The 250,799-nt window shown below is 43.4% G+C and overlaps 1 protein-coding gene across 5 annotated transcripts; it reads left to right on the top strand.

The window, feature by feature from the left end:
* The first annotated feature begins 7,471 nt into the window (after positions 1 to 7,471).
* Positions 7,472 to 166,259, top strand: SV2B (synaptic vesicle glycoprotein 2B). 5 transcript variants are annotated; one of them, XM_036931877.2, is made up of 14 exons: positions 8,524 to 8,729; positions 14,595 to 14,671; positions 99,531 to 100,386; positions 124,314 to 124,494; positions 124,822 to 124,973; positions 129,605 to 129,738; positions 131,126 to 131,215; positions 136,109 to 136,219; positions 137,045 to 137,133; positions 139,397 to 139,561; positions 150,193 to 150,326; positions 152,767 to 152,967; positions 156,935 to 157,094; positions 159,345 to 166,259. In XM_036931877.2, exons 3-14 carry the CDS (start codon positions 99,846 to 99,848, stop codon positions 159,526 to 159,528), a joined length of 2,142 nt encoding a protein of 713 aa, XP_036787772.2. In that variant the 5' UTR covers positions 8,524 to 8,729; positions 14,595 to 14,671; positions 99,531 to 99,845; the 3' UTR covers positions 159,529 to 166,259. The 5 variants fall into 5 exon arrangements, with proteins under 5 accessions (XP_036787767.2, XP_036787772.2, XP_036787769.2 ...); XM_036931872.2 differs by lacking the exons at positions 8,524 to 8,729; positions 14,595 to 14,671 and adding an exon at positions 7,472 to 8,020; XM_036931874.2 differs by lacking the exon at positions 14,595 to 14,671.
* Positions 166,260 to 250,799: the final 84,540 nt, after the last annotated feature.

Below are 250,799 nucleotides of genomic sequence, written 5' to 3'. Positions count from 1 at the left end.
CCATTAATATTGTGAATCAACTAGAAAAAAATTAACAAGCTATAGAAACCATATTTTAAAAGATACCTGAGGGTAGTGGAAATCAAAAGGACTAATGAACTAACATTTCAAAGAAAGAGCTCTTCCTAGGTGAGCTGAGTTTACTTTTTTCTTTCTTATGGAGATTTGCTGAGTCTGAGCATAGGTTTAGAATCAGGCAGAGGGACTGCACTAGGTGAAGAGAAGCCAGTGGAGGTTCAGACCACCATATGGCTTGGTATGCTGGTTAAAAATCTAGGAAAGTCTCAAATGTCCACAGTTTGCCTGATGGGATATTTGCTGAACAATGAGTTCAGGAGGTATTTGAAACTAGATACTGGACTGGAAAGGCAGAATTATTTTGCAGTCTCACAATGCTTATGAGAAAAATTCTTCCTGGAGGCAATGTCCTTCACTACCCAAGACAGGTCACATCTTTAAGATATTTGAAAATAGGAGTGAAATTAGTTTAAGTATAGGTACTGTCCAGCTCCTTGGAAACTTAATTTCTGAATGGATTGAGGTGATCAACCCCTCATCTTATCTGCATAACAGGGGGCAAGGTGAACCATCTCTGGAGGAAAATAACAATTCTGGTTTTCAATGGTAACCTTACACACAATGTCTAATATACAATAGATGAAAAATCAGGACATATATAAAAAGACAAGAAAGTTTTTAATACTCTATAGAGAAAGACAAAAAGTAGACTAAATTATCTACAGGTAGAAATTAAATTTTATTATAAATATTTTAAAGAAATAGAGGTAAGGATAGACAGAATGGATAAAAAGAAAACTCCAACAAAGCCTACTTAAAATAATCAAGTGGACATTTGAAAAATGTAATATCTAGACTTGAAAGCTCATTAGATGAGTTTAACAGCAAATTGATCAGAGCAGAACACAAGTTTAGTGAACTCAAAAAAAGCTCAATGGAAAATATTCAAGCTAAACACAAAGAGGGTACAAAAGGAACAGAAAGAATGGAATGTAAGAGACGTGGGACAATATAAAAATGGTTTAATTTTGTGTAACGTATATCGTCCTTCTCAATGTAACAACATAGAAGAGAGAAAATAGGGCAGAAATATTTGAAATGATAAAGGCTGAGAATTTTCTAAAACCGATAAAAGACAATAATTAACCCACAAATTCAAGATGCTAAGAGAACCACAATCAGGATAAATGTAAAGAAAACTATACATAGGAACATCACAATTAAACTTCTAAAAGAAAATATAAACAGGAAATATTAAAAGCAGCAAGAGGAAAAAGATCTCTTTCAAAGAAGCAATAAGACTAACAGTAGACTTTCCAACTGAAAGTATGGCAGCAAGAAGACAATAGGACAGCATCTTTAAAGCTATGAAAGAAAAAGACTTTCATCTATGAACTACATACATAGTGAACAATAACCTTCAAAAATAAAGGTGAAATAAAGACATTTTAAGTAAAAAAACAGAGAGGTTATTAGTCTCTGGAAGACCTTCACTATGAGAAATACTAAAAAAAATTGTTCAGACTGAATTAAAAAGATCTTTACTAGATACACAGAACTTTAGGAAGAGAAAAGACCACCAGAATTGGGAAATATGTAGTAATATGTAGAAAAATATTGATTTAAAAAAATAACAATAATAACAATGTGTTATGGGGATATATATATATATACATATATATAGTGGTTTGCCCCATAAAAATTATTCTATCAAAACTCCATAGCCTGACCAATGCAGGAAAGAGCTTTCTTTCTTCTTTTTTTTTTTTTTTTTTAATAATTATTTTTTATTGAAGGGTAGTTGACACACAGTATTACATTACATGAGTTTCAAGTGTACAACACAGTGGTAGAACATTTATATACATAATTCTAGGTTCCAGCTATCACCCTACCAGGCTGTTACAATATCTTGACTATATTCCTTATGCTATACATTACATCCCGGTTACTAATTTATTTTACCATTGGAAGTCTGTCCTTCTTTTTTTTTTTTTTTTTGTGAGGGCATCTCTCATATTTATTGATCAAATGGTTGTTAACGACAATAAAATTCTGTATAGGGGAGTCAATGCTCAATGCACAATCATTATTCCACCCCAAGCCTAATTTTTGTCAGTCTCCAATCTTCTGAGGCATAACAAACAAGTTTTTACATGTAGAACAAATTCTTACATAATGAATAAGTTACATAGTGAACAGTACAAGGGCAGTCATCACAGAAACTTTCGGTTTTGCTCATGCATTATGAACTCTAAACAGTCAGTTCAAATATGAATACTCATTTGGTTTTTATACTTGATTTATATGTGGATACCACATTTCTCTCTTTATTATTATTATTTTTAATAAAATGCTGAAGTGGTAGGTAGATACAAGATAAAGGTAGAAAACATAGTTTAGTGTTGTAAGAGAGCACATGTAGATGATCAGGTGTGTGCCTGTAGGCTATGTGTTAATCCAAGCTAGACCAGGGCAATAAAACATCCACGTATGCAGAAGATTTCTCTCAGAACGGGGGGGTGAGGTTCTAAGCCTCACCTCTGTTGATCCCCAATTTCTCACCTGATGGCCCCCCTGCGACTGTGCCTGTCTTAGGTTGTTCCTCCCTTGAGGAATCTTACCCGTCTCTGGCTAACCAGTCATCTTCCGGGGCCATACAGGGAAATGTGAAGTTGGTAAGTGAGAGAGAAGCCTTATTGTTTGAAAAAGTTAGCTTTTTACTTCTTTGCATATTTATGCCCTGTGGCTTCTATGCCCAGCATTTGTCTTGAGGTATCTTTACCACTTGGAAGAATTATGATACTCGGTAAATTTGATATGAGGCACGAATTCTATTTAAGGGTTGTAATTAGGAAGGAAGAAGAAAAGCTATAGAAGTAGCAGGCGGAAGAAAACATGGGAAGATTGATTATTTCTTTGATATATCTTCTTGTAGAGTAACTTCAGCATGTATAGGTTTTAAGCTACTACTTAAATTGCACACACACATTAACATAATAGGAGTATAGTTACATAACCAAAGCATATCTGTAATTACCAGCCATCTGCAGTGAAACCAAGAAAACCAGTTAGGCACCTTAGGCATTTGTGAAAACTTATCTATGATATGGTGGATATTGTCCAACTGAACTTGAACAGTCTGAGAGAAATCAGACAAATTAAAACAACCCATTCCTGGGGACTGTTCACATGCCATATGTTCTTTTAACAGTAAATAGTTTGTAGTTGTAAGACTTTGGAGCGCTACAATTTGCACTTCTCCAAATTCTTGGTTGAGTTCCAACAGTATAGATCCAGTCCAATTTTGTTGTTTTACTGTATGCACAGGCCAGCTTAGATATCTCCTTCCTCATTCCCATGGCAAGTCCAGGAACTGGTGGGATGAGTGCATCTACAGCTGTAGCAGTGCGTGGATCTTTGTTGGGGTTTTTTGATGATCATCTTCTGGCATGAGTCTTCCAGAGAGTGCAGATGTTGGAAGTTCTTTTTCATATCGTATCTTAGTTCATTTTCGGGGTAGCCCAATTAGGCTTTGATCCTCTGTATAAACACAAACAGACCCTTTGCCTACACTTTTATATGCCCTTTATACCCTTGTGTAGAACTCGTTGGAGGTTACCACACAGGAACTGCCCTTTTTTTTTTTTTTTTTCTATCACTAATCTACACTTACATGACGAATATTATGCTTACTGGGCTCTCCCCTATACCAGGTCTCCCCTATAAACCCCTTTACAGTCACTGTCCATCAGCATAGCAAAATGTTGTAGAATCACTACTTGCCTTCTCTGTGTTGTACAGCCCTCCTTTTCTCCTACCCCCCCATGCATGCTAATCTTAATACCCCCTACTTCTCCCCCCCTTATCCCTCCCTACCCACCCATCCTCCCCAGTCCCTTTCCCTTTGGTACCTGTTAGTCCATTCTTGAGTTCTGTGATTCTGCTGCTGTTTTGTTCCTTCAGTTTTTCCTTTGTTCTTATATTCCACAGATAAGTGAAATCATTTGGTATTTCTCTTTCTCCGCTTGGCTTGTTTCACTGAGCATAATACCCTCCAGCTCCATCCATGTTGCTGCAAATGATTGGATTTGCCCTTTTCTTATGGCTGAGTAGTATTCCATTGTGTATATGTACCACATCTTCTTTATCCATTCATCTATTGATGGACATTTAGGTTGCTTCCAATTCTTGGCTATTGTAAATAGTGCTGCAATAAACATAGGGGTGCATCTGTCTTTCTCAAACTTGATTGCTGCGTTCTTAGGGTAAATTCCTAGGAGTGGAATTCCTGGGTCAAATGGTAAGTCTGTTTTGAGCATTTTGATGTACCTCCATACTGCTTTCCACAATGGTTGAACTAACTTACATTCCCACCAGCAGTGTAGGAGGGTTCCCCTTTCTCCACAGCCTCGCCAACATTTGTTGTTGTTTGTCTTTTGGATGGCAGCCATCCTTACTGGTGTGAGGTGATACCTCATTGTAGTTTTAATTTGCATTTCTCTGATAATTAGCGATGTGGAACATCTTTTCATGTGTCTGTTGGCCATCTGTATTTCTTTTTTGGAGAACTGTCTGTTCAGTACCTCTGCCCATTTTTTAATTGGGTTATTTGTTTTTTGTTTGTTGAGGCGTGAGAGCTCCTTATATATTCTGGACGTCAAGCCTTTATCGGATGTGTCATTTTCAAATATATTCTCCCATACTGTAGGGATCCTTCTTGTTCTATTGATGGTGTCTTTTGCTGTACAGAAGCTTTTCAGCTTAATATAGTCCCACTTACTCATTTTTGCTGTTGTTTTCCTTGCCCGGGTTCTTCTTATTTTTTTTTAAAAACTCTCTTCAGTTCACCTCTGTCTCTCCATGATAGGGACAGTATGTTAAGGCTAGTCAACACTATTTTATAGCAAGTTTGAAAATGTGATGTCATGCTGACATCTAAGAGTCAGTGATAAAATGAAGTTCACTCATGTAATCTGAGAGTATTTATGTGAAATGTACATGGGCAGAGAGAGACCATTGGATCAGTTTTTCAATTCTGCATGGGAGATGAATAGCTCAGAAAACTTGCTTGGACAAAACAGCTGACCTATTTATAAAGAAGATTTAGGTCTGTTTAAACCTTACACTTAAAGTTCATTGTTAAACAATTATATTTATAAACTATATGAAAATAGTAGCACAAAGTTAAGATTAAATGGAGTTAAAATTTATAATTGTTTATGAAATGATAGGTGGTAAGGTAAATTATAATTAGAGTTGCACTATAAAATCTCTAGAGTATCTAAATAAAGTAAAAATGCTAAGAGGGAAAACTAAAAAGTGAATAGAGTATATAAATTGATTTAATTAAAAACATTGCTTAATGAAAAAGAAGGGAGAGAAAAAGATAAAGAAGCAATGAAAACATGAGACAGACAGAAAACAGAAACTCCTAAATGTTTGGAAATTTTGCTACATACCTCCAAATAATCCCGTGAGTCAAAGAAAGAACAATGTACATTAGAAAATAGTTTGAAGTGGACAAAAAGTATGTATGGAACATACCAAAATTTGTTGGATGAAACCAAAGCAGTGGTTCAGTGGTTAGAGTGAAATTTATACCTTCAAAGGCTATTAAAAATCAATAACCGAAGTTTCCATTTGAGGAAGAGAAAGACAGAAAATTAAATCAAATGAAAGGAGGAAGGATAGGAAAAAGGTAGGATTTAATGAAATAGAAGTAAAACAGAAAAAAATTCACAAAAATTGTATTTCATTAAAATTCAGAGAATAAAACTAGAACCCCCAAACTGGGAGATGACATTAAAACTACATACATGCAACCAAGGGTTCGTACCAATGTCTACAGATCAATAAGAAAAAGGAAAGAAATCAATAAATTGGTCAAAAGGCTTGAACTGGCACTTCACAAAAGAATATTCAAAAGGCCGATAAGCCATTTGAAAAAGTCAACATCATTAGCCAACAAGGAGATGCAAATTAAAACTACATTGAAATACCACTACACAAATGGTTACAATTAAAACCACCGGTGATGCCAAGTTATGGCAAAGGAGAACATCTGAAATTCTCAGATACTGCAGGTGGGACTGTAAATCAGTACATCCTCTTTTGAAAGCTGGTAGTACCTACAATAGTAAAATTTGTAGTTACCCTAGGACTTAGCGATTCTACTCCTAAAGAAAAGAGTGCATATGTCTATCAAATGTCCATGGCAGCTAACGGGTAAACATTGCAAGCAACCCAAATGTCATCCTCTGAGAAGGGATAAACAAACTGTGTTATCAGGCAATGGAGAACTATAAAGCGGTAAAAAAGAATGGCTTGCTAACAGTATGTATAACAATATGGATGGATCTCCAACATTATGTTGAGTAAAAGAAGCCATACAGAAGCAAATACCTACTGTATGATTCCATTCTTATGGAACAGACAATACTAATTGATGCTGAAAGAGGTGAGAATAGTGATTACCTCTGGGAGATGAGTGGTTATTGCCTGGGGATGGGCATAAAGAGACTTCGGGATGCCAGAAGTGTTCTCTATCATAATCTGGATGGTGGCTGCACCAATGTATACTGAGCAGACACTATATGCAGTGTGCTTTTGGCCCACACAGCAAAGAAGCTTGCATTCTAGTGAGGAAGACAGACATTAGGTGGCTAACTTTGGTTATGTGGGTGCTGTGGTAGAGGAATTTGTGCAGGGAGCACTCAGCTATTTCAGGGGTGAGGGGAAACTTCCTTGAGGCAGAGATGTCTCAACTGAGAACCACTAGGCACAAGGCAGGGATAAGATCAGGAGGAAGAGAACATTCCAGCAGACGGAAAGGAGGAGAGAGAGTGAGGCATGTGCAAGTAACTAGTCGTTTGGTGTGGAATGCGAGGGACTACAGGGGAAAAGATGCGGCTGGGGCGAGGGGTGGACCTGTGGACTGCAGCAGGGGCTCGCTTGTCGGTGACTAGATGTGTTGGAGGAGTTTTAGCTTCTCTAAGGTGCTCTGGCTGTAGAGACAGCGGCCCGGGGCACTGACGACCTTGCGATGGTGGGTTGTGCTGGGTGGGGAAGAGGGAAGTGTCTCCAGTTCGGCACTGTTAGGAAAGGAAACTTCCAGACTCCGGAGCAGGCCAGTCCCCCGAGGCATTATGCGGTCTGGTTTCACCTCGGAACTTCCAGTGTCAGGTCATTGCATCTGACTTCCTCCTAGAAAGAGCTCTTGCTTCTGAAAGGTGCCTTCTCTGCAGGGTGAGCCTGGTCCGTTGCATTTGCTGGGCTCCTCTGTGGGCGGTGGGGGGCCGGAGGAGAAGCCGCGGGGAGGGCTGTGTTTGATGCATCAAGCCCTTCGATCCTTCACCCCCCTCCCACTCGCCTCCTAGGTACTTCCCAGGTCCCGGATGAGGGCACCAGGACAGAGCGACTTCCTTGCGACCATTTGGGGGTGTGATTACCAGCGGGGTCCCTTGCCCAGGAATCGGAGCGCTGTCCTCTCACGCACCCCAGTGTGGAGCTGGGGAGAGGGATGAGGGGTACGCAGCGTCCCCTCGCCCCAGGCGGCGTGGAGGCCACAAAGCTATCCGACCGCCGCCATCAGCTGGGCACAAAACTCGAAAGTCGAGGAATGCCAAGTTTGGCATCTATAGATCTGCAGGTCTAGACCCGCTGGGCCCCCTTTCCCCGCTCCGAGCGACCCCAAACACTCCGCCTTGAATCAGAAGGGGATCTAGAAGCGGAGAGCTGCCCGCAGTGGAAACCGTTAACGCCCAGGCCGGGAGGAAAGCGGGTTAGGACGTGATCCCGCCGCACGGAGGACCCAGGAGGCTCCGGCGCGGCCCTCCGGTGGCGGGAGCGCGCTGCGTGCTGCGCGGGGCGGGCGGCGGCGGCGGCGCGGGCGCGGGGCTGCAGGTGCGACTCCCGCGGACTCCTGCCTGCGCCCGGACCGCCGCCAGCGCGCACGCAGCGCCGCCGGCCCCCCGGCCCCCGCCCACGGATTGGCCACCAGGTAGGGGACGGCGTCCTCGCTCCGGGGAGTGAGACCCGGCCGGCCGCGGACCCACGCTCCTGGGGCTGCCCGGGCGGAACCGCGCTCGCCGGGACCTCTGAAGGGTGATTATGGTCAGTGGCACCAGAGAGCCGGCAGTGCCGGAAAGGCGGAGCAGAAAAGCGGGACTTGCCGGCCGCCCGGGGTGTGCGCTCCCTTGAAGGTGGCAACGCCAGCGGCCGCCTGCAAACCCTGCTTGAACTGTGAGCGCCGTGCAGTTTTGCAACTTAGGCAGCTGACATTTGTAACTCGGCTTGCCTAAGCTTCCTAGGCACCGCTCTTCGTTTCCATTCTATTACTATCAGATGGGTGGTGGTGGTGGCTGGCTCCTAAAGAACAGATTAGAAACACGCTTACACCTGGTGGTTCGGAATCCGGGTTTGTGAGTGTGTGTTTTTCCGCATGTGGAGGGCGCCCTCCGCGGGCGTGGGAGCCGCTCGGTAGGGACACAGAGAGCATTTGCTTATAGATGGATTTCAGTGCAAGGAAAAGAACACGATTTGTTCTGCAGGGATGGGTGAGCAAATGCGCCTGGCTAGGGAGGAGCGAGCCGCTGCCTTGGCTTCCGCAGACGGGTGTTAGATCTCTCTCTGCTGTCCAGGGTTCCCCCGGCTGCTGAAACCTGATCCTTTAACCAGAAATAACACATGCAAACTAGCTCCGTTTAAAGGTAACTTAACAGCGGTGTCCTGGGCTCTGTAAGAGCGGCCCGGTTGGGTGGGCCGCTGAGGTGGAGGGGTGGAACGCATGCTGGTGTTTTTTTCAGAAGCCTGTTCTGCAGGTGAACGTGGGTGGCTTTGAAGTTCAGGGAGTGGCAGGTGAGGGATGAGAGGTGTGTGTTAGGGGGAGAATTAGGCATTGCAGTCTGCTCAGCGGTCAGTCGGGGCTACGCTGGTCTTCTATGGTTTTACTTCTTGCCCTTTCCAAAAGAGGCGGCTTGTCCTGCTTGCTTTGGTCGATGCAGTAGAGACAGAACAGGCTCACCCTGCATCTTCCCTGAGTCAGCAAAAAGTCGCCAAGCACCTAGGATGTGTCAGAGGCTGGGTTAGTCCTTGGGGATGTAGAAATGATGACAACAAAGCCCAGGTTCTCCAGAAGCTCACACCTGGTGGGAAACACCTGTAATAATGAAGTGTGATAAGTTCAGTGATGCAGGTGTGAAAACTAAAAAAGCGGTGGGAGCAGAGAGGAGGAAGGAATTGTGGCAGTGATGCTTTTAAAACGAAGTCCTTATAGATGAGGCATTACATGGATTTCAGTAGGGGCTGGGTCCTCTCTTGGTTCCTTGATCTGTGAGCGACCCACACCGCTCTCCCACCCCATCAACCTCACCCGCACTGGATGGACAGAGCTTTATACGCCAGGACAGGGCTAGTGTTGCAGTGCACGGCCAGACCCCAGTAAGCAAAGATACGGGCTGACACCACAGGAGGAGTGGGTCCAATGCAGGCCAGGATTTTCTTTTCCAAAAAAAAGAAAAAATAGATTGTTTATGTAAATTCTAGGTCCAGGAAGGTTTTGAAGCAGTATTTCACAAGACAGGGACTCGAAAATTCTGAGGGTTTCTCAGAGCAGGTGAACTTCTGCCTTCTTCCCCACTGGGTCCTTGCCCTGTCTATTGTTCTAGCTCAGTGCAAAAGGAAAGCTCTGATCTTGAGTGTATCTAGATGGGTAGCATAAAGGAAAGCTAAAGCTGTTACTCCCAGTCTTTTCTGAGAGATGAAAATCCAGTCTCATGGATGTTTTTTTCTGGATGACAGCGGTGGTGGGTGATCAAAAATGATGACGTGAAGAGCCCTTGTGTCATGCATGGTCGCCAGAGATATGCATCATGTGCGTTTTGTAACCTAAACCATCATTAAGGCATTTGAAAAGCAGGCTGGTGCATAGCAAGGAGCGTGGGCTCTGATGCTCAGACAGACCTAGGTGCCTGTCTTCTTACTTAGCCTCTCTGAGCTTTGGTTTCCCCATCTGTACAATGGAGGTAACAATAGTTATAATAATAATTTACCTAGGAGGAGCTTAAAAATATTTGTTCATTGTTAAGTGATTTTCATATAAATTGCTTGGCACAAAGTAGGTGCTCAAGAAATGGCAGTTCATTTGAGTATCTACAGCGTATCAGGTACTGCACCTGGGTGGGGAATACAGAATTGAACTAAATAAAGCCTCTATCCTCAAGGAGCTTAATTTGTGTGTGTGTGTGTGTGTGTGTGTGTGTGTGTGTGTGTGTGTGTGTGTGTGTGTGTAAGATAATGGACATATAAATAAGTAACTAGGCAGTGTATCATCTGATGGTGCATTACAGCAGAGAAATAAAGCAGGGTAAGAGGAATGGTGCATGCTGCCAGAAGGCTGGGTGAGGATTGTTCTTTTTTTTTTTATGCAGCTTGGGAAGGGAAGGCTTTGCTGATAAGTGACATTTGACCAGACCCCTGGGGAAGTGAGGGAGCAGGCCAGGCAGATGTCTGAGGAAGAGCATTCAGGGCGGAGTAACAGCGCCTGCACAAAGCGTGAAGCAGGAGAGTGATGTGTTCATAAGAAAACCAGTAAAGCTGTGGCTGGCTGAGTGAAGGGAACAGCAGTAGGACTTGAGGTCAGAGAGGTGACATGGCATGGTTACTGGGGTATTGCCTCTTATGATGTGTATTTGTCATTAAGATCTATGTCCTGAGCTCTTCTTGAAGGAACTGGCTGAAATCCTACACTCTATGTCTAGAAGAAGGTAAATTGGTAGACGTCTGCTCCTGTGGTCATTCGGGTGTAAACGAGTACCGCAAGCAGCGGCATAAATCTTTGCAATGCAACAGGAAGCACCGGAATTAGGGAGACAATGCAACACAGAGCTCAGGTATCTTTCATCCAGATCAAGGGCTGTTTTTGTGCTTCTTCTGAAGCTTAATATTATGTTTGTCTCCTTTCCACCACAATGGAAAAAAGGGTCGCCTTTAGAGAATAGTCCCATGAGTATTGTCCTTGCTAGTTTCTTTTTTCTTTGAGAACAATAATAGTTTCTATGGCTATAGAAAGGTGTTGGAATCAACTGAAAATATACTAACCTTTGGGTGTCCTGGAATGCATTCACATAATATCATGTGACAAATTTTTTTGAGGTTTCCATTTGTAGGTTTAAGAGGAAGCCCACCATTGGCTGCTCTGCCCTTTGGAGACTTTGTTCCTCTCTAGAGCAAGGGTTTCCATTTTGAGGGCTCCATCCCACAGCTGTACTTGGGGGCAGTAGGGCTACTGCAGTGTGTTCCATGGACTGAAATGAATGCCTGAGAACCTTGTCAGAGCTTCTGTAGAATTAGAGGTGGAGAGGGTGAGGCACTGTCAGGGTGGCTGGTGGGGTGTCCCCCAAGGCACCTCAGATGGTGACATTTACCTCTGAATCCCCCCCATGCAAGCTCTGGCTTTTCGTTTTGCTGCTTCAGAAACCTGATCTGTTTCTCTGGGCCCCACCACAATGACCTTGCTCACTTGCACACCAATCAACTGGGTTGTAATGGCTGAGACACTGGTGGCCTGGCTAGTATGTAGGGGGAGGGCATTTCTTGTAGGACCTCACATGGACTTTGGCTTTTACTCTGAGTGAGACGGGAAGCCCTTGGATAACTTTGAGCACAGGTTGCCATTATCTGACTTATTTTTTATAGTGATCAACTGAGCTTTAAACCTTAGAATGGACTCTATGGGTCAAGGGTAAAAAGAGGGGGATGAGTCAGGAGGCTGCTGCGATTATCTGGCATAGAGATGATGGTGGTTTGGACCAGAGGGGATAGTGGTGATGGTGAGAAGTAGTCAAGTTCAGGATGTATTTGATGATAGAGCAGATAGGACTTGCTGTTGGGTTGGATTTAGGGTATGAGAGAATGAAAGAATTCTGGGATGACTCCACATATTTTGACCTGAGCATCAGGGACAAGTAGCTCTTTACTCAGATGGAAAAGGAAAGTTACGGGTTTCAGTTGGACATCCAATGAGAGGAGTTAAGTAGATAGTTATACGAGAATCTAGAGTTGAAGAAAGAGGTCTAAGAAGGAGATGTAAATTTGAGTATAACAGACATGTTATTTTTTTGTCCCTTCAATGAGGCAAGTCACTGCTGTACCATCAGTGACCAGAATATTGCCTGGCACATAGTATGTGCTCAGTGACTGTTGAGTGAGTGAGTGGAACCATGTAATCACTGAAGATGACTGCAAATCTTTGCTTCAGTGGTTCTTGCAGTGTAACTCCCTAAAGTTATTCGCTTTCTTTCCAAGGTCTTCTAGGAGGTTTATTATGGATCTTGTGGACTAAAAACAGACTTTAAATATGAAGGCTCCAACTGCTTATGTCTTACAGAAAACTGTGTGTGGTGACAAGTAAGAAAGAGAAACAAGTAGAAACCGAAAAATAGCTCATACTTTCAAAAAAAGGAGACAGATCTTCCAGAGAGAGGTGGCTGAAATTCTGGGGTGTGATGTTCTTGGGTTATTATTGTAGTACTCTTAATTTAAGATTAAGCAGGAGCAGTGAAGAATCTTGAAAAAGGGAGATATTTATTTAAATCCATTTGATGCCAAGTGAAGAGTGTTACCAGCTTGCTTGAAAAATCCCGCATCTACAGCATCTTGCATAATGTGTTCCTGTTTATAAAAAAAGAGAAATAGGCAATAGCTTTATAGGAACAGTGGAGAGCTGGAATGACTTCTGTTCAAACTCTACGTGCTGACCATTGCCTCCCCATGGGGTGGCTGAAAATGTATGAGTGTGAGTTTTGTGTCCAGTGATATTGGGGTGGGCTGAGGAGTGAAATAAAAAGTAGGTACTACAGTCAAAAGTGGTTTCCTGTGTGTGTGTGTGTGTGTGTGTGTGTGAGTGTGACAGAGAAAGAAAGAGCAAGCACCAATAGAAGAAAACAAATGAGTTAAAGCCCAGAACGAAGTGGAGAAGTCCCCCTTTATCCATGGGAGATACATTCCAAGACCCTCAGTGGATGCCTGAAACCATGGCTACCAAACCCTATATATACTATGTTTTTTCCCACACTGATGAAGTTTAACTTATGAACGTCATAGGAAGAGATTAACAACAATAAACAACAATAAAGCAGGACAATTCTAACAATGTATGGAAATGAAAGTTACGTGTACGTAGTCTCCTCTTTCAAATATCTTACTGTTATATATTAACCCTCTTCTTGTGATGATGTGAGATGATGCAATGCCTAGGTGATGAGATATAGTGAGGTGAGTGACGTAGCCACTGTGACATAGCATTAGGTGGTGGAGGTCAGAGGAGGATCATCTGCTTCCAGACTGTGACTGATCGCTGATAACTGAAGCCATGGGAAGCAAAACTGCAGGTTAGGGGGATCTACTATATGAAGAAAAGATAGAAAGTTGGCCTCCAATATTACATGTAAGTAGTGGACATATCCATATAGGGCATCGGATGGAGCAGTGGGGTTTGGAATCAAACAAAACTTGGTTTGGACTCAAGTTTCATTACATTATGGCTGTGGAAACTTGAGCAAGTATTTAATTTCTTTTAGACTTGGTTTTCTGAGTTGAAAAAAATGATGGTGATGATGGTGATGGTCATGGTAGTGATGGTGATGGTGGTGATGGTGGTGATGGTGCTGATAGTGATGACGGAGATGGTCATGGTGGTGACGGTGATGGTGATGATGGTGATGGTGATGGTGATGTGGTGATGGTAGTGATGGTGGTGATGGTGATGGCAGTGGTGGCAATGATGGTGATGGTGATGATGGTGATGGTGATAGTAATGGTAATGATGGTGATGGTGATGATGGTGGTGATGGTGATGGTAGTGATGGTGGTGATGCTGCTGCTGCTGGTGATCATGATGATGGTGATGGTGATGATGGTGATGATGGTAATGACAGTAATAACACCTAAGTGTTCTGCAGTACTCTTCATGCTCCTGTACTTGGAAATAGGTTGGTCTGTATGTTTATTATCACCATACTTGCTGAGGGACTTAAAGATTCTGTGCAAAGAGAGAATTGAGAGCCCGTCATTTAATGTTGCTGGTGCTACTAAGCGGAAGATTTGCACGGGGCCCCTGATGTTCAAAATGATACAAGTGGACAATAATCAGCCTGTGGAATAGAGATTTCCGAGTGCCTCAGAGGGAAATGAACCTTTTATCTCAGCTCTGCAACATCCCATAGTTTGTTGGAATTCCATTATGAAATTTCTGAGTCACGTGGATTATTTAGAGGCAGAAACTTCCCTAGCAGATGCCTCTGGGAGTGGCTTCCACAAAATGTGCTCCATGGTGTTTTCTTCTGGAAAGGTCTGGTGTTCTCCCTGTTCCATGCACACAGTAGGCACGCAGCGGATATTTGTTGGGTACGTGAATGAGTGAATGCTGTTGTGGCTCCTCTATCGGCTGAACCTCTTTCTGGTTATTCCTCATTGGCCTGGGCAAGAAATGCGTGTGGCAGTGGTGAGCTATGTCTTCAGAGCCCGGTAGGAACTCAGCAGGTAATGGTTTCTCTTCCCCGACCTCGCTGCTTTAGCCGCCATTCTGGCCTCCTTCAGATCAAGGATCATACACTCCTTTGTGTGGTGACAGATGGTAACTACACTTGTCACGGTGAGCATTTTGAAATGTGTATAATTGTTGAATTACTATGTTTGTACACTTGAAACTAATATAATACTGCATGTCAACTATACTGCAATTTTAAAAAAGGATCTTACACATAACTCTCCCTCAGAGCTTGCAGATACATCAGCAGCAAAGGCCAGGGCTCCCTTGCTGTCTGACTGTTGGTTGCATTTCCCCCGACACTGTCTCTTGCTTTAGCAATGACGATCCACGCCATGAATTCCCTTCTTCACAGAAGCCTGGGGTCCTATGAAATCTTCCTGTTTTCTGTAGAAACTCCTGCTCCACCCACTTCCTGTTCCTTTCAGTCTTTAGAGCTTGCTTTTATCTTGGGTGGCAGGGGAGAAAGGAGCATCAACTTTCTCTTCCCAAAAGACAATTGAAAATTCTTCCCTAACCAGTGGCTGCGTCATCCCTCAGAAACGGAGCGGTAGGAGCGACACCATACAGGCCGCATCCTCTCTCCCATTTCCATTTTGCAGGTGGGGAACCTGAGGCCCAGAGAAGAGTAATCACAGAAAAAAGTATCTTGGAGAAGTGGATGAACAACCTCATTTATCTCTCATCCACATCTGCGTAGATGCAAGAGCAAATAATTTTGCCAGACCTCTGGGGCCTTCTTGGCCGTCAGATGTCCGAGTCTGGTTAAGCTGAGAGCTGGGTGCCATTAACTGCTTTCCTGTCAGTTGTGGGTGATACGTGAGTGGGCAGGAGCTCTGAGCTCCTAAGACTCACATACCTGGGGATAGATGTGAGTGTTCAAGGTCTTCCATGACCAAAACCTGCAGGTGAATACGTGTCTGTGGATAAATGTGCCGTTCATCATTGCTCCTGAGTGCACAGGTTTTGTTTTAGTGAATATTTTATGGGTAGGTTCCTTTTCAGGCCCAGAACAAGTTCAAGGCAATGGAAGGACTTACTTGAACGACAGGGTCTTAGTGCTCCAGAGCTGAAGGGGGTGGAGGAAGTTGGAATCTAAGCCCCTTCCTAGGCAAATGAGGGGGTGAGTCTAGATAAGGACCTGGGGTTGCTTAAGGTCCTACAGTGAGTTCATGATGGAGAGAAGCTCGGAGTCCAGGTCGGGGCTGGGCAGCCGCAGGAATTCACCTGAGGGTAGGGGTCAAGAAAGAAGAGCAGAATGGGGCCTGGGTCCCCTTCATTATTATGCTTAGAAATCCTCTAAAACAGCACAGCTGGTTTGCCCAGGGCATCCTTTAAAAAACCTCTGGGATTTCCCCTGCTGGCTCCTGGAGCCCAAGGCGGCAGCTCTTGGTTTGCCCAGGGTTCCTGCTCTCCTGCCATGCGTAGAATCTGACCGTGGCTTCTCGCCTGATGTGGGGTGCAGCAGATGGCACATGGCAACGCTGAGGGGAGGAAACGACATTGAGGGGTGGCCTGCTCCGGGCAGAGTGCTGGGCCCGGGGACGGGGCTGGGGAGGTCATGGCAAGGTCAGGGACTCCTGACCTTGGTCCTGGAATGCTCAAGGGACTCAGTTCCATCCCTACCCCCATGATGAGTGATGAATGCATCCCATCCATGGTTGCTTAAATATCCATGGGTTAAATGCAGCCACTTTTATTTTTTTTAAGCAAAGCCTAAGAATTTCCTTTCCTTTGGGGAAAGGAAAATTATAGGAAAGCAAAGAAAAGCAGTGGCTTAAAAATGAAAGTAACAGGAGATGAGAAGCCTAAGGGGAACAACGAAGAGTAGATTAGAAAGTTCAGAAGCAACATGGAATGAGGGTGGGATGCTGGGCAAAGTTCTCTCCCTCCGCATGCTGGGTGACTTTGCTTTCTTCTTCCCACGGTGCTGGCCAACCTCTGGCACAGGAGCTGTGCAGGGCTCCAGCCCTCCTATCATGGGATTGGCGACCTCCTGTTTCCACAGTGGCCCAGTGGATGGGGTCTTGGGTCAGCAAACAGGGCTGTGAGAGGCCAGGTTAGTGCAGTCAGGTTTCTCAGTGTCACTCCCGGGTTGCTGTCCTGTTACTAAGACAGATAAGGCCTGCTTTTGGCCGACTCAGCTTCTAGTCAGTTCTGGATTCTTGAGCTTCTTTGAGATGATAGAGGGCAAGGAGCCCCAGAGACAGTCTGCCTAGATTCCCATCTGGCTCTGCTTCTTACTAATATGAGATCTTGGGCAAGTCCTTGAACAGCTCTGTGCCTCAGTTTCCTAATCAGGAAAATGGAAATGATGATAGTTTTGCCTACTCTGTAAAGTTATGAGAAGAAGACATGAGTTAACTTGCACACAGGGCCTGGAACGGTGTCTGCCTCCTTGTGAGCGCTCCCTGAGGGCAGGTAGTATTAAATACCACACCTCGATTCCGAGGACCGGCTGAGGTCCGTCTACAACAGCTGCCGCTCCCGACTGAGTCCCTCACCCCAGCTTCCCTGGAGCATGCTCAGTTCTGGTCTGCCCCTCTGATCTTACTTTGGAAATGGAAACAACAGAGAAGTTCAGTTTTACATCAAACACTGCCTCTGAATTAAGTACTGGGGATGCACATATGTGTTGGATGTCTCTCTAAGGCTTGTGGTCTGATCACATGACAAAGATGGTTCTTGTTATGCATAAATGATTTTATTTTATTCTCACAATTCCTATGGCATGGGGTTTATTGTCTCTATTTTATAACCGAGTAACCGAGGTCCAGAGAATTTATGTCGCTTGCCCAGAGGTATCATCTGCTAAAGGACAGAGCAGATTTAAATGTGAAGCCGTCTGACACTCCAGAATGTGTGCTTTGCTCTGTGCTGTGCTCCCCACCACAGCCCGGGAAGGGTCGTTAGGTATGGCGCTGGGTCTCCCACCCACAGCCTGTCTCTGGCTCTCCCACTCTTGCTGTTACAACCCAGTGGCTCCTAACGGAACTTTGCAAATATCTGGCTCATACCTCATGGGCCTAAACCAGCCCCTGGGTCCCACGTGCTTTCCAGCCTAGGAACTGTTTTTCATCTTCACGTGTCCACCTGCCCTACCTAGAGGCCAGTTCTCAGGGCCAGAACTTAGCTGAAGCTGGAGATACGGCAAGTAAGGGAAAGGTCCGACTTGAGGCGTCCTTGATGGTAATGGGTCCTAACTCAGGGGTCCGTGGCTCGTAACTGAATTTTTCTATGACTTTGAGACCCCCATCCTGTCTTCCCTGAGGATGAGTGGAGAGAAATCTGCTTGTGTTCCTTTGCACAATCCACCTTCATTTGTTCGGGGCTCTAAGGTTGGATTTGGTTCCATACCCAAAATACTCTTCTGTAGATCTTTACCAAGCCACAGCTATGTTCTAGGCCTTGTCCCTTAAGCTTTTCTCCTATCGGGACAACATCTGTTTTCTCTAAAATTTCATCCTCTGGAAGCAGAGGTCATTGAGGTTTGCCTCACCAGCTGTCCCAGGTACATCATGTGCCCGTGTAAATGAACCCCAAGGCCTTGGGGTTCTCAAAGCATGGGCCCTGGGCCAGTAGCATCAGCATCACGTGGAACCTGTTAGAAATGTAGAATTGCAGGCCCCACCCCAGGCCTGATGAACCAGAACCTGCATTATAACGAGATCCTCAGGTGATTTGTCTGCACAGTACAAGTAGGGCACGGGTTGCTTGACCCTTTTTTCCTTGTTTGAGAACTCATGTGGTCACACACCTCTGGCTCATCGGGGGACCAGGAACACGACTTGGGCAGGGGCTGAGCTTCCCCTGTTGCCTGGGTACTACAGGGGCTGCAGTGCCAGGACTCTGCCACTGGGGATCTCCTTGAACGATAATTAGAATACAAGGCCAGAAGGTGTTATCACAGAGGTGTACACTGAGTGGTGGTTTGTGGGAATACAAATTATAAGCCATTGCTCTTCTACGTGAGTAAAGAAGACTGAGGGCCTAGAAAAGCTCCTGCACAGAGTGCAGGGGTATTGCTTGGTAGAGCCTTGAAGGATGTGTAGGAGTTTTCCAGGTGGGTGGTGGCGGGGAGAAAGGTATTCCTAACAGAGAGACTGGTTTGAGAATCACAGAGACCTGCAAGTACTTGGTTGATTTGGGAATAATAGGCGGTATGGTGTGGCTAAAATATGGGGTGTGAGGTGGTGCTGGCCAGGGGATGGAAGAGGGGCAGAAGTTTGGTGGGGTGGTGTCCATACCCACTGGAATCTCTTGGGGGTTTAAAAGCTATCATCAGGTGTGCCAAAGAGGGAAAAGCTCAAGAACCACTGAGATTCGCAGAGGAGGTGATTGTCTTGCCTCTGTGAATGGTCCTTAAGTAGTGGTGAGATAAGCACTGTCCGTGTGCCAGCCACCAGGCACGACTGGGTCTGAACTGAGTGGATCAGAAGTCTGATATGGCCTCCATCACAGACATCCATCCAGTTAGAGAAACAACAGCCTTGGAAACTATTTGATGTCTTGGAGGTGTTTTAAGGTACAGCAAGACCCAAACATTTAAGAAATATAGGGAAGTCCTTAGACCGTAAGTTGGCTAGACCACATGCAGTAAAAAGTTCTGTTTTCTGTATTAGAAACACAAGAGAGGCAGGCAAGGAGTCCAGGGAAGCAGCATTAGCCACTATTTCTCGGACAGTTGCCTGGATTATGTGGACCCATTCATAACTGTTCCAAGAGTTACTGATGGGGGGGGTTCCCTTCTTTTCCTCTTCTCACTACCATTTTGGTTGCATTAGAACTGCATTACAGATAATCCTAAACATTGAGGAAAGAAAAGGGAAATCCACCTGTAACTCCCCCATCTATGTAAGAATTTTGAGTTATCTTATTTACTTATGAATAACCATATTCAGTATGTGGTTTGGGAGCTGGTGGTGGAGGCTGGTAAGCTCTTCATCAAACCCATTTCCTCCTCGTCCTCTGCACACACACTACATCTCCCAGCCTCTTTTGCAAGTGGATATGGCCACGTGACAGGTCTCATCTGATGTGATGATAAGGGGAGTGATGGGAACCACTGCCAGGCCTGGCCGAGCACCTCCGCGAGCGCCCCTCTAGGCTGTTTTTCCATCGACTGGCGGGCTTCGCTTGGGGCTCTCTTATGTGCAAGAAATAAACTCTGCCTATGTTGAATTACTGACGTTCTGGAATGTGTTAAGGCAGTTAGCCTACCTTCAGCAATATAGAGGCTGAAATTTTAATTAGCAATTTCTCAAGCTTATAGGAACACAATGCGGACGATCAAGAAGAGTGTTTCTTGATAACATAAAGATTAAAAAGGTACCTGTGGGCTGACTGTTATGGCTTGTTTCCTGGGAACTCCTTTAGTGCAGAAAAGGGTATGAGGTTAAACAACCACTTTTTCCTCTGATGAGTCTTCCAGCAGTGCATGCACTCTGAAAAGACTAAAGTTCAGTATTTTCCCTTCCCTTCTCCATTGTTTTTGACTTCTACAAAATGATGTGGATAGCTTGTAGAAGCCCATATCATTGTTTTAAAAATTAACCTCTACAATAAAAATCATTTTTCTTGAAGACCTGGGAAATTCTTGTCATATAAATTACTCAAATAATTATGAGTGTTGGATCAAGTTGTATTATGCAATGTGATCCAGCATCTTATGTGCTGAGGGCTGTGCAAGACAACTCAGGCAAGCTGCCTAGACATAAGCTCTACCTTTAGTGCCATGTGTCTAACCACCACATAGCATATCTGATGAAGCTAAATTCAGATAAATTGGTTATGTGTATCCTTGTTTGTACGTCTGACCATCCACTGAGGCTTGGAAATAACTCACAGGTGAATTCAGTCCTTTTGCTCCTGATTCCATAGTGTAGATTCTCAAAGAGCATAGTGAAAGACTTGGACAAAGGCTTATTGCAAAAGCTAACGTTGTGAGGGTGTAGGAGGTGTTTTCAGGCCAAGTGTAGCATTGTATGTATTTGACTGTTGCTGAAAAGTAGCCACTTAACAGTTTTATTTCTACGTTTTCATTTTGGGGGGATCCTACCAATCTGTTATTTGAATATGAAATTACTGTCTTCTAGATCTGTCACAGTGTGGTCTGGGTGAGATTTCTGCCCCCTGGTGAGCACTGTAGAGGGTAATTTAGTGAACACTCAACAGTGGAGTCCCCAGTTCACAATCCACCTAGATGATCAGTCTAGGGCCACAAGGATAATCCCATCTACTTTGTGAGTGATTGGCTCAGATACGTGGCTCAGTTCTGGCTCATGAGACATGAGAATAAATTAGCAAAGGGGATTCTGGAAAAGATTTTCTAGTTTCTAAGATATTTTTGCTGTTGAGTTGTATGAGTCCTTTATGTATTTTGGATATTAGTCCTTTATGAGATACATGATTTGCAAATCTATTCTCTCATTGAGTAGGTTGCCTTTTCATTTTGTTGATGGTTTCCTTGCTGTGCAGAAGCTTTTTAGTATGATGTGGTACTGCTTATTTATTTTTGCTTTTGGTGTCATACTAAAAAAAAATCACCAAACAATGTCAAGGAGCTTATTGCCTCTGTTTTCTTACAGGAGATTTATGGTTTCAGGTCTTACATTCCAGTCTTTAATACATTTTGAGTTAATTTTTGTGCATGGTATAAGATAGTGGCCCCGCTTCATTCTTTTGCATGTTGCTGTCCAGTTTTTCTAAGACCATTTATTGAATAGAATGTCCTATTCCCATTGTATGTTCTTGGCTCCTTTGTCATAAATTAACTGACCATATATGTGAGGATTATTCTGTTGCTTGGATTTGTGTGTTGGTTTTTATGACAATACCATGCTGTTTTAACCACTATAGCTTTGTAATATAGTTCAAAACTGGGGTGCAGGATGTCTCCAGCTTTGTTCTTATTTCTTAAGGTTGTTTTGTTTTTGTTCCATACAAATTTTAGGATTATTGTTCTATATCTTTGAAAAATGTCATTAGAACTTTGACAGAGATTGCATTGAATCTGTAGATTGCTTTGGATAGTATGAACATTAAAAGAGCATTAATTACTCCAATCCATGATCATGGAATATCTTTCTACTTATTTGTGTCTTTACTCTCCCTTAATGTCTTATAGTTTTCGATATGCCCGTCTTTCATATCCTTGGTTAAATTTATTCCTAGGTATTTTATTCTTTTTGAGGCAATTGTAAATGGGATGTTATCATTTTTGAAAAAGATTTCTTTTAGAGCAGTTTTAGATTTATATCAAAAGTGAGAGGAAGTACAGAGATTTCTTATAAACTCCTTTCCCCCACCCCAATCTGCACAACCTCCCCATTATCAGTACCCCACACCAGAGTTGTACATGTGTTACAACTGATAAACCTACACTGACACATCATCTTTACCCAAAGTCCATATTTACATTAGGGTTCACTCTTGGTGTTGACCATCCTATATTCCATATGATTTTTAAACCAAGAAGCTTGCCCTGGTACTTACAGCTTGTATAATCTTGTAAAAGTTGTTTAACTTTTCAGAGTCTCAGCTTCCTCATCTGTAAGAGTCATAATAACATCTACTGTCTGGGGTTAGTGCGGGACATTTACTGAGGAGATAATGGTTCTCTAAGGGTTGGCAGGGTACATGGCATTCGGCAGGTGTTTTCCCACTGGACTGAAAATGCCCCGAGATCGTGGATTGTGTCATCTTGCCTGGCACCGTAGCTCCGATGTCCAGCGCAGTCCTTGCTACACAGTTGGTGCTCAGTGGTTAGTTATGTATCAGATTTGGAGTGTCTTTAAAAACCTGCATTTTTCAGAGGAGAAACACTGTTACCCTGGATTGGAAAGCTGAGAAAGGTGGTGGAAGAACATGGACAGGGTTTACCCTCTGACCTTTGGGTGTTGGAGGGTAAATAGATCAGTTCACTAAAAGGGTTAGGGAACAAGAATTTGCAAGAGAAGCTGGGGGAGCTTCCATTGCTGATGTGTGTGCTTGCTCTATATTTGGGTGATGACTCTCTCTTCTGAGGGTTAATCCTCTTTGTCCGAGTCATCCAGCCAGGGGATTAACTGCTTTAAGCTCCAAGCCTCCCTGGCCCTGACAATGTGAGCTTTATGTCGCGAGAACCAGAGCTTCTAGGGGTCAATTTCTATTGATTCAGTACACAAGGCTCCTTTGTGGTTATTTAATCCCAGCCCCTTAACCTATGGAGGGAGTGTCTGAGGCCCTGACAGGGAAGCTAACTTATTATTTCCTGTGGCAGATTTGTTATCAAAACCCCCGATTCTATCTTGGAGTTCTCTCTTCTGCTCTGTGTTTGTCTCCAGGGTTCAGGAAAAGGAGCTTAGCTGCAGGACCAAAGGAATTCATCTGTGGGAGTGCAGAGTCCTGATGTAGACCCCATACCGTGGTCTGGGGAAGCCTCTAGACTGTCTTGCTCATACACGGGCTGTTTGGAAACACCCCCCAGGGGCTGTACCCCCAGGCATTTTCTGGTTTTGTGTGTTTAGCTCAAGATTCCCATTCTGGGCTGAAGGAAATCTGTCTGGCCCAGCAGTAGTCAGGTGCTCATACCTGAGGACTAACTGTGAGTCCCATGTGGAATGAGAGAAGGGGAGCCCCTCACAGGAAAACTGGGAACTTAAGAGTTTACCCAAAGAGGGGAACGTGGTTGCTGGGCAGGAAGACCCCACAGCTGTTCACCACACACAGCTGGCTTCTCTTGCTGAAATACAGATTATAAAAGTATTAGCTTTGCTGGCGAGTGTCAAAGACTTTGAAAGTCTGGGTGTGTTTGCAGCTTTCCTTTTTTAACCGGTTCCTGTTTTTCTAACCATGTGCTTGCATTTTGCGTTTTTTGTTTTTTTTTTTCCATTTATTTTTTATTTTTTATTTTTTTGGTAAGTTATCATTGATATACACTCTTATGAAGGTTTCACAAGAAAAACAATGTGGTTATTACATTCACCCTTATTATCGACTCCTCCCCATACCCCATTGCAGTCACTGTCCATCAGTGTAGTAAGATGTCACAGAGTCCCTTCTCTGTCTTACAGTGTCTTCCCTGTGACCACGCACACACCATGGCACCAATCATGACTAATTTTGCATTTGAAGAATTAAAATATGCAAAATTCATGGATGGATTTCCCTACCCAGTTTTACACCTATTTATTCAACAAACATTTATTGACTGCTCACTGTGCCTGGCACTGGGGTGAGTGGTGGGTAAGGAAGGATCCTTGTCCTCTGAATGGCTAGCTTGTCTATAACTTGAAGACCTGTAAAGTCTCCCTGGTGTCCATTAGGGGCACTAACTTTGGTTAAAGAAAGGAATGGGTCATTGAATCGCATCGATGAGTTATTCTGCCAAAGATCATGACTTTGCATTCTCCCTGTACACAGAACATCTCGGAAGCTGCAGAGTAAAAATCCATCTTGGGACGAATGCTATTCTGTGCTCCTGAAACTGGGAGAGAGGGGGTGGCCTTCACCTGTGTGGCTTCTCTTTGCAGAATGAGAACTGGCCCCCCAGGATGCTTTGTTGTTGTGTGGTGGTGTCTGAACACCGGATAGCATATTGCTTTGGTATTATCAGGTTATTTGTATAATCTCTGCAGCTGGCAATTGTGTGATAATTTTCAAAAGAAAAAGCCTGGAGATGTTTGCTGAAAGAGAATAAAAATAGGCAGAGCATGAGGTGCGCTCTGCAATTGCACACAGAACACGGGATGACGGCACTTCACAAAGGCAGGATTGTGCCTTAAGTAGAATTCCCCATGGGACTCCCCTCCTCAAAGTTCAGGGAAGGGTCATGCATTCTGGAAGAAAGCCTGTCTCGTTCTCTTTGCGCGCACTGGCAGAGCTAGAAAAACTGCCTCAGCCCTTGGGATCTGGTGAGGCTGGGGCGGATGGGGAGATCATAAGCAGCCATCGTGGCTTTGAGCCCAAGGTCAGCAGCAGAGGACAGACTCGGAAGAACACAGAGCTGCACTTGTCTCCTTTCTGTTGCATACTCCATGGCAGTTAGAGTACAGGCTTTAAAGTGAGATCGCTGGATTTGCAGCTCATCTCCCTCACAGATTGTGTTTAAATGCTCTGTGCCTCAGTTTCCTTCCCTAGGAAGCAAGGATAATATTAATAGTGCTCTGTCTTATTCAGCTGTTAAGATGAATAAATGAATACAGTGTTCAGCATAATGTGGGGGCGTATAGCAAGTGTATTAGTCAGCTATTACTGCATAATAATGCTGCAAAACAAACAGCCTCAAATATCTCAGTGGCTCACACAACAAACTTGATCTCACTCCTGCATTTGCCAGTATAGCCGGGTGGCTCTCCTTCACGCTGCAGGGCAGGTTCAGGTCTGCTCCATGCGTCTCTCGCCCAGCTATCAGGATGCTGCTAGCAGCTATTAGGGGCATGTTCTTCTCAGGGCCAATGGTAGGAAGAGGGCTGCCAAACTCTGCAAGCACATTAAAGCCTCAGTGAGGGTCATGTTTGCCAGCAGTTCATTGGCCAAAGCAAATCACATGGCCAAACCGACGTCAGGGAGGTGGGAGTGTATGCTCCCCTCACAGTGGGAAACACTGCATGGCTGAGAATGTGGATTATAAGGGTTACAGGGGGAGAAGAATTGGGAATAATTTGATCCACCAAGGCAAGTTAGCCATATAACAGGATGTCAGGGGGACTTCCCTATTGTCCCAGAAAGACATTCAGAGTGCAAATCTGAAAATAAGAAGTTTAGGCACCCTGTTTTTTAAAGTGAGCCACAGATAACTGGGGTCCCTCATGACTGCCCAAGAAGTATCCAAACTGGCCTGGGAGCCCTCAACTCTAAGCACCGCAGGTCTCTGTAAGTGTAGAGATGGAAAAGGAAGGTAGAGTCTTTGGAATATTGGCTTAGTGTAAGAACTTGCCTGAGATGAAAGCTTTTTCGCTCCCCACAAAGTCAAGAGAAGGGACTCTGGAGACCCCCTTGTGGAGACTGGGGGTGCGCGCAGAGGGGAGATGGGGCGCTTGTTCCCTGGCCGCAAGCCCCCGGACACTCCACTCCCGGGTGCTACTAATGGGGTGGAGTGGACTCTGCAAGAGACTTCCTCAGAGTTTGTGTCCTCTGGAGTTTGGTGCCTGGTGCCTACTTCCAGTCTGGAAATTTTGGCAGGCAGGAGGCTTAACGGAGCATCTGTACTAACAGGGAACGATGGATGGTTGTACAGTCCAAGGGAAGAAAAGAACATTTCCTGTTCTATTCACTGAGGGCTCAGGAAGGTACAGAAAGCTCCACAGGAGGAAGCCTAACGCTTAGGGGGGAGCAGGAGCCCAGGGCTGCCCAGGTGGGGGCTGAATCACCACAGGCGAAATGCACCTGAAGAAGGGGCTGGATGCATGGACGGTGGGTGAGTCTGCAGTGGGACCCAGCTGGCCCTTTCTGAGAGGCATGTCGTGTTGGAGGGGACAAGGTGAGGCTGAAGGCTGCCCCAGGAAGACTGCCCACACGGGAGCCACCGGCACCAGCAGGGCCAGTGCAAACCAGAGCGATGCCAGGGAGGCCATCTCCCTGCCATAATTCTTCTTGGTATGTTTCAGTCACATTCCAGTTTGAATGAACAGTTAGTTTACTTCCTCCACCTCTGGCTCCTCTTCGTATCTTTCTCCCTGCAGGTCTAGTTGGAGGCTTACGCATTTTATGCCCTGGCCAATGAGCTCTCTCTGCACAGAGGCAGGATCTGGGGGTGTGGGCGTGCTGACTGATCCGCTTGGGGCTCCCAGCTTTAGTTCTAATCCCCAGCTTCTGTCTGTCTGGCAGCAGATGGAATCTTCTGTTAAGATGCTCAGCAAAGTTGTTGCACTTTTTAGAATAAGGTGAGGCCCCAAATACATAAGTAAAATGCTAGTAGGGAGCATGACTTTGCAAGGGGCAAAGTGCTGGCTTTTGTGGGGGAACAAGGTGTTTCTAATGGTAAGTGTTACCTATTTTGGACATACATCTTTTCCTAATTTGAAAATCCCTTAGCTTTCATGGAGAGATTAGATGGCTAAAGTGCAGAAAGGAAGTTAAGCTGTGCCTCAGGTAGGCTGTTGGCTGAGATATGAGTACAAAGCTGTGGTGAGCCATTCATTTGTTCTCTCATGCTTAGATCCGGGCTGCTTGGGGACCTGCCTGGATTTCACGAGTGACAAATCCCATCCTGCCTCTGGTTGTTGGACGCTAATATAATACACGACATGACTTATTCCAAGCCTTGTGTTTGCAAGGGGATTTGAAATTACCCAAATCTATTGGTGAAGTTAGTGAATATTCAGGTTTGCCGTCCCGGTAGTTGGTCTCCTTATGCTTAAATTTTTTTTTTTTTTCCTATTAGAAAAGTGGTACTTGTATTGAGTAAGATAAGATTTGGAAGATAGTAAGACTTACAAATTATAAAGTTCTTTATTTGGGCACCAAGCTGCTTTCCAGAATGTTTGTTCTAATTTACACTATAACTGGCAATGTATCAGTGCCCCCTCAATGCACCTTGCTTGCAATATTATCATTAAAAGAAAAATCAGACATTGCCAATTTGTTAGTTGAGAAGCTATTTTATTTTTCATTTATTTGATTGCTAATGAGTCTGAGTACTTTTGTTTATTGACTAATTGTACTTCTTCTCAGCATTGTCTTTCCACACCCTGTGTCCATTTGAAATTGAGTGTTAGTGTCCTCCATATTTGTCAGTAGGAGCTCTGTGTATTTTGAGACTATTAAATCAGTGATTCTAATAATTACTGCAAACATTTTCCAATCTATTTGCCTTTCATCTTGTATTCATATGGTCTTCTTGCCATGTAGAAATGTAGTTTTTATGTATTCATATTACCAGTGTTTTCAGTTAAAATGCCTTTCCATTCATATTTAGGAAGTCCTTCCTTAGCCTAAAGTTAGAAAACTATTCATCTGTAAATTTTGACTGTTTTTATTGTTTTAGTTGTATATAGATCTATTACATCCTTTGCACTTGATTATGACTTATGGTGTGAGGTAGGGGTTTATCTTTATTTTAATCCATTTTAACTGTGTTAATCAGTTCCTTTAGTACACTGCTCACTGCTTACTTCTTTCTCCTGTGAGTTGAAAAGCCACCTGTATATTTTGTTCTATTTGATCTCCATCTCTTGTGCCAAAACCAATGTAATTATTGCAGCTTTATGTTATGTTTTGATATCTAGCAGTACAAGTTCTTCATTACTTAAACGTGTTTCTTGGCTATTTTCACCCATTTATTCTTCCAGGTGAATAATTGAATCATATTGCCAAGTCAAAAAAAAATCCTGTTGGAATTTGGATAAGAATTACAGTTTAATTCCATTACAATACATTTATAGCTATGTAGTTACATTACAAACTAATTTGGTGAGAATTGGCATTACAGAACATGGTCTATTTCTTTATTCAGCATTTATTTTTAGCATTTCTATAAAGCTTTGCATTTCAAACTATTGATAATAAAATAATAGAAACTAACCCTTATTGAGAACTTTGTATGTGCCAGGCTTTGGGTTCTTTAAATTCTGTATCTCACTCAATCTTTTCAGCTTACCCAAGATGATTCAAGTGGTACATGGCAGAGCTGAGACACCACTCAAGGCTTCTGATTCTGAAGAATGAGATGTTAACCTCTACAACAGTTTCCCTCCCTTAAGATTCCTGCAAGTTGTCTCCTATAGTTTAAAGTGGCAGAGAACTAGCCTATGAACATACTAATGTTCGTTCTTAGGTTAATAACTTATTTTGTTGTTCCCTCTTAGAAATTAAAAAAAGTTTCACCCTTCCAAACTTTGTTGAGAATTCAGTGAGCACTATTGATTTGAAGAGTCCAGTCTTACTCTACCTTATGTAGTGCTGTCAATTTCAATCCTGGCTGTACATCAGAATCAGCTGAAGAGTTTACTTTTTACAAATCAATTTCCTAACTCTCCTGAGAATACTTAGATCAGAAACTGTAGGGACAGGGCTGGGAAACTGAATTTTTAAAATAAACTGCTCAGTGACCCTCATATGCAGCTAAGGGCTGAGACCCAGTGAGGTAGTTGATCTTCAATTATTATTTTGGTTTTTGTTTTTATTCTCCTTCTGGAAGCACCCATAGTTCTTGGATAAAATCTTGTTTCTTTGTCTGTCGTATGTATTCTGTTCTCTCTTCATTTTTACCTTTTTGGTATTTTTTTTTTTCTTTCTGAAGGTGGACTTCATGGCTGGGCAAACAGAACAGGGCAGTCACTAGCTGGAAGGAAAGAGGGATGATTTGGCTTAGAAATGCCAGCAGATAAGATCACAACATCAGCTCTCTTGAACTACGTGAGTCTTCATCCTAAGAGAGGATTAGTTCTTCTCTGCCTTCCCCTTCCCTCGGCACCTATCTCAAGAAAGCATCCATTTATATTAATCATATTTTTTAAAAGTAGCTTGTCTCATGGACTCTAGGAGTCTGAATACAAAGTCTGCGTTGCCAGGATGTGCTAAGCAGCCCCTCTGGTCCACTCCCACTCTGTCAAGTACTATAAACACATCTTGATAATATACATCCCATTAGGCTAGGGGTGTTGTGGATACATGTAATTTGAGCATAGAAGCTGATTCAGAGTACGTGTTTATCAAAGATGTTCCCTGTTCCCCTCTATCAAGACTTAAGTTATGATGCTCACAAATGGGATCCCCAGACATTCTCCTTGGGGACCCAGTGGGAATGCAGGGGTGCCTGGGTTGATTTCCCGGGAGGAATCATCTTTAATGACTCACCTTCTCCTGCTGGGTTGCTCCACCCCATCCTACACCTCATGAGGCTGTTCAGACCCCAGTTGCCTGCTTCTCTGCCAGCCTGCTTGCTGCAGAGGTGGCCCTCCCGGGTCCGGCTCCCCCTCCATTCTTTCTGCTGCTTCTAACTGCTGGCCTTGTCTCCCTGAGTGTTTTAATGAAACTGAACTTCCCAGTTAAGATGGTTTTGCATTTGGGGTTCTTCTTCCCTGGCCTTCCGTCTGTTCTTAGTCCTGCACCTTCTAAGACATTTAAATAAGGGCTTGAGGAAGAGACGGTGCGGGTGAATCAGGAGACCACGGAGCCTGCACTGTTAACCCAGGGGTGCAGTAAACCCTCCAAGTCCCCGTGCACATGGTGCGGGTTGTGGGCACAAAGTGAGAGGTTGCATTTGTTCTGGTTACGTGCCTACCATTTTCTAAAAAGTAGACCTTGTTTGCTTTTTACCATAAATTCCTGCAAGGTGGGAAGTATTGTTCCTGCTTTACAGAGAAGCCAGGTCTCTCTTTCAGAGTCTCATAGTTGGTGTGTGGTAGAGTTGTGACCCAGGCCTTAGGACTCCCCATCCAGGGCCCTTGCCTCTGCACCATGCATGTGTTCACTGAAGGTCCCCAGAGGTGAGCGAGGGAAGGGTCACTGGGGACAGGCTGGATTGGCTAGAGAAACCCATTCAAGGGGAGACAATCTGGAGGTCCAAGCGCACTTGGGCTCTGTCCCTTGTGCATCTATAAGTTGTCCCTTTACCTGGAAATCACTCAGGACCATTTGGAGGGGTGTTGCCTGTAGTGGTGCCCTGAAGAGGTGCATAGGGAAAATGGGGTGCATTGTGTTGGTCTGGCCAACCCCCTATCGCATGGTATGGCTTTGCCAGTTCAGAGAGGACGCTTTAAACCTCTCAGGAACCTTACCCTTATCTCCTTGTGCCCCTCATTATGGATGCATCTTCCTGGGGTAACACCAGGGTGGACAAACTGTGTTTTGGCTTCCTGGTACTGGTTTGCTATTAATTAATAGCACCACATTCGTTAAATTATCAAAATGCTATTAAGATTTAAATGAACTCTCCCAGCCTCGGGGCCCATCTGTTCTCGCTATTTATTCCCTCAGGGAAGTCACGAATCTGTCATTTGCGATTTTATAGTTTTTCACATCCTTGGTGCTGGTGGTGTTTCCTCTGTGAGGCTGCGATGCACGACTCCTCCAGTGGGCCTCCTGGGGGGCTCGTGATGCTAATGATGTCTCCTTCATGGGGATGTGAGAAACCCGCCCCTGAGCGCCAGGCCCCGCATCCAAGACCTGTGGGAAAACAAGCGTCGTTCCCTCACAGAACAGAGATTTTCAGGCCCTCAAAGGAATCAGACTTCTTTTAAGTCATTCTACAGCTTTCTTCTGTCCAGAGATACAAAAATATTTGTTCTCAAAAGGGGAGTGTATGAGTTTGCCAGGGCGGCCATAACGAACTACCACAGACTGGGCTATTTAAACAATAGACATTTATTTCCTCACAATGCTGGGGGCTGGAAGTCTACGATCAAGGTGCCAGCAGGTTGTTTTCCTCCGAGGCCCCTCCCCCTGGCTTGCAGATCACGCCCTGTTGATGCCTCTCCATGTGGCCACCTCTGCGTGCACATTGCTGGTGGTTCTGTGTGTCCTAAATCTCCTTTTCTTCTAAGAACACCACTAAGATCGGCTCAGGGGCCAACCCAAGGGCCTCATTTTAATGTAATCTTTAAGGTCCTATCTGACATTCTGAGCCACTGGACCTTAGGGCTTCAACATGTGATTTCCAAGGCGGACACAATTCAGCCCATGATGGAGAGAATGAATGAGGATATAAACATGTGGTGAATTTCTGTTCTATGCCAGGCACTGTACTCACAGCTTCACATACATTTTCTGACCTATTGAGAAGGATCTTACAGATCAATCAACAGTTATCCCTGTGCCCTTTGGGTAATCACCACTGTGCTGCCAGGCAGGGGGTGAGGCTTCCCTTGAGAACTTGGAAGCTTAGCATCGAAGCTTAAAGGGCAGAGGTGGAAAATGAAGTCACTTTGGAGAGAAAAAAGGGCCTGGATCTCACTGTATTTGAACATAACTGGATTGAATATAGTCATAATAATAAGGACAATGATAAAAATTGATATTTGTTGAGTGCTTACTGTGTCCTAACTGCTTAAGTGTATTATTTAATGGCCACAATTCTAAAGAAAAGACACATCTAACTCTTAGGAGTTGTTGGTCAGCCAAGTATTCATGGAAAACAGACCTTCCCAGAAGGCAAGGTTGGCAGTGCCTTCTGAATACTGCCCAAGAAAGAGGGCTTTCGGGCCAAGAGGCACAAGTAGGCGGATTCCCTCGGCAGGGCTGTACCAGCTGTGTGCATGAGCGTGGGGCTCTGGCTGCAGACCCGGAGCAGGGTGACTGGGGCGCGTCTGCCCGCTCCAGTGCCACGCTCTTCAGCATCTTCCCAACTGTGGATGGGCTTCCCATGCTGGTTGGCCTAAGTGGGGCAGGAGATGTTGGTCGTGCCGAGAGGAGGATTCTATCCTATGGGTAGATCTCTCTTTGCAAATAAGGAAAGTGGAATTCTTGTTGATGTTTTAGCCTGGAGTGCTTGGGTAATGGCTAGAGACTTGTGCTGTAAGGCTGTGAAACCCGGCTTAGGGGGAGAGCCAGACATTGGGCTGGGATGTTGTGTTTGCATCCGATGGTTGCAGTCACAGGCTACCATAACTCAGTGCCTTAAAGCAGCGCACACGTATTATCTTACAGGGATTGTATGGAGGTCGGAGGTTGGCACGGAGACAGGAGGTCGAAATGGGTCTCACTGGGCTAAACTCCAGGTGTCAGCAGGGTTGCATTCCTCATGGAGGCTCTGAGGGAGACTCTGGTCCCTTGCCTCTCCCAGCTTCTTGAGGCCAGCTGCCTGCCTAGGCCCCTTCCTCTGTCTTCAAAACCAGCAGCTTAGCATTTTCAGATTTCTCTCTGACTCTGAGCCTCCCGCCTTCCCCTTTTAGTTAGGAGGAGCCTTGTGTTTGCAGTGGGTCTGCTCAGATTACCCAGGAGTCTCCCCAGGTCAGGATCCTTACCTTAATCACACCTGCAAGTCCCTTTTCCAAGTAAAATAACTTCTCCACAGGTTTCAGGGACAAGGCCATGGATATCTTTTGTTGGGGGGACAGCTATTCTTCCTGCTACCGTTGACCTTGCTGGGGTAAGGCGTACCCCTCTGGGGGACTTGGGTGGTGGCCAGCCAGCCACCGTAGTGGTACCCAAGCTTAACGTCGGCTGCATATTCTCATTTTTGAAGTTGGTCCTTTGTACCTGGGGAGGCAAGACAGAGGGTATTACTACCCCACGTGAAAATCAAGGAAACAGGGGCACAGAGGCTGAGTAGATTTCCTGGATTGGAACCTGATCTGGCTAACAGCCCTGTCATTTTTATTATACCCTGATTCCTTTTCAGTCCATTTAACAGATAGGGTCACTGGGACTATTTTTCTGTTCAGATAAGTGAGTGGAGAATCATAAGAAGAAATGAAGTTTTCCCACCAGAAGGTGCAAGTGTAGGAAGAAAGCATACGGTGTAGATCTTGATGTGGCGGGCCAGGGATTGCTCTGTCTGTTTTAAATGCTTACATCCCCTGTAAGCTGGCAGGTTGCTCTTCATCTGGTTTTATCATAAACCTTAATCAACAAATCACATTACAAACAACCCCAAGAAGGAAATAGGAAAATCTCATATTTCATTAAGCTGTTTATTTGTCATACATTCATTCATTCTTTTGGCCCTTTCTTAGGTGAGTATGGATGGGAATATGCAGATGTTGAAGGTTCTTGTTCTCAAGGAGTTTATGTTCAAGCAGGTCAGCCCGGTCTTTGGTCCCATAGACCACATAGCATGGGCTTTGGAACAGAAAGACCTGGACTCAGATGCTAGTTCCATCAGTTCCATTAGCTGTGTGATGTTGGGCAAGCTGCTTAACCTCTCTGAGCTCGCCTCAGTTGTTGCTTCTATACAGTGGGACAATAACTGTACCTTCCCTGGAGGGTGCTTGTGAGGGCTGAGTGAATGTCGGGCTCCCAGCTCTTGGCTGGGCCCATGGCAGACGCTCGTGAGATGTTCCCTACCCTTTGTTTCCCTGGATGCTTAGCTTTATCTTTAGAGAAAAAAGTGTGGATGAGATGAGGTAGGGAGCGTAGGAGGTGAGCTAAAGCACTTCTGCGATGCTCTAATTAACGGACAGGGGCCAGGCTGCAAAGAGGGCAACTGTGCCCTTTGTGTGCAGAACAAGCTCATTATGCCATGCCCTCTGTTCGAGGCTGCCAGGAAGGAATTCTCTTCTCCAAACCTGCACGCTCACAGCGCCGCCGAGCCGGCTCTTCCCACATCCTCTGGCAGAAAGATCAGTAGGTGTGTAGGAAGCAGATTGTCCACGCTGTTCTGATTTTGGATGAGAAAAAACTCTGTTTTTAGAACAAATAGCCTCCTGGATGAGAAAGAAAAACACTCCAGAGGCGTAACAGACACAGAATGGACCCGGGGACAGCTCAGAAGGGAGTTTGGGGGCTTGGGGGGCTGACAAGCTGGCGTGGTGAGGGGAAGGAGGGGCAAGACATTTGGTCTAAGTGTTCTGCTGGGCCCTGGCACGATGCCTTTATAGGTGATGTTCAGGTCCTGACCCCTGCATTTTGGGGTGCAGAAATAATCCAGGGGTTCATCAGGCTTTCTATGAGAACTTTGCCAAGCTAAGCAGCTTCAGAAGTAGTTTGTTGAGCTTTTCTTCCTTTTTCCTCCTTGTAAGCCTTAAAGTGACATGTATTTCATGTCATGGAGGAGGCCATGAATCCTGACACTTGGTGCTCTGCAGAAAGAACATCCCCCAGTGTTGCACAGTCTTGGAGCATATTCCGTGGAGAAAAGGAGAGAAGACACCTGCGAACACACTAACCTTCCTCAGGTTTTCCCCAAGGGCTCAAATCAAACCTGAGGCTGTCCAGAGACTGTGTTTCCACCCTCTGGTGGGCACGTCCCGTCACCAGCCTGCTCCTGTGTCTAGCAGGCATTGTCAGCCCTTCCCAGGAGCTGTTTTCACCCTCTCCTACCAGTGAGTCATCCTCGCAGGCCGTCCTTGAGGAGGCGGGATGGGAGAGCAGGAGGAGGTGTCAGAACGCCAAAGCTGTTTTGTTCTTCCCGAGAATCAACTTTGCAGCTTGCGAGCCCTGCTTTTTCTGCAGAGTCGAGAACCTGGTAGGGACCTGGGTCTGGACCCGTCCCCCTGCACCTGACTGCATATTCTGCTTTCCAAAGGGGTAAAATAATCAGTGACCGAGTGTGTGTGAGATCTTGGGATCGTGTCGACTCACACATATTTAACATGCCCTGGGTCAGATGCAGGACCTCACTGCCCTCAAGACAGTTAGGGCCTCACTGACAAAATAAATATGCAAATGACCATCACAGCAGGTAGAATGAAATGAAAGCCGTGGCAAAGGTGCAAGTGCTGGGTGCGTTACCGAGGGAGAAATCGGTGGTCTGGAGCTGGAATCAAGGGAGGCAGGGGGCAGCATGGCTGAGCCAAGCTAGATGGTGAAGCCAGTCAAGGTGTCATATGCTTGGGAAAAGCCCCAAACTGGAACGTGGTGTGAGGGCACAGGTGTGGCTGCAAAGGCGGACAGAGCCCAAGTGGAAGGAACCCGTGGAGCGCCCCGCACGGGGAGCCTGGCATAGAGGTGGCTGCCAGGGATGGCCTTGGGGATCACGCGGGGAGGCTGGTGGTCAGTGGGGCTCCATCCCAGGCTTCCCGGGAGGGGATCGCGATGGGCCGGGCTGGTCTGTGGCTGGAGGCAGTTCCGCCTGCAGTTTCAGGGTCATTCACTGGCTAGAATCGTAGCCCTGCCACGTGCTGGTTGTGTGCCCATGAGTATGTATTTTCCTGTTTCTGCTTCATCTTCTGTACAGGGGAGGCAGGCACAGTACCCGTGCAGGGATCTTGGGAGAGTGCAGTATGGCAGCACGGGAGGGCACTTAGCTCAGTGATTGGTACTTGGCTCCACTCTGCAAAGGGAATGCGCTGTTAGCAGACACCCCCAAGGGGGTGGCTCCCTGCCGTGCGGAGCGGGTGGAGTGGGAAGATGCGGGACTGCAGTCGTGGGGCCGCTTGCAAATGCAGGTGTAAGGTCAGGATCCAGTTAGGTGGTGATGCGGTAAAAGCGGCTGCAATCTTCCAGGGAGACACAGTAGAGGCAGTGGGTGTCGGGGGCCCCAAAGCAGGAGAGAAGGGGGTCCAGGGGGGTGGGAACCCAGAAGAGGTGCATGAAGAGGAATTAGGACCAAAGGAGTGAGGCTAGAGGGCATGCTGCCAGCACAGCTCTGAGAACCAAGGTCCCTGCGCCAGGAACGAAGAAAGGAGTATGTGGGGGACGCAGGCCAGAGAACCCAGGCATCGCTGAGGATGTTTGGTGATGAATGGGAGGCAAGAACGCAGTTCGAGGCACTGGGAAAGAGCACAGAGAGGAATGTTTTCAGACTGTGTAATATTTGGGCATCACAAGTATATGAGGGGAAAGCGCTTGGAGATGCAGTGGGGGTGGGGTGGTGGATGGAGCCACGTTTGGGAACAAATGGGGGCAGTGAGCACAGGGGAGGCGAGCGCTGGAACTGGGTCATGGGGGGAAGGCAGGGGGTGGAGGAGAATGGAGTGGATGGAGATGGTCAGCATGTGGGGAGAAGACTGTAGTATTCAGTGAACTGGGGGTGAGGTCAGGAAGCCAGAGGGAAGGTATTGGAGGTGGGGTGGGATTCACGGGAAAGGTTTGGAACAGGCCTCATGGGGAGCAAGAGACAGGGTCTCGGGGCTATGCAGTCACTGACCAGCAGGCCTGGGGCTCCGCCAGCTTGTCCATCCTCACTGGAGGCTGAGCTGATGAGCATATGTGTGTGCATCTAGATATGTGTGTGATGTGTGTGTGTATGTACGTGCATGTATACAGATGCTTTTGTTTGTTGTTGGCCTTTTTACCATGATCATGTGACAGCCTAAGCAACGGGAAAAAGGGAGGTGGGCTTATAGGGGACTGGAAATTGTGCCTGCCCGTGGTGCCTCCTGGGAGCTAGCACACTTCACTTAAGGCCAGTGCATAACAAGGAATAGGAGGCCAAAGACAGGGGTGGGGTGTGGGGGTGGTGTGCCAGACCTTGGGAGAGGTACAGTACCCCATTAGCTCATTTGATACTATAAAAACCCCGTGGGGGAGCCCACAGTATTATTCACATTTTGCAGACAGAGAAACAGAATCAGAGAAGTTGAGTGTTTTGAATACAGTCACACACAGAGTAAGTGGTGAAGGTAGAAATGGACACTGTGACTATGTCAGAATGAGGCCTTTTCTCCTTCATCCTGTGCATGCTGCCCAGACTTGGTTTTAGGGCTAAAGAGACAGGAAAAGGCAGTATTTCCTGTTGGGTCAGATGCACCAGTGAGCAAGAGGCTTTGACTCTAGAAAAAAACCACATCATTGAACTGCCACCCTCCTGTTCCACTACTCTGAGGCAGTATGTGTGGGAACTTTTTCTATTCTTTTTTTCTTTTTTCTTCGGCTGTCTGCACAAATGCACAGGAATTGACAAATTCTAATGATAGTCTATTTTGGAGGGAGTGTTAAATTATTCAGATGCAGGCACAAATAGAATGTCTTCAGCAGCCTCGGCTTCCTGCTTGAACCTGCAGATGTCATTTTGCGGAGCCCTTCGAGGGTCTGCAGGCCACCCCAGGGCCGGGGGGCAGTCAGCAGGGCTTTTATCCGCTGCCCAGGAGGTGAGTGCTTGCTGGCTGCTGTTGGGAGCTGGCATCTCCAAACCTTCCTTGTTTTCAGTCCCACGCTGCAGGGTCTCTGGGACAGATTTGGCACCATGGCAACCAGACCCTGCCTGGAGCTCCTTTGGGTTTGTCTAGTCTGTGCCTCCCCCGTGGTGTCCTCTAGTCTGCCTCCACCTGGGTGTCCTGGGCCTCCCAATCTACCAGAAGCCAGAACTGCCGCAGCCTGCTTCTGTGGTGATCATACGTGTGGGTGTGCATTTCTCTGAGCTCCAGAAGATGCACATGTGTGCCCTGGGGCTTTTGGCAGGCTGGTTCCGAAAGTGAGGCAAACTGCAATTTCCTAACATGGCAGTCCTCTCGAACTTCTCTGCCACCCTTCATTGCTCACTGTCCCCTCCTCCAGGCACTTTGCCCCCTCTCATGAAGACGTTGCTGCAGGCGGACATTCAGAATCGCTCTGATCCTAGACACTCCCTGTGGAAATACCTGCAGCGATGGGCAGAGCAACAATATCGCTGTGATGTTGCACGATCATTTAATTTGTTACCCAAACCAGCTCACTTACAAGAGTGAAAAGGGGGCGCTCTTGCAGAGGGACCCTAGGACATCAGGCACAGTCGGGCACTGTCCAGAGCAGCTGGGGAGGGTGGCCACTCTAGAAAGAACGTGGGCTTTGGAAGGAACTCTTCTGCTTACCTTCCAAGGACTTCAGTCTTCTCATCTGTTAGTGAAACCTACTTTTCATGATTATGTTGTGCACAGTTCCTAGCTCACGAGTGTGTTCAATATATATTAGCTCTTTCTCTATTTTCTTTAAGAAGCAAAAAAAAAAAAAAAACCCCAATAAGAGCAACAGCAGGAACCGCAATCATTTCGCAGCAAACATCCTTTGTAGGTTCCCAGCAGGTAGGACTGAACTCCACCTATTTTGGCCACTTCCCCCCACCCGGCCTTCCTGTTGATGTAGACGTGGAGTATTGCTTTTGCAGCCGACCACTTCCTTTCTCAGGTGTTTCTGGTTTATAGGTAGTGGTGTTTCTCAACCTCTTTTTTTTGTTCCATTATTACCTCCCAAGGAGACTTTTTAGATATTTCCCCTCACCCCCAGTTGCCAACCCCTCCTCCCCACCGTGAAACTGAAATACCACAGATACACCATCTGTTTATGTACTTGTGGCCCTTTGAGCAGCCACGGACCACTGTGGTGTCTAGAACCACCTCCCACCCCCTTGCAGAACCAATTTTCACCCTTTCCAAGAAGTGGGTTTCAGCTCTTGGCGGGTGATATTACCCTGTTGCAGAATGCATGGTGCAGAGCCTGGTCATTTTTTATTCTCCTCACTCCATCTCAGATTTGGGGATGTGAGGCTTCTCAACTGGAACCCACATGGTGGGAAAAACCATGAAAACCAGTAAGATCTCCCTTCTGTTGAGCAAATGCTTCAAGTACCTCATCTCTAATGCTCACAGCAACCCAAAGAGAAAGATTTTCTTTCATGGATGAGAAACTCAGGCTCAGAGAGGGTAAGTCACCCACAGCCATGTGGCTGTTGAATCAAAGAAAGAGGATTTAAGGCTGTGTTTGCGAGAGATGAAAACTGAAACCACTCGGCCACCCTGCCTCTTTGATCACAGAGGCCATGCAGAAGGTCATGGTGGAAGGACTGTTTGAGGGCCTTCCATTAGGTGCTTTATCTACTTTATCGCACTTAATTCTCACCTCTGCTTTGTGAACTGGGTGGATGTCTTAGTTTCCAACCTGAAAAATGGATTTGTTGTGGTTACTTGTTAAAGTTCACACAGACCTGGATTATAACCTAGATCTGGCTGCTCCTAAACCCCTCTCTGTCCGTTACAGAGCAGCCCCCCAGGAGGAAGGGCTCTGAGCCTTTGCCGTGCAGGAAGGTGAGAAACCCCCACACCTGTAGCTTTCTCCTGTGATATTTATGTGTTCAACTCTCTTTCCCCAACGCCCACTCAATTCTTTTATTGGTGCAGTTAGATATGAAGAGAAATATAAACCATAATGTTCTGAAAATTTTGTAAAAATCATCACCTTTACAAACTCTGAAGGATATGGGAGGCCCAGGTTAAAACCACTGACCTCTGAAACACAGAAGAGTGACCTGTGTTCTTTGGAGGTGATTTAGCGGGACAGCATTTAGGCCAAAGTAGGTAGATGGTGTGGCTTAGGGGTGAATCTCAGGTCTGAAGGGAGAATGGCCTGACCGGAGCAGGTTGTAAGGAGGTTCAATGCAAGGTTAATGCAGCTGACAGCTCCAGAACAGGAGGCAGTTTGTGGGGTTTACTCTCTAGGGGGCCTTTGGCATATTTTGGGGGAGGGAACATTTATCTCCATGTGCTAGTCCCAACAGAGCACCAACAGTGGGAGGGCCCAGCCTCCTTAGAAGCTTTGTGCCAGTGAACCATGCAGTAGAATAGGATCTTGGGCACAGCTGTCAGCAAGCCCCTTATTTCATTTCATCACTGGCCTGAGTTGCTGAGCTCTGAGCTGATAGCCAGGCGGGACCTACGTGGCTTCTGCAACCTGGAGGAAGGGAGCTCGGGCTCCAGTGGACAAACTGCTATTTGAGTTGTCATCATATCTATCCAGGAGCAGGAATGGCTGCTGCTTCCCTGGGAGGCAGGGGTGGTGACAGCCAGGGTTGGCTGGCTCTCCTGTTGTGCTGAAAGGCACCTGCAGGCTGGCTTATAGGGGTCCAGAGCTGGCAGCAGTGAAACACAGTGGGGTGGCCTTGGCTGGGGGAAGGGGATGGCTCTGGGGGATGCTGCTCATTCCTGCCTTTCTGCTCACAGTCAGGTTGTGGTGGATTAAGAAAAGAAATATCTGCTCCTAAATGAACAGCTGGGTCCTGTGCAGAGGACAGTCTCTAGGCAAATTGAAAGCGCCTGTGCCTGACTTTCAGGGAATGGAAATCCCAACTCATAAACCAGTTGTTGGGATGACTTGGGAAAATCAGGTCATCACCAAGCCTCAATTTCCCCAGCTATAAGATAGTTGGGTCAGATAACCTCCACATCCCATTTATCATTTTTTTTCTGATTCTATAGATTTAAAAAGTGGTTTTATGGAAAACTTGAATATGTGGGTGGGACACCCATCCCGACCCATTTACTGACCACTTCAGTTGTTAAGGAGTGTTTAAGCCACCTTCAGATCAGAATCCAGGCAGCTCAAATGTTTTGAAAATTGTGTGATTCTAAATATGAGATTGATGGTGAAAGTGGCATTAAAGCATTTACCACAAAGCTATTGCTTATTTTTAACTTAGAATTAGATTTATTATGCATAAATGTTTGGCAAACAAAGACCAAGTAGCCACGTGCCAGGCGTGAGATGGTGGCCAAATTGCATGTGCATTTTTCTATAGACTTAGATATCTTACTTCTGAGATTTAATGCCAAAAATACTGTGACAGAAATATGAAAAATACATGCACAAGGTTATTAATTGTAGCTAGAAACATCAATTGCTTGAGACACATTAAACATGTTAAAACCCATAGGTGCATAATGGTACTCAGGATAAAACACAGCATCGGTCACTTTTGGAGGGTGCTAAGGAGCTAACTTATTGAATTTTAATTAATTTAAATTTAAATAACCAAATGTGGTTAAGGATTACTACTTTGGACAGCACATCTCAAGACTTGGCTACGAACTTGTGGGAGACACAGGGGACAGAAGAACATGTTAAATGACACACAGGAATGCAAACAGCAAAACATACAGGAAACTCTATAGGATAAACTAGTTTCATCAACAAATAAGATACAATGAATAAAAAAAAGGGAGTATAGGGAACATACAAATTACTAAAGGTAAGTGATAGCAACCAATTATAAGGTATTGAGCTTATCTGAATCATGATTTGGACGAATAAACTAAAACAATTATGAGATGATATTATGACAGGCAGGCAGATCCAGTGTCTTCTGTTCCCAGAGTTTGGTGGGAGTGAGAGCCTGCATCCCACTCCAGATCATTTGGAAGTTGACTTTCTGCTCTGGATCAGTGGTTCTCAAAGTGTGGTCCTTGGACCACCAGTATCAGCATCATCTGGGAACTTGTTGGAAATGCAAATTTTTGGGCCCTACCCTACCTAATTAATCAGAGGGTGAGGCCCAGCCAGTTGTTTTGGAACAAGCCCTCTAGGTGATTCGGATGGACCAAGTTTAAGAACCAGTGATGTAGGTAAATATTTTTTAACTGGTGTTCATCAGTCGTTAGGAAATACTCCATGAGCATCACAACACCGATGATATTTTCCTTTAAAGTAATAGCAGATATGAAAAAAGTTACATTTTTTCCAATAATAAACATTTTGATGGCACCAAGTAATTCTGTAAAGTTGAATAGGTCATTCAGCACTTATCCATTAAGAAGGTTTTTAAAATAGCAAGAATATCTTACAGCATTTTATGCAAACATTTTGTATCCCAAAGGTCTGGCGATTCTCCCAGAGAAGCAGGACAAAGTATCACCTGCTCAAAGGAGGCTCTGATCAGGTGTCTGCCTCTCCTGTGTGCCAAGTCATGGAATCTTCCTCCAAGTTAAGTTCTCCAACACTACGGGCTGGAATTGGTCCTTACTTAGCACTAGCTGATTTAGGTCTGGTCTCACGCAACCCAGGATCTGAGCAGCAGTCATTCCTGTCTGTTCTTTTTGGTCTTCTTTTACAAAAATTGGAGAACATGGCTAATGTTCAGTTTCTCTTTCCCCACAGGGCTTCCTGAACTGGGTTTTGGGCATGTACCAGATACTTCTGTGGTTTAAAGTACCCTCTTCTGCCAAAGGCATGCTTGTGCCCCGCCCTGGACAAGTCTCTGGCATGCCTCAGTGGCTGATGATCACCTCTGTATTAGCCGTGATAGTATGGGCCCCTCATGAATTACAACCTTGCTGGGAGTTAATAAAGTTATGGAGTAGATAGAAGTCTGTCTGCTTTCTTATGGCCACAGGCACCAAACAGAAACCAACAGAGCCTCAGATGAACATATGTTAATGCAAAGACTCCCCACACTTCCCCCCACTTCTCTTAAAAATAGAACTGTTACTGTGATGGCAATAAAAGTGCTACAAACACCAGGAAGGAGAGACTGTACCTATGAGTGGCATAGAATCACTGTGCTTCTTAAACTCCATTTCTGTTACTGGCTACACTATTTGCAGATCTTTTTTAAAAAAATGCAGTCTTTTTTGGACTCCATTCCTGAAAGAACTTACTTTGGTGGACTTCTCTGAGACCCAAGAAACTCCAATTTTGGAAGGTTTCTTAGGGGGTTCTGATGCAGGGCTTGAGTTTGGAACTGCTGATGTGGAAGTAGAGCTGTTTAGCAAAGGCTTGAATTTTTCTAGATCTTTTGCTGGCATCATCTACTTTTGCAGAGTAGGGGCCTGTTCTGCCTTGGAAAGACTTGAAGGTGTCAGGAGCATCTTCACAGTTTGCTATTCCAACCTAGTCCTAATCCAGGCAGGGGGTGAGTCCAGCAGAGCGGCCTGGTCAGGGAGGGACATGGACAGGTCCCAGACACGACAAGGAAAGGCTGCTGTGCCGCTCACCCTCCGAGACTGGGCAAATGACCAAATTCTTGTGAGATCCACTTGGCTTACCTGAACCATGGTAACAATAATTTCTACTTGAGGGGGCTCTGGTGAAGATTAAATGAGAGAAAACAAGGGAAATAGTTAGCCTGTAGCCTGGCACATAGTGGGTGCTCAGTACATAGTTGGTATTTTTTTCCTTAAAGATTCAAGTCTGCAGGGTTGCCAAGTATTTGTCATCATCCCCCCTCCACCACCCACCTCCTGGCCCTGCCCAGAGATCACATTTTGGTAACAATTTTTCTGCTAGAAAGATTGTACAAAGTTTCATTCCGAGAGGTGAATGATGTACTGAAAAATTGTATGTTTAAAAGACTGACACTTTCTGAGTGTCAGTGAAGAACATGGGGCCCCACCAAAGTCAGTGCAATGCTCTGAGCTTCTGACCAGAGGAGAGGCACAGAGGGGGCAGAGAAATCCAAGGCACAGGGGCTTCTGCAGGAACCTCAGTGCAGCCAGAAGTTAGCTGGAGGCACCCTGGCCATTCAGGGCTGGATATGGTTGGCTTACACTCCAGTCAACACTGCGGGAAAGCCCAAGATTTCTTGCACTTCTGGGGTTCTCCACGCCAAGGTCAGCTTTGACTTCTTTCCTCTGCTGATTCTCATCCTTTACTCCGCCTTGTGCAGTGGCTTTCCTTGGTTGCCACAAAAACTCTTTGCACGTGTTGCAAATTTTACCTGTTTGGAGGAATGGACATGAGTTTATGTCATAGAAGGGCAATAACTGAAACTCAAATATTAAGCATCCTTCTTACAGACCCCTCTTCCTTACTGTTCCCTTCTCACTCTTCTGTCTCTCTCCTCCCACTGTCCTCTCTTTAATGCTTACCTCATCCAGTTCATTTCAAATGCCGAACAATATCACTACCTTTTTCTCTTGCTAACCCAGGCTCTCAGGGTTTCTGCTGCCCCAAGTGGCTCCCAAGATAGAGAGTATCTGTCTCTATACAAAGAGAGTAACTCCCTTGAAGGGGTTACGGGGCTTGCTTTTCAAATGAAAACTTATTTCTTATTCCCCATCCAAACCTAACGATTTAAAACAATGAGATGCTGACCAATACAGGCACAGTAATGTGGGGGGTAGGGTTGGTATTAGTAATGGAGAGAAAGACTAGACCCAGGAGATATTTAGAAATGATAAGCTCCCATGACAAACTGAGCATAGACGAAAAACAAACTGGAGGGGAAGGAAGGAACCAGCTTTTATTGAACACCAGTATCTCATGTAATCCCAACAACATCCTGTTAGATTGGTTTTATCCCAATTTTCTAGGACACCGAAGTTCAGAGGAGTTAAATAATGCTCCCAAGGCCGCTCAAACAGTAAATGGAAGACTCTTTGCACTGTATTCTTAATCAGTTTGCTTATGCAATAGGGCATCAAGTTTGTTCTCAAACTGGATTTAGTTCAGCTCTTATTCTAACCTAGTTCAGTAGAAAACCATTTTTGATAAAAATAAAATTTAGGATATACTCTTATTTCTTAATAGCCTGTAATTTGGATCTTGGTATAAATCTTTATATGATTTTGCTCAGGGAAATGCAACAAAAATCTGTTGCCTTTTAAATGCAAATGAGGCTCCTCTCACTTACGCATCAGGGCAGGGTCAATGGTTGGGAGTTCCAGGGAGGTGGATTTCCCAACAGTTGGTGCCACACAGGCATAGACTGGGTTGGCTTGCTGTCATGGGAGGCAGTGAGGCAAAGGCGGTTGGGCCTTTTAGTCGGGATGTTGAGGTCATTCTGATTCGGATGAGAGGTTCCCAAATGGGGTTGTCCATCAGAATCTCTTGGAGAAGGCGTGTTTTCCAAATTCAGATGCCTGGGTCTTATTGGAGATGATTCAATGGGTCTGGGGCGGCTCAGAGGCATCTCAAATACACTCCCCAGCTGATTCTAGCGCACACCTAGGTATGGGGACTATTGCAACTACCATTAAAGTCCCCGTATCACAAGATTCTCTGAATTCTGCCTTCTCTTTGAAGAGGGAGGGTCTTATATTCTTTAAAGCATAATGTTCTATTCATGTGGGCAGTGACAACTGGTCAAACAGGACTTCTGTTTCATTTTTGGAAAAGATATAATACTGAGCTGCCTTTAAAATGTCTGGCGTCACATTCTCTTTGTAATGGGGAATGTTATTTGGTCAAGGAGTCCTTGTTTGATGATGCCAGCAGACCACACACATTTCACTTAGAAGAAGCTGGATAATGTTTATCCACCTGCCGGGACGAGCTAGAGGGATCAGGATGAGAGTCATATTTATTTTAAAAAAGCGGCGAGAACACACAGGACTGAGGTGGTTTGGGCAATGTAGCATGCTTAAATACACTTTTCCTTGGCATACTTGAGGCAGAACAAGGAAATCTGTCAGGAGATTCAGTGGTAAATGTGTATTTTCTTGGGCTTTGGAGAATACACTGTCCAAAGTCTCTCCAGTTCCTGACCTGAAGCTTTCATGGATTTTTAGAAAGCATTGGATCATTCTTCCCCAATTAGACAGATGCTGGCAATAAATAACAGAGAAATATAGAATACTAGGAAAAGGACTTGCAATTTTTCCTTCCACCTTGATATAAGTGCTTCTTAATAATTGATGCACACATCTTTTCAAGCAGCAAAGGGCCTTTCCTTAAAGGGAGATATAATGTGGTCAAAGCTGAGAGAGACTTCCTGAGTCTGCAGCCAGCTCCGAGGCATGGACCTCCAAGCCTTCTGCTTCTCGACAGAAGGCTACCTCGAGGCACAGACAGTGAACAAGGTGGGGCCTTCTTCCACTTGTCCTACTTTCTTCTCTGATGCTGAGCCTTCTTTGGCAGCTGACCTCTTCCTCAATTTTTAAACTAGGAGGGCTCTATAATTAACTGGATCCTATTTTCTGCTGTGTTAATTAATGTATGCTTACAGGGGGTTGCTCTTTCCCTTAAGGTGTGATGAATGGAACTGGTCTTCATGGAAGTGGCCAGTTAGAGCTTTAGTAGATGCAGCAGATTGGCTGAGGGAACATTCATACTGAGTAGCAAGACACAAGTAATTCTGCTTGGTAAAGTCCACCAGGGTCAAGGACGTGAAGGGTGGTCCCGTCACTCCTCTGGGTGCTCTGTGAGCATTTGAGGGTGACAAAGGAGGCTGTCCACTGGAATCAGACAGACCTGGGTCTGAGTCTTCCTGCCTCCCTGTAGTGACTGTGTGATCTTCGCTAAGTCCCTTAACCAGTCTGAGTCTCGTTTGCTCATCCATAAATGGGGCACAGAACAGCTCTTTTTGCCAGAATCAATTCTGGCAATATTTGGGAAGCTTCTGAGACATGTAAGTCTATTATTCACCAGCCTACAAGTTGACTGAGCATTTATTCTATCAGATCATAAGCTCTTTGGGGACATACTCTGTGTTCTTGATCTTTGTCTCCGATTCCTCGTGACAGTAGGAACTCATGTTTACTGAAAGAATGAAAGATACATTGGTCTTATTTGATTAGTAAACACACAACAGTGCAGGGTCTAGTGCTGGAGCTTGAACAAACTTTTCTGGCCTAAACTCTTAACATGTCTCTGTCCCTAAAGGAGTTTGGACCCCTCACTCAGGTATCTTCAACCTCCTTGGCAGAGTGGCAGGCTTGCGAATGCCCAAAGGCTACCCTGAGAATTGCACTGTCCCTTCCTGCATGGTCCTTCTGGTCGGGGAGTCTGCAAAGCTCTCTGAGATTTGAGATGAATGTGCAGCTTCACAGAGATGCTAGTGGTCCAGCCTGCCCAGATCTGCCACCCTGCCTCTCCTCTCTTGGGCCTTGTTTTTGGCCGGTGACTGAGCTGCAGGCAAGCAGAGCATGATGGGCACTGGTCTCCTGCCTCGGAGACCTCTCTCCAGTCTCTGCTCCTGCTCTGCTTCTCTGACCCCAGGGGAATCTCTTTTTAAACTGCATGAGCTCCACTCTTCCTTTTTGCTCTTTAAGACATTCAGTTCCATGCCCAGAATCTGTCTTTCCTGAAGGTCTTTGGTCTTTGGAACACATGAGCCAGAAACACTTTCAGGTGATTTATTTTCTGCTCTGCCATAAACCTCTCCCAGGGGCTAATGTGCAAAAGTCAACTACTTGCTTGAATAGGGGTAAGGAGAGTTAATATCTTTTTTTTATTTCTGTGATACATCCAAAGATGTGTAACCTGAATTTAAGCACGGGGAAGCATCAGACAAACTCAAAGTGAGGGACATTTTATAAAATTAATATCCTGTACTCTTTCAAAATGTAAGGTCATGAAAGTCAAGGAAAGATGGAGAAACTGTTCCAACGTGAAGAAGAGACTACAGAGATATGACAAAATGCAACATCTGATCGCAGCTGGATTTTTAAAATTATTTTTCTAAGGGACATTATTAGGATACTAGGCAAAACTGGGGTAGGGTTTGAGGATCAGATGGTAGAGACAGATCAAGTTAATTTCCTGATTTTGATGGTTGTACTGTGGTTATGTAAGAGAATGTCTGTGTCTGGAGAAAGTACACATGAAATCAAGAGTGATGGGACATAAATTGGCTACTTACTTGTAAATGGTTCATGGGTAGGAGGAAGGTTTTTGTTCTGTACAACACATTTTCTGTATGCTTGAGGTGGTTTCAAATTTTTTAAATATTTTAAGAAATAAAAGTAATACATGAATGTTGTAATAAGTTGAAGAATCCAGTGGCGAAGTCAATTCACGTTAACACCACCCCTAGTTCTAGTTCCTTCTTCCCTAAAGGAACCATTGTTACCAGTTTCAGAGATTTCTTTCCAAACTTTATCTATAATCATATGAACATGTAAACTGTAAGTTTATATACATGATACTGTGTAGGTCCATCCATGTTGTTGCAAATGGCAAGATTTCCGTATTTTTTAAGGCTGAATAATATTCCTTTGTGAATATGTACCACACCTTCTTTATCCATTCTTCTATCGATGGACACTTTGGTTGCTTCCAGATCTTGGCTATTGTAAATAATGTTGCAATGAACATAAGTGTGCATGTATCTTTTCAAATTAGTGATTTTTTTTTCTTCTGGTAAATTCACAGGAGTGGAATTGTGGGTGGTATGGTATTTCTATTTTTAGTTTTTTGAAGAACCTCCATATTTTTTTCCACAGTGGCTGGACCAGTTTACATTCCTACCAGCAGTGTGTGAGGGTTCCCTTTTCTTCACATCCTCACCAACACTTACTATTTCTTGTCTATTGAATCCTAGTATTCTGACTAGTGTGAGGTGATACCTCATTGGGGTTTTGATTTGCATTTCCCTAATGATTAGTGATTTTGAATATCTTTTCACATATCTATTCTCCATCTTTATGTCTTCTTTGCGAAAATGTCTGTTCAGGTCTTCTGCCCATTTTTTAACTGGATTGTTTTTTTGGTATTGCATTGTATGAGTTTATTATGTATTTTGGATATTAGTCCCTTATCAGATATATCATTTGAAAATATATTCTCCCATATGGTAGGTCACGTTTTCATTTTGTTGAGGGTTTCCTTTGCTGTGTAGAAGCTTTTTATTTTGATGTGGTCCCATTGGTTTATTTTTGTTTTTGTTTCTCTTGCCTGGAAAGACATACAGAAATTTCTCATGCTGATGTTCCTGAGATTCTTGAAATATGTTTTCTCCTAAGAGTTTTATGGTTTCATGTCTTACATTTAGGTCTTTAATCTATTTAGAATTTACTTTTGTATATAGTGTAAGGCAGTGATTTAGTTTTATTCTCTTACATGTAGCTGTCCAGTTTTCCCAACACCATTTATTGAAGAGACTATCTTTTCCCCATTGTATATTCGTGGCTCCTTTGTCATATATTAATTGACCATATATGCATGGGTTTATTTCTGGGCTTTCTATTGTATTCCATTGATCAATGGGTCTGTTCTTGTGCCAATACCATATTGTTTTAATCATTGTGGCTTTGTAGTGTAGCTTGAAATCAGGGAGCATGATTCTACCAGGTTTGTTCTTTCCCAAATTTGCTTTGGCTATTCAAGGCTTTTTATGATTCCAAATACATTTTAGGATTCTTTGCTCTAGTTCATTGAAAACTGCCTTGGTATTTTGATAGGGATTGCATTGAATCTGTAAATTGCTTTGGGCAGAATGACCATTTTGACAATATTAATTCTTCCTATCCACAAATATGCGATAGATTTCTATTTACTTATTTGTATCTTCAATTTCTATCATCATTACCTTGTAGTTTCATAGTACAGGACTTTCACCTGCTTGGTTAGGTTTATTCCTAGGTATTTTGTTCTTTTTCATGCAATTGTAAATGAAATTGTTTTATTGATTTCTCTTTGTGCTAGCTCATTGTTAGCATATAGGAATGCAACAGATTTCTGTATGTTTATTTTTGTGTTCTGTGACTTTGCTGAATTCATTTATTAGTTCTAGTAGTTTTTGGTGAAGTGTTTAGGGTTTTCTATACATAGTATCATGTCACCTGCAAATAGGGACAGTTTAACTTCTTCTTTACCAATTTAGATGCCTTTAGTTCCTTTCCTTGTATGATTGACATGGAGAGGACTTCCAGTACCATGGAATAAAAGTGGTAAGAGTGGGAATTCTTGTCTTGTTCCTGATCTTAGAGGAAAAGCTTTCAGATTTTCACCATTAAGTATGATGTTGGTTATGTGTTTGTCATATATGGCCTTTATTATGTTGAGGTATGTTCCCTTTATACCCAGTTTTTGGGAGTTTTTATCATGAATGGATATTGAATTTTGTCAAATGCTTTTTCAGTGTCTATTGTGATGGGCATATGGTTTTGAATCCTTTTTTTTGTTAATGTGGTATATCACATTGATTGATTTGCAGATATTGTACCATCCTTACATCCCTGGAATAAATCCCACTTGGTTGTGATGAGTGATCCTCTTGATGTATTTTTGAATTTGGTTTGCTAATATTTTGTTGAGGATTTTTGCATCTGTGTTCATCAGGGATAGTGGTCTATAATTTTCTTTTTTTGTGTGTCTTTGGTTTTAGTATTAGAGTAGTACTGACCTTGTAGTATAAGTATTCCCTCCTCTTCTGTTTTTTTTGAATACTTTGAGAAGGATAAGTATTAGCTCATCTTTAAATGTTTGGTAGGATTCATCTGTGATGACATCTGGTCCTGGACTTTTGTTTGTTGGGAGCATTTTGATTACCAGTCTGATTTTGTTACTAGTAATTGGTCTGTTCAGATTTTCTGTTTCCTCCTGGGTCAGTCTTGGAAGATTGTGTGTTTCTAGGAATTTATCCATTTCTTCTAGGTTGCCCAATTTATTGGCATATAATTTTTTGTAGAATTATCCTACAGTTCTTTGAATTTCTGTGGTGTCTGTTGTTTTTCATTTTTATTTTATTTGTGTCCTCTTACTTTTTTCTTGATAAGTCTGACTAAGGGTTTGTCTATTTTTTTTATCTTCTCCAGAAACAAGCTCTTGGTTTCATTTATATTTTTATATTCTTAGTCTCTATTTTATTTATTTTTGCTCTGATCTTTATTATATCCCACCTTCTACCAATTTTGGGCTTTGTTTGTTCTTTTTCTAGTTCCTTTAGTTGTAGGTTTAAATTGTTTATTTGAGATTGTTCTTGTTTCTTAGGGTAGGCCTGTATTGCTATAAACTTCCCATTTAGAACTACTGCTGCAGCCTCCCACATATTTTGAACCACTGTGCTTTTGTTTTCATTTATCTCCATGTATCATCTGATTTCCTCTATGATCTTGTTCCTTGATCCTTTGATTATTTAGGAACATGTTGTTTAGCCTCCATGTATTTGTATTTTTTTCAGTTTTTTTCTTGTAATTGATTTCTAGTTAACTACCTCTGTGGTCTGAGGAGATGCTTGATACAATTTCAATCTTCTTAAATTTGCTGAGGTTTATTTTTTGTCCTTATATATGATCTCTTTTGAAGAATATTCCATGTGCACCTGAGAAAAATGTGTATTCTGTTCCTTTTGGGTAGAATGTTCTGTAAATATCTGTTAAGTCCATTTGGTCTAGTGCATCATTCAATGCCTCTATGTCCTTTTTAATTTTCTGTCTGTATGCTCTGTCCATTGATGTAAGTGGAGTGTTAAAGTCTTCTATTATTGTGTTGCTGTCAGTTTCTCCCTTTAGGTCTGTTAGCATTCGGTTTATATATTTATGCCCCTCTGTTGGGTGCATAGAGGTTTATGATTATTATATCACCTTGTTGGACTGATCCCTTTACATACATAAATGTCCTTCTTTGTCTCCTGTTACTTTCTTTGTTTTGAAGTCTATTTTGTCTGATGTAAGTGCTGCAACTCCAGCTTTTTTTTCATCCCTATTTGCATGGTATATTTTTTTCCATCCTTGCAGTTTTAGTCTCTGTGTGTCTTTTGATCTGATGTGAGTTTCAGGCAGCAGGTCTTGTTTTTTTTTAATCCATTCAGTCACCCTATGTCTTGATTGGAGCATTTAAGCCCATCAAATATAAAGTAATTATCAATATGTATGTACTTATTGCCATTTTGTTAAATGTTTCAAGGTTGTTTTTGTTGTTCTTCTATTATCCTTTCTTCCTCTCTTGCTCTCTTCTCTTGTTTTATGACTTTCTTTAGTGTTATGGTTGGGTTCTCTTCTCTTTCTTTTTTGTGTATCTATTATAAGTTTTTGATTTGTGGTTACCATGGGGTTCTTATATGACATCCTATGAATAGAAAAATCTATAATAAGCTGATGGTCACTTAAGTTCGAATGCATTCTAACAGCACTACATTTCTTACTCCCCTTTCTCCCCATTTTGCATATATGATGTCTTCTTTTACACCTTTTTATTAAGTGATTCTCTTAACTAATTTTTAGATGTCATTGCTTTTGTTACTTTTGTCTTTTTGACCTTCATACTGGATTTCAAGTAACTGATCTACTATCTCTGTTATATGTTTGCTTTACCAGTGGAAATTTTTCCCTTTCTTAAATTTCTTGCTTCTAGTTAGGATCTTTTCCTCTTAAAGAAGTCCATTTAACATTTCTTATAAGGCTGGTTTGTAGTGGTGAACTCTTTTTAACTTATATTTATCTGTGAAGCTCTTTATCTCTCCTTCAATTCTGAATGATAACCTTGCTGGGTAGCTTATTCTTGGTTGCAGTTTTTTTTTTCCATTCAGTATTTTGAATATATCATGCCATTTTCTTTTGGCCTGTAGTGTTTCTGCAGAAAAATCAGCTAATGACTTTATGGGGTTCTCCTTATATAATTTGTTGCTTTCCTCTTGCTTCTTTTAATATTCTCTCGTTATTTCTTCAAATAAATTTTCCACTCCTTTCTGTCTCTCTTCTCCTTCTGGGACTCCTACAATGCAGATGTGAGGATATTTGATGTTGTCCCAGAGCTCTCTTACTCTAGTCTCGCTTCTTTTAATTCTTCCTTCTGTTCAGCTGGAGTGCTTTCCATTACTCTATCTTCCAAGTTACTGATCCATTCTTCCGAATTCTCTTGTCTGCTGTTCATTCCCTCCAGTGTATTTTTCATTTCATCTAATGAAGTCTTCATCTCTGGTTCTTTTTTAGACTTTTTATCTCTTTGTTGAGGTTCACATTGAGTTCCACTGTCGTTTTCAGAAGTCCAGTGGGTATCTTTATAAGCCATTGCTTTAAACTTTTTATTAGGTATTCTTGGTTGCAGTTTTTTTCCATTTAGTGGAATAGAATTTCCATCCCAGTGGATAATTTCCATTATCGGGTAGATTGGATAACTCTGTTTCATTTAGCTTTTTTTTTGGATTTTTTGGAGCCTATTCCTCTGTCTCCTCTTTTTATATGACTTTCTATGTTTGGTTCTTTGAATTAGTTGGAAGGGCTTGCTCTCCTGGTCTTGAAGAATTAGCATATATAGGAGAGTTCCCTGTGTAGACTGTGTGCACCTCCTGGTTTTGTTAAGTTGGAGGCTGAGTAAGTGTGAGATGTGGTTTTCCTGGTGCTGGGGTTCCCAAGGCGTGGTTCCTGGGTTGTGGCTTTTGGGGGCTCTTTGGATGGGCCCTGGATGGACACCTGTGCATTCTGCACTGGTAGGGGGAGGGATTCTGGGGACTTTAAGTCCCTAGTACTTCTGTCCTGCCCTTAGCTTTGGCCGGGGAATACCTTCAGGTAAAGCAGTGCAGGTCTGCTCTTGGAAGGCTGCTCTGGAGCAGAAAGATGAGGGGCTGTGGGTGGGCACCGACAGCCTCAGCTGCGTCAGCCAACAGGGGCTGCCACACATGATGTGGTAAAGCATACGGACGTTCAGCAAATGCTTTTATATCTTTAAAAACTTGTAAGGTTGGAGACTGATTCTAAGTCTCAGATATTTTAACCTCTAGGACTTAATATCAGAAGAGAAACTTGTAGTCTTATGACATTTTTTTGGGGGGGGACAACCTACCAAAGAAAGAAAGAGAATCCACCGAACAGAACCTTAAGTGACTGAACTTTTGACCTTACAACCTGAACTACTGGGACCCGGGGCTCTGAGTCTCTCCAGCTTGGATATGGTTTGGACCCTGAAGGGGTGGTGAATCACATTCTCTTATGTAAAATTCAAATTCAGTCTTGGGCAGGATGGTGTTGTCTGTTGTCCTCAAGAGAGAAAACTGAGGCTCAGGGAGCAGAAGGAATTGCCCATGTCCCACATGTGGCAGAGTCGACCAGAGTGGAGTCCGGGGCTGCCTGACTATATACTGGTGCCCTTTCTATGATACCTGCTGTTCCCCCAGGAACATGACCTTTCAAAGGCAAAGTATGAATTAATAATGGTATAATTAGACACTTCTACACTTGCTGTGCTGACCCACATCCAGGCCAGTGACAGAAAGTTGTTCTTCTGATGGGGAGTCGCTTGTACTGACCCATCCTCTCTTTGTCCCTTTCTCCTGTCTTCTCCCACCCTCCTCTTCTCCTCCTCCTTTTCTTTCTACCCTCTCTCCTGACACCCTCCGCACCCTGAGCAGGTGCAGCAGCTGTTGCTGACACCTGGTGTCCTGTTCCTGAGCCAATCAAATCAAATCATGCTGGGCTAACCATACCTTGACCTACTGATACTTCCTTCTGCAGTAGACAGTAGTCAGACAGCTGCACTATCTGAGTTAGAGAAACATAAACTGCCTATAAAACTTGGTTGTCTTTGATCTTTCTGTGATTAAGGCTAATAGGCGAATGTATGCATAACACCCCCTCCTTCTTTGGAATTGCTTCTGACCCACAGCTCCTGCTGAAGGGAGGTCCAGGTGTCCATGTTTATATCTGCTTTTCTGAGCACTGGGTTGGACTTGTGCCCAACAGGGAACTGATCTGATCATATTTTCCATCTTGGGAATTTAGTTCTGAGGCTGTAGCCAACCCCATGCTGCAAAATCAAGTATGAGCCTCAGATGTGGGGGAACAGAGAAGTTCGGAAGGAACAGAGAGCAGGCAGATGCATGCTGGGAAGGGGAGACAGATGGCTTTGGGTGGAAAGAGTTTGGACCCTCACCTCCATCCTGCCCTAGGCTGGACTTTCCTCCTCTTGCCTAAGAGGAGCCACATGATTATGCTTAAGGAACCCTTTCTCACACATGTAGCTTGGGAGGGGACAGGGGTTTGTCTTCCTCCAGATGATCCCCAGTCAACACGATCTGCCTAAGAGCCTGTGCACTTTAACCACAGAATCTGCCTCCTGATGGATGTGGATCTTTGCCCCCGCAGACGTGGGAAGGCTTTCAGAAATTCAAGCCTCTGCGTTTACTTGCACCACCGTTCAAGGCCAGAACTCCCAACTGAAATGAAACAAAACCACAACCATCAAAGAAGATGAGCCATAATAGGAATGGTCACCCAGAAAAATCAAGGCTAATTACCAGGTGGTGTCTATAGGAGAGTTAAATTGCAGTTTTAAAATTTTTGTTCTGATATCCCTGGGTGGGGGAGGGGGGGAGGTTTGTGATTATTTGTTGATTTAAAAAGGTAAACAAAACCTTTTTTTGTTTTTGCTGATTATTTGTTGATTTAAAAAGGTAAACAAAAACAGGCAGCATGTCCTTGGGAGGAATACTGTACAAATCTTGTAATATACAAGAGTTAAATATAAACTCTCCTAGCCGGATCAGTCTATGACCACCATCTATGGCCTGATAAAGATGTATTGGCTCATTGCAATAGGGAAGGCTGCACACCAGAAGAACTGTGGGGCATCTCACGAAACACAGGCAAAGATAGAGTTGTTTATATGATTTTTGGGAAGGGTAAAGTTTAGGTAAAATGGAAATAAAGGTTCAAAGCAAAGCAGACAGTATAAGGGTGTCAAAGTCAGGTCTAGACTCTAAATTGGCCCCAGGCTCCTTTTCCTTGGAAATGACAAAGTCAAGCGACATGTGAAGGTTGTCCTCAGAATCCCCTTCTCTGAAGTCCCACACCTGGGTGGATATTGAGGTGGCATCCCTGTGTCAAAGTGACTTTCATCCTCCACCAGGCAAGGGTGAAATGTTTCATTCCTACTCATACAATTTCCAAAGCAAAGTTTTTTATAGTCTCTGGTTTTAGAGATGAAGGTTTTTCAGGATGTAAGAAAGCAATCGTTAACTCAAAGAAGGTTACAACAGGCAGCGTGTCCTTGGGAGGAATCCTGCTTCCTATTACTTTGCAGCTGGCTGTCTGTATCTGTTATCCCAGGCTAGTGAATGGCAGGACAGATTTTTTACTTTCTCAGCCTGAACTCATTTTTACTTTCTTAAAACTTGGGGGCTGTCTGGAGGAGAATGTGGTGATTAAGGAGTCAGTGTTCTTCAGGGCTTCCAGATTTGTGAAAATTTGCAGCTGTTCTAAGTGAACAAGACCATTGCAATGTTTAGAGCGCAGCTAGCAGGGTAGCTACAGCTAGGATACCCCAGTTTTGGGATGCGGGGACACACAGGGCACTCACTTTTCCACTCTGGAGTCTCTCTTGCTCCACCTTCCCAAGTTTTCCATATTCGGTGTGTTGCATGTACTGTTACTTAGTTTGTAAGAAGTGGATTCACATCTTAAATAATTCACATCCTAAGTATGCATTACAAAATTAAGCCTTCATAATCACTATCGTAAAAGGAAAAGTGCTGCCACTTGGGTGAATTAAAAGTAGCCATAAAAAAGAAATAAGATCATTTTTTCCCTAAATGATTGCCTGTACCTTTTTTAAAAAAAGGATAGTGGTGGAGAAGATTATAGCAAAAGTCAGAGGGTGTTAAATCAGATCCCGTTCAGCACTAAATTAAGACTTTCCCCATGATATGATCAGAAAAGATGAGACTTAACAGAAGAATCTTACCCCAGGATTCAACATAGGGATATGTTTGTGTCCTACCCCAAGTCATCTTTGGTGCTGATAGGACTGCATTCTGCACTCCAAGAGAGGTGTTGTGCTCTGAGGCCACTGGCTGCACAGTTATAGGCCCGGCAGCATCAAGTGCCACCATTTCCTGGGTGTGTGACCTTGGGGCAGGTGTCTAACTTTCCAAGGCTCAGTTTCCTAATCTGTACAGTGGGGATAGTCACTGTTACTATGTCAGTGATTGCTCTGAAGATCTAATGAGCTGATCCATGGAAAACCGTTAGCACCGTGTCTGGTATATGCAGAGTTTTCTGTAGATGTGAGTGAGGATGCTGAGATATAAGACAGAGGCCCAGACCCCGCCAGGCTCTGGCGAGGCAGATTAGTGGTCCATGTCTGTCATTCCTCTCCTCTGGACCCCTGGCTGCAGAAGAGGGCTTTCTGCCTGGGCCCCCGGGTCAGGGCATGGGGCCTGAGGTCTAATGACTGAGTGTTTCACCTGAGACCTGGGGGTCATGGCTGGGATTGAATTCGCACCTCCACTGCCTGGTCCAGGAGGGTGCCTTCCGCCTCACAGTGATCTTCGTGGAAAGAAAAACACCTCATCAGTTGGACTGCATTTAATCTAAAGAAGAGGCTTAAAATAATCTGAGCCATGTGGCAAAATGGGAAGGACTGGGTCACAGTTTTTTCTGATATTGTGTGGTGATCATTGCTCTAGACACTTAAGACCACTGTCTGGGCCCAGGCAGCCTCTGGACTCATTTTCAGCAGCCCTCTAAGCTCACGAGGCCATGGCAGAGATGCCCCTTAACTCTGAATGCTGTCTTCCTTCTTTCCAAGAAATGATGGGCCTGGATACTATTATTCTACTGAGCCCATAAGGACATGAATTTCCAATAAAAAGGTTTGGTTGGAGAGAAGCAAGAAGGTCAAGTGGAAAACAGGAACGGAGAAATGTTGATGTTCATGTCATAGGGGCCTCCAGGGCACTCCAGGCTAGGCTTGGGGAAAATATCTTAGAGGAACTTGGCTGCAATTCCCAATGGACTTAGGGAAGGAAAGGCCCCAACAAGCTTGCATTCTTTCTGCCAAATTTCAGGAAATAATACAAATAGCTGTCCTTCCTTCCCTGCAGTGGAGGGAGAGGCCCTGTGTGACCACTCAGAATGTCTTGGAGATGGCTTCTCTTGCGTGAGGTCACTTGATGAATGTGTACACCTGGGAAAGGCTGATAAGAGACTTGGGGACGTCCGGTGTTGGAGACGTGTGCCTCAGCTGGCCACCAGGGCCATAGGCATAGACTTCATTTGCTCAGTGAGCCCTCCTTAGGGGCCAGCATGGGGCCTGCTGGGATTTCAATCCCCTGGGATGCAACTATGGTAAGAACACTGCACAAGACACCAGAAGCTAAGTGAGCCCTGAAGTTGGAGGTGGGCAGACGTTTCTAAACATCAAATCAACCAAAGCTCAGCAAAATCAAGCCAAAGCCCTCAACGGCGTGCTGGAGCAGAGTGAGAACTAGTAGCTGAGGCCAAGGGCAGGGTCATGGGAGAAGCTGCAGCAGAACGGGAGGTTAGTGGTGGGAGGATGTACAGGAGAGGCTGGCGCGAAGGGCTCTGGAGTGTCCACCCTTGATGGCCATTGGCCTGGTTAACATACAGGGACGTACACTCATTCTGTCCCAGAACTCCCTGGTTGAAGGCAAAGTCAGACAGACGGAGACTCATCATCAGGCGAGTGACAAGCAGAATCCCCTAAGGAGCTCAGTCACCTGTTTCTGGATGGATGTCTGGAGAACCTCCAGGTCTAATGTCCTTTCAGCCCTTTGTTCTCCAGAATAACCCACCTCACACGGAGAACTCCCTGCCTCCTTCATGTGAGCTGCTAATCATGATTTCTGTGTTTGCAAAGAGCACTAGGGCAGGTGCTTTATTTGGAACCTAAACCCTCAGGTAAACAGGTGCAGGTGCAAGACTGCCACCCAGGGCTCCTTGCTGGGGGCCAGTGAGGCCACAGTGAGGCATGGTTAAGACCCCATGTGTTTTAGACACTGAAGTCAGGAGGGCAGGTTCAGGGTGAGGGAGTTGAGCCTGGCACTGAGAGCAGGATTCAGGGAGGATTTTTTTCTTGGCCCCATTTCCATCCCTCTTCTGGAGGAATTGGGTGTGAGACCACAGCATGCACAGAGAATAAATGGCTTCTGGTTAGTTCACCTCCTTCACGTTCCAGAAAGAGGCATGAAATCAGAAGAGGTGTGCTAGATGGCTCAAGGTAGACCCTGCCATCCTGCTCCTTTTTTTCTTCCCTTCACTCCCTTCCCATCTCATGTGAAAGGAGGTCCTAACACTTCTCTCACCTCCCACCGGCTCCAGGATAATTTTGGCCAGAGGAACAGTCTGAAAACACAGCTTTCTTCATGACTCTCTCTTGATCAAAAATAGTAGTGAAGCAAATCTTTTCAGTGTTTTCGATATGCTGAGTGGTGTTCTAAGCACTTTGCACACTCTAGCTTATTTATTCCTCACAACACTGTGCAGGAAACAGACCTATAGGGCTTAATGGTACTGGTTAGAGAGCTGATAAATGGCAGAGCCAGGATTTGAACCTGGAATCTGAATGGAGAGTCCTTGCCCTCATCCACACTGCCTATGGGATGAAGAACAAGTTTATTAGCCTGGCATTCAGTGTCCCACACCACCTGGGCCCCATCTGCCTCGTGCCCTGTTCCTGCCTCCACATGCTCTGCTCACGTTCAACAGGCCAGGTGCTTTCTGAACTCTGAGACCGGGGGCTGCCCTTGATCATCTAGGTCCTTCCAGGTTGTGTTGGAACCTGTGGTCTCTCTGCTCCATCCAGTTCAGACACCCTGGGTTTCCACGATGCTCTCACATCACAGTGTGATCTTACATCCAGTTTCTGCACATGCACCCAGTTTAATGTTTCCCGAGAGAGGCTCTAATTTGGCTAGCCTGTCATCATCCCAGATGGAAGGCTCCCATTGGATGGAGTTTTACACCAAACTTCCTCAGAGGTGGTTGAGCTATCGTGTCCATCAGAGACATGCTGGCCTCGGGCACAGACATGCTTTCCCCTGTTCCAGATGCTTGTGATCAGAGGGGCATCTAACAACACATGCGATGGGATTTTAGTCTCCCTGCGCAGTTCCTTACTTTATGTGAGTGCACCCACCTTAGGGTGAAGCAGTGAGACAAAAGAGAGAAAGAAAAATTACAGGATTCCTCTCATGCTTTTACACCAAAGGTGCCCATTCCTCTGGTCAAAGAGCAGGATTTTCTCTGAATTTTTGGTGACTGTGTGGCCAACACTGTTGAAACTGCTGTAGAAGTTCAGGTTTATGTCTGGGGCTTGCTTGGGACGGGGCCAGCCGAGATCAAAGATGAAAAAAGATGGAATATCCCCACATCCTCTGTCTCACAGGGGCACCCCTTCCAGGCTTCTGGCTAGAAAAAGGAAGTTCCTCTTGGGGATTTTTTTCTGTGTGTGCCTGATGTACAGTCCTGGAATGCTGGCGAACTGAGAGTTAAAAAAATTAAACCAGGAAACTGACTTTTGTATTGGTTGTTTTTTTGAGTTTTGATTTTCCTCCCTAGCATGTGTGCCATTATTTAATCTTTAGAATCCTCATAGAGTTGCTTTATCCAGGCTGTCCCTAGATTTTAGCTTTAATCAGCAGGAGAGAGAGAACGGAGTGTACTCGTTCCATCTTCCCTAGAACTGGAAGGCCCAGGTAGATTATTAATCATATAAATGATGACACGGCTGTGGCTTTAGATAAGAAACTGAAATACATCACCAGGCTTAGCCACAGTGGTTCTTCTTATCTGCAGAAAGAACCTATCCTGGATTCTCCTAGTTAGTCCAGGGGCCGATTATTGGTACTTTGTAAATGACCCTGGTAAATATTTATTGCTCATTTGATGTTTGTGGGATATTATTTTATCTTTCTGCATATAAAGTAGTGATCACCATCCTCATGGCTGTCTCCTCTTTTTCCTCATCAGCTCCTTAGTGTTGCTGTGGCCCAGGACCCATGCTATAGGCTTTCCATATATTATGTATCTTTGAAGTAGACCCATCAGTGTGTGCTTTGTGGATGTTTCAGGCCTGGAATGTGCAATCACAGGTTCTTTAAGATATGGCTGTTTCACTCTCCATCTTCCCACCACAGCCTGGTACCTGGTCCAGAGTATTTACCTGCTTAGTAAATATCTGCTCCGTGAATTAATGGACACAAGACCATCCCTCCACCCCAACACTGCTTTACAGGCTATTTAAGGAGAACTTAGGGATTTATACATGCATCTTTCCCCTTGCTGCAGCTGAGGGGGCGAGACCCTTTCAGAGGAATATACCAGTTTTGCTCTTCATCTATTCAAATATGTGCACCAAACAGCATTCTGGTGGGGGGGGGGATACAGAGGAGAGAGGTAGAGGGAACCCCAGCCCCTTGGAGTTTATATTCTAAGGTGTAAGAGACAGACAAGAAACAAGGGAATAATACACAAATGAGATGGCACTTAAGGTGGTGATAGGTGATACGGAGAAATAAATGGGGTAATGGATAGAATATGGAGAAATGAAATGGGATAATGGATAGACACTGGGGGTATAGGCTACTTTAGTTAGGATAGTTGGGGGGATTCTCTGAGGAGGTCGCATTTTATCTAAATGTGAGAAAGAAGCAGTCAGGCATTCATTCATTCATCTGGGGGTCACATACCAACCTGGAATTTTCCTCTTACTTCAAATGCATATTGGTTTCACTGGCAAGATTAGTAATGCAAATAAGACCGAAGAGAAATGGATAAATTCAACTGAAGACAATCGATTACTTTTGTCTTCTTAAAGGAGTCTTAGAGACCATTCCCTGATTTGTTTTAGCTTAGTGATTTTTTAAATAATCATCTAAGGTTTTTAAAAATTACTGTTATTGTCTCCTCACATCCATATTTTCCAAGAGTTTGGTTACCTCAAGAAACCCTTAATTAAGTAGATTTCTTATGGGATTGCAGTGTTGGTACACAGAGTAAGTATAAAAGATAGTCATTTTGTGTAGCCTTATTAGAGGGAAGCATGTTGATTTGAGTTTTTTTTTTAAAACAAAAAGGGCATTATACAAACTTGGTTAAAAATACATAAAAAAATATCTAACTGTCTCTGTCAGATTTTCCTCTTTAGTTTACCATGGTATTTTCAGAAAACAGAGCAGTGCTTGGCATCAACTAAATCCTTGATACTTGTCATACGAGTAAATGCTTCTAGGGAAATCTTCCTGGTCTAAGAGAATGGTAAAGCTTTAATTAAGACTGACCAAAGTTCATTAGTATCTAGATTTTTGTTTATTTTTTTAATGTGGCTATTTGACAGTCAAGTTTGAATCATGTGTTCCTTGGAATTAAGAAGTTTGTGAGTTTCCAGATAACTACGTCTCGAAGGAGTCTTAGGGGCCATCCAGGATTTGTTTTAGTCTTAGAGACAATCGCATGGTCTGCTCTTCACTGGGAACTCCCTCTGGGCCGGGTGCTTTTACACATTTAAGTCCTCAACAACTTGGACCATTTTTGAAGATGAGAAAAAAAATGTGGCTGAGACAGATTAAGTCGAAGGTTGTGCAGCCGGTTAGTAGGCAGAACCAGAATTTGGATTTCGGTACGTCTGGCTCTGAAACCTGTGCTCCTCAACATTGTGAAAAGGCAAGAAAGCGTGGGGATGGCGGTCTCGGGGTCTCGGGGACTCGGCTCCCTGGGATTTGAATCATGGCTCTGGCTAGACCTTTCTGTGCCTCAGTGTCATTGCCTCTAAAATGGAGACAAGACTAGTTCTCACATCGTGGCGTTGTTAAGATAATGAAATAAGTTTTAATGTAAAGCACAGAATAAGTAGTTCACAAGGGTGATTTCCTATTTTATTTCTTAGCATCGGGAGCTTGGGTGTTTGGTCTTTTGAGCTGGTAGGAGTGCCGGCCCGGCGGCATACCTGGTTTTGGTTGGGTCAGGCTGCCTGTCTGCCGCAGCAGTAACTGGCAGCAGCCTTGCTCTGCGCGGTAGACCGCAGTTGATGTCAGACACTTTACACCCCCTTGGTCTGCTGGTGTGGGTCGTGTGTCAAGTTGGCAGCTAATTTTCTCAGAGCCGTTGGCTGGAATGGGACTCAGAAGTGGCGCCTACAGCCATGAAACACACAGACCCAGCTAAAATGGCCATCATTTCTCCTCGTGATGGGTATGGATTGCCGTGGCTTTATTGATCGGGCAGCGATCTCTGGTTCTCGTGAACAACTCTATCCTTAACTCACACGGACCAGTGCCGCTGCTTAATGCTTTCTTTTCTTTTAGCGTTTTGATAAAGTCTGTGAATCATCAATGTTCCAGGGAGTGTTTGAAAGTGGCTGGCTGCTGATGAATCTGTCTTGCTCCATGGATCAAAAGCTGAGAGAGTTCCGAAGACTGGTACTGCCCCCCCCCATGCCAGCTGCAGAGCCATCTTTCTGCGACATGAGTCTGGTTGTCACTTTTTTGCTTAGAAATCTTCAGTAGGGAGGCGACTTTTTGGGGTAATAGAAATATTGATGGTCATGATTGTGGGGGTGGTTATAGATCAAAGTGCATCAAACTGCATATTTACTGTGTATCATTAAAATTGGTGCAATGTGTTGTGTGTAAATTACACCTCAATAAAATGTAAATCCTCGGGAGCTGGGAAGAGCCCAAACCCCCCTGGGGCCATTCAGAGCTGTCCTCTGCCTGGCTGAGGAGTCCTTCCACTCTCTTTACTTTCCTCTCTGCTTCCCTGTCCCCACACCCCAGCCACGAGCTTTCCTTGCCTGTGTCACACCCACTCACAAACCCAGACATTTGCATGTGCTCTTCTTTCTTCAGGGAAATTCTCTCAGCCCTTCCCAATGAAGAAGCTTCCCTCCCTCCTGCCCTTTCAAGATCTCCTGCGTGTCAGACACCGTCACAGCTCAGACTGCATCGATCACCCTGAGCAAGCCTCTTTCCTCCCCTCACAGAGCATTTCAGTCCCCAGGAAGTCTTTTCTTTTTCTCTTGCATGTGGGGTCTTTAGAACAGAGGGACAGGAGGGGAGGGATGAGCCCTCAGGAGGGCTTGGATTCAGGTAGGCTGGTGTAGACAAGATCCCAAAGCTTCTCCTTTGTGCCTCCTTCTAAGAAGTCTCCCATCTTCCTGCCAACGAATAGAAGCAGGAGACCAGAGTGGTAAAGAGTCTGGGCTCTGAAGACAAGTCTGTTAAGGTTCCCAGCTCTGGTCCTTCCTAACTGCATGACTTTAGCAAGTTGCTTCTTTGTGTTTCATTGGGGTTGATAAATAAACTTTGCGATCGAAGGTGTGCTCCAAGTGTGATAGTTCTGCATGTGATGGTTGTGGAAACTGATAGTGCATAGTAGGTCCTCTGTATGTTCTAGTTCCATTCCTGGTTGGAAATTGAATATTGAAATGCTGTGTTATCACTTGGTTTAAGGGGAAGAAAACTTAATTTAAAGCCAGAGGTCATATTCACTCAACAGTTTAAGCCACCTGCACTCACCCATCCTACCTTCCTTTATCTTCTCATTAAATAATACTCTTAATTAGTTGGGGGCCGGCTTGTGTAAGGCTGCTGGCTAGCTCAGGCAATTTATTCCTTAGGGAGCTGTCTGTGGAGGGAGTTTCAATTCAGAGGGCAAATGGTATCTCACTGTAGTGATAACAGAAGACAAATGTTTTCTGCAATAGCTCTCCAAATTTGTGCCAGTTCTAGCTCATTAACAGGTGGTGCAGGCCACTTCTGGATGGACCAGGCTTTCAACATCAAACCTTCTGAACCTACTGGTGTCTGCAGTGTAGGATTCTGTTTGAGTTGTAGACACTGAGCAGAGTGAAGGCGGGACCCAGACCCATGGTGTTCACCTGGAGGTTGGGGAGATCTTTCCCATCCTATAGTTCATTGAAGAGATGACAAGAGAAGGTGGCTGGCCATCAAGTCCTTTGTGTTCATTGTGTCAGGGAAGGTGAGAATGATGATGAGTAGGGTCTCTAAGAGTATGGAAGTGCCGAGGCCTCCCTGTCAGCCCTTTGGTTATGTCACCGCAGCAGAGCATGTATCAGATGCATGAGTGTATAGTGCATTCATTCTGGCATGATTCAAGCAAGTCTTGGAAGTGATAGCTTTCCAAATATTTGTCATACCAAATGTATCATGATCTGCACCCCCATCTCCCCTTTCCCCCATTAGTAAAAAAATAAAAATTCCAGACCACTGACATGTCATAAGCTGATCTATTTAGGTGTCTAAAGTAAAGGAAAGAAGACAAACATTTCTTTACTTCCTCGTACCTGCTGACACTTTATGTGCATGATCTGGTTTGCTTCTCAACTTATGCCTGTGATGTAGACAATATTTATTTCCAGTTGCTAGAAGGGGAACCTAAGGGTTAGAACACTTGAGCCATTTACCCAGGGTCATGTAGCTAGGATATAGAAGTCAGCACTCAGAATCTCATATGGCTGACTCCAGAGACCATGAATTTCCACTCTCTGAATCATCTTTCCTACTGATGGAAGGTACTTTAGCAAGTTGCTTTCATGCTCAAGGATTTTATGGGGCTCTGTTTAATGGGACTTTGTGACGGGTCTGTCCTAGGCACCGGGGCTACGGAGACAAATGAGGCATATATTCTTCAAGTCTCTCTCATGCATTCTGAGTTCACCATGCTGTGAATGTGAGTGTTCTGGACACTTCATAAAAGATGCAGATGGATATAATATCATCTTAACAAGACCAGCAATTAAATAAGTTCTAATGATACTACACTTGTGTTTTTTTTTTTTTTGGCTTCAGGCAGTTTTTTAGGGTGTTAAGAAAGTTGTGAAAATAAGACATATAAAAATGATGAGCAGATGAAAATGTCAACATTCTCAAAGACCAGGAGGAAAATTCAATTTTTGTTCCATCTTGTCCTTGGCAAATAGTCAGTTTCCTCCCCCTCTATTTTCTTATTAATTGCAAGTGAATGTGAATCTGGCTTGTTTACTTCTTTGATCTGTTTGCTCATTGACATTCCCACAGCTTCTCTGTGACCAGGGTTTTCATTTCCTTTGTCATCTTGATAAACGCCTGGGCAATTACATAGCAAAAAGATGGTGAGGTCCCAGGAAACTGATTCAACAGTTAGCACTGAGTCGAGGGGAAGGCTAGAAGACACTAGCAAAGAAATAACCTGTGATAGAATCTACCATCATAGATGTGAAAAATTTTGGAGAAATAGGCCTCAAAGCTCTGACCTGTGACAAGTCATAAATCTTAGGCTGGATATTAAAACTGGATACCTGCTGAGGTAAAGAGCTCAAGTGGCTATTTCCACAGTTTCTCTCTACCTACTTTTCATGAAGTGTCCGTATAATTCAGGCAAAAATATGTTCTGGTCAGTTGCCTGGTCAGCTGCTTTGATTCTCCATCTGATATTTCAATAGTTCACAAAAGAAAGTAAATTTATAGTTTATGGGTAATTCAAGTGAAGACCAACTTTCCCCTTACTTATCTAGGTAATTTAATCCCAATTTGTATGTAATAGGATTTACATGGTGATCATAGCAATATTCTGGCTAATTTCCATCTTTCAGCTCTCATCTCAAAGGCCACTTCCTCAGCGAAGTCTTTCGTAATTCTTAAAAGTTCTGTGTGCTTTTGAGCTTGATCGTGGTTAACTAATACCCAGTGGAATTGTGGATTTTTTCCCTTCGCAAGTGGCATTTTTAAAGGTGGTAGGGGCAAGAGAATTTAGAGGAACTCCTTAAAGACCCGAAGAGGTGCTCCTGAACCTCTGCCATAAGAACAGGCCCTTGGAACTGCTTCCTCCTCTGATTCGGTGCTCACAATCCATGCTGGAGGCCCTTGTGGTTAGTGGCATGCATCTGAGGCATGACAGACTGGGCCTGCGGCACAGTGTGCAGCTCAGAATCACCAGAGCTGACCGGCCTCCTGGGGAATCAAGTTCATGAATGTTGTGGCCTGCGGAGTGTTATCAGTATTATCATTGTCGTATGTATTCACATTCATAATCTTATTTCAGAGCCTTGGAATAGGGACTTGCAACTTTTAAGTTTTTTGAGATACCTTTTATTCAGCTGTTCATGTATGCATGCATTCAACAAATAGGAATTGAGCACTTGCTATGTGCCAGCCACAGTGCAAGACATGAAATTGAGTGCAGGGCTTGAAGCAGAGCAGACACTCCATCACAGTGATGGTTAGATGGATAGTCACACGATGGGCCTTGAGAGGTTCTGAAAAGGAAGCCACTCCCAGCTTGAACTGAGCCTTGCTTTAAATTAATCATTGGAAAAACATTCCTCTTCTGTTTTATGCAAGCCTTGTTTCTCCTACTTGAATTTATTTGAAATGTCATTACGTTTTCACTTGAATGCATTTTTTATAAGAAAGCCAGTGATAGTGTGGTTCTAGACAATCTTACATTTGAGATGTGTATTTCAAAATGGAAGAAGAAAGTGCAAAACTCCAAGGGTCCATTTTCTCTCCTTGTCTTTTAAACTTACGCTCTTAGAAAATGCCTAAAATGTGAATATCCATATATGTGTCTGCCTGCTTATCTATATCATCTATCTGTTGTCTAGCTATCTACCTATGTCTAATCTAAGGTCTATCCTCTATCTGTCTCTAGATACAGATTGCAGAGACAAGCAATCCGGCTTGAACTAAAGTATTTCTCATTCTAAGAGACCGGATGCTATAAAGTTTCTTTCCTTCTTTACAAATCGCCCAATACAGGTTCAATCATAACTTCTACATGGAAGAAGTGACATGTGACAACCTTTACATCATAAGAAGTGGCAGACCCGTGGTGGCTGTCAAGCTGATTGCTCCATTTGCCCATTGTTTATCTAATTGGTTAATTGGGTGAGACATCATTTAAAGACAATGAGCTGAAATAAAAATTTTAAAGCCTTATAGTAGCAAGAAGTAGAGCTCTTATACACATAAAAAGGAAAGCAAGACAATACTTCTTAGCTTATAAAGTCCCTGATGCTATGAAATTCTTATCCCCAACGTTCTGGGACTCTCCTGTGTTGTCAGTTCTCACCAAGGGATGGCTTGGTGAGAATTTGAATGGATTATCGCATAACAAAATTTTACCTTTGAAAGAAGAGGGGCTGCACATAGAAATCTTACTTCTTCATTCCATTAGATTGAACCATATGAAAAAAAATTGTAACCTCCAAGCAATTTATTCTATTGTACATACAGAAGTGTGATTTTGTAGTTAAAAGCTTGGTCTCTGAGGCACATTTCCTGGTTCATTCCTAGGCACCACTACTGATTTGCTACATATCCTTAGGCAAGTCATTTAATTTCTGAGATATTTAGTTTTCCATCTGAAAATGGGGATGGAGGTAGTTCTCCCTCAGAGGATCAGGGAATGCTTGTAAAATGCTTAGTGCAATGCCTGGCACCTACTAACTTTTCAATAAATGTACCTATGAGTACCTTACTCATCACAAGCAGATGTTAGATGGGAAATCTAATGGATAGGTGCAAGTTATTTCACGGGGGAAAATGTGGGCTTTGGGAAAACTCTCTAAAATGTCCTTTTCTTTTAGAGGCTTCCCAAGGTCCTACTATTGGAGCCTACACGGCCTTCAGATTCATCATCTGTGCTTTCTCCTCCCCAGTTTCTTTCTTCTTTAGCTTGTTTTTTTCCATTGCTAGTCAGCTGCAGCTTCCTTTGTGAGCTCGGAAAGTGCCTACTCATGACTTAATGTTCAAAGCCATATGTTTCATTTTTATCTTTGACATCCAACTTATTTATCTGACCTTCACCACTTTATTCAGAACTCAAACAGTCCGAAGCAATTGCCCTTCATCTCTTTAAACATTTGGTTAAAAACTTTATGTAAGAATGTCACCATAGCATCTTAAGATTTCTCAGGCTATTTTGCATAAGTATACACAAAATACACATGTATCCTCAGTCTATCAGTGTTAGTATAATAAAATTATTATGAATCTTCTTCAGTTAAGATAAATATTGATAATAGTTTCTTTCATTTTTAAAGAGGTATGATTATCAGAAATTACTCCATCTTATCTCAGGAACTTTCTTCTGAAACAGATGTCCTGTGCATCTAGTTGAATATCAACTAAAAGACATTATTTTGGTTTCTCATTCATGAAGATGTGAAATGCCTTCCTGGTTCTCTTTTGGTGGGTGGGCGGGGGAGTTCTGTTTGCAACTGTTTGGATTTTGCACATAATTCTTTCGACATTGTATGGAGGGTACTTTCCTTTCTTCCATTTAAATAGTCGATGGGCACTGCTTCACCTGCGAAGGCTGCGGCTTCCCACACACTAAGTGTCCTGCTCTTGTTGATACAGAGCTCATAGGTATATTAAATTATGTTTCCCCCAGCAAAGCACATGGGAATGAGTGGAATGAAACGGAGACGTTTCTGTCCCTCATATCCATAGGTCAGTGTCTACTGAGATTTCTTGGGGAAAATAGTGCCGAACATTTTCAAAGATCAAATTTACTGGGAAAGTAATGTGGTGGTGACTAGGGTGATGATAATGGCTGGCGTTTGTTCAACACTTACCTGCACCCTTACATTGCAACACTTACATTGCAGGCTCACCGGTCCATGCCAAGTAGATCTCCTTTATTTCCTTTTTCCACATGAAGGAGCTTAAAGGGCAGGGGGGTTTAAAGTAACTTGCCCAAAGTCATGTTGGAGTGGCCTGACTCCACATTCCACGTTCATCACCGCTAACCCGCAACCAGGAGGTTGACCGGTGTTTCATCGTCAGTGTGTCCTGACAACCCAAAGGGGTGTGGCCAGGTCCCTACTGGGATGCTACCTGTCTTTGGACCCCTTTCCTTCTCTTTTCTATCTTCATCATTATAAATAGGAAGATTCTTTATAAGGGGTAATTACACTATGGTATTTTTCTTTGAACAAGGGTGTGGGTGTTGGCCTAGAATTACCTATTTACTTTCTTCTAATCATGGCCTATTTGGATATTTATCAGTGAGGTGTAGAATGAAAGAAGGCTGAGACTGATTTCTTTTACACCCAAAACTTGTGACTGCAAGTCTTCAGGAGACCTATTTAGAAGCTCACTAATAAACATATATTCTTTTATGTAAATGGAATTAATGATACAGTTTAAATTTCTTTGTGCTTTGCTATAAATAAGATAAACCGCTGAGCAAAAATTATTTGTACAACATAGTATAGTGGAGCACCATCAAGACAAATAGAAAAAACATTATATACATGGTGTTGGTCAAAGCTAGTTTCAAAGCCCTGCTCCAGAAATTACTTGCTGTGTGTCCTTTAGCAAGGCACTTGACCTCTCTGAGACTTTATTTTCTAATTTTTAAGAGGAGTTAATCACACTTACCAGCAGAGTTATTGAACAAGCTGCAGAAATGTGAAAAGATCCTACATGCTTAATTAACTTTAAGAAAATAAGAAGATTCAAGTCTTCCTTAGGCAGTTAACTTGGAAGCATGATATATCAACCAAATGCACAAAAGAGATTTATTTCAGGGCCTTGTTTATCTTTTTAAAGTATACTTTTTTTTTGGCACTAGAAGGAAATAATTGTATGAACATGCTCTATTCTAATGAGGGCAGGAGAAGTCCTGAGTCATGCAGAAGGCACACTTTTAAGAAAAACTGACAGGCATTAAAATTTCACAGGCATCCATCCCTGGATGCATGAACACTGCATTAAAAAAATCTACTGGCATTATGTTTTGTGCCATATTGTTGGAGGTGAATAATGTATCGGGTGTGACTGCTGGAGGAAATGTTTTTCCATATTTGCAAGGAGATTCTTCTTTCTCATTTCTCAATAGATGTATTGCATAAATAAAATGAGTTCTATAATGCTCCTAAATATTTCTCAGTCAGAGATGAATTTCAGAGTCTCACATTTAATCAATAATTTTCTACTTAACAGCAGAGTAGGAGAGCATTCCAACCAGATTGCTTACCAGCATCAGAAAACAGCAGGTAAAGGTCACTGTCCAATGTGCTGAAAGCAGCTGCTGCTTTTCAAATAGTAAGTCCCGGGTTTGTTTTCTGGAAGGCACCTCATTCTAACATATAATCCAAAATTTAAAACTACTTCACAGTATTTAAAGTAAAACTTTTTATGGTTTGTATGATAACATCTATCAAATACTGGTTTGATGCTTAGAAAAATGTGATAATCCTGAAATCATTTAATTTTGTTTTTATTGTATTTGTAATATACAAACTTCTCCTTACTGCACAGAAAAGTTAATTTGTATAATTTTTTACTGAGTGTGAATTATAACTAAATTAATAATTTTCTGTATTCATTTACTAGGAAGCAGAATTTGGGATTTGTGGCTTTTTATCTTCACAAAACACTGACCCTATTTCTTTTTTTCGGTATTTAGAGTTTTTGAAGAACTGCACCCCACAATTGAAAGTTAAACTGACTTTTATTCACTGTGTTTGGGTTTAATTTAAAGCTACAGTACCATAATAAGCAAAACTGCAATCATAATGAGGTTGGTTATCTTGCTTTCATAAAATATCCAAATATGCATTATTAAAAAATTTAGGGCTGAAAGCTTAACATATTGCATTAAGACTGTTGCATTAATTAACTTTCATTTAATTATTTTAATTTATGTTATCAATAAGTCTTCCTAAGCTCCCCTTACTTGAAGAGGAATAATTACAGGGAGACCAAGTGACATAGAGTTTTATGCCTCTCTTCTACAGAGCCCAACACAGATTCCAGGAAGAGGTCTGTCTGTGCATATGCATGTGCTTTAACCTCTTGAGTCCAGAGAATGTGGAGGCCAAAAGATGCCTTTTAGTTTGGACATGAATGGATGGTTTGAACAGCAAAAGTTATTTTGAAAGAAAATTAATTTGAAAGCTTATTTTGATGGCCATCAAGTATTACAGGTTGTCTTATTGTTCTCATGATCTAGCAGGCTCTGATACTAACCCCTAGTTTATCTGCATTCTCTTTCCTTAGTTTTTTTCCCCCAAATGTCATTTTTTAAAATTGCATTACTTTTTCCAGACCATATTTAGTTCATGGCACACTGTCATATTGGTCTTTGGGAAGACATGCACTGGGTTTTGTGTTAATTTAGTTACTGTCATTTTTTTCTCACCTGCATCCCCACTTACCTGCTCTCATAGGCATCCACTCCAACATGTTTAATAAGTCCACTTACATATATTCATACAACATATTTATTGTTTTCTTTTAATGTATTTTATATACAGAGGTGACATAACACCGTAGTTTTATTCTGTTTCTTCCTTTTTTTCATTCAGTGCTATTTTAAAAGATCTACCCATATTAATGTACCTATGCTAATATATATACTCATATATATATTTATATGTATTTCAATGCTTCTGACTTAAAGATGTCAATTTTCCCCAAAGCAACTTACCAAAACCATCTAATTCTAAGAAAACTCCCCTTTGTATATAATGGTGTGATCCCATACATATGGTAAATCTCTCCATATGTTCAGGTGTTTTAAACTTGTTCTTTGACAGAGTTTTAGATTTTCTCCACAAAGGTCTTGTATACTCATTTTTGGAATAATTTCTTGATACTTTGTAGATTTGATTGCTATTGTGATTGTTATCTTACTTCAAATTATATTTTCTTGTTAGTTATCACTGATAGAGAATTGTTATTCAATTTACTATGTTGATCTTTCATCAATCTTGGATTATTACATTTATATGAATAATCTTCATGAGTGATCACATCACTCATCAGTAATGCTTATCATGCCTTTTTACTTCCAGTCTTTTCTATTTTTTATTTCATTTCCTTGTCTAATTGCTTTGGTGATGACCTCCAATACTATGTTGTACAGTTGTGATAAAGTGGTAAAGGTGTGCATTCTTTTCTTGATCTTTAACTAAATACATGTAAAATTTTCTCATTGAGTATGTTGTTTGCTGTAGTTTTTTGTTAATCAGTGTTTATCTATATTCATAAGTACTTACCTAGAGTTCTTTCTTTTTCATTCAGTTCCAGGTATCTAACTGCCCATTTGTATTTCATCTTTCTCCAAGGCAGAATATTTCTTATTTTTCAGGCATATAATGTTGATTACTAATATTATGGCATTATGTTCAGAAACTAATATGAATGCAGTTTCTGAGGCTGGTACATTGTAAACTTGGTAAATGTTTTATATATATCAACACACCTATACATGTAAACTACTTTAGTTCTTATATTTTTGTGCACTTTATCTTTTTCTAAGAAGGAAGCATTAAAATCTCCAGCTACAATGGTTGATTTACCTCCTTCTCTTGAAAGTTTAACAATGATGCTTCATATATTTTGGTACTGTATTATTTAGAGCACTGTGTTCATGACTTGATGTAGCTCCTTAATCTAGTGTTTCTTCTACTAGCATATGTCATACATCTTTATCCTTATGATAACTTTTACCTTAAATTCTATTTAGTCTGATATTAAGGTTGTTACTCTGAATTTCTTTTGGTATATATTTTTTTATTCCTATTTTTGACTGAAAAAGACTCCCTCGTTGGCCAAACTTTTGTCAGTCTCCTCTAACCTCCTTCTTGACTAGGTCTTGGCCTTGGCCTGCTAGTCTTTGCCGAAGACTGAAGATGACTTCTTGCATCTACTATTTCTCTTATAAGGCCTGAGGTCAGTCTTGGGAGTGAACTTTGGCCTCTTTGAAGTTCAAGTTCCTCGTATGTAAAATGAAATAGTATCAGTATGTATTTTAATAGTAGATATGAAAACAAATTGATGAAGTAGTGTATGAGAACATGTGATATTCTTGATGTTTTTATTGGCAAGAATAGTCACTGAGCAGCCCCTACTATGGCTCTAAAACTTTTGACAAAATTCTTCCTTTTACAAAAGGATGGGAAGAAAGGGGGAGACCAGATCACATTTTCTTCTATTTTACAAGGTCAGAGAATTCACTGCAATTTTTTCCATTTGTAAAAAAATCACAGATAATTTTTCTTATAGACAGATTAATTAATTTTAGCAGCTTCTTTTTACGATATGGGCCTTAGGGACAGGCATGTTACTCCTAGCTTGAAATAGCTGTGTTATTTTCCAAGCACCTGCTGTGCAGGCTCTGGAGGTAGGGCAGGATGGACACTGTCCCTGATGTAGTGAGTTGGCTTGGGTAGTTCAAACCTGTCATTTCCAGGCTCATGGCTGCTCTCATACCATACACTTCTTTGCCACTTTTCTTCCCTGAAGTGAAAAAAAAAAGGAAAAGAAACAAATCTGGTCATGAATTTGTTTTCTGTGTGTTAATACACAGCAGTCACTTTTACTCAGTGAGGCATCTGCTTCTTAGGCACCTGTGTTTGCTCAGGTGCATGCCCTCTGCAGCTCTAAGGAGTGAGTGAGTAGGGGAGTCAGGAGAGGTGATCCTGAGAGGGCATTGAGATGGAAGGAGCCCCCCTACAAATGTTATGGGAGGGGCATCTGTTTAGGGAATGTTTGCCAGGCCTGCCTGGTGCCCTGCCATGTAGTGGTGCCTCCACAAACATTTGTTGAAAAATGAACCTGTTGACTTGATGTGTATGGTATGATCCTCTCATTTCCTAGGAAGTAGGGTTAACTTTGCTTTGCTGTAACTTTAACATTTTACAAATTGAATATTTAAAAAAACAAAACAAAACAACATGAGAGCCAGGGAACCCCCTTGGGAAGACCCAGACCTTCTGTGCTTTCTTCTCTTCCTTGGGGCAGAGCAGATGGTGGCTCTACTTGCCAGGTCTAAGCAGGAAGAGGCAGATTTAAGAGGGCACCCACACCAGGCATTTAAAAAATCTTAAGGCCTTTGAAGAAACCCAAGGATATGAGAAAAGCACAGGGACATTTTGCCAACACAGAATGAAAGCAGCTTTCATCATCTCAAAGTTGCCTCACATCTGAGATCCAGAAAAGTACTCAGCTTTCATATCTGTCCATTTATATTAACATGAGGACTAATTCTCAAGTGAAGTGCTTGCAGAAGGACCACAAAAAAGACCACTGGAATAGATTTAAATGATATGAATGTGCTTGTCGTCTCAGAGACAGCAGGCCAGAAAAAAATTTCATTTTTTTCTTCCATAGTCCAGCATATTTAGGCATAAGAAGCCTAAATTATAACCAAGAGAACCCACCAAGTGTACCTCTCCTTTTGTAGTGTAAATGTGGGAATTGCAAAGCCCTGGTTGTGTGAGCTAACTAATCGTCAGGGGACGGATGAATCAGAGAGTGAGCTTTCTGGGAGGAGTCTGGCCAACCTGGATGCGACAGCGGATGGCCAGTGCAGGAGAGATTTGAATTTAGGCCAAGTCAGCTGGGATCAGTCAAGGGCAGTTTCTATTAGCATCTTATACTAGGGAAACTGGGGAGAGAAGACAATATTTCAGTCAGGCAGAAATGGTAGGATAGAGAAGCAGGAGTCCTGGTTCAGTGACTACATGGCATGAGAATGTTTGGCTTCCCTCTTCAGCTCTGCCTTGTAAAGGTGTGACCCCAGGCTAGCCCACTCAGGGCTCTGAGCCTCAGGGACTTTGTTTCCTGTGCTGATAAAGTTGGGAGAATGCCTGTGAGCAGCTAGGTTGCTTCCAGTTTGGGGTGCTTGTGGACAAAGCCACCGTGAACGTCCTTATCCAGGTCTTGATGGACCTGTGCACTCGCTTTTCTTGGGTAAATAACCAGAAGTGAATTTGCAGAGTCAGAGGCATACATATATTTAGTTTAACTAGCCCTCATTCTCTGGAACTTTCCTAAAAACTCAGCCTTGGGGATTGAATTCGACCTTGAAGCACCTTGAGGTTCTGGGAACTCGTTTGACAAGGATTCATTCGTTCAACAAACCCACTGGGGATGCAGGCAGGGATGAAAGGAATTCTCTACTTGGAAAAACTCACTGACTTGAAGGGAGGCTATCAAGTTGAGTTTAGAACATTATGTCCTTGCTCTTTGTGATGACCTTGTGCTGCCCTTTTCTGGAGGAGGATCATGAGCTTATTTGGGTTGCTTGGTTGAGCTTAGCCATAAGACTAGCTTTGGCTAATGAAATGCGAATGAAAATGACCTGTGTCCTGGTGGTTGGAACTTAAAGGGCCAGCGTTAGTTTGCCATGTTCTCTTTCCCCTCTGCCGTAACGGCGACGTTCAAGATCGAGGCTGCTCCTGCTCCACCAGCCTGTGTCCCCTAATGAAGGCGGCATGGAGCAGGACCCAAGCAGACCCATGGAGGGTGTGTAGCATGGGTGCAAAATAAACATTTAGTGTTATATGTCACTGATATTTGGGGCATATTTGTTACTCCAGCATAACCTAGCCTGTCCTAACTGATACAATATTTACTAGCCATGGATCCTTGGGTATGGCCTGTAAATTCTTCAACTCATAACTGTCTGCTCTATAAAATGGGAAGGTAGACTGCTAACTGAATTGATGGACCTCCCAGGGTTGTTGTGAGATTGAAGTCAGCAGCACAGTGTGAACTGGCTTTGAAAATGCTCTACAAATAAGAGGCTTGTTTTCTAGTGTTGCAGTGTTCCTATTGGTTGTCTACTATTGCAGTATAACCTAATTAGAGGCTACAGGCTCAGGCTCTGGAGTTCAACAGCCAGCTGTTAAATTTACTAGCTGTGTGACTTTGGGTAAGTTACTTAATCCATTTAAGACTTATTTCCCTTAATTCTGAAAAATGTGGGTAGTAGTAATATCCACCTGTGTTAGGATTCTCCAGAGAAAAAGAGTCATATATATGTGTGTGTGTATGTATATGACATTCTTTGGATACATAGGGCCCTGTGGGGTGGAGGGAGGCATGATATATATTTTTGGTTTTGTTTCTCTGGGGAATCCTAACACAGGTGAATACTATATATATACTTGTATATATATAGTTTATCTATCTATCTATCTATCTATCTATCTATCTATCTATCTATCTATCTATCTATCTATCTATCTACCTATCTATCTATCTATCTATCTACCTACCTATCTACCTATCTACCTATCTATCTATCTATCTATCTACCTATCTATCTATCTATCTATCTATCTATCTATCTATCTATCTATCTATCTATCTATCTATCTATCTATCTATCTATCTATCTATCTATCTATCTATCTATCTATCTATCTATCTATCTATCTATCTATCTATCTATCTACCTACCTACCTACCTACCTACCTACCTATCTACCTATCTACCTACCTACCTACCTACCTGTCTATCAATCTGAGAGAAGAGAGAGGGGAATGGGTGGGGGAAGAAATGATGAGGCATTGGCTCACATAATCACGAGGCTAGGAAGCCCCATGAGCTGCCGTCTGTAAGCTGGAGACCTAGGAAAGCTGGTGTTGTAACTCCAACCCGAGTCTTCAGGCCCAGGAAGCAGGAAAGTTGATGGTACTAAGTCCCAGTCCAAGGGCAGGAGGAGACTGATGTCCCAGGAGATGATTCCCTTTCTCTATTTTGTATTCTGACCAGGCCCTCGATGGACTGGTTTGGGTGATGCCCACCCACGCTGGGGAGGGCACCTTTGCTACCTAACGACTTTACTGAGTCCACTGATTCAAATGCTAATCTCATCTGGAAACACCCTCATGGGCATAACCGTTAATGTTTAATCAGGGCACCCTGTGGCCCATTCCAGCTGACACATGTGATGAGCCGTCCTGAACTTACAGGGTGGTGGGCAGATTACACGCAGAAGTACAGACGAAGCACAGCCCAGGGCCTGGCACTCCGCGGCGACCTGCCAGAGCGGCCAGCCTCGTTACGGATATCGACGTTATCCAGGCTTACTTGCTGTCAGCACTGGGATCTCAGGGCCCAGGGGAGGCTGTATTCTGCAATCCTGTTCCATTACAACTGGAACAAAATTGTCTATCTCTTTAAGAAAATCTGCAGGCAGGGAAAATATCCATCCAAGGGAAACTGTTTAAGTGCTTTAGACTTTGTGTTCATAATAATTTATTAAAGATCTGCTGCTAAAAGTGTCTTCTTTCAAAAAGTAGATCAGTAGTTCACACACAGGCCAAGACACTAAAATTCTCTTCTTCCTAGAAATTAGTCATGGGAAAATAAAATCACATTTGACATGTTTGTGAAACAGTTATTCACTGTCCTGCGTGCAGGGCCAGGTACTGGCACAAAATGATGCCTAAAGCGGGGCCCCTGTGCCAAGGTGCTCACAGTCTAGAGAAGGAGATGAGCATGTGTACAAAGAAGGAAAATAAGATGCTCTAAGTGCTGTTGCATTACAGTTATGTAGCAAAGATGAGGGGAACCAGATGTGGGAGTGGTGTGTTACGTCTGTCTGGATCCTGGCCAAAGCCTCTGAGAAGAAGTAGCATTTGAATTGGGTTTTGTAGACCCATTGGACACCCCTTGGATGTGCAGGACCCTGTTGGGTAGAGGGAGGCACAGACTGAGATAGGATGTAGGGTGTGGCTAAAGATGAGATGAATAGCTGAGGTAGGTTGTAAAAGGCCCTCGATGCCCTAGAGAATTTGGATTTGATTCTTCGGGCGAGGAAGGGATGTTGTGGAGATATATGCATGTGGCACATATGCTTTGGAAGAACCAGAGACAGAGAGGAAGAAAACCAGCAAAGGTATGAATTATCCTCCATTTCTACATCAAGGAACATTGTTTTGCCTGCTGAACAAGGTGTGCCTGCATGGGCTTGCTGAGACGAAATTTCACTAAAATGAGTGCTATGCCATTTGGGACTGTGAAGGAATAGAAGTGTCACTGTGCAGGGTGACCCTAAAGAGGAGACCAAGGAGGGGAGCCCTGGGAATGTTAGCCAAGCATGAGGTCTGGCAGGTGATAGTAAGAGTGGTGACTGTGTGTTTACACTGCATCAGTAACATGCAGGCTGTGCCAAATGGCCCTTCTGCAGGGGGATGTTGCTGTCTAATCCCAGGGCTATGGAGTTTGCCCCTCTTCTGCTCAGCCTTCAGGCCATTGATGCTGGTCTTAGATGGAAGCACATCAGAAAGGCCTGTGTGCCCTGCCCTTGATAGAGGACGGAGGCTGGCCTTAGCCAAAGTCAGTATCAGTTAACATAGGGAGATGCTGCTGACATTGATTTTAATAGTAAAAAAAATAATTCGCCATAAAAAGGAGATAGAATATTCAAGAGAGGTGTACAAGGGAATACTACATACTAGTTAAAACAAATTAATTAGAACTGCATAATGTTATGGCTAAATCTCTAAAATATCATGTTGGGCTAGCAAGAAAGGATACTTACAATATGATGCCACTTATATACAGTTTAAAAATATGCAAAACATATTGGACATATATATTAATATTTGGAGGTGAATTTCTGTATATCTTCCTTTGTTTTGAAAGCAAAGTCAGTAAGGTGAATGTTAAGGTTAAATAAAGCTGAGAAGTAAGTTCACGGGCAGGTTATTCATTATGTGATGTTATTTTCTCTTCCTATTTCTGAATTTGAAGAGAAATTTCATAATAGAATAAAATTTGAAAAGGACATGCTTTAATCAAGGCACCAAGGCCCATTCGAACAAACACATTACTGTTGGCATCGAGCAAATTTTCTAATTGCTTTGTCTTCCCAATGACAGCTTTTGGTTTTTATCCATGATACACATGTGTGTGTAGGTTTGTGTTTGAGCTCTGTTAGAGGAAATGAGTGCATTTGTCAAAATGGAGTATTATGTTTGTAGCAGAAAGCTAAACATATATTCTCTTTAAGTGAGTTGTGGACTTTGTTACCTTAAAGAGTAGAAAGGCTTATGGTACGGGTAGGTGGGCCTGGGCCACAGAAGATGAGGAAATGGAAGGGGTAAGCATGGGATAAATGGAGGGAAGCAACAGTCTGGCTGTGGTGATTTTGCCCAAGGAGAGCGTCTGGAGATCTAAATTCTAATTTTTAGAGCTATGTGTTCAATGTGGGCCTGACCCCGACTAGAGCTGCTGCATGAATGTGGCCTGATCTGGTGAAGGCGTCATAAACAGCCGTGGTTCACATTATGCAGAAGTACCTCTCTCGGACTGGCAGAAGCCCCTGTGGTTTTGCATACATATTTAAAGTTGGAAAGAGCATATTTATTACAAAATAGATTTTCTGTTTTGAATATAAGAACTTCTTATCATGTAAGCTACAGAGAGTTAAACTCAGTCAATCTTGGGGGAAGACTTTGCAGAAAATAATTGACTCTGAACTGCAGTCATCATTCCCTGGGGAGAAGAATGAGGATTTGGGAATGAGTGGATATGAGATTTGCCAAAGGAGGGGAGGCAGAGGTGGAAATGGGGGGTCACATACACTGCTCTAGGCCCGCGTGCTCAGGGAGCCAGGATCCAGGTGGTGGGGATGGTGTGAATGCAGGTGGTTTGGTGAGCAAAGCATGGTCTTCTCCCTCCCTGACATCCCCCCACCTGGAGTGGGAGCAAATGGGACTTGGTTCTGCTTGTTAAATACTGCTGTCAGAACTGTGGTACCTCATGGAGACGTTAGGCCCTCAGGTGTCTTGGAGCAGAGAAAGGGCTTTGAGAATCCCAGTGGCAGGCAGTGGTGCTCCTTGCTTATTTCCAAGCCTGTCACTGTTGAATCAGGACCACAGGGAGTCAGCGCTGAGAAGAACCTTAGAGGGACCTGGGTCTCAGTACCCAGGCAGGGCAATGGGTAGGCCAGGGAATAGAACAGAGGCCCAGTAGAAGTTTCTGGACATGTACAGTGGGGATGAGGGCTTGGTAGGTTAGTGAGGGCTGAAGGCCATTATTTGAGGCCATTTGCTGATGAGAGCAGCTTTCAATTGTAGAGGAGGAAAATTTTTCTTTTCCTCTATCTGTCTGGGGTTCATTGGCTGGGACCCTGTCAACTAGACTGAGAAAAGAGGTTACCAGGAGAAGCAAATGGAAGCTTACCTAACGTGCAGTGCACGTATATACGTGGGTGTACTACCCAGTGCTGAGCAGCTCAAAGGGGCGGTTAGAACTCAGGCTTCTATAGCAGCTTAACAAAAGAACAAAACATTTTTAGAGAAGTGACAAGAAAATGGAAAAGACTGGGCTTCTGGGGCAGCAAGTTGTGGGACAGCAAAACATGGGGGGGAAACTTTAATGGAGGATAAGGGCCAGTTAGTCAGATCGGTTATGTAGGTTCCTCTGTTGCCTCCTCTGGGCTGATAAGGGTCTAGAATTCTCTCTGGTGATTAGCTTCTGTCCTTCCTGGTAGAAAGGAAAGGGTGGACACGTCTACATATTTATGTCCTGCTTTTAGGTAAAAAGGAGGAGGGCAGAAAGCTTTTCTTACATCTGCTTCTTTCCAATTGTCTTCAGCTCAAAAAAAGTAATACGCCAAAGTGGTATATGTGGGGTGGCGTCTTCTGCTCCCCTTCAGAACACGTTGCTGTCCACACGCTGTTTGCTTAACAGACTGGTAGCTGGGTGGTTAAGTGTGCTTCTCATGACTGACTGGAGACCAGGTGGGGCTGCGCCCGAGGGCCCAGGGGCTCCAGGTGGGCGGCCTGGCCAGAGAGGCCAGCTCCAACAGTTCGGAGGATGGCTTTCTTCTTAAGTATCTGCTACTGTTGGTTAAGACTTTCCATATTTATGTATCTAAGGTGCATGAAAAAGCCCAGGAACTGCCTTGATCCCGTGTGAATTCAAGCCTCTCTGAGTGCTTATGTTCTGATATTTGATAATTTACCGAGAGGTAAGGTTTCTGCTGAGGGAGTCCTTTGTGTTTGATCTCTGAGGCCTGTTTCACGGAGATCCAGGTAGAATTGCTCTGCCAGAGTCAAGCCTTTGACCTTTGAAATGCTATTTCTCCAGCAGAATTGATAGGAACAGTAAGGTTCAGGGATATTTACTGAGCCATATGGCCTTGAAACCTGTTCAAATATGAAGGTTCCCTGCTATCTGAAAGTGGAGCATTCCTATGAAAACTTTTCTACACAGAAATGGCACTTAGATGGCAGAAACCATTTAAGTGGTTACCACTAATTTATTTGGAAAAAATTCTGAGCATTCCCAGGCTCCCAAAATAACCTCTCTTAAGCTTTTGTGATACCTTAGGACACGTCTTGCTAATGGATGCATGAAATAAACTGAGATAAAGCACAGATGCTCCCAGACACAGTTCAGAGTTCTGGTGCTGGGTGCTGGGGAGTGTGGATCCTGGGGAAGGAGCTTGGCGGGGCCCCTCTCACTGCTAGGGGTGCACACTGCCTCTGTAATGCTTGCTGCACAACTGCGGAATTCTATTTTTGTTTCGTATATTTTTGTAAAAGCACAAATCCTCTTCTGGTCTCTTTGGGTTAGAGAAAACAGGTACTAATAAAGGTCTTTGCAATAGTGAAGCAGAGTAATGTGAACTTTTGAAATTAGAAAACAGGCAAATGCTAGCTCCTGTTACTACTTTTTGAACACACGTGGCTGGAGAATAAGGAAGGGAACTCGGGGGTGTCACAGGGGCCCCCGAGCAGCTGTTGGAAACTCTACTATGACAATAGGGGATTTCACGTGGTCAGTGGTGGCAGCCCTGGTCCAACTCAATGAACACAGACCATGAGGTCAGATGTACTATGCTGAGGTCTGTTTATTTTGCAGAAATGAACTGAAAGTTGTTCTCTTATTCTCTTTAGACACATCACAGATTCCCAGTGTCAGGGACAATTAATATAAGCATCATAAGATTATCACTTTATGTTTGGCTTTTACTGCACATGGCTGTATTTTCGGGGAAACGGACATGCTGGCCCCTCTTTCTGGAATGCCCCCCCCACCTCCTCCTCCTTTTGCTTGTCTTGCTACCCTGTATCCACCTTTCAAAGTCAAGCTCAGGATTCACCTCCTTTGGGAAGCAAGGCTTCACATACAGTAAATCTCCCCTGCTGAGCACCAACTCATACCTGGTGGGGTTCAGGACATGCTACCCCAAAATATGGCACCTGGGCACATTGAAGATTTTAGGCTGAAGGAATTTGAGAAAGCAGCAGAAACAGGAAAGTCACTGACCTCCCTCTCCCCTCTTCTCCCCTGAAGCAGGTCATAAAACCCTCACGAGAAAGGTGCCCTCCCTGTACGTGGAGGAAAAGAGCATCTTTATCTCTTGAGGCAAAGGGGTGCCCAGAATTCTGACAAACAGGCTCGGCTACATTTTCACCAGTTTACTACACTGACCTTGTACCATTTAAGCTATCATATTTCTACACGACTGCCCACTCTTCATCAAACGAGCGTAAATATATTCTGGTACGACTATTTCTGTGGGTCTTCATTTCCTTATGAAGGCTCCCATGTCTTGTAAAACTTACATGAAATAAATGTCTGCCTTTCTTCTGTTAATCTGTCAGTTTGATTTTCAGACCAAGTCAGGGACTTTAAAAAGATCGAGAAAAACTTTTTTCCTCCCCCACAAACTGCATGTGAATTCTCAAGTTTGACATTATTTGAGCGCCTAGTTTTTATTTTTGAATACTAAAATGGTGCTTCTTACACGAGAACCTCTGTTGTAAACACTTTTCCATATGTTTATTCATTTCAGTCTCCTAAGAAGCATATGAGGTAAGTACAAATAAGCTATTATACAAATGAGAATAACGAAGGCCAGAGAGGTGCAGTGCATTTCCAAAGGTCACACGTGGTAGAGCTAAGACTCAGTTCCGGGTAGTTGGGCTGTGGAATCTGTGTTCACAACCAGCACGCCGTCCTGTGTGTCCCTAAACACAGCGAACTTGCATCAGCCACCTGTCCAGCTCCTGCGCCATCTCTAGACAGGGCTGCTTGCTTCCTACGCATTTCTTTCATCTCAGTTCAAGGCTGCTCCTGCCTGCCAGCTGCTCAGGACCCAAACCTTGGACTCATCCTTGACCCTTCTCCAGTTGTCACATCCCACGTCTGCTCCCCCTGCGAACCACGGCTTTACCTCCAGCACAGACCTGGGTCCGGCAGTTGCCCCCCTATCATCCTGGCCTGGTCTTGGCTGCTGGCGTTGCTGGCCTGGATTATGGCAGAAGACTCTGCCTATTTGGCTTCCCTGCTTCCTACCATGTCCCCCCCAACCCCAGACTATCCTGAGCACAGCAGCAGCCAGAGTGAGCCTTTTAAAATCTGTCAGGTCATGGAATTCCTCTCCTCCTCTCTCTCTCTCTCATTGTTCTGGCTTGGCTCTTGCCCTCTTTACTTATAATATTCTTTCTCCAAATATCTACATGGCTCACTTCTCACTTCCTTCTATTCTTTATTCAAATGTTAACTTATCAGTGATGTCCTCCTTTGCTTCCCTACATAAAATATCTCCATCCTCGTCATTATAGCTTCCTGTCCCTTCACCTGCTTGACTTCTGCGCACAGCACTCATCCGACATTTCCATTTAGTGGTTTATTTGTATAGTTCTTGTCTGTCCCACATGTTAGCTCTGTGAGGGCAGAGACTTTACTCTCCTGCTCAATGATGTATCTGCAGTGCTCAGAGTAGCACTCAGCGTATAATAGATGCTCAATAAATATTTATAGGCTGAATGAAAACCATCAGTGAATGAGGTGGTGCTAGTCACTATTAGAAGCATTATCTCTTGTACCCTTCACAAGCTCTCCCAAAGCCACAGGGGTGACATTGGGAAAATTATCTATTTCTGCTTAGCTTCAGTTTTATTATCTCTAAAATGAGGATAATAATAGTGATTACTTCTAAGAGTACGTGCTCATAAATCCTGAAAAGAGCGCTTGACACACAGTACCTGCGATGAATCAGAACCTCTGGAGACTGAGAGACTTTGGAATAAAAGGATTTATGGACCCTTTATAGGTGCAGCCAGGTAAAGGACTGAGTCCCGGGACAGGCATCTTCTGCTTCCCCAGCAGCAAGGCCAGTTAACAGAAACAGCTTGTCTGACAGACTCAAGGAACAGGGGACATTTATAAGGGGTCTCAAGGAAAGAACATTCTCTAAATTTATTATTGGCTATAGATAAGGAAGTTGTGCTGATGTGATGTGGGGAAAGCCTGGGATTGGTGGTTAGTCCGTAGAGAGGGCTCATGGATTGGTTATTGGTGGTGGTCAGACACTGGTCACGTGCCAGGGGGCTGTGGTGGCTCTGGGGTCCCTCTAGATGTTGGCTGAACTGACATCATCTGGGAATGTGGAGCTTCTGGTTAGCTACAGCCCGTGACTATTGACTAATTACCGTCCCTTGTCTCTTTCCCTCATTCTCCTGCTCTTATGTCACTGATTTTAGGACATTTCAGATTTTTTCCTTATCACCTGTCACAGGTGGATTCCCTGGGAAGCAGAGAGGGATTGGCTCACAGCCAATCTGAGGATGTGAAAGAAGCAGGCCTGGCAGAGGGAGAGGTGGGCAGCCGTCTCATCACCCCAGCGAGGGGAGGCGCTGGAGAGGCCTGGTACGGTTGGCTTGCCCTGGGGCAGTGGGCCTGGCCTTTGGGTCCCCAAGTCAAGCTGGCATTGACTTCAGGCTTCTCTGGGAAGGGGCATGGCCTCGAGCAAGGTCAGTCTCTAGGCAGGACTGACAGCTAACTGCTCTCCCAGCAGCGAGGGAGTGAGGGGCCAGGGTGGGGGCCTGGGTGCAGCATGCCAGCGCCCCCTACGGTAAACTTCAGTAAGTACCTGACTGCATTGCCCTGACTTTGCAATCAGTTCCCTGCTAAGAAACTCTAGCTGGTGTAATGCACAAAGAGCGCAGACCAAACGCCGTTCTTTGAGAGTCCCAGCTTGCCGGTGAAGATCGAGAACTGGATTTGATCTGCAAGCCTTTCTCCTTGGGGACTTTATCAAGTGGGGGCCGTGCCGGGCTGCCCAGGATGCTTAGGCCATAGCTGAGGGGTAGTGGTTCAGGGTAAAATAGGGTGAGCCTGGCAGTAGCCTAGGTTGAAAGGAAAAGAAGGAAATCCCCACCTCTTGGAATTCTACTATCGGGATTCCATTATGTATTGAAGCATTTTCAAAAGCATCCAGACTGTTCTATTGAAATTCAAATAACTCTATAAAGTTTCCCGGCTTAAACCTTTGTGATGAAATGCTTTTATGTTTTTATTCAAAAACACTATTAAGATTTCTATTTTAAAGTATTCTAAATGTGATCTTGCTACGGCTCAGTTTGGGCTTCCTATACTTTCAGTGAAAATAATCCAGTTTCCGTCCTGTCTTACCAGTGGGTTTCAGCCCCGGGCAAGTTCACTATGGATTCAATATGATGAAAGAAATTGACAGCAAAACGTTCTTGGGGTGAAAGGGTTATACCCAACTTTATTTCCAGGTGGCAGGTCAGTCACTAGAATCCCGTTCACTCAGAGCAAGTCTGCATGCAGCAAGCAGGTCTCTGCCTCTGGGCCCCTCTGCCTGCACAGCCATCCTCTGGGCCTCTGTCCTCGGCGCTGCCACCACTCCAGCCTCTGCTCTGCTCTCCTGCAGCCTTGCAGCCCTGCCACCATGTCGCACCCAGAGCACTGGGTGGGGCTCTTTATAGAGAGTCAACAGCCATGTATTGCCCACAGGGGTGCAGTGAGCTAGTCAGCCAGGGCCAGGTGAGAATCCTGGCCACAGGAACTCTCATTTTATCTGCACTTCCATTGGCCATTTTCCTTGAGGAGAGGTGGGGTACAGTAGACCAAGGTCTTCCCTCTGGAGGACTGAGGCCTAGGGTGAGGTCTGTTCTAACAAACTGGGAACTTAGGCTGAGTCCCTAATGCTCTGAATCTCCTTAGAGCCTGGTGATAGGGGCAGGATCTAGATCCCTACGGTCTGACACTAGCCGTGCGTGGCTGCTTATATTTACACTTGTATTTACATGAGTTGAGTTTCTCAGCCCCACTAAGCACATTTCAAGTTCTCTATAGCCAGTTGTGAAGGGTGGCTATTGAAATGTGCAGAGCAGGGAGTTCTGCTGGATGGTGCAGGACGAGAATTGCTCGTTTCTTTGAAATGTCTAACATTTTTTAGTTTTGAGTAGGGATACTCATTTAGGAGAAAAACTAACCCACACATGCGACGTGTTGAAAGTTGATGAGAACAGGTAATATTAATTGGGATTACATATATCGGCTGGTGCTTATTTATCTGTTTACTTAGCTTTGCTCTGTTCTTACCACCACACTATGAACTAATATGTACAGAGGGGATAACTGACATTGAGAGGGGCTGAATCACCTGCTCGAGACCTGAACTTGGATTCAAAGCCAGATTGATCTAAGGCTGAAATATGGGACTGCATTTTTGTTTTCTAAATAAGCATTTGCTAAAAGCTTGCTAACTCACTGTGCTGTAGAAAGAAGTGGGTGGATTCTCACTGCAGTGGCTTTCCCTCTTCTGTCTCCTTTGTATCCCCTGCTTCTAGAAAGCTTTATTGTCTTGGTACAAGGCACCTGATTTGCCTTTCCCAGAGGAAACTACTGCTAATAGTTTGGTAAGGAAATTCACTCCTGCAGAAGGTTCTCCATACACATAGCCATATGAATGCCAGTTCCATATATAGATGGTGCACTGATCCGTGCACATGGGGCTGCTCTTCAAAGGCCTGGCTATGATTACTATTTTGACCTTCAATTCAGTGTAAGTCAGAAACCCCTTGGGGAATGTCTTTGGATTATAATCAAGTTGAAAATTTTCAGTTTGCTTGGGACTTGAGAAGGACCATCCATCTGGTGTCCCTGTGGGCAGTGCCTGCTAGAAGCTGGGAGTCACTCAGTTGTTCTGAATGAGTGGGAGTGAGGGGATCCATACTTGAAGAGGAGAATGGCGGTGTCTTCTGGTTTATCAACAGATGTGCTCGGAAGGGTGTAAATGCCAGACCTAGTTAGTGTCTTGTTATCTTTCCTCTTGGCTCCATTATGTGGTAAAGAGAGCAAGTTTAAAGTCAGGGGAGTCCAGAGGAGGGAAAATGGGTCTCTGATCAATTTAGAAATTTGCAAGGCTGATGTTCTGATGTTAAGATCCCTTGTTCAGTTCTGTAACCCCAAGCAGTTTTCTTTAAAACATGATTCTGCCGAAAATTTTAAAAAAGGTGGGACTGAAGAATACCTTTGCGGGTAGCATCCTGTGTCAAGAGCAAAGATTTGCCCCAGGAGGTGGTCTTTCTAGTTCCTACACCAGAAAATGGCATGTGTGGTCTGCGTGGTGCCCACCGAGGGAGTGATTTGTTCAGTTAATGCAAAAAAGCCATTTTTTTAGGGGCATGTCCGTCAATCCTGTTTGGCCAGCGTTAGTGTAGCCAGGGTCTGGAGCCCAGAAGAAGCAGCCGTAGCTTTTCTGATGTCGTAGGAACTGCTTGACGTTGGAACATCTGGCTTCAAATTCCCCAGCAGAGACCACTTGCATTTTGCTAAAAGTTGTGTATCTTCACTTCTATTTATATGCACAACAGCTTGCAAATGACCTCTTTTTTCATCAGATCTCTAGGGGGGGATCATTACTGTGGGGTTTATGATAAAGAGGGAAATATATTTTTTCCCCTTTGAAAAGAAAACAACACTGGGTTAGGTGATTTCAGACGTGGAAGTTTCCAAAGATCAGTTGGCTAATGACAGTCGCATAGTCACGGAACACAGAAAGACATCGTGTATGTGATTTCCAGGCTCCCGGGGATGGCAGCAGACAGCTCTGGGGGTGGACCCTGGATGGCGCCTGAGCAGAAACTGTCCTTCATGCGGCATGTGGCAGTGATGTGCCATCTGTTTCTAGGACGATTCTACGAGCTGTTGAGAAGCCCATGGAAATACCCGTGCCAGGGCCTCTCAAAATTCATCTTTTTCTCTCCTTGAGTATGACAACCCTCTACATAATAAGGCAATATAGGCATAGCAGGGCGATGAAAATGCTGTCCTTCCCTTCTGTCTCATGCAGGACTCCAGGACATGGCTCCCTCAGAGCTCCTTGTAGATTCCAAGACAGTTTAAAGGAGGGATTAATTGGGTCTCCACTGCCATGGTTTGCAGTTGGGCAGGAATCCAGTCTTCTCTTTATTTTTCTTTAATAATAATATATTTGTTAAGTGCCTGTCAATGCAAAGTCCTACAGCCTGCTCCGTGGGAGACAGAGGTGGATACGAGGGGGCCCCTGCTTACGCTCTACGCACTCAGCTGCAAGAGCAAATGGTTGTGGCAATAACTACCTTTGGTGGCTTAAGCAGAGCTCTTTAAATTCTTGACATCATTTGAAATTTGTCCTTTTGCCAGATAGGAGTGATATCAACAGGAAAGCCAAGCAGTGGAAAGGGACATGTTGAGGAATTTCATCACCCAATCAACTGAGCCTGTCAGGTGCCAGACTAAGACAAGATGTGACGTACAGGGAAGCCCAAAGACCACGGCAGAGGCAGTGAGATAAGGACCTGGGTTTGAATGTGCCTCTGTCTTTCTCCGTTTGTGACCTGGGGCAATTCTCTTGGCCTCTCTGAGCTCCTGTTACCTAAATCTGCCCTGAGGTCTTTGTGAAGGACTAAATGAGATGGTGTGCGAGAAAGCTCCTGACATGCACTACAAGCCCATTAAAGGGTTTCTCCTTCCCCTTTTCTTTCGCGATGACTCTAGGATTTGGAGTGGAGCCCAGAACTGTACAAAACGCTAGGCTCCAGCACTAAATATGTTTGCATTCCTGGCAACATTTTAGCCCTTTCTAATTACAAAGTTTATACTTTGCCAGAGCTGAATTAGAGGTAAGAATGGAAGGAGGAGGGGACTAATTTAGGGGAAGTAATACAATGAAATTTGGGGGAGTTGTGCAGAGGAGAGCCGCAGGGCCAGTCGCACCCGAAGGCTAAGTAATTCCATAATAATTAGGAGACGGAGACAGGAATTCGAGTGTACTGGGGTAAGCTTTTTTTTTTATTAAGTTATCATTGATACACACTCCTATGAAGGTTTCACAAGAAAAACAATGTGGTTACTACATTCACCCCCACTATCGAGTCCCCCCCCCACACCCCATTGTAGTCACTGTCCATCAGTGTAGTAAGATGTCAGAGTCCCTATTTGTCTTCTCTGAGCTACACTGTCTTCCCCGTGACCCCCCACACCATGTGCACCAATCATGATACCCCTCAATCCCCTTCTCCCTCCCTCCCCACCCAGCCTCCCCTCCCCCTCCCCTTTGGTAACCACTAGTCCCTTCTCGGAGTCTGTGAGTCTGCTGCTATTTTGTTCCTTCAGTTTTGCCTCGTTCTACTCCACAAATGAGGGAAATCATTTGGTACTTGTCTTTCTCTGCCTGACTTATTTCACTGAGCATAATACCCTCCAGCTCCATCCATGTTGTTGCAAATGGTAGGATTTGTTTCTTTCTTATGGCTGAATAATATTCCACTGTGTATATGTACCACATCTTCTTTATCTACTTTTTCTACTGATGGACACTTAGGTTGCTTCCATATCTTGGCTATTGTAAATAGTGCAGTGATAAACATAGGGGTGCATACATCTTTTTGAATCTGAGAAGTTGTTTTTTTTGGGTAAATTCCTAGGAGTGGAGTTTCCGGGTCAAATGGTATTTCTGTTTTTAGTTTTTGGAGGAACCTCCATATTGCTTTCCATAGTGGTTGAACTAATTGGGGTAAGCTTTTAAAAAAATTATTATTTTGGGGACATGCATAGGACTGATAAGATTAAGATAAGTTATGCAGCCTCTGCTTATGGTTTCCACGAAATGAGAAATATGGTGGAGGTCACCAGGGGCCGGGGGAGCAGCAGGCTGATAGCATCCAGTCAGCCACGGCTCTCAGACTCACCTCTGGGGAGGTCCTGGATCCTCCTTGATACCATGTATCTGAGTCTGTCTATCTGCCAGCCTTCGTTTTCCTCATAGCTCTGTGTCCATAAAGTTTTTTAGGAAGAGGTCCACATTTTCAACCAGCGCCCCTAGCTATTGGAGCAATAAATCACTTACTGTCCATTCTGTATTTTTACTTTGGGGATATATTTCCAAAAGTCCTAAGGAGCCAGAAGTGGCAGAATATGTTATCTGTGAAGAGAGGACCCTTCCTTCACCTTCCTGAGGGTTGGTAAAATGTCTATTAACTAGACTATGAGGGGCCTGAGGCCAGGAGCTCGTTAGAGTCTCCTCAGTGTCCCTGGCACCTGGCACTGATATCACCCTGCCCCCCAGAGATCTGTATGACTGACATGATGGCAATTTATGAGGCTGGTCCCCCAGGGAGGGGCTACCAGAAAGGGAGACAAGCTGGGCCAGGGTGCAGGGGTGTTTAGTGAGGGACCGTCAAGCCAAATTAAGGACAGTGGTTGGCAGGTCTTGAGGAATCACTGAGAGGTTTTAGTCAGGCTGTGTACAGGTGGGTGGGCTCCTGGTGCTGGGGTAATTCAGGGGAGAGATGCCCTCATGTGGGGCCAATGGGATGGGGGAGGGCCTGTCTCCAGACCCCATTTCTTTGGCTCATGTCAAAAACAAAAGCTATTAGGGTTGGCAGGCAAAATCCGTAAACCACACCGGAAGGGGATCGTGGGTATCTGGCTTTTTCTGATGATGGCTATGGCCACTTTCAAGGCTGTAATCAATTCTGTTATTGGTGTCATGTTCTAAACTATTTGTTTCTTTTCTTTAAGCTGGCCTTTCAACCAGTAGAATTGGTTTTTTTTGAGGGAAACCTTCTTGGGGGGAAGGAAAAAAAAATGTGTCTGAAATGCCCAGCAGGTCTAACACCTTCTCTTGCTCTGGGAGATTGGGGACCACCAGCAGTGTCACCTCTCTGTAAATGTTCCCTCAGATAAGCCCATGGGGTGTTCTGTGAGCCTCCACATGGATTTGGGCAGCACAGAGGGTTCCGTTTTAATAGCTCCTACTTTTCGTTCCAAAGGAAATAATCCTTCTCAGGAGAAAAAGAAAACAAAATGGAAACAAAAAACTAGTCCTATTCCTTTTCTTTCCTCTGGCCCAGCCCACAGTGTGTCTGTGCTGGCTTCACTCCTCAAGATTCGAGGTGTCAGTTAGTCGAACACCCTCTGTGGTCACTCAAGGGCCTTCCCAATCTGGCGCCATCTTTCTCTCCACCTGTATCTCCAGCCATCCTCCTAATGTCCCTAAGCTCCCCCCAGACTCACTAACTCCCAAGTAGATCCCATCATTAGATAATTTGACACGACTGAAGGAGAGCAGAATGTACCACCCCAAATGATGCCGCATTGGGCTATTGATTACTTTGAATTAAAGTTACTTAAGAAACAGCCAGTGAAAGGAGGATGCTCTGACCCTGCTTTCTTCCCCTGGAAAGCAGGAAACCAGTATCCCATGTGAAAGGTATTCTCCTTGTACCAGGAGAGCAGAAGGCATCCTTATCACCAGGAATAGGGAATTGGACCATTGTCTTAATGGATCATCCTGCCAGATTCATTTGTAGTAAGTAAACAAAAATTAGCAATGTATATATTATGGAGACTTTGGTATAATGATATAAATATATGCTTTACCTAGCATTTTCATCTGCTATTATAGCAATTATTTTTCTGAAAAAGACCTTCAAAAAACATATTTTTTTGTATCCCCATAATATTTAACTGTAACATATGCTAACATTTATTTACCCAGCCCCTGTTGTTTAATATGTGGGTTGTTTTCCAGGTCTGATGTTCTAAATAATACTTGGATTAACATACTTCTCCATAAGTTGTTATCTCACTTTTGTATTTTAGAACAAAGAACCATTCTGAATAGTCAAATTAAGGCTGGCATTACTTTAAAAGATTTGATATTACTTGAAAGTATTCCCCCTACCTCCAACATGGTTTGGTTCTTGTTTAATAATCAATTGTTTTCACACCTTGGAAACTAGGTTTCTGTTTTAACACAATAGAAATAGCTGGGTGATTCAGCTAAGAAGAGAGAAGTACTTTTAAATGTCACACTAATGAGAAGACACTGTTGTAAGTGGGACAAAGACAGTGATTATTGGAAGCCTCAGAGAACACTGTCTCCCAGTACCAGCCAGATATTCTTCATCTTTTCAGTCCTAGGATTGATGTCACCTACCCCAGAGACATCCTGCAGTTGTATTTCAGGAAGCATTGCAGGTGGTAAAACATATTTCATAGTTGGGAAGTTAATCACAAATAACTTGAGCAGTCTGAGAGGCACTACACCCCTGGCAACCTCAGCTGGGGACTTGGTGTTAACAGAAGGCCGGTAGGGAAGGAAGAGACAGGATGGCTCCTTGTGAAAGGTGACGTCTAAAGGATGTCAGCTGATACAAGTTTGTTTTTTTTTTTTCTCTCAGACAAAGGTAGACCAGTTGGTCTATTTATAGCGAGCTCGTGGGAGGGCGGGGGGTGGGGGTGGGTTTTGCTCCAGCCCATGGGCTATTTTTCACTTGCTTTCAGCCAGACACTGAATAACCATTAACATCCTTTATTGAGCAAACATGTTCCTGGACCTTCTATGTTTAAAGATGCTACATTTGGTGCTGGGGTTTCAAAAATAAGTAAGAGCCAGAGCTTTTTCTATCCTAGAATTGCTCACAAGTCTTCTGGCAGAAAGACAAAGAACTAAAATATAATGTGATAATAGAGATATGTGCATAATGCCATGGGACCTCTCAGAGTAATTTTAAATGTTTAAGAATAAAGGGCTATCAAATTGTCCAAAAATGGTAAGCCGATTATTAAGTGTTGCACTTAACTCAAAATAAACATTATCCTAGAAATTAAAATAATAATAATAATAATAATAATAATAATAATAATAATAATAATAACAACAACTATGTTTTCTGCATTACTTACATGGCTCCAAGCACTGTCACAGATCCTCAAAAAAATACTGAGTCTGATTTCTGGGAAGGACCTTAAGAAATCATCCACCCAGCACAGCCCCTCATTTTAGAGGCAAGGAACAGGTGGCCTCAGAAGGTGAGTGGCTCACCAGGGTCCCATGATGACCTGATGACCAGGGTAGGACTATAATTTAGTCCTCTCTCCAGGGTCCGGTGGTGTCCCTCTTACACAACTGACAAGATTCTGTACTGAGACCCCCTGCCCTCTATTAGTGCTCATCACAGGCATGACCTGCACAAGCAGGACGGGAACTTAACGTAAGAGGCTTCTGACATCTCGTTAGTACCCCTCTGAATTATTGGCTTTCCTGTCCCTTGTTGGTGTCAAGTAGAATTATCACAGAGTTCTTAAATAACCTTTTCTTAGTCTTTTGCTCCGTATGCGTGAGTTCCCCCTACATTCCTGTCACGCTGTTTCAGGAGTACCGAAGACGCTCTCATGTGTGGGCGCCCTAGTCCTTCCAGCACAATGTACCGCCATTGTCCTCTGCCCTGACTCACTGCGGGGACTCTCCCATCAAGGCCAATGCACCCGAAGGTGCAGCCGTGACTGACTCCCGCCAAGGGGCCTGTGAGTGTGCCCAGCTTTCCAGGGTGGGTGCTGAGGATGCCGGTGTCTTCATTATTCCTTGCACCCAGGTTGCTATATTCTGAGCTCTTGATATACCACGAAGAGTGGACTGAATTTGGTGGAAAAATCTCAGAGTTATCCCTCCCTCCAGCTGCCACCCACCGGGCCCTGGCCAGGCTGTGTTCCCTAATCCTCTCTTCCCGTGGAAGGCTCTTGGTCCCACGTGCAAATAGACGCCAGGATGCTCACCAAATGGGCTTTCACGACACGACACAATCCTAGGATGAACAGAGCTTTGGCTCTCGGTACAAGATCAATACTTAAGTGTTTGGAAGAGCCAGTATTCCACCGATGCTAACACGGTCCCGTGGGGGAAGATGCCCATCATGATTTCAACAAGTTTTTTTTTTCTTTGGTGAGGGGAAGAACAGCAGCTTTCTTGAGGTATCATTTATATACCATTAAATCCACTCACAAGTGTACAAGGCAGTACATTTACAGGGTTGTGTGACCATCACTGTAACTCAGTTTTAGAACATCACTGCCCTCCTAAAAATTCCAAGTTCACTTAGAGTCCGTCTCCACCACCACCCCCAGCCCCAGGCAACCATTAACTTACCTTCTGTCTCTGTGGGCTCACCTGTTCTGGACATTTCATAAAAATGGAATCATACGGTACGTGGTCTTTTGTGTTGGGCTTTTTTTGCATGGCATAATATTTTTGAGATTCATCCATGTCATAGTATATATATCAGTACCTTTTTCCTTTAACTGCTGATTATTATTCTATCACAGGGATACACCACATTTTGTTTATCCATTCGTCAGTTGATGGACATTTGCATTGTTCCCAGTTTGGGGCCATTGCAAATCATGTCATTTTTAGCATTCATGTATTAGTCTTTGTGGGGGGGCCTATTTTTTTTTTTGTTGTGTGTTTGTTTCTCTCAGTGTCTTAGGATGGAATGGCTGGGTTATTTGGCAAATGTATGCTTCAGATTTTAAGAAAGCGCCAGACTGTTTTCCAAAGTGGCTGAACTATTTTTTCATTCCTCTCAGCAATGTATGAGGGTTCCAGTTCATCACATCCTAGTCAACACTTGCTATTGTCTGTTAATTATTGATTGTAGCCCTTCTGATGGGTATGTAGTGGTGTCTCGTGATGTTACATAGGTTTTCATTCATGTCTTCTCACAGCCTTTACTATAGCAATGTGCAGCATGAATCTGCAAAACAGAATGGTGAAGAGGTTACGTAATGTTCCCAAACTCTTGGAGTTCCTCTTCTCCCTTAAATGAGCAGAGTGAAGGCTTAATATCTGACAGAACACATTTTGGGAAACATGACATCATTTGATTATTATATTATTTGTAACTTTGACCTCTGTGATATTTGGTTATGAACAGGTGTTTACCAGGCAATGATTTTGAATCAAATAGCATAGACTCAGAGGCTAATAAAATGTAAGAGTTAGAGGAAAATGCTTAAGAGATTAGCACTGGGACATTTGCATGAGGAACTAAATGCCAGTTTGTTTTTCTCCGTACTTGGTTCCCCTGCCCAGCCCAGATGGGCCCCTGATCTCACGCAGAGCGTGCTGGGCTCAAGCTGAGATCCTGGCTGCATGTTAATTGTCAGCACTCAGTCAGATAATGATCATAATGACAGCAAGATGATAATGTGAGATTTGCATCAATCACATCTGTGCCAGGCACTGTGCTAAGCACGTTACATGGTTAGCTCACCACATCCTCACAATGTCTCTGTGACAGAAGGGTTATTATCCTAAGCATTTTACAGATAAGAAAACTGAGGCTCAGAGGGATTAGTAGCTTGCCCTCAGGTAATAGAAAGTGGGAGAGCCAGGATTTGAACCTGGGGCCCTCTGACCCCGGACTGTGTGCTTTTGAACCACTTGGCTTTATGTCCCACCACCACACCAGAAAGGCAGATGGGTTTGAAGAAAGATTTTCATTTGTCTTAATTACACAGCAGTTGTAGGGTGTTGGAAAGAGTTCCAGTCCAGAACCTGCCTCCCTGGAGTCGCCGTCCCAGCCCCGTGTCCTCTCCTTCTCACCTGACAGGAAAGGCACTGCTGGTGCCCCTGTGCAAGACTCTTGCATCCCTCCTTCTCTTCCAATCCCACGGCCACCGCCTCTGTCCAGGCCTGCCTCGCCTCTGGACTATTACCAAACACACACACACATATGAAAACATCTAGCCAGTTTCATTGACCTTAGATTTTTTTTTTATCTTAGAGACCAGGGTGCTTATCGCCACCAGGGGGATCTTTCCAGATCCTTGCTCTGCATGGCACATTGCCCCGCTCACTTGAACAACCTTCACGACTCCCCTGGCTCAGGAAGATTCCAGTCCCTGAGCAGGACATTCAGACTCACTGCCCTCGGCCCCCCACGGAATCTACCATGATTCCCCTTCTTGGATCCCCTGCTGTAGGCGGCGTTGCTGCCCAAGTGCGCAGAGCCACCCCTTCCTCCAGGCCTCTGCTTACCCTCGTCCCCCAGCATGCAGGCCTTGCTTCTCTGGACCCTCTCCTGCCCTCGACCTCTCTGATGCCGTTTCAGCACATGCCAGCCCATAGTGGAGTCTGGGAGAGCCTGTTATCTGTGCCCCTAGGTCCTCTGTCTGACCTAGCCAGCATCAGTCCTGTGTGCTGTATGATGCATGTCACAGTAGTCCTTGCCCGTATGCTTGTTGTCCCCTTAGAAAGATGGAAAGCACACGATGAACATAGCATAGTCCTCGGCACAAAGCTACAGGCGAGTAGCCAATAAATGAAAGATGACCTTATTCCTAACCAAGAGGGTTGTCTCCGCGTGGCGTGACACACTGCCCTGCCTCCCTCTGACTCCCATGACGGGGAGGCTCTCGAGAATGGGGACCTTAGTCTATCTCTTCTGCCCTCAGCACCAGAGATCCCACAGAATGCTTGTTGATGACGGGCGAACAAAGCCCAGCCTGGCGGTTTTCAGCTCTGCAGGCGACTTGGTGTGTGTGTGTGACCTTGACTTGTGTCCTTGGAGCCCCAGACTCTTCCACTGCCCATCGTGCTTCCAATCCAAGCCCTGATGTTGATATTCTGGGATAATTAGGACACACTCTTTGATCCTCTTCAAGCCTCAGTTTCTTCACCTGTGAAATGGGGAGAATAATCGTGCTGCACCGCTGGCTGTAGGAATTGACGAGGTACTGCTTGTAAAGTGCTCGCCTCAGCCCTCAGTCCGTGGTTGTTCTTGTGGTTGTTTAGTACTGCTGTTTAGTTGATAAGCACCAGGAGTGTTAATGTGGTTGACTGTATTAGTTTCTGGGGCCATCATAATAACATACGATGAATTTGGGTGGCTTAACAAAGAAACTTGTCTCACAGTTCTGGAGGCTAGAAACCCCCAAATCAGGGTTGGTTCCTTCCAGGGCTGCGAGGGAGAACCTGCTGCAGGTCTCTGTCCCGGCTGCTGCTCGGCTTGGGCGTTCGGCTTGCAGAGAGCGCCCTCCCTGTGTCTGCACACCACCTCCCCTTGAGCGTGGCTGTCTCTGCGCCCAAACTTCCCCTTCTTATGAGGTCACCAGTCATCTTGGATTAGAGCCCAGCCTGATGAACTCATCTTAACTCGATTCCCTCTGTAAAGACTGTATTTCCAAATAAGGTCAAGTTCTGAGGTCCTGGGGGTTAGGGCGTCCATATACCTTCTTGGGGCTGGCAAGTCTACCCATAACATCGAGAGTGATTGATAGTGGTGTTCTCTAGAAAATGCTCTGCTGAAAAAAATAACTTGGCATTTCTCAACGAACAAGAAAAACCCCCACCCTCTGGATAGTGACTCTTGCTCTGTCCGCTGTGCTTGCCGTGAGTAGCAGTGCATTTGACTAATTCCAGATAAGTGGAATGAGTTTCAACAAAGATCTATTTCTTCCCACAAAGCCAGTCCCAGGACCTTTGTCCCGAGTGGTCTTTCCCACATGTGCTTTTGGAATTGCAAATCTGTCAACTGCTGGTTCACGACATTTTTGCAGAGCCCCCGGGATGGAAATAACACACCAGATCTCAGGCAGTTGGCATTCTTTCTCTGTTTTTTTTTTTATATATCACTCTGCAAAACTCTCATGCTGTTTACATGTGATTTATATTCCTTCTGGGGTCCCTAAATGGATATAATAAAAACAGATTCAGAATATTAATTTGACAAGGTTCAGGCCAGCATGGTCTAATACAAATTTATTTACTGGGGATGGGGAATAATCTGAAAGGACCGAGGGAGAATCAGTCTTTGGTCACTAATTCCTGCTGGCTCTCATGGTATTGCTCCTCAGAGCACAGCCCACAGGATTCCCTGTGGCATTTGCGGATAATGCTGGTGTCCAGGCCCCACCCCTACGCTGTAGGTTCAGAGCCTTTGAGGGAGGGGTCTTGGGATTTGCATTTCTAATGAGCCCCTCAAGCCCACTCTTGTGTGTGAGAGGCACTGGTCTCTGGCATCCCGGAAATAAATCCCCAAAAACAAAAGCTGTAGTCTGGCCAGGGCTGAGGGGGGAGGACAGCCCGGCAGGCAGGTGTGGGCAGAGGGCCCAGGGGTATGCTGTGGGTGTAGCGAGGGCAAGCGTGTGCAATCTGTCGTGGGGTGGCCTGCAAAGGTTGGTGGTGTATGTACTTAATGGCGGGGGGTTGGGCTGGGGAGCGGGCAGCCCTAGATCTGAGCACCCCTGTGAGTCCTAGGGCCTAGCAGTGGGGGAGAGTTGAAGTGGGCTAAGGTGCGTGTTGGGGGGCCGGGCCCGCATCCCTCAGGGGCTGCTCAGTGAGAAGCTCGGCCTCAGCGTGCATGCTCTGGGAATCCATGTCCTAAAGCTCCTCAGGGGACTTAATGTGACAGTTGCTCAGAACACTGTTTGGGAAGCATGGGACCGTGGAAAGGACTGACTTTGGGGATCAGTGGACCTGGTGTCCCGTCCTAGCTATGTGACCTCGGTACGGTTCCCTTACCTGTAATTTGAAAGATACAGATACTTTTCTCTGTTTTTGATTGTAAGAATTAGGGATGAACTATGTGATACATACAGCACAGTTTCTGGCTCACAGCAGGCATCACTGACTGGTGGCCCCAAACCTTGTGAGAACTGAGATTCTAGGAGTGTCATTAGGACAGAGTGCGCCAGTCCGTTGGGCATAGGTAGCAATAGGTGGACGCTGTGCTTGCAGCTGGGATGTGGGGTAGGGTCTCGGCTCTGACAGTACTGGGTCCCGGCTTCCAGCACTGGAACTAGAAAACAAGAGTGATAAAAATGTCAAGGCTTAAATAGTGTTTTTAACCCAAGGCGGGTCAGGCACTGTCAAGCACTTTAGGGACAATCTTGTGAATTAAAGATAAGAAAATTGAAGCCCAGAAAGTCGTGTGCATGGTGGCACAGCCATTAGGTGGCAGAATCAAGCTCTCTGGCTCTCGGTCTTCAGCAACTGTTTCTGCCTATTTAAACCAAGTACAAGATCAGAGTGGCCCTCGAACAACAATGCTGAGCCTCAAAAAAAAAAGCAAGCTGGGCCTTGAGAAAAATGGTCCAGGATATTTCTTTGCCTTGCATTTCTAGATGTGCAATCATACAGCCACATCATAACAAAATTAGAAAAACTGGCACTTTCCTAACAGAAGCTGAATTGTAATAAGCCTTGATAAATTCCAACAGAAAATCCATAACACAAAGTTGTTTTGTATTGAAAAATCCCTCATCTGCTCTACATTGCATCCTTGTGTAGGATTTGACTCCTTTCAAAGGGCTTTTCTCACAACTGTTTTTCTGACCTTGATTTCACTAATTCAATCCTCATTCATTTGATATAAATCCGAGTCTTTATCAAGATTGCATCCACCTTGCACATGAAGCACTGGAAATTAGCAAATATACTTGTTTATTTTGAGAGTATTTTGTGAGAATTTCAATTTTTAGTAACACTCTTTTCTTTCCCCTCTCTGTACTCCCAGAGCATAACCTCCAGTAGCAGAACAAATCAGGCCAGCAAGCAAGTTGCCAAGTCCTGTGGGCTCCTTGTCAAGGGACACGGCCAGACCCATTTCTAATCAACATCTCCCAACAAACACTTCTGGGTCCCTGAAGGACACCAGACCCGAATTTGAAACTTTCTGAAGACTTCCAACAGACATCGAATGCAAAGGGATATTTAGGGTGCCTTTGCACAGATCTGCTCCATTTGAGAGACAAAGCGGAACAATACAGGTGTCACATTCACCCGGGAAGTCACAACGAACATATTCGACTTTGAAACCTCTGCACATATAATGGATGATGGTTATCGAAACAGCCCAAACATCTACCACAGTGCGAGGGATATAGCTCGAGAAGCGACCAGGCAGTCCCGGAACCAAGGAATGGCTGACTACAGATATCAGGATGACTATGAGGGCCACGTCCCCAGCGATGGCTACTACCACGGCAGCGAGTCCAACCCAGAAGAGGATGCACAGAGTGATGTCACAGAAGGTCATGACGAGGAAGACGAGATCTATGAGGGCGAGTACCAGGGCATCCCTCACCCAGATGATGTCAAGCCCAAGCAGACCAAGATGGCACCCTCCGGGGCAGGTGGCCTTCGGGGCCAGGCAGCCCTGATGGCCGAGAGGATGGAAGATGAGGAGCAGCTGGCCCATCAGTACGAGACCATCATCGACGAGTGCGGCCATGGGCGCTTCCAGTGGACCCTCTTCTTTGTCTTGGGTTTGGCCCTGATGGCCGACGGGGTGGAGGTGTTCGTGGTGAGTTTTGTCCTGCCCAGTGCAGAGAAGGACATGTGTCTTTCCAGCTCCAAGAAAGGAATGCTTGGTGAGTAGAAATTCCAAAGATCTTTCTCCTTGTCATATTGAAATATGAAGGTGGAAGAGTATAAAATCTGTGTAGCCCTGTCACAGTTAGGCACCTTAACTTTATCACAGTGTCCTTGCAAACAATATCATTTTACAGTCACTTTTCCCTGTGAAGGTATTTTTATTTCAGAGACACTGATTAATTGGCTCATGTTTACACAGCTAGTAAGTACTGGAGCTTAGATTCTTACTCAGGACAGCCTGATGCTCAAGCTCTTTTGCCTCTTTGAGAGTCAGATTTCTCATCTTCATATTTAACCATCTTCCATATCTAAATGACAAATACGTCTTGCAAGTGGGATGGCAGAGGTCTCCTCCATGTGGTCCACTCTTTGTCCTTCCAAAATCGGATGGCATCTGCTCCTGGTTTCTCTTGCATACACGTGGTAGTGGGATGAATGCCCAAGTGCCTTGGGGATGAATCCGGAGCTGAGCACACCCACAGAGCCCCTGCAGGCCGCTGGGAACCTCGCTGTGAAGCACAGATGGATTCCACAGGATGGAGGACCAGCTTTGCAAATCAGTGATGACGATGAGACTAGCACCATCAGAGCCAAACATCAGATTCTGTGAAGTTAGAGAGAGATGGGTACCAATAGGATGATGTAGAAGAGATTCACCAAAATATATACCAGGGTTTGTCTTGGTCATTAAATGTCCTGTAAAACATACTCATTCTCTAAATTTGAAGTCCATGCAATTGATTGCTTAGCAAACATATAGTTATGGAGAATTACTATAAGTCCTAAGAAAATATTGAACCAGACAGATATAGTCCTTACCTCTCAAAGAACTTACATATAGCAGGACCAACAGGCATTAACAAACACCAAGAATTATTTAATTACTTATAGTGATAAGTGCTATGAAATAACTTGTGACATTCTAGTCCCCAGTTTTACTTAATAGCAGGGGTTAGCCTAGATTTTCTGTGAAGGCCCAGACAGTCTCTGTCACCACTATTCACCTCTGACTCTATAGCACAAAAGCAGCCATGACAACATGTAAATAAATGGGCATGGCTGTGTCCCAGTAAAACTTTATTTACAAAAAAAGACAGAGGGTCAGACTTAGCCTATGGGCTGTAGATTGCCTTTGATGTAGAGCCATTAGAAATAGGATTAGTATATAAAATAAGACATATGCAAAAAGATTGTTCTTGGGGGTTTAAAAAAACTGTTTTATGTATTTTCGCAGAACTAAAGGGCCATGTAAAATGATTAAACCATGTCAGATATGACCATTAGGGAACCCAAACAGACTATATATAGACAGAAGAAATCACTTGAGGATCATAGCCATTACTCAGAGTTTTTAAACACCAACAGACTTTCGGTTGCTTTAAAAATGTATTATTTTTATTTAAAAATTCTGCTAAGTGCCTTTAAGTTTCAATAAATTTATTTGAAAGGGCAAAAAAAACCAAACCAAAACAAACTCCAAACCAAATCATCCCTAATTGATCAAAGCATTTCCATTAATTTGTTTTGTGGCATTCTTAACTGAAACCCTAGATCCCTGTTAGTCCAGATTGGCAATGTCAGTAATGATTTCATGCCCCCTTGGTCTCTCTGCCACCCTGGTGCCTGGCAACCTCATTAACAGAACATCAGCACAGTCATCACTCCTGCTGACTCCCGGGGCCAATGCTGGGAGTCAGGGGAACATGGTCCTAATCTGGAGATTTGTGCATGCTTATGCAATTTTGCTTTTAGTGTTTGCCAAGGAGATGCTATGACTCAGCCCAAGAAGGGTAGCAGACAACCTGAGCAGAGACGGCCTTCCTATTCTCCTTTGTGGCCAAGGAAACGAGTGTCTAAGTGCGTTTGGGGAAGTGAATTGCAAGATCTCCCACAGCCAGCATTTGTACATGCTGTCTCAGCTGACCTTCCTAGTCACCGTGGTGGTTAGACGATTTTTACCCATTTGTACACATCAGGCAACAGGCTCAGAGAGCTGTATCATAGGTCACACAGCATTTTCTGGAGCTGAGATTTCAACTCAAGGTCTGTCTGATTTCAAAGTCTGTGCTCATTCTGCTACATAGGAGTGCCTTTCTCTCAGACATGGTCTTTGGAAAAGAGGTCATACCATGGGCAGACATTCTCCCCATGTCATCAGTCACCATAGACTGCTTCCAACAGAGAAGCATGGCTTGGGAAATGATGGCTTGGTCTCTGGAGTCTGGCCACTAGGGTTTGGCGAATGGCAAAGTCATTTGTCAGTTAGTGACCTTGGGCAAGTCACAGCTTCTCTAATTCTCAATTTTCCTGTATGTGGCATAGGGTAATAATACATTTGTTATGAGGACTAAATGAGGTAAAGCTGGTAAAGCCTCCAGCTCTCCCTGAGACCTAAACAATTATTCTTGTTGCCCTGTATTATGACATTGTCCCTTCTGGCTTTTGCAGAGAATTATAGTTGCAGGGAGCTAATGGAGCAGCAGCGTGGAAGCCGGAGCCAGTTGCCAGGGTTTGAGTCCGGGCTCTGCCAATTCTTAGTACGGTGACTTTGGGAAGTTTCCTAGCTTCACCGTGCCTTGGTTCCCTTGTCTGAAAAATGGAGATGCTAAAGGGGTCTACTTCATTGGGTTTTGTAAGAATTGAGTGAGTCTGATGCATTTAACTTGCTTAAAGTAGTACCAGCACGTAATAGGTGCTCAAGATATCTTAGTTGTTATTATTGGGTGTTACGCTTACTAAGCCAATTGCTTGATAATGATGTGCCGCCCAAATTCAGGACTAAATTTTCTCAGGTGAACTGCACACTTATTTCACTTAATATTTGTAGGCTTTGAAGGTCAAGCTTGACCTTTTCACCTTGGCTGAAGACAGAAAAGACCTTTTCTGTCTGAGTGCTAACCCGGTTCTTTGTCTCTTTCTCCTTTCTGTCTGTACGTTCTTGTTTCTTAAGATGTTATTTTTTTAGAGTAGTTTTAGGTTTATAGTAATATTGAGAGGAAAGGGCAGAGATTTCCCATATACCCCTTGCCCCCACACATGCATAGTGTTCCCCGTTCCCAACATCCCCATCAGAATGGGACATTAGTTACGATTGATGGACCTTCACTAGCACGTTATCATGACTCACAGTCCATAGGTCACTTTTACCCAGAGTTCACTCTTGGTATTATACATTCTCATGGGTTTGGACAAATGTATAATGTCCATCAGTACGTGAATGGATCATCTTCATGGATATAATATTCATCATTATAGTACCATCCAGAGTATTTTCACTGCTCTAATTACCCTTTGTGCTCCACCTGTTCATCCCCTCCCTGTACTCCAACCCCTGGAAACCACTGATTTTTTTTTTTTTTTTTACTGTCTCCATAAGGTTTTGTCTTTTCCAGAATGCCAGATAGTTGGAATCACATAGCATGTAGCCTTTTCAAACTGGCTTCTCTCACTTAGTAATGTGCACTTAAGTTTCCTCCACATCTTCTCATGGACTGATCCCTCATGCCTTTTTAGTGCTGAATAATACTCCATTGTCTAGATGTACCTCAATTTATTTATCCATTCACCTACTGATGGACATCTTGGTTGCTTCCAACTTTTGGCAATTTTGAGTAAAGCTGCCATAAACATCTGTGTGCAGGTTTTTGGGTGGCCCTAAGTTTTCAACTCCTTTGAGTAAATATCAGGGAGTGTGATTGCTAGGTCATAGTGTAAGAAAAAGTTTGTTTTTGTAAGAAACCACCAAAAACTGTCCTCCAAAGTGGCTGTACCATTTTGCACTCTTACCAGCAATGAATGAGAGTTCCTGTTGCTCCACATCCTCACCAGCATTTGGTGTTGTCAGTGTTCTAGAATTTGGCCATTCTAACAGGTGTTATCTCAGCATCATTTTAATTTGCATTCCCCTGATGACATACAATATGGAGCATCTTTCATATGCTTATTTACCACCTGTATTTCTTCTTTGGTGAGGTGTCTCTTAAGGTCTTTGGCCCATGTTTTAATCAGACTGTTTGTTTTCTTGTAGTTGAGTTTTAAGAGTTCTTTGAATGTTTCAGATAACAGTCCTCTATCAGTTGTGTCTTTTGAAAATATTCTCTTCCAGACTGTGACATGTCTTCTCATTCTCTTGACTCCTTCCTTATTTAAAAAAAAAACTGAAAGTTGACTCCTACTTAATATTCCAAGAAATGAATTCAATGGGACAACTACCCCTTCCCTCAAATTCAGGCCTCAAAAGAAAAAAGATATTTTGTTACTTTCTTTCTGGCAATGAATGAGTCAGTTCAGAAAATAAAAGAAGTGTCCCGAGGCCAGGTAACAAAAATATCTGGGTGCTGCTGTGCCACTTCCCTGAACTCTTAGGAAGATGGAAACTTAGCTTCCTTCACATACTGTGTTTTAGTGGGTCACTCATCCCAAAGTGTCTCACTTAGGGAAGAAAAAGTTCTGTGACAATGTCATTTGTATAGAAGGCTCTGCTTAATATTAATATGAAGCCCTGCTTGATATCGAGTGGTTGGTCCCCTTCAAGACAGGAGAATGCACTCACTTGTTAATTACACTCTTCAGCCATTATTTCTTAAAAAAATTACTGAATATTACCACGTGCCTGCTATTCCTCTGGTCTATAGCAATATATGGAAGGCAAGTCACGGATGGCACTCCGTGACTTTTATTCTAACAGCAGAAATAGAGTTCGCACTATTTCTAAGAAATGTAAAATACAAAAAGGACAATGTAATCATGCAATGCCACATTCAGTATGATCCCTTTGGCTCAGATATGAAGAAAACAAAGGCCACGTAAGCGAGTCTGAGATTGTGCTGACTGGAAGTCTTCCCTGGAGAGTCCGTAATCTTAGGTGGTTGATGAATGAATCCACATTGCTTTTTAATCCTCTTTCAGGTAATATTTGTACAGTTTCCAGTTAAGGATAAAAATATCATGCAAAGGAATGGCTTTAAAGGAAGGAATTTCAGGACTGTCTGCTACTTCAAGCTCTTTGGTTTGTTCAAATGACGTTGGATGGCTTGCATCTCAATGCCTTGTTTCCCTGCAGCTAGCGTGGTGCTCGATGCTGGTGACGCACAGAACAATCCACACAGCATCCTCCTCTGCCTGCATTTGGCAGATGGGCACCAAAGTTTCCTCATAACTGTAAAAATCCTCCTTAGGCTGAAACTCTTGGCTATTCCCACCTCCACACTGACCAAAAGAAAGGGAGCCCCATGTTCAGGCAGGAGTTCCATTTTTGCCTTCCGAATTTTTATTTCCTGAAAGGGTCTAGTTGCTTGGTATGTATTTCATTGGCTGTTCATTTTTCTTGCCGTCGGGACAGCTCAGGGAGTCCTACTATTCAGACAGCTATTTGCAGCCTAACAGGGGGCCTTGGAGCTGGTGTCTGTGTGAGCTGTAGGGAGGACACAGAGCAGTGTCACAGGGGACAGGCTCATTAGGACAAATGGAGGGTTAAATTTCCATAGCAGCTCAGAGATGGCTGTATTACTCTGCTGTCATGAAAAATTATCCGTTAATTGTTTTATATGCAAATTGGAGGTGCACATCAGGGCAGGACATTTGATTTATGGACCACTTCTTCCTAAACCTTAAATTCAGAGTGTCAGTTCTTGAGAGGAGGAGGTTGTTCTGCACTCCAGGGCCTGGCACAAAATATGTTCACAGTAAATACTTACCGGCATGAAAAGAACTACTCATGATGGTGAAATCCACCACAAGGAATTTTCATAAATATTCTTTTTGTGCTTGATTTATCATTCTTATTTATAATTTCTTGATAATTGGATTCTTTAGAGTGAAAGGTTAGGGCTCCATCAACAGTGTCTGCTCTGATCTCCGTATTCAGGAGTATGGACTCGATCCTGTGAGCAACAGAGAGCTGTTTAATGGGGAGCTAGTAAGTGTGTTTGCGGAAGGGATTGACAGTGTAGGACCTGTGGTTTAGGATGATCAACCTACCCCAGGGATTCTGTTACTGGGAGTGGTTCTGGAGGAACCGAATCCTAAGGATGGGTTTTCTGAATTGGTTCTGGAGTTTCCAGAATTGGTTCTGTAATCTGATTAGATTTAAAGACACCATTCACTCTACTCCCAGTATAAAGAGAGCATTGATCGCCAGTGGGGTGAGCTTCACTAGGTTCTCCTTAAGTAAAACAAACCTGTCAAAGTAACAAGTATAACGAGACTGTTGCTCCTCATATTGTGGACAAAGTGGGAAAAGAACAGGATGTGCTCAGGAATTCTAGTCCCCGGCACAGGCATGGCATAGGACCTGTAAGCTGTGTCTACCCTGAAAGACATGCTCCTGGGGATGAAGAAAACCAAACCCAGAACCTCTTCTGAGTGGCTGAAATGCAGTGCAGATTGAATCCCCAGCCTTGTAGGTTTCTGCTGCGAAAGTGAAGGCATTGATGGGGAAGGAATGGGTCCTGAAAGCTGGTGTGGAAATGTGTGGGAAGATCCTGCTGAAACTGGGGACACTGAGCCCCTAAATTCTGATGAGTCCTCTCTGCTGGTAGAAGCAGCCTCCCCATCCTGTCCGGGGAGATTAACCCTGCGTTGCCTGAGGAAACTGCACTGCACCCCCTCCCCCGCCCCACCCTGCCCTGTCCCCGACCTGCGGCAGTTCCTTGCCAGACCCTGTTGAGTTTCCTCAGGACCCATTCCTACTACCCGTGTTTGATTCCAGACTTATAACTGGACTCAAGTCCCAACACGTCCTGAAGTGTGACCCATGCGAAGCTGTGCTATACTGCAAAAGAACTACTTGACCTTTCTAATTTACGTAGAAAAAATTCAGGAAACCTGTGTGGGAATGGATACTAAGGGTGTGTGACAATGGTGGAAGGAACATAAAGTTAGTAAGATCGTATTTATTGATATGGACCCACAAATACCCACAAAGCAGACAGTCCACATGTAGTGTTGCAGCCTGGGGAGTTAGAAAGGGCCCTGAGACTTTTGCTCATTGGCTAAAACATTGAACAAGAGGTAAACGAACTTGAAATGCCAGACCTGCCTTGCCTTCCTGTAGAGGGAGGGATGCACAGGCTGAGGGAGATTGGATGTTGAAATAGATTTGTCACTTAGGACCTCCTCACCTTCCCTGGGAGGGCCCAGAGGTCATTCCCTTCACCAGGACTTCGAGAGAGAAATTTGTGAGAGGCTCCTGGCATCTTTGACGAGGTCTGTGGTCGCTCATTTTGCAGGTCCGACCTTAGAGGGGACTTGAGTCACTGAATTGACAAACCTAAGTGCAATGGGAGAAGTCGGACCCAGGGTCACGGGGCCCAGTGGCAGCACTCGACAGCCAGAGCCAGCAAGGCCACGGTCACCATGCTGGACAGCAGCCACAGAGCAGCAGTGTGCATGGTCGGCCCCCAGAGACTGTGGTGCTCCTGGAAATGGAACAGATAGGAAGCTCCCAATTCTCACTTATCTGTGTATGCAGACAAATTCTAGGTAAAGTGAACAAAAGTCTAATCTGAATCATAAAAACAGTGTCACAGCCCCTTACATCAATTTCCAGACTTGAGCTGATTTACAGACCCAGAACCCCTTGAATGAAGAGGAGGATGAGCACCCTTGAGGAGGGATCCTACCACACGACTAAAATTTCCATTGTCATCTCCCTCCCAGTCTTGCCCTGGGACTGATGGCTTTCTACCAGGGTCACTGTGCACAGCAGAAAGGGAAATTTCAGGCCTTTCGTGGATTGCTGGACATTGGCTCTGAAATGACTCTACTTCCAGGAGGCCTAAACATCACTGTGGCCCACAGTCAGAGTAGGGGTAATGGGGGCCAGGTGATCGTAGGGTTTTAGCTCAGCTCCATCTCATAGTGGACCCAGGAGGTCCCCAAACCCTATTGGGTTTATTCTCCCAGTTTCACAATGTATAACATGCTTGTGCTCGGCAACTGGCAAAATCCTTACATTGATGAAGGTGGATTGTTGGGGAGAGAGACTCGAGACCTGACAGAGGGTGACTGGGGTGGTCCAGGGGGAATGTGCCATCCCTGTGCTAGTATGTGGAGGTAATGGAAGAAGCCATTTGAGTGTTTTGAAAAATTGAGATTTTTATAGAGAGCTTTAAAATAGTTCTGCTCTAAGCACCATTCTTTTCCCTGTTTGATTTATGCAAGGAAGAAAGCAAATGACTTCCACAAAGAAGACAACCCTTCTTCACTTCAGATTTACTTTTCTACACAGCTGGTTGTGTTTATCATATGGTCCGGGAATTCATAGCCGAGAATTGACTGTTACACAGCTGATGAGTAAATTGAATTCTCTGTAACAAACATACAACGAATAAAAACAATTTCCTATATAACCAGCCAACTCCCCAGCCACCAGCCATCCAAGAAATCAGCATCATATTCTCAGGATTAAGATTTTTTTTCACAGTTAACCCTTGGTGTTAAAAGGACAAAGCCTGCCTCAGACTCAAAGCACTTGTGTCAACCATTTCAAATAGGATGAATTGCTGTTCAAACTTACGGATCCTGTGTATTCACTCTGATTTTAATCAAGATTGAGTCAAAGGTATTTGGAGCTCGTGTGTGTAGTTTTTAATTTTACTTGGGGTAAATATCGTTGTTTGGAGAGAGAAGGAGAAGGAAAGAAAAACAGTGAGAGAGAAAGGAGAGGAGGCAGAGACAGAAAGAGAGAGACAGAGACGTAGAGAAAGGAGAGGGCCACAGAGATGGCACTTAGCTCCCGGGTGGCTGGGAGAAGTACGTGGAATCACTCGTGCTAACCAGCCAGCTCAGGATAGACACACAGACTGTGCTTAGTCAATATTTTCCCGCTCCCCTGATCCAACTGCAAAATCTGACGTTGTAGCTTCCAACTCGCATTGACTAATTAGGGCAAGGATGTCTCAGGACATTCCGTCCTTCCTGCTTGTAAAACATCTCTGGCAATGAGACCTTCAAAGATCTGAAGGATTTTTTTTCTTCATGATTACACACACTCTGTCCTTGAGGCCCTGCAATTAAAAGGTGTTGGGTTTGGTAACTGTCGACTTACTAATTATCAGCATAAAAATGTGCTAGTTGTTTTTTATTTGTGTTTATATTTGCCCCCACCATGGAAACTTCAACAAATAAAAAGGCTCATAAAGCTCTTAATTCACATATTTGAAAATATAATCCACAGACCATGAAAAAGACATCAAAAATAAAGGGGAGGAATTCTTAAGTAATGTGGTGTTTTTACTGGGAGTTGAGGGGAAGTTTCAGGGCTAGGCATGAGCTAGAAATACATAAGGAGCTCATTTCCTGTATGCGTATCTGAAAGTCTTTGATATCAGTGGCCCAATCAATGGGGTTCAGACGTGGATCTGTCACAGAATCATAATAGACTTTGCTCTGGCTACCTGTCACTGTGTACCAAACATATATTCTCTATGGAACCAACACCTCCATTCCATTTTCTTTGCTAATGGACCTGGTGTCTGGGCAGACATCTGGCCTCTGTTCCACTTGGCATTACCTGAAGCAGCTTGGCCTTCCCTGGGTCTAGAATCATCTGAAAGCTCACTTCCACGCATGTTTGATGCCATGACTGGGGAGACCAAAAGGGCTGAGGGCTATTCATGTTAGGTGGCCTCTCTACGAGATCTTTCCAATACGGCAGCTTCATGATAGCTGGATTTCAAACTTACTGGCTCCAGGCATCCAGGGTGCATATCCCAAGAGACAAAGACAATCAAAAGCCATATTGCTTTTTGTGACGAAGCCTGAGAAATCAGGCAGTGTTATTTTGCTTTCTATTTGTGGAGGCCATCATAATGGCCTTTTCGATTTCAAGGGGAGGGGAGATAAATTCCATCTCCTGATTGGGGAGTGACAAGGCTCCGTAAGGCCGGTGGGACCAGAAATATTGATGAGCCAATTTGTATAGTACAGTCAGTGACTGACTTTCTTTTGAGCCAGTCTTCTGGGTGGCCTCTCTGAAGAACACACACTCCTGGCATTTTGGGCAGGATGGTTCTTTGCTGAGGGGCTTGTCCTTTGCCCTCTAGGATATTTAGTGTCGTCCCTGGCCTCTACTCACCAGGTGCCTGTAGCACGGAGTTCCAGTGTGACAACCCAAACCGTCTCCAGATATTGCCAATGTCCTCTTGTCGGGGAAAATCACCCCGAGCTGGAGCCATTGCTCAGCCCTGGGGGTTGTGCTCTCAACCCTGGTGGCCCATTAGATCACCTGGGAGGCTGTTAAAAAGAAACAGGTCCTGCTCTAGAACATCTAAGGCATAATCTCTATGGGTAAGGTGTGGACATAGGCAGTTTTTAACAGCTCCCTGGGGCTGGTGTTGTGCAGCCAGGGTGGAGAACTCGGTAGGTTGCCTACTCGGTGTCAGTAGGAGCTGCTGAGCAGCAGAGATTCACATATTGTGCTGTGTAGGAACTGTCCCCACAAGGCTTCCTGCTTGTGTTTGATGGTTGGGGTGGTTGCACACACCTTGTACAGTATGAACAAAAGGAGCTGCATACAAAAATCATGTTTACTTTTGCACAGGGCTTTACAGATTTTTCGGTGTTTTTCATGGATTCTTTTGTTTGATCTTTAGCCCTGGGAGTTGATCAGAGTCATGATCCTCAGTTTAGAGACTTAAGTGACCTTAGTGACCCCCTACTGTCTAGTCCCGTGTTGCCTCTCATGTTTGCCATTTAGTTACTTTAGAGTAACAAGGATAAAAGGTTTATTTTCTCATGTAGATTTCTTCAAAGAAGGCAAAAGAAACTCATGCTAAAGACTCAGTTATTTCCCAGGGCCTTGTATAGCCTCTGCCACCTTTCTTTTATTTAAAAGCAGATTTTAATAATCAAACTGCTAGCTCCAAACATTATAATTTGATAAACTCTTACCTTGCACCCATTTTATATACATCATTTCTCATGCTTATAACAACCTGCAAGGAAAGCATTATTTTTACCATTTTACAGCTGGGAACACAGGCTCAATGCAGTTAAAGTAACTTACTAAAACTAGTCAGTGGCAGATCGAAGATTTGAAACCAGTTATGTCTGACTTCAAAGTCTATTGCTTCTCCTTTACCTTGCCGCCCAGTCCATGGCAGATGGTGCCCATTACATACATTACCATAAACCTTTTATGGAAAATGCATATGGAAATGTATCAGTCCAGTAAGAGGCAACTGCAAAATAGGTTCTGGGCTTCCCATCAGAGTGCTGGAGCAGGTTATGGTCCATCTCTGTAGCAGAGAGGGTGACATAGTCCATGTCCCAGCCAGCTGGACCAGAAAGGCCAGGTGCTGGCTTTGCTGGAGACCTGCAAGGGTTCCTGAGGCCTAGCCCATCAGACCAGGAGAGGCCGTCCAGAGGGCTGAAGGGCACCACTGCCATCCTCCTGGGGCAGGCCATGAAGAGGGTCCTCTGGAATGATCCATCCCCCTGAACAGACCAGAGCAGCCAAGACAAAAAGGATGCCCCCAGAGCCCGTCTGCTGGGGGGTCATGTCAAACAGAGAACACTCAAGGTCAACGTGGAGCTCATGACTGCTCAGCTAAAATTGTCCTTTGTCAGCCAGTGGGTGTAACAGCCCCTCTTTATTCATAAATCTTACATCGCACCAGCCCAGATAGGCTGGTTTTCACTTTGCCAAGGATTGATTTGGTCCCGGGAAGGTGAGATCCTTTGACGTGCCCCATGCGGCCCGCGGAGTAAACGGAATGTGAACAGCCCCGGCTGGGGCTGCTCACATGTGCAGAGTGAGCATTTTGTGTTTCACTGCTGGAGATTTTGCTGACTCAGAGGCACACTTCAGTTTCCCCTGGGCATGTGCAGGGACTCCATATCTCCTTGGCTTCTCTGCCTCACCTCTCCTTGGGTCCTAACAAGGGAAGTCTTATCCTTGAAAGGAGGTATAACAACAGATTATAGGGCATAGCTATTAGTTATGACATATAGGGTCATCTATATTAGAAGTGACAGGGATGAAGAACTCAGCATGCCCTTCACTTCCACCTGGGGGACACTGAGCCCCAACAGGAAGTGAATTGTTGGCCAAGGTTGTATATTCTGATCCCAGGACTTGGGGTCCCTGACTACTGTCACACAGCACTTTCCTCTTGATTAAAACACCAAGTAGTCTTGCCTTTTGCTCTTAAGGAGTGACTATATAAATCAATCAGGTGATCTTTTAACTGGATGATTTCTTTTTAAAGAGGCAGCGTGTCTAGGATGCATTCAGCTGCTGATACCAATGACTGACTCATAAAGATGTGTGTTGTTTCCTTGGTAGCACTTCCCAAAGTTGGCAGATCCAGCTCACTCTGTCTCGTGCTCCGGCACCCACGGTTGTTCAACCTCTTGGGCACCTAGAGCCTTTTGGTTTGTCTCTCATCATCCTCTTCTCCTCACCATATTCTTCACTGAACTGAATTTCCGTGGGCCAGAATCGTAACTACTCCCTGCAGGCGTGGTCAGCTTCCTTGTGCCTCTCTTACTTTGCTGTGTCCCCATTCTGGTTAATCTGACTCTTCGCAGTCTGACCCCATCCCCGATCTCAATCTTGACCCCACACACTTACAATTCCCTTTTCATTAAAAGTCACTGAATACAACTCCTCACTTCCCATTCTCACCTGAACCCACTTTGAACAGGATTTAGCCCCGCACTTGGTCAATACACCACTGGTCCAGTCTCAGTCATCCACTGTCTTGGCCAATCAGCAGCTGCTGGAACAGTTGGTCCCGCCCTCCTCCTTGATGCCTTTTCTTTATTGGACTTCTAGGCTGTCACTGTCTCCTAGACTTCTGGCTGCTCCACTGGCTGCTCCTCCTCATTTGCCTCCTCATTTGCTGGTTTCCCTTCCTCTTCTTGATTTAAACATTGGAACATTGCGATACTCAGCTTTGGAATCTCTTCTCTGTTGCCACTCCCTTGGGGATCGGATGCAGTCTCTGGTTTAAATACCGTCAATTTGCTTGACTCTACCTTTAAAATATATACAGAATCCAGCCACTTCTTACCACTTCCTGCTACCTGCCACCCCGGCTCCTGCTACCAACATCACTCCCTTGGAATATGTGGACAGGCCTCCCAACTGGCCTATGTGACTCCGTGTGTTGCAGGGAGAGGCCACTGTGAATGGTGGTCAGGGAAGGCCTGCCAGAGCCTAGGCCTGCAGTCTGAGAAGGGGCCAGCCATGCAAAGATCTGAACAAAGGGCATGCTAAGTGGAGCAAAAAGCAGTGTGAAGACTGGGAAAGAGCATGGAACATCACTATCCAGGGAGTAATAAATACCTGATAAAAAGGTAAATAGCAAATTAAGAGAATTTGTGATAGAAACAGAAAATTTTAGACATCTGACCCATGAGATAGATTTTTTAAAAAAATGCAAATATGTTCCTAACTTACTATTAAAACCCACACAGATCTCTGTCACATAGGCTCTCAAACAGTGGATAAAAATAATTGTTTGGCTAGTAGAGTGTTTTACAAAGCAAGGAATTTTATTTAAAAAGTCCAGATTTCTGGCTCTTTTTGAAACGCTAGGAATCAGGTCCATATTCTAGAATGCAGCAGTTGGCTGAAGTTGGGCCTGGCTGCTCCCTTTAGGCAGGCATGTGCTCCCCAGTTTCTACCATTCCCTGCTAGGTATGCCAGGGCAGCTACACTCATTAGCATTTCCTGCCTGGCCCCTGTACGTATCTCATTTTGCAACCCTTGGGCCGGGAGGTGAGAAGATTTCATCAGTTTGGCCATTTGACGTCATAAGACTCCACTGGGTATAGTTAGTTACATGTAGCTTTATTTAAAGGCCAAGGACACGTGGAACAGAGAATGAGTGTAGGTGAATGTGGGGTCTCAAGAGACGTCCAGGCAATCTCCCCAGCATCCTTCTTACCTCACAAGGACCTGTCTCCTGATGCAGCCATGAGCATCTGTGCGAGGAATCTTTACTTTGGGAGGAGAGTTGGAGGCAGACGTGCCCAGAGGGTTTGCATGTTCCTCTGGTCCTGTGATCAAGCCAGGTTGACTAACCAGTTATGCCATTGAAAACCAGCAGAAGACAAGCTGGCCCTGGGGAGTTTCAGACTTTAAATAGCACACCACAAATCCCACCTGATCCTGGCCAAGTGTCAGAGCCAGATGTCCAGGTGTCCCCAGAGAAAAAGATGGATCTTTTCTAGTCTGGCTGTAAATCAACTCTATCCTAACAAAGAAGATAAAGCCCTTTGGAGACAAGAAACAGCGGGTCAGAGTCTTTGTACCAAAAAGGCGACTAAGTTCTGGAAGGTCGTTAGTTTAACTTCTGCCAATAACTGTCCTCAACACCTTCTAATGCCTGGGTGTGAAGCTCAGTCCTGCCCCCCCCCCCCGCCCCGGCCCCCCCTCCCACCCCACCCCAGCCTTGGCTTATTCTGAGAGCCAAGCTCAGTTACCACCCTCTTCCCACTCACCAGCTTGCCAGCGTTCTTGCTGTGTGCCTCCCCTGGTCTTTGCTCCCACCACTTCATTTCTGCTAGATTGTGAGTTTTTTTTTTTAAAGCAAAGGGCTAGGATTCATTTATCTCTGTCCTCTATTCATCTATCTTCTGTCCTCTATTCCCAACTCACTGACATGGAGAGAATGGGGCTTTACAAACAAATCTCCTTGTAAAGACTTTGGTTTCCTCTCTGATCTTTTATCAGTCACTCTTGACTCAGCCTCTAGCTCTCAGCCGTACCCCTGGGTTGGCCCTATTCTGATCCCCCTGGACTGGTCTCGGGCCTCCTCAGACACTTTGTTCCATCCGCCCTCTGGAACTGACCCCAGTGGCAGCCCCAACGTGGTGTTCAGCTGAGGGGTCGCTGAGTCCCACTGGGGAGCCGTCACATCTGAGGTATGCCCAGGATCCGGGAGAGCTGTCAGAGAGGGCGTAGCTCCGCCAGCTCCAGCCCAGGTGACACCCCCTCCCACCTGCCTCACCTCCTCTCACCGGCTGTGGGAGGTATCAGAAGGGAACCTTGGCTTTTCTAAGCCATCGCTAGGGTGGGAATATGTGAACGAGGCAATCTCCGGGTTCTCACAGTATCCCCAGGGGATATTTCTTGATGCCTCTTGTTTTCAGCCAGAGAGATTAAGAGCAATGCCAGCAACCCTTTTGCCCCAGAGCTAATGTGAGCCCGGGACAGAAGCCTCACTAGGGTCCTGAATCCTTTCTGTTACACTTGCTCCCACCATGGCTGTGGGTCTGTCATCTATATGCCAGGGACAAAGCCAGGGATCTGGGGCCTGCTGTCCTCACAGGCTCGCCGCTTGACCCAGAATATTGCTTCATGTCTTGAGCTTTGGTTCCATATCACCTGGGATGTTGACGTCTCCAGGCTGCCTTGGGGTCTTTAGTTTCCCATAGGTATGGTTGGAGAAAGAACCCCTTCCTGATTTAAGGCCCTACCCTTACACTGTGTTGCTGAAACAAAGGGCTTCTGCCTCTCAGACTCTCCCATCTGTCTGTAGACCCCATTTCTGGACCTGCTGGTTACATGCAGAACCTAGAACTTCCAGGAGGGACAGTGTCACTCTTCCACTGGGTTGTGGCATCTCCTGAGCTGAAAGGTCAGGTGTAAGCGATCTTCACATATTGCATCTTTGGACAGAGTGACAAATGTCTCATTCAACCCAGGTATCCTAGAAATAGTATTGATATATCTTTTTCTGTGGGTTTGTCCTTAATTTGGGGGCATTGATGAGACACACATCTGTAAACCTGGATTCTTCCATCAGATATTAGAAGATTTTACTTAGACATTTAGGATATGGTAGGAGCTGAACAGATGCTGGTTCCTTTGCCTCTTCCTTTCTTCTCTACACGTTTGTTTCCAAATATCTTATGGAGATTGAGGAGAGAGTCCTAACCTTTGATAGATTGGGAAAGTTAACTGACTTCCAAAGATTCATTCACTTGAGTTTATTGGATATACAAAGCACTAGAAAAGACACAGCGATTGCCAGATGGGTTTCCACTAGACAAGTTGTTAAAAGACAAACCTGTGTAAAGTCCCTGGACACAAAAGAAAGTGCTTACTCATCCCAGAAGTTTCAGAGCATTCAGATGTCACGTGGACAAAGCACTTGGCTGACTTACCCAACACGTGTGATTTCATAGAGGTGTGCAGATACCCTGATATTCTCCTATGGATTAAAACCAAAGTGAGACTTCCCTAGGGGGTTCCTATGTATTTTTGTCACATTTACCATCTTGTGGGTCTGTGAATCCCAGGCCACAGTCCAAGAGACTGCTACCCTTCAAGAGAGTATATTTGGTTGAATAATAAAGAAATAAAATGGAAATGGTTCAGTTGAGAAGTGCTGATTTTTATCTCTGCCAAGCATATGCATATAGTCAAATGAATGAGTCAGGGAAAGAGAGCTCAGAATCCTCCCAGGATTATTAATGCATTTAATTTCTATGCCTTCAAGCCCCCCCAAAAAATCTTGGAAATGGCTTCTTTGTCCTTGGTAATTGCTAAGTAATGGTCGTCATGCAGGGCCTCCTCTCTCGTATTGCTGTATAAGCCAGGGCACTCTGATTGTGCATCATATTCTGCTGCTACTACTCTGAGAGGCTATGTTCTTTCTTCATGAAAAGCATCACTAGTGGTGGTGAGAGGTCCCAGCTCTCTGGAAGGAAATCTGGCGTTGTTTCTTAATAACAGCCAATTTGCTGAGTCCCTTCGACCTTATAATTCCATTCCTTAGAATCAATTCTGGGCAAATAACCAGCAATGCAGACAAGGGCATTTGCACAGACATGTTCTTTGCTGACTTCTTTATTACATGGAAAAAATAGGTTATGAAACTTCTAGTAACAATATGGCCTCATCCATGTAAATACATGTGTGTGGTTGTATGTGTGCAAATACCAAGAATAAAACATGCTCACAACAGGTATCTTTGATTGGTGGTATGATGGACTGTGTTTACTTTAACTTTTATACATCTTATGTATTGTTCAGATTTTTCTATAGTCATCATAAATTACCTTTCTGTTATTTTGTGTATTTCTACAAATATTAATAGAGTGCCTCCCATATGCCAGTCTCTGTGATAGGTACCAGGGACCCAGTGGAATGACATTCAAACTCAGCCTCCCTTCCTCCAGGAGTTTACAGTCAAAGGAGTTTGACAAATGCTGAACAAATAAACATATAATAGCAAATATATGTGACATGAAGGGAGGAACAGTATGTTGCAGAAATACTAGCAGGAATGACAGAATTTTGTTTGGAACAGGGCTCAGCCACCCATGTCATATGTCCTATTTTTGTTTTCACAATTTAAAGGATTTTAAAGAAAAAAGAAAAAGATGTCACAGAGACCATTGGACATCTGCAAAGTAAATTATTTACAAGCAAAATATTTATCCTCTGGCTCTTTTCAGAAAAAAGTTTTTGTGGAGTCCTAGGTTGGAACAGGCCTCTCTGAGGAGGTGACATTTAATCTGGGAACTTAAGAAACATGAGTTGTCAAAAAAAAATTGTGTTTTTTTTACCCCCAAAGTCTTGTTAGAGGAAACTTGAGAAATATTTTCATCAAAAAAAAAAAAAGCTTTTTATTGAAAACTGGTTTCTCTTTCAGGTAAGAAGAGAGGGAGGGACATTTAAAGGGCATGCTACTATAAATAAGTTTCTTCTCCTGGTCTCTGTATTTTTTTTCCCTCAAATTCCTTTAATATGTGGTTGGTTTGATTTTAAAATACCTCCAGCTTATTTCCATTTTTCTACTCCTGTGGCTTCCTCAGGTTACAGCCAATTCTAAGCTGCACTGCTTATGAGAATACCACCTTTCATTGTGTGCCAAGCATCTTGCTAGATGCTTCCAATCCACTGTCCTCTGTAATCTTAACGGCTCTGCAAGGTGAACACTGTTATCTGAATTTTACAGAGAAGAAGCAATGATCAGAGAAGCTGAATGGGTTGCCCAGGGTCCCACTGCTGGTAATCCCTGGAGCCAGGACAGCCACCCATCTATCTCATTCTCAGGACGGGCACCTCCCTCTTCTGAGGAGGGATATTCACTCCATTTCCTTTTTGTTATCACCCACTAAAAGCCCTTCTCACCCCTCCACATCCCCTCTCTTTTCCCTCCATCCCCTCACTCTGCAAGTAGCAATTATAGTTTTTAATTTCCTTAAAAAACTCAGTGTAGTGGTGGGACATTTCCTTAATACGCCACAGAGCTTGTTGAGGGGAATTGAACAAACTTCCTAGCTTTCTAACTAGCCCCTTATCTGCTTTATACTAAAGTAATTTTTGGTAACTCCATGGCACTCTCATTTACCAAATTTATTGTCTTAATTTCTTCTGTTAAAGACAGATTTTAAGGGCCTTTGAGAGCACAGCCATATCAGAGGCCTTGTTAATTTTGTGTTTCTCTTCTCTGCAGATAGACTCATTGTCCCTCCATTCTTCCTTGTCATAGCCTCTCAAGACAGTGCAGGGGTTGGGGGGGATCTTCTTTCTCTACCCTTGCGTCTACTCTGTGAATTAAACTGAAAAAAGATAGATAAACAAGATAAAAATGGAGTTTACGGACATGTATAGTGCACATACACGTGAGTAACTCCAAGGGTTGGATAGATTCTGGGCTTAGGTAGCATTGCCAGAAAGAGCATTACATCTGTAGAGAAGTGACAAGATAAAGGAAAAGGGTTTCAGGCTTCCAAAGGAAAAAGGTGAAAATATGGAGTAAACCACAGGAAGATGGAGCTGTGTTAGTAAGGTTTGTTATGTAGATTCCTCTTGGTGCTGTCTCTGAGCAGATGAGTGTCTCTGATGATGAAGAGGCCAAGCCTGCTTTTAGGACAATGTAGGGGAGGGCAGAGAGCTTTTTTTTTTTTTTTTAAGTTTGTTGTTTCTCAGCTGTTTTCAGATCAAAATAATTCTTACACCAAAATGGCATATTTTGGGTCGGCATGTTCTGATCGCCTGTAACAGCCTGTTGAGAAGCTCTTCTAGTTCTTTCTAGCTCCTCTGCCTTGGACAGTGAGGTTTGGTATCAAAAGTGGCAGGCTCGGAGCCGGGGTCAGAGTGCAGTACCAGCAGGCCCTGGGCCAGCAGACAAGTTCCTGGAGCGTCACTGAGTGTCTCCGGGGCTCAGTCTCACCCAGTAAAGCTAAGGGGTTGGGTTCAGTATCTAATCTCTAAGATTCATCAATTTGCCTACATGTGGATGGTTAAGTGTGTGGTCAGGGGACAGAAATCATGACGGTTATTGGATCAGAGAGAATTTAATATTAAAAAATGATTAACTGGGTAAGTGAAATGTTTGTTAAAATGAATATGGTCATGAATGCAGGGCCACTCAGGACTGGGGGAATGAAGGGAAGAGATTGGAATTATAATGTAGAAGCTCAGAAAAGGGCCCCATGGAGCTAGAACTCAGATCTCAGGAGAGGCGGCCCTGGCGGGCTGGTGCTGGTGTGGGACAGGAGGGAAGGACAGCGTGTGGCTGGTCCTGCTCATGGGATCCCGCAGCTCTCCTGGAATGGCCCTGTTGCTGGGGTTGAAGTATTGCGCTGGTGAAATTTAGGGCAACAAAAGCACAGGTCCTTTCTCCCTCCTTTAAGCCTCTCTCTACTGCCCCCTATTGGCCGGCTCCTCAAGGAGTGGCCGGGAAAGCACCGGCGTAGTTAGTGGACAAAGAAAGGCAGTAGCTTCACAAATGGCACAAGTTCATCGCTGAGATTGCACACTGGGGGCCCAGAAGCCACTTTTGGTCATTGGCCACATATGGTCCTTAGATGGGTGTTGTGTGGCCCTGCCAGTGGTTTTATTAAACATTTCAGTCTGGGTTAATTTTTTTAACCGAATGTGTTCTTCCTGGGAAATTCACAGGACTTCCTCATTCATGATACACATTTTTAAAAGCAAGTGAAGAGGAGGTCAGCTTGAAGATCATCTAGTAATCAGCTTACAAATGTAGCGGTAAGGGTCTCAGAGGGTGAGAAGCTTTTTTCCCATGTCTCCCAACCAGCAAATGAGGTCTTCGGGTTCCGAGGCCAGGACTCTCCTCTCTCCCCCTCATTGTTTCCAGGAGGAGGGGTGCGCTCCAGACTCCCACTACTCAAAGTGTGGTCCGTGGACCAGCAGCACCAGTCTTATTGGACACGAGGACGCCCAGGCCCCACCTACACCCACCCAATCAGATTCTGGTTTAACAAGATCCCTCTGTGATTAGTGTGCACAGTAACACGTGAGAAGTGTTAAAGATAGCTTTATTGGAGTAAAAGAAAAATAAAATTCAACTGGGCACTGGTGTTTTTCTCTGGTGTGGGGCCAGGGTATGGGATATACAGATTGGTTATCAGCAAATCTCCTGACCACTCCTTTAATTCTCACCTTCTCCCCGCCCTCCCATCCCTCCTCAGTTAATAGGCCCACGTGCACGCAGGTAACCGTGTGCGTGCATCCATTCCCTCATACATGGGTGTGCATTCCCCCTCTCTCTCACACATATACCCTCTTAAGGGCCATTTGTGATCTAGCCTCTGTCCTACCCTCAGCCCCAATCCCGCATCTGATCCCCCCATGGGCTCTATGCTCTACTCACACCTAACTACTTGCAGGTGTTGTCCAAACACAGAAGGTGCCTTTCAGGGCCCCTCTTTGTGCATGCTCCCTGCCCCTACCCACAGGGCACTCCTGCATGCACTAAGGAGGGAACCCAACTAACTACGGTGTGTCCTTCACCAACAGCTCTAAGTCTTTCTCCTGGAAGCCTTACCATATTGAGTGAGTTGTATCCATGCTGTGCTCCTTCTCTGTGTGTTTGTAATACCTGACATTCGCCTTTATTAGAGCACATTTTCTCGCTGGGAGATAACCATGGAATTTATTGTTTATCTCCTTGAAAGGAAGGAACCTTGCCCACTTAGCAAGTAGCCCTGGGGAGGAGCTAAGGAAGAAAATGAACTCATACAGGGCAAGAAGTCTGACCAATGTTCAGCCATAAAGAGTTGTAACGTGTTGTAGCTAAAGCATCGGCTCAGGTCAGAATTCCTGGATCAAAATTTTGCACTTGTGCTGTGTGACCCTGGGGAACTGCTTTACCTCTCTGTGAACCAGCTTCCTCCTTTATAAAATAGAGGTAGTGACAGCATCTATCCCCCTGGGTTGTCATGAGTATTAAACGGGATCAACAGTGATGTGAAACGCTTGTCATGGAGCCTGTCTAGATTTAAGTTTTTAGGCACTGACTGTCCCCATTATGTATTGCTGTATAACACGGCGGCTTCAAGCAGCCATAGCATTGACTTTGCTCATGGATCTGTAGTTTAGGCAGAGCTCCCTTCCTCTCTTTGCTCTCTTCCTCCCTTCCTTTCAACAAATGTTTCTTTATTCCAAATGTTCACTGACCAGGTATCATGAGAGGACTACAGGATTTTTGTTGGCTGCAGAGAATGTTGGAAGTTCTTGACAAGGAGTGATACTGAGGTCAGCAAAGGTTGGAGGCTGAACAGACCTAACTTGGGAGAAAAGTTCTCTCTCTGCTCTGGTCTAGACATCTAAATGACCAAGTACAAGGAATTGTGTAGAAGTCGGCTTTGAGTTGGGCTGGGGGTGATATCCCAGGGGCCTATCTAGGGAGACAGACAGGGAGGAAGGGCAGGGGATCTCAGATGAGGGGCTCTCGGTGACGGTCATGGAGTGGGGGGTTGTCTAAGGCAGAGGAAGTAGAAACCAGTTCTTTCCCGGGGAGGACGTGGTTGGGCCTGTACACAGTGTGGAACATTTTGAATCGGTTGGGGTATCAGATGCTGGTAGGAAATTAGCATGGGGTTCAGGATCTCAGGACCAGGCGCAAGGTGGCCATGCAGACTAGTACCACTGGATGAGAGAAATAGGGAGGCTCTCGGGCTTTCTTGGTGGAGATGGGTTATGGCAGCAAAAGCTGGTTTGAAGACGCCCTCATCAGCGAGGAAGGCAGTCCTGCTGCACATAGCTGGAAATGGCCAAGAACCAGGCAAGATCGAGTCTGCAGAGAACCAGAGGCTGAGAATCGTTGGCTGGTCAGGCAGATCAACCGATAGTCTAAGCAAGGAACACTGAGCGACACAGGATTGCAACGCAGCATGGCACAGGGTTTGCAAGTTCCTGACTCATTTTCTTGAACACAAGTGTTGGTGACCTAATAGAGTGAGAAACTGCTCACTACGTTTTCTGAGTTGGGGGCCGGGAAACTGGAGAAATAGGGAGAAAGGGAAATCCTCACTCTATCATTTCTCTGTGCACCTTCCAAGTAGGCAGAGAAACCAGGGGTCCAGGAGCACAGGTCCAGAAATTTCGCCTAGATGCCCCCATGACTGCCTCCCTTTAGGCCTTTGCCCAAACGTCCCAGCTCGATGAGGGCTTCCTGAACCAAGTTTTTTGAAATTACTGACTCCCACCTTGTCTCATGCTCTTCCCCTCCTCTGCATTATTTTTCTCTGTAACTTGTATCAGTTACCCACTTACAATATATTTTACTCACTTATTTGTTTATTATCTTTTTTGCCCATCTAGAATGTAGCTAGAAGGGAGGGATTTTCATGTTTGTACCTCCCGGTGTCCCCAGTAACTCAAATGGTTCTTAGCTAATACCAGGCATCTAATAAATACTTGCAGACTCAAGGGCATGTTTCATGAAATAACATCATATGCTGAAAAGAAAAAGGAAATAACATTCATGACTGAGCAATGTTGAGGCTAAGTTATAATGCAAGTGAGTGAAGTAGGTCCCAGTTAGTGAAAACTGCTGATAGCACCAATGTTATCATTTCTTTTCATCTCCTAGAATAACATAACACACAAAGGAAACCTGCCACTGAGAATAAAGTGGAGCATAGTTAAATTCCTCTTTTGGAGGACCTACCTTCAAGTTCATTAGCCAGCCAACTGAAGGTCTTTGCTTTGTGTCCACCCTTCCAGGCAGGCACATGGCTGCATAAATAAAGCATCTCCAGGTCCAGGGAGAATCTTTCTTTTGTGAAAGATTTTGTGTTCACTGTTGAGTTCACAGTCAAGGCTGGGCAAATGGATACTTACATAATTTGTACTCAGTGTTTTCTCTGCCTGAAGTTCTGCAAAGTTTCCTCAGAGGTTTTATAAATAATGTATGTACTTAGCACACTTGATGATAATCAGGAAGCACTCACTATTTAATGGGAAGGAATTAGGCGTGTGCTTCTGGAGATTTGCCACCTCTGTGAGGATGCTGGCTTGCACTGGAATGCCGTGAGCATGTCTACAACAATATGTTTATATGATTTCTTAGATTTACAGAGCTTATCATAAGGCAAGTGGTAGTTACATGTATTTATGAAGGACAGCTCATTGCTACTCTCATCCACATTTCCCTAAGAAATATGAACATTGATTTCAGCTTGGAAAAGGTCCTTTTTGGGTGCTTAATAAAGGAGCTGGTCTTATTGGCAATTACTGTTTTTCATTTGCACCATTTCCTTCCTTTCCAGTATTTCCCATACCGGCTTTGCCACACTTTTTCCCTGGAAATTCTCTACTCTGAAGGTAGAGTTTTTTGTACCACACACACTTATTTTTTTGGCTTAAAAATAAAATGACAGCATTTCCTTGTCCTGCAGATGATGCATCTCAAAGAGTAGCCCTTCAGAGAGGTACATGAAACCCAGTTATGGCTGATCTACTGTGATATGTGCACACATGTGCAAACCTGTGAGACTATTTTCTTTGAATAGTGCTCCAAAAGGTTGAATTTGTGCAGCAGTTCCAATTTGCAAAACACATCTGTTCCATTCCACCTTTGATGTCTATGAAGCGGAGTTTCTAGGATGCATAAAAATGGGTGTTGCATGTTCTAAAACGTTGCATGGTCTTGAGAGTCACGTCTTCTCCCCATCCTCTCCTCTCTCTTTCCCCTCCTCCCAGGGCTGATAGTCTACCTAGGGATGATGGCGGGCGCCGTCGTCCTGGGAGGCCTGGCAGATAAGCTGGGGAGGAAGAGAATCCTCAGCATGTCCCTGGCCATCAATGCCTCCTTCGCCTCCCTCTCCTCCTTCGTTCAGGGATATGGGGCCTTTCTCCTCTGCCGGCTCATCTCAGGCGTAGGGTATGTAACCACAGAGCTTCAGCGGGGCCCTCCTAGGTGTGGTCTGTCCATCCTCCTACTCTGCCCCTGAGGGGTACCTTCAGAAAACCTTGGGCTGAATTTTGTGTTTGACTTCCAAGATACATTATTAAAGTAGAACTTTAGAAAGGGGGTAGGTTGTAAAGTCAGTGTGGGAGGTCGAAATAACCCAACACTGCCTTGTCCAGTCTTTCCAGTCCACTGGGCTATTTTACCACTGAGCCTACGGGTGGGGCATAAGGCAGCTTGGTTTCTGCTATGACCATTTTCAGTGCATGACTTGATTCTTTTTGCATTTTCTCTCTGCAGTATTGGGGGTGCTCTGCCCATTGTTTTTGCCTATTTTTCTGAATTCTTGTCTCGGGAGAAGCGAGGAGAGCATCTCAGCTGGTTGGGCATCTTCTGGATGACTGGAGGCATCTATGCATCTGCCATGGCCTGGAGCATCATTCCACACTATGGTGAGTGCTTAAAACACACTGGCTTAAAATGGCCCAGGGGCCCTCGGGACTGTGGTACCCTGACCCACTCAGCCATTCCTGTCCTCAGTGTTATTCCCTGTACCACACACAGTTCCCGTGTATGACCTTGATCTTTCTAGAGGACTCCCAACACCGGGTCACATTGCTCATTTGCAATACACGTGTCCTTCTGGGAAGAATACAGTCTGTCTTCCCTCCCTCTCTCCCTCCTTCTTTCCTTTTCTTTTCTTCCTTGCATTTGGATTTCAACCTTCCCCTCCACCCCTCCACCCCTCCTCCCCTCCTCTCCTCAGCTAGTTAAACTTTGGTAATCTCATTTTAGAGATGATGTAACACAAGTCAAGAGAAGTTGGTCACTTGGCCAAGACCGTGCCCCCCGAATGACCTTGAATCCTGATGCTCCTCCCCCTCACCCCGGGGCTGTACTGTCTACACTTTCTCCTCTAGTGCCTGCCATCAGTCTTGTTTGTCTGCAGAAGTGGAACAGCACTGCAGACAGGATCTTGGTTTCAGCTGGGACAATTTTATTATCCCGGATAATTGTAAAAACTGGATTTTCTGGACAGCGACCTGGCAATATTAACTTTCACTATTGGTTTTGTTAAGAGTAAAGTTGGGAGAAGGCAGGAGATTTGAATTTGATTATGCCTTTTGAGTGTCCAGGGCAATAAATACCATTAGCATCCTTCAATGTCAATTTTGGTCAATTATGGATGTAGGCTTTGCCATTGTTTGGAATCCTGCAGACCCATGTGGGGGTGGCAGACAACTGCCCTGAAGGTTGTCAGCACCCCTCTAACCATTCACCTCCTTGGCATCCTTGTTTTTAAACTGGCCCTCTTTATGCTCTGAGCTAAAGGAGGCTCCATGTATATCTTTTGACTCAATTGTGGTGTAGAAAATGCCTACTGTATTAGTTAGGATGATACTGGGTGCATTACCCTGAGGTCTCAGTGGTTTAACACAATAGAATTTTCTCCCTCCTACAAAATCTGGCTGATGTTTCTGGTCTCCAGGCAGCTCTCCTCCATCAGTAATTTGGGGGCTCAGGCTCCTTCCAGCATGTGATTCTATTTTCAGTATGTGGCTTGAAGGTCTCTGGTATGGGGAAGGAGCCTGGACAGGTGTACATGGGTGGTTCTGAAGGGCAGGCTAGGAAGTGGAGCACATCCTCTCTGCTCACATCCCAGTGGCTCCAAATCTATCATGTGATCATACCCTGCTGCAAAGGACCCTGGGAAACATAATCTAGCTGTGTAACCAGAAAATAGAGAACACGGGTTTGGGAATGTGATGTAATCTTTTGAGAACCTACTGGAATTTGTATCAGAAACAGAGAAGAAATATTAACAGGACTAATGAAATAGAGTTGAAGATGTTTTCTAGATAACTCTGTCACCAAAAGCAGCTTACCATAATTTTAGATACAAAATTGTTATTACTCCTAATATCAGGATCAGTATTCAACCCTCACCCAAACACATACTTTGGTTATCCATCTAATATGTCCTTGGTTCTAGGGGTCTGAGGAATTGCTTTTTATCCTCACATTCTTGCTATTGTATCATTTCCCTTGTTAACTGATCCAAATGTGTGAACACTAAGAAACAATTTCCACATGTCAATTGAGTAAAAAAATTTTGAGGAGGGTGAACAAATAAAAATCTGAATAAACGATGACTCAAAATAGTAGTGCTGCGTGATTTGGGACAAGTCGCCCATCCTGCCCAGCCCTCATTCCTTCCCCAATAAAATGGAGGTGGGGACTGACTGCAGAGATCCGTGCCAGCCCTAACATTCAGCAACCCTCGGCGTGCAATGGGGAGTGTCGAGAATATTTTAAAGCTGATTTTAGCAGTCAGGCTAGCTTCCTTCCCAGCAGCACTAGCGATTCTAGACTCCTATTTGCAGACTGCTTGTTCTGCAAGGGAAGCATGCCCTCACACCCAACCGATGAGCAAGGGTCTTTGGCTCCCTTCTGATTGGATCAGCCTAGGTCATGTGCCCACCTCAGCCAATCACATACTCCAGAGGATGCCGGGTCCTGAATGGTTTCCATATGCTTCCTCCATCCCTGGCCGCAGGGGTGATGTCAGCCCCACCCAAACCATGTGTGTGCCATGCGGTAGAGAGGCAAAGATGGGAGGGATGCTGTGAGGGAAGCAGCCTACAAGAGTCACTACAGACTGCATCCCTTTTTCACTCGCTTAACACACACAAGCACAAACCAACATCTGGGTGTCTGGTTTCTGAGAAAGCAATAAAAGAATTCAAGTTGGCAACGTGCTGACCCAGACTGAACGGGATGCCCATGATAGGGGGCCTGTGGCTGCTGACTGACAGCAGGGCTGGGGGCTAAATATTTTACCCCAAGTACACAGGATGCTGTCCTAGTTGTAGGCCTGTATGAAATCTGTGGCTTTTACATTTCATTTTAAAATACAAGCCTTTAGGATGAGTAAGCTTAATTGAAACAGGCATTAATGCTTGGGGGAAACCCATCTTAGAAATATGCTGGACTAGAATCACATTATAACAGGAGTGACTATTGATTTTAAGCCTCATTTTGCCGGAACCAGATGTTTTGTCCACAGGGAACCAGAAATGTGCTGACATTTCTCAATATGCCTAAGACATTAATCTTCTAATGTCCCCTCCACTTAGCAGGGACCCAGGCAAGGGAAGCTACAGATAGGGGACTGATATTTCCTCGTGCAAGCCATTTAATTGCTTTTGCAGAAAGGAAGTGATGGGGGGGGGGTCTTGGGTTCAGAAATTTGGGTGACTGAGTCACTGAGAAAGAAAATGATAAAACTCAGAATGTTTTCCCGGGAACTCATGCGCACAGCCCAGAAAAAAATGGATGTATTTTGGAAGATTAATTCCTATTGTAGTCAGGACCAACAGCTGTTTGTGAAATCCTGATAGAGAAAAAGTAGGGCAAGCTAAGAAGATCAGTGAACGAAACAATCCTTGTCTTCAAATTAATAGTAGCTGTATATATTTAGAAGCTGTTTGCTGCTTAATTTTATTTAATTTAAGGCCCCAAAGATGTGCCTAATGAATGCGCTAAGTGCAGATTACTAAAAGCACCATAAAAACCATAGAGGCATGAGGGAATAATGGATTTTTGATGATTTACACATATTAAGGAAAAAAATCTTTCTGAGCCAGAATGCTTATAAACATAGCTGCTTCTGCCCTTCTTCCCTTGTTACTCACCTGAGTTTGCTGTGTACTTGGAATTATTCCAGGGTAGTTTTTAGACATGAGCTGAGAACATGCAAATGTTACTGTGGTTTTATCTTTCTAGTGTCACTCCCAGGAGAAAGGAATGGCTTTTTAATTCAAATTAAAACAAACAAATGGCAGTGGGATGGGGAGGATAAGAGACCGTGCCGTGCAGATCTGCTTCTGACGGAGGACGTCGGCTGACATGTGCATTGCGAGGCCAAAGATGTCGAAGGGGCCATAGGCCCACATTTTCCCATCTGGCAGGCCCTCTGGCTGGTCCTGATTGTGCAGAGTAGGAAATACCTGCAGAAACAGCAGATACTGGTTAGGAGTTCACTGAAAATAGAACAATTTGAAGCCCAATGAGGAGTAATAGAGAATTTAAGGCATACATTGCCCACCTCTGGTGTCAGCCATATGGTATATTTTTAAGTCACTGGAATAAAGATTTATATCCCAATAACATTTACCTTCTGAGCTTCAAAAATCAGTATTTGATAAAGTTTTGTCTTTTTAAGAAATGTTGTTGGAATCGTCTCCAGAGATACTTTGAGTGGCAGGAGAAAACCAATCTCTTTATTTTATAACCTTGGCTTTAAATAAAGTGATCCTTTCACTGCTCTTTGCTGCTATTCATCTATTTTACTCAGCATCTTTGGCAGTAAGTGTCATGCAGCTACTTCTGAACAAATCAAATCTACCCTCAACACAGGCAAATTAGCGTTGGTTGCGGGGAGCAGCCACAGACAGCAAATCTGTGGAGGTGTCACTGCCTGCATTTTGCAGCCATGGGAACCCAGTAATGTGAGAAGGCCAGGATTCGAACTCTGATCGATGTGACTGCAAAAGTCCAGGCTCTTTCCACCGTGTTACTGTTCCTTGAAAGAGGGACCTTATGGGACCCATGAGGATATCTGAAAGAATGGTCTGCAGGTCCTGAAGGCCATTTCCAAAACCTCGTTTTAGAAATGTTCTGAGTGTGGAAGCTCAGTGGGAGCTGGTCACCTCTTCATTTCAATGAGGGTGGAATTCGCTCGGATGTAGAAGTCCAGTTTCTTTAAAATCAAAAAAATAGTATTTAAGCTCAGTAACTTAAATTGTAATGAGTATATAGAAATAGGGGATGTGGTCTCTTATTTGTCCTCTTACCCAAGCTCCTGTGAATGTCAGGCCAGGCCTACCTAAGGGGTTGGCAAGATGCAGATTCCTGGCACCCATCCCAGGTTTGTGAATGAGACGCTTTGGGGGCACAGCTGGGTAGCCTGCAGTTTAACCAGCTCCCCCGGGGAGGCGCCCGCGCCCCGTCGTTTGAGAACCGGGGCTTGAACGTCACTCCAAGCTCGTGTGTCAGAAGCCCTCTGACTGCTTCTTTACAGGCTGGGGCTTCAGCATGGGCACCAGCTACCACTTCCACAGCTGGAGGGTCTTTGTCATCATCTGTGCCCTGCCCTGCGCCGTGTCCATGGTGGCCCTGAGGTTCATGCCGGAGAGCCCGAGGTTTCTGCTGGAGGTGAGTTGGCCCTCCAGCCCCGTCGCTGTGGCCCCCAACGTTGGCTGGCCTGACCCCTCATTAAGCCCGGCTTCGTTGCTCTCTGGACTGGCTGCACACCCTGAATTCTGGGTGGTCTCAGGGGCTCACTGAGCACAGAGCAGAGGCACTGCGCCCCAAGATGGGGGGGCCCTGAGGCCGCTTCGGGCACACGCTCACTCCAGAGAGTCTAGATTGTGAGGCTCACCAAGGTGCAGGAGATTTTTCAAGTTGCAGCTTGTAACTGCTTTTCACTGTTGTCACTGTAAGTGACACTGGTAAGCTTGTCACTGCTCCCAAGCCCTTCAGGACTCTTAGCGGTGCAGGATGCCTCCCCACCAGAAAGCTGCTCCCAGCCTCCTGCGAGGAGGGTCCTTCCAGCTTGTGGGGCTCGCGTGCTTGCCGTGGTCAGACGGGGTGGGGCTGGTGGAGGGGCAGCAGGGCTCAGAAGCTCTCACACCCCCAGTGCTCAGAGTCCACTTACTTGCCTCCTTCTAGATCTTTCTGCAGAGAGACCCTCCTTGTCCGATTCCCTCCTTTTCCCTACTGATCAAGGGGCAGATGCAGGGAATTTTTTAAACCAGGGTTATCTCAAAATTTACCCTCGTTGTGTGTTAGTTTCCCAGGACCACAAACTGCATGGCTTAAAGTAACAGAAATTTATTCCCTCATGGTTCTGGAGGCTGGAAGTCCAAATCCGGGTGTCGGTGGGCCACGGTCCCTCTGAAGCCTTGCTTTTCGCAGCTCTGGGCGATTTACTGGCGAACGCCGATGCTCCTTGGCTGGCGGCTGCACTGCGCCACTTCCTGCCTCTGTCCTCACATGGATGTTCCCCTGTGTGTCACTGTGTTGTCACCTGGTCACCTTCTTATAAGGACACCCATCATATTAGATTAGGGGCCTGCCCTACTCCAGGACGACCTCATCTTAATTAATTACATCTACATAAATGCTATTTCCAAATGGGATGATATTCCGAGGTACTAGGGGTTAGAGCTTCAACATATCTTTCTGGGGGAGACAAAGTTCAATCCATAACCTGTTGCTTCTTTGCTTTCTCCTGTCAGGGAGGAACACAGTTTCCACCCAGCAGTCCATTCAACGTTAGAACTAGGAGTAGTAGGGATGTACAACGGTGACAGCGTGTAATGCAGTAACACCTAGCACTTACACTTTGAAGGCACAACCTTATTGTCTCTCCAGGATGGACTGGGGACAGAACCTTGTCCCAGCCTTTCACAAGCCCTAGATAGTCAGGAGACCATGTCTAATCATCTCTGCCTTAGGCACCAACACCCACCTGGATTTATAGGGACTCCACCCCTGATCAGCAAAGGACTTTTCATGCCTTTTTCCTTGATTTAAGCAGATGGGTAAACACGATGAAGCCTGGATGATTCTCAAGCAAGTCCACGACACCAACATGAGGGCCAAGGGTGCCCCGGAAAAGGTGTTCACGGTGAGTGTGCGGCCATCTATGCCAGCAAGAACTGTTTTGGTTTGCCAAAAATTAGTAATTCTGTCTCATAAGCACATCCCAGAAAATTTGTCAAAAGGAGAATAAAACTCCTGAATTTCCCATCACTGTATCATAATTACTCTTTGTATTTTGATGGATGTCCTTCTTGCTATCACTAGAAAGACTATTTATATGGGGATAAGCATATGTATATGTGTTTGTATATATGTGTTAAGAGTACTCATAACCATTCTATATGTTGTCTACTAGTATTCATAGCCATCCTTTTAATGAACATTAATTTAGGAACATTAACACAGTTTTCCTAAATGCATCCCTAATGCTTGAGATTTATTTACTGTCTTATTATGTTGTTCCTGTAGATATTGCTGCAATGAACGTTCTCACTCATGGCTCCTTCCCCTTCATGCTCTGGGTTTGTTTTCTAAGAGTAGACTCCTAGAAATAAAATGACTGCCTCAAAAAGCATGAGTATTTTTATAGCTCTTGAGTCACATTGCCAAATTACATTTCAATAGGTTTTTTCCAACCAGTAATACCACAAAGCAACAGGATGCCTGTCTCTCTATATCCTTTCCAGCATTGGCTGTTAGCCTGAATTTTGTTTCTTGCTAATTTAAAAAGTGAAAAACTGGTACATGGTCATTTCCAGGAAGATGTCCTGTTAGTTACCCGGATCTGTGCTCTTTCCCACCACGCTCTGTGACCAGGGGCCAGGAACACCGCTGCAGGCGGGCCGTGCACCCATTTGCCTGACTTCCTTTCAGCCCGACTGCAAATCCATCTCTACAAGGAAGCCTTCCTGGGTGAAGTCCCACCTACTCCAGTTCACCACTTGGGCTTCTTTGGCCCCCATAGTTTGCGTCTGGAGTAAAACACGTGTTCTTGTGAACTGCTGCTGAAGACCCCTGATTCTTGGGCAGGGCCACGTAGCAGCTGCAACCTGGAGCCAGACAATCTGGGTCCAAATCTCGGTTTTGACACTTCCTAGTTGAATGGCCTTAGGCAGATGCCCTGTGTGCCCCAGTTTCCTCCCTGGGGAAAGAAGGATGATACAACCTATCTGGTTATGGTAAGGATGAGATGAAGTTCCTAAACCAGGGTCCGGCTTGGAGTAAGGGCTACGTGGATATTAACTATTGTTCAGAAATGTTATGCCCTGTTTTTCCATAAATTAACTCAAGTAATACATTTTATTGAAAGCTGTTTGTTGGCATATTTCCCTGACTCCAATGCTCCTAAAAATATCTTAAAAAAGGGACAGTGCTTTTATCACAGATATTTATTAAGAAGCACAGTTAGCAGAAGTACCTCAAAGGTAAGAGGATGGGGGCGCAGGGGGCTCTCCCAGCTCTGCATCTGCTCCGTTCTCCCTGATGGATGGTAGGGCTGCAGCCGCGCTGCCGGTGTGGACACCAGGCATTAGTGTGCTCTGTGCCCACTGGGATCCGGGCGTGCTTGGCTCTGTCCTGTCCCCACCCCATGCCCACTCCACAGACTGCTCTCCATGCTTCTCTCATCCCTGGGAGACGTCTTCGTGGTCGTCCATGTCTGCCTCCAGCCTCTGCAGCCATGTCAGCTGGATTGGTTTTTGTACAACATCAACCTGGTATGAAATGCAGATGCACACAGACATACACACACACCCATCACTCATGCCAAGCATTTCCAAGTTTGTAACCTTACTGGCAGTTTGAGGCACTACCTCGCAGAATGCACAGCCCCCCTTTCTCCCTGCCCCACCCCCTCCTCTTTGCTCCTCCTTTGTAGCCTCCCCATCGCGGTTTCCCTGTCCTCTCTCTCTCTCCCTCTGGAATAAAACAAAATCTTGGATCATGCATAGTTGGTCACTGGTCTTCTGAGTTTGAGCCCATCTCCCTGAGATTCTCCCACACCTCAAGCCGTGTATTAACTGACATATTTATTCCAAACACACCCGGAGCTCTTCTACGAGGCGTCCTGATGGACAGAGCGCTCCCCACCTCAGTTACAGTCCCTGCCTTTCCCAGTGAGCTGTAAACTCTGCTGACCTCACCAGTCCCCTGGTCCCCCTGCCCTCACAGTGCCTTTCACACGGTTTTCCTGCCTGTGGCTTCTGGAAGGACCACCTTCTAAATCCACCATGTGGCTTGCCCTGCAGGGAGCCCCTTTTTAGAGAACTGATCCCCATTTTTCTCTTACCAACCTCTTCTAATGTAAGCAGCCTAATTTTGAGGAATGAGATCTGAGCCTGGAAATCAATAAAAACAACTCTAATTTCCAAAGACAAAAGTTAAGTCTTTTACCTGGGTTTCAGAAGCCCCCGCTTCAGGGATGGTGATCCAGGGACAGGGACTAGGGCATGTGGGCGTTTTGTCTCCGTCCCCGCGTATGCTTGTCACCGAGTTCTTAGGCATGGCCTCTGCATTAGGAGTTTTCACCCAACAGGAGAGGGAATTACAAATGTTGTGGGTTCAGTATTCCACACTGACCTGGTGGTCACAGAATTATGTAGAAGTGGATGACTGGATGGGCCAGGAAAAAAAAAAGAGAAGAACAACCAGTCAGGAGTGAATACTCAGCCCTGCTGGGTGGGCCCCCGCTTTGTTCCTGCGTGGCCCCCGCAGCAAACACCCTCATAAATGTGCTCAGCAGCCTGGAAGAGGGGCTGAGGGCAGGTCCGGCTCTCCGTGAGTGTTCTTGGGGCGCACTGGATGCTGCCCTCCTGACTGCCACGTTTGAACTGATGGGGTTCAGGACACGCTACCCCCAAAATTTGGCACCGTGGCATGTTGAATATCTTAAGCTGAAGGAGTTTGAGGAAGCAGAAGCAGGAAGGTCGCTCTGACCTCTGCCTGCTCACCCTTCTCCCCCTCCCCTGTGAAAGGCACCCTCCCTGTAGCGGGAGGAAAGGAGACTTTCTTATGACCAGAGACAGGGAGCTTAGGGCTGCAAAGGCTGCATAAACAAGCCGTGTTAAACCAGCCCCTATCTTTCCAGTTGCTTCTTCACCATTTACTACCTCTTGCCCAACCCCTTTGTCTTGTCAACTCTTCACAGATTCACTGTTTCTTTGTCTAAAGGGTGTAAAGCTGCCTGCTCTGGTCACTGCTCCAGATCTGGTATACAGGCCCCCAGGGACACGGAAAAGTTCAGTGAAATGGGGATGCTTTTCTGCTATTCATCTGTCCTTGTCAGTTTACTTTCAGACCCAGCCAGGGACCCTAAGGGGTCAAGGGAAATGTTTCCCTCACCTTCAAAGCCTTGGGTTTCACCAACTCCATTCCCTGGCTGCCTTACAAGCTTCTGAATTGCCACCTGGCCCATATCCCAGAGACACCTTTGGAGGGGACAGAGTGAGGCGTCCCCAGGAGAATCCCTGTGCTGTGGGGCTGGGGTGAACACTGGCCACATCTAATTTAGACAGAATCAAAGACAAGGATCCTAGTTAATTGTAAATTAGAGTAATTATGCTTGAAGTTGTCAGCCCACCCACTCCCAAATCCCTAGGGAACAGGGTGTTATTTTTCACTTAGAGCAAAGAAAATAAAAATTTGTGCCTGCATGGATATGTTAATTCTTTGGCGTGTGATTTTTGAGGTACCTCCTGATGGGGGGTCAACCTTGCCCTCAGGCCTCCCTCGGCTGCCGCTAGGGTTCAGGGTCTCCCTGCTGGGATCTGACAATGTGAAGCCCAGCCTCAGCCAGGAGTTCTGCTGCGGGTATGGCCCTGTGTGAGCACAGACACATGATCATCTGCAAAGACCATGTACCAGGAATGGCAGGACGAGCCCAGGAGGCTGTCAGGATGTTCGTGCACCTGCAGGCTCAGGAAGAGCAGCTGCTGTGCTTTTACCAGATGCTCAGAGGGGTGCCTGGCCCTCACCAAAGTCTACAAACCACTGTTTTTAGGGTTTAGAAAAGCATAGTCAAGCTGTCATAGGCCCTGTGCTTGGGCATTGATGAGTCGGTTGCCCATCTCCAGGGACTGGGTTTCCTCCTGTGGATTATCCAGCCTCATGTCTGTTTATGCTCCTTTGTCTCCTCACATTCCCAGGCCTTTGGCTGAAGAAAGAGATGGAGACTCTCTTAGGACTAACACCCTTTATCCCTCAATGAAAGGATTGTGGAGTTGGTGCTGGAAACAGCTTTGAGTTTTTCTGAGTGAGCCCTTCCACGTTGCTCGGAATAGGTCTGCAAGCATGGACCTTGATAGCTTGGCTAAGAGAGTTGGTGTGGTTGGGAATCTCCATAGTTATAGAATCAGTGGTGGATTTAACCACTGGTCCACTTGACAATCACTGTCCTGACTGTCAGGATTGCTCACTGGGGCTCCCTGCTGACGTTGGACAGATCAACATTCCCCAGGGCCCTTGAGGGAAGGCTGAGATATACAACCTAATTCTCACTTCCTCTCTGATTTCCACCAGGAAAACCGGTGACATGATTTCTCTTATTCTATTGTGTTTTTAAAATATCTGAAGTAGCAACTGCCTCCCCCCTCCCTGCCCCCCAACCACCACCACCACCACCACCACCACCTCACACACACACCCATGCATGCACTATTGCCTATATAGGTTCTAGACATCTGTGATGTTAATATGTATTAAGGTCTACTGTGGGTAAATCAGATATACGTGGGAATTCAGTGTATTATGACTAACATAAATTTCTTGGAACATGATTTAGTGAAAGGCTGATTCACTTTGTCTGCAGCAGGATGTATCCATCTGAGAAAGATCCCTGAGATGCTATGCACATCTTTGGTTAAGGATCACGGGGCTCCTCCAGTCCATCAATAAGTTAATGAAGTCAGTTACATTGCCGCTAAAATGGAGAAGTCTGACACAAAGTGGTGTGAAGATTCTCTAGCCTCTCTCTGCTTTGCAGGTTTCGCACATCAAAACTCCCAAGCAAATGGATGAGTTCATTGAGATCCAAAGTGCGACAGGAACTTGGTACCAGCGCTGGCTGGTCAGGGTCAAGACCACTTTCAAGCAGGTAGGACTGGGGACACGTGGTGGATGAGAGAGAGGCTCTGCGGAAGGCTGTAACTTCAGGGGATGAAGGATAAAGATCCCGAACCCCGCTATCAGCCCAGGGCAGTGCGGTGGGGAGGAAGCGATGCTGGGTGGGGGTATTTGAGTCTTGGCCCACGCCTGCCTCTCACTGGCTGTGTGCCCTTGAGCCACGCTCTCTAAACTTTAGTTTCTTTTATTTTCTTCTTGAGGCTGAGATTTTGAATGTAGATAAATGTCTAGTTTGAGTCAGCAAACTTCTCTCCAGCATCTTCTCTTTAAATATTCCATAGGGTAAAAGGAGTGAGTGAAACAGATGACCCCTTGAGGCTTGTTAGTGATTGCTGAGAGTCTTCATGAAGGACAAGGCCATTTTTCCAAAGAAGTGGCTCCTTCTGGCACATCAGCTATTGGGCACTACGGCAGCTGGCAGCCGTAGTCTACTGAGACTAGATGACCTTCGTGGTGAATGGTTGTTAAATGTCTGGAATATTACCTATTCCCACAGGCAGGGAGCAGAACTCACTGCCCAAGGTTATTCGGTGCCTTGAAATCTCAGCTCTGTTTCTGAGCACATGCATGGCTATTACTGTGTCCCCAGGGGACATGCTTCAGGACTGTTAGAGGCTGAGGCCAGCCGGGAAGGAGAGAAGAGGCTCTCCTTGTTTTCTGAATGCAACTGCTGCCTCTGGGATCACGGCTGTCATTCTTTCCGTGGGATCCTAGGCCACTTATTAGAAAATAGAAACGGGCTCTCTCCAGTCACAAAATCCTTTGTGTAACCAGCCTTCTGTGGTGTGGGTTATAGGTCTGGGATAACGCTCTGTACTGTGTGATGGGGCCCTACCGGATGAACACACTGGTTCTGGCTGTGGTCTGGTTCACCATGGCTTTAAGGTAAGTTTGATGTTCTGTAAGTTCATTAATTTCCCCGTGCCTCAGGTGTCTTATCTATAAATTGAAGGTTACAATTGGTTCTAACTCACATGGTCGGTATTAGACCGGATGCTCTTGGCTGTAAATAACAGTGGCTTCTAGTGGCTTCTACAACAAGGATATTTCTTACCCTTTGTGGCAAGAATTCTGTAAAGAGACAAGCTCCAAGAGGGGTTTCAGCTTCCAGCTCCTTCTCATCATGTTGCAAGGTGCCTGCACTGTTCTTGGCATCCTGTCGACTGGGGAAATGTTACGAGGAGGAGGCTGCCTCTCTGAGCTTCCCTTTGTAACTGGGAGGGAACCTTTTTCAGGAGTCCCCAGCCGACTTGCCCTCTTTTGGAGTCCCCGGGTGTGTGTCACTGATCACTGGCGAAGGGCATGTGATTTCCTAGTAATTGTGGGCTAATCTGGATGAAGCTGAAGGTACTGTTAGCTTTCCTGAGGGCTGATACTCGAACAAAATTGAGTTTTTCTGAAGGAGGAAGCAAGGAATGAGTGCTGAGCAGGCAGCCAGCAGCTGCACTGTGATCGAATAGATGAAACAGTGGAGCTGCAATATTGTGCCACACGAGGAAGAAAATGAAATGTAATACAATTGGTGACTAGCTGGCTCTCACCCAAGTCATATCTTTCACCTCCAAATAACATTGCTCTTCTTGTTGTGCAAGTTTTGGGGCTCACTAGCAGCATTATGAAGCTATTTTACTGTACATAGAAAGGGCTTGTGGTAGTTTCTGGCACATAATAAGTGCTCATTAAATGACTATTATCAAGTAGGAACTTTCAGTGAGATTTAAAACTTCCATCTAGAGAATTCCTTTGTTCACCCCTACCTGTGCCCAAAGACACACTCCCGTGACCTAGGAAATTAGCTCTAGTGACCGCTTGGATTAAGGGAGGAATATGGGAGACCTGATTTCTTCCAATACCTGTTAATGGAGACCCAAATGTGAATACAGGTAAAGGTATAGGTAAGAGAGGAAGCTGCACCCCACTCCCTCCACTTGTCCCATCTAAACGAAGAATGTTTCAGAAGCCAAAGATGGCAGGCACTATGATTCAATTCCATGATAGTTCAAACATTTATTTCATTTATATTTACTAATGTCTAATTTAATTTTATTGAAGAGGTAATACATTTCAAATGTTGATACAACAGAAATCTTGCCTCCCTTCCTTCTCTGCCCATTTCTCTGCCTCTTATATATAATCATCTTTTATTTTTGTATTTACCATTTCAATGTTTATTTCTGCAAATAAACATAATTATATGTGTATATATATATGTGTGTATATGTATATATATAAAATTATTTCAGACTTTATATATAATATAATTAGTCTCCAGACTTTTGCTATGCAAACAATGCCACATGTATAACTCTGTTTGTAGGCTACTTTCTACTTGTGCAAGTTCATTGGTGGAATAGGTTCCAAGAAATGGGATTATGGAGTCAAAGGGGGTAAATCCACCAGTAATTTTTCCAGACATTGACCAATTGTCTTCCATATGGTATTGTATAATTTTGCCCTATTTCCAGCAATGTATGAGAGTATCTGTTTGCCTATGACCTCACCAACAGTGTGTTGGCAAACTTTGGGGTTTTGAGAATCTGGTAACGAGAATGGTAACACCATGCGGTTTTGATTGTGCATTTTTCTTATTATGAGTGGGATTGAGCATCTTTTTTATATGTTCAATGGCCAGCTTTTTCAGTTGGTGATCTTGAGTTTTTTAGGTATAAAATTATATCATCTGCGCATGAAGATGGTTTTAGCTCCTGCTTTGCAATTTTATTTCCTATTTTTCCTCCTGTCTAACTGAGTTGTCTAAGACCCGGCATGTAGTGTTGAAGAGTAGTGGTGATAATGGGTGTCCTGGTCTTGCTCCTGTTGTTTAGTGGGAATGTTTGGTGTCACCCCATTAAGTAAGATTTTGCCTTTTACATGTAAGGAAGTGTCCACCAATCCCAATCTACTGCTGTTTTTATAAAAAATGAGTGAATTTTTAAAAAATCAAATGCTCTTTCAGTATCCATCGAGGTCGTCATGATTTTTTCCTTAGCTGTATTGATCTGATGTGTTATATGATGAGATTTTCTAATAACGAACCATATTAATACATTGAAAATGAGCTTGATCTGCATCAAGTCAGGAATGCGGACTCTGATCATGAAAGAATGAAGCAGATTGCTGCTCGAATGTTCTATCTTCTCTATTACAGCTACTATGGTCTGACGGTTTGGTTCCCGGATATGATCCGGTATTTTCAAGATGAAGAATACAAGTCCAAAATGAAGGTATTTTTTGGTGAGCATGTGTACGGTGCCACGATCAACTTCACAATGGAAAACCAGATTCACCAACATGGCAAACTTGTGAATGACAAGTAAGTATGAACCTGGGCTTTCCCCAGATCCGAGTGACAGTCCAAGGGGCGCCACTGGAAGGACAAGAATGCAGCATGGCAGAGGAACGAGCTTGATGGCTGTGGGCGTGTCATGGCTTATCATGCTGCTAGAGTGCATCTCATGGGGACATCTAGCTATCCATGAAGTCCCTTAGTTCTCACATTTGCAAAGTACGCTGCTAGAGACATGACAGTCCCCCTGGTGGCTTTGTCTGTGCTGGACTGGCTTCCAGTTGTCCCTTATCTCCCGGTTATAGCGGATTCACCCAAGGATGGAGACATTTGACTGGGGAGGGGAAGTCAGACCACTTTCCTGGAGACACAACTTTAGTGGAGGTGTGCAGGGAGGTGCAGGCTCTGAATGGTGCCTGCCTGGAGAGAAGGTCCAGAACTCTCGGTGCTGAGGTCCCTGCACCAGCCCCCTCTCCTCCCCCAACCCCCGCCCTTGCACCCTGCATGGTTTTGAGCTTTTTCTTTGATTTTGGAAGCTTCTCTGGAAGCAAATCCAGAAGCCAGCATGACATTACTTTGTGTTATTCTTCCACCTAATGTCATGTCCAAGGGTCGGTCAGCATGGCCCATATCATCAAGAGGGAACATCAGGGGTATATTAGAAAAGTCCTACCTGCACCTTTTTAGGGCTGCCTCCTCAATCCATTTTACTTCTCTTCTTTGAACACCTGCAACAAATGAGATGGACAGTCCGCCCCACTGGGCTTTAAGAATGCCTCTTTGAGGTTGTCCTCTGAAGCCCCCCAAATGGGTCAGGGCAGGATATTAAAGTTCACTGCAGGCCACGTGATTCACTAAGCTGAGCATTTACTCCTTTGCCATTTCCCTTCTGGAATTGCACTCAGCAAGCTCATCGGGACCGGCTGTGCAGCGGCCCAGATAATTCTACGTCAGTGGCATAACCTGCCCCACATCTCCTCGGCGTGAGCAGTGACACCGTGCATTCTCTCCTCCAGTGTATGGTCTGTTCCCCACCCATGCTCACCTCTGTGTCTGAGTGAGGCGGTCCTGCCCATGACTGTTAGCCACTGTGGGAGAGAAGTGGATGCCAGTGTGGGGTCCAACGAGGACCTTTCAAAAAGCTCTTGCAGGCCACACCTTAGCAAATGATTGTTGTTACTTAGGACGTGATAGAAAGTGTGCAAGGAAAGGGGGATATTATGTCTACAAGTATGAGACCTTTAGGGAGGAAGGCCAGGACCAGGTATTGTTGAACAAGGAATTCAGATTTTCAGATGATTTTTTAACATGCAGAGGCTCAGTCACAAACATGTGCACATTCACATGCCCATGCACGTGCACCCCCCTGCACAGACACTGCCGGGTCACTAGAATCTGCCGAGGGCTGCTGTTCCAGGGACAGTGGCTGCAAAGCTGGTGGTGGTGGTGGTGGGTGGCAGTTCCCCTGGGACTTCTCACTCTCAGGGCTCTTCACTATGTCAAGAGATCTTGTGTTGGTCTTGCTTTATCAGAATATTTTGCAAATGTGAGAACTAAGGGACATTATGGATAGCTAGATGTCCCCATGAGATGACACTATTGTCTGCAGAGACAAATTCACTAAAAGAGACCTCATTTATGATTTTCCCAATGTTCAGTGATACTCTATTGTGATATTAGTAATAATAATAATAATAATAATAATGATAGTGGCATTGATTTTGGAAAGGTCAATAATAAATATGGCAGCCAACATTATCCAGCATTTTTATGTGCCAGCCCCTGGCTTATTAATGCCTTACTCAGATAATTTCATTTAATCCTCACAAAAACTCCAGGAGGCAAGAAACATGCTTTCTATTTTACAGGAGGGCAGGGGGACAGAAACTTAGAGAGGTTGACTAGCTTGCCCAAATTGCACAGCTAACGTAAATAGAAATGTCTCTGTCCCAGGCCAGACATTCAACTCCAGCCCCTTACCCTTGACAATGACAAATACTGTGTCACTGGGAAACTCCATTCCCACGGGGGCCCTTTCACATTTTGTTTCCTTCTTTAACAAGTTAAACGCAATGCCAGAGCCCTTTTGATTTATAACAGGCCAATTTGGGAGTGCTAAGACTTAGCTGTGTAGAAAATGGGAACTTCTGGTTCACTCTGTTCTAGCAACCTTCCTCAGTCCCCCAGAGCAAGCTGCTGGGTGGGTGGCTGAGGAGGAAGCAGGGGTTGGGGAAGGCAGGGGTTTCATGTGGACCCAGGAGCTCCAGGACCATGCAGTTATTACCAAGGGCCTGGGAATATGTGTGAATGCCAAGGGTTGTCTGGGAGGGGACGTAAATATTCTGCATGCGTTGATGTCCGACCTTGTTGCTACTTTTCAAGTGCATGTGGATGTTTTTGTGGTTATTAAAACAAAAATTCCTTGGAAAGTCGCAATGAGTTCATTTTAACTTGCCATATATATTTTTTTGGCCAACAGCTACTAAAAGTACAACCACTATCCCTTGAAGCCCACAATTATTCCTCCCAGCAAATTGTTTGAATAAAAGGTGTTTTTCTCCTTGGCAGATAAGGAACCTTTGAAAGTTAAGGGGCGAACCTGGTTTCTTTTCTTGAGTTATGCTGCCATCTGCCGGTCAGCAGCTAAAAAAAATACCTACTCTGAAAATTCCGTGCCTCTGGGCACTTACACTGGAGTTCTTTGGCTTGGGTGGCGCATTTTTCCCATTTGCACCAGCATTCCTCCTTTAACTTTATCCACACTTTGCTGATTTAAAATTTAGATGGAAACGATCTACTTTATTGACATGGGGGAAGATGACTTGTGTAAACGGCATCAGATTTCACTTCACCCAAGGGCTTTGTCAGTTGAGAGATCTCTTAAACCTGAACATCATCCTGCCATTAGACCAACTCCTTTGGAGAAGAAATAGAGAGGTACACAGATTCGTTCTGGCCCACTCCCCAGGCACCCTCTCAGGTCTCATCCTGCTCCCCAGGCACCCTCTCAGGTCTCATCCTGCTTTTGCCTCAGAACTGGTGAGATTTTGGAAAATGCAAGAAAAGCAAGAGATGAAATTGATATTTTAAACCCTGAGGCATTGTGTCAGTCCAGGCAGGCTCCTTTCACTGTTAATTAAAAACAGAATAGCTTGTCATCCTAGAGCACATGTGAGCTAGTTTATCAACTAAGTTACCCTCTCTGCTTGGGAAGAAATTTCTGCTTGGCAGAGCTCATTACTGTGAGGGTTGGGATGGAGAAGAGATGATCTGATTTAACCCTCCTTGGACGGCAGGAACCTGATTCCTGGTTATGGCCTAGGAAGTAATGCCATAACCCTGAGATTCCTCCTGGCTGCAAGGTAGGCCGACGCTGGGCTCCAGTCAGGGCTAGAACCTCACGTGGAAAGGAGTGATTTGTCCATCAAGACAATTGGCCAGGGAGAAACTGGAGAGAAGCCCTCATGAATTCGTTTGCAAGGTGAGGGGTGCATAGGTCAGAATGAAAATGAAGTTTGCAAGATTTAACTCTAAAATGAGGTACGCTGTAGAGTGGGCACAGGAAGAGCAGAGAGGGAAAGAAAACAGTCACACACCTAGGGAAGAGAAGGTCGATTTCAGGCATCAGGTGCCGTGTTACCTGCACTGTTCCAAGCTCCATTCAGTGGGGTATAAATAAGAATTACGTTCAGCTGCAGTGAGCCTGCTTCAGCACAGGAGAGCTCTGTGAAGTTGCCAGTGGTGGGAAATGTAAGTGCCCCCTCGGGTTAGGTCTGAGGAAGCGGCTACCGCCTGAGGGACTGGCTTCCAAGCCTTGATGCGTCAGCCTCGCTGAGCCATCTCCGACCCGAAGAAGCCTTCCTCTGATTCCATGTCCGAAAGTCATAATAATGATACATAATGCATATCATGCTTCCTAGTTAATAACATATCTCAGTAAAACTTTGTAATTTAATATAGGTCCTGCATAGTTTTGGTGAGACTCTTCCTGGTTATTTTATAATTTAATTGGCTCCTGAATATGGGATTGCTTCCCCCACCATTTATGCTAGTTATTGCAATTAAATAGAAATCCTGTTGAACTTTGGATGATTATTTTGTATCTAACTGAGCTCTTTCATTAGTTTTAAAGTTTCTCCCTTGTCATTGTTGTATCATCCTAACACCTGCGAACAACGGTTGTTCTGTCTCCTTTCTTTTTTTCATTCCATTGTGAAATATGTTGAATATGTAGATAATAGAGAATAATATAAACAACCTATTCAGAACACCTGGCATTATAAAATCATAAACCACACTATTTCAAATTTTAAAATAGATTAAACATTATTCCCTCTTTTATCTGGATACTATTCCTCTCCCTCCCAATAGGTAATGATCACCCTTGTTATAAATTGGGTGTTTTACATTCATGCGTGTTTTTATGCCTCTTCAGTATATTTATATGTCTGTAAACAGTGTATAGTATACTTTTGCATAGTTTAAACCTTAGATAAATATCAGACTAGGCCATATGCATAAATGTATAATTATTACACTATAAATTTTGCAACCTGTATTTGTATACAATTACGATTTTGAGACTTCTCTGCATTAGTTAACATAGTTACAGTAATTCAATTTCATTCATTTAAATTCCATTATTTGAGTATTCTATAATGTGTTTGCTTTCCTTATGGCAGATGTTTGAATTGTTTACAGTTTTTTGCTATTACAAATAATCCTACAGTAAGTGTTCTCATGGAAGAATTTTTCTAGCCTGTACACCTGAAGGTGGAATTGCTGGGTGGAAGGACGTGAGCATCTTCAGCTTGTGTGTCTTGCCAAATCATCCTCTGAACGGCTCTCACCAATCACAGCCCCACTAGCAGGGAGCGCGTGCCTCCTCTACAACTGGGCTGGTACTTGGTGCTGTGATGAGCATGACATGGTATCTCATTGCAGCTTAATTTGCATTTTCCCAGCCTTAGTGAAATGAAATATCTTTTCCTATGTTTATTGGCTATCCAGGTTTCCTCTTCTGTACCAGTCCGTGGGCTTTGTGTATTTTATTTATTGGCTTATCATTTTCATGTTAATTTGCATGATGTCTTAGTCCATGCTGGCTGCTCTAAGACCGGGTAGCTTATAAACAACAGCAATTTATTTCTCCCAGTTCTGGAGGCTGAAAGTCTGAGATCAAGGCATGGACAGATTTGGTGTCTGGTGACACTGCCTTCCCGGTTCATAGACGGAAGTCTCCCCGCCATTGGAGAAGTGGGGGCAGGAAGTCTCTGTTATCTCTCTGACAAGGACACTAATCCCATTCATGCAGGCTCTGCCCTCAGGACCTAATCTCCTAGACGCCTCACCTCCAAATACCATCACATTGAGGACTGGGTTTCAACATACGGATTTGGGAGGGCTACAGACATTCAGGCTGTAGCACATGAGCTCTTTAAAATTATGGGTAGAAAGCAATTGTCTATTATTAGTTTGAAAATGTTCTGTTGGTGGCTTTTAAAAAGTAAACTTTTAACTATAGAACAGTCTTAATTTCACAGAAAAATGGCAAAAGGTATACAAGAAGTTTCCATATATATCCCACACCTAGTTTCCCCTATTACTACATCTTACATTACCGAGGCACATTTGTTACAGTTAATGAACCAATATCAACACATCATCATTAACTAAAGGCCATACTTTATTCAGATTTTGTTAGTTTTTATCCAGTGCTCTTTCTCTGTTCCAGGATTCCATCCAGGTTACATATCAAAATTTTCCATTTATATTAGGTCTTCGGCTGTGTGAGTATCATGCACTTAGATGTACTTCTCCTCTTCCAACTCCTTTTCCTGTATTTACTCTGCCCGACATTCTGTGAGTTTCTTGGACTTGTGGTTTAATCTGTTTCATTCATTGAGGGGAATTCTTGGCCATTATCTCTTCAAATATTTCTTATACCAAGTTCTCTCTCTCCTTCCTTTCTGAAATTCCAATCAGACTTGCATTAAATTGTTTGGTATTTCCCCATAGCTTTTAGATGCCCTTTTCTGGGGTTTTCCCTGTGTTTTTCTTTTTATATTTTAGTTTTGGTATTTCTCTTCAGTTGTCTGTAGGTTACTTGCAAGTTAAGTCATTCTTTCCTTAGCACTGATCGGTGTGCTGACGAGTCCATCAAAGGCATTCTTTCTGTTTTACTGCTTTAAAAATCTTCTAGCATTTCCATTTTATTCTTTCTGATAGTTTGCATCTTTATGCCGGAATTCTTTATCCATGCATGCAAGTTCTCCACCTTTTCCTTTAAGGCTTTAATATGTTAATCATAGTAATATTAAATTACCTGTCAATTCCAACGTGGATGTCAGATCCAATTTTGGTTTTTTATGTTGCTTTGTTTTGTCATCACGTTGTTTTATTCTTGATTCCTTGTCTGTCTTGTAATTTTTTCTTGAAATTCAGGTATTTATGTAGGACAGTAGAGACTAAGAAATGGGTACATCTCTTTTTCTCAGTTTTACAGGGTATGGGAATGTTGAGTCAAACAAGGGAGTATTTGAGCTTGGTTTGGATTTTGTTGTAGCTATTCTTACCGTAGAAATTTGTTGGGATTTCCTTTTAATAGTTTAGGTGTAATTTATATACAGTAAAATATACCCTTTTCAGACTACAGGTCTGGGAGTTTTGCTGGATGCACGCAGTCATGAAACCATCACCACAGTCAAGACACAGAATAATTTCATCACCCCCCAAAGTTTTCTCAAGCCACTTTATGGTCAATCCCCACTCTACCTCTAGCCCCTGCAACCGATGATCTTGTCCATGTCACATAGATGGAATCACACACTATAAAGCCTTTTAATCTCACTTAGCAGGATGTGCTTGAGATTCATCCATGTTGCTGCACATTCAGCAGCTTGTTTATTTTATTGCGGTGCACCATTCCTTGGTAGGAATGTACCACCACATTCCATTTGTCCATTTACTATAGGCAAAGGCATTGTGTGTCGTTTCCAGATTTTGGCGTGGTTAAACTAGTGTTTTGTTTCGGATGCTTACACCTGTATTTATGTATGAAGTTTTTCTACTTTTTTTCTCTTGGAAATTTAATAGTTGCCTTTATTTTTATGATCTCTTTTTGCCTATATTCTAATTTTAAAATTCTGCGTCAGTTACTGTTCCCAAAGGCTAGGATTTTTATAAAAGAGACAGGATGAGATGTTGTGACTTCAGCATTTGAGCAGCCTTGAGGATAAAGAAAGCAGAGAGGAAGCTGGGTTTACAGGCAGATTCACGGAGGCACAGGAATGTGTGTCGTTGGGGAACCTCTTTGGCTGACATGGGCACCATAAAAACAGTCTATTTCTCCATGAAATAATATTTCCATGATTTGGAGAAGTAAGATGGCCATATCCTCAATCCACTCTTTTATTTCTTCTCAGGCTACGCACAGTAAAGGTACTTCTCATTTACAGAACCATGTACTAGAGCTGGAAAGAACCTTCTCCTCAATCCTATTTTAAAGACTTTTAAATGTAGGGCCATAGAGAAGAGACTTGCCTAAGATCTCTTGGTAAATTAAGCTCTGAAGCTGGACTCCACTCTTCATATTTTGGAGAATGGTATCAGAGGTAGGGTAACGACCCGATGACTACGTTAGGAGAATTTAAGAAGTTACAGAAAACACTCAGGCAAGACTTTCTGTTTCCTCCTTTCTTTAAGCCAATGAGGCCCAAATGTATTTTCTGATGTGAATGATCCTCTTATTTGTGCTTTGCTCTACCTCAGATCGGGACCTGATGTGAGGAAATGTGTGAGAGGCTAGGGGCCTAGGTCTTTTTGGAATCGGTCTGTTTCAGTCCACTGTACCCGAGAGGCTTATTATAGTAGGGCGTGTGCATAGAAGCTTTACAGAGCCATACCCTGTATTTACTTTCTCCATGAAAGGTGATATAACTTATGTGAAAGAGAATTCTCTCCTTTTTAGAAAGGGAAATTAACGGGTGTATGTAACATGCCTCTGTGTCTTTGCACATGCTGTTCCCTTTGCCTGGATGTTCCCTGCCTCCATGTCTGTGCTTGGATGGCTCGCCCCCTCACGCCTTTCCCAACCAGATCGCAAGTGCCCCAGTTTGAAGTGACTTTATAACCTACCACTATCTTGATAATTATCACAGTAAATTTTAATGATCAGTTTTCTTGTTTTATCTCTTCAGTTAGACTGAGTTTCTTAAGGGTGGTGCCATCAAGTCTGAAACACTTGTAGATGTGACTTTCCACACAGTTGAGAGTGGTCGGTGGGTCTCCGCTTTGGGCCTGAGGGTAACTGAAATAAAGTGTTTGGACCAGTAATTCTGCCACGGACTCTGGGTTGGCAGTGGCGTCTGTTTTCTCATAGGAGAAGCTCCGTAAGATACTTTGGCTAACTTTTCCTTTAGCCTTCGAACTCTCCTGATGAAGAATCTCGGACCAGTTCAGTATGTAAATTGGAGATCGAAGGAGATGATCGATATAAAGACTCATTAAACAAGCCTTGGCCCTTCCTCCTTTTATCCCTTCCTTTATAACTTTGGCTTTTTATAACTCACTTGGAGATACATTTTAAGGTCTGCCTGCATCACGCTCATCATGATTTATGGCTCTGCTTTCTCACCCACCCTTGGCAGAACATGAAGATACCACCGAGGGCCACACCAGCAGCCTATTACTGTATTAAAGAGAAGGGTGTGTTAAGAAAGGCAAAGCCTGAGGTAGTCTCCAGGAAGAGCTTTCTTGAGTAAACACACCCAGCGTAATGAATTACATTATAATTTTAAAACCAGAGACATCTTCCTGTAACAAAAGGCTTATCAATTAGTTGTTCCGTGGAAATCTGGGGAGCTCGGTGATAGCTTTTGGAGGTCCCTGTTTGAAAGTCTGTAGCAAATTTGGCCCTACGTAAAATAATCTGGGTTTCTAGACCAATGACTCCCACATTTTTAAAAGTGCTCCCTCTGGCATCTGCCTCTGGTGGTGACGATTCATGAGGTCTAGGTTGAAATGTAGGAAATTGCATCTTTCATAGTAGCCTCCCATTTTATTCTGATGCAGGTGGACTGGGGACCTCTCTTTGGAAGGCCTTTGCCCCGGCCTTCTTACTAGGGAGGAGGTCTTTTTGCAGAAGCTAATGACAGGTGGTGCTTGGTTAGGGTTCTGAGCAGAATACAACATAGCATGAAGGATAAGAGGAACTGGTCATCATATGTGGGCATGGACTGAATTCTCTGGTGACCCTGAGGGGGAGCAATGACCCTCAGCACCGTATTATGCATGGTAACTAGGCTACACTCAGTAAGTATTTGCTGGAGACTGGATCTGTGAATAAAAGAAAGGACAACTGAATGAATGGATAGGTTGTAATTCTTCACAAATGAAAATATATCCAGGGTTTTTCTAGCTTCAACGTTTGAGCATATTTGATAAATAGAATCAACAGAGGATGATGTTAATGTATGCCAGTAAACCGATTTTAATGTAATATTGTTCTTCCCTATTGGGCTTATGTAGGAATTGGAATAGTACAGTGACTCCCAGATACGGCTGCACCTCACAATCACTTAAGGTGTTTTCCTCCCTTCTTGTTCAATTTTAAGTGAAAAAGTAACATATATACTTTTTTATTAAAGGAAAAATTAATTTTGTATCATTCCTAACACCCCTGTTGCACCTTCCCAGGACCAACCACATCTACCAGGGTGAATTTTACTGTGTGTAAATTACAGCTTAACACAAAAAGGGAGTCCCAACAAATTTTTAAAGTGATAATAGCTATAACAAAGCTCAGATATACTCTGCAAGTATGGTCTATGCCTTTGGAGGATGTGCCATATCCTTTCTGAATTGTCACCTGCTGTGAACACTGGGCCACATTTGATTTTTTCCATTAAAAATATATCCTGAAGGTTGTACCATATTAAAACATATAGATCTACCTAATAGCTATAATGGCCACATGGTATTCCATTGTATGATGTCTACCTAACTACCTATTATCTGCCTAGTAATTCTTGTTATAATAAATGTTGCAATGAGCATCAGTGAATGTATCCTTCAGAATGCGTGAGCAGGCACATGTAGGGTCAGTCGTAAGAGGTGGTATTCCTAGATCAAAGGGATCACTTGAAATTTTGCAACATTGCTCCCCAAAGAGGCTGCACCAGTTATATTTTACCAACACTCTGAATGAAAGTATCTATTTCCTCACATCTTTGTTGGGGCACTTTTAAAAAAAGAAGATTCTCAGGCTCTCACAAATCGATTGCTTCCAAACCTTCCAAGATCAGCAGAGGGACCTGCATGTTTTTAAAACTCCTCACCAAGTGAGATGCTGTCACTCTTTTCGTTTCACACTGTGATTCTGATGCAACAGACCCGTGGACCTGCGTTTGGGAACCATCAGGCTGATGCACTGCCCCCCCAGTGGACCCAAACTAGACCCCAGCGTCCACTCTCCTCAAGTCCTCCCTCATTTAAAAACAAACAACTAAGAAGTGGGGAAGTAGTCTTGGCTGAAAATAATGTTTTTGCATCTTTTGGTTTGCAGTTCTCCTTTTTCTGCCTTTGTGCATTTTCCATTTTGGTTATAGGTCTCCTCTTCTCCTGGACGAATCACTCAGAGGCTAATATCTTTTCCACAGGTTCACAAAGATGTACTTTAAACATGTGCTCTTTGAGGACACATTCTTTGACGAGTGCTATTTTGAAGATGTTACATCTACTGATACCTATTTCAAAAATTGCACCATTGAATCAACCGTCTTTTATAACACAGGTAAGAACCTGGGCAAATGAACCAAACCGGTTGGTCATAAGCATTTGGAGCAATAAAATATTCACAGATATGAATGCTGAGCCTTAGGGGAGAGAAATGGGTTCTAGCCTCAGATATGGCAACGAATTAGTTGGAGGCATTTAATTTACCTGCATGTTTTATCACATTTAAAATGGAAACAGACCGTCCAGGTGAGCGTTTTGATTCTCATCAAGTCTGATGCTGTACACTATGGGTTTTTGGTAGGAACAAAGTATGACACAGATCAAAAAACAAACAAACAGCATTCCAGGTGGGCCGCACCTTATACATAGAGTGCATTCTTGAAGACCTTGCATAATTTGAAACTTGCAAAATTCAAGACTCATGTTCTCACAACAACAACAAAAAAGGGACAATTGCATCTTTTTAAGCTTTGTGCATGAAATGAGATAAGATATTTTAAAGGCATACTATTTCAGGTTTCCATGACTGAAGAAAAAAATCACAAACACTCCTTCCTCACTCCTTGTTACTTCTACTTAAAGCCTGATAAATTAATAACATACCAAGTGGAGTTGGAATATAAGGAAACTGAGCTCCACCACGGGCTTCACCTACATTGTCTCAAGTGGGAAATGTACTATTATCCCCATCTTATAGCTAAGGATCCTGAAGTGTCAGCAACTTGCCCAAGTCCACAGGTTGCAGGCGGACGGAGCTTGGATTCATTCTTCCGCCGTTTGGCTCCGCAGTCTGTGATCTTTCCACGGAACTACTTGCACTATGTCCAGATCAGTGCATTCTCTTTGGCATCAGTACCAAGGAATGGTTTATGCCAGAACACCTTTTTCCTCCATGATGTCAACCCCCAAAAGTTTCCATATCTGGTCTCCAAAATATCCCTCAATCTCTAAATAACCCATTATGGGATTTACCATCCTAAATTATTTTTTTAGCCTGAACCTTAAAAAATAAGAATGAGTTCTATACATTTGCTGTGTATCATCCAAACAGCATAGCTTTTATTTTCTTCTTTCAAGTTTTAATGCTGTCTCTTTGTTTGCATACACTTAACATGGGGATTTTGGCAACCAGCTGTAGTCGCGAAATGACCGAGCTTGGAAGCAATGGAGATGATCCAGCGTGTTGCTCCAGTTTTGTAGGTGGGAGTTCAGGGGGGTTAAGGAGGGTCAGCAGCAAGAAGGAACAAAACAGCAGTAGACTCATAGACACTGAAAGTGACTAGTGGCTACCAAGAGGGAGGGTCGTTACCAAGGGGGGGTTTGTGGGGGGGGGATAAAGGGGCACAATAATTCACAATCACAATATAAGTTGGTCCCCCATGGGGATGGTAGTACAGCATGGAGAATATAATCAGTGATTCTGTAACATCTTTCTATGCTAATAGTAACTGTACTAGAGGGGGTGAGGATTTAATAATGTGGGTAACTGTTGAACCACTGTGTTATACATCTGAAACCAATACAAGCTCGTATATCAACCATATGTAATAAAAAAAAACATTAATAAGGGGGTCAGCAGCAGAGCCAGTTTCCCAAACCCACATTTCCTGAGAGCCTATTTAATAATCTTTCTTTTAGAACAGTTGGTATTAGAAGGTGTCAGAAGACATGGGAATAGTTCCAAAGCAAATGATTTATATATTTTTTTAAAACTTAATTTTTTTTAGAGAAGTTTCAGTTTGCGATAAAAATAGAACAGAAGTACAGAGATTCCCATATGGCCCCGACCCCCCCATAGCCTCCCCCATTATCTACGCCCCCCATCAGGGTGGTACGTTTGTTACCATTGATGAACGCCCATTGACACATCGTAATCACGCAGAGTCCACAGTTGCATTAGGGTCCTTTCTTGGTGTTGCACATTCTATGCACTTGGGCGAATGCATGGCATGTATCCATGGCTGGAGCATCATACAGTGTAATTTCACTGCTCTAAAAATCCTCTGTGCTTCCTTATTCATCCCCTCCAGTCCGGAAACCACTGCGCAAATGGTTTTTGATTTGGAGAACGTTCACATTTCTCTGTGGGCTCTGGGCGGTCAGGTCAAGCTGGGCCTCATTCCCTTGTCTTCTGCTTCCTGTAAGGTGGGTAGCCCAGAGGAGTGGCCCAGCCACTGTGGTCCTCCGCGTTACCTCACTGATACAAACGGGGCTGTTACCTGGCTTGAGAAAGGATGTATTTAAACATGCCTCTCAGGGAATGTTCATTTCGTTTCCCCTTGCTGATAGGAAGTTGACCAGGTCACTCCATTTCCAGAGGTGTCTCTTTCCATCCATCCCCGGCCGCACAGCACCTTGACGTAGAGAATGTGTATTTGCCATGAGCTTGTGCAGCCTGCCCACGGAAGGGGCGCAACTTCATCCTTGCCTCAGCCCCAGTCTGTTCCCAGCCCCCATCCACTTTACATGAGCCAAACATTTCCTTCTCTCCCCAGACCTCTACAAGCATAAGTTCATCAACTGTCGGTTTATCAACTCCACCTTTCTGGAACAGAAGGAAGGCTGCCACATGGACTTCGAACAAGATAACGACTTCCTGATTTACCTCGTTAGCTTCCTTGGCAGTCTGTCTGTCTTGCCTGGGAACATCATTTCTGCCCTGCTCATGGATAGAATGGGAAGACTCAAGATGATGGGTGAGTTGATGAGGATGCCACACCTGTGCTCCCGGGGGTGCAGGCCTGCGTATGCAGATTATTAAGGCAGTAGAATTTTTTTTTCTTGAAGAAATCTTGCACAGGAAACCTAACAGGTGAGAGGAAACCTAACAGGTGAGATGGAATCTACTGGAGTTGGGCCAGGAGGCACATCTCTAAAGCCCCGAGACCTATGGCCCAGGCCAGGGACTCATCTTCTTTTCCCAACTGAGCAATTTTGTGACAACCACTTATTCTATTAGCATGAAGGATGTTAAAACTTCCTGCTCTGTAAGATTATTGTTAAGAAAAATACATCAAGTGCTCTTAAATGAGCGTTGGTTTCATTTGATGGGTTTAAGATGAATTGTGTTACTTATTATTATTGAATTGTCATAACACTTTGGGCTTTGGAGTTGAACAGACTCATTTGGAATCCTATCACCTACAGGCTGTTTGACTTTGACCGTGTTCCTTTTCTTTTCCATGCCTCAGTTTACTTATCTATAAGATGAGGATACTGGTAATGAGCTGGTGGGGTTTTCTAAGGGTTGAACATAATGTACCCAAAGCATCTTATAGTGCGTGGTGCGCTGTAGGTTCTCAAAAATGGTAGCCAGATCCATGTGTGCCTTGCTTCATTCCACTAGGACTTGTAGTGTTTTGATGTAGGAATACATGCCATGCATGGTACATAAGAAACAAAATGTATGCACCCAGGGCCAGTAAAAATATGTGCTAGACCATGAGTGGGGCCAGGAGAAGGGGACAGTATCTAATCAACACACCATGAAGGATCTGCCGTAGGGATGTACCTGATAAGAAAATTAATATCAACTCCCTGCAACAAAGCTCAAAGGGAAACAAAATAAATCAGAGTCATTTCATCAGAGAAGAGCACACTGATCTGGTTTTCATGGGAAGGGAATGTTTTCCTGGCGTTTGACGCATATCAGATACTGTTATTATAAACAGTAGTATGAATATGCAGAATGGTGAACTCCAAGGAATGGCTGTGACTTCAGCCTTTGCATCCGGTGATGAGGATGGGGTCATCTTGCAGGCGTGGCAGACTGGTTAGACCTGGGAAAAGGACAGTGGCTTCCTAACTTCTGTAATACCATGTCCGGCACGGTGCCTGCCTGAGAGCTGCCACCCAGGAACGCTGCTGAACTGGCCGGAACCCGAGAAGGTGGCCTCTTCCCGAGATCAGCCTGAGCACCAAGCTTTGAGCAGAGGGTGGAAAAGCCCAGGGGGCCATCTCAGCCAACCTTTGCCTTCTGAATCTGCACAACTCCCTTGATCCCTCTGAGCCTCTGTTTCAAATTCTGTTTGCGCCAATGAGATAAGGCATGTAGACACGTGACCCTTCTGCCACTCTGTCACTGGCTTTTTGAGTCCCGGGGTCACACAGTGAATTGCATGACCAGGTCCTGGAGCAGTGAGGAAGCGCTTGGGAAGTAGTATCTGCAAGAGGTGGGTGGGCACCGGTGTGAACGACAGTGGCCCGTTGCCAGCGACCAGCTGCCGGTGACTGCCACACGGAAGCAGAGGGCAGGCTGGCACAGGGGGCAGGCAGGGCTGGGGGAGAATGGACGTCTTTTTCTTTGCCATTGAAGGCTTTCTTGGCATCATGAATGTATCCCAGATCCAAATTGATTTCTATAGGGCTAAAGAAAGGCATTCTCCCCGAACTGGGTATCTGGAACATAGTTACCATTCTTTATATCTTACCCTTTTATTAACGTCTGTATTTCATTCCTGAGCCAGATGAAGCCCTCAGACAGTGCCTACTTTGTATCTTTAGTAAAAGGCCTGGCAGGCAGTGGATCAATGGCAATATTCCTGATGCACAGTAACTACCAGATGCTCCATAAATCCCTCTGGGGGTGACCTGTTTCCCGGGCCCCTGAAGCATCTGCTGGAGCGTGATGTGTCCTGCCGGTGCACTGCTCTCTTTCCAGGGAAGAAGTGGTGTCCTGCTAACAACAGAGTAGAAGTTTCTAATGAGGCTGTTCTTCCTTATTTACTAATTTAATAAAACTTAATTTAAGCAGCACTTATTCTCTGCCAGGCTGTGCAGTGGGCAATGGAAATACAGCAGTAATGGGCCCAGACAGCATCCTTGTGCTTAAGGAGTGGATGATCCTTTGGGAGAGACAGACGTAAATGAGACATTTCATGTAACTAACACTTAGGAAGTGCTTATTATAGCTCAGGCTCTGTCCTAAGAATTTTGTAAATATTAACCTATGGAACACTTACAGTGAGGCTGTGAGGCAGATACTGTTTTTTTTATCAACATGTAATGGATGGGGAAAGTGAGATAGCACAAAAGGTTAAGTGACTAGCTTAAGGTCACACAGATGAAGCTGGGCTTTGAACTTGGGTCTCTCACTTGCAAGGGACTAAGGATTATGAAAGGGGAAGTAGGCCAGAGCGACCTAGAGCAAGAAGCCCTAACATAGATGCAGGGTCAGTTCCCTATCACTTGACTTATCTGATGATAATATTTTGTAGTCAACAAATACTTGTCAACATTTATTGTAAGCCAAGCCCACAGCTGGCTACCTTGAGGGAGGCATGCATGTACGTGATATTGCTCTCAGGGCACTCGTGGTCCAGTAGAGGCCGGTCTCCTCCCACCCAGTTCTCTCTTAGCTGTTTGGAAAGAGGTTACCAGGCTACCTGACCCCAGCTGTCGCTCCCCAGAATCAGCAGACTTCGAGCAGACGGTTACCCCTTCCCAGCTCATCAGCAGGTTCGGCACCAGTCTTGGTGGTCCAGGTCCAGCATGAGATTCCAGGGAGAGGTTCCCCCAGGGAGGCCTTGTTGGTGAGGCCAGGCCAGCCTTCTGGCTTCTTGGGGACCAGGGAACCACCCACCCTCAGGGTCCTGGGGCCTGCTGGGGACTCTTGGCCTTTGCCCCAGCTGGTTGTTTGGGTCCCACTTTAACTTCCTTCCTGCTGGCTGTTTCCACTGCATTGCCAGCCATACTCCTTGTCCTTGCCCTGCGCGTCCGCTGCAGAGTTCCCAAGCTCCTCTGGGCTGGATGTATTGGATTTCAGCAGGGTCTGACACAGCCTTCTTTCAGTGGGATCTCTTATCATTAACTCCTTCAGCCAGAGTCCTGATAGGAACAAGAATCCACCCAGACGGTTCTAGAGGAGAAACTTTATTGATAGGGTGGCTTTTAGAGGTAGGGTTACGGTTATGGGGACAAATAAGGCAGATGAGGCACCCAGATACTAGCAAGATTGGGTAGCAGGTGCCACCTCTAGGGCTGTAGGGACGGAGGAGAAAATAGCAGTAACAGAGCCCAGTGAGAGCTGAGCCACGGACAAGGCACCTGGAAGGAACTGCAGTCCTGGAGGGATGCAGCCATTGCCAGAAAAGGGCCTACAAAACAGGACAGGAGCTGGGAAGAAATATACCAACTCCTTTCTCCTCCCAGCTGACAAGGAGCCCCATGTATGCAGTCCATGGGGGTCAGTTTCCTGGGGCACAGAGCAGGGCTGAGAAGGGCAGTGGAGATGGGCATAAATGGAGAATAACCAGCAGGGTCCTTCTGCAGCTGTTTACAGTTATGTTCCCAATAGAATCAAGCTCCTGAGAATGGAGTTTCTAGACACTGATGTATCTCAGGCACCTCGTACAATGTCCAGCCCATGACAGATTCTCAGCCAATGCCTCCTCTGCCTTCCCAGTTATTCTGGACTGGACAGCACTGCAGAGGGAGAATTTAAGAGTCCTTCCCAGAGCTGACCCTGGTGCCATGACCCTGTAGAAGGTTCTAGTCCCATGGCTGGGGCACCATGTGGGGCTTCAGGCTGTGCTCTCTCCATGTAGAGATGGACCTACTACAGGGGTATCTGTGCAGATGGGAGAAGGGGCAAGCCCTTCAGGTGACAGTCTTGTCCCGGACATGGGCTTCATGTTTCTTTCTGCCCTTGACCTCCCTCTGCAGGTGGCTCCATGCTGACCTCAGCTGTCTGCTGCTTTTTCCTGTTTTTTGGCAACAGTGAGTCCGCGATGATCGGCTGGCAGTGCCTGTTCTGTGGGACCAGCATTGCTGCCTGGAATGCTCTGGATGTGATCACGGTGGAGCTGTATCCCACCAACCAGAGGTCAGTTCTTCCTGGGGCTTCCCCCTGGGACTTGTTTGGACGTCTTTGGCCAGAAATCTACTTGCCCCAAGATCCTCCGCCCCTGCCATCTTGGACTTCCTGGTGTTCCATGGACCAGATGTGTTTTAGGGTGTTGAGTTTCATCTGCATGGGAGCTGGTATAGACCTGGAAGTAAGCAGGCTGAGGCTTGATAGGGTGGCAGAGATGGCAAGATGCAAGGCACCAGGGTAAACCACATCCAGGAGAGAGGAATGGGGGTGAGACCGTATGGGGCATGCGACCCAAAGACAGGTTAACTGAGGCCTGCCAATGGAAGATAAAGAGAAAGCTGGGGAATTAGAAAAATGGAGGATGGAGGAGAGACAGAGAGAGAGCATGGGGTGGGAATGAGGCATGATGGTCTTGGGCTTTTGCAGAGAATGAGGCAGGGCTGCTCAGGGTTTATCAAGCCATATAGGAAGAGGCCTTGTTTAAAGGCATATGGTCAAGGCCATTACTTGGCAGTTATTTCTCCTCTTGGAGGGGGACTTGTGAATTTCAAGATAGCAGATAGGTGGCCCTGTGTCCGAAAGGAATGTGAAGGGGCATGGAAGGCAGGTAAATGCAATTCTGCAAAAATACCTTAGTGGTCGTCCCAAAATTGATGACACAGGTATTCAGTTATAGGCAGCTATGGAAAGCACAGCTTACCATACTTAGAGCCCCTCTCCCCTGAACCAGGAACTTCTAAGTTTTACAAAAGAAAAGAGGAGGAAATACCACCATTTCAATAGCATGTGATGTCACCTCTAGGAAGACAAAGAGAATTAACTGAAGAGGTGGCTAGAAACAATAAAATAGTTTGGTAAGGTCATCAGTAATAAACCTAAGTTAATAATGTATAGATTTAAAAATGTATCAAAACATTAAAATAAAATCAAAATCCATTTAATAGCAGGATTATAAAATATCTAGGAATCAATTTGATAAGAAAGGTGAAACACTTATTTGAAGAAAATCATAAAGCTTTACTAAGAGACATAAAGGAAGAGAAATATATGTCAAAATATACCTTCCTGAATTCTAAGAAGATTTAATTTTACACGAAAGTCAAATATTCTTTAGTCTTCCTCTAACTTAAAAGAGCCCATTCAAAATTCAATGAAAAAATTTTCCCCCTCTGGGAACTTGAAAATTTTATTCTGAAGTTTATCTGAAAAAATATGCAGGTGCCAATATCCAAGAAAATTCTGAAAATGAAAAGATTGGGATTGGGGACCGGTGATTATAAAGGTATAGTGTGGTACGGTTATAGAAAACAATCTAAAAAGAATTTAAAATACAAAATACAGTCATATTCTTAATAATGTGGTGTGAAAAAGAAACATTTTACTTCAGTGGGGCAAAAATAATGCTGGGAATACTGACTCTGTGTATAGACGGTGTCCAGAAAAGAGAGATGGTTAGTCATAGTTGTCACTGGGAAGTGTGCTGAGGGTTTAGGATTAGGGTTCCCCTGGGGATGACAGAAACCCCAGATCAGTGCGGCCTTAGGAAGGTAGACATTTTATTGTAATGCCCTGCAGAAGTCCAGACCAGGTACCGTAGGCTTTCTTTGTTGTCCTGCCTTTCATGACCTCATCCAGAGTCTAAGATGAGACCACCTACTTTGCAGGAAGCAGGATGGAAGGAGAAAGGATGAAAGGGACGGAAGAAAAGGACCACTCATGACATCTCTCTAAGGAAGTTTCTTGGGAGCTCCAACTTGCACTTACATTCCATTGGCCAAAACTTAGTCACATGGCCAGACTCAGAAACAAGGGAGTCTGGGAAATGTAGTCTTACATTGGAAGAAATGCTGTTTAGGAACACCTAGCTGTCTCTGCTGCAAGAGGGTGTGAGGTGTTATTAAGGGAGAAAACTTACCTTTCTGCTGCTTCCTTCTTCATTCTGTCAGTATTTCACAATACTCATTATTACCTCTGCAAATTTCAAAAAGAGATATTTGAAAAGAAAAAGAAACGAGTTTGAAGGAAATATTCCAAAATGTTAACAAGTGGTGATTGCCGTTCAATGGTGAGGTTACATATTCTTTCAGCTTTGGTGATTCTGTATTTTCAAATGTTACTTGTCCATTTAGGGGAAAAAATTCCCTCCCACACGTTCACTATCCCTTCCTCACAACAAGGAGAAGAAATAATCCCATCCCACTCATTTAAGGAGGTCTAGTTTGGGCTTTCAGAATGATTTATTTTCTTCTTCTTTCACAGGGCAACGGCCTTTGGCATCCTCAATGGATTATGCAAATTTGGAGCTATCCTGGGAAACACCATCTTCGCTTCTTTTGTTGGGATTACCAAAGTGGTACCCATCCTTCTGGCTGCCACTTCTCTCGTTGGGGGTGGCCTGATTGCTCTTCGGCTGCCAGAGACTCGGGAACAGGTCCTGATGTGAACAACCTATGGGGAAAGGAAGTGTTGGAAGAACCTTGTCCAGGAACCTTAAATACACCCATACTTCCTGTCTGTCACCGTCCTGAGGACACCTGGATAGCACAGGAGGAGACGCTGATTTTGTGGCTGTTAGTTTAAGACCCATTTCAGTTGTCAGTATGTCTGTAACTCAGGTGACTGATTGGAGGTGTCCTGAGCCACCCTTAGAATCACAGAGCTCAGTGGTTGGCTTCAAGTCTCCCCAGCCCAAGGCAGGAGGAGGATAGTACCCTCCAGTGGGTGCACACAATAAGCAAGGAGTGTGTATTTCCCCAAGTGAGGTGCAGGGACTTATTTGCATTTCAAAATGAATTTGAGAGTGAGAAACACTCAAGCTCCTCCATAAGTTTCCTCAGAGCCCCCAGTGACCTAGCAAATTGATTTGGTAGGAAATCAGAGTCATCGTATGAGTATCAGGCTATGAATATTGAAATACAGTATACATATATTTTTACATTGAATATCACCCATCCTAGTTTCCATTTGAAAATTGGCACAATAGCATTGAAGATACTCTGATATAGGAAAACCAAATATTTTAGCAATATCTATAGAAATCTAGTTTCCCGCTCAACTGTCTGTTGAATTTTCCATGATGATTAGGTGGTAAATTCAAGAATGATGTTTACTTCTGTTTTGATCTATTCAGAGAAACAGAATGTTTTTGGTATTCTGTAAATTACTTTGTACACAACTGTATTTGGACTTAATTTGCAGAGATAGTATCTGCAAATATTTGCCAGCATTGAAGCCATATTTTGGGAGGACTTGGTGTTTCAGGTTCTGGGAAATTGGATCTGATGGCATGAAATGCAAGCACAATTTCTTATAGCCATTTAACTTGCTGTCGGGAGGGTGCACTTAGCAAACTCACGTTGTACAGTTCATTTAATCCAGGCACTTTTCTTTGTGTAGGTGGAGCAGTTATTTCTCTCTTTTACACAGATCACTTGAAACTCATGAGCACTGTCCTCAATACTGGCGTTTGACTTTGCCGCACACCCAGACACACTATGAGGTTCTGGAGGCAAGAACAAAACACGGTGGACAACAGGGGTGATCGAGGGAGACAAGGAGAAGGGCAGCCATAGTTCTTCAAAGTGTAAATTTTTTTGTTTTGTTTAGCAGTAAAATATGTTCCATATTTGTGCTAATGGTCAGGTTCCATGAGAAGTCTATACTCTGTGTCTTGGTGATGAGCTTTGGAAGCAGATGGCTTGGAAGTTAGGGGGTGTAGTGGATGTCAAATGTGTTTCCTTCCAAGAGAGCTCTTTCCTGAGATGCTGTTTGGAAGAGGAACGGGCGTGGGGTGGGGTGTGGAACCTAGACAGACGGCTCTGATGGGGTCAGCAGTAGATGGAAGTCTTGACCACTTAGAAAAGGAACAATGTTTCATCCACTGGAACTTAGCATGGGAGTGGCAGTGAGCTGTGGGCTCCTGCCCCTGAAGGTAACTGGCTGAGGCCAGGTGAACACCAGTTGGCAAGAACTGCTGGTTTGAGGTGATTCGCAGAGCTCTCAATGCTGTGAAGTGTCCCACTTTCCCTACCAGAGATCTCCAAAAATTTAAACAGAACAATGATGGCTGTGCTGAGTGTTTTCTGTTTTGGAGACATGCTTAAGTCCTGTGACAGCTTCAGAAAATCTTTCTGTTATTCTCTGAAGTAACAGGTAGACAGCAGGAAAGAGTAAATTTATAACACTTTTCTACCCTGGATTTGAAATCAGTTTTAATGGTTAAAATGTTTATTCTCCTTCTTTTGTCCCCGACATCTTTAGTCACTCTTTTTTTTTTCTGCACAGGGAAGGAAGACACATCAGCTCTGAGTTGACGCCCTATTTTCCTCAAATATATAAATATACCATTGTGTATTAGTTTCTCTCAGTGTTTTGTAAGAATTACCTAACATAAGCTCTATGTCAGTAATGAGAAGCCCAATGTAATATAGCTGTAATATACTTTCCATATTCTTATGACATGAAATAGAGTGGCTAGGTTCATATAAGAGAATCGTGTAAACCTGGGATTACCCCATCCCTTATGACATTATTCTTCACCGGGATACTACAATTCAGTGAGCAGCTACTATATCAGAAATTTACAAGGCAGTTAGAGTCTACATTTCTAGTTAAGATGGATCTTATAAATCTAAGACCTGATTAATTTTTGAGTGTTGAGGTGGCTGCAATAATTCTGGGGTGAACTCCACCTGATTTTCAAGCTCTAACTTCTGCATTATCTTTCTAGCTGCTTAAACCAGCAGTCTAACTGGCCAAGGGCAATTCCCATTTCATCCATCACTTGGGCCTTTGCAAAGCGTGCAGCCATGCTTTGCAACCTTTCTCCTTGAAGGATTGTCTGGCACTGGTACCTGACCACTTCTTAAATGCTGTCATTTCTGCTGAGACAAATGTTTCTTTAAAAATAGTCTCTGTGACAGGTCATTGGGGGATAATGTACATTCCTGGCCAGACACTTTTTTTTCATTTCACGTTCTACCCTGAGAAACTCCTTGATGGCATCCGTGGAGATTAAAAGATGAGGCTCCTGTTCATTGAGCAAATCTGTTCACAGTTCATGATGTATTTTATGATACCCAGTTTGGGAGTACTTCCTTTTAATAGTCTCAACTGTACTGTGTCATCTCTTGTGCTGATATTTGATCTCCTGTTTTACTGGAATAATTAGTGAAAGGGCTGTGCCCCTTTGTGACATTTATAGCACATGAGCCCGAGGCCATATAATAAATAACCCCATTCCCAGGATTCTCTGGTACCTTGTATTAGTTCATTAAAATCATAATAAAAATAATTGTAAGCAAACCTTCAAGACTTGAGGCTAGAGATTATTTCTAGACATAAAGGGCTCTTCTGGATTCCTAAACTGATTATATTGTGGGGGAATATTGTGAATCCCTTCTCAACTTTCTTTTTTGCATGTAGGGACGTTGAGAGGTTAAATGAAGCAACCAAGGTGACATGGTGCTAGGAGTGGGTTACAAGGCCTGCAGTGACACTCTGTCTTGTGTTTCTGGACCAGTCTCTCCTTCACTGACACCCAACTGCAGGGAGTCCCATCTAGTCTCTGGGGGATGGGACAATGCAACTGACATTCCCTGAGCCATTCATTGGAAACACACTTGAGTATTTTACCCAGAGTAAGTTGGAAGGATCAGTATAAATATGAAAAGTTTAGAATGTATTCATCCATTTAATCATTCATTCATTCAACAAATCCTAGCTCCTTCTGTGTGCCAGTCTCTGAGCTCAGCTCTGGGGATCTAGTGGTGAAAAAACTGGCCACAGTTCCTACCTCCTGCCTCCTCCTACTTACAGCAAGTGGGCAGGATGGGTGTTCAGTTGGCAATAACAGTGAAGTGCAGTGATCTCATAATCAGTCAAACCTTTTGATTGTAAGAGGATATTCTTATTTGTTTGCCAGTCAGCTGTGGGCATCTGAATGTGGTTGCCCTCTCCGGTTCCTCTCTTCCTCAAGGAACATGCCAATTTCTTATCTTTATAAACCAGGTAAGGGAAGATATACCTGTTCATTTTCTACAGAGCTTAATCAATTCCTACTTAAATCCAAGTGCCAGAAAGTTCTATGTGGAAAAAGGGATGGGAGCGGGCAGGCATTGGTTTAGTGGGCAAAGCTCCCAGGAGCCCTGGGAAAGGTGTTATCCTTTCACCCTTTATTTTTCTAGGGAGCTTCTGAATGCACACTGACATAATATTTTGGGATTTAGTTAGGATTAGGATGGATGGAATATAACTGAAAACCCAAACAAGCAGGTTTAGAATACATGTATATTAAGTTCAAAGTTTATTTCTCTCTCATATAAAAAATCAGAAGGAAAGAAAGCCATGGCTAATATGGATGTTTTTGATCTGCTTTTTGGGAACAGACTCCTGCCTTTAAACTCCTTAACTTTTAGTGTACAGTTTCCATCATGGAGGCTGCCTCTTGGACTGAGGTGGCTGTTGGAGCACCAGTCCTCGCATCCACAATTCAGGCAGAAAGCAAAGGGACTGAACATCTCAGCGAGCCAGCCTCCCTTGAAACTAACTGCTCTCCTGGACGCCCCTTCCAGTTGCTTGCACATAAGTATCATTGACCTACACTTGTTTTGGGGGAGGCTGAGAAATGTGGCATTTACCTGACAATATTGCCACCCTCTTCCGGATTGAGGATCTTGGTACTAAGGGAGAAAGGGAGGAAGGATTGGTGGATCATGCTTCTTAAACTTCAGTGTGTATGAGGATCACCTGGAGAGGTCACACTGCGGGGCCCCACCCCTATATGGGGTGGGGGGGTCTGACATTTGCATTTTTACACAGCTCCCAGGTGATGTGGCTGGTGTCTGTCCTTGGGCCATATTTGGAGTGGCACTGACAGCCTACCAATCTGATTTGTTGGGGAATCTTTTTAAATCCAGCCCAACCAGAAACTCACAGAAAAGAAAAGCTAGCAGAAAAGCAAGCAGCCCATGAAAAATGATCATCATTTTCCTAAAGTTCAGAGGCAGTCAAGCCGTGTCAGTGCATCACTAACTAAAGACTGTGCATGAGAATATTCCCTTCACTGCTTGGTTTCTCTCAGGCCTTGTCCTTGTGAACCCATGCCTGCTGGTGGGCCTCTGATAACCTCTTACACTTAGCAGAGGGTGCACGCCCTTTCACCTGGGAGTTGATGAGCTCTGTTTTACCCATTTCCACATGCTAATGATTTTTACAGACACAAGTACAGTTATGGTACATTGTAATCCATTAGGCCTTATAGTGATACTCTCTGATCTTAAAAGCTTTTTCGTACCTGGGAATGCACAGAGGGTAATAAAGACATAACTATGTGTAAACCTGACTTGCTGACAGTCAACTTGAAAACTTGGACTTGGCTTGGAAGTGGTGAACAGCTTTCTCCTTTAGGTAAGAGAAAGGCAGAGCGGGATAAATTCCTCAACTTAGACCTCATTCAGCACGTTTTTGCAGAATGACTACCATTTGTCCTATGCTCTACTGGGTTGCTGCCTCTTAGGGTTCTTCCCCTGTCCAAAGCTTTGTGCTTTTATAGATGGCTGCATTCTGTTTAGGCACAGCCCTAAGAATAGTTTGGAAGCAAATCACACTGAGCCTTTGCATGAGGCAAGTATAGAGCACATTGTATTTAATTTGCAGAGGCATGGTGGGAAAACTTATATGCATGTTTTTTCTGACAGCAGTGAAGTTTCCAAAAAAGATTAATGATGAAATTAAGCAGAGATTAGAGCTATCCACAAAGGTTAAGTGGAGAAATAAAAGTTATAGTCGTTGTTAATTACAGAATGAGAATGAGCACAGGGGATCTGCTTAGCAAGACCACGATACACCGTCTGGAAGGTTCAAGCCATGAACTGGGGAGTGAGGAATCCTTGTCCTCTCACCACACACACTTAGCTCTTCATTCACTTTTAGTTAATTGCTGGCTTAAAATATTTTAAATTTCAGAGCCCATCAAGATGTATTCCTTTAGAAAGCAAAGGTTTTCCAGGAGCTGTCCTCTAGCCAAGCTGATGTGGCCACCACGTCTGATAACTCCAGCTAGGGAGATCTGCTTAATCAGTGGGTGCTGCTGAGAAAGCCGCTCAAAACCAACTGTCCTGTCCTCCACTTCTTACATACAATACAGAATCTCAGTGATTCAGATTTTTCTATGTCAGAGTTTGTGATTTCAATAGGCTGTGAAGAAAAAGGCCTGTGAAAGTACCTTTCCAGGAAAATTAGACGTTGGACTATCTCGCAAAGGAATGCTTAAAAAATGCTTAGGAAAACAAGTGGTAGGCAGCAATCGGTGAACAAATCACGAGTGACTCTTATTTATTAAAGTGTTTCTCTCAAGGAATGACAGAGCCAATTCTATCCACCTTAAAAATATTTGAAGAGGGTACCACTAAGCTTTTTGAAGTATGTTTTACAATACCATTTCTTTCCAATTTGGAGTTGGTTTGGATGTGTCAAGAAAACCCAGCTTTAACAAAATGTTAGGAGGGAATTCCTGATAGCTGATTTGCTGGTATTTGTATCAGTGCTTTTAATAAGGATAATTTTCAAGACCTACAATCTACATATTTTACAGTGGAAATATCAAGCTGTAAACTGAAACTTTGCAATCAGAATCTAGGTAGTACATCGCTGAGATGTGTTAGAACTTAGGCTGTAACATGAAAAGGGGGAAAAAGGTATTTTATATGTAGTCCTATATAGACAGCGTGCAGCTAGTCAGTTTAATTGATGATTTTGAAAGCTCAACTTTTGAAAATTACATTTTAGGGAAGAAAGATGGAGCTATTGTTGTGTACCAAAAAAGGCCCCAAATCATATAAATGTGAAAATAATTTTATTGTTTAATATACACGCTATGGATTAGTCAGTTTTGATTTGGGCTTATTTTCACACAAGTGACAAAAATCTAAAAGATAATTAAACATTTTAAAGTGTGAAATATTTACTGAGTCGTTAAACACACCATTCTGCTACATTTCAAAAGGTCAAACATTGGAAATAGCTGATCCATGGATTTCTGGTTTCAGGAATAGAGACGTACTTAAGGTCACTTTTCTGCATGCAATTTCGTCCCAGGTTTTGGGTCCACCTGACTCCTGGAGGTCCTCAACCCCAACAGGCAGAGAGAGTGGCTCTGTTTCTTGTTATTCTCTGTTCTTGTAAATAGAGCAGGTTGAGGTATTAGGAAGAACATTTCTCAAGTTTGCTTGTCCATATTTCCCTACTGATTTATGCTTATGGATCCTTTTTTCTTTTCTATTTCAAAATAGTAGGCTAAATTCAGAAAGTCCAAACTAAGCCTCAGGCTCCAAGGGGCAATGCTGGGGGCTTATGAGGTTCTGTTCTCTGTGGCGGGAGGGGAACCTAGAGATGGCCCATTTTTGAAGAGCGATCAGAAGTTTCCAGATGTGGGTGTGACTATTCATGGTCTTCCCTGAATGTCTGACCCATGGTTTTGACTCTTCAGCTACTTGTATAAACGTGGCGATCTCAGCCTTTTGACTGGACGGGACACTTCTAGCTTTTCAGACACGAGGGGTTGATGATAATGCCCACAAAAGCCATTTGCTCCTAGAACGATGGTGTCTGCGAGCAAAGTAAATAAAGATGGTCTTGCCAGGTGCCCATCGTGGCCCTGTGAAGTGCTCTAAGGTTTGGAGAGAGTATTTTGTGGTCATAGAAGGCATTTATAATACTATCGTTGTTGATGAAATGTCCAGACACACAGCCAGTGGAAGAAGGAGACGTTTCTTGGGAAGTCTGCCATCTCTCTGTAAATCACCTGCCGGGGGAGCTGACCGGAAGTCAGTTGTTTCACTGTCCTGTGTCATACTGACCAGTCCTCAGTCCCATGGCCACGAGGAGGACACAGAGGCACAGGCCACAAACCATGAGAAGGAAATCTGCAGTGGTGGGCAAAGGGACCCATTTCCTGGTCTACAGTGACTTAACGAGTGGCTGGATAAACCTCTACCATATGCCCATCTAGAGCTGTTTGGCTATGTGGGTCAATAATGCTATTTACGTTACATTACAGTGACTGCGTCACCGAATGATTAAACCTACGCTGTGAGTGTGAAGAGACCAAAGCCACTTTTGTTTACTCTTCCTATTTTTCGCACGCTAATTTCCGTCTCCCTTGAAGTGTTTGTGCACCTGACTGTCCTGGGAAAGTGGAATTGCTCTGCTGACCTAAGTGCTTTGTTCTTCAGTTTGTTAAAGTAGGAGAAACATGTGACCTGGTGAATACCTTTTAACCTTTAATACTTTGTGACCCAAATATTAGTAAACACTTAATGAAAACTTACTGTATGACAAGGGCTGTTGTAAAGGCTAACTCCTTTAATCCTCACAATAACCTCATGATCTGAGAATTGCTTTCCTCCCTTTAGAGATGGGGAACCTGAAATGTAGAAAGGTAAAGTAACTCACCAAAGGCCAAAGAGCCATTAATAGGTAGAGTCAAGATCTGGCCCCGCATACCTGGCATATAGAGCAGTGTAATCATCACACTGGATCCCTTCCTAAGAAGCCTGGATTAGTCATTGGCTGCAGATGTTTCCAGGCCACGAGGACAATACTAACCAAATTAGATGCCATCTTAAGTTAAGGATCCCACAGGATTGTGATAAAATTGAACCCTCCTTCTAGCCTGTGCATTATGATTAACACGGTATCTGGGACGTGGTAGGTGTTGGGAAATGATGAATGAGCTGATGAATGAACGCAATAGCTGAGTGGTGAGGAGCTATTTGGGGTTACATTTAAAATACTTGATCACTGGATTGATTCACATACCGGCCTAATGCTGCATTCATAGCTCTGGATCAGGGCTGTTGGAGAAATCCCCACTTCACCAAGCATTAAAGCTTTAGGTTTTGGATGGTGGAGAGCTCTGGGGGGTGTTCAGGTGAGGGTCCTGGTTCTGGGGTGGTAGTGGAGGTCCTCAGGGCTCTTAGGGTGGTGGCGTTTTTGCAAACTTATATGGAAGCATTTCAGTATTTTAGCAAGTACAGAAAATACCAGTGTGAAGTGGCTGAAAACAAACCTTGGGAATGACAACTGGTCAACCCGAGCATAACGTCCTCTTCTAGTAGTATTTTCCAAGGACCTACTAAGGCTGCAGAGGCGTATCATTAACTGAAAACCTTTTTGAGGTTGGTTTAGTCTATCAGGAACGTTCTTTGCCCTATTTCTAAAACACTAGAGGGCGGTAGCTACCTTGAAGATGTAAAATTTTGTTCTCCAAGTTTGGTTAGCCTCTGGTCCAGTCTCTGTCAAGGGGAATGAGGCAGTTTTGCAAAACAACAAATATTTCCCCTCGGTTCCTGTGGATGCATCTCAATGGGAGATGATTCCAGGGAACTTCTGCCTGAGGGCCCAGGATATCCTTCAACCATTTGTAATATGCTCAGGTCTGAAATAGGACTTTCTTAGTCTTTGTGGCAATTGTCTAGATTCCGGGTCAGCAAACATTTCTTATATGCTCCTGGGGAAGCAGTTAGCACCGTCCTAGCAGACAGCTGGCTGGCCTTTAACCTTTGCTTATTTAACCAGTCCTTCACCATTTACTGTTGCTAGGTAATTTCATATAGGCAAAAACCTCCAGGTATGCCTGGGCATTTGTGAAGATTGTTATTAATGAGAATGTAGAAGTGTGCGGTACTTTGCGTATCCAAAATGTGTCCATTCAAAAGCTGAGCTCATGGGAGGAAACCTTTTCAGCGTGATTAATCCATGTAAAGATAGTCAGCTACTTTAGCAGAAGCTCCATTTGGGAGCCCAGAGGTTCCTGGCTGCACTTCTAACTCGTGTGATACGGGTGTGAGTTCTTGGGCTGGTTGCCTAACCCTAAATTTGCTCATCTTGAAAGTAGAAGAGGTGGAACAAATTGCTGTTAAGTTCCCTCCGAGTTCTGGCTTTCTACAGTGAGAACAATGTCCACTAGGAAATGCATACAAAGCAAAATACGGACATAGAATTTTCTGCGTGTGAGTCTTGGTAGGATGCAAGGAAGAGAATGCATGCTGTGTTAGAGATGTTCCATTCTGAGATGCTTGACAGGATGTACTTGGCTTATAGCTCCCCCGTGGCTTCTGCTGAAGGATAACGGTGCAGGTGATCTGTAAGTGTGATATGGAGAGAAATCTGGACTCAGGGCCAACTTAAAGGAAAAAGAAAAAAGAAATATCCACAGAGAAAATGGAATTTAGTTTTATATTCAGATGTTAACTGAGGAGCACAGAAAGTAGTGACAGGAGACTTCATTTAACCACATCAAAGGAAACTAGAAAAGAAGATAATCATAGAGATCAGGAATGGAGGGAGAGAGAGACAAAGATTGATTGATTGACTGATTGATTGATTGATAGAAAGTCCCAGGATTCAAATTTTGGTCCAATCATTCATTAGATGGGTATCCTGGGCAAGTGAGGGTTCTCTTTGAGCCTCCTTTTTCTCATCGAATGTCTATAAATATTAGCTGCCTCCCTCCCATTTGCCATTCTCTTGATCTGTGGTAAGTGTTCCATGTTTCATCTATTCAGTACAAATCATTCTCCCTGAGGCCAAATGGGCAGAAAGGGCACCAAGAAGTGTGTAGATAAATCAGGGCACACTAAGTCGACCCTGAAGGAACCATGCCATTTCCAGAATGTTCTGCAGCTAACACGAGTGTGCAGAGAAAGGATAGCAGAAAAGACAGATAGGTGAAGGATCGGGAAATGTATCTAGTGTGAGTCCTGGTGTGTTCATGAAACGGACCTTCCTGACATTAATTTGCACAGCAGAATTCTTGGCTGGAGAGCAGATATGTGCACCATGCCTGGGGGGAAAGAAGGGTGGAAAAGAATGTTAACTCAGGGATCAGTCACGGGCCACCCCGCCCGGATTTGCATGGGGTTCCTGAGGGAGGCAGGCTGCAGGCTGTCAGCAGCAGCCCCAGCAGTGGTTTTGGTGGGGGAAGCTTTGTGGGGGCCACTGTGCACTAAAGCAGGCAGGACTTGAGGAAAACACTTACAAGCAAATGTGTGGTACTTCTTGTAGACTTCCAGAAATAACAGCCTGGAGAAAATCCTAAGACATGTGGGTGATTACTATGAATGTGATCCAGTTTACAGGGAACTTAAAAATATATAGGAAACATACAAACATAGGCCACTGACTGAGGGAGATTCAGGCCTCTTACACGGAAAACAGAGGTAAGAAGACTGGGTGAAGTTTAGCAGAAATAATGTCACTTCCAAAATTCTGGTATACAGGGTTTCATAGAGTCTGAATGCAATGCCTGCAAAACTAAGGGAAGGCTTTAGAATCACATTGTTTCATGATTTAATCATTACGTACATACTTTTTTGACCTGCCTCATATTACAAAATACAACTTCATAATTTTGTTAAAGCAATTTCAGCGAGCAAAATAATAGACGACCCACAATTTACATAATCTTACTTAAAAATCAAAATTGCATTTGCATCAGGTTCTCAGATGTAATTTACACCGCATATAGGATTTTCCCTGGGAAACCTAACCTAAAGGGAGGAGGGTAAAGAGGAGAGGGAAGGAGCACGAATTGGTTGATGGGAACAGAAGGTGAGGAGGAGGCCAGGACATGGACCAAAGCCAGGTCAGAAGGGGACAGCAGGTGGTACACATGGAAGCAGGAGCGGGGTTATCATGAGAAATTCTAGGAATACAGAAGTAGATGTTCAGAAATCCCCATGCCTCCAACAGGGGGAGACTGAAAAGGAGCAGAGCTCTAGATTGCAGGCTTGGATCAGCCCTGTGGATCCCAACAGATCAGAGGGAGGCCCAGTTCATGTCTGAGGGTGCTGGCAGTTTCACATGGGTGTAGATTAAGCACGGTGTAGCAGTTGGCAAAGATTCTACAAGAGAAAATGGGCAACTGGTTCCCTGGGTCAGAAAGAGACAGCCAGACCTTTACTACTATGTGTGCCCAAGGAAGGGCCAGGGATTCCAGAACAGACTGCCTGCCCTCTGCCCTGATTGTTACTTTTTGGTTGGTTGGTTTGGATACCCCTGAGATACCACTTCAGTCCTCTTGGCCCTGCCTCTTATTTTCATTGGTGCTGCTGTGACCATCCATCTGTGCAGGCTCTGACATGTTATCCGCAGGAGTGACCTGACAGCACTTGCCTTCAGTCTGTGCTGCGAGCCTCCCACCTGCTGCCTTGGGCATTTTTGACAGCACAGTGTGGCCCACCCAAATTGCTGCTCAGCACTCGCACTCAACTCTGAAAGGCAGGAGAGTTCTTGCCCTGTGGCGGAGGGGGGCCCTGGACCTACAGGGCACAGTAACCCTTAGATGAAGGCCTTCGCCCTCTTCCCTCAGGCAGAGACACATTCCATGACTTCTCAGGGGACTGTATGAGAGGAAATGGCCCAGGAGTGAGGACCTCTTGGACAATGCAAGTGCATCTTTACACTGGTTTTTCTTGCCCACATTTCTTCTTCCCTTTCCATCCCTCTGTGCTGCTCCCTGGAATCACCCTCCCAAGTAACAAGCTAACCCAGGCTAGGAAAGTAATAGACTGAGGGCGAGAAGGAGCTGGCAGTCGCTCCCCTGCAAGGGCTTCCTGCACTCAGGTGTCACTGTAGGGGGCAGAGGCAGGAGGGCACAAGTAGTGAGGACACGTCCTCATTCTTTGCTCCCGAGGGTGCCACATGCTTGGGGCAGGCATCTCCCTGGTTAAAGACACTCCCTTTCCAGGGACAGTCCTTCTGCTCTTTGGAGATCATTTCTCATAAAACACAGACTTTGGGGGTTTGAAATACCACTTCTCCAGACCAAAGCCTTGGTTTTTCGGGGGCTTGGTGTTAAGACATACTTATAGATCTGCTTGCTGACTTTGTCTCTTGTCTCTGAATGCTGATCTGTCATCAGGGTTCCCCTGAAACTGGTCTCCTGAGCACCGGACCCCAGGTGTGGTCTGACTCACACAAATGCAGGGGAATTCTTGCCTCCTGTTGTTGAGATTCAGGTCTTGGTCAAATAATTGGGACCCAGATTGTAGAATGCAGGTCTTTGCTTTCAGGAAATTCAATTACAGTGTTGGAAGCACTAATAACCTGCTTTAAAAACCCACATTATTAGCCAAGAATAATTATTACTACAAGGAAAGTGAAAACGATCAGGAAGGAGCAGAGCACATCTCTGAAGCCACCTTTGGTTTCAGCCTCTTCCCAGCTGAGCAGAGAACAGACCGGTTCCCCCTTTTCCTCCCTATTAAAAGGGAAATTCTCAACTGCAAGCAATCTGCCACTGAGCTCCACTTATATTTTTTTACCCTCGGTGTGGCTAGTAATTAGACATAGTGACAAAAACACAACATGTGGCAGTTCATACAACTTTGATATTTGTTATTTTAAACTCATTTTCAGGATGTGAGTGACTTTGGGAGTTTGGGTGAGTTACAGTTGGTGGGTAAAGCATGTGAAGTGTGTGTGTGTGTGTGTAGGGGGGTGAGGCTTCGTTACCATGACTACCCCACGACACTCCCCTAGCAACTGGCACAGTGTATGGGCAAAATGGGGGTTTGGAAAAACAAAATCACACAAATGAAATCAATGGGGTTACAAATTCCCAAACTGGAAAACTCTATTTCCTTAAATACTGCTACCATCTGGGCACATTCTCTTTTAAGATTGTACTGCAGGTGCATTTTGGTCAAATAAAGCAGAGTTATCTTTAGTAATAGAAGATTAAAGGAGCAGTGACGGAAAGTAGCGATTCTAAGGAAGCCTGCGACGTGGCTCTACTGTGATGCTTGATCCAGCTGCCATTGCTGGGGTGTCTGTGCCACATAAATAAAATAGCCCCATCCTGGAAGCTCCCTGGTTGAGCTGAGGAGGACGAGCTGGGTGGCAGGTGGGTCCTCGTCGTCTTCCCCTAGTGGGTGCTGACCGCATCTCTTCTGGGCCTGCCCGGGCCCCCAAGCTCACCCCAGCTTTTCGGAGAGGTTGCAGAAGGAAGGATGACTAGGGTGAACTGCTGACTTGGGGCCTGCATCCACATCTATGAGTGATCAGGTTTGGTGCAGAAAGTCTTCCAGATCTTTCGCTTTTCACTTTACGTTTTCATTAATTACAAATGTCAGAAAAGGTCCATTGACGGGCAGAGACTTCCGGCCTGGGAGCATGAGGGCTCCACTCATCCACTCCCCACGAAACTGGTGAAAATGATATAAAAAGCCCAACCATTTAAAACCTCTAGAAATGGTCCTGTGGGTAAACACAGTGAAAAAACTTCTACTCAAGAAAAGCTATGAAAACCTGGTAAGAAAGGGAGAGTCCGTAGTATTTGAACTAACACCTCTCCCACTCAGCGAAGTGGAGACCACTCCATACGTGGCAGCCAAGGACACGGGGCTCCCACTCCCCCCCATTTCCGGTCAGAGGGCTTTTTTTCCCAGGAAGAGAAGGATTTGAGCATTTCTCATTTTGCCCCATGTGGCTAAAATTACAATATTTCCAGAGTCTCTCTCCTGGCCTTAGTGCATCTCCATATCAATACGTGTTTCCAAGGGGTGGAGAGAAGTACCATCTCTGTATCAATAGGTAGTTACAAGGGGAAACAGGGTGTATCTGGACTGGAGAGGTTGGGTGGGGCCTCTTTTTTACAAAGGGGTCGTGAGAGACGGGTGAGCAGAAGTGGACAATTGATTGTAAGCAATAAACAGGTTTCTCCCACTTTATTTCTCCTTTTGACTGATTTCGACTTCACAGGTAATTTGCCCTGGGCTGGGAAGTTATTTTCCCCCTGGAATTACACCCTCACTACTGAGGCCGAGTCCCAGGTGAGTGTGGCTGGGAGGTGGGGGATCCCTCCTGCTGCACAGCCCCTATCTGCAGGACTGGGCTCTGCCCTGGTTGTGATGTGCTGTGAATACTGGGGCCTTGCTGCCTTTGCCAGGGCTTGGCAGGTGGTGGGTCTGTACCAGGAGAGGCAAGCCGAGAGGACTGCAGGTTGTACCTGTCAGCCTTCAACCAGGTGCTCCACAAATAGAGCAGTGTTCCTGAAGGCAGACCGAGCCACTGTCCTCCCCTCCGGCGTGGAGATGTGGCTCAGAATTTTGCATGGGGGAAGGCAGGCCATAGGACAGGCAGCTGCTAATCTCTTTCCACAGGAAAAGACTTTATTGCAATAGTCTGTGAAGAAGTTCAAAGGGAAGGACCCTCTCAGGGGCTGTGAAGATTGTGGTGAAAGGTGGTTGAGTGGAGACTTGCTGGGTTTAATGAAGATACAGCCTAGACTGTACACAGGTTAGTTTGCAGGAAAGGCCTGGGGAATAACAGCTGGGAAGAGCTCTCCTGGGGTCCGAGCTGGGTAAAGTCCAGGCAAGAGAGAAGAGAGCCTTATGGATACCACTGTCGTCCCAGGATGACGGGCTTTCCTGAATCCACACCTCCCTGAGAAGGCACACCGGAGGCTGTGTGTGTGTGTGTGTGTGTGTGTGTGTGTGTGTGTGTGTAACAAGCTTCCCTAAAATCTTGTCACTCACCAAAAATAAGCACATAATCAAAACAAGCCTTGGAGGGGATACCAGTACCCAGAGTTGCTATAACACACAATCTGAAATGTCCAGTTACCAACAAGAAATTATGAGGCATATAAAGAAAGAAACAGGATGAGTATGACCCATCCACCAGGAAAACCAGAAGGCAGTAGAAACTGCCCATGAGATGTCAGATTTCGTAGCAAAAGGCTGTCACCAGTGTGGTCACAGAACTAAAGAAAACCTTGATTAAAGGGGTAAAGGGAGGGATGTTGACAATGTCCCTGAGATAGAGAATATTCATTAAGAAATAGAAATTACAACACACAGCTAAGTGGACATTCTGAGGCTGAGAAAGTATATAACTGAAATAAAAATTTCACTAGAGGGCTTCAGCAGCTGATCTGAGGTGACAGAAAAAAGAATTTCCAAGCTTGTAGGTTAATAGAGACTATGCATGATGAGGAACAGAAAAGAAGGATGAAAAAAAAGGAAGAGAATCTCAGAGAAATGCACCAAGATCATCAAGTACATCAATATAAGCATAATGGGAGTACCAGAAGGAGAGGAGAGGCAGGAAGGAGGGAAAATATCTAAAGGAGGGAAATTATGGCCTAAAAATTGCATAAATTTGTTGTAACAAGTGAAACAATATAATGTAAATATATTGTAAACATAAAGGAAATGCTATGCTGAGGATCTTTCTCACAATTGTGCTTCCCAAGCACCCCTAGGTAGCCTGTGTAACAGTTTGGTATGTATCCTTTCATAGTTTCTCTACGCTCATGCAAAAATAAGCAAATATACATAGTTAACTTTCTCATATATAGAAAAGATGGATAATCTTCCATTGTTTGGGTGTGCCAAACTTTTATTTAGCTATTTATCTATACAACCATTTCCCTCCTAGATTTGTAACCCCTGTGATTCTGTTTATCTTATAGCAGGCATTACTATGTACAATTTATTCCTAACCACGTTTAGCCCAATTTTACACATTTAGGTCAATGCTTGTATTGCAATCGGCTTAGTAGAATTCATTTTCATTTGTAGGGTGTGCACTGGCCCAACCTGGCTATTTGGCTGTGGGAGGTCCTAGAGGGAATAGAGAAAGATGATGAAGATAAACTTGTTCAATACCCCATTTAGTTTAGCCCAATGTCTCATATATCAAATGGAATTTTAGTAAAAGTTTAAGACTGTGTGTTACTATGGCACAGAAAAAAGACTGGATTTGGAGCACGAAGTCTGGATTTGAATTCCGATTTAGTCACCATTTCAGTTAATGTTATAACAATTTTATATCACAACCAATCACAAAATCTCAGTAGGTATAACAATAAGGATTGATTTAGCTCATGGGTCTGTGGGACAGGAGGGTTTGCGTGTTTATGGGGTAGACTGGTCTGGGTCTGGCTCAGATGGGGCTCTGCTTCTTGGAACCAGCAGAAGACTAGGCTGGTGATGGCAGAGGTGCAAGCGAGCAGGCCCAACTTCAAAGGCCCTTGCAAAGCCTCTGCCTGCATTCCATCTGCTAACTTCCCATCAGCTAAACAAATAAGTCCTGTAGCTGAATCTAGAGAGTCAAAGGGATGGCAAAGGCATGTAAACTGGCGACAGTAAAGATGTGGAACCGTAACTCTGTCTATTACCATCATTTCCCCAAGTTCCTTTGTGGCATCTGAAAGAAGGAGATAGTACAACCCTCTTTGTAATTTTCTTCGACGGTTGATTGTAATAAATAGTGTATGTACGTCTCTGGGCATGTAGTACATAATCAACGGCTATTAGCTTCCTTGCTTACAAAAGCTATTGTGGAAAATGAGATTATTTTGTGTTCAAAATCTTATACAGTGTCGGTTAATGTGAAAATAAAAAAGGCATTACAATAATTAAAAGAATTCTTTCTTCAATGCATGAGTCTGGTAAAGGCTTTCATTTTGCCTGTTCTATTTCACTTGCATGAGGGCTTTTGCACAGTTGCACCCAGAGCACATGGGCCATTCTAAATGTTGCACTTTAAAGGTTTCTTACCTCAAAGCATTGTCTTATGCTTCTACACTGTTTTCCTGATCATCCCCTTTGGTGGCTGTGAGATCATTTGTCGTTTGGCTGGACCACATGAGACAAAATTACCTGGAGAGGTTTCCAGGACTCCAGCCTGAGCATCTCTTACCTGGCTGGTGTCCTTTTGCTTTCAGAGTGTTGGCACCTTCTGAGTGACGGTGGGAGGATCTCGGGGTGCAGGGGGTGGGGGGCTTCTCAAGCTCCCATAAATCCTCTCTTCCCTTAGAAGACAAGCAGTTGCTCTAGAAAAGAACTCAAGTCTTCCATATCATATTAGCAGGACTGTGCCTGTGGGAGGAAAACCCAGCACTCTGCAGGTGGTATCAGTGACAATGACACACGGCTCCTGGCTCCAGCTCTACTGAGTTGATTTTAGCCAGAATCTGTGGCTTTGCAAATCCGGTGAAGGAGCCATACTGGTTGGAAGCAGACCTAGAATCGGTTGAATGAGTACCTGGCTGAACAGCAGCGTGCAAAGGCAGACCGGCTGCTCGGGCAGGTGTAGTCCAGTCAGGGAGGGCTGGGGCAGCAAGCTGCAGTCTCTGGGACTGATGGGGCGAGTCATCGCGGCTGAGACTAGTTCATGACTAGATGCAGGAGGCCCCACGTCAAACCAGGGGCCCGGCTCAGGCAGGAAAAGGGACTTCATTGTTTAGGGCTGACTGATAAACACTTTCTTGTGGCTTGCCCAGGGCCCCATGCAGGTGAGACTATGCGTCCCAGACTCTTTATATCACAACCAACTCTCTAGAAGCAGTTACAGCTTGTCTTAGCTTTGCCCAGGTATTTCAGAGGATGCTCTGAGTACTCATCATGTTTCTTATGAGTATCTTTTGATTACCTTGTGAAGTGGCTTTTCTATTTTGTGCCTCAGTTTACATGTCCAGTGATGGGGCCCCGAGTTGACAGATGATGAGGCAGTGGTTAAGAGCACAGACTCTGGAGCCACACTGCCTGGGTTCGACTCCAGGCTCAGCCCTTCAGATGCTGTCACTTTGAGCAAATCACTAATGCACCTCTCTGCTTCAGTTTCCTAAAAAATGGGGATACTAATAGCACCTGCCTCACAGGATTCTTTTCAAGAAATAAGTCATTACCAAAATGCCTGGAGGAGTTCTTGGCACATAGTGTTGTATGGGGCTACTATTATTGTAAGACCTGAATGAACATTCATTAAGTGAGATGATGCACGTAGCATTTTAAGCATGTAGAGGACACTGAGTTGTAGGTATCGTCACTGTCGCTATAAGGTGTTCAAGTGTTATCTCCTCTTGGATAAGATGCCTGAATGTTAACAGGGACCTCTTGCAGAAAAGCCCTAACCTGCCTTTTCCCCAACTGAGTTTAACTCTCCAGAGGAAAGTGTTCTGTGATCACTTTCCACAGTTTGGAAAACGTTGCATGGCACTGTGTGTATGTGTGTGTTTCTAACACATGCAAACCATAGAATTATTTGGCCTGAAAAACACACTTTGGAACAGTTTTTCCATAACCCATTGAATGAGACTGGAAATTTCAGATGAGGAGAATTGTTAGGGGGAAGTAGAATTCTGATCTTTTCTCAAAGAACACCAGTCCAGAAGCTGCCCTTCTCACTTCCAAGGGTAATGAAAGGGATTTATTCGTATTTCCTTTGAGCCAGACTTTGATCCTGGCACTTCAGACAGATTATTGCTAATAAAAATATGCTCATAGCTACCATTTATTGACCACCTAGAATGTGCCAGGTGTTTTAAATAAATGGGCTTTAAAGTCTATGACATTTTTGTAAAGTAAGCATCATCACCCCCAGCTTTAAAGGTGGGGAAATGTAGGTCCATGTGGCAAGTATGTGCAGCCCAGGTTCAAGCTCAGGTCCAAAGGCTTCAAAGCTCCTCTGTGAAGCCTTGATGGGAGAATCTAGCATCCTTAGCAGCACTTAAGGAGATTTGGGAAGGAAAGTGGGAAATAAATAATCACAATTGCAGACACTCATGTTCATTTCATGGTTTAGCCATGTTTCCCAGTGCAGTTTCTCATTTGAGGCCAAGGGTGCACCACCTCGGCCCGGCCTCTGCACCTGCCATTCCCCTCGTGGCAGGGGCCGCCCACAGAGCCCAGGTACTGTGCTCTCAGGGCTCTCGGTTCTTGTGGCTTCCTGCCTGTTTTCACACGGATCCCTGATCATGGTTGACTCCGTGAATCTTCCAAGTTCTAGTTTGCCACCCCTGAGCATCCCGTCCCAACTCCTCCATGTGGGAATCGATTGCCCCTTCTTCTTCGCACTGCAGGATTTTATTCAAACCCGTCTATGGCAGTTAATGAATTATAATTGCTGGTTGTAAGAATGAATGCGTGGGCATGCATCAACCCCATTTTTCAGATAGGCACTAGTTCTTTCTTGCTTTTTGTTTTCGTGTTTTTTGAGTGAGGATGGTAAAGCTTAGAGAGATTTGGTGACTTGCCAATGTCATAGAGGTGGTGAGTGGTGGGTCTGGGGGTTCAGCCTTGATTTTAGAAACCGGGGATGCCAACCCAGAAGAATTAGTGATAAAAGTTAAGTTTGCATAGACTAGGCAACCTCTTCCCTGAAAGAGGAGAACACTTAAGGCAGGATTGGTGAGCTAAGCAAGAGAACTCTTACAGGATGAATAAATGACAAAGTGGCTGTAACCTTCTATTTATATGTGTCTTAGACTTTACGAGTTGTGCCACTTCAATATTTCATTCCAGCCACTTTAACTGTTTTAATTATATTGAGAGGGTCACATCATGATGAGATTTTTTTTTCCTAACTAATTGACATAAGCAAGTGTATTTTCTGGGGTCTTTAAATGAAAGAAAAACTCCCATTACAGACCTCTCTTGAGCTCCTCTCCCCTTCTCTGTTCTGATGCTTTCCTGGGGATAGACTACCTCTCTCTCTCTCTTTTGTTATTGTACTTACATATCCTACAGAGGCCAATTAAAAGAATCAGTTAAAGTCAAACTTGTGAAGGCAGGGATCCAATAAAGGAGGAATGAATGAACAAAGCATGTTTATCACAATGGAAGCTGAAAGGCTAATGTTGCCTAAATATCCATATATAGCCTGTGGGACTGGCAGTCACATCCCAACGTGGGAAGCCTTGATTAGGCAAAAGCTTTGCTTGTTGCTTCTCTCATGTTTTCTTGAATACTTCCCTCTGCAGGCTGGTTTAAGTTTCAGGTCTCCAGTCACTTGGGGGAGCAGAGTTGAGCCTATCTGCAGGAGCAGATGGGCAGCCCCATCCTTCCTTGGAAAATTGGAGCCCAAAGCCATATTAGTGCCATGGCTTGTGTGGCAAGCCTTCCTGATAATTTTTGGGAAATTTTCTTTGGGGATAAGGAGGGACCCATTACACCCAGATTATGCTTTGTCAGTTCTAGAAAGTGCCTGTCAGGACAGCATCTGAGACCATTCTAGACAATGAAGAGGACAGCACAGCCTTGGGATGACGCAACGCAGCTCCCAGCCTGGCTGAAGGTCTTCCTCATCTACCACCGTCTAACCCTGGAGGCTTGACTTCTGATTGCTTCGCGAGAGCATGGAAATGTGGCTCAAGACTTCTCACTGTGATGCAACAAGAAGTTTTGTCTCTCTCCTTCAACATTTTTTGTCTTGTCTTAAAGTTCTTTTTTTCTTTCTCTCTCTCAGATCAAGGTTGTCTATTAGGGTCTGCCTCCCTCATGTGATAGAGCAGGCCTTGACTTTGCAGAGCTCTCTGAAGGCTGAGGGTATTTCATCCGGAAGCCAGAATCTCAGAGCTGAACTGGAGAAAGAGCCCAGTTATGCCTGGGCTAAACTTGTCTTTTATGAATTCTTCCTACTGACTGTGGCCTTATGTAAGATTCAGACTTTGACCTCCTGCAATTTCACTATTTTTTTTGAAGATGGAACAAACATTTTGGATATTACCTCTCAGATGAACACTTTGGTGCCTATATGTTTCACTTGTCATTTAAATCTAAGTTCATTAGAAAGGCTGGGTGTAGCCCCAGCTGCACTTAAATGAATTGTGACCTTCAGAGTACTTGCCTTGGGTAGACAGACATCCTATTATTTAGGATCATTTAGGGGCTTTTGGAAGAAAATTATGCTAGCTAACTTAAGCAAGAGGGCAATTTATTTTAAGGATATTGGGGAGCTTTACACAACCCGAGAAAACAAATATGACCAGTTCCCAGGAAAACCTGGGGTCAGGAGCACAGGTGCTGTTAGAATTGACTTTGTATTTCTTTTATCTCCAATTCTCTCTAAAAGCCAGTTTATTTCCTTCCTCTTTTAATGCATAAATGTTTCCTCCATTTCTCTAGTCTATGTTGTAGGAAACTAGAATATAAATCCAGCCGGAGCTTTCCATTCTACAGTAAACAACTCAAGGACTGACTGACTTTCTCGGTTCTCGTTCCAAGATTCCCGTGCCAGCGCTCTGATGGGCTGACCTTGGGGCAAGTGCCTGGCTTCCAAGGCTCTCCTGGTAGCCATCTGGATACAGTGGTCAGATGTGGAAGGTGGGTATCGGCAGGGCAAGCATGTTGGGAAAATGAAAAGCATGAAAATCAGCAACTTGTCAATGTATTTATGAGCAAACAGAGTTCATTAGTTTTGCTAAGTTAAGTCAATCCATTTCCCTAGGAAGTGAACAGTTGTAGATTTTAAATCTATGAGCTATTAGCTTCTTTCATTAATTGAATTTAGTTACGTAGAGAAATCAATTCCTTTATAAGACAACCATTTATTTAAGCATATCTCTTTCCATTGTCCTTTTACTTAAGCAGCTTACAATAACAGCAAACGTACTGTGCTCTCTCTGCAACATTCTATGTCGAGTGTATGCGTGTACATACGCATGCTTCCTGGTCCTCCAGACAACCACAGGAGGAACTGAGGCCCAGAGAGTTTTAAAAATTTACCTGGGGTCATGGGATAATTAGTGGTGGAGCTTAGAATCCAACCTATATGATCAGACTTGCGAGAGAAGGTATATTCAAACTAACAGATAATAATGCAATGCAGAATGAGGTATAATGACTGTTTTTAAACAAATTTCTCCTAGAATTTGGAGAAATTTAAGAGCCCCATGAATCCATCTTGTTACTCTCTGTTTATTTTATTTTTTAGTATAATTGTTGCTATTGACATGGTCACGTGCTACTGCTCCACAATACCAGAGAAAATAGTTTAACTTGTAGCAGGTAATTTTTTATGAGAGCCTACTTGGAAATGACCATGGTGGGTGGGAGTGGGCAGAAAAGTTATCTTCAAATATTTGAAGGGCAATCAAGTGGAGGAGGGTCAGAACTTGCAAGGATGGATGAAAAGTAAAGGGGCCAGATTGCATGCAGGAAGAAAAATATCCTGGCCATGAAGGCTCCTTCCTCATGGAGCGATATCCCTTTCTGAGGAGCCAGCACCCCAAAGTGGGGTCCCTGGACCAGTATCAACATCACCTGGGAACTTGTTAGAAGTGCCCATTCTCAGGTCCCACCCCAGATGTGCTGAATCAGAAACTCTGCAGTTGGCGTCCAGCCCTCTTTTTAAAAAGCCCTCCACGTGGTCCTGATGCCCTTCAAGTTTGAGACCCACTGTCACAAAGGCCAGACCACAGAACCAAAACCCACCAGAATCAAAATCTGTGGCAAGATAATTAAGGCAAAGACACTATTCCAATGTTCAGGGGGCAGTGAAGTCCATTGACGTAAATGTGGGAAACGTTCTGGCTCTCGGGGCTGGCTGTGGTATTAGACTCAACCAGTTGTATTGCCTTAGAAAACATTGGAAGAATATAAAAATGCTGTCAAGAAAGACCTCTGTAATCCATGTAGTTTTTAAAGTCCTTAATTTTATAGATGACAGAACTGAGGCCCAGAGATGATGAACTAGAATTAGAACATGGATCTGTGTAGACTCAATTCAGTAACAGTTACGGAAGAGAGAGGTGGACACTCTATTATATTGGTTGGTGGGGACCATGGGGAGTGTCTGAATGAGGGACCTCTAGGCCATTTCCACAGTGTTACAGTTACCTGAACTGTATAAGGTGACCATTGATTAGGGGAAGGCTATTTTCATGATCAGACCCTTGTTTTTGGCCCAAGCACCTCTGCTTACTAAACTGGGAATTTGGTGATAGAATAAGATAATCATAGAGATCATCTAGCCAAGTTCAGTGGGCTCGTTTTACAGATTGGGGGAAAAAGAAACAAAAGCAAAACCAGAATGTTCAAGAGCCCACAGCCATGTAATGCCAGCTCCTGTGTTTTCAGAATACATGGAAAATGTGCCCTTTCGAGTGCGTTAGTTCAACATCTACTTGGATTCAGTTTTCTCATTTCAAGACAGGTATAATGATATTTCTATTCCTCCTTAAAACAGAGGTTGTTGAGGATAAAACGGACATAAATTGAAAAGCATTGTTACAGATTAAAATGTTATAGAATATTCAATGCTTTCATCTTCAGCATTGACTTTATCATAAGATCTGCTCTCCTTTTTGTTGGATAGCCTTCAGTCATAAGATTTTAGTACTAGAAGGGTCCTTGGAGGTCATTTCTTCTGAGCCCTCATTTTACAGATGCCCAGGGAGGCCTTTGTGACTTGCCGAAGGTCACATAGAATCAAAAAAGTTTTTCCGATGTTGGACTTCTCTAAGGAGAAAGAAACATCCTGTGGAGAAGCTCTCCTGAAATGCCTGCACAAAATCAAGCTGAGGCTGTTGTCTATTTCACATATAATTTCCCCTCTGGTATTTGATATCACAAATGGAAGCACAAGGCCAGATGCTTAATTGCTTCCAAATGGAAGCTGTGAAATGATAAGCAACTTTTGTCATCTTTTTCTGTGGGTCATTGTGTTTTCTCCAAAGTCATTGTATTTTTGTTGTTTGTTAGCTTATTTCCAAACTGGGAATTATGAAAACAAGTCTCTTAAGGCATTAGAATGACTTACTGCAAATGATAATATAGCATTTCTAGATTTTTCTGGCATAATATACTCCCTTGCATCTCCATGTGGTACACAATTAAAAGACCATAGCTAGTATACTTCCAGTCAATTTTTAGCATAACGTAAAGCAGTAAATGGAAAGAAAAATGCTATTCCCAGAGTGACTCTTGGCCAGGCTGCTCTTCTTTCCTTTAACAAGTAGAGTTTATTCTTCTCAGATAAGAAATAGCATTCATGAGCATTGCAGAAAAGTTAGAAACTATTTTAGCATGTAGGAAAAAATAAACATAATCTCACCACTCAGAGAAAATCTCCTTCGTTATTTCAGTATGTTTTATTCCACTTTTTTTTTTTACATTTTTATAGTAATAAAAGTGTATAAAACAGATTTGTAGAGCTTAACATACAGCAGTAAAGCTATGTGAATATTAGTCAATGAAACACCTGCTTTAACACCTAGTTATCTGTCACTCACGTCTGGAAATGCAGTGTAATACCTACCCCAGAAAATCATATGTGGCTCTTGTGATTGCAACCTCATCCCTTCCCTTTGGATAATCATTGTATTTTTTTAGCTCCTTTATGTGTTTTACTACATTTACGTGTATCTCTCAACTATACATTACTTGTAATATTTGTTACAATGAATGAACCAATATTGACACATTATTATTAATGAACGCCCATAGTTGATTCAGATTGCCTTAGTTTTTTTAATCTAAAGTCTTTTTTCTGCTCTAGGATCCCTTCCGTGACGTCACATGATGTTTACTGCCCCATCCCCCTAGGCTCCTCTTGGCTGTGACAGGTTTTAGACTTTTCCTGTTTTTGGTGACCTTGACCGTTTTGAGGAGTACTGGTCAGATATTTTGTAGGCTGTCCCTCTATTGGAGTTTTTTTGGAAGTTTTTTTCATGGTTAGATGGGGGTTAAGGGTTTTTGGGGGGAAGATCACAGAAGCAAAGTGACATTTTCATTACATCATCTAAACCCTACATACCACTCAGGTGATTCATGGCTGTCGCTGTTGGTCCTGATCACCGGGACGAGGGAGTGTTGCCCGTTGCTCCCGGGAAAGTTATTCTTTTTTCCTTCTTTCCATAAGGAAGGGATTAGTGCATCTTACACTTAAAAAGTGGGAAGTTATTCTCTCCTCCCTTCAGGGTGGAGGGTCTACATACATTGTTTGTAATTCTTCTGCACAAATTTTTCTCTTCTTCCCCAGTAATTATTCAATTATGTATTTCTATTAGCATTGACTCACTGTTATTTATTTTACATTTTGGGTTATAATCCAACACTACTTTATATTGTCGCTCAAATCATAGCATCTTTGGCCACTGGGTGCTGTTCAGTTAGCTCCTATGTCCCTCTGACATATTTCCAATCAGTTTTTTTTTTTTAGCACTTCCTTACATTTGGGCAGTACAAGATATTCTAGTCTCATCTTGTATATTTCTTGCCATGATCCTAGATCAGCCATTTCTCTGGTTCCTTTTATTGGGGAATGATATTAGAAGCCAAAACTGGGCTATAGGTGTCCTTGTTGCTACTAGGGTGCCATTTCTTCACATGATTTCAAACACAATGATAATTTGAACAAATGTTTTCAACAAAATGGTCTATTACCAGTAAATTCTAAATATCTTTTAGATCTTTTATGATGGAGAAATAAAAATATTTTTTAAAAATCTCAAAATTTCAATTTAGGATTAGAGAACAGAATACTGAATTCGATAACATATCAGGTGAATAAAAAAAAAAACAGTAGTAAGTGAATTCCAGGTAAGGCCAGTGAAGAAGAGAAGTACAGAGAAAGCGTGTTCAGATCTGTCTGTGGCCATAGCTGGGCTGTGATTTCTGGACCTCTCCTTGCTGTCCCTGCTGAGGACTTGTAGTTGTTTTCCTTTGCAGGCTGAAGGTTTGCCACCATCAGGGAATGATTTCTGCTCCAATAAGAAACCTAAAACTCCCCTGGCTGACCTTCTTTCACTTGTGGAAGGAGTGTAAATTGCTACAGTTATTCTGAAGACCAACCCAACAATATTTAGTGCAATGAAGTATTCATATGCCCTGCAACCCAGCAATTTCACTTCTGAGTAGTGTGTCCTGAGAAACTTCTTACACAGGAGGACAAGGAGATGTTTATGAAAATGTGTGCGGAGTAAAACATTGGAGGCAGCTCAGCTGTTCAAACCTAGGAAAATGGGTGTGTAAAATATGACGTGTACTTATGACAAAATGCCAGAAGGAGTGAAGCAGGTCTACAGATAGCAACATCTCAAATACGTAATGTTAAATTAAAAAACAAACAAACAGGAAACAAAATGAGATCTGTAGTTGTTAGGAGATCTGTTGCTACTAACAAACCATCTCAAACTTACTGGCTTGTAACAACTGTTTATTAGCTCTGTGAGTCAACATTTTCAGTTGGGATGAGGAGGGCAGTTTTGCTGGTCTCTCCTGGGTTCACTCATTCCTCTGTGGTTGGTTGGCAATTGGAACAATTGTCTAAGATGGCTTCACTTGCCCATATAGCCATTGATATTCGTTCCTTATGTCTGGGAGGGCCTCATGTCTGCAGCAACTCAGGCTGACCTGGGCTTTCTTACATAGTAGAAGAGTTACCAGCAGCAAGAGAGGGCAAGCCGCAAGGCACAAAAAAATTTCACGCTTTGCTTGATCATGTCCGCTAATGTCCCTTTAGCCAGAGCAAGTTACATGCTAAGCCTGGAGTCAGTGACAAAGACGGTACATAGAAGCACGGTTCCAAGGAGGTGTGTCATTCAGTGGGTGCCAGGACCATAATGATCTACTGCAACAGAATGATAATTTATTACGAGATGAATTATGCCCCCACCAAATTCATCTGTTGAAACCCTAAACCCCAGGACCTCAGAAAGTAACTGTATTTGGAGACAATGTCTTAAAGGAGGTAATTAAGTTAAAATGAAGTTTTTTTTTTTTTAGGTTGGACACTAACCCATCTGACCAACATCAATTTTATAAGAAGAGGACATTTAAATACCAGATATATGTTCACACTGAGGAAAGACCACATGGGGCAAGAGGCAGCTACCTGTGAGTCAAGGACAGAGGCCCCAGAAGGAACCAACCCAACCAACACCTTGACCTTAGACCTCTAACCTCTAGAACTATGCAAAATGTCTATTGTTTAAGTCACCCTGTCTGTAGCATTTCTTTATGGCAGGCCGAGCAAACTAATATGATAGTATTCATGTAAATTTAAAGGGTTCACCCACAAGCCATACTTTGTGTCGTCCATAGATATAAAGGGAATTGAGTAAATGTACATGGAGATTAGAAGTGTGTATTCTAAATACCGGAGTGAAGTGCAAACAGGGGGACGGAATAGGATTGGACCAAGAAACAAAGTGAAAAGCAATTTAAAAAGAGAACCGTGGATGGATGGATGGTAATGGAGTGGCGTGGATTTAAGGAGGTGATCAGTTCAAATCTGCGTACCTGATTCTGTATGCCTGAAATCTGTGTATCTGAGCTCAAAAAATAGGATAAAGGAAAATAAAAAAAGCCTTTCCTGGTTGAGGCAGAGTCGGCTTTCTTACCAGTAATCAGACCAGTTTTTAAAAGCTGATATTATTGAATACTACCAAATGATAGTTTCTTTTCTATCATTAAATCTTTTTCATGAAGATCACGTGACTCCCATGTATAGCAGAAACTGAGGCAAAGAAAATTTAAGTAAGCTGCCTACAGGTGCCCTGCTGAGTAGTGGCCGGCAGAAGTTGACCGCCACTCCGTGATTCCCACCCTGAGCCTTGCCAACTCCCATTTGCTCATCCAGTGCTTGACTGCTGTGTCTCTTCATTTCCTCAGGGCCTCTCCTCGCGTCCGGGATGGGACTCCTCCGACGCTCTCAGCTGCGCACCTTGTTTCTGAGTCTGCCCTGCTCCCCACTGTTTGCTGGCTCTGATTGACAGGCTGGCTGTGCTCTGCCGCAGTCCTGGCCTCTCTGGGCTAGGCCCCAAGTTAGCATCCAGAGGGCCTGAGAAAGAACTTGGGGGCCTGGGAGTGAAAGAAGAGAGGCAGCAATAGGCCAGAAGAGGTGCAGGCTCAAGCTTTAAGGCCTCGGTTGTGGGCACTTTGAAATATGGATGGTTGGGTCCCATCTTAAGAGATTGTGATACAACTAGTCTGAAATGCAGCCAAGGCAAAACCAAGATTTTTAAAAAGCTTGCCAGACTGAGAACCTCTGGTCTGAAGTTTGAATTTTAGTGCTAACTCTATATGGATGTGTGTGTGTATATATCCCTTTTAAAAGTTATTATCTTGCTTTATTATTTCCAGCTTTATTGATGTATATCAATAAACGACAAAATTCTAAGATATTTAGAGTGTACAGTGTGATGATTGATATATGTATACATACATATATTTGTATACATATGTATACATTATATATATTGTAAAAGGATTCCCCCCAGTTAATTAGCACATCCATTACCCCACTCCTTTTCCTTTATTATGAGAATGTTTAAATTCTACTTTCTTAGCAAATTTCAATCATACAATATGGTGTTACCAAGTATAGTCACCATGTTATTCATTAGCTCCTTGGACCTTATTCATCCTATAACTGAAAGTTTGTACCCTCTTACCAGCCTCACCCTATCTCCACCCACCCCCACCTTCAGCCCTCTCTTATTGATTAGTGAGAGCAGATTATTAAGTATGGAAGAATTTTCCAAGCTGGTTGTTGATAGCTTGAAATCAGCCATGGTGGGAATATCTATACCACAGAAATCAGCAAATGTGACAAATCAGGACTTCTTTTTTTGGAGCTCTGGTTTATCAGAACACCAATGGATAGAATTTCTATGGGCTATAAAAATTCATGTATGTAAAAAGTCTTAAGACTGTGTGATGTAGCACAAGTGTCCATGTTGTGGAGTCAGAAGACCTGAGCTCAGACTGAACACTTCATAACTTCATAGCCAAGTGGTGAAGGGAAAATTATCCTATCTACCTGAGCTTTGGTTTTCTTGGTTTTTAAGTAGAAATAACAGTGCCTACCTGACTGAAGTGCTATGAGGGGCAAAAAGCATATGTGAAAGAATTTAGCATTGTGCACAAAATAGATGCTTGAAGAATATTTGTTGAATTTGTCCTAGGAGAAAAGTCTAGCTAATAAACCCATCCATAATGCTTTCAGCAAGGGCAAATAATAATAATATTTACAAATACTTAGGGTATGCCAGACATAATTTTTATGCATTAGTCTCCTTTACCTACAACAACTTTTGAGTAGTTACTGTTTTTTGTCATTGTGGATAAAGTGAAGGTTCCTGTGGCCAGGATTCTCACCTGGCCCTGGCTGACTAGCTTACTGCACACCTGTGGGCAATGCATCGTTATTGACTCTATATAAAGAGCCCTGCTTGGTGCTCGGCGTAACATGATGGGATAGCTGCAAGGCTGCTGGAGAGCAGAGGACAGAGACTGAGATGGCTGTGCGGGCAGAGAGGCCCAGAGGCAGAGGCCGGCTTGCTGCGTGCAGACTTGCTCTGAGTGAATGGGACTAGTGGTTGACCTGCCACTGTGGAAATAAAGTCAGGTATAAACCCTTTCACCCCAAAATGTTCTATTGTCATTTCTTTGGTCACACTGAATCCATAGTGAACTTGCCCGGGCCTGAAACCCATTGGCAAGACAGTCACCATTTTCAAGGTGATTAAAGTCACAGAGCTCTTTTTTTTTTGGTAGAACTTTAGAGCTAGGTCTCTTTAACTGTTACATGCTGCTACTGGTAAAGGGTAATAAATGCTGAGTGACAGTAATGCATGCAATAAACACGCTCACGTGCAGTAAGTGTGTCTGCCTCATTCAATTAGGAATGAGGTCACCTGGAAAACAGCACCCTTTGTATCAATTAACATGGAATAACAGCTTTGTAGATCCTCAGGGGCTGCCTGAGATCTTTGCCAGAAAGTGTGACATAAATTGTGGTCATGTTTTATGCAAGGCAGCCACTTTCTTCAATCCTATGGGGATTAGAGTCTTACCGGAAGAGATTCATACTGTCTTCAGCTAAACCATCTCAAAGCCCCATTCTCATTCCAAGATCCTATTAACAGGCCTTTGATATAGTCCTGATACTGCCTGTCACTCTGCGACTGGTCTCTCTGCCTTCGTCCTAGCCTGGGCTAGTTCCTTTCAAGAATATGAAGTGAATGTACTCATTTAATCCCAATTCTGCTGTATCTGGGCCATTAGAAGATCTCAACTTCTTCATCTATCCATGCTGCATTTCAAATAAGGGCAAAGATACTTTTTTCTCCTCTGGCATTTTCCCTCCTGTCTGGTACCCTGCAGAACGGAAGCAGTATAAGGAGCTTATGTTGGAAAATGGGTTTTGTTTCTCTGTCATTTTCTCTTTTTATTCAGCAGCTATGCTTATTCCCATTAGAGGAGATACAGCTGCTTCTGCTCTCTTCTTGCTCCCTTTCCCCTCGTCCTCCCTGTCTATCCCCTCCCTCTCTCTTCCTCTCACCTTTATAAAATGACTTCAATAATGTTAAGCGTAAGTTCCACCTGCGAGGGGTTGCCAGAACAGTTACTCTGAGTCTGTTGAGAATGAAACAACTGAAATAGTCTGTTTCTAAGGCAGGATTGATCAGAATCTGAGATGAAATTTCAAGTCTTGCCTTGAGAGTTTAGCCTTAAAATATTTTGCACTATCTCCTACTTATTGAATAGTGTTCCCAAGTCACCCCTTGCATGTATACCCCAAATGATTGTTGGAGGTGTGTGTGAGTGTGCGTGTGTGTGTGTGTGTGTGTTGCACAGATGCACCTCCTGGGAGGTTCTGAGGACTGATTTTAAAGGATCGAGAAGTGCTAGAGAAACTAAGAGTTGATTCTAACTAGAACGTGTTTTCTTTCTTTCTTTTTTTAAAGAAAGGTTGAATCAAGGGAGAGGAAGGGAGGAGATTGGTACACACCATTCTATTCAGAGAGGAGGGCCGGCCCTGAAGCTTCCCAACGACAGAAGGTAAAGGTGAGCTTGCTGTGGGGTGAGCAGGTGGCCATGGGCATGTGGGAGTAGGTGGTAGTGTTCGTCCCTCCTTACCAATGACGCCCCACTCCTTTGGCCCGAGACTTCCCTTGTGTTTGTTATGGCAGGTTTCACATGAGGATCTATGGCACAAGGGAGAAGAACATGCTACTCTTTTTCCACTAGAGTAGCAGGTTTTATTATAATAAATATTAGGTTAAGAGGCTGGGCATTAAATAAACTGAATCCTGGTTTTATCTTGCTGCCTATGCAAACTGAGACAGATTCTGAAACTCACAAGCCTCAGTCTCTTCAATTGGGTAATGGAACTGCGAGTATCTACCTATAGAGGTTAAATGAGATAATGCCCGAGAAGCCCTCTGTACAAGCAGCAGGCACAAAATAAGGGCTCAACAAATATGTCATTTATTTTAATTGTTTTTATCTATTCATTTAATTAAGATACACCATGTTTCTTTAAGTCGTTACTCAAATATCTTTTCTCGGAGACTTTTCCTGGCCTTTCAAGGTAGGGAGGGCTTAGTCAGGACTTATTTCCTGATTCCATTAAAACTCAAAGCTACCAAAGGGAATGTTGTGAATACTGTTCATCCTGGTATATGACTAATGAGCACCAAGCCCAGTACCTATATGTTATTGTCTCTTATTTCCTCATCAGCTATTTACTGAATGCCTGCTATGTGCCAGATACTGTGCTCGGGGCCAGGCATGCAATGATATACAGTCTTTATCTTCAGGATGCTCACAGTCTAGTGAGGGATATTGAAGTAAACAGCCAATTAAAACATAGAATTATAAAAAGTAAGTTTAGCTATACTTTGTATCCTGAGAAGAGGTCAGAGAAGGCTTCCTGGAAGAGGAGGTGATACCTAAATTGATACTTGGGTATATGTAAGAATTTGGGAGTCTTGCTTCAGGTTCATCCAAAAGCAGAACTTGGGAAAGGGACTAGTTGGTTTGGGAGGTGATCCCAGGAGGCAGGATGGAGAGAGTAGGGAGAATGAGAGAGGAAGAAAGAAGTCAAAAGAGGTGCATTATTGAATTGAGTATTGCTACGGACAAATGGGATGCAGAATGCATTTTAGAATTTTCCATTCCTGGGCCAGGGATGGGGTATTTATTTATTGACTCACTCTTCTATTGGATAAGGGTTGTTTTGCAGATATACTGACTCTCAAACTTCTGTCTCTGTGCAATGGCTGAGCAAGCTTCCTTGACTTCAGAAGGAATCTTAAGGCAGAAAGTGAAGAAACATTTATGGGAGGCAAGAGATGGCATGGGAACTGTCCAGCAAAGCTGAAATCCCATCCAGGGTGACTATGTACAATGCAGAGGGTCTTGGCCATTTCCCCATTGGGGTTAAAAAAAAATGCTTTGCCCTAAAACTCTTAGGAGATCTGCTAGGGTTCAGATAAAAGCTATGAAACCACTTCAGAAATTCCTGCAGTTTCCCACAGTTACATGCCATCAGGACTTAGTCTGGCTTCCTTCTGTTACCACCGAACAATTGTATTTGGGAAAAGAAAACATTGGTTTAAAAATGTGTAATATATTCATTGGCTGTGTGTTTGATTTAAAACTTTTCAGATTAAATTCTAGCCCTTTTTGAAACTAAAACTTGTTTTATGTTCTCTCAAAGCCTGATTTATCTCTGCCCCTTAGCATGCCTTGCCAAATCATTGACCCCCTGAGGAGGCAGCTGATATTGCTTCTTGAAAAACTAACCACTCTTTTCTTGGCAGGAAGATGAGCAGTCTAAGGAAAAGAGAAGAGGAGAATGCATATCAATTCTGCACAACATATACAATATTTGAACAATAATATGCTGGCCACAGGTTCCTCTTGGTGGTGTGATGGGGAGACAGTGTGCCTCTGAAGATCTCTAACGGTTAGATTCCAAAAAGGTGGGTATTATCTTTAGCTCCTGAAATAATTATTTCTGAAAGAATGGCCACAACTCCAGATACCGATCTTCTTTTCAAACTACATTATCCGTAAGGATTCTGATGCTCTTGTATGGTGCAAAGTGTGTGTGTTTTGGGGGCAAACAGACATACCTGCCTCTGGATTCTGGCTCTTCTGGTTACAGAGTCTATGACCTCAGGATAGATAGTTACTCTTTGGGGTCTCCTTCTTGCTCATCCTCAAAGGAGAGAAACAGTACTTCCTTCACAGTTTTGTTGCAAGGATTAAATGAGGTGATATCCATTAAGCTCTGGGCAGTTAGTATTCAGAACGTTAGTCCTTCCCTATTCCCTTAGCTAAGGGGGCATGAAGCCATGTCAGCTTCCCACGGCAAGCAGAGACCCGCATTCTTCAGGAGTATCTCTCACCTGCAGCACTTCCATCATTGCTGCGTTCCTAAAGCTCTGAACAGCAGACATCTATGAATATGTACTTTATTAAAGTCCTTCATGAAATGTCCACTTGAAGAAAGATGTTTTTAATAGGCTGAGACTTACTCCTACATCGAAGGAGTAAGGCACTAGATCTTTACCCCCCTGGAATTAACCCTGAGATGGGAGGGTTTCCTTCTATCTCCAAGGATTTCTTCCCACTGGGGAAAAAAGCAGACTTGCAGACAGGACATTAGTAGGCACTGCTTTTGGCTTTCTTGACAGTCTAAATTATGATGGCTGCTCTCGGTGTGTCCCACTGTGTTGACTTTGTTCCCATGGCTGAACCCATGTTCAAGCCAAAAGAGGGCATAGGGCAGGTGCAGGAGGGGCCCTGCAGGGTTACCCAGCTCCCCAGAGGGTCCAGTCTGGGATCAGAATTGCGCTCTCACCTTGGAAATAACGCCACGATTCTAGGCATGGGATCCTGGGTGAGCCCCTTTTGAGATTTAAAAAGTATGGTGTGTCTTGGGCTGGTGAATTTTCTCTGCCTTCAAAGGCAGGGAAAGCAGGTGCCAGATGAGGAAGTTTGTTTCATGTGGTCTGGACACAGCTCTCCAAGCTCTTGGTTCCCATGGGGGACACGGAGTAGGATTCCAGGTTCTGCACAATTTTTCTTCCAGATGGTGCAATTTTGTTTGCATATTAAAACTAAGAGGAAAGCTATCATGCAGAAGAACCCCCCCCGCTGAGTCTGATTTACCAGTTTCCTCGATGAAGTGATCATACTGCGGAATGAGTTTAACTCTGGGGGCTCTGGCTGTTCACACGCAGGACTCTGGTTTTAAAATTCAATCAATTGCTTAATTAAGCATCTAGAATAAAATGGAGATTTGAAGAGGAAACAACTCTACTAATAACTGCGCGGTGCACCTAATATATTGAATATATCTTTCCATTGACCATGCAAATAAACATTGACGTTCTGCGCCACAGGAAGGCTGCGCTGTTCTCAGGGCAGAAGAATTTAGTCAGGGAAATTGAGGCTCAACTTTCAGCCTGAGCTTCTTAACCGAACAATGACCTAAAATCAACTTTAAAAGTAAGAGCTTAACTGTGACTACAGGGTCCACATGGTTTGCCATTAGTGACTGACATTCAGCCAGTACGCATTGCTGTGCTGGCTTCTGTTCTTATCTATTGAGTGTCCCTTCTGATTTGTTAGTGGCCATTCCCTGCAGCTTGTTAAATATAGTTAATTATCACCATGGTTCTATTGTTCCTTGGATATGTCATTATTTATTTGATTGGTCTCATGGTGATTGATATTGATTTTTTTCCTCTAATTTGCTTGCCATGGCAAACAATGCTTCAATAAATACTGTACATACTACCTTTCACACGGGGGTAAGAATATAAAATCGCTGGAATCTGAACTTCTTGATCAAGTGGTAGGTACATTTTTCATTTGGAAAGATATGGCTAACTGCTCTCCATAGAGGTCACACAAAGTCATGAGGTGGACGGAGCAGACGGGGGTTTTGATTTTTGATGTGCACTGATGTGTCGCAGCCCCTTTGGTCGGCGCGCGTCGCCTCCTGGCGGTCCACCTCTGATTCCGGCTGCTGCTGAGTTAAACAGTTGTGCATCTGCTTGCACGGGTGGGAGTGCATCCTGCCTCCAGGGTGGCAAGCGTCTCTCCACTTCCTGCTGTAGGGCTTTCTTCCGGGCAGCTGGAGCCAGCTCAGGCTGCTGTCAGTAGCAGCCTGGAAGTGGGGTTGGGGACAGTCAACACCCCTAGGTGGCCTTGTCCAAGGGGTGGGAGGCAGCGGGTAAATGCCCCAGCGCTTAGTTCTTGGGTGTTGTGTCAACTCCTCGGAGCTCCCTGCAGAGCGCAGCCCTGTCCCTTTGACAGTGATTCTGAAAGTGAATCTCTCCCTGGCCTTCCCTCCTCCCCGCCTCACTCTCTCCATCCCCTGACCTGCGTATTCAGGCATCGTCTTCTGAACACCTCACGCAGGCTCTCTGTATGGGAAACACCCCAAATAAAATGCTACACAAGGTGCTGATCACTTGGTAGCACCCCAAACATGATAGATATTATTTTAAAAGTTATCTTGGATGCGCAATCCAAGCAACTGGCAAATCCACGCTATTGCCCTGTATTTCAAACACTGTGTGATGTGCCCCTACAAACCCTGAGCCCTGCCAGTTCTTGCCTAGCATCCACAATTCCAGGTAGAAAATTTTAATTTTTGGGATAATAAAGGAGACTCTTCTCCTTCTCATAAACTCCTGGCTTGATTGAGGATGGCTTGAGGGACAAGTGGGGATAAAGACTCGATGAACAACAAGTCAGAAGAAAGAATTGGTCATTTGTTCACAGGTCTCCTTGGCTAATCCCCGTGCCCTTTTCTCTCGGGAATGCCTAATTATTTCCACACAGTCTAAGCCCTATAGTTGATGCTTATATTTCAACATGGCAGTTAATGAACTAGGGTGACTAGGGTTTCTTCAGAGCTGTGCCAACATTTGAAACCAGTCAAGTTGCGCACTTCCTTTTGAACATTGTGCTATAGGAAGCAGTAGAGCTGGAGGCTGTCCATTCCATGACGGAAAATTGCTAGAATGTGCAGAGTTAATATATTCAAGACACCTTGTAATTCCTTGGCAAGGAAATGTATGATACCTTAACATGTGACTTTAAAGAAAATTAATGGCAGAAGAGGAAGATGAGAGGTTTGGCATCCTCTTCAAAGAAGTTCCTGGGATAAACATTTTGGATTCAAAACTCTGTGCCTACAGTGTTTTTCATAATATTAGACTTCTTTTTCTTAAATTATTAGGACACATTTTTTTCCTCCAAAGTATAAGAAATTAAAAGAATGGAAAGAAACAAGTCAAGAAGAGGAAGAGGAAAGAGGAATAAGGCAAGAAATAAATCCATTACAAGCTGGGAAGAGAATGGAAACCATATGGAGAAGCAGGTTCATGTGTGTCCTTCCTGGAGTTTCTCCTGTGGGAACAATGCAGATGCAGGTACTGGAGAAATCATCCGGGAATTGGAGCTTCCTGTCTTCTCTGAAAAACGTCCCAATCGGAATGACCATACAGCCTTTGCAGGAACATGTCCAGGGGAGCTGAGGTCAATACTGCCAAAGGCAAGACCCTTTTATCACTGGAGGAGGGTCGCAGAGCTTTGGAAGTCCTGCTCTTATGTTGGAAGACTTCAGCCCATTCCTAACCCTGCTTTTGATCCGTGCATGAGGCTTCAGTTCCATGGCCTTTGGTAAATGGTCCTGCCGTGGCTCTGCTTCCAGGTTTTGTCCTCCCAGCTGTTGCTGATAGCAGGAGGAGACTCTGCTTTGAAAGGGAACATGAGATAGGGCACTCGGAACTGGTTGCTCCAAGCTGGGCATGTCCCTGGGGAAGGGAGGGGAGCACTTGTCCTCTAAGGGTAATAATACCTAACCCTTGCACAGCATGCTCAAGTAATTTCCTTAAGTATCGTTTTGTTGGCTCATCTCGATGGTCCTGTAGAATAAGCGAGATCAATCCCATTTTACAGATGAGGATAAGAAAGGTTAGTTGTGTCCCTTGAGTTCCCAGAGTACTTTGGTGGCCTGAGTGTGAATCAGGCTTTGTGATGCCAAGCTTGGGAGGAATTTTGTCAGATCATGACTGTCTTCCTCAAATGGTATGGTCTCAGTGGAAGCATGAGAGAAGCCTTATTAAGAACTAGCATGTGGCCCACAAAGAAAGCTTACAAGTATTCTAGCGAATGCTTTGCATAATGAAAAAATCCTGAAAGATGGTGCACATCATCAGGATTGGTATAAAAAGGTAGATTTCGTTCAAAGCATTGCCTTTGTGGAAAAAAACAAATAACACCACTCCAGTTCTTAGTAAAATATGGGTCACAGCTCCATCCTCCATGAGACAATGGGGAAGACTTACTGGGATAATGCATTTATTGTGCTCATCACAGTACCTGCAGCAGAATAGTAGCCATTATTAATCACGACTCTTATTATTGTAGTTTTAAACCAGCTGTGATTGCACGCACATCACTAGACCTCAACCTTCCACAACCAGGTGCTGAAGCACCTGTATCAAATCCCAGTGTTAATGCACACAATTTCTAAAGGGTCCGATGCTAAGGTTTAGAATGTGAGGACTGTCCGCTTCTATTTCTCTTCTGGAATTTGTTTCTGTTTCTTTTTCCCATGACTATTAGCATGTTTAAGATAAACTCATAAAGATGAAAGGCACTCTTGCTTCAAAAGTGCTGTAAGTGTAAAATAAGAATGCCAGGCTCATCTCAGTAGCCTCATCACACCCTCTATGAAGCCAAATATCTGCTTATTCAGGCCCAAACCTCCACTGAGAAACAATGAGAGTTAAGTCCCGTGGCCATGTCTCCAGGCCTGCTAAATCCTGGAAGAGGACCTCTGCGCAGTCCCGGGGGCAGCCAGTGTTTAATTGATTCTAATGAACACAGAAAAGTCAGCCCTTGCTCCCCCTGAGATGTGGCTCAGGGGGTTAATCTCCCATCTTCTGCTTAATCAGTTTCCTCCCTGGGCTGAATTAAACTTCAATTTTCATTTTTGATTGAATCTGTCTTTGCTGACAGACGTTTTCTCAGCAACCCGGAAAGGCCTCAGCGTGTGATAATGTGATGGAGGCTATAATGAACCCATAACTCCTCTGCTGGAATTATTTTCTGGAACCTTTAAGATATCAGCACTGAAATGTCATACAGAAAGTCACTGGGCTGGAAGACCACTGGCATAATGACTCTTTGAACCCTGCTCCAAGCACATCCTGCTCGTTTTCAGAGGCAACATGGGATTTGGGGACGGGGAGAGCTAGTCTTAGATTTGAATCTCGGCCCTGCTACTCTCGCTACAGAGATCATAGTAACAACAGCAATAATAATTGCTAATAGCCATGAGCTTTTAAATCCTCCTTAATAAAAATGTGGTCCTTGGGTCAGCAGTGTTAGCATTTCCTGGCGGTTTGTTAGAAATGTAGAATCTGAGGCCATACTCCAAACTTATGAACGAGTATCTGCATTTTACCAAAATCCCTACATAATTCGTATACCCTTAGAAGTTTGAAAGGCGCTTGCAATGATCTCATTTATCCCTCATCTTGATATGAGTACTTATGGAAGGTGTCCCTGGCTCTGCTTTGCTCTCACCCACACAGTGAACGGTCTGATGACATCTGCTCCTGGCCACGCAGCTAGGATGAGGAGCAGCCCTCTGATTGGCTGGCATTTTGTTTCCTTCCCCTTGACAATATCTTAGTTATCCTAAGGCAGACAGGGGATGACTTCAGGACATTCACCCTTTATTTCCTTTTCTCTAGGGAGTGGGATAAATGGTCCAGTCTTGGGGAGACTAGGGGCTTCACAGTTTTTTTTTAATGCTTTGGAAAAAGAGAGGGCTCTGACTTACAAATAATTTTTCTTAAAGGATAAGCACGTTTATTGTTAACAACCAGTTTCTATGGTTTTGGTGTCTCAGAAATAAGGATGATAAATCATAAAGGACAAGAGTGTGGTAAGAGTATTTAATGAAGAGAAAAACATGGGATTTGGACTACATAAGCAAGAATATATTTAAGTCCCACGATCCTATCATTTCAGGATCCAATTTTTCAACCAGATGCATCTCAGATCTTATTATGTGTTCTTCAGAAGACAGATCAGATACAGAATATGTGATGTTTATACTGCCTAGTCAACCTTATCTCACGCTTTAGACATGAGGACACTGTGAGGAAATTGCTTGGAGAAAAGATAGAAGACTTTGGGGCAGCCTGGTGGAGGCCATGGAGAATCGGACTATTGAAGTCACGTCTCCGATTAATGTCTCTGAGGGTGAGTTTAGGAAACTACGGAAAAATGGTTTATGACTACATTTTAGGAAGAGAAGCCTGGAATTTAGGAGGAGAAATGTGCACATACTTTGGAGAAACTAGTGACCACAATGGAAAGTATATTAGTTATTTATTGTTGCATAGCAAATCACCTCAAAACTAAGCACTTTAAGCAGCAATAAACACTGATTACTTCACACAGTTTCTGCGTGTCACAAATTCAGGAGTGATTTGTCTGGGTGGTTCTGGCTTATAGTTCTTACCAGGTTATAGTCAAGATATTGGCAGGGGCTGGTGTCACCTAAAGGCTTGAATGGGGCTGGAGGATCCATTTCCAAAAAGGCTCACTCACTGGGAAGCTGGTGTTGCCTCTTGGCAGGAGTTTTGTTCCTCAACATGCAGACCTCTGCAAAGGGCTCTTGAGCGCCCTCAGCAGGGCTGGCCCCCCTCAGAGCAAATAATCCACGAGTCTCTTAGGACCTAGCACAAGAAATCACACATTGTCATTTCTATATTATCCTGTTTGTTAGGCAAGTCAGCCATCTTCACTGTGGGAGGAGATGCTACAAGAGTGTGAATACCAGTAGATAGGGGTCATTGGAGGCCATCTTTGAGGCTGATTAGCATGGAAGGTAAAATATAGTTATTCAGGGACCAACTGGGAAGCATCTTGGCTGGATTCCTAATTTTCTCCTTAACTGCATGATCTCAGGCAGCTCATTTGCGGCCTATGAAGAGACTTGGTTAAAATTCCAACCCTGTTTCACTTGCTTGTGGGGGTAGCGGTGGGGGAGAGGGGGTCTAAAGCAAGTCACTTCCAGCCCTGGAGAGTGGGTTTCTGATCTGCAAAGTGGGGACAGTGTTGAGGATTAAAGAGATAATGGATCTGGAAGTGTCTTGTAAATCTAAGTTCCATATACTCGTAAGGTGTTGTTTTATTTCCTCATGAGGAGGCTGAAGCTAAGGAAGCCAGAAGGCAGGATCGTTAACATGCAAAATAAAATTACGTGCTATTCTTTAACACATTATGAGCCTTGCAAACAGTCTCTTCTATCTGCTAGGCTAGGTTTTGATCTTCTGAGCTATGCCAGGTGGTTATTATAAGAGAATCTAAAAGCTGTATTATTTCACACATGTACTTTACAATTCATAAAGAGCTTTTACTGGCGCTATGCTTTTTGGGCCTCATTTTTTTTTCCAGTATAAAATATCTTGTTTATGAAAGTATTTTTTAAATTGGTGCCTTTTAGAAGCGTGACTATATACTATTCATGTTGCTACTGTGTTTATGATTGAATATCATTCTCTCCCATGTAGATAAACTCAGCCAGTTAGGTCTCATCCTTATCTTCTATCCCATGAGAAAGCTGCATCTCAGGAAAGCTAAGCAGCTTATCTAAGGTTACAGAGCTACTTAGGACGAATGTGTAGAGACAGGTCTCATGTCTGTGTTTTAATTTTAAGAGTCATGCTCCAAACCACTGAGATGAAAAAGACAATAAAAGGAATCATAACTATTATTATTAAATTCTATAGACACATATTATGTCTTTTTCATGCCAAGTGCTAGAGTCGTAAGGATAAATAAAATGTACTACGTGGCTCACTTGCTGGTTGATGTGTTGGGTCAGGCTAGACCTACAGTTTAAATCAGTTCAAGTACGCTGTGTCTCACTGCAGAAGTTTATAAAAAGTACATGCTTTGGGGGAACAATTGATGAACAAAACATCATATGAATATTTATCAGAAAAATTAGAGTGTTTGTTTTTATGCTATTTTGGATACTAATTCCCTATCAGATGTATGGTTTGAAAATCATATCCCCTGTTGTCCTCTGATGGGGGATATGAAGAAAGGGGGAACAGTGCATTGGTCTGGACATTGAGGGCAGAAAGGAGGCTGTTGGTTGAAGGTGAAAAGCATGTGGTTGGAGGGGAGCTTGGCAGCAGGATGTTGGCTACAGAAGTGATGGGGAGGCTGGGGCTAGATTTGCGTGGCCTTATATGTGTATCACTACTATTTTGGAGAACTTTGTTCTGCATATGACAGAGAACCCTTGGCATATTAAAAGATTTTTTCTGGATCACAAAAGTATATGGAAGGCTTTTGAACAGGGAGATGGCAAGAAGGGGTTGATGAAAATGTGTTTAGGAAAAAGTCACGAATGAAGGCGACAGTTCCTAGCTGATGAAGTGGGTCAGGCTGGTCTGAAAGGGAGTTAAGTCTTTATACACGCTGCGGGGATAAATGGATTTGTAGCCTTTGAGCAGCAATGTGCCATAGCCCAGGGTCAACAGATATTCTCTGTAAAGGGCTAGATTGTAAATATTTTAGGCTTTGCTGGCCGCATGGTCTCTGCTGCAGATACTCAACTCTGAGATGATAGTGAGAAAGGAGCCACTGACGCTATGTAAGTGATTCCACATGGCTGGGTTCCAATTAAACTTTATTTATGGATGTTAACTCTGCATGTATATAATTTTCACATAATTTCACATAGTTTTTCACGTGTCATGAACTGTTACTCTTCTTTTGAATTTTTTCAACCATCTAAAAATGCAAAAACCATTCTTGGTTCATGGGCCTTCCAAAAACAGACAATGGACACATCTCACCCATGAGCCATAGGTTGCCCACCCTTCAGGCAATTCACTGAAGTTCCATCACCAGATTTACCTGCCTGGTCTTCACCAGTTCATGCACAGCAGTCATAGTAAACACCGACCTCCCAGAGCAGCATTCTGCTTCATGGAAGTCTTCTCCAGGTAACATACGGAGTTGAAACACACTCATAAATGGAAAAAGTTAAGCATGAGCAAGGGGAGGCATGCGTGCCTACTCAGATCATCTTCCTGATGGGCTGCTGAGATTCCTTGGGCAGGTGGGAGGGCCTCCCTGAATCCCTGGGTCTCTCCACTGGCCATCCCAGGCTGGGTGGGCTTGTGACCTTAGTCAAGCCAATGGGTGGAATAGTTTAGTACAAAAGAGAGGCAAACACACATGCCTCTCGAGTGGCGATGGGAGAGCTGGGTGAAAGGAAAGACCTGACTTGGGCATGTTTAGTTAGGCAGTTTAATGCCAAATCTTTCTTATTTGTATTGGAGAAATATCTATTCAAGTTGTTTGCCCCATTTGAAAATTAGATGATCTGTTTTTATGCTCTTTTGGATAGTAACTCCCTGTCAGATGTATGGTTTGAAAATATTGTCTCCCATTCGCTAGCCTGTTTGCTCACTCTGTGGATGGCTTCCTTGGCTGAGCAGAAGCTTTTTGAGTTTGATGTCACCCCGCTCGCCTAATTTTCCTTTTGTTGTTTGTGCTTTTTGGTGTCATATCCAAGAAGGCATTACCAAGCCCAATGTCATGGAACTTTTCTTGGGGTTCTTCAGTCTTGGGTCTTATGTTTAAGTCTTCAATCCAATTTATGTTCGTCCATTAATGTTAATAAGTGATCATAGAATTTTACACAGTACTAGCATTATCTCAGTGACAATAATAGTAATGTTGTTTCACATGAGAAGCAAAGCCAAGAGAGAGAACAGAGGGATCACACAATCAATCAATGGCAGAAGTTGGGACTAACACCCAGATCCTTTGACTCCAAGTGGCATCATCGTTTTCCCATTCCACCTGGTGTTTTATCTGGTGCATGTTTAAAGGCAGGGAGGGAGGCATGACAAGAGAAGGGCGGGTAATCGGGCACCCAGGGGACCGCCTTCTTTCAACAGTGCATGGCAGGGATGTATTTGTTCAGTCTTTAAGGAGAGACATGAGCTGTCGCAGTCTGTTTGTATTCCCTGGCCTTCCTGCCCTTCTCTTTGCCCTCCCTTCCTCATCTCTCTTGCTACCCACTACCAGCAGGTGTAAGAAGTCAGCACTAAGTCCAGGCCAAGAGACGTAAATGCAAACGATACATTAACAAGTATGATTTTAAAACAGAACAGTCCAGATGTTTGAACTTCAGTGAACATGTGGCCCTCACAGATTCTGTTTCATCACTGATAGTTTTAGCTGAGAGGGAAGGACAGAGCTAAGGGGATTTCATGATTTTTCAGTGTTACAGGAAAGCCTCGGTATGCCTGTATTTAGCATGGTGAAAAATAAACTGAGAGCAATAATGAAAATTCTCCAGTTTCTCTCCTTCTCCTTTCTTTATCAGGTGTTCCCTTCAAGGACTGTCAGTGTTTACACACATGATCCTCTTCTAGGCTTTGTGACAGGATGTGTGTCTTTCTTGCTCCATGACCTGGGTCCCCGCTGTAAGCTGGCTTGGCTAAGGATGGGGCCCTGGAAGCCAAGCTATCTGTCCTATATTCTCTGATTGTGTCAATCGGGTGATTTCCTCCTTTCCTCCCCTCCTTTTGCCTTCAGCCGCACCTAATAAATGCAATCCAATTGCACTCCTTCCGCCTTATGCAACATACAGTGAGGGCCCCGTTGCTTTTCCAGGAGAATGCCTAGATGGCTGCTGTCCTTGCGTGCTGTCTGTTGTCTGTCGTCACCGGTTTTAAGATGGACATCTGCTCCTCTTGACATTTCTACACTCACAGTGAAGCCTGTACAAGCAGTCTAGATTTTCAAGATGATTCTGAAGCCAGACGGAAGCTTGAGTTCCATCGGGCAACCTGGAGCACATGTCTCCAGGCCTCGGACGTGTTTCCCTTCTTCTAGCCCTTCTCTGACCACTTCCCTCCATACCGTGATGCTTTGGTCCTTTCTTCCCATTTCTGAATCATCTTCCGGGTATCTTCATCGCTCAGCCCTTTATGATGAGGAGTTTGGCTTCACCCTGCTTCTACTTTCAAAATCCTCCAGATACCAAAACCCATCCTCCTTCATGAGCTGTGGGGTCTTTGAATAACAAAAATTTGTTCTGTCCTATTTAGACTTGGTTGCTTATCTTTGATTAATTGTATATAAGCTGTATGAGATTATGCAAAATACTTTATGTCTTGGCACCGGTTTCCTTTCTGTAGAATGAAACTGACATCTGTTCCATTATTTGCAGGATCATCAACGTGTAAAATAATCATAGCTAATCTGTGTGAACCCTCAACCACGTCCCAGGCACGATGCTTAGCGCTTTATGCTTGTGGTCCTATTTACCTTATGATGTTGAAACTATTATTACCCCCGTTTCATAGACTATTAAATAGAGTGTCTGAGCTGCTAAGTGATTTACCCAAGGTGTTCTAGTTGGTAAGGGAAAAACCCAGGTTCAGAATTTGATATATGAACCTCTGTAAATAAAAGATAGAGAGAACCTAGGGTGGTTCCTGGCCCAGGTAAGGGTTCATACCTATTTGCTCATTGAATGGGTAAAATTACATTAAATGCTTTTCTGTTAGTATGATAGGAGGCATTGTGTGGATTTCTAAAAATCCTGGGATAAATAGAAATTACTGACTATATTGGCCTTATTGGTACTTGACTCTGTTATGCATTAATTATGTCCCACAGAAAGATGCCACTCTAGTACAGTGGCTTTGGAAAAAGACTAGGAGCTGGGAAAGCAACTCAAGCTTTCTAAACCTCCATTCTCATGTCTACTTTTTATAATTCTGAATTTTAAAAGCATTCATGTTGTACATTGCTAAAAGGGTTCAATGAGACTGTGCATGTGAAGTGTTTAACATATGGCCTGGCAGACACTAATCATTCAGCACCTCTTGTCTATTAATGACAACTGCAATAATAATAATGAGTTAACAAAATATCACCAAGAGAGTTCAAATGAGTTTTGATCTTACCTTCTTCCTCTATTTAGTGGCTGCATGATTTTTATGGTCGCCAATGAGTGGCTTAACATTGGCAGGTGTGATATTTTGACAGACGTATAGCATGGTGAGTCACAAGTTGTATTTTAGTTGCATCTATTTCTTCTTGGTTTTGTGAGTTTAAGCAAGTTACTTTTTATAAAATGATCTCACTTGTAAAAGTAACAATGAAAAACCTGCCCTTTCTTCCTGCCCCTTAGAGTGTGAGGTTCTGTTGATATAGTGTATGTGATGGGGCTTTATAAACTCTTATAGAGCTGTGCACATTATATATTTTTCTCCCTTCTACTTGAGAGCAGTGTTTTTTTCATTCCCTTTAAATGACCCATCAGTACATTCCTGGTTAATAAAGACATTGGTGCACAAGCATTTGGCTAATAACAGGAACTATTTTGCAATTGATGTTTTTCCCTTGAACAGCAAAGCAAGCCATTGTGAGCCAAGCTATAGCCATGACATTTACAATAATTTTATAAGAGCAAATGCTACCTTGCCTATTTTGCTAGTATGTCATAATAGAGACTATTTCATGTGATTAGAACAATAAATCAGCAATTTGATCAGAAAAGAGAGAAAAGAAATGGATATCTGAGGTACTGAATTTGCAGTCGGATCAAGAAACAATAGCCTACAAGAATAGTTACTATTTATTGGGGGGTGTGCTGTACACCAGTCACTTTTAGGAACCTTTTCTAATGCTCTGACAACACTGAAATACAGGTATTATAATCCTCAATTTACAGATGAGGAAACTGAGGCTCAGAATTTAGGTCATCAGTCTGGCCTCCTTGAATTCGGTTTCTCAGAGAATGGTACCTCCAACTATCCAGTTACATCAGCTAAAGTCCTATGAGTTAGCTTTTCTGGGTCCCTTTCTCCTACTTCCCATATCCAACTTGTCCTTAAGGCCTTTTGATTTTTAACTCTTAAATCTGCCCTAGACTGTGTTCAGTCTTTCCATTTACAGCATCAGTAGCTCTTCTATGGATTTGTGTCCACGCTATCCCCAGTCTGTTCTCCATGCTTGGGTCTGATCATACCTCAGTCCCTCAATCACCACTTGAATGAAGACAAACCTCCTTACCATGACCACAGGCCCCTCTCCACTGCCTGACCTCTCCAAGTGCCCCTCTTCTCTCCTCCGCACTGCATGGACCCAGTCTCCTGGGCTGGACCGGGTCCATCTGAGCACAGCAGCTGGCCTAGGATGCCAACTTCTCATCAACTGACTTATTGCCTGCTTCTCATCTCCACTACTGTCGCCCTTCCTAGGGAAAGCATTTTCTGACCTTATAACTAGGGCAGGCCCACCTGCTGGGACTCCTCATAGAGCAGGGACCTTCCTTTGGATAATTTTTCTGGTCTAACTTTGAAAGGAAACCCTTTGCAAAGCTAAGCCTTTGTATAACCTGGGCAACAGGTGTGTGTCGGGCTCTGCCTCCCATCTGTAAAGCCAGGAAGACAGGGACTGTATCTGTTTGCATTCCTAGAGCCTCGGGTTCTTAGCAAGGTATTGTTGAATGAATGAATGACTCAGGCAAGGCATTGCAACTAGAATGTGATGAGTTTTGGATTTAAGCTCACTTCTTTCTGGCTCTAAAGACTTTACTCTTAATACCGTTCACATTCGGCAGTGCCATCTTGGCAGTGGGACTGATAAATGTACTTCTACTAAGATTAAACATTTTGGTTCCATCAGATGAAGTGTGATTAAAAATAGATGAAGAACAGATCTGATAAGCAGAGCTGCCTGACCCCGAGGTTTCTGGATTTTGCATCAGAGAAACGTGATGAAAATGGACTAACCTGGGCTGATGGAAGGGGGGACGGGCTGGAGAGCAAAGGAGAGCGGCTCTTTGATTCGCCCTCGGTCCTTGTCTCTCCATTCTAGCTGGAACCAGACACTCTGAGAGCAGTAAGATAATGATGAATTATCTCAATTAGACTGTGTGTGTGTGTTGGGCTGTGTATGAGTAGGGCAGTTTCTCTGAACTGATGAAGCTGTGTAATTAAATAATTTGTAGAAAATTGCTTTGTGTGCTTTGATGCTTTGTCCGAAGTATTCTTCTCCGAGGCCACATTTTCCTGAATTTGCTTTTATTTACCACTGACATAGCTCACAGCAGAAGGGAGTGGAGGAAGACAGGCCAGGGGTCACAACACTTCGCTCCTATTTTAATTCTACTATAAATGAACTGACTTTGACCAACCCCCTTAACGACTCTGGGCCTCAATCTCCTCATCTGAGAAATCAGAGTGTTGGCCTGAATTCCCTTCAGATCGGACACTCCATCATTTCTCTTCCCATTGTTGAAACCCTTAGGGAAGCCATTGATCTCTTATTGTCATTGGTGGATGTTAGGACTTCCGTATGACAAAAGGGACATCCCCAGCCTAAATGACCCTTCAAGGAAATTAAATCTTAAATCATTTTCACCTGTTAAGTGAAAAGGCTTGAGGAAAGAGCTAGCTGTCAATAGCTTGGTGGATGGCAAATTAATTCAGTGGAATAGGATTCCTGCAAACACGTGCTTATAGAGCCATAATTTGCCTTTCATTTTCCTTTGCATCTTAGAAGAAAGTGAATAATTTCCAATGAGCCTCTCATTTGAACATATTGAAAAAACATGTCATTAGCAAAAGAAGCATTTAGTTGCTTGATTACCATATATCTCCAAGTATGCAGGACATTCATGTTTTAGCTGGGGATAATCAGTTGAGCAGAGAGATGCAAAATCTTGGGGACAGCAGAAGTCTTTGTACGTCTTATGTGGGCACTGAGAAAGTAAAGTGAAAGCAGGTGCTTAGGAGGCCATTAAATAACTAGGAAAGAAGACAATTGCATTTCTTATGGTTACTGAGATGCAATGGAGGTGGTATTATGGATGAAAATTTGTTTATAGGGTCTCATTCATTCAAGAAAAATGCAAAAGAGAAAGGACGAAAAAAGACATACATCTTAAATTCATGGTTTCCTTTTCTTACCTGTTTTTGGTACATTACTATCATATTCACATTTTTTTTTCTTTTTGCCCAAGGCCACCCTGACCTTTCAGCTGGAAGGATGACCTTGACAAGTTGCTTAAATTCTTTAACCCTCATCTTTTCAGTTTACACACCGTGGGACAATAATTCTTGATTTTTCTGCATTGAGTCATTGCTGTTCAGATCTCCTAAAACAATTGGTTATGTATCTGCTGTGTAAAACCATCACCCAACACACACTGTGGGCGACCTCAGATGACCGATGGCAGTCACTTCCTGGAATTTGGCTGTTACTAATAGGGATGGAGTGGAGAGGAATGTCAGAGGAGAGGACTGTAGAATTTTCCTAGGTTCTTTTTTCTACAGAAAAGAACATTGCTCTTACGTTTGAAGACACCTATCTGCACAGGCATATGGAAATTCTAGGTTATCAGAGCTCTGATTCGAGGACAGAGCTTCAAGGTCGCTGGAGTGGTGCCACCACTGTACAGTATAGAGTTGAGTCAACACTTGGTCATGGCCTCTCAGATGGGCAAGAACCTTGTCGCTGGTGGGGAGTTAGAAGGCTGAGATCACATCTTCCCTCCTTCAGGCTGGGCAGTCCCATGAGGGCAATGCTGAAGATTTAATTGGAACATATATCAGCAGTAATAAGGAATCCATCTCTTAAAGCTTCCTAGGAGAGTTCCGGAAGATTTATAAGAAACTATGTTGATTAAATGGCTCTGATGCTCCTTTCTCAGTGGAAACAACTCAGGTCCCTGGGCCACTTAGGACCTTATGTCCCCTTTCCCAATTGCCCCCACTCACAGAATCTATTTAGGGCATAGATCATGCCATTTAACTCAATACTTTGATTAGCAGAGCTAGTATTTATGGAATATCAATATAACTTGCAATATCATAAAAGACTTCATTTAAAAAATTAACTGCTCCTAGTTTAACTTTTCTTTAAAAACAGATTTTTTTTTGTAACTTCATTCTTTAAGGACATGAACATTTAATAATGCTGGAAAAAGATTATTTGAATTTTTTTTGCATTTAAAACCTGTAGCCTTCTATTTAACCCAACTTTCACAAACATTTTACTTTCCCACTATAGAAAAATTGATATTTAGAGGAAAATATGAAGAAAAAAGTCACCCATAATTCCAACTTCAAGAGTTAACAACTTAGCTGTTAATATCTTAGTCTAGTTCTTGCTAATTTGGCTGTGTCTGTATTTCATATAGTGTTATCATGTCATGAAAAATCATATGTATTAACTTTAAAATAGCCCATTTTTATTCTTAAAATGAAACACATATTTTGTCCATATGAATAGAACATTTAGAAAAATATATAAAAGGGAAAACTAAAGTAATTCAGAATCTTGGTGTATTTTCTCAGAATATTCTTTCCTATGTCTTTTTTCTCTTATAAAATACTTTAGAAACACAGAAAAGATAGAGAATAATATAACAAACACTCATGTACCCATAACTGAAATTTAAAAAGTGGATATTTTTCTATATATACTCAGATTCTTTTATTTATTTTTTCTTTATCCAAGGCCCCTCCTTTCCACTTTTCTGGCAAAACAAAGCATTACAAATATATTAAAAGTCCCTATTCTCAATTCTACTTTTCAAGATTTATCCACATTGAAGCATATAGCTCTAGCCTACTTAATTTCCCTGCTGAATAATAGTCAACCATATGGACATACCACAACGTATTACACCACTGCCATAATCTATACATCCTTGTGCAGGTCACTTGAGAACGTCTCACATCAGTGGAAACCCTAATGTGTAGAGTAGGTTTGTCTCCAATTGTACCAGGAATTAACAAATTGTTTAAAGTGGTTGTAACAACTTATATTCCCACAAGTGATACTGGACAGCTTATTTTGATTTTGGCTTCACTTGGCTTTGTTGAGTTTCAAAGTTTTTGGCAATCTTGAGTGTAAAAATAGCATCTTTTAGTTTATATGTTACAAATACCTTATTACTGATGGTAAATGTAACCTTTATTTCTAAGCTGTAGCTGGTAGGGATTTTGTTTTCAATTCAGTTCATTTATTGAGGGCTTATCAAGTGCAAGGTTTGCCCAAGTTGCAACTCAGGGTAGCTGATGAATCTGACTGCTAAGACCCCCCTTCTCCAACTCTCCATCCCCAGAATCAAAATTCCCACCTTCCAGTTCTAGTGTTTTCCTTCTTCAGCGTCTGGGGATGTTCTGGCTCTAGATATCAGCTGTGGTGGTAGGGAGGCTTCTATTAAGGCAACTCTCTCATCTTACCCAGTAATATGCAGACCTTAAAATGTATTAATAAAAATTACCCAAGTTATACATGAACACATGCCCTACCAAAGCATATAAAAAATACAAGTCCTTCTCATTCTTCTCCCCTTTCCTTCTAAAATAACCACTTGTAGATAACTAATATTTTTCCCTTCATATTTGTGTTTATGTAAAAAATGCAATGAATATTCTTGAACATGGCTCCTTGGGCCCTTGTGTAGAAGTTGAATGTGTTTTTTTAACTTAATGTTATCTCATCATCATCTCCACAGTTTTTTTATAATATGTAAGTATCATAACTGACCGACCTGTTCTTCTAATGACAGGTATTTAGGTTGCTTTCAGTTTCCATTATTGTAAACAACGTCGTGGAAAATATTTTTGTAAACGTCTTTGGACATCAGTGTGAGAATTGCCTTATGGGAAATTCCTAGAAGTGCTATTTACATGCCAATTTTTAGTTTCTGAGGAATTGGTGACTTCTAAGTAGGTTTTAGGAACTGTACTTAGATTCTCCAGCTTTATGTTTCATATAACTGCAGAAATAATAATGACTACCTGACAGGGTAGTTTGGGGGATTAAATGAAATAATGTGTATAAAGTCCGTACACAGAGTTTGGACCATAGATCCAGCCAATGTTAGTTTTTTCCTCTTTCCCCTCATACCTCAGTTCCTAGCAAAGGGAAAATGTGAAAAACAGGGAAATGAAACCCATTTCCATTTTTGGGTTCATGTTGGCATTGTTCTCAAATATTTCTGACAGGTTCCCATGGAAAGAAAAATCTATTTCCCATCCAGAATGTAACAAGAAATGTAACAGAGGGAAAAACCCTTTGATCTTCTGTGTGAAAAGCCATCATATTGACTATATTTCTCAAATGGTAAAGTGAGGCATAGGCTCCCAATCATTCTTGGTTTCTCAGTATCAGCTTCCTGCTACTCTTATTTTTCACTTAGGAATAATTGTAATGATTGCAATAAAAATGGAGAAACAATAACAACAGTATAAAATGTGTACTGGAGGCTCTTGATGTAGGTAAGAAACAGTCAGAAGGGGTTTATTCTTCCATCTGCTATTCAAATTTGCTCTGTGGAGTTCTTACCCATCCATTGGATGAAGTCATTGGTGTCCCACATTTTTCTAAGCAACTTGAGGTTTCAACAAAATGCTGTCCAGTTTAATTTCAAAGTTAAAAAATCTCACCCAATTTCAAACTTCATCCTTCTTTACATATTTAATACCTAGAATAATCAATGAGAAATGGTGAAAGGAGGTATACCTGCAAAGTCAATGGATAATTTTAAATGGAATCAAAGAAAGTATTTAAATAATCCAAAAGAAGTCAGGGAAAAAAAGGAATAGGGACAAAAAGCAGGGAGGACAAACAGAAAACAAAATACGAGAGCAAATAATAAAACTGTGGACCTAAATCCAGTCACATCGTTCAATCATCAAACTGTTTTGCTTATTTATTTATTTATTTATTTATTATGTGAAGTACATGCAATAAAATGTACAAATCTTAGTTTACTGATTAATGAATTTTAACATGTGTATACATTCATATAACCATTGCCCAGATCAAGATATCAAACATTCTTAGTAATTTTTTTTCCTGTTTCACCTATTTCAGCCATCCCTCACCCCTTCTCAATGGCAACTACTAGTCTGTTCTCTGTGTCTGTGAGTCTATTTCTGTTTTGCCTTTTATTCATGTGTTTTGTGTTTTAGATTCCACATATAAGTGAAATCAGGGTATTTGGTTGCTTTGACTTAGCTCACTTAACCCAATCCATCCATGTTGTCACAAATGGCAAGATTTCATTATTTTTTATGGCTGAGTAATATTCCATTTATATATATATATATACCACTTCTTCTTTATCCATTCATCTGCCAGTGGACACTTAGGTTGCTTCCATATCTTGGCTATTGTAAATGATGCTTAGATAAACATAGGGGTGCAGTCTTTTTGAATTAGTGAGTTAGTTTTCTTGAGGCAAATTCCCAGAAGTAAAATTGCTGGGTCATATGGTATTTCTTTTTTTTTTTTTTTTTTTTTGTAAATAAAGGGACCATTACTTATTTCTTTTAATTCACGTCTCGGTTTAAAGCTACAGCTGACCCTTGAACAATATTGGGTTAGGTGCACCATTCCCCACGCAGTCGAAAATCCACGTATAACTTTTGACTCCCCAAAAACTTAACTACTAATAGCTTACTGTTGACCAGAAGTGATACTGATAATATGAACACTCAATTAACATGTATTTTTATATATGTATTATAAGCTGTATTCTTTTTTTTTTTTTTGAGGGCATCTCTCATATTTATTGATCAAATAGTTGTTAACCACAACAAATCTCTGTATAGGGGGGTCAATACTCAATGCACAATCATTAATCCACCCCAAGCCCAATTTTCGTCAGTCTCCAATCTTCTGATGCATAATGAACAAATTCTTACATGGAGAACAAATTCTTACATAGTGAATAAGTTACATGGTGAGCAGTACAAGGGCAGTCATCACAGAAGCTTTCGGTTTTGTTAATGCATTATGAACTATACACAGTCAGTTCAAATATGAATATTCATTTGATTTTTAAACCTGATTTATATGTGGATACCACATTTCTCTATTATTATTATTTTTAATAAAATGCTGAAGTGGTAGGTAGATACGAGATAAAGGTAGAAAACAGAGTTTAGTGTTGTAAGAGAGCAAATGTAGATGATCAGGTGTGTGCCTGTAGACTATGTGTTAATCCGCGCTAGACGAGGGCAATAAACATCCATGTATGCAGAAGATTTCTCTCAGAACATGAGGGGGGAGGTTCTAAGCATCACCTCTGCTGCTCCCCATTTTCTCACCAGATGGCCCCCTGCGACTGTGCCTGTCTTAGGTTGTTCCTCCCTTGAGGAATCTTACCCGTCTCTGGCTAACCAGTCATCTTCCGGGGCCATACAGGGAAATGTTAAGTTGGTAAGTGAGAGAGAAGCCTTATCGTTTGAAAAGGTTAGCTTTTTACTTCTTTGCATATTTATGCCCTGTGGCTTCTATGCCCAGCATTTGTCTTGAGGTGTCTTTACCCCTTGGAAGAATTATGATACTCGGTAAATTCGACATGTGGCACGAGTTCTATTTAAAGGTTGTGATTAGGTAGGAAGAAGAACAGCTACAGAAGTAGCAGGCAGAAGAAAACCTGGGAAGATTGATTATTTCTTTGACATATCTTCTTGTAGAGTTACTTCAGCATGGATAGGTTTTAAACGACTAATTAAATTGTGCACACACATTAACATAATAGGAATATAGTTACCTAACCAAAGCATACCTGTAATTACCAGCCATCTCCAGTGAAACCAAGAAAACCAGTTAGGCACCTTAGGCATTTGTGAAAACTTATCTATGATATGGTGGATATTGTCCGACTGAACTTAAACAGTCTGAGAGAATTCAGATAAACTAGAACACCCCATTCCTGGGGACTGTTCATATCCCATATGTTCTTTTAACGATAAATAGTCTGTGGTTGTAAGATTTTGGAGCGCTACAATTTGCACTTCTCCTAATTCTTGGTTGAGTTCCAACAGTATAGATCCAGTCCAATTTTTGTTTTACTGTATGCACAGGCCAGCTTAGATATCTCCTTCCTCATTCCCATGGCAAGTCCAGGAACTGGTGGGATGAGTGCATCTACACCTGTGAGAGTGCGTGGATCTTTGTTGAAGTTTTTTTTTTTTTTTTTTTCTGATCATCTTCTGTCATGAGTCTTCCCGAGAGTGCTGATGTTGGAAGTTCTTTTTCACATCGTATCTTAGTTCATTTTTGGGGTAGCCCAATTAGGCTTTGATCCTCTGTATAAACACAAACAGACCCTTTGCCTACACTTTTATATGCCCTTTATATCATTGTGTAGAACTCATTAGAGGTCACCACATAGGAACTGCATTTTTCTTTTAATCATTAATCTACACTTACATGACGAATACTTTGTTTACTAGGCTCTCCCCTATACCATGTCCCCCCTATATACTCCTTTAGAGTCACTGTCCATCAGCGTAGCAACCTGTTGTAGAATCACTACTTGTCTTCTCTGTGTCGTACAGCCCTGCCCTTTCTCCCACCCCGCTATGGATGCTAATCTTAATAACCCCCTACTTCTCCCCCCCTTATGCCTCCCTACCCACCCATCCTCCCCAGTCCCTTTCCCTTTGGTACCTGTTAGTCCATTCTTGAGTTCTGTGATTCTGCTGCTGTTTTGTTCCTTCAGTTTTTCCTTTGTTCTTATATTCCACAGATGAGTGAAATCATTTGGTATTTCTCTTTCTCTGCTTGGCTTGTTTCACTGAGCATAATACCCTCCAGCTCCATCCATGTTGCTGCAAATGGTTGGATTTGCCCTTTTCTTATGGCTGAGTAGTATTCCATTGTGTATATGTACCACATCTTCTTTATCCTTTCATCTATCGATGGACATTTAGGTTGCTTCCAATTCTTGGCTATTGTAAATAGTGCTGCGATAAACATAGGGGTACATTGGTCTTTCTCATACTTGATTGCTGCATTCTTAGGGTAAATTCCTAGGAGTGCAATTCCTGGGTCAAATGGTATGTTTGTTTTGAGCATTTTGATGTACCTCCATACTGCTTTCCACGATGGTTGAACAAGTTTACATTCCCACCAGCAGTGTAGGAGGGTTCCCCTTTCTCCACAGCCTCGCCAACATTTGTTGTTGTTTGTCTTTTGGATGGCAGCCATCCTTACTGGTGTGAGGTGATACCTCATTGTAGTTTTAATTTGCATTTCTCTGATAATTAGCGATGTGGAGCATCTTTCATGTGTCTGTTGGCCATCTGTATTTCTTTTTTGGAGAACCGTCTGTTCAGTTCCTTTGCCCATTTTTTAATTGGGTTATTTGTTTTTTGTTTGTAGAGGCGTGTGAGCTCTTTATATATTCTGGACGTCAAGCCTTTATCAGATGTGTCATTTTCAAATATATTCTCCCATACTGTAGGGTTCCTTTTTGTTCTATTGATGGTGTCTTTTGCTGTACAGAAGCTTTTCAGCTTAATATAGTCCCACTTGTTCATTTTTGCTGTTGTTTTCCTTGCCCGGGGAGATATGTTCAAGAAGAGGTCACTCATGTTTATGTCTAAGAGGTTTGTGCCTATGTTTTCTTCCAAGAGTTTAATGGTTTCATGACTTACATTCAGGTCTTTGATCCATTTTGAGTTTACTTTTGTATATGGGGTTAGACAATGGTCCAGTTTCAATCTCCTACATCTAGCTGTCCAGTTTTGCCAGCACCATCTGTTGAAGAGACTGTCATTTTGCCATTGTATGTCCATGGCTCCTTTATCAAATATTAATTGACCATATATGTCTGAGTTAATGTCTGGATTGTCTAGTCTGTTCCATTGGTCTGTGGCTCTGTTCTTGTGCCAGTACCAAATTGTCTTGATTACTATGGCTTTATAGTAGAGCTTGAAGTTGGGGAGTGAGATCCCCCCTACTTTATTCTTCTTTCTCAGGATTGCTTTGGCTATTCGGGGTCTTTGGTGGTTCCGTATGAATTTTTGAATTATTTGTTCCAGTTCATTGAAGAATGTTGCTGGTAGTTTCATAGGGATTGCATCAAATCTGTATATTGCTTTGGGCAGGATGGCCATTTTGACGATATTAATTCTTCCTAGCCATGAGCATGGGATGCGTTTCCATCTGTTAGTGTCCCCTTTAATTTCTTTTAAGAGTGACTTGTAGTTTTCAGAATATAAGTCTTTCACTTCTTTGGTTAGGTTTATTCCTAGGTATTTTATTTTTTTTTTATGCAATTGTGAATGGAGTTGTTTTCCTGATTTCTTTTTCTGTTGGTTCATTGTTGGTATATAGGAAAGCCACAGATTTCTGTGTATTGATTTTGTATCCTGCAACTTTGCTGTATTCCGATATCAGTTCTAGTAGTTCTGGGGTGGAGTCTTTAGGGTTTTTTATGTACAGTATCATGTCATCTGCAAATAGTGACAGTTTGACTTCTTCTTTGCCAATCTGGATTCCTTGTATTTTTTTGTTTTGTCTGATTGCCGTGGCTAGGACCTACAGTACTATGTTAAATAACAGTGGGGAGAGTGGGCATCCCTGTCTAGTTCCCGATCTCAGCGGAAATGCTTTCAGCTTCTCGCTATTCAATATAATGTTGGCTGTGGGTTTTTCATAGATGGCCTTTATTATGTTGAGGTACTAGCCCTCTATTCCCATTTTGCTGAGAGTTTTTATCATGAATGGATGTTGAACTTTGTCAAATGCTTTTTCAGCATCTATGGAGATGATCATGTGGTTTTTGTCTTTCTTTTTGTTGATGTGGTGGATGATATTGATGGACTTTCGAATGTTGTGCCATCCTTGCATCCCTGGGATGAATCCCACTTGGTCATGGTGTACGATGGTTTTGATGTATTTTTGAATTCGGTTTGCTAAAATTTTGTTGAGTATTTTTGCGTCTACGTTCATCAGGGATATTGGTCTGTAGTTTTCTTTTTTGGTGTTGTCTTTGCCTGGTTTTGGTATTAGGGTGATGTTAGCTTCATAGAATGAGTTTGGGAGTATCCCCTCCTCTTCTATTTCTTGGAAAACTTTAAGGAGAATGGGTATTATGTCTTCCCTGTATGTCTGATAAAATTCCGAGGTAAATCCATCTGGCCCGGGGGTTTTGTTCTTTGGTAGTTTTTTGATTACCGCTTCAATTTCGTTGCTGGTAATTGGTCTGTTTAGATTTTCTGTTTCTTTTTGGGTCAGTCTTGGAAGGTTGTATTTTTCTAGGAAGTTGTCCATTTCTCCTAGGTTTCCCAGCTTGTTAGCATATAGGTTTTCATAGTAGTCTCTAATAATTCTTTGTATTTCTGCGGGATCTGTTGTGATTTTTCCTTTCTCATTTCTGATACTGTTGATTTGTGTTGACTCTCTTTTCCTCTTAATAAGTCTGGCTAGAGGCTTATCTATTTTGTTTATTTTCTTGAAGAACCAGCTCTTGGTTTCATTGATTTTTGCTATTGTTTTATTCTTCTCAATTTTATTTATTTCTTCTCTGATCTTTATTATGTCCCTCCTTCTGCTGACCTTAGGCCTCATTTGTTCTTCTTTTTCCAATTTTGATAGTTGTGACATTAGACCGTTCATTTGGGATTGCTCTTCCTTTTTTAAATATGCTTGGAGTGCTATATACTTTCCTCTTAAGACTGCTTTTGCTGCGTCCCACAGAAGTTGGGGCTTAGTGTTGTTGTTGTCATTTGTTTCCATATATTGCTGGATCTCCATTTTGATTTGGTCATTGATCCATTGATTATTTAGGAGCGTGTTGTTTAGCCTCCATGTGTTTGTGAGCCTTTTTGCTTTCTTTGAACAGTTTATTTCTAGTTTAATGCCTTTGTGGTCTGAAAAGTTGGTTGGTAGGATTTCAATCTTTTGGAATTTACTGAGGCTCTTTTTGTGTCCTAGTATGTGGTCTATTCTGGAGAATGTTCCATGTGCACTTGAGAAGAACGTGTATCCTGTTGCTTTTGGATGTAGAGTTCCGTAGATGTCTATTAGGTCCATGTGTTCTAGTGTGTTGTTCAGTGCCTCTGTGTCCTTACTTATTTTCTGTCTGGTGGATCTGTCCTTTGGAGTGAGTGGTGTGTTGAAGTCTCCTAGAATGAATGCATTGCATTCTATTTCCTCCTTTAGTTCTGTTAATATTTGTTTCAGGTATGTTGGTGCTCCTGTATTGGGAGCATATATATTTATAATGGTTATATCCTCTTGATGGACTGAGCCCTTTATCATTATGTAATGTCCTTCTTTGTCTTTTGTTACTTTCTTTATTTTGAAGTCTGTTTTGTCTGATACCAGAATTGCAACACCTGCTTTCTTCTCTCTGTTGTTTGCTTGAAATATCTTTTTCCATCCCTTGACTTTAAGTCTGTGTGTGTCTTTGGGTTTGAGATGAGTCTCTTGTAAGCAGGATATGGATGGATCTTGCTTTTTTATCCATTCTATTACTCTGTGTCTTTTGATTGGTGCATTCAGTCCATTTACATTTAGGGTGATTATTGAAAGGTATGAATTTATTGCCATTGCTGGCTTTAAGTTTGTGGTTACCAAAGGTTTAGGGTTAGCTTCTTTACTGTCTTACTGTCTAACTTAACTCGCTTGTTGAGCTATTATAAACACAATCTGATGATTCTTTATTTCTCTCCCTTCTTATTCCTCCTCCTCCCTTCTTCATATGTTGAGTGTTTTGTTGTGTGCTCTTGTTAGGAGTGCTCCCATCTAGAGCAGTCCCTGTAGGATGCCCTGTAGAGGTGGTTTGTGGGAGGCAAATTCCCTCAACTTTTGCTTGTCTGGGAATTGTTTAATCCCTCCTTCATATTTAAATGATATTCGTGCTGGATACAGTAGTCTTGGTTCGAGGCCCTTCTGTTTCATTGCATTAAGTATATCATGCCATTCTCTTCTGGCCTGTAGGGTTTCTGTTGAGAAGTCTGATGATAGCCTGATGGGTTTTCCTTTGTAGGTAACCTTTTTTTTCTCTCTGGCTGCTTGTAATACTTTGTCCTTGTCTTTGATCTTTGCCATTTTAATTATTATGTGTCTTGGTGTTGCCCTCCTTGGATCCCTTGTCATGGGAGTTCTGTGTACCTCTGTGGTCTGAGAGGCCATTTCTTCCCCTAGTTTGGGGAAATTTTCAGCAATTATTTATTCAAAGACATTTTCTATCCCCTTTTCTCTCTCTACTTCTTCTGGAATACCTATGATTCTTATATTATTCCTTTTAGATTGATCACTCAGCTCTCTTAAAATTCTTTCATTCCTGGAGATCCTTTTATCTCTCTCTGCATCAGCTTCTCTGCGTTTCTGTTCTCTGTTTTCTAGTCCATTAATGGTCTCTTGCATCTTGTCCATTCTGTTTTGAAGTCCTTCCAGAGCTTGTTTTATTTCTGAATTCTCCTTCCTTAGTTCTTGCATATTTCTCTGCAAGTCCATCAGCATGGTTATGACTTTTGTTTTGAATTCTTTTTCAGGTAGACTGGCTAAATCTATCTCCCCAGATTCCTTCTCAGGGGAAGATGTAGCAGATGCTGAAGCTGTCTGGGTTAGTCTTGTCTGGATCATATTTTTTTGCCTTTTCATGTTGACAGGTGCTATTGACTGTCAGCTGGGAGGGCCAAAATTTTCACTTGCTACTGGCCTTTCTTTACTGGGACAACTGCGACCCCTAGTGGCTTGTGTTGGGTAATTGCGTGTAGAGTGGGTCTTTGTGTCTTGCCTGGCCGGGAGGGAGAAATTTCCCTTTCTGTGGGCGGAGTTTGTCTCAGGCTGCTTCTCTGCTTTCGCAGCGCCCGGTGGGGTAATGGATGGGGGGGCTGCTTGACTGTTTGCCTCCGTGAGGGGTCTCAGAGCTGTTGCCCAGGGGGTTAGTGCACCCGGTTTTCCCTGTAATTTCCAGCTGCTGTACTGTGACCTGGGTTGTTTCCGTCAAGCTGTTAAGTCCCTGTCCCTTTAAGACTTTCAAAAAGCCCCCGCTTTTCTTTGTCACAGGGGCATCAGCTTCAGCACCCGCTCAGAGGTCTTACTCCCTGTTCCCCCAGTATCCAGGGCCCTCTGCCCACGCACTGTGTCTGCGCTGTGGCCCGGATGGCTGGGGCTGGGTGTTCGGCAGTCCTGGGCTCCGTCTCCCTCCCGCTCTGCCTGCTCTTCTCCCGCCGGGAGCTGGGGGGAGGGGCGCTCGGGTCCCGCCGGGCCGGGGCTTGTATCTCACCCCTTTCACCAGGCGCTGGGTTCTCGCTGGTGTAGCTGCAGTCTGGCCACTGTCCTGCGTCTTCTGGTCTCTCTTTTAGGGCTAGTTGTGTTTGTTGTATTTTCAAAAGTATATATGTTTTTGGGAGGAGATTCCCACTGTCCTACTCACGCCGCCATGTTGGCATATGGTATTTCTATTTTTAGTTTTTTTTCAGAAACTTCCATGTGGCTTTCCATAGTGGCTATACCAATTTATAGTTCCACCAGCTGTGTACAAGTGTTCCCTTTTCTCCACATCCTCACCGACACTTATTTCTTGTCTTGATACTAGCCATTTTGACAGGTATAAAGTGATATCTCATTGTGGTTTTGATTGACATTTCCCTGATAATTAGTAATGTTGAGCTTCTTTTCATATGCCTGTTAGCCATCTGTATGTCTTTTTTGGAAAAATGTCTATTCAGGTCCTCTGCCCAGTTTTTGACTGGATTGTGTTTTGGTGAGTTGTATAAGTTCTTTATATATTTTGGGTATTAGCCCCCTTATTGGATTTATCATTTACAAACATATTGTCCCACACAGTAGGTTGCCTTTTTGTTTTGTTGATGGTTTCCTTTGCTGTGCAGAAGCTTTTTTGTTTGGTGTAGTCCCACTTGTTTATTTTTGCTTTTGGTTCCCTTGCCTGGGGTGGTGTATCCAGAAAATTTACTAATGCCAACATTCAAGAGATTTCTGCCCATGTTTTCTTTTAGAAGTTTTATGGTTTCATGTCTTATATTTAGGTCTTTAGGTTTTGTCTCTGCTCTTGGCGAGTTTTGCATAAAACTCTAGAACCTGACTTTAAATGAGAGGGTTTTGACAACTACTATTGATGCTTAATCTTTGGCTCCAATGTAAAATTTGGAGAAGACAGCAAGTTTCTGTAATTCTGTAACAATAGCTGATCTGTTTCTCTTCACTGTCTCTTGTATAGCAGAATATTTATGAGATAAAGATGTTTGCTGGAAAGTGCTTTGGAAGTAGGAGTCAGAACCCTAATGTGGAAAGAGGTCTTACAGACCTAATACCACTGCTCTTCCCAGAGGAGATTCAGAGATGTGATGTGTTTGCCTGGGGAAACATAACTAAGTAGCAGAAGAGGTTAACCAATTTCTGGTTCACTGCTCAGAAATCAGCTTTTTATAACCTCCCCTCTGCCAGGGAGATAAGAATGAAGGCAGCAATTTACCTCCCATTCCTGAGCCTATATGCTCCGCTGATCCACAGGTGAGCCTTTGAACTGTGAGTGGCTGAGAGCCAAGCACCTTCCCCGAACAGCCTTGGTAGGACCCCCGGGCCATCTGAAACTGATTGCACTGTCCCGCATTGAAGCAGTTGCTCCTTCAAAAGAGGAATTGGCCCAAAGGGCTCCATTTGGCTTTGTGATTCATCTGGAACAGGACTGGGCAACTCTGAGCTAGGGTTGCAGAGAAAAGGGGCCATTTGTCTGACATACTGGAGGAGCAAAGAATGGGACTTTTCGATAAACACAGGTGAATAACTGTGTTTGTGGTTGATCACAAACTCTGCCTCTGTTAAACGGCGGAATGCTTTTATTCTCTGTATTTCATGGAGGGCCTCTTTGTTCCTTTTCCTTTTACTGAAGGGCAGGGCAGAAATTGCATTTGAAGCCCTTGCTCTCCAGGGGTGGGAGCTGGTAGAGTCAGGGGGCAGTGAGCCACCGGAAGGCAGAGCAGCCATTCAGCAAAAACCTTGACAGTGTGGTCTGAGCCTGTGTTTGTCCTGCTGACCAGGGCTGCAGTTGTCTGGGAGTCTCCACAGGGGGTGATCCCAGAAGGGAAGGAACTAGATCATTCTATGCAACACTCTGTGTATGTGGACCCTAAGCTAGGAAATTTACATTCATTATTTTCTTTCAGACTCACGACAGCCCCAATACTGTATTTCCCTCTTACAGATAAGAGGTTAAGAACTTGCTCATAGTCTCACAGGTCAGAGCAGAAGGAGCCAAGTTCTTTAAGCAATCATGAGATCTCCCCACAAGAACCCAGAGATTAAGGCAACAGTGTTGACCTCATAGTTAAACTAATCAAGTTGACCTTTAATGAAAAGCGACAAATTGCTTTCTAAAGCCCCAGAAAGAGCCACTTGACTCTAACTAATCAGTGATATAAACACCTCTATCAAAGGAATGTGTGATCAGAATTCATGGGCAGCGATGTGGCAATGGAATGCGGGAATGTGGGAAAAAGAGGTGTAAGTGCCAAGGAGAATTGGAGAAGATTTCTCTTAGTGCACCTGACCCTGACGTGGGAGATGGGTGAGTGGGGAGATGTTGGTCAAAGGTATGAACTTGCACCCTGAAGATGAGTAAGTTCAGAGATATAATACACAGCATAGTGTATTGCACAGCGACTGTATTACATACTTCAGAGTTGCTAAGAGACTAGATCCTAAATGTTCTCACCACCAAAAATAAATGTTAATTACGTGACATGATAGAAGTGTTAATTAGCACTACAGTGATATCACACAGTGATATGTAAATAATCAAATTAACACACTGTATACCTTAAGCTTACACAACGTTATATGTCAATTACATCTCAATTAAAAAATCACCAGGCAAGCCTAGAAAAGTGAAAATAGCACTCTTTTTCTGGAAAAAAAACTTTTTTTTTTTGATACAGACCCAGTCTGTTGGTTTGCATGCCTCTGCACCAAAGAAAGCCATCACATCTTGTTGGAAATACCTTCATCAGCACCAAAACTTTTCATATCGGTGAGTAGAATTCATTTAAAGTTGACTTTTCATAACAGGATTGTTTCAGGAGAGAAAGAAATACAGTTTATGGAGTTCTTGATATGAAAAGGCATCTGCTGGAATTCTTAGGAAACTTTTGGGACATTCACAAGCAGACCCCCTATGGACACAACCCTCTGTCAGACAAGGGCCTGCAAGAGGGTAGTCCCACCCTTTCAAGTCCCTCCCGCACCAGATGTTGGTGTAAAGAGGGAGAAAGGGGCAGGGTGGAGAAGAATCCTGTATCTATAGCGGTCCGCCATTCCCAGTTATTTGGCCTGCACCTGTCAATCATAGTCAACCAGCTGGTCTTCGTGGGTGCCTTCAAGGGTCTGAATTGCACAACATGTGAGTGCCTTACGCCTTCTCTCTCTCCCTCTCCCTTCACACTGCCATGGCTGTGCTTTTTCCTCCATACCCTTAATCAACAACACAGTGTAAACACCTACTGAAATGTAACGAAAAGGATTAGGAAACACTGTTTCCACGGCTAATGGTTGGGGTTGGGGGAGGGGACAGTCAACACAGAGTCCACGTGTGCCCTTCCAAAGTAGGGAGCCCCAGGCAGTGTTAGAAGGATGAAAATGGTGCTTTGATTTCTCCTTATTTGTGATGACAGCCTCCCATCTCTCCCTGAGACCTTATCTTTCTTGTGTCTAACCAAACTACTTCCCCCATCTTCCTTTTTCTCTAGGTATAGCTTTGCTTTTCTGTTCCGGATGCATCATGTATCTGTACATATGTGTGTATGTGGAGATTTAAAAACAATTGACTGTTAAGTTTGAACTTTTAGCATGCTAATTGTTTAAAGGGGCAAGTAGTTTTCTAAGGCTATGAATCCGAGTATTCCCTGCACCCCCATGTCCCAGTTCTATCTACAGCTTTTCAGAAGTAATAACTTTCAATTCTTGTAGCTACTTCTTTTGAATTTGCTTTCGTATCTCTAGATAATATTCTTATTTGGTTGCCTCTCCATTTGGGGGGATTTAAGCATTCTCTAATTTCTCTTTTCACCACTTTTCTGTAATGCAGGCACATTTCCTATGCTCCCCTCCACCGCCATGCTCCCCAAATAATTAGGGCGTTTGGTTGGATCATTATTCAGCATTTACATTTTTATGACTACATATAAATGCCAGGCATAGCAGGGCCATATATGGATACTAGGACACATTTTGTTTTCTGGCATAATGTTTCCTTTCTCTGCAGTTAATAATTGTTTTCTGAGTTGTCTTAGTTTTCTGTGTAGTTAAATCATCCTCAGCCTCTCCCCGCTGCCTGTTTCTGCTCTAGTTCATGGAAGCACACCAAGCATTCTGTGAATGTTACCTGCTTGGGCTCAGTTCTAGGGCTTCTCCTTGCTGCAGTATGGAGCTGTGGCTCTCTAGCCAGCTGCGCTGTTATCAACCTGGAGTCTTTACCATCAACATGAGAACTACATTCTGCTTTGATGAGGGAAAAAGAGAGAGAGGAAAACATGATATTATCAATAAACCCACTGGGGAGTTTAAAAAGAAGTGATGCTCAGAAAATGATCCTGCATCAGTCCTAGGGCAATGAGGCAAATGAGTCCTGGGGCAAAGATTCAATTGTGTTCATTTTATGGCCAATGGGAGGAATATGGTAAGACACATTTTCAAAAATTTTCTACAAAGTAAAGTTTTCTGATTCACCCTTAAATAATTGGGCATGGAAGGTGGCCCATGCGTATTTAGCCAAGTCAGGGTTCATTGTGATTTTCTTTGTGTCAGTTCTTCTTTACCTCAATGTCCTCTGTCTTCAACTTAACATCAAAAACACAAAATGGAGATGAGAACAGTTGAACTAAAAGGAGCAGATCACCCAAAACGTGCCCCCTCGTCCTCCTACCCAAAGACAACCATTGTTAACATTTTGCTATATTCTCTTCCTATACTTTTTTCTAGGAACTCTTTTTCAAAGATATTTTTAATCTTGAAATCATCTTAGACAATGAATAAGTTGTCAGAGAGGACCACCCACTCTCCTCTCCTCACATTTCTGGATTCTTCAGCTTGAAGGTGATTGACTCAGGAACCCAGCATCCTAACTTTATAGTGTCGACAGTATGCCTTCTGTCTGGTTATTCTAGAAGAGAGCACCTACTTTCTCCAGAGCCCTGTCCTCTCTTCCATCCCTCCCTGCTTCACACACACATGTGCAATGACACACACACATACACACACATGCACACATGCAGTGGGCCAGCGAAGGCCATGAAGGTAAGACAGTCTATCACTCCTTAGAAGCTACACTTTTACATGTGACACAGCAGCTGTTTATGAAAGGGGTTTTCTATTAGACTTGGAAAGAAGCTGAAAGGTTTTTCTCCCTCTCTCCAATTGGAGTGTGTGTGTGTGAGAGACACACACACACAAACACACACACAGATTAAAGAACAAATGCACTGTGGGAAGCACGCCCTGACTGAATGGGCAGCAGACAGCTGCAGGGCTGAGATAGGAACTTGGAATAATCCACGGTGCCAGGACCGTGAGAGACTGCTCCTGGGGTCTGAAAAATGACAGCAGGCTTCCGCATTCCTCTGACAACCTCTCAGAAAATAAAAAAGAAGGAAGGGAGGATGTGCAGCAATCCATCAAAATGCTTCCTCCTTCTCCATGGACGACTATGAAATGCTGGTCACTTATGCGGCACAGGTGAGGGGACATTTGGACAGGTGATAATAATAGTGCTGCCAAGACACAAAGCCTGTTCCCTAATAGTGAATTTTCTTAGCCTAACCAGTTGGGAAGATTGTTCCCTAATTTACAGTCCCTACTTATCCTGGACACATATTTCAGCTCTCTCAAGCGACTGATTTTCTATGCTAGAGGTCGGCAAATATTTTTCTGGAAAGGGCCCGATAGTTAATATTTTAGGCTTGGTGGCCCATATGGTCTCTGTCGCAACTATTCAGCTCTGCTATTAAATATGAAAGCAGCCATAGAAATACTTAAATGAGTGAGTGTGGCTGACTTCCAGTAAAATTTTATTTATGGACACTGAAAACTGAATTTCATTTCATTTTTACATGTATGAAATTTCATCATTCTTTTGAATTTTTCCAACCACTTAAAAAATGTAAACAGCTTTCTTAGCTCATGGGCTGTACAAAAACAGGCCACAGCTGGATTAGGCCATTGGGCTGTGGTTGGCCAAACCCTGGTCTATGTCCGAATCATGGCTTTGTAGAGGCAGGAAGAAGAGCTAATCTCCCCTTCTCTCCTCTCCTCTCTTCCTTCCCCTCAGCTTCCCATGTGCTGATTTAGAAATCAGAAATCAAAGCCAAGGGACGTGAAGGGTTTCTCATTCAACTCATTTGTGATAGTAACAGGATAAAACCTCAAGACTCAAGTAGCAGCCTTTTCAGCCCAGAGAGAGACTATGAGATAGTCTGTGTGGTTCCAAAGAGCAAGCTACCATCGGGCACACGAAATCCTTGGGGTGAAACTGGATCTGAAACTTACTCCTTTTTTAACTACCTGTTCTAGGATTCCTGAATGCATTAGTTAATTTGTACTAGTTACAGTGTTTCAAACAACTAGGCTATAAAAATAAGCAAGGTCCAACCCTGCTCTTTAGGACTCACTTCTTTAGGGTATGATTTTGAATAAGCCATACAAACCTACATATATGCAGTCTCACCCTTAAACACCAAATGTAGTTATGTTCATTATGCATTACAGTGACAGCTCGGGAGGAAATCTACCCATGGACCAAGTAGGCAAAAGGAATAAAAAGCAAATGCATGTCACCCTTCTCACCTGTGCATTCAGATTTAAAATAACAAGGCTATGATTTGAAATGGGCATACAAGCAATGTTGCTTCTAAGTCAGTCCAGCTCCTAACAAGTAAACTCACTCTCTGGTTCTAGATCTTTCTGGAAGTGTCTTTATTGCCTAGGTTGCTTCCTTTTTTAAGAGCGTTACTGATTAAGTCTGTGTCCTTTGTGGTTGGACTTTTGCTTTTGGAAGTAAAAGCCTTCTTATTTTGAAGCCACATTTTGCGAATTAGTTGGGGCATCTTGGTGGGTGGTATTATTTGAGTCAAAAATTTCACGAACAACATATTGTGAACTTCGGAGTTGTCATGACAAAGACCCCCAAGTGTTGGTTGAGGCTGAGGAGCGGAAAGACCTTAAGAGCGGGACAGTTTACATCCCACCTCCTCCGTGTATTAGCTGTGTAATGCCAGAGCTTTCGCTTTTTTGAGACTCAGCTTTTCTCTTTGAAATGGGTCTAAGAATGCTTTCCTTGCACTGCTGTTGTAAAGATTAGAGAGGATATGTATAAAGTGCTCAGAACATGCTAGGTATTCAACCTACATTAGATACTCGTATTTGGCCAGTTTTACTGTAAAGCATAGTTTACATGAGTAAGAAAATTTTCAAAATAGGTTTTTTGGGATAAATTCTGAAGCAGTGTTAAATAAATGAATCAAGATATTTTTCACTTCTGTTTTTGAAGAATGTGCCTTCTTGGGTCTTGGTAATGTTGAAATTTTCCACAGGAAAATATGACACCTCCCTTCTGACTCACAGTAGAAACACCATATTTCATCGCTAGTTACTATTTTCTTTAAAAAAAGTGTTATCTGTCCAGCTTCTCTTGAAGAGCAGCTAAATACCACATTTTCCCTGTTTTTACTAATCTTTCAAAATGCTCACCACAAGTCATAATTTCTTCATGCACTGTTTTATTTAAGATAAATAAAATTTATCTAAATATCATGGTATTCTAAATCATGTTTCTCTAAATATGTTATTGAATTTTTATTTTTATTTGAAGAGTCCAGGTTTACTTTTCCACATAAATATATAGACTCATTATAAAACACCTGGAAACACAGAAAAGAATATTTAAAATTTTTAGCTTACTCTTATCACACAAAGCAAGCCAACAGTTAAATCACTTCTCCCATTTTGGTATATTTTATCCTAATCCTTTTACAATTTTTACTATCCCTGTCCCCACCCATAATGGTGAGAACATAATGTATATATGAATGCACATATATGTATATATTCTATCCAGCAATTTATCTCTTTGAAATGACATATTTATTATTAGTCATAATAACATATGGACTTATAGGGAAGTTGAAAAATACTGAAAACTGTAAAGGATTATGAAAAACATCCCATAATCTCATCACACATAATTTTCTTAACATTTTTTCTAGTGTATTTTTGGAGTATTGAGATGTTATTGCATGTTCTGATTTTTAAGTATAGTTAACACACAAACATCCAAAGAATAAAATGAAGGAAAAGAATTTAGCATCAGGTATTTTCTGCTAGGGAGTATGTTAGCCTTTTCCAATTCAGAGACATCACACCAAAGATGCTGGTTATTCAGATGTGAATTTTGAAGACAATTCCTGGGCATGAAAATAGACACTGTGTTTCTATCAACAGCCCAGCTTGAAAAAAAATAGACTTTACTTTTTGGAGCAGTTCCAGGTTCCCAGCAAACTTGAGAGGCAGGTACAGAGAGTTTCCATGTATCTCCTACCCCAACACATGTGCAGCCTCCCCCATTACTAATGTCCCACACTAGAGTGGTGCATTGTTACAACTGATGAACATATGTTGACATATCAGAATCACCCAAAGTTCATAGTCTACTGTGGCATTCATTCTTGGTGTTAAACATTCTATGGGTCTGTCCAAATTGGTACTGCTATGTAGACACCATTATACTATCATACAAAGTAGTTTCACTGCCCTAAAATTCTCTGTGCTCTGCCGAGACATCCCTCCACCCACCTCAACCCTTGGCAACCACTGCTCCTTTACTGGTGTCCCTAAGTTTTAGCCTTTCCAGAATATCATACAGTTGGAATAAAGCATGTAGCCTTTTTAAACTGGAGTCTTTCACTTAGTAATGCACATTTAAATTTCCTTTATGTCTTCACATGGCTTGATTGCTCATTTCTTTTTAACCCTGAATAATATTCCATTGTCTGGATGTACCATAGTTTATTTATCCACTTAGCCACCAAAGGATATCTTGGTTGCTTCCAGGTTTTGGCATTTATAAATAAACCTGCTATATTCATGCACAGTTTTGATATGGATATGTTTCCAACTCCTTTGGGTAAACATCAAAGAGTATGATTTTTTGGATTGTATGGTAAGACTATGTTGAGTTTTCTAAGAAACTGCCAATTGTTTTCTAAAGCAGCTGTATTATTTTGCATTCCTCTCAGCAATGAATAAGGGTTCCTGTTGCTCCACATCCTTACTAGCAATTTGTGTTGTCAGTGTTTTGGATTTTAGCCATTCTAATAGGTGTATAGTGGTGCTATTTTAATTTGCAATTCCCCAATGCCATATGATGTAGAACATCTTTTCATAAGTTTATTTGACACCTGTATATCTTCTTTGGTGAGAGGTGTCTGTTCAGGTCTTTTGCCAATATTTTAATCAGATTGCTCATTTTCTTATTGTTGAGTCTTAAGAGTCCTTTGTGTTTTCTGGGTAACAGTCCTTTTGCAAGTATTTATGTCTAGTCTGTGGTTTGTCTTATTCTCTTGACAGTGTATCTCACAAAGCAGAAGTTTTTAGTAAGTCCAGTTTATGAGTAATTTTTTCATGGATTATGCCTTTGGTGTTATATTTTAAAAGTCATCACCATACCCAGAGTCATCTAAATTTTGTCCTATCTAATCTTCCAGGATCATTTGGAATTTTATATTTAGAACTATGATTCTAAATCTTGATTCATTTGGGTTAATTTTTGTGAAAGACATAAGGCTTATGTCTACATTCATTTTTTAAAATATGGTTATCCAGTTGTTCCAGCACCATTTGTTGAAAATGCTCTTTTCTCCATATCCTGCTTTTGCTTTTTTGTCAAAGTTCAGCTGACTATTTTTCTGTGGTGTCTATTTCTGAGATCCCTATTCTGTTCCATTAATCTGTTCTATTAATCTGTTTGTCTGTCTTTAGCCAATATCACCCTATCTTGACTATTGTAGCTTTATAGTTAAATTTTGAAGTTGAGTAGTATCAGTTCTCTTTTCTCCTTCAAAATTATTTTGGTTATTCTGGGTCTTTTGCTTCTTCTTATAAACTTTTGAATCAGGAATTTGTCTTTGATGTTGCTGTTGAATCTTTTGCATTTTCTACACATGTAGTTTGTGTACAAAGATGGCTTTATTTCTTCTTTTCCATTCTGAATACTTATTTTTTTAATTTTCTTGTCTTATTGCATTAGATAGGACTTCCTGTATGATATTGAAAAGGAGTGGTGAGAAGAGACATTCTTGCCTTGTTTCCTGATATTAGCAGGAAAGCTTCACCATTAAGCATAATGATAGCTTCAGGTATTTCATAGACATTCTTTATCAAGTTGAGAAAATTCACCTCTATTCCTAGTTTTCTGACAGTTTTTATCATGAATTTGGGTTTTGAATTTTTTGTCAGATGCTTTTCTGAATCTACTGATATGATCATGAGATTTTTCTTTTTTAGTTTGTTGATGTGATGGAATATATTTATTGATTTTTGAATGTTGAATGATCCTTGCATACTTGGGATAAATCCCACTTGGTTGCGAATCATCTTTTAATACATTGTTTGCTTTGCTAATATTTTGTTGATAAATTTTGCATCTATGTTCATGAGAGATATCAGTTTGTAATTTTCTTGTAATGTCTTTACCTGGTTTTAGTATTAGAGTAATGTTGGCCTCATAGAATGAGTTGGGAATCTGTCCCTCTGCTTCTATCTTCTGGAAGTGATTGCAGAGAATTGGTATAATTCCTACCTTAAATATTTGGTAGAATTCATCAGTAGGCCCATCTGGGAAAGGGATCAGTTTGGTAAAAGAAAAAGAAAATGATGTTTGAAACAGTAGTATTTTCAGTACAGTTTCCGAAACTCAAGAATGGTTTTTCTATTTTTACCAAGTATGGTTAAAAGAAAAGAACCGTTTATTTTTTGAAGAGGTCATCATCAAGAGATCCCATCTGAAAGTGGGTTAAAGGATAAGGCTCAAGAAAAAAAACATCCTGGCAGTGGGAACAGAGTAGACACAGAAGAAGAATCACATTTGGAACCTTTGCAGGAATAAGCATGGGAGAACCCTCTCACTATCCAACCACCTGATTTCCCAAGTCCCAGAACTCTTTTCCATAAGTACTCCAAGTTAAGGTTGTAAATTATGGCCATTTATTAGCCAGCAAATGTCCTTATTATTATTTTGTTTTTCATGGGGAGTGTACATATATAATGTCTTTGAAATTTTCCATATTCCTGGGGTGGGGTGAAGGGAGTATAGCAAACATAGATCTGGCTAATTAACAGTATCTCCAGTGATTCCAGTTTAGAGAGGAAATTTTGGATGATTTACTCTGTTTGGTGAAATGCTTAATCCTTTAGCTTCTTCTTCTTCCCTACTTTGCATATCTTTGAGACACTGGGGAACATGGGACTTCAAATCTATATGGTATATTCTGAATCTACACTTGTCTCTGCTGTAGAGAAGTGTGAGTGGGTTGGGTTTGGTTCAACCTGGACTGGTGTCCACTGGGGGATGACAGGCCTTATCTGGCCTTTTTGGGCGTGGTGTGTTGGAGTCCACTACCAAATGAAGTTCTGGTTATTTGTCTCTGGTTCTGATGTCCCTGCACACTGTGGCCTCTTTGTCCTGAATGAAGACTGCTGACCACTGCCCCCATTGGTACTTCCTTTTCCCTCCCTATAGCATATGGAGCTTTCTGCATCCTTACTCTATTCTTGGGGAACATAGCCTTATTCTTCAGATACGATGTTGTTCAGATGACCAGATGAATGCCAGTCTTCCAAATAAAGACTTAAAATCTTCTGGTCTGTGTCTGAGAATGTGAAGAAAAAGTCCCATTGGAGTCTCAAATTTACCTGGCTGCTGTCAGTAGTCTCCTCTGGGATTTTGTGCTACCCAGTGGATGAGATCAATATACCTGCTTTTGTGCTTACCCTTCTTTATCAAAACTCTTCATCTTCCCATCCTAAAACTTCTCCACTTTTTTTCTTTTTTTTTTTTCTGTTACCAATTTCTATTTTATTTTATTTTATTTTATTTTATTTTTATTGAAGGGTAGTTGACACACAGCATTACATTAGTTTCAGGTGTACAACACAGTGATTCAACATTTATATACATGATAATTCTAGCTACCAGCTATCACCATACCAAGTTGTTACAATATTTTGACTATATTCCTTATGCTATACATTACATCCCGGTTACTTATTTATTTTACAATTGGAAGTGCATGTATATATATATATATTTTTTTTGTGTGTGTGTGTGTGTGAGGGCTTCTCTCATATTTATTGATCAAATGGTTGTTGACAACAATAAAATTCTCTATAGGGGGGTCAATGCTCAATGCACTATCATTAATCCACCCCAAGCCTAATTTTCATCAGTCTCCAATCTTCTGAAGCATAACGAACAAGTTCTTACATGGAGTACAAATTCTTACATAGTGAATAAGTTACAAGGTGAGCAGTACAAGGGCAGACATCACAGAAACTTTCGGTTTTGCTCATGCATTATGAACTAAAAACAGTTCAAATATGAATATTCATTTGATTTTTATACTTGATTTATATGTGGATACCACATTTCTCTCTTTATTATTATTATTTTTAATAAAATGCTGAAGTGGTAGGTAGATACAAGATAAAGGTAGGAAACATAGTTTAGTGTTGTAAGAGAGCACATGTAGATGATCAGGTGTGTGCCTGTAGACTATGTGTTAATCCAAGCTAGACAAGGGCAACAAAACATCCACGTATGCAGAAGATTTCTCTCAGAACAGGGGGGGTGAGGTTCTAAGCCTCACCTCTGTTGATCCCCAATATTTCACCTGATGGCCCCCCTGCGACTGTGCCTGTCTTAGGTTGTTCCTCCCTTGAGGAATCTTACCCGTCTCTGGCTAACCAGTCATCTTCCGGGGCCATACAGGGAAATTTAAAGTTGGTAAGTGAGAGAGAAGCCTTATTGTTTGAAATGGTTAGCTTTTTACTTCTTTGCGTATTTATGCCCTGTGGCTTCTATGCCCGGTATTTGTCTTGAGGTGTCTTTACCCCTTGGAAGAATTATGATACTCGGTAAATTCGATATATGGCACGAATTCTATTTAAGGGTTGTAATTAGGAAGGAAGAAGAAAAGCTATAGAAGTAGCAGGCAGAAGAAAACCTGGGGAGATTGATCATTTCTTTGACATTTCTTCTTGTAGAGTAACTTCAGCATGTATAGGTTTTAAACTACTAAGTAAATTGTGCACACACATTAACATAATAGGAGTACAGTTATGTAACCAAAGCATACCTGTAATTACCAGGCATCTCCAGTGAAACCAAGAAAACCAGTTAGGCACCTTAGGCATTTGTGAAAACTTATCTATGATATGGTGGATAATGTCCAACTGAACTTGAACAGTCTGAGAGAATTCAGACAAATTAAAACAACCCATTCCTGGGGAATGTTCACATCCCTTATGTTCTTTTAACAGTAAATAGTCTGTAGTTGTAAGATTTTGGAGCGCTACAATTTGCACTTCTCCTAATTCTTGGTTGAGTTCCAACAGTATAGATCCAGTCAAATTTGTTGTTTTACTGTATGCACAGGCCAGCTTAGATATCTCCTTCTTCATTCCCATGGCAAGTCCAGGAGCTGGTGGGATGAGTGCATCTACAGCTGTAGCAGTGCGTGGATCTTTGTTGGGGTTTTTTTGATGATCATCTTCTGGCATGAGTCCTCCCGAGAGTGCTGATGTTGGAAGTTCTTTTTCATATCGTATCTTAGTTCATTTTTGGGGTAGCCCAATTAGGCTTTGATCCTCTGTATAAACACGAACAGACCCTTTGCCTACACTTTTATATGCCCTTTATATCATTGTGTAGAGCTCATTGGAGGTCACCACACAGGAACTGCCTTTTTTTTTTTAACATTAAACTACACTTACATGATGAATACTTTGTTTACTAGGCTCTCCCCTATACCATGTCCCCCCTATATACTCCTTTAGAGTCACTGTCCATCAGCGTAGCAACCTGTTGTAGAATCACTACTTGTCTTCTCTGTGTCGTACAGCCCTCCCCTTTCTCCCACCCCGCTATGGATGCTAATCTTAATAACCCCCTACTTCTCCCCCCCTTATCCCTCCCTACCCACCCATCCTCCCCAGTCCCTTTCCCTTTGGTACCTGTTAGTCCATTCTTGAGTTCTGTGATTCTGCTGCTGTTTTGTTCCTTCAGTTTTTCCTTTGTTCTTATATTCCACAGATGAGTGAAATCATTTGGTATTTCTCTTTCTCCGCTTGGCTTGTTTCACTGAGCATAATACCCTCCAGCTCCATCCATGTTGCTGCAAATGGTTGGATTTGCCCTTTTCTTATGGCTGAGTAGTATTCCATTGTGTATATGTACCACATCTTCTTTATCCATTCATCTATCGATGGACATTTAGGTTGCTTCCAATTCTTGGCTATTGTAAATAGTGCTGCGATAAACATAGGGGTACATTGGTCTTTCTCATACTTGATTGCTGCATTCTTAGGGTAAATTCCTAGGAGTGCAATTCCTGGGTCAAATGGTATGTTTGTTTTGAGCATTTTGATGTACCTCCATACTGCTTTCCACAATGGTTGAACAAGTTTACATTCCCACCAGCAGTGTAGGAGGGTTCCCCTTTCTCCACAGCCTCGCCAACATTTGTTGTTGTTTGTCTTTTGGATGGCAGCCATCCTTACTGGTGTGAGGTGATACCTCATTGTAGTTTCAATTTGCATTTCTCTGAACATTAGCGATGTGGAGCATCTTTTCATGTGTCTGTTGGCCATCTGAATTTCTTTTTTGGAGAACTGTCTGTTTAGTTCCTCTGCCCATTTTTTAATTGGGTTATTTGTTTTTTGTTTGTTGAGGCATGTGAGCTCTTTATATATTCTGGACGTCAAGCCTTTATCGGATGTGTCATTTTCAAATATATTCTCCCATACCGTAGGGTTCATTTTTGTTCTATTGATGGTGTCTTTTGCTGTACAGAAGCTTTTCAGCTTAATATAGTCCCATTTGTTCATTTTTGCTGTTGTTTTCCTTGCCCGGGGAGATATGTTCAAGAAGAGGTCACTCATGTTTATGTCTAAGAGGTTTTTGCCTACGTTTTCTTCCAAGAGTTTAATGGTTTCATGACTTACATTCAGGTCTTTGATCCATTTTGAGTTTACTTTTGTATATGGGGTTAGACAATGGTCCAGTTTCATCCTCCTACATGTAGCTGTCCAGTTTTGCCAGCACCATCTGTTGAAGAGACTGTCATTTCGCCATTGTATGTCCATGGCTCCTTTATCAAATATTAATTGACCATATATGTCTGGGTTAATATCTGGATTCTCTAGTCTGTTCCATTGGTCTGTGGCTCTGTTCTTGTGCCAGTACCAAATTGTCTTGATTACTATGGCTTTATAGTAGAGCTTGAAGTTGGGGAGTGAGATCCCCCCTACTTTATTCTTCTTTCTCAGATTTGCTTTGGCTATTCAGGGTCTTTGGTGTTTCCATATGAAATTTTGAATTATTTGTTCCAGTTCATTGAAGAATGTTGCTGGTAGTTTCATAGGGATTGCATCAAATCTGCATATTGCTTTGGGCAGGATGGCCATTTTGATGTTATTAATTCTTCCTAGCCACGAGAATGGGATGGGTTTCCATCTGTAATGTCCCCTTTAATTTCTCTTAAGAGTGACTTGTAGTTTTCAGAGTATAAGTCTTTCACTTCTTTGGTTAGGTTTATTCCTAGGTATTTTATTTTTTTTGATGCAATTGTGAATGGAGTTGTTTTCCTGATTTCTCTTTCTGTTGGTTCATTGTTAGTGTATAGGAAAGCCACAGATTTCTGTGTGTTGATTTTGTATCCTGCAACTTTGCTGTATTCCGATATCAGTTCTAGTAGTTTTGGGGTGGAGTCTTTAGGGTTTTTTATGTACAGTATCATGTCATCTGCAAATAGTGACAGTTTAACTTCTTCTTTACCAATCTGGATTCCTTGTATTTTTTTTGTTTTGTCTGATTGCCGTGGCTAGGACCTCCAGTACTATGTTAAATAACAGTGGGGAGAGTGGGCATCCCTGTCTAGTTCCCTATCTCAGAGGAAATGCTTTCAGCTTCTCACTGTTCAATATAATGTTGGCTGTGGGTTTTTCATAGATGGCCTTTATTATGTTGAGGTACTTGCCCTCTATTCCCATTTTGCTGAGAGTTTTTATCATGAATGGATGTTGAACTTTGTCAAATGCTTTTTCAGCATCTGTCAAGATGATCATGTGGTTTTTGTCTTTCTTTTTGTTGATGTGGTGGATGATATTGATGGACTTTCGAATGTTGTGCCATCCTTGCATCCCTGGGATGAATCCCACTTGGTCATGGTGTATGATCCTTTTGATGTATTTTTGAATTCGGTTTGCTAAAATTTTGTTGAGTATTTTTGCATCTACGTTCATCAGGGATATTGGTCTGTAGCTTTCTTTTTTGGTGGGGTCTTTGCCTGGTTTTGGTATTAGGGTGATGTTAGCTTCATAGAATGAGTTTGGGAGTATCCCCTTGTCCTCTATTTTTTGGAAAACTCTAAGGAGAATGGGTATTATGTCTTCCCTGTATGTCTGATAAAATTCCGAGGTAAATCCATCTGGCCCGGGGGTTTTGTTCTTTGGTAGTTTTTTGATTACCTCTTCAATTTCGTTGCTGGTAATTGGTCTGTTTAGATTTTCTGTTTCTTTCTGGGTCAGTCTTGGAAGGTTGTATTTTTCTAGGAAGTTGTCCATTTCTCCTAGGTTTCCCAGCTTGTTAGCATATAGGTTTTCATAGTACTCTCTAATAATTCTTTGTATTTCTGTGGGGTCCGTCGTGATTTTTCCTTTCTCGTTTATGATACTATTGATTTGTGTTGACTCTCTTTTCCTATTAATAAGTCTGGCTAGAGGCTTATCTATTTTGTTAATTTTCTCGAAGAACCAGCTCTTGGTTTCATTGATTTTTGCTATTGTTTTATTCTTCTCAATTTTATTTATTTCTTCTCTGATCTTTATTATGTCCCTCCTTCTGCTGACCTTAGGTCTCATTTCTTCTTCTTTTTCCAATTTCTATAATTGTGACATTAGACCATTCATTTGAGATTGTTCTTCCTTTTTTAAATATGCTTGGATTGCTATGTACTTTCCTCTTAAGACTGCTTTTGCTGTGTCCCACAGAAGTTGGGGCTTAGTGGTGTTGTTGTCATTTGTTTCCATATATTGCTGGATCTCCATTTTGATTTGGTCATCGATCCATTGATTATTTAGGAGCGTGTTGTTTAGCCTCCATGTGTTTGTGAGCCTTTTTGTTTCTTTGTACAGTTTATTTCTAATTTTATGCCTTTGTGGTCTGAAAAGTTGGTTGGTAGGATTTCAATCTTTTGGAATTTTCTGAGGCTCTTTTTGTGGCCTAGTATGTGGTCTATTCTGGAGAATGTTCCATGTGCACTTGAGAAGAATGTATATCCTTTGCTTTTGGATGTAGAGTTCTGTAGATGTCTATTAGGTCCATCTGTTCTAGTGTGTTCTTCCATGCCTCTGTGTCCTTACTTATTTTCTGTCTGGTGGATCTGTCCTTTGGAGTGAGTGGTGTGTTGAAGTCTCCTAGAATGAATGCATTGCATTCTATTTCCTCCTTTAGTTCTGTTAGTATTTGTTTCACATATGTTGGTGCTCCTGTATTGGGTGCATATATATTTATAATGGTTATATCCTCTTGATGGACTGAGCCCTTTATCATTATGTAATGTCCTTCTTTGTCTTTTGTTCCTTTCTTTATTTTGAAGTCTATTTTGTCTGATACCAGAATTGCAACACCTGCTTTCTTCTCTTTGTTGTTTGCAATGAAATATGTTTTTCCATCCCTTGACTCTAAGTCTGTGCATGTCTTTGGGTTTGAGGTGAGTCTCTTGTAGGCAGCATATGGATGGATCTTGCTTTTTTATCTATTCTATTACTCTGTGTCTTTTGATTGGTGCATTCAGTCCATTTACATTTAGGGTGATTATTGAAAGGTATGAATTTATTGCCATTGCAGGCTTTAAGTTTGTGGTTACCAAAGGTTCAGGGTTAGCTTCTTTACTATCTTACTGTCTAACTTAACTCACTTATTGAGCTATTATAAACACGGTCTGATAATTCTTTATTTCTCTCCCTTCTTATTCCTCCTCCTCCCTTCTTCATATGTTGGGTGTTTTGTTGTGTGCTCTTTTTAGGAGTGCTCCCATCTAGAGCAGTCCCTGTAGGATGCCCTGTAGAGGTGGTTTGTGGGAGGCAATTCCCTCAATTTTTGCTTGTCTGGGAATTGTTTAATCCCTCCTTCATATTTAAATGATAATCGTGCTGGATACAGTAGTCTTGGTTCGAGGCCCTTCTGTTTCATTGCATTAAGTATATCATGCCATTCTCTTCTGGCCTGTAGGGTTTCTGTTGAGAAGTCTGATGATAGCCTGATGGGTTTTCCTTTGTAGGTGACCTTTTATTTCTCTCTGGCTGCCTTTAATATATTTTCCTTGTCTTTGATCTTTGCCATTTTAATTATTATGTGTCTTGGTGTTGCCCTCCTTGGAGCCTTGTCATGGGAGTTCTGTGTACCTCTGTGGTCTGAGAGGCCATTTCTTCCCCTAGTTTGGGGAAGTTTTTGTCAATTATTTCTTCAAAGACATTTTCTATCCCTTTTTCTGTCTCTTCTCCTTCTGCTATTCCGATGATGCGTATATTATTCCTTTTTGATTGGTCACTCAGCTCTCTTAAAATTCTTTCATTCCTGGATATCCTTTTATCTCTCTCTGCATCAGCTTCTCTGCGTTCCTGTTCTCTGTTTTCTAGTCCATTAATGGTCTCTTGCATCTCGTCCATTCTGTTTTGAAGTCCTTCCAGAGCTTGTTTTATTTCGGTATTCTCCTTCCTTAATTCTTGCATATTTCTCTGCAAGTCCATCAGCATGGTTATGACTTTTGTTTTGAATTCTTTTTCAGGAAGACTGGCTAAATCTAGCTCCCCAGGTTCCTTCTCATGGGAAGATGTAGCAGATGCTGAAGCTGTCTGGGTTAGTCTTGTCTGGATCATATTTTTTTGCCTTTTCATGTTGACAGGTGCTATTGACTGTCAGCTGGGAGGGCCAAACTTTTCACTTGCTACTGGCCTGTCTTTACTGGGACAACTGCGACCCCTAGTGGCTTGTGTTGGGTAATTGCGTGTAGGCTGGGTCTTCGTGTCTTGCCTGGCCAATCTGGAGGGATCTCCCTTTCTGTGGGCGGGGTTTGCCTTAGGCTGTTTCTCTGCTTTCGCAGCGCCTGGAGGGGTAATGGACCGGGGGCTGTTTGGCTGTTTACCTCCGTGAGGGGGTCTCAGAGCTGTTGCCCAGGGGGTTAGTGCGCCCGGTTTTCCCTGTAATTTCCTGCCACTGGGCTGTGACCTATGCTGTTTCAGTCCAGCTGTTAAATCCCTGTCCCTTTAAGACTTTCAAAAAGCCTCCGCTTTTCTTTGTCACAGGGGCATCAGCTTCAGCCCCCGCTCAGAGGTCTTGCTGCCCTATTTCATTAGTTACCAGTCCTCCACGCATGCACTGTGTCTGCGCTCTGGCCCGGATGGCGGGGGCTGGGTGTTCGGCAGTCCTGGGCTCCGTCTCCCTCCCGCTCTGCCTGCTCTTCTCCCGCCGGGAGCTGGGGGGAGGGGCGCTCGGGTCCCGCTGGCCGGGGCTTGTATCTCACCCCTTTCACCAGGCGCTGGGTTCTCGCTGGTGTAGTTGTATTCTGTCTGTTGTCCTGTGTCTTCTGGTCTCTCTTTCAGGATTAGTTGTATTTGTGTATTTTCAAAAATATATATGTTTTTGGGAGGAGATTCCCACTGTCCTACTCACACCGCCACGTTGGCTCCACCCTCCACTTTCTTTCTAGGCAACTTGAACTTTTCTTTCTTGTGTGCTGAGTTCCCTAGCTTCCTCTTACAGCAAAACTCTAGGAGTTCAATCTCAAAACTCAAATGCTTTCAGATCTCATTTGTGCCTTGTATTGGATTTGATTAGTAGTGTTTTTCTTTTCTTTTTCTTTTTCTGATAATGTCATTTATTTTTTAAAAAATTGATATGCAGCCTTATATTAGTCTCAAGTATGCAACACAGTGGTTCAACAGTTACCCGTATTATTAAATCCTCACCCCCACTAGTACAGCCACTATCTGTCCACACAGGAATATGTTACAGAATCATTGGCTATATTCTCCATGCTGTACTACCATCCTCTCAACCAAGTCATATTATGACTGAGAATTTTTGTGCCCCTTTATCCCCCTCATCCTCCCCACTCACCCACCCCAACCCCTTCCCCATCATAACTAACAGTCCCTTCTTCATGTCTATGAGTCTACTGCTGTTTTGTTCATTCTATTTTGCTTTGCATTTATGTTCTGCAAAGAAGTGAAATCATATAGTATTTGTCTTTCTCTGCTTGACTTATTTCACTGAGCATAATACCTTCCAGATCCATCTATGTTGTTGCAAATGGCAGGATTTCTTTTCTTTTATGGCTGAATAATATTCCATCATGTATATGTACCACATCTTCTTTATCCATTCATCTATTGATGGACACAGGTTGAAATTTCTTTTACTCTTGACAAAGGCTTATGTTCAATAAATGCCCTGTTTGTTCTAAGCATTTTTGTCTCTCCGTCCCAGCAGAATGAATGCTGTGGGTAAGGATCTGTTGGGCAATAAGATTTCTGGTATTTAAAAATATACCTGGAAATGCTTATGAAATATTCTCCTTTGGGGAACCATTCCCAGGTATAGTCACTGAACACTTGTTGACATCCTTCAGGGATGCCGATGTTTTTGTAGAGCTTTTGTTCTGACACCAGTGGAGACAGGACATGGGTGGGGATCCCTGTACCTGGTGTGACTCATACACTGTAAAGCTACAAAGTCAATTCAGGATCTTAAATGTGATTTTTTACATGTTCTTTTCCTTTCCTTAATATATTCACAGAATTTATCACCCCAGTGACTCAACTGTCTCAGGAGCAAATGGCTAGAACACAAAAGAATCTGGAGGAGAGAGAAAAACATGCTTCTCTAATTTCTTGATTTCCTCCAAAGAAAGCAGTCTATTAGTAAGATGCTGGCTTGATTTCCAAGACTTACCAATCATAAAATAAGTAGTTCTTTTTACAGCTCAGTTGTTATCTCAGCCACTAGACTGGTGGTAGTAAAGCTGTTGCTCAGCTGGTTGGGACATAGCATGCAATTTTTCTAAAAGGGACATGATCTTGATTGTGTTCAGGGGCCAAATGTATTGCACCTTCTCTCATTGGTGTTTGTTTCTTAATGGAAAGATGTGTTCAATAAATGCCCTGTTTGTTCTAAGCACCTCCAGCCTCTTTCCCACCCCAGCCCCCCAGTTTCTCCTAGGAATGATTTCACCATCTATTTAACAGGGACGACTATGTCAGGCATGAGCTCACTTTGAGCCCCAACTCTGACTAGTAAGTCCTCCAAGTCCACTCTTTTAGTTTGCTCCAGAACTTCCATTCCACCAATTCCAGAATGCTGTTCTCTATCTGATTTCTGTGGAATAACTGGCTTGGCTGAAAGTAACATACAAATGAAATGACAGTGGATTGGCACTACAGAGGAAATGTATCTTTTTTTTCAGGTATGAACATTTGGTAATAAGTGGTCCATCTGTATGGCAGCTTTGCCTCCATGTCCTCAGAGACCCAGCCCCTTAGAGCTTACCTGTCTACTTTCCCCTAAACGTGGCCTACATTCCTTTTAGTCTTTGGCAGATTCTTCATTCCAGGATGCAGTAGGGAGGAATAAGAGGGTGGGAATCCAGGGTATGCTCTCCGAAGACGGACCCTGGAAGTGGCCACATGACTTTCCTGTTCACATCCCATTGGCCAGAATTTAGTCACATGGCCACACCAAGCCAGAAGGAAGTCATGGGCCCGGGTAAAAACTGTTTTTATGGAAGACAGGACAATTGATTTGGGGGGGCACCCATCAGCTTCTGCTTCAGCCAAGAAATTAGTTTCCCTCTGTGGTTTATAATCTACTGTTAAACCAGCTCTGAAAGTATTTTTGATAAAGGTAGCATCCCTGGTGCAGGTTTCTGATCTACCTGGTTAGAAAAGGAATTAGTTGGGTATTGAGTTTACTTGTTTGTCTGTTCTTAAAAATCTTATATTGATACTGTTAAAGTTATAGTATCTTAATTCCTTCTCTCCTCAATGGCCTGTTTGATTCTTAGACATGTGACATCATTCTGTGTTTTGAAGAGCAAAAATTCTAAAACCAAACTTGCAAGCTTTTCACAAAATAATAGTAACAGCTCTCCATGGGAAATATGCTCTTGAAATATTTAGGTCTAGAATAATATACCCTTGGAATGTTCCAGAGTCCAGAGGAAGGAATGATCGAACTCGGGAGGTTTAGGACATGGATGTTCAGGTTGGTGGATGTCGTGTTTCCCTCCACAGCTGTGCTAAGAAAGAGCTCTCGCACCCACAGGACCCCCAAGCTTGTCCATGTGGTGGACAACAGAACTCAAAAACATAAATGAGATGCATTCTTAAACTCCTTTATTGCTTCAAAACTACTAACAATAGGACAGTTTTCCCAAGGCAAAACCTCCACTACTTATCTGCTGCTGCCAGTTGGGTCCCTAGCAGAGCCTGACAGGGGTGAGTGGGTCCTTATTCATTCAGTGAAATTTTCCTGAGGACCCATCATGGGCCGGACACTGTCCTGGAATTTGGGAAACAACAGGGAAGAGCATGCAGTCATCTGCCTTATTGATTACTGACCCATTCTCTGACATTCCCCAACTCTGCTGCAAACAGCATTTCTCAAGCTTCATTGCCGACTGGCTTTTGGTTAGGTTGAAACCAGTGGGAATAAATCAACAGTGAGAGGAGAGAGGAGTGGAGGAGCCTGAGTATTTCTCATGCATTCTGTGGTCCCCCTCCCAGGGCTTTAGTGGTATCTGCAACAGCGGCTATGTCTCCTCAGCAGTTTCAGACCTCCGAGAAACCGTCATTCCGTGGCCCCAGCTCCCACCAGGCAGCCCCTCTGTGGCCCCAGCTTCTGGCTTCTGGTAACGCTATGTTCTCTTTTACTCTCCCGACCTAAGCATAGAAGTTTCTTGCTCACCATCCTCTGCTGGCTTTTTGTTGTTATCTTTTGACACTTTCGTAACTAGTTCCGTTCCTAAATGTTGCACGGAGCCTCTGGCAAGCCACAACAGCAGAATCACATGCAGACCCTCAGGGTTTTACAGTCTCTTCTGCTGACAAGTATTCTTATTCTGAGATAGAGTCCCAGCTACAGAAATGCTGTTCAATCCTCAAAACGCAGATGACCACATGGCTTGATCTGTCAGTTGTGAATGGGATGCTGTCTGATCTACCAAGCCCTGAGCTTGCCGTGTACCGCAGCACCATGTCATCAAGTGGAGATGGTAAACATGACATCGGGCTTTAGAAGTTCAAGAAAATACAAGTAAGGTCCCCAGGGCATTTACTCCTGCGCCTTTACCACCCTTCTTCAGGCTACTCCTAATGAGAGCTGCCTACAACTAGCTGATGAGGGAAGAAAAAAACTTGGACTGGTGAATCGAGGGGTGTGCATGATAGGCTGACAGTAGCCAGAAGAGGGTGAATTCTGCTTTACAGCCCTGTTTAGGAGCAATGAAGGGAATCCTCCAGGCACGTAGGCCTTCTGGCAGTATCTAGCCACTTACTGCCTAAGGATGGAGATACGGCCAGAAGTTAGTGTCTGTTCCAATTGGTTCTAGAAGTTTAGTGTTTGCTTGGTTAGTCATGGACTGGGAATGAATCAGACTGGAAGCCCGGTGACAAGGAAGTCTGAAGAAGAAGAATGTGGATGGAACTCATGGATAAAGCACACAGTATGAACATATTCACCTCATCCATATGGTCCTTAGAGGGCACCCACTAAGTGGAGGTCCTCAATAATCAGAACAACGTGACCTATTCTATGGACGTCAGTTGGCTTCTTCCCAAACCACCTCAAAGCTTGCTCAGTGGTCTCATGTACAAAGTGGCCACAGCAGCCGTGATAAAGGCCATTCATAGGCTCAACGAAATGCACTTCCCCTCGCCTAGGCTGATGGGGCTGCCACCACTCCTGAGTGTCTCCGCTGCAGCCAGAGTGTCAGCCACTGTGCAGTGTGACATCAGGCTGATTTCACTGAACTTCTCTATGAAGCAGTGGTCTATTCTGGAAATTAATTTGCCTTCCCTGACCGCACTGTTTCTTCTAAAAGCCATATTTGCCATCATGGTATCCCATTTAATTATGCTGCTGACCAAGAAGTTAATTTTAGAGTGAGAGAAGTTGCCCTCGGCCTCAGCATAGATTTCAGTGTCTTACTACATAACCCTGCTGCCTGCAGAACAAGGCATACGCTTTGCCCGGTAACAGAGGTGCGGTGTTCTTTCTGCCTCAGCCAGAATGCCCGGGTCTGGTGGAAGTGGGTGTAAGTTTCACTCTTACCTTCAGTAGCCCAATTATTACATTTTTTCTTTCTGTACCAGCAGCTATAGGTTAGAGGTCTTAATTCCCAAAGGGGGAAGCCTTCTATCAGAGGACCCTCTAATGGTTCCATCAAATTGGAAGCTGAAAATTCCACTTGGATGTTTTCGGACTCCTCGTGCTATGAACCAGCGAGCAAAGAAACCCAGGAAGAAATCAGCTTGGGGCTACACTTCGGGGGCAGGAGGGGCCATGCTTGGGACCCAGGAGATTTGTGGGCATGTTCCTTAATGCTACCACGTTCAATAGTAAAATTTAATAGGCAGCTAGAGCAACCTAATAAAGGCAAGACCACTAAGAACACAGATGCATCATGAATGAAGTGTAGCATTACCCCACCAGCTGAGGGGAAGGAGTGGTGGAAAGAGTAAGCCGCAAATACCAATTTTGGTCCCATGGCCAATTACATAGGAGCAGCTGTGTAGCTTTTTGTCATATATTTGCATATATACAAATGTCTCTTTCCTCTTTCCTTTTTTGGGAGATGTTTGGCTTTACAGTGCAGTTGGCATTTAGGTTACAGAACGTCAGGTGACTGAAGTAAAAGGTGAAGCAGCATCGCCCAGAGGTGAGGATTTGTGGCTCCGTTTGTGGAACGCAGCAGGCATCTGGGTTTGTTTGAAGGCTGAGGTCTGCTGTCGTGTGGACGCTCGTCCTGGGTGCAAGGCTGAGAAGGGACCCTGAGTGGCTGAAGTGGTGACAATCTCACCATCTGTCCATTTGCTTTCAGACTCAGTCTGTGCCCTTCTCAGGCCTTCTGCCAACTGGTTAGACTTGGCCAAGGGGACATGCTGGTGGCAGGTTGGAGCGTAGTAGAAAGAAGTGGCAAGGATATTTCTCTGTCCTCTCTGCTTAGAGAGAGGCCTAGTGCAGTCACCCCTCCCTCCAGGCAGCCTGGCTCCTGGGCTCTGGCACCACGTGTTCCTTTCATCTTCCAGCTCTGGGAGGGTTGTGGCCTCCTGCAGATGCTGGTTCCTGGTTTGCTGCACCCCTCCCTGTGTGCACTTTCATCTCCCCTAACAACTTTGAACCTGATTCCCTGTTTCACATTCCCTCCATTGAACTATCTGGCATGGCCTTCACGTGTCTCACAGCCCAGTGGGTGAGATATGAAAAAACAGACAATGACAAAGCAGTGTGGTAACTGGTCGGCAAGGGGCAAGCCTGGTGTCTTGAGGAGGTACAAAGGCGGGATGCCCAATATCTTCTTAGGAGTTAAGCAAAACCATCCAACAAGGAGGCTTTCTGGAGGTAGTGACATCTAAGGTAATCTCCAAATGACTAATAAACCACACAAGCTTTGGAGAGGTGGGTTGTATGGGATGTTGGAGGGAAGGATTGTGATTCAGAGAAATGACTGCAGGCTGGAGGGTTTGCCTTTCACCAGCGTATCAGATAAGATTCTGTTCTACTTTGCATAAAGCATAGAAATAATGTACCTGACTTTATGCTGTATGGCTTATATCTGGCAGGTAGAAAATACCATTTGGGTGTAATTCAGATTTTTTTTGTTCCTGTTGACCTTAAAAAATATTTTTGCTATATTATCTTGAATAAAATATTGTGGAAAAATTGGTGGCACTTGGCTTAGCTGTGGAAGTTCCTCCTGTAAAGACAGACTATAGTTGTCAAATTTTTGCAGAAATAATAACATTTTGTGTACAGAGCTAAAGGACTTATGAGGAATACTCACTCCGCACCCACCCAATAGACACACACCTACACACACGTACACACACAACTGTTCAGTGGGCAGGACTGCTGAGAAGAGCACTTGCATTGGAGAAGGGAGAGGTGACGAGATGACTTAGACAAAATAAAATGAGTTGAGAAAATTTAGTGGGAAATGAATAGTTCAATGAGCCTTTGCGGAGAAAGGCAGAAGAAGGAGGAGGAAATGGCAGGATGTTTACATTCTTGGCATGGCACGAGAGAGGGAAGCCAAGAGCACGGTTGGAGTTGGACCAGATTGAACAGAAGTTCCGGCTGAGGCTGAGCTGGGCACGTACTCGTCCCGCTTCCCTCCGCAACAGCCCCATCGCCTGCTGGTGATCGTCCAAGGAGAAAAATCTCCCCAAAATAACCAGAAGAGGCAAAATCATTCGTGAGCCCGTGTGTTCCATCTTGGGAGAAGTCTGGGGAGGAATTTGGGAAGGGTTGTGCTGCAGACAAAAGGAGAAGATGATGATGGGACATTTTTCAGCCACGGAAACACCTGCTGACATATTTATGGGCACCTCGCCATGCTGCATTTCCTGCGAAATTTTATCCCAGTCAATGTGAAGAATAAACTCTGATTATGGTGGTTATCACTTGCTGGACATGTGTGATTTTCCAGGAACTATACCAGAAACATACATAAATGAGTCATTTAACTGTATTTTCCAACCTGCATATGAATTAGATATGGTGATGATCACTTTATAACTTAAGAAAATGAGACTGTAAACAACTAATAAATTGTGCTAAGTCAGATAGCAAGTAAGTGCCAGAAATAAAACCCAGATCAACCGGATTCCCAAGTCTTTGCTCTTCCAACGGTTACAAAGTTGATTGCAAAAACAATTGCTCTATTTATTTAGCCTATTTCACTACCTATTAAATTTGTCTGACAACTTAATCAAATGAGTAGGAATGTGTGTTTTAGAAAGACTGAGGGAGAAAACATTAAATTAAAATAGTTGACACCTGACCAATGATCACAATATGCTGTCAGTGTTTTTCAAAAAATGTATGTGAGGATAAAAATAATACCAATGTAAAATTTCACTGCATAAAAAATGTTCTACTATTCATATACAACCTTGGAAATAACTACTGATAAAGAAAGGATCTGTTTACCTATAAAAATTAGAGGTGGTGAACCAGTTCACCGCCATTTCTGGGGTGAATGTCCATTTAATCCTAAACCTCTGGCCATGGTCAATTGACACAAAGGATAACAATATCTGAACTCAAAATATTCTCTTTTACAGGCATTCAAAACATGCAAATAAGATGCAGAGATCTAGGCTAGTACAGCTGAGCTGCATAGATGACAACCCTCTAGACAGAAAAGAACCATCTTAAGCTACCATGCCCAACAGTGCAACTTAAAAGAAGATACTGCAATGTCATACAAACTGAAATAGTAAGGGCCTAGACCATTCAGGAATAAAATATTGGGTAACTTCCCTGGCAAATAATCTTTATTCGCTGAATTCCTATTTAAAGACAAAGAGTTGGGAAGAGGCAAGAGTCTACAAGATGGTCAGAAATGCCTGCTAGAATCTCATGACCAGTTTCAGCAATACAGGCAAAAATCTCTATTTGCATTTCCTTGCTTACAATATGTCCTTATCTACATCAACCTTTAATTGGATTTCTTGAACTTTCCTTCCCTTGATAGGCTGTGTAGCTGCAGAATACCAAGATAAAACTACTTTAAATCTATAATACACGTGGATATCACCTGGAAAATCTGGATTCAGAAAAATGTGATCTTATGACATTGACCCTTGCATAGTCAGAATATAACTTAGACTGTTTCTGATTGGAAAAAAAGTAAGAAGAAAGTTATTATGTATGAAATAATTACTTCTAGCTGTATGGAGGCATCTATGGATGTGTGGGAAAAGGGATGTGTATTAGGTGTAGGTTTGTGTGTGTGTGTGTGTGTGTGTGTGTGTGTGTGTGTGTGTGTGCGTGCACATGCACACATACACCTACCAGGCAGCTGAGAGATGGAAGCTAGGAGACACAAACTAGGATGGTTGCCCAGCTCCTACTGATTTTTTCAATGCCAGGCCTGCATGGTATACTGCATCCCTTGGGCATGGCTATTTGCTGCAAGAATAGAGATACCTGACCCAAGCTGGACCAATTAGATTTGCTCTCTTAACAATTTGGAAGCCTGAATTGAGACACTGTGGAAATAGAAGGTGGTTATAGAGTTGCGTAACCCTCAGCGATGCTGCAGCAACCATGCCTCCAGGCCTCAGCCGTCAGAGCTAGAACTTCTCTGTTTCAGTCTTCCTGAAACTTAATTGTTCAGTTCTTCCTTGATTTGATGATTGTCCCCAAAATCTTTGTAATACATCCTTCGCTTGGAATAAAAATAAAAATAAAAAAAGGAAAAAATAGGTCAAAGACTCCAATCTTAAGATGAAACGGAACTGAGAGTGCTGATGGACATGCATTTATTTGCTTAGGGGCTGTGTTCATGTATATACACAGAAAAAAGAGACGGAGATACACCATGGAGGTACGTGGTTCCCATGCAGCTACTCTGGTATTTTCCTTCTGAAATAGATTCTTCTCTTACCTTCCACACTGCTCACGGACCCCCTTCCTCTCTGAAACACCAGTTCTTTAAACTCGGCTCTTCTGTCATTAAGAACTACTTTTGGCTGTAACTAACGTAAAATGAAATGAAGCAGCATAAGCAATTATTAAGGGAAGTAGTTTTTCTTATGGTAAAAGTACAGAGAGCTCAGGTGGCTGCTCACTGATACCGGTCAAGCCCAGTCTTTCTGCTGCACTGTCCCAAGCATGTGGCTCGCATCCCCCCGGTTACAAAATAACTGCGGAATCTCTAGGCCTCAAGCCAGCATGACAGACCGAAGGATGAGAGAAGAGGTGGCACCGATATTTCCGCTTATGTCTCAGTGGCTAGATCTCTGTTGCATGGCCCCCTCCCACCATAAAAAGGCTGGAAAATTAACTTTTCAAGCTGAAAAGTAAAAAAGAATAGGGTTGCAATGGGTGCTGAGTGGACTAACCTCATCTTCCATAGCTCTCAAGATCACTCTTAATGAATTTTCTTGGGTAAAATAATGTTTAGAAATAAAAACTAAAGTAGGGTCCCCAGTACAGTTTTCTGGGCTCCTGAAGAGAAATTGAATCACACACTGAAACCTGCCCTTACATCACACCTGTTGCCAATAGACTTCATTCACAAATCTGTATCACTGATCTACCCAGCAATCTGATGTGTGTGCATAATTCTGTTTTTTTTTTAATGAGCAACACACTTACGTGGAACAGAGTCAAGAAATACAAGTTTACCTCTCATCCTGTCTCTCACCCATTCAGTTCTCAGTCCCAGATATCATCAATGTTATCAACTTATTGGAGATCCTTCTAAAGTTTATATATTCATAAGCAAAAATATATATGAATTTCAATTCTCTCTTAAAAACCACAGTTCCATCTTTGCACATTTAACAGACAGGTGGCATGCCAACATCCTCACCAGTGGAAGAGAAAGAACAATCAACCTTTGCTCGATTCTGTGCCAGGTGCCTCGAAACACACTATCTCATTTAATCCTTATAATGGCTCTCTGAGGTAGAAATTATCTGCACATTTAGGTTGCATATCTGAGGCTCAGAGTAGATAGATGATTCTTATTAGGCCAAGGAGCTCATTAAAATGTTGAGCTGCGGTTTAAATCCCCATGTGGTCTGCCCCTCTCTGAAGCATCTATTGTTGAGCTCCCAGTGCAGATCCCAGCTTTCAGTCCTGCCAGACTGTTGAGTGTTTCTGCAACAATTGACTGCACTGCTGCCCTGTCTTCTAGCCGATTCCTTGACACTGTGTGCTTATGATTGTGAAAGCTCGGCTTCTTTCCTCCTGGTGCTTACAACAGTAATTTGCAATGAGCTGACAGTCAATAATGTCGCTCACTAAATTATCTGGACTCCCTCTGATCTGAGCCTGGAGCCCTCTCCATTGCTTCCTCTGCTTCTAATTGCTACAGAGTTAACCAATTTTTTTCCTTTTAGGATGTCTTCTCTTACCTTGTCTCTCTAAAGCCATGCTTCTTGAAGTATGGTCTGTGGACCAGCAGCACCAGAACTTCCGAGAAGCTTGTTAGAAATGCAGATTCTCAGGCACCACCCCAGACCTACCAAATCAGAATCTGTGTTTTCACAAGACCTTCTGGTGATTACTGAAAGGAAAGGAGCGACACACAGCAGCAATTCACCGGAGAATTCCGCTTTATTAGGGAAAGGTGCTGGGTTATATAGGAAGGGGCATGGGGTGATTGTGGTGTCACTTCTACGGGGCTGGTGGCTATTGGCTGGGTGCTGGGATTGGGAGGGGGGCGAGGGGTGATTGGGCTTCAGGTGGCGTCGGCAGGAACCGAGGACCCGGAAGAGAAGCAGGAATTTCTCCATCTTATGGGTGGGGGCCCTTCAATTACTATGCTCATTAATGCTTGAAAAGCACTATTCTAGATACACCCACCAGCCAAATCCAGTTGGATGCCTTTGATCACATTTTACACAGTCATGTAGGTACCTGTATCATATACTGAGTTTCTCCTCTTGGCCCAAGTCTACAATATTTACTACCTGGTTCTTTACAAAAACATTTGCTGATCCTGCTCTAGACCGTATGACTTATTGTACTTGAATTCTGGGTGGATTTTTATCTTGCTTTCGTCCAAAAGCCGTGGGAAGGAAGATGAGAACTGATTCTACCATGCTTCTTTATCTCCGTGCACCTTCCATCTTTCGGATATGTGCATTCATGACTGTACATTACGATTTATTTTTTGCTTGTATGTTTACAGGTATGTTTCTCTACTAGGCAAATAGCTCCCGGGCCAGGATGAGACTAGGCTCCCTAGAA

This window comes from Manis pentadactyla, chromosome 18, assembly GCF_030020395.1.
Source record: "Manis pentadactyla isolate mManPen7 chromosome 18, mManPen7.hap1, whole genome shotgun sequence".
NCBI classification, from domain to species: domain Eukaryota; kingdom Metazoa; phylum Chordata; class Mammalia; order Pholidota; family Manidae; genus Manis; species Manis pentadactyla.
Note: the sequence above shows the minus strand (reverse complement) of the source record. Positions and strands in the feature narration are given on the sequence as shown.

Coding starts and splice junctions, on each gene's coding strand:
- SV2B (XM_036931872.2), top strand. CDS start 99,846: ATGGATGATGGTTATCGAAACAGCCCAAACATCTACCACAGTGCGAGG. Junction 136,220..137,044: donor TCAAGACCACTTTCAAGCAG/GTAGGACTGGGG, acceptor TGTGGGTTATAG/GTCTGGGATAACGCTCTGTA. Junction 137,134..139,396: donor TGGTTCACCATGGCTTTAAG/GTAAGTTTGATG, acceptor TCTCTATTACAG/CTACTATGGTCTGACGGTTT.